Raw genomic sequence first — 269,205 nt, 5'->3', positions numbered from 1 at the left:
CAACGTTTAATTGGATTAAAATATTACGTAAATTGAATATCAAATTAAAAACCATCATATCAACGTTTAAAAAAATTAAAAATATTACTTAAATTCAAATACTTTAAAATTAGTAAACCTCATACAGTAGAGCTGAAATGACAGCAATTAGTTTATTGCCGGTAAAAAAGGAGGAATGTCTAATACTTTTTTTACCATTACAGCGGGTATTTCTTCTACCGTGATCACAATACCATATACGGCCGTCCTCAGAATCGGCCCTTCTAACGATCTTCATCTGTGATCCACATTTCTCGCAATTCATTGTAGAAGCAATTAGCGAGGTTTCATCCAAAAATTTGAAACAAATTTCCTCTGACCCTTGTAGCAATTTATAAATAAATCTTTGATTGGGAAAGCCAGGTTGGCCAAAATAAGATCTCAAAGGACAATATTTTTTTATTCCGATACCAATAACAACATTAATCTTTGAAAGGGTTATGAATCTAAGGAATTCGAAGAGAGGAATAATAAAATTTTAAAATGGCGCGGTAATGCACAGATATTCAGTAACCAATCACAGAGCTGATTATAGCTCGTTAATGCACAAATATTCTGTAACCAATCAGGGAGCTGATTACATCACGCCTAGAATTAAAATTATTTAAATAATCATACATAATAAAATCATTTTTTTAAAAAAATGCAAAATAAAAATTGTATTTTAATATTTAACAGCCATAAATAATGTTTAAAACATTAGATTAAGTTTATAGATATTAAAACCAATTACAGTTAAAGCAAGGTGACGTCATTGATTACATCATCCACAACATAAATTATACAAAATATCATAAACAATAAAATTTTTATTTCAAATAAAAATGCAAAATTAAATTGATTTTTAATATTTAGAAGCCATAAATAATATTTAAAACACGGAATTTATGCATAATAAAACGCATTTTTTTTAAAATAAAATGACAACAAAGGATCGGTTACCATAAATAACTTGTCCAGCAATGGGTTTACCATAAGTACTATCGCTCGCCCCCAAAAAAATCGCCAAAATCCGTGTAATCGTCTACCAAAGTAGCACCCTTTTTCCATATGCTGGACACTTTCGATACTCATGTGTTTGTTCATTTAGAACAAACTTTTGTCTTTCATTTCTTGGTATTTACTTTCTAGGTATTCTTATTATGTTTACTTAGTTTCTTTTTCACTTAGTTTACATCAGTTTCCTCATCTTTTATGATTTTCATTTGATGGGCACTTATTTCAGCAGACCTGCATATATTAAGAGCTTTTTCTAATGTTAATTATGTTTCATGTAACAATCTTGCTCTCACTCCATCTTTAATACCACAAGCGATTTTATCCTTTATTAAACTATCCGTTAATTGGGAAAACTCGCATGTTCGAGCTTTATTTAAGGTCAGTTATATATTCATTTATGGTTTCTGACGCAGTTTGATTTCTAGTAAATAATAAATGTCTTTCATATGCAATGTTTTTCTCAGGAATACAATATTCCGTAAATTTTGACTTAATTTAATTTAATTTAATATCTTTACCTTCTTCGATAGGAAATGTATTATATATTTCAAGATCACGAATTTTTATTACATGAAGAAAAGTATTAACTCTTACCTTCTCTTCTTTATTTATGTAATCCACTAGCTACTTCATATATTTCGAATGATTGCAACCATCTTTGCCAATTTGAAGCAAGATTTGCATCAAATTTCATCGGCTCTGGTGGTTTTAAACTTTCCATTTTGAAAGCAAAATACTCCTGACATCATATAGAATAATGAGAGTGCACTTTTTGTTTCTAGAAACTATTTATTTATAATCATAGAATGCATTATGTTACAGAGAACTGCAATACCAGCATAGTTCTATTTTCATATCTGTATATAAAGCGTTGCCAATTACAAGTTACTGAATATTAAATGTTAAATGTTGCCATTTAAAAATTATTAAATATTACAAGCACCACCATTATTTATCGTATTTTACCATTCAGCGTAGATCAGTTAGAAGATGAACAACATGTGTGCTGTAAAATATTAAGAAGATGTTCAAGATGTAATTTATTTTTTCATGATAGTAATCTAAAAATAATCATTTCTGAAGTTTAATGCCATTGCATTATAAAGAGACTGAAGTATAAATTAAGCGAATTCAAGCTATTTTGATAATGAAATGTATTTAAAAAAATACGCTTAATGTTTATTCCAGGAGAAAGTTTATCCAAGGTAGTCGGGATGATGGTAATGACCCAGTAGCTTTCCCTAACTTCAAGAATCATATTTCACTAACATTCGTAGGGCGTGACGGAATTAATGGATGACGTATTCCCTGAAAATAAGCATACGGTGAGGCAATGCTATTTTATAGTGATTCATCATATTTGTATAAAATAAGATTACTAAATCCTATTATTTTCTAAAAGGAAATTGAAATTTGAGCCATGCTGTCAACATTTTCAAGGTTTAGGAAAATATTTAAGGAAATGCAATCCGAGAAGTGAAAAAATAGTGAAGATAAGTGAGTTAACGCTGGAGAATATTTTCACCTTTCTACTTCCTTCACCTGTGAATAAATTATATATTTCAAATGTATACTTCATCTCTGGTAATGTAAAGGTTAAATGGATCGACTAGATTCTTCATTTCATTGCCTTTAGATTAGGTCATTTATTTGCATATAATTTAAATTCTTTATTTACTACATTAGTCATCATTCTACATATAATTTATGTGTTTAACATGCATGGATAAAATAAATTTAGGGCGAGGAAACTCTCTGGAGTATTCTGAATTTTTCTTTTGAAGAAGCAATCAATGCATTGTTGATGAGAAGTTTAGTTTAATTCGCTTGAAATAATCTATTAATTATTGTTTGAAGTGCATGAATTATCGTCCGAAACCTATTAATTATTATTTGAGTATCTACTAATTATCTTTTAATATAACTTATTAATTTGTAGTTTATATTTATAGTCACTGCTACCAAGCAGTTAATACTGTTCAAAAAGAAAGATGTTAATCCTGCATGAGAATTTCCGCTCTTTTCTTCATGTTCAAAGCAAATAGGAGACAATTTCCCTTTAAAAGTAGGAAGACGTTCAAGATTCTTCAAGATTAGCTCTGCGTGCTTTGCCGTAATTTCGTATCTCAATGTTTATTTCTTAATGTTTTAATAAAGTTCTTACCGTTTTTGTCTTAGTTATTGTTTTTTCCATCCTCTCATCTTTTCTATAAAGGAAGGATTTAATCATAAAACAGACATACACACGTTTGTCTTTTATAACAAAATATTTATTTACATATTTACAAAGCTGGAAGGTTACATCTTTAGTTGTATGTCGTCAGTCCTTAGTCATCGTCTCAACACAAAAATCGAGCAAACATTAGTTTTTACATCATCTATCAGTAAATATCAGATTTTGTCCCCGCTGACATATAAGTTCGAATCCCCCCAGGCGGGTTGTCTGCATGAACGTTTCCATTGCTTTACTCACGCGGGACGTAAATATGATCAAGTTTTCTATGGAAATTCCTTCACGAAATCATCCTTTAGCAGAGAATATTCATATGTTTTGCCATATTAAGATAAATACATAAACTAAGTGATTTGCTTTTAGCACGATTTTATTTATAATGTTATTTTCTAAATATTTTTTATACTTTGCTCTCTTCTGATACTTTTCAGGAAGTTTTATTTCTTCTTCCCCCCCTTGTAAGGACTGAATTTTTACGAATTTGAAGATATGAATTGAATCTATATCTATTATGGTTCACCATTTGGATGATACTGAGTACAAAAAATAAAAATTTGAGACTTCTGAGCCGTACTGTTCCTACCCTTTTTCAGCTGTGCTGAAGTGTACAAAATACATTCATGTCCATAAATTAAGGATAATGCAAAATCAGGCAAAGGAAGAGTTAGAAGTAAAACAAATTTGACTTATTTGAAAAGCTTATTTATTAAACAAAAGGTAAAGAACAAAAAAAGATGCTATATGTTTGATATTATTAAAAAAATTAGCGATTTTTTCTCCCTGGAGCAAATTACAAAAAATAAAAAAAAAAAAAACCTAATTTACCCCCCCCAAAAATATTACATGGTTGGTATGATTGTTAATACATTGTATGTCTCCCAGACGATGCAATACAGTCCGTACAACGCCTAGGCATGCTGAGTATTAAATTATCGATCTGATCTTGGGGGATATTACACCACTCATAAAGCAATGCTCTCCGAAGTTCCGGTAGACATGTAGGAGGAGGTTGACGGTCTGCAACTCGTCGGCCAAGCATGTCCCACACGTACTCTACTGGATTCAAGTCCGGTGAGAACTGTGGCCAGTCCATACGGGTGATATCCTCCGATTGAAGGCATTCGCTTACGATGTTTGCACGGTGAGGACGGACGTTGTCATCCATAAACACAAATTGTGCGCCCATGGTGCCCCGAAACAAACGTACATGTTGTTCAAGAATGACGTCCGATAGATTTGGCTTGTCATGGTTCCAGTTTGAACATGCAGGTCAATTCTGGAACTCGGAATAATTCCAACCCAAACGAGCACTCCTGCACCACCGTAACGGTGTCGTTCAATGATGTTTTCTTGGTAGTATCGGGTACCTGCAGCTCTCCATATGAAAGTCTGGCGAGAATCAGACTGCAAGTTAAACCTAGACTCGTCGGAAAACATCACACAAGCCCACTGTTGCGGTGTCCACAATGCATCCTCTCTACTCCAGGCTAATCGCAAGCGACAGTGAGTTGCAATAAGTGGAACGCATCTGACAGGTCTACGAGCATATAGACCAATCTGCCCTAAGCGTCTGTACACGGTCTGCCTTGAAATTGTCGTACCAGTGGCTGACGAGACAGGTCTAAGGCTGTGCTCCGCCTGTTTCTTTTGGCAGTAACTGCCAAATACCGGTCCTCATTCGGCGTTGTAACTCTGGGGCGACCTGTGCTGTAACGTCTACTCACATTACCATCATCTTGGAATCGTTATCAAAGCCTGGAGATGACACTCTGGACAATTCCAAGTTCGTCTGATACTTCTAGTTGGGTACGCCCACATTCCAGACGGCCGATAATTCTACCACGTAAAAAATCATCCAAATGCGTCCTTTGTGTAACTATTCGGTTATTGCACTGAAATGCTTATAAAGCGCCTGCGAACAATTTTACTCCTTTGCCTGTATTCCTTATATATCACTCTCTTACACTCTCGTCATTGTGACGTACCATCGGTGTCATCTGGTTACTTTCTGAAATTTGCATATGATTCTTGAAGATGTGTGTAGTGATTTTACAGGTGATATATTTATTTTAGAGTTCGATTTCTGCGTGACTCCGAATTATCCTTAATTTATGGACATGAGTGTAAATCGGATAATGATGTTTCGTTTCGTGTTGCTGTAATCAGGCCAGTTTCACATTATGTGCAAACTACTCTTTTACAACTGTTAAAGTGTTCTGTGATCTAAGCTAGACCTTCTAGTTTTCTTGTCAAAATGATTGGCTATTATGCATTTCTTCTGCTTTTAAAGAAAAGATTTATTATTTTTGGGAATTTTTTCGCCTCCTACGATTTTTATGTTTTTAGATCAACGAGGGAAATTTCAGTGTATATGATATTCTTTTTCTGCATAGTTACATATAGAATCTGTATACTACTGTGTTCAGAATTCTTAGTACTTTTTAATGTTTCGAAGCAAAATTTAGAGCAATGGAGAAATATAAAATTATTTTAAAGTGAAAAAATTTAGTAAAGTTAATCAAATGTTGCATCTGCAATTCAGAATTGCTGAGACCACAGCGTCGCAGTCTAAATCCATTCATTTCTGTATGTGTACGTCGGTTTAGGATCTTGGACAATCTTGACTAGAAGCCGATGATGCTTTCGTATTGATTGATAAGTTACAGTATTTTGCGGGATGGTAAGTAAGTGGATTGGCTAAAGACTCTCATTTTGATACATAACACATGATGCTGTTTGCGTTTTTTTTCAGTCGGAGTTCTCTAGCCTTTATTGCTTCTTTTGCGCGATTTTATAGCGGAGATATCCCAATACATAAAGAGTAATTAGCTGTCGTTCTATAGACCTTGCAGATATTCAGGAGAAAAGGTAGTTTGGCAAAAGAGTTTCCTTTCCTTCCTTTCTGTCATATTCTACGCCCAGACTACCGCCCCACAATTAACTATACTCGAGTCAGGTACAGATACAGTAAAAGCTGAACCAGCACCTCTGTAGTACCACAGGTGATTGAGGTATTATGCTGAATCTAGCTAACTGTTTGGCTTCCGCCCCAGTTTTGAGGAAGAACACCCGCAAGGGAACGGTACGAGAATTTTCCACCACTTTTTCTCTAACTTGAGAAAATTTTCAGCTCGCCATGCATTTTGAGTGTTCTCTTGCTACACAGATACTATATGCTTACAAACATCCATGTCTTCTCCATGATTTGAACGCGAGATTTCTCCGGGATTTTCCATTCACTATAAACTAATTTGGATTTTGTTCAGAACTACGAGAAGAGGAAGTTATAATAAAGTTCAAATCGTAATGACTGATTAATTAACATGAAATCCTAAGAAGTTGTTAAATTTATTTATGAACTCATTTTCATTTATGCATTCGTATTTATTTCCATATTTAAAAATATTGTTTTAGTGATGCCATCTAATAAGTAAATAAAGCGGTAGCTCGCATACAACATGATTACCGACTATTCTGTTGAAGATTTTAAAGCAACAAGAATCAGCTTGTAAGGTATTTCTTCCGCCTTCCTAGCGTGCCCTCGTGGTGTAGTGGTTCTGCACGCTAGGCCGGTATTCCAGAGGTCCGCAGTTCGAGTCCCGACGAAGGCGTTGCTAATTTTTCATCTTTGCTGCTTCCAAAAATATATACCTAATGTCTCACAGTGGCGCCCGAACTAAAAAGGGTGTTGGATGATGATTCTCCTCACCCGGGATTTGACGATTGGGTCCCCTAAAAACCCCAGTCGCCCTTTAATAGGGAGAGTATATAAGGTATTTCTCCCGCCTTCCTAGCGTGCCTTCATGGTGTAGTGGTTCTGCACGCTAGGCCGGTATTCCAGAGGTCCATGGTTCGATTCCCGGCGAAGGTGATTGCTCATTTTTCATCTTGCCTGCTTCCAAAAAATACTTATTGTCTCTACAAGCGTACATTGCATAATTTAGACTAGTTCCGTAGGTTAAATAGAATATTCTTCAGCTGCATGAGTGAAAATGGCGAAGAAGATAACAATACGATAATAATAAAAAGGAAAGTCGAGAAATTTCCATCTAAGGAAAGGAACAAAGCTGTTAGCGCCATCTATAGCGAAAAAAAAAAAAAAAAAAAAAGAAAAGAACTATGAAATCATTTCTTTAAAACCTGAAAGTAAAGACAGAAAGCCAGGAAGAGAGACAGAGCATTTGTTCTCAGTTAAGTATAACACAGTTATTAGCATTTTCAAACTATTCAAATATTTTTTGACGCCTCCAGCAGATGAAGGCTTTATTTTTTACCTTCGAAATTAGGCTTACGAATTTATGCAATTTACGCTGATTCTTATTGCTTTGTGAACATTTGTTCTTTGGCATCTTACTTTAGATATATAAGAATATTTATATCAAAATTTTTGTATAAAAAATTTCCAAGACTTTTAGAATTTGCACGATTAAAGAATTACCCATCCATTATTGAGTTATTGAATTTTATGTATTCCAGTTAGTCGAATCCAATGAATTTAATTTTTTTCCTCGGTTAAAAAAAACGGTAATCTTCCATTTAATTTAGCAAAAGGAAATAAATTTAATTACGTTATTGGCCTTGATGCGCGCTTTTATTTCTACCTTGTTCTGTTCATTAGGCTTTTACTGCAAATAACAGAAACTTTTCCTTAACTAATTAAATGACCATTTGAGGGCGTAAGAGACCTTCAGAAAATGGATTATATTTACTCTAAGCACATTTTTGAAGTGTCTTCATTTAAAAGATAAATGGATCAAGAAAAAATTAGCATTATTTTGAGATACTTATTTACTTTCTTAAGTGCACGCACACGTAAGCACGTAATTTCCCAGTTTTCCTGATTTCAAATTTATGATTTGGAACAGAACATTTTTTAAATATTAATAATTATTTATGTTTTTTACTTATGTTTGTGATTTTACTAACGTATGAATATGTAACAACCAGTTTCATTATTGTTAAATTGTTATTATTTTCTGTTTCATTTTTATTTCACGAAGTAAAGCAAATATTGTAATCGCTAAAAATTTTTGATATCATATTTCAACATAAATGTCCATTTTGACTACTCAAATGCATTTGAATGATTTTTTTTTGCGAGACATATGTACGTATGGACAGAATAAAGTGATTCTTTTTTCCGAAACGGGTTTTAAAATGGGTTTATGATGTATTGAGAAGAAATTTTTTCTGACATTTGTGATTACGTTAGTATATTGCATAACTCAAAAACGAGTAGCAGTATAATGTTGAAATTTTGTATATGGGACCAAACATATATATATATATACATACATTCATTCCCACTCTATTATCAGGTTTGGTGAACTCAGTTTTTAAAAATTTTTTTATGTTGGTAAATTGTCATTTTTTGCTTTAAAAGTGAATGAATTATGTTCTTCTTATGTTCCAGTCCAAGTTTTTATGCCCTAAGTTAATCTGCATGCGATAGTTATAGTGTACGCAACAATTTAAAAGGCGCTAAGACTAACAAGGCCGCCTTTGTTTACATTTGAAACTCTTAGTAGAACAGTGAATTAAGTCACTTTCTGCACCAACTTCAGTGTCTTTTTGCCCAGTGTGACCAAAAGTTAACTTTCAGTTTTGTACATCGAAAATTTTGTCTTTCTACCCGCTGGTCGAATTGCTTGTTTTTGGGTAGAAACTCTAATTTTAAGTGTAATTTTTTAAAAAGTTTTTAACTGTATTTGGTGTTTTAGGTTTTTCTGTATTTTAGAATTTTTAATGAAAATGTTTTTGAGTTTTTATGTATTTTTCCCTTGCCGCGAAGTGAGAACTGAATTGATTGACTGAGAAGTATATCTCTAATGAAATTCGAGGATATGGAGTTTAAATGAGGTGCAGCAAAAGTGTGTACAATTTAATAGGCAGTACAAGGAGGTCATGTCGTATCCACATCATATTTAGAAAAGAATAATATTTCTTAAATTATTACAACTACTATACTCCTTGAAAAATCTGATTGTTGCCAGTAATTTAATAGTTAGAGCTGATGATACTAATAACATTCATTATATAATTATTTTTCCTACATACGTATATCAATCATTAAATATATATAGAAATAAAAAGCATGGTGATCATGCATTTAAGCTACATGCTGAACATGCGTTTAAGATAAGAATTTTGGAATGTAATAAAATAAGTGATTATTCTATACCGAATGCGTAATGTATAATAATAGGAAATCCTTACGATAAAACTGTAAGTATTCATGAAATTATGAGCTGGATATCTTATAAGTTATCTATGTTGCATAATTAAATAAAGAGGTAAATTATTAAGTACGTTTATTATTTTTAAAACTCTCAGTTTGTTGACTGATTGTATTATAACTTAAAGCAAAGACTTAAATCACATCAAAAAGCAGCAATATGGGGATTAATTTATCTACATAGCTGCACAGTAGGTAAATTAAATTTCTTCTCCTGTCTCTTCCGATGGTATCATTTGACAGGTTGAATTAATGATAAATGCTCTGGTAACGTTATAGAGTCTAACTTGATGCAATGGTCCTCAAAACTGGAAACATACCTCTAAAGATATTCCTAAAGTAAAAGCTACGCTTCTAAAATAAAATCAGACTAAGAGGAAAGACGCTAGAGCCCAGACGCTTTAAATAATATTTAATTCATATGCCTGAGAACTTATCGATTTGAATTTACAATTAGTATCATTAAAAAGACATATAATTTACATCAATTGACTACAGAAGGATTCAAAACCTGTAATTAAAATAATGGTAACGACGCGCTGCTTTTGAAATGTGAAAGGGAAGAATTTTTTAGGAACATAAATTAAGAGTTGTATGATACACAGTACTGTAAAAAAAAGTATTAGAGCAAAGTCCGCTCTGAAGCTATTATTTTTACTGTAATTGCTTTGATCCGTAACATCAAAACATCGATTTTATTTTTTTAAGCATTCTCAGGGCCAAAATGCGTAATAATCTTTTATTTTTATCTTCTCAGTTATCTAAATCGCAGGTAAACATAAAAGATGGCATTGAAGTTTAATTTATTAAAAACACTATTTTAAATTCTGCAGATTTAATGTTTAATTTTTTTTTGCGTGTTTTTAGAAGGAGTGAACAAGTTAACCCCCAACCCGTGGAACGCCTGTTAAGCGAAAGAATTTTGAAGGTTTAAAATTTCTTCTTTTTTTTATTATGCCTGAAAGGCTAGTACGCACGATTTTCACTTTTGCAGTGTATCACTTCAAAAATCAGATTTCAATCATACACATATATTTATTCAATAGCTAACAGAATCGATACTGTTGCAAATTTCTGTAAATATTTCAACTTATACATACGCTTATAACTCAAATATACTAAAAAATATCATGTTGTCCGGTGTTAGCTTTAGAAACAATAATATGTATCTCTTACAATGCTTATACCTTATCCTCAATTTTGCTGCGAATCATTTTTGTGGTGTATCATTTTTCAGGTAACGCTTGTAATGCGTATAGCGTTTTTAACGTATTCCCATTTTTGCATGGAATCACTTTTCTAGTGTATTACGTTTTAAATGAGGCATGGAAACTCATAACTTATTTTTATAACCCTAAATGATACGTTGTCGAAGTTTTGCTCTTCGGATAATAACGCATATCGGCTATAGCGTAGAAGATAATATAGATTAGTTAAAATTGATAATAATTGAGATACTCTGAAAATGCGTAATGAAGAACAAACTTGGCAGAATGATTACTATTTTTTTTATTTTAGTTGATCAAACATTTCAGTAAGCCAATATAAATAAATTGGTCGCCATAGCACCCCTATTATTGGAGAATTAAATCAGCATTGTAACATTAAAAAAATATTTTGATGAGAGCAGGTCTTTGTAGCAGAAACTGGAAGCAAGTCTGTTGTGTTCAAGGCAAAATCTGAATTCATAGTGAATTAATTTCGATTTTAATATAATTTCATTGGCTAAATAATAATTCTCTAAAATTGCTGTGTGTTTGAATAGGAGTTCGAAAAATCCTCTACACAACCAGAAATATGTAAAAGTTACATGACATGGCTGTTAATTTTGAAATGACGCAGTTTAGAGAGATTTATTATAAGCAGTTACTATTTTTAGAACAGAAAGAGGAAACACCGAAATTCAGGTGAAGAGTTAAAGGATTATTAATAATTCTAGTTAGAATTTTGAATTTCATAATGAAAATGCAAAAGTGAAAAAAACATATTTTTTTCCCTTTTGAATTTTTATTTTTATTTTTAGAGTGTGTACTACTATGAATTCTTATTTTAATTTTGATATGTTTGGATTTTGTTTTAAGCCTCTTATACACGATTGATAATATTAATATTATGGAGGAATAACCTTGCTTTGACCTCAATTTATTTTAATTTTAGAATCTTTAAGTGTATTTTATTTCAATCCTGCAGCTATAGCGCTAGATAAATTTCTTTCTCTGTATGTCTATGATTAAATAAGGAAGAATTTGCATGGAGGTATGTATGTATGTATGTTTTTGATCTTGCGACACATAGAGCCATCGAATTTTGAACGCTTTTAGTCCTCCACCCGAATACGTGTATCTCGAACCACGAATTTTAAATTTCGAATTAAAAAAATATTTCCCATTTTATCGAATCTAATAAATTTTTGACTAAAAAACTCAGAAATTTAAAATAAATGTGTTGTCACTCGGCAGAGCGTAAAGTATTTATGTTTCATGAATAAATGTGATTGAAATGGAATTATCAAGATGCCTGTGATAAAAGCATTATCCCTTTCGAGTAATTTGTCTTTTCAAATCATATCAGATTAAAGGATGTCGATTATGGTAAGTCCTTAGTCCAAAAAAATAAGAATTTCAGACAGTTGTCATTTTGATAGTGGACATATGAAATAAAAGAAAGCAAGGAAAGTAATAATTGCTTGCCTTAATCATATTTATATTAAAGATCGCTCTGGAGCGTTTTACATTATGAGCATCATATATATGTGTCATCATCATCATTGCTTATAGATTCATTATTAATTTAGGAAGATTTTTTAAGGAATTTTTAAGGTTTATCTTGTAGTATTTGTTATGTTCCTCTCCGCTGCAAACTTCAGTAAAAGGCGAAAGGAAATGCATCCTATTTAGTCAGAAAATTTGGTGTTTTAAAAGAAATGTTCCGTTGTTTATAGAAGTAAAATATTTTTACTTCCATACTCCAGTGTGTTGCCATTTGGCAAAACGTAAGATATTTAGCTTTTCTTTCAGGTTGAATCTTTCTGTTAGTGATTAACGATTAACTAACTAAGCGATTTAAAAGAAATAAACGCAGTTTTTCGTATCTATTATTATTAATTGTAAGCTGGTTTCATTAAAAGCATTATACATTTTTCTTCTCTATAGTAACTATTTTAAGAAGCTGGTCGGGTGAGAGGCTATATAATTACTAGTAGCCTAAGTTCTATGGCATAAAATGGTAGTTCTTAATGTATTCAGTGACGGATCGAATAACAGTCACTGTATTTAAGAACTACTGTGCAATATTTTTTGTTTCTGGAGAATTTTATTAAATTCCTTAATAATGTAAGAAATACTTATTTTAATACGTGCTTCAGTGGCAATAGAACCCAGATGTAATCTCGGGAAAAGAATTCTAGGTTAATATTTCATTTCGCTATTAAATCTCAAATTACTGTTATTGAACTATTAATTACCTAAATATTTTCCCAGTATTTTAAAATTAAAGTGCAGGATAGTTTTATTTGAAAGAAACTCATGCGATTACCATGTGCATTTATTTCCTTTACGATATACATTTGAAACTATAATTCTCGACTGCCAATTCTCGATTCGAATTATTATCCAATATTTGAGCAAGGCTTATTTTACGGTAGTCAATGCTTTTGCTACTGCCTTTTGTGATCTTTCAATAACGATGGTATCTTTCTTGATCGCTCTCGAGACACGAAAATTTCCAAAACTTGAAATTTAGATACCTGAAATTTTAGATGCCATAGCAAACATACGCTCCAGAAATAGACCCGAAAGAGTACTCATCCAGAAAATAAGACAATTTTCCTGAGCTGTGATTATTTCATGAATCACGGGGTGGAATAATTTTCAAAGTTTATTCGGGCTACCAGCTTTTTTCTGCGGTCAATTACTCCCGAAAAACATCGACTCGCTTGATTGTATTTCCAGAGTCCTTTGCAAATGATGTTGCAGGCCAAGGGGAATGCCTTCAAAATGCGTGTGTTTCCATTCCTTTTCTATTAAGTAGATCCTTATCTTCAGGTAAAAGAAACCAAAGCTGATATTAGTCGGGGGTAAAATTGAATTTTGAAGAATCTATCGCGTGCCCAGTAATCGATGTGCATGATCCTAAAAGGATTGCTTAGGGTGAAACGTGGTGTGAAACTTCGGTAAGGTTGTAGGAGATTTTGCCAGGAAATAGAATCATTTGGAATGAATTCTAGTGTTAAATCACGAAAGGCTTGTCTCCGTAAACAGACAGGAAGCAACCCTGAAGGTAATGGAATTTGAAGGGGTAGCCAAATCATAATAAAACTTTTGAGAAGAATGCAAAATTTCATAAGGCTACTTTATCCGGTTTAAATTGCTTTGATCTGTCATGGACAAATGGTGGCTTAAGAGTTATATTTGTCGTTTGAACTAAAACTGTATTTGAAATGATCCCACACGTTATTCTTGTTTTATTCAATTAATTTAATCATTAAGGTTCCTGAAAAGCAATTTTCACTTTTACATTTGCAGTATGACTGTTTTAAGCTTAGCCATAATTCGCTCATTTCCAAGCTTTCAACACAACAAAAATAACCTTCAAATGAGAATAATTTCAGTTGTTTATTCATTGTTTGCAATAGTTCGACGAGATAAATTCGATACTCAGTTGCTCGAAATTTAGAGTTTTCAAGAGAATCCTAATGGGCCTAGAAATCTCAACCGTGCTGCAACTCCTTATGTACTCTGTATGAACTTCAATATGTTTCCACATCAACAGAGCACTTAAAATGTGTATCTGATATTGGGAAAATGGTTTGACAAAATTACTGTCCAATTTTGACAAAATCGGCTGTTTAACAACATTCACAGTTATAAGGCAAACTTTTCGACCGCGAAAATTATTAAATCGAATTCTATGATTTTATTGCCCACCAGCGGCTCAACCGTAAATTTACTGAACACTGGTAGTTAGACCCGAGTTCAAATAACGGCCAACGAGGCTAGCTGCATGGAAGTTTCCGTGGTTTCCTTCATGTGCAACGAGCCAATTCATTTAAAAATCCTCCACAAAGGCATCGCTCTCCATAGGCAGATAGCGTCGAGTTGCTTATCCTTAATCAATTAACCTAACCTTACCTAACTTAACTAAAGAACTTATTAATTTTTGTGACCTTTCCATATATTCGACTGTTTATAAAATAGAAATGAAAGTTGCTTTTTTTAAAAAATAACGGGTATCATTACAAATTTTAAATAAAAGTGCAGTCATTGCCATCATAATAATTATAATCTGTTGATAGCATCTGTATTTCTAATACTGAATTCTAAAAATAATTGAAAAAGTTATAAATCTAGCCCTTTTGTGATTCGGTGCCTGTCTGTCAATTCGATGGCAGTTGTCAGTTGACTATTAATGAGTGAATAAAACAGCTAAACACTGGAAATTTGTCCAGTATTCGGAAACCAATGAGCAGACTGCGTCGGGTTTCGCCCATTCATAACGTAAAAATGAACCAGTTTCTCTCAGAAAAGTCTTTCACGAAGGCATCCTAAGGCATCCCCTTCTCTTAGGCAGTTAGCACTCGTGAGCTTTGTTATAATCGAATCAATCAATTAGTACGAACTACACCAATGAAAAAAAAAAGTCATTTATAAGAAAGGTCAGTCTAATTTTAACTCTTAATATGTCTGAAAAAATATATTTTAATCTGCTCGTCTAAGAAGTACATTGCACTAACAATTAGCTGCTAAAATGTTATAGGTAAGAAAACAATAATGTGTAAAAAGGAAAATGATATTTGGTGATGCGGCGATATTTTGCGATTTCCCAGAGTTTCATAATTCTGCCCTCTAATTCCCATATGATAGATTCTGAGATGAAAATATAGATCAATATTCCACCAGATACATACAGTATCTTAATTGCACGCCTTTCTTCTGTACGAGTTTCATTAGTTTCTGTACTTTGCGAATTGCGCACTAGAAATGCGCGCTATGATCGCAATTCCTGTTCATTTTCCTTGAAACTTTGATCATTTGCATGTTCGATCAAAATGTTTTTGCATACCAAATTTTGGCAGGATCGCAAAAGTCCTTCTTGGTGCTTCGATGTTTTTGCAAAAGAGTGTATATATACAAATAATTTTTGTACTGCCGATTCCAATACAAATGGAGGTGTACCGTTAGATGTTACAGTAGTCCCATAAACAAAATTTCAACATTCTACGGCTAATCTTTTTTTTTTTTTTTTTTTTTTTTTTTGTTATTGGACACAAATGTACGAAAAGACGTCGCAAAAAATTCATTTTAGACTGATGAGTCCTTTGTTACGTCTTTGTGTAAAGAAATCACGCAAAAAAGTAGTAAAAAATGATTCAGGAACGGTCAAAATGGATATTTCCGCTGAAATCTGATAACAGAAATTTTTCGCGATTACAATATTTCCTTTGCTTTATAAAAGGAAGTAAAGAAAAATGTGTAAAAATTAAAAGGAAATCTAATTTTTATGCGCTACTACAGTCCCTGTACTAATAATTAAAAAAAATCTGATGTGTACAACACATGCCTTCTTTGTACGGAATATTAAATTATACGCATTTTTTCTTGCATTTCATTTAAACTTATTGGATTGAATTAAATCTACTTCGCCGACAGCGCATAAACCACAATAGAATAAATGCATTCTTTAAAATTCACTCTAGTGTTTGTTTACCATAGCGACGCTTTGGCGCTAGATTCACTTAACAGTATTACATTTTGTTCGTGTTATAACTCATAATGCACAAAATTTATATCATTTAAAGAATAGAATTATCTAATCGTTGCCACATGTTCTATTCAAATACTATAATAAAGCTAGAATGATGTATAAAAGAAACAAAACAAAAAAGAAACAGTTTTTCACAGACGATTGAGTATTTCTCATTCAATTAATTCAGTTCTCACTTCGCGAGAAGGCAAAAATACATAAAAACTCAAAATATCTATATTAAAAATTACGAAGTAAATCTTAAACACTTATTTCCTCGAAAAAATTCCAGAAAGGATTAAGCATGATTTAGTTGGCAATAATAAATGAAGGCGTTATCTTTGTTGTTGCGAAGCTAAGTTTCTCTAGATTAGCAACAAATTCACTAGTCTGCTGTTTCAAATGAAAACAATCAATGGCGGCCATAAAAAAAAAAGGCTTAGCGGCACTTAAACAACTTTAAAATTGTTGATAATTCTAAAAATATTGCACACAGATTTACTAAAGGCATAAAAACCTTAACCGGAAGATAAAAACAACATAATTCAATCATTTTTAAAGCAAAAAATGTACGATTTACAAACATATAAGAGTAAAGAAACTGAGATCACTGAGCCGGGTAACAGAGTGGATATATATATAAATATATTTATATACGTTTGGTGCGGCCGATTGCTACCAAAATACGAGGTGCACATCTACATGTTATAGCAGTCCTATATACAAAATTTCAACGTTCTGAGACCACTCGTTTTTGAGTTATGCGACATACGTACGTACGTACATACGTTCGTACAGACGCCACGAAAAATTCTCTTCAGAATTAATTTTAAAGCAGTTTTATAATTTTTTTGGAGGAAACGAGTCTTTTATTCTGTCCTTACGTACAGATATCACGCAAAAACATCGTTAAATTGCATTCGATAGCGGTCAAAATGGATATTTTCGTTGAAATATGCTGCCTGAAACTTTTCGCGATTACAATACTTCCTTTTTACTTCGTACAAGGAAGTAAAAATATTAGGTACATTATAAAAAAAATCTAATGTGTACACCACATGGCTTCCTTGTACGGAATATTAAATTATACGCATTTTTAATGCCTTTCATTTAAGCGTATTTCCTCGAATTTCATTAGAGATATATTTCTCATTCAATTAATCCAGTTCTCACTTCGCAACAAGGCAAAAATACATAAAAATACATCAAAATATCTATATTAAAAATTGAAAAATGTAGGAAAACATGAAACACCAAATACTCTTAAAACAATTAATTTTTTTTACAATTAAAATTACAGTTTCTACGCAAAAACAAGCAATTCGGCCAGCGGGCAACAAGGCAGATTTTTCGGTGCACAAAACTGAAAGTTTACTTTTGATCTCACTCGGCAAAATGATACTGAAGGCATAGAAACTGACTTACTAATTTGTTGTGGACGCTATGCTGAGTCACTATATGTGATAATTTAATAACTTAAATGATAATTCCAGAATGGATTAAGCATAATTTAATTCGCAGTAATAAAAGATGATACTTTGTTCTTGCGAAGCTTAGTTTCACAATAAATCCACTATCCTGCTAAGTTTCAAATGTAAACAAATATGGATGCTATAGTAAAATATTAGACGCACTTGAACAACTTTTAAATTTTTGGTAACTGTACAACTATAGCATGCAGTTAAAACTATAACATAAAGGTTAAAATATATATCTACGATGAACTATTGCAAACAAGCTACGTAAAGGACTTCTGTGAACACGATGTATATCAGGGATTCCCAAACCTTTTTCTTGCATCAACCTCTTTTAAAAGAATGGCTTTCTTCATCGAAACTCTTTGCTGTTTCACTATAAGATACAGAATACAACATAATCACAATAAAAATAATTACACATAATTAACTTAGCGATTCGACTGAGAATACGAATAAAAGTTTTGAAAAAATGTTTATTAGATTTACATTTTATTATTTTTTGTATTATTAGTATTTTTAACGTTTCAAATATGAACAAGTTTTTAGAAACAAGTATAGATTCCATAATTGCACAAAAGTTCGATTTTTATTAATGTGATGGCTACGTTTGATGTATTCATGTAATGTTTTTGATATTTGACGTAAGAATGCTTATCTTAATTCTTAAATCACCTCATCCAAAAATACTTGACCTGTACTTACTTCTGTAGTAAACTGCTGACTTGATAGACCTGTCTCTACTAGGTAAGTAGAGGGGAAAATCAATAATGTTTTTCGATAACAACTTTAATTTTGAGATATTTCTCTCGGATGACTTTAGCATACGCATGGATTTTGAAGAAGACTTGTGCTTGAACATCTTCATTTCCATGCAATCAACTTCTCTTGCATAATAATATCAAGATTAAATACACTGCTGAAAAAGTTAGGGGATATTGTGAGTTTATTATAAAAAAGCATATTATCGAAAATCATTTTAACAAATATTAAACAGAAGAAATTAAAAAGGAATATTATAATGGTTAGAAAGTTGGGAATATGCAAATTTTGTCTGTGACGTGGAAAACTACTCATTTTATGTAAGAAACGGAAAGTGATGTGCATCAGTTTTTTTGCTGTAGGAGGACATTAAAAACAGATGAAGCTGTCTGAATGTTTTGTAATGGTGAATGCTATGTCTAGGCAAGATGAATTAGCTGAATCGGTATCCCGAAGGGTCATCGGACGTTTAAAGGCGGGTCAAACGCAATCCGATGTAGCGAAAACATTAGCAGCTTCTCAAAGTGTTATATCCAGATTATAAAATCAGTTTTTGAAAACTGGAAATGTTTGCTGAAGATCCGAACCAGGTGGCACGGCTTCACAAAACATAAAATGTAAGATAAACAGCCGGAAGAAACCGCATTATGAACGCCATTTTCTTGCAACAGCACCTTCAGAAGGCTACTGGTACTGAGTTTCGACTAAAGCAGTTCTTAACCGAGTCTACCATGTGAACAACGGGACTACCGTGCTGCCAGCAGAAGGTCGGTACAGGAGTATCTCAGATGAAGACGACATGAGTGGAACAACGTGCTCTTCACGGACGAGTCTCGCTTTAGTGTAGAACCTGACAATAGGCGGATTCACATCAGAAGTGAACCTGCTACACGTAATGCTTCTGCATTTGTGTAGGAAAATGTACGATTTGGCAGAGGCAGAGCTATGATCCGAGCCGGTATTTCTATCAGTGGCTGCATCGACATGCACATTATCATGAATGGAGCACTTCAGCAGCGGTGTAGGGATGAGATCAATCAGACCTATTGTGGTCATTCTCATAGATAACGCCAGGTGACATCGCGCGCAGCTAGTAGACAATTTTCTTATCGGCGAAGGAATCCTTCGAATGGATTGGCCGGCATGTTCCCTAGACACGAACCTTCCAGAACGTATTTGGAATTGCTAGTCGCTTATCACCATCAGAAACAATTCAGCAGTTTGAAGTGGGAGAGAATAGCCCAGTCTTTTATTGATAACCTTATTGATTCCCTGCCTCGTAGGTTTTCGACATTGCTTTCGGTGAGGGGAAATCATACCCCATGTTTTTGTTTGTTTGTATAACAGGCACATACTGTGCATTTTTTGTTTACCGACGAATATCGTCAATAAAATTTAATATTCCTTTCTTTTCTTTTCTCATATCTTACAACATCTTTACATCATACGTCAGTCAACAAAACATTTCCTTATTCGCAGTTTATATCCAAAATCATAATATTCTCTAACTGTTTTGAGTAGTGTAGTAGTGTATATTGCAGTTCGACAGTTCAATGAGCCACGCTGGCCCATTCAAGGTCTTGAAAGCGAACATTAATTTTTTTTTTTTTTTTTTTTTTTTAAATTTTGCAAGCAGTTTGTATATTACAATATATCTTTTGAGGAAGTTTACATTTTTCTTATTTTTTTTATTGTGTGTGTGTGTATTTAATTGTGGCAAAGTACACGAGGGCTATCTGCCTAAGGGGAGGGATGCCTCGTGGAGGACTTTCTAAGGGAAACTGGCTCGTATACACGTTACACATGGGGAAAACCACGAAAACAAACATGCAGCCAGCCCGTTCGCGGGATTCGAACCTCGGACCGAACTACCAGTGTTCAGCGACTTTACCGCTCGGCCGCTGGTGGGCTTTTTTTATTATTTTTTTATTGTGTTCCTGCGTTTTGCAATTTTTTTTATATTGCACTTTTTGTATAAAAAATTTATACCTTTAAAAATACTATTAATTTAAAAAATATATTAAGTACTTTTTGTGTACTTTCCCGTCATATTTATTTTATTTGATTTCTTCCTTCTTACATAATATAGCTTTATATCAATTAACATTTTTACAAATATTAATAATTTTTTTGTAATTAATGGAATTTTCAATATGCATGTCATCTACCTGTACGTGTTCGGCTATCGATCTCTCGATCATCATTGGCCCCTTTAAAGCTTCATCGACGCCCCAGGGGGGTCAGTACAATGATCCAACACATTGGTCTTACTTATAGAGTTGTTCTAATCTGAAAGTCGAGTCAAGTTACTATTTGATTAGCTATATAGAATTGTCATTTATTTATTTAAATATTAATGAATTATTATTATTATAACTATTACGTCATTCTATAGAAGGAGGTGATTATTTGTTTTCTAGTCACGCACCGACTTAAGTAACTTTCTAGATAGCGTGAATGGAGATACATATATAAACTAATTAAACGTTTAATAAGCATATTAAACGTTATGAAAATGTGTTAAATGTTTTTTCTTCTTACCGTATACATGTAGTTTTGGAGCCTGGATGTCTTTAATCGTTTGTTTCAAAAGTTATTACATTGCTTTTATACTGGAAAAGAAATTTAAGTTAACTTGATAACCACGGACGGTTTTTAGAAAAAAAAAATAATTCCTGTGAGTAAAAACTAATAAGAACATACTGTATATTCCGGCGTATAAGCGTACTTTTAATACAAAATATGAGATCGATGCGCGTTGTACGCCGGATATAAAAATGATAGATTTAAAAATAAGGAAAAGATAAGCATACTCAAATTTGATTTCTACATGTATCTAAATGCTGTTACTGGAGATCCTGCCGATTTTCTAGGACCTAATTCGCTAAGGCCAGATTTTCCAGGACTTTGTTCTAGAATAGTCCATTTCGTTACTCTCTTTTTGCAAAGCACATTCATTCTTTGGTATATTAATTATTGTAATATCATTTTCCTTCTGTTCACGTTTGGAGCATTCACCAATACCAAACATCCTTGCTGCAACACTCTAGAAACATTAGGTTATTTAGAAGCAGGAGATTTGAAAAAATGAACAATCCCCTCGCTGGGACTCGAACCACGGACCTCTCGAATACGCGCCGAGCTTGCTGACCACTACACCACGAAGGCATGCTAAGAAGGCGCGGGAGAAATAATTTATATACTCTCCCTTTTAAAGGGGGAGTGGGGACTAGTGGACCCAATCGCCAAATCCTGGTGGTGGAGAATCATCATTCACCACCTTTCTGTCCCTGTTCGGGAGCCACTGTAGAGGCATTAGGTTACTTAGAAGCAGGAGACTTGAAAAATGAGCAGTGCTCTAGCCGGGACTCGAAACGCGGACCTCTCGAATACGCGGCGAGCGTACTGACCACTACACCATGAAGGCATACTAAGAAGGCGGGAGAAATACCTTATAGCACGATTTCCATTTTCTTTCGCAAATTGTATGACTTTGCATTTGAAGCAAACATTGGTTTGTTTCATTTGGCAGGAATCATATTTACTACTAAAAGACTAGATCAACTGTATTTCAGCTACAGTAAATGCGGTTTACTGAAGTCTTCGGTGTTCACTTCAAAGGCTTCAAATGACTACAGAAAGATAAAACATCTGACTTCTAATTCAGCGAAATCATTCGGGTCCGAAGTACATTCATATCCCAAATTATTTCTCCCTTTCCTCGAAACCCTAGAATAACATTCTTGTGCACAGCTGCATTGAATACAGCTCCCCCTCTTTGCAGAATTATTTACTCCCTCAAACATTTCCGCTACGCACGTATTGTTCCCCTTATCCCTTGTCAGTTCAGTGTACCATTGTTCGAAAGTCTGCGAAAAATCTTCGAACAAACGACTTAAAAAGATAAGAACAACGCACGTGTATCTTTCAGGTTACTTTCAAGCGCGTTATACGGCGAATATACATAAAAATTAAAAAAATATAGTTTTAAATTACAGGTGCGCGTTATATGCCGGAATATACGGTAAATGTTTTTGGGAGGGAGTCTCTTTTCTACCCTCCCCCCGAAAAATTTGTGCTCTTGTTAATTTAAAAATTATATAAATAATGACAATCGGAAAAGAAACCTTAACAGACTTAAGCTAAATAATATTATAAAATTTAATAATTAAGTCTAGCTTATTACAGCTGAGAATGTTTTTTTATTAATAGTACGGGCGAAACGATTTTGTTGCGAAACTTGCATATTTTAGTTTCACCAAGCAGAAAATGATGCTAACGTCTTCCCATCTACTTCAAAAGAGTAAATCTTACATCCGCCCATGACCGGTAAAGTCCCATTGGAGTCAACAAACTTTCCGCACCTACGGATAGAAATTTAGCTGCAACAATAATAACAAATACTCTGCATCCGTACCGGAGAAAGAAAGTGACAGCTTTTTGATGATTCCCGCAGATAACTTGATTGCGTCACTCAGCAACTTGACGCTCCAGTTACGGCACTTTGACCGACACCACAGACCAGGCCTTCATCTCAGCTTTTCTTCCTTTCTTTTTCCTATGAGTATTTTTTCCGAAGGAAGGAAGTGGCAACACCTCTCTGCTTCGTCAACGCTGCCAGACTCGGAGATTAAAGATTCCGTGTTTGCTGTAAAATATGAATTTTGGATGAGGTGGAGTATAAGAGTTGACCAAGTGCAACAGTGCATCTTTCCTGGGGCATTGACATCGATTGCCTTTTGGAAGATTTGATGCTGAAATTTTAGATAAAAACAAATATGATAAAATAAATGATTTTGACTTTTTCTTTAAATTTTTTAATACATCTCAAAAAGAGCTATTAGTTTTGAAATGGGATTTTGCGTTGGTTTACTATAAGCGACATACTCTTTTCAAATTGTTGCCGCCAATATTATCGCCTAATATTATTTTTAAAGAAATTAGATAACGAAGAACATGTATATATGCATGTATGTTCCCCGTGTGTGAAAAAAATCTACAGTACTTAGAGCCATCCTATGTTGAATATCGTAGTCTTCCACCCGAACATGTGAACACGGGAGCCCGAATTTCCAATTTCGAATTTGTTAGCATTAACCCAGAAGAGCTATTAGTTTTGAAACGCCATTTTGCGTCGAATCACTAAAAGCGTTGAAACATTTTTCAAATTATTGCCACAAATATTATCGCCCTGTATACTAAAGAAATTAAACAATGAAGAATCTGCCTAGATGTACGCATGTTTCTTGCATTGTGAAAAACCAACGGTATCTAGAACCATCAAATTTTGAATAACGTAATCCTCCTCCTAAATATGGGCATCTGGAAACCCCAATTAATTTCGAATTTGTTTTATTATCTATTTCATATTATGTAAAATTTTAATGAAATTTTGATTAAACTCTCAACAATATCTAAGCGAGCAGTGGCAATACTGTAGAGAATATCGTGCGAGACTGTCTATCGGAAATTCTAAAGATATGCTGTTTTTAAATGTTTTTAGCCCAAATACTTTCGAAACGGATGTCGAAACATGTATGAGTATGTAAATGAAAAAAAACCCTTTGGCCATAATATATAATCTTAAAGCTTTCAGATTTTTTTAGCAGCACGTTTTAGTGCGTTTGCGATTTCTGCCACAAAGTGACTTAACATTTTTAGGTACGATTTACCAATTCTACCAGGTTAGATTTTCGCAAAGTTTCTTCCTATTTTTACAACATTTTAGCATTTTTAAAAAAAATTATTTCATATTTTATGAATGAAATAAATCTTTATTAACAAACTTAACGATTCGAATTGAACAGTGACAACACTAAAAGGATTAAAACATTTTTATCCTCAGCAAGCGAGACTGTCTATCGGAAATTCTGAAGATATGCTGTTTTTAAATATTTTGTGATTTGCTGTTGAATTGAATTTTATGTAGCGTAAATGCAAAGAACGTGATGTTTAATAAATAAAGTTAATGCACAAAAGTTAACAATAAAAAGACAAAAATTTTTCTTAGCTATCTTACTAAGAAAACTGAATATTGATAAGATGAACTGAGAAAAGATTGAAAAATTATAAAAATGTATGCCAATACTTAACACTGGATCGGGATTTCTAAAGACATGCTGCCATGCAGCTTTTAAAAGTTTTGTGATGTTTTTGTTGAACTGCATGTGGTGTAGGTGGTGGGGGGAAAAATGCTTAATAATGCAGCTAAAAGAACAAAACAGAAAATAAATAAAAAATAAAAATAAAAAAAGTAAAATAAATAAAAAAGATAATATAAATATAAATAAAACCTGAAAGCTTTCAGATTTTATATTACGCCCAAAGGGACGATTTTTTACCGTTTTTTGTTTCCTTTATTTATTAAATATCATATTCCTCGCACTTCAACCACATAAAATTCATTTCAACAGCAATATCACAAAACATATAAAAACAACGTATCTTTAGAATTTCCGATAGACAGTCTCGCGCGCTGCAGATAAAAATCTTTTTTTCTTTTTTTTTTTTTCCTGTACATTGTTGCCAATGCTCGCTTTGAAATCGTTGAGTTTGTTAATCAAAAATTCGTTAAAGTTTTACAAAATCTTAAGTAAATAATAAAACAAATTTGAAATTCAAAATTTGGGCTTCCCGGTGCCTTATGTTCATGTGGAGGATTACGTTATTCAAAATTTGATGGCTCTAGGTACCGTCGTTTTTTCACAATGCGAGAAACATACCTACATTCATGTACATTCTCCTTTATTTAATTTCTTCTAAAATAATGCAGGGGTGATAATATTTGCTGGCCACAATTTGAAAAGAATTTAGCCTTTTACAGTGATTCAACGCAAAGTCCCGTATCGAGATTAATATCCCTTCTGAGCTAACGCTGCTTTGAGCTAAATAAAAGAGGGTTAGCAGAAGTGAGTGAGTGCATTAGGATTAGGTGGATTAGGTAGATTGCGAACTCAGCGAGAACGTAAAAGACGTAAATCGCGGATGAAAACATCGGCGAAAGAAACAAGGAAACTTCGACAAATAAAACATCGTTGGAGAAAAAACAAGGAGAAAAATTCGCCATAATAAAACATCGTAATATAAAACATTATCGTTTTGAAAGTAAAGCAGTACAAAAACTCTTTTTTTTTTTTTTTTCGCTGTTTAAAAACATCATCGTTGTAAATAGCGAGGTAAAAAATAAAGCACCTACGCGTCATCGCTTAAGAATGACATCGCAGACGTGCGTTTTTAGGCTTTAAAAATTGGCATAATATTTACTGCAATAAGCAATGAGGAATATTTTTACTTTCATATTTCATATTTTTGAATTAACTAACAAATTTTTAATACATAATGAAAAACTACAAAACAAAAACAAAGGATTTTTAACAAATAATGAATAATAAATTTTTAATAATAATGGGAAAGTAAGAACGAAATTTAAGCACATAAAACTGAAAATGAGGAAAAAGATAATGTTAGGTGTAGTAGTTAATAGAACTTCAAATATACGTAATTAACTAATAAAAATCATTATAAATTAATCTTATTATAAAATTTTATTGGTAATATTTCATTAGAAGTATAGTGTAAAAAAGATTTGAAAAAGGAAGATGAGTAACTGCATGTAATGATCTCTATTAAAATTATTTAATTAATTATCAAATTATAAAATTCTGTTAACTGCTATAAGTAGCATTAATTTTCTATTCATTTTCAATTTTTGAATGGTTAAGTTTGCTTCTTAAATTTTTCAGCAAACATTTATTATTTTATTCAGAAATATGAAAGTAAAAACCTTCCTCATTCCTTCTTGCGCTTCATTATGCAAGTATGTATTTACAACTTTTAAAGCCTGATAAACACATGTCTGCGATATTATGGTCATGCGATGACTTGCGAGGTGCTTTATTTTTTACCACAATACATTCGACGACGATGTTTTGAAATTTGCGAAATTTTTGAACAACTTTATTTTCGACGATGATGTTTCGTCTTATGATGTTTTATAAACTGCCATGATTTCTCCTTACTTTCTTTTCTCCCATAATGTTTAGTATGATGACGTTTACGCCTTGCGTTGTTTTCTCCGCCACGTTTTCATCTGCTTTGCCAGGATGTTTTTGTATATAAATGCGTAAAAACTTTAACAGATCCTTTTCCACGACCGTCGAAACCTCAAACCTTTCAGATTTTTAGTCTAAAGGGGCAATTTGACCTGAAGGACTATTAATTTCGTTTTGGCATTTTGTGTTGAAAACTTTAAAAGGCTGTATTACTTTTCAAATCGTTGCCACCGTCTGTTATCGCCTTGTCTCATATTTAAAGAATGTGTTTCTCGCATTGTGATAAAACATCAAAATTTGAATAACGTAATCTTCCATAGAATATGGGCATTTGGAAGCCTTAATTTGAATTTGAAATTTGTTTTTATTATGGATTTCATATTTTGTAACGCTTCAACGAATTCTTGATTAAAAGAAACTAAACGATTTCAAAGCGAGCTATAGCAACACTGCACACACACACACACACACACACACACACAAAAAAAAAAAATCTCCACCATGCGAGACTCTGTGTCTGAAATTCTAAAATTCTAAAGATATGCTCATTTTAAAATTAGTTTGCGATATTGCTATTGAACTGAATTTTATAGTTTGAGTACGTATAACATGATATTTAATAATTAAAGGTAACACACAAAACGTTAAAAAAAACCCCTTTGAACGTAATTTAAAATCTGAAACCTTTCAGATTTTTAGTTGAAAGGGGCTTTGTTCGTGAAGGACTATTGCTTTGATTTTGCGATTTTGCGCTGAAAACTTTAAAAGGCTGTATCACTTTTCAAGTCGTTGCCACCAAATACTATCGCCCTGTATAATATTTGAAGAAATTAAATAATGAAGAATCTGCAAGAATGTATATATGTTTCTCACATTGTGATAAAACAACGGTATCTAGAGCCATCCAATTTTGAATGACGTAATTCTCCTGCAAATATGGGCATCTGATAGCCCAAATTGGAAATTTGTGTTTTATTATTGATTTCATATGTTGTAAAACTTTAATGAATATTTGATTAACACACTTAACGATTTAAAAGCGAGCTATGGCAACATACCCTGAAGAAAAAAAAAAAAAAAAAAACTTTTTATATCCAGTGCGGAATTGTGTATCGGAAACTCTAAAGATATGCTCATTTAAAAATTATTTTGCGACATTGCTGTTGAACTAAACTTTATGGTTTAAGTGCAAATAACATGATATTTAATAAATAAAGGTAACACACAGAACGTTAGAAAATCGTCCCTTTGGACATAATTTAAAATCTTAAACCTTTCAGATTTTTTTTCTTTTTCTTACTTTTTTATAATAACTATTTCAGGTGGCTGGCTGTGGAAGCGGCTAGTTTGATAAAAGACAGAAGGCGGGCGACTTGATATTTAAATTGGTGAGGTTAACCAACGTAGTAATTGAAATATCATCTAAGGCAAGCGCATGCGCCATGACTTCAGGGAAAAGTGAATTCACGCTGTTTACCTGAGGAAAGTCACTCCGCATCTGTCACAGAATGACATCACGTCATTAAATCAAATCCGTTAGAGAAATTGACTATCTTTCTTTTAAACCGGAAGCAGAATGTAAGTACAGGAAAAAGTCGATTCGTATCCCTCATTTAATGAAGGTTGAAAGGAAGGTAAACTTTCCTATTACCATAATCACGCAGCGAAACAGTCTCAGTTGCAGTCTTCTTCAATCCTAAATGCATGATTCGGTCAATACGACTTCCTCTATTTGCCAGTATATTAGCTAAATAAAATCAGTGGGAAGTTAGTTGGATTATTATGTCTTTTAAACTTAATTAACAATTACGGAATGTCAAGTTTAATTATCGGAATGAATGTTTGAAAGAGCACATTCTGCAGTCATTTCTGCAGTGAAGATGCTGTAATAACCACAAGGGAGTCGAGTTGCTCTGATTGTTTTGTTTTTAAAGCGATATAAATAAAGGCATAACTGTATTAATTTGTATAAATGGCGTTTAGAAAAGCATTATTTTATTTTCCCGACAAGTATCATAATTTTATTTATTTATTTGGCGGTAATTCGAACATTAAATGCTATTCTAATACCATTCGTTTGGAAGCCGCAAAAACAACCGTATTTACTCGCGTATTCCTTCCCCCCCTCTTTTTCGCTAATTTTATCATAACAAAATCCAGAGGGAAAAATTACGGGAACAATTTAATTTCTGAAGGACGAGGTTACAGTAAGAACATAACAAAAGGAAAAATGTTCATGGATATACCACAGTATCAAATTATTGCTCATTTAAAAAAAACCTGCATTCCAGTAAGAATATATAGCAATATTAACATTACCAATATATAACAAATTAATTTCATTTCTGCTTCCTGTATCTTAAATTTTATCAGCCCTTATTGTCGTTCACTGCTATTCCCTAGGCCTCAAATCATTTAATGCCCCTGGAACGGCTGCTTGATTTGTCCGCTGCAATTGGTAAGTTGTTGCCATCGTCTTCTTCGTCGCTCAATCTGTCTTCCCACGTGCAATGATTTTCAGAACTCTCATGTGCATTATATATCTTGGTTCTTCAATATTACTGAGTCATCACAAAGCCCATACCTCCAAACTTCATGAGCAGATCAATTAGCAAGGCGCAAATAATTATTACATTAGCGAATGCATTTCAAAATTCAGCGAAGATCGTTTTCTGGATGCCTTAGAGAAGAGGAAATTTACGTGAATATCTAAAACATTTTCACAGCCTCGTTATAAGCTAAAGGGAGGGAGAAATACGCCCGTACATAAGTACTAATTTCAGTCAGAAAATTCAAAGAAACTATTGGTCATGTTGATTTGAAAAGTCTTTGATTTGAGAGGACGAGAAGGAGGTGGTTGACTTAATTTATTTGATTATGGCAAAGTACATTAGGGCTATCTGCCTATGGAGAGTGATGCCTTCATGGAGGATCTTTCTAAGAGAAACTGGCAGTGGCGTAGCTAGGAAGGTAGCGAGGCGGCCCGCACCGGGTGCCCACCGTTTGAGACTAACACTCGATTGTGAAAAAAATATAGCCTTAATTTACCTTTACGTTTTTAAAAAAACTTTAAAATATTTTTAAAAAGGAGTATGTAATTGATAAACCAATCAATAGACTGATACACAAGTACCCAACTACATAAATTCAGTAAATGAATTGTTTTCGAATCCATTATCTCCACTCCATCCTATCTACTGACGAGAATTTTTTTTTTTTTTTTTTTTTTCTGAAATAAGGTTTGGTAAAATAGGTGTTCTCTAGAATTGCTTACTTCAAATACTTACTAAACTATTACTTTCTTATTTAACTTATCTAACTATTTAACTATTTTTGTGAAATTACCAAATAGCAGCGTATAAGGTAATGTACATTCACATATAATCAAATCGGTACAAAAACATGCCAATATAGTTTTTATTTCCACGGAATAGGGTGCCACCCTGTTACGATATGAATGTACGTCACTGTACTTACACGTCCAGTCTGTCTGAAACCATGGCTCGGTAGATCGAGAAATGTGAATTGAATGAATCGTTATAATTTTAATAGTTTTTAAACGGGTTGAAAAGATTTCATTATTAAATTAAATCTAAAAACATATAAAATACTGTAACAAGATAAGAGGGTAACTAACCCTTTATTATTTCAACTAAGGTTTAAAAAACTCCGTCTTGGAGTGTACAATAAAGCCGACACTTGGGCTTTGAACTTAAGATACTAATAATTAACCTAAACTAATCTAAACTAAAGAAGTAAAGCCGAAGCTATCAAAAATTCTAACAGAGTTGGCATGTAGGTAAATTTATTATTTAGTTGCTTGACCATTTTTTAGAGTACGTTTACCAAATACTCCAAAAGATAAATATGCCTCGTGGAGTTCATACATCTAAAAGAAAAAGAGGGTTTCAGCAGAGAAAAGCCAAACAGGCTAAGATGGATGTAGTTCAGAGCCCGTATGGATCCATCTTTAAATATGCTACAAAAACCCGATGACAGCCAAAGCTCATCAAAAGAAATTGATTTTCAAGTTGATGCAAGGGAATGACTCTAATGAGGTTAGTTCAATTTCAGGAAGCGATAGCGACAAATTAGTGATGATAACATATGAAAAAGACGAATCAGATAAAAAAAACTGACAATGAGATTGATGATAATGATAATGCTTCTATTATCGAAGACAGTATTTGCATGAATGATTTACTTCAGAACTCGAAAGATGTCTCATATTGGAGTATACGTGTTCTTTACAATTTTTAATGTATTGAGATCATAAAAAAAGAAAGTGAACATTTCCAAAACAGAGAGGGGTCTTTTGCTACTGTATCTAGAGATGGGTCAAAAACAAAAGGTAGTGTTCATCACCTTGTAAGAAATATGTTAATTTTATTAACAGTTAAATTTTGAGTTAAAGTTTCTTTCCTGCCGATTCTTAACTTATTACTTCCGGCTTACTACTTCTAGTTTTAGAATCACGTCTGAATACATAATGAGGAAAAGCGGTATTTAACCGTGAAGTTCTTCGGTCTTAAAGAGAGAGATACCAGGTATTCTGTCTGAACACGTCCGCCTTTTTAGGCTACTCTCTCGTAAGCTATTATTACGCTCGGCCGTACTTTAGGCCCTTTATAGCTTCGCACTCTCTTAACGTTAAGGGGCCAACTCTGTTAGAATTTTTGATAGCTTCGGCTTTACTTCTTTAGTTTAGATTAGTTTAGGTTAATTATTAGTATCTTAAGTTCAAAGCCCAAGTGTCGGCTTTATTGTACACTCCAAGACGGAGTTTTTTAAACCTTAGTTGAAATAATAAAGGGTTAGTTACCCTCTTATCTTGTTACAGTATTTCCTGTCACACGAACTCAAGCGATTATTCGCTTATCAGTTCTTAAGATTCTTCACTTACAACAGTAACTTAGAAATACAGAGTGAGGAACTCTACAACCTTGCAAAAGAATTGGTTTTATAGAGTGATGTCTAATGGTAAAAAAATTCTATGATCATGGATGGCTTATTCTCCTGTAACTAATAATTTGTACTGCTTCTGCTGTCGTTCTTTTGTTATCACAAATAGTACTTTACAAAAGCATCATTTGTGATTGAATTTCAGAAGTGGTGGAAAATAAACCCCAAAGTACTTAATCATGAAACTTCAAGTGAACATCTGGAAAATTTTGTGAAATGGAAAACTTGGAAATGAGGTTAAAATTGCATTAAAACAATAGATGACTTAGCCTTGCAATTTATCTTGATTATTGGATAGGACTTTGCTTCCGACTAAACAAAACCTAGCATTTCTGCTGGACATGATGAAGGAGAACGCTCTTCAAATAAAGGAAATTTCTTCGAAGTAGTTAATCTACAGTCAAAGTATGATGTAGCATTAAAAGAACACATCTTGAATTTGGAGCATGGTAAACAGCCAAAAGTATCATATTTATCACCAGATATACAAAATGAATTCATAAATGTTTTGGCGAGCCATGTAAAGTAAGCTTTTAAACGAAATTAAATCGGCTAAATATTTTGGAATTATATTTGATAGCACACCTACATATTGATCAAGTGTCTGAAGTGACTCGTTATGTGAAAATTAATAAGAGAAAAGTGGAAGTCAAAGAAGTATTCTTTGGATATTTTCCTTTACGCAGAGAAAAAAAAAGAGCCGCTGATTTAAGTGATGAAATTCTTAAGAAACTTGAAAATGACGGTTAGATGTTATATATCGTTCCCAAGATTATGATAATGCAGCTATTATAAGCGGCATATATGGAGGAGTGCAAGCTATTATCAAAGCAAAGAACAACAAAGCAATTTTCGTTGGGTGTATAGATCAATTAATTTATGTGGTCAACACACAATTGCACAAGATGGATCACGTGTAATATTTTTCGGAACGGTAGACACAATTTTCACATTTTTTTCTGCTTCTACTAACCGCTAGAAAGTGCTTCTTAAATACAGCAAAACATCTGCTAAAAGATGATTGCTGCTATATCAGCAACGCGTTGGAGTGCTCATTATGCTGCTGTTAAAAGTACTGGCAGAAACGTTTGATGGATTGTGGCTGGGATTGAGGAATTATATGATCAGTAAGAAAACTTAGACACGAGAAGTGCTGCACGGAACTTTATGCTTGCTGTATGTGATTTCACATTTCTTCGCTATCTTTACTTTTGTAAAGATGTATCAAGAAAAGTTAATTGTACTCAAATTGCAATGCAAAGTAAAGGCTTGAAGGTTGATCAACTAGCTATAAAAATAGAAGAACTTTGTCTTTATATTGAAGAAAAACAGAGTCAAATTGCGAAGAAGCAATAGATCTTGCTCTGAAGAAACTCGGAATGATGTAACATTCCAATAAAAAGACGAATTCGTCGTAAAAGACGTATGGCCGGTGAGTTGGCCACCGATGCAGGAGTCACACTGAGAACTGAACTTCAAAAGGATATGTTGGAATTCCTTGACTGATTCAGTACTGAAATCTAAAGTACATTGAAGTCCATTCAAGATATAGCTTTATTATTCGAGATTGTGCAGACAAATACTATGCTTTTGGCAAACACTTAAGAGCTGAAATTAGCTGTGTCAAAATTTACTGATTTTTATGATGAGGTTTCAGACACAGAACTTCTCTTAGAGATACCAAGATTGAGAAGACATTTAAAAGCGGCCAAAGTTACAGCTTCTAATTGGAAGTCTCTTGACTTTCTGCAATTCATCATGGAATGGGATTTTAGAGAATCTCTTGCGAATCTTATGTGGCACTAAAGTTACTTATGACAATTTGCGTATCAGTTGCTTCGTGTGAAAGGAGTTTCAGCAAACTAAAATTAATTTAAAACTACTTGCAATAATGATCCAAACAAGACTCAACAATCTTGGCATATTAACAATACAACACGAATCAACAGAACATATAAATTTTGATGATGTGATTTCCGAGTTTACGGCTGTTAAAGCTAGAAAGAGAAATTTTAAGTGATTGATTTGTGCATAATTTTTTAATTACTAAGTCGGTTTATTCACTCTCTTCTTTTACAGTACCTAACTTTCATTTCACTTTTACATCAATGTTAAAGAACAAAATAGTACTATTATTAACATAATATTGAAACTTGATTATTAATGAGAAAAAATTCGCTAAATCCATAAAAATATAAGTTTACGTTTATAGAATTTTTATTATTTTAAACAGCTTTCTATCTTGGGATGACATCACGACGTCTGCACCGGGTTACACACATGCTAGCTACGCAACTGGAAACTGGCTTATATACACATGGGGGAAACCACGAAAACAACCAAGCAGTCAGCCCGTTCGCCGGGATTCGAATCCTGTACCAAACTAGCAGTGTTCAGCGACTCGGCCACTGCTGGGCGGAGGGGGATGCTTACTTAAAAAAAAACTGCTGTAAGTTTTAGTTTTTAATCTAATATATGTGTACTTTTGTATAATATAAAATGAACATAAATTAACACTGCAGTTTACACTGTTACTCTGAGGTCTTTTGCACTTATTTTTTACCTCATTAGCTATTTGTTGTAGTCCGTAAAAAATATGGGTACGTTAGTCAGTAAGGCAAAGCACGCGAGGGCTATTCTGCTTAAGAGTAGAAATGCCTTCATGGAAGACTTTCTGAGAGCAACTAACACGTATTACTCACAAATTAGGAAGAAGAAGTTACATGTGGTACATAACACAAAGAAGGCCACGAAAATTAACCATATAGCCAGCCCTTTCGCCTGAGTGCTCAAACCTAGGACGAATTACCTACTGGTAGTTCCTCTTCGAGGATGCCTTTTATATAATACGCAGTTTCTTCCTAATTACTAATGTGGCAGATGTTCTCATGATGTGCATATAGGAGGTGAAAAACGTAACGTCTAATCGTTTTAATTTAAAACATAAATACAATTTTGTAGGTTAGAAATACTATGCGTTTGGCAAACACTGAAGAGCTGAAATTAGCTGTGTCAATTAGCAATAAACACAGCAATTAGCTGTGTCTGTTATTAGAAATATACAATGGAGAAAAAGTTTTTTGTAGGAGGACGTTCTGAGGCAAATTTGCTTTTACTCTCGTTACACATGCGCCGTATCTTTCATTTCAGTTTTAAATAAGAATTAAAAATAATTCCTACATACCTAAGGACTTTTGTCCAGATCAATTTGTAATGTAAATTATAAGAGGAGTTCCAGACATATACGAAAAACGAAGAAGTATATTTGTCGAAAAACTTCTTTCCAAGCCGGACAATAACAGTGAAATATAAAGTTGGACAAGAAAATATAAAATTTCGAATAAAATCTGAACATCTGAATGTGCAAAACATGAACAAAAAATAAATTTTCTCTGCATGCAATAGGCGCGGCTCAATATGATCGCATTTGTTTACGTTTATTTTGATGAAATTAAGCGATGCGATAATTTATCCTTCATAACTATGCTGAAATTTAACTAATTTAACATGAGTTTAACTGGAAATATAAATATCCATATTTTCACAGCGTTTTAATTTGGCAAATGCGTGTGTGTGTGTGTAATTATGGCAAAGCCTCGAGGGCTATCTGCCTAAGAGGAGGGATGGCTTCGTGAAGGACTTTCTAAGGGAAACTGGCTCGTATACACGTTACACAAGGGGAAAACCACGAAAACGCCCATGCAGCCAGCCCGTTCGCGGGATTCGAACCTCGGACCGAGCTACCAGTGTTCAGCGACTTTACCGCTCGGCCGCTGGTAGGCCCAAAATTTGGCAAATGCAAATGTTTGTTTATAAACTGTCCATAATATTTTTAATGCAAAAGTTAATTTATGTTATTTCGTAATGTTTCTGGAAATTATGTGACCAGTGCTGTATCTCTGCCTTAATTTAGAGGGCATCTTTCATTGAAAGAGAAAGTGATAATGTCAAATGAATTTTTTTTTGGCTTCTGTCTGATCGCCCTTGGAATCAGCTATTCAAAATCTATTTCAAATTAGAGTCGGTTTTTTACCTAAATTTAAAATGTTGACTGAAATTGAAATGAGCTTCGTCAATTGATTTTCAATCGATTGGTTTCGTTTAGTTGATTATGACAAAATACACTAGGTCTATCTGGCCTAAGAGGAGGTATGCCTTCGTGGAGGACCTTTTTAAAAAAACTGGCTCGTATATGCGTTACGCATGGAGATAACCAACAAAACGCTCATGCAGCCAGCCCGTTCGCTTGGAATGGAACCCAGCTCTGAACTACCAGTAATCATTGATTTTATCGCTTGGCCGCTTATGAGCTAGATTTGAATCGAAATGACAATGTAAACCCTTACTTAATGATATTTCTATATCGCTTGACTATTTTAAAATTTTATTTTGACCTTATCTGGGGACTTTATTTCAGTTTAAAATACTCATTCTTTAATATTTTGATCAGATTAAAAGAATTGTTGATCACAATAAACGATATAGTTTTCATGTTACCCTATTACAAACGGCAAGGACTTTTTGCCGGCAAGGACTTTTTTATTTGATAATTTGATAACAATATCCGAATTATTATATTAACCGCGATCGCATTAAGTGCCGTCAACTGTATATTCAGAGAGAGAGATTAGTCAGAGCTTGGCCAATTTAACAAAGTATGCTTGAAAAATAATGAAGTACTTAGTGCAAAGGGGTTTTGTTCCCGAGGGACTATTGTTTTCGTTTTGCGATTTTGTGTCGAATCACTCTGAATGTCCGTTTCACATTTCAAACTGTTGCCACCAAATATTATCTCTCTGTATTATATTTGAGGCAATTAAATAGTAAAGAATCTGCATAAATGTATGAATTTTTCTTGCTCTGAGATAAAACAACGGTACCTAGAGCCATCCAATTTTGAATGACGTAATCCTACTGCGAATATGGGCATGTGAAAGCCCAAATTTGAAATTTGGACTATGTTTTATTACCGATTTCATATTTTGTAAAACTTTTAACGAATTTTTTATTAACAAATTCAAGGATTTCAAAGCGAGCAATGGCAACGTTGTACATAAAAAATATTTTTATCTTCAGCGCGTGAGACTGTGTACCGAAAACTCTAAAGATATGCTCAATTTAAAATTATTTTGCGATATTGCTCTTGAACTGAATTTTAAGTTTTAAGTGCGAAGAACATGATATTTAATAAATAAGCACACAAAGTGTTAAAAAACGCCCCTTTGGACGTAATTGAAATCAGAAACCTTTCAGATTTTCTTAATCTTCATTTTTTTTTTAAATCTTATTTTTGCATTATAGCACATTGTTTACGCTAAAATCTTCCGTTTTTGATGTCTGTATTTTACACTTAGGTTTATAAATCAGAATGGTTTCATTTTCTTAATCTGGCTTTTAAACTGATTGTAAATGGCTTTGATACTTAACAATATGTAACCATATCTTCCAAAGAATTTTTATAACTGCAAATGTAATTGAATACACAATTTATTATGTAAAGCCAATTCCCAATCTGTTTTCCTATTAAGCCCTTAACACACAATTTTTGTTTTTCAGTTTTAATTTTACTTAGTATTTTCTAGAGGGCAAGAAGAAAGAAGATTTAAAAAAAAATCAAAGAAAAAAAAACTTAAAGGTTTTAGATTTAAAATTACATTTAAAGGGGCGTTTTTTAACGTTTTGTGTGTTACCTTTATTTATTTATTAAGTATCATGTTCTTTTCACGGGTGTACTCCAACTGCGCGTATGAAAATCTCCCCCTCGTCCTGGTATAGTCGAACTGCGCGAATCAAATTTCTTCCCCCCGTTGCCTACAGGGTTACAATTTTACTTTTAGAAGCCAATTGTAGCCAAGAAAAAATAAATAAATAGAATTACATACCTTAATCACAAGAAGTAAAACATATTTAACAAGCAGGCTAATTACTTAAATAACAGTAATAAATGCGAGAGCTAACAAAGAAAATAAAAGGTATTAGTAAACATACATATTAGCATTACAAACATCTTTCATTAATTACAATATTACAGCAAGGAATATTATAACATCATAAATTAAATAATTATAAAGCACACCAATTATATTTTTCTAAATGACATCAATAATAGTCCAGATGTCTGAACTAGATTGGAAAAGTTAGTATGGCTCACTGGCGTGCAAAAGATTATTCCGTATCAAAGTGTTCTAGAAATATTTTTGTTAATTAAAATAATCATGTAAATGTTTGCAGAAATTAATAGTTAAATTCAAAAAAAGCTCAGCATGAAAACTATTATAACAACATTAGTATGCGTTTGGAACTCTGACGTATAAATTGTAAATAAATTTTAATTATTATGATAGCATACATATGAAACTTGAATACAGTGCAACAATATGTGAAAAAGGAATGGATTAAAAGGGAACTGAAAATCCCAAGATATGAATATAAGGGAGTTCGATTTTTTTGTTAATTATGAAAATTCTGCAGACGCTCATAATTATCAATTTATTAATTAAATGTATGCCAAAGTGCATCAGGTAGAGTAACTAGAAAACAGAATAAATATTTAAACGTTTCTAGTATTAAAATATGGAATTTGTAAGAAATAAACTTAAAATAACTATAAAAACCATAAATAGTTAAATAACTTCAATGACTAAAAATGGAAAGCTTAATACCGCAATATATTGCAATAATATTAGTGTGAATTTAGAACCACCTAAGAAATCCAATTTTTATATTTAATAAAGAGAATTGTTTAAATTAAATTAGAACTGTTTACCTAAAATGGTAAATTTTATAGTTAAAATTCTGCTATCTAAGATGATTTGTTAATATTTATATAGATAAGAAACTTATTTAAGGTGCGCTACAAATCCGATATTTGATAGGTTAATTATGTATCAGTTTTGTGTATGTCATTAATCTATCAATTTTATTATTCAAAACTGGTATATATATGTATATTATATATATATATATACTATGTATATCAATCAGCGACTAAAATCTACAACTTGGAAAGATTTTAATTCTTACACAGAATGAAAAAGATCTGGCTGATCATTCTTTTAAGCATTATAAAACTTTAAAATGAGTGTAAAAGAAATTCATTTTTACTTTAGCACACACCAGACTTTAAATTAATATTTGTTTTTAGAATATTGATAAACGAAAATAGAGGCTTGTAGTCTCAATAAAATGTCCCATTAATGGCGATTAATGACTTTTCGTAGCGCTCAATCTTCTTGGTAAAGAAAGAGGGGACAGGAAAGGTCGCGCAGTTCGTGGATTAGATAAAAGGGGGGATGAGATTTTCGATCGAATTTCACGCAGTTCGTACCCTACCCTTTTCATTTAAACCATAAAAATTCAGTTCAGTAGCAATGTTGCAAAATAATTTTAAACTGAGCATATCTTTAGAATTTCCGATACACAGTTCTGCGCCCGCTGAAGATAAATTTTTTTCCCCCCTCCGCCGTAGAGTGGCCCACCAGCGGCCGAGCGGTAACGTCGCTGAACACCGGTAGTTCGGTCCGAGGTTTGAATCCCGCGAACGGGCTGGCTGCATGGGTGTTTTCGTGGTTTTCCCCATTTGTAACGTGTATACGAGCCAGTTTCCCTTAAAAAGTCCTCCACGAAGGCATCCCTCCCCTTAGGCAGATAGCCCTAGTGTCCTTTGCCATAATTAAATACACCACACCACCACCTTTAAAAAGTGATATTTCTGATTTATTCACAATATTGTAATTTATTAAAGAATCGTTTAAAATATATTTAACCCGAAATTAAAAGCAGATAATTATCTGAAAAAATAGTCACAGGTTGCATTTTTTTTTTTTTAAATGAAAGTTTTAAATAGATTCTTTTCACTACCAACAACCGTATAACAACAAGAAAATAAATATTAATAAAATAAAACAGATTTATGTGAATTCAGTGATTTCAGTTTATGCACGTTTCATATTTATGAATCTCAAAGAAATTGCCTTGAATTAAGCTGAATTACAGAAATATGGCTATACCTATATTTTTGGATACATCTTTCTACATGTTCAGTTGTGTAAATATTTTATTTACTTTTATCGCTATACTGCCCACACATTTATGCAAAAAAAATTTTAACTACAGAAAAGTTAGTTTATCTTGATCAAATGCACAAATTATATTCTTAACAGTTCAAAAAATTTAAAAATGAATAATAATTAATTAATAAATAAAAGCATTAGTTTATTTAACACCTTTACAATTCATAAAAATAGTAACAATTGGTGTCTTACTTTTCATGAAAATTATCAAACGAATTACCTAAAACTTTCAAATTATACAGTTTAAATCCTAGCATACATCATTGTATGTTAAGGAACAAAGATGCCAGCTATAAACAGAAACATTAAAACGTATTTAACATATTTGGATTATTATTAAGTCCTTTTTTCCACATCTGGAAAGAAAACAACATGACATTGTGATATTTTTTACCATAATTAGCAAATTACATAAAAAAAAAAAAAAAAAGAAAAAAAAAAGAAAAAAAAAAAAAAAAGAAAATCAATACTTACACGTGAAAAGTAATCCCAGGAATCTCTTTCGAAAATCTGTTTGTGCATCCATATACAACACAAGCTGACATGCTTCAAAAAGGAAAAAAAAAAAAAAATATTGCAATTACAGACTTCCTTGCACAAGTCACAGCGATAACAGGAACATGGCCGCCAAGCTTCACCGTTTGAGTTGAACCTTCCCTCCTTCTATTCTAACCTCATTGAATAAAACCAAACCAAACCCGTCGTAGAGTGTTGCCATTGCTCGCTTTTAAATCGTTGAGTTTGTTACTCAAAAATTCGTTTTAAAGTTTTACAAAATGTGAAATCGATAATAAAACAAATTCCAAATTTGGTCTTCCACATGACCATATTCGTAGGAGGATTACGTCATTCAAAATTCGATGGCTCTATGTACCGTTGTCTTATCACAATGCGAGAAATAGACATACGTTTATGTAGAGTTTTTTATTGTGTAATTTCTTCAAATAAAATACAAGACTCTAACATTTGGTGGCAACAGTTTGAAAAGTGAAACGGATATTTATAGTGATTCAACGCAAAATCGCTAAATGAAAACAATAGTGAATCAGAAACTAAACTTACTGAATCAGAAACTTTGGACTAAAAAAATTTTAAGAAAATTTTATAATGTAAATGTTGTCAATTGCATGAAATTTAAAATTTCTGGAATTTAAAAATTGATTCCACGAATGAAACTAAAATTCTCTGAAAGTGAAGTACAAGAATTCAAGAGTAAAATAATCAAAAGTACGTAGTTTCAATCTCAAGAGTTTACTCGATTTCAGTTAAAACCAGTTTATAACTTGTAATGAAGTTAAAAAAAATTGATGCGTACATCTCTACTTAAAAAGAAATCATCACATATAATTGACGTATTATATCCGTAGATAAAAGCATACGAGCATCGTCTATGTTTGGTAACTGGCAGGAAGTTAAAACAACGAAACGATTCTTGGAACAGCAATAATTTACCGATAAGTGATGAGTAGACTTCAGAAAACTAATTTAACTTGGCCCTTTCAACAGACGATTTTTCTTCGATATTATTTCTTTGATGCAATGTTTTCTTTGTTTTAGAACATTCCACCTATGTAAGTTTTGCGTATACTAAAAAGGTTGCTATCCTTTTTATCCATTTTTATTAGTTTTTTGAAAAACATTTACGAATAGTTCATCATTAATCGTTAGATTTTTTTGACTTATTCTTCTTTGCAAATCATGTATTTAATTTTATTTTAAAATCAACGTTGTCTTTTTCGTAACATTTTGGTGACCTTCAGCAAAGTCACGTCCAAGAGTTCAGCATATCGTGAGCTTTTAATGGGTTACATGGAGAAAAAGGCTTTTACACATGTTTGTCATTCCATCAGTTATTTAATCAACCTGAGGTCACAAATCATTTACGTTCAGAAGGACACGCAACATCAAAAGATTTGATTTGCATGTTTTGTTCTGCTCGTAAACCTCTTTTTTTATAAAAGCATTCAAATTCGAATTCTGAAAACAAGTTCTAGAGCTTGGAATGACGTAAAACAGCGGTTGATGGGACGTTAAAAATGTCAATGTGTTTTTCTGAGAGGGTTGCATTAAAATCTGAAATTTAGGAAAATAAATAAATAATTTTTTTTCTATAAAATAAGCTTTAATTTAAAACTTATATAAAATAATTAATGAATCAAAAGGAGAAAGTGTTTTATATCACACAGTTTAATGGGAATAAGAGCTTTACGAATAATAAACTTTACGAATAATAAGCTTTACGGTGTTGGTGTATTTAATTATGGCAAAGCACATAAGAGGGAAAGCACTAAGAGGAAGGATGCCTTCTTGGAGGACTTACACATGGAAAACCACGAAAATGCCCATGCATGCCAGCCCCTTCACGGGATTCGAACCTCGGACCGAACTACCCGTGTTCAGCGACTTTACCGCTCGGCCGCTGGTGGGCCTAAGCTTTACGAAATTCATCTAAGATTTTATTCAGCCAGTAATAAAAGCGCGAAGCGCCCTTGATAAATTTATACAGGTGTAATGGCTTTTGACGATGCAAATCGATGCATTTCATTATTAGACACTCACGTTATCAATTAAATTATTCAGCTTAAAAATCGTCGTTTTTTTCAACAATGAATAATCAATCAAACTTACGCTAAATACAAGGTTGTTTTTACGATTTTGATTGCCACATTAGCGTGTTTCTCTTCTAGTCTAATGAATAATCACTCTTTCAGTTCCAGCAATACTTTTATTTAAACCTTGAGATAAAATATATTATTTTTAACTTTGTATAAAATTCATGTATATTACCTGAGATTAAATACGCATAACAATTCTGACGATTCCCCTCGCATGCGGATAGTTTAAAAACAAATTCTACAAAATCATCTAATCAGTATTTTTAAAATTATTCTTATTTTAAAAGAGGATGAGGAATTTTTTTTACAGTTTATGAAATTTTAAATCTTTATAACAGATATATTTTTGGATATTAGAATTTTAAATTGCTATAAAAGAATATAATATTACATTTTAGTATAAAATTAAGGAAATTAGCTTCTAAATTGACATGCTGAGGAAAAATTTATATACACCTATAAAAGAAAGAAAAACTAAAAATGACACACAGATTTCAGTGCAAATAATTTTAAACGCTAGTGGATTGTTAAACTATGTTGTTTATTATATTAGTAAAAGGAAATTAATAACAAATGCAAAATCTATCTATAAATAAAACGGGGGAAAGAACCACCGTTTATAAAATGGCAGAAACATTCTGTGGTAGTTCATTATTTATTTATTTCTTTTTGCAAGAAATTCTTTCCACCAAGGGTAATAAATAAAAGCAATATTAGAGAAATCTATACGACAGCAAGAAAAACAGAAGGATGCATAATGCCACTGTAACTTCGAAATACCAAAGCACCACGTGACACCAAAGGAAAAACCGTAATATCGCCTTCTACTTAAAGTACTCAGTACATACATATTTTTTTTAGTGTAAAAAATCATCCATTTAATAACTTTTCATCATTTTTGTTTTAAAAGAGGGTGAAGAGTTTGTTTTATAATCTATGAAAATTTAAATCTTTACGGCAGATACATTTTTAGATGTTAAAATTACAATGCAATGGATGTGAAATAGTCGAAATAAGTAGAACGTTTTTCAAAAATTCAAATTTGCCAAAAAAGCAGAAAATTATATTAAAACTATGTTAATTTCATTTAAACGTTTTTTCCTCTTCTATCTGATGATGTAAACACTAAAATTCTGAGATTTTCAGTTTGTCCATGAAACGAAAATAGGTGTGAAAAACCATTTCAAAATTAAATTTAAAAAAGTCTAAATCGGATTTTCAAAACGTTTCTTCATACTATGGTAATATCGTCTGCAAACGGTATATGTGGCAATATTTGAGATCGATAGCTTGTCAGGTAACAGGTTAAAAAGACGATGACAAAATTTTGACCATAGCGACAAGCACCATTAGTGCGCTAAATAAAAGTTTATAATAGTAATAGTAATAATAATAATAATAATAATAATAATAATGTAAGTGCTATTTTTTAAGGAAGATTATGTTCATTTCTGCAAAGTGTTTGTTTCAATTTTTTTGTTACCGATGGCAGAAAATTTCAGAAATACTGTATGTGCTTTTTTGAATTTTAAAAATATATTTTATTTAAAAAATTTTTTACTGCTAAGTAATTTTGCCACGAACGATAAAACTAAATAATGGCTTTCTCATTCGTTGCAAATCCATTTTAATGGAAACTCATTTTTAGCCCAAAGCGGCAATTTTCACAGAAGGGCTATTAATTTCGTTTTGGCATTTTGCCTCGTCCACTATAAAAAGTCGTTTCACATTTCAAATTGTTGCCACCAAATATTACAGCCCTGCGTTATATTTAAAGAAATTAAATATTCAAGAATCTGCATGAATGTATGAATGTATGTATGTTTCTGGCATTGTGAAAAACCAACCATACCTAGAGACATCAAATTTTGAATAACGTAGTCCTTCACTCGAATATGGGTGAATATACTCGAAGCCCAAATTTGGAACATACCCGAAGCCCAAATTTGGAACTGGTATTTGTTTTATTAGCTATTTCCTATTTTTTAAAACTTTAAATTTTTTATTAACAAACTCAATGACTTCAAAGTGAGCAATTGCAACACTGTACAGAGGGGAAAAAAAAAACATTTTTACCTCCAGCGCTCGAGGCTGTGCATCAGAAATTCTAAACTTATGCTTTTTTAAAATATTTTGTGATATTGCTGTTGAATTTAATTTTATGTTTTAAGTGCGAAGAACATGATATTTAATAAATAAAGTAACACACAAAACGCTAAAATAGTCTCTTTGGGCGTAATATAAATTCTGAAAGTTTTCAGTTTTTTTTTTAGATATATAACTATGCTTAGCGTTTTTTTTTTTTTTAATAAATCCTCTGATTCTAAGATATAAAGCTTAAAATAATTCATTTGCCGAATGAGGCAATTTTTTTATGAGACACAAATTAAACTTGCTGAAAACGAAAGCAGTAAAAAATAAGAAGTAAGCAGTATAAGAATTATTGTTTATTTTTTAATTTACATGTGTGCATATTTGAGATCAGATATGTAAGAGTATAGTATATTTGCTTTCGGTTTGGAATAATTTGATAATTCTTAAATCCGTGTATGTAATGCCATAAAATTTACTTTATGTTTTCCAGTTGATTTTTGGATATGGCTCAGAACTTGAAAATTGAGACATGTTAAAAAATGAATTTAAAGCTATTTAACAGAAAACCTTTTCAATATTTTTAATGACTTTTTGTAACAATGCAGAAACAAGTGGAAAACAATAGAAAAATGGGTGTAAGAATTTTTAAATTTTTTATCGGCTTTAAAATAATTTAATTTAATACTTTTATTTTTTTAAATTAGCTACATTATTAAAAAAGATAAAAATAAAAGAAAAGCTTAGATTACGAAGGCAATGATAGCTTTTAAATAGCTCAATTGTCAGTCCATAATAGACTGATTGAATCTCAAAGATAAAATTGAAGATCTTATATTTTTCCTAATGACACTAGTCTGAGAATCGACTATGTACGCGAGTGTATAAAAGACCAAGTAAAGGTCATATATTTCTCCCTGTAGTAACACTTCCTAAGGTCTGATTTTAAATTCTTTTTGTTTTTCTTACATACCAGGTTTTTCACAAAGGCCGCTCACCGATGCTATGTTTAGTTGGACTCGTCTCGTAGGAAATGGTTAGTTCAAAGAGTGCATCGAAATAAGTCACATTCTGTCGGTAATTATACCCCTTTAGGTGTCGCTCGATGTGAATTGCTGTTTTTGTTCCATGGCTGGACACTTGCCACTTAATGCATTCATAGTGAATGCCTATGCGCGTCGGTGATTTAGCCACCTCATCACCGAGAACATTGCTGAAAGAGGCTTTGCTGGGAGAAACTGATTTTATACCCGAAAGAACAGAGAAATTCTGTACAGGTTTGATGGAAAAAAAAAAGAGGTGGACCGATCCAAGAAACTCACCCTTTTTTACTTCCTTGTACGAAGTAAAAAGGATGTATTGTAATCGCGAAAAGCTTCAGGCAGCATATTTCAACGAAAATATCCACTTTGACCGCTTTCGAATGCAATTTAACGATGTTTTTGCGTGATATCTGGGCGTAAGGACAGATTAAAAGACACCTTTCCTCTAAAAAAATTACAAAACTGCTTTAAAATGAATTCTGAAGAGAATTTTTCGTGGCGTCTGCACGAACGTATGTACGTACGTACGTGCGTACGTAGGTACGTATCTCGCATAACTCAAAAACGAGTAGCTTCAGAACGTTGAAATTTTGTATATAGGACTGCTATAACATGTAGATGTGCACCTCTTATTTTGGTTGCAATCGGCCGCACCAAACGTATATAAATATATTTATATATATATCAACTCTGTTACCCGGATCAGTGATCTCAGTATCTTTACTCTTATGTGTTTGTAAATTGTATATTTTTTGCTTTAAAAATGATTGAATTATGTTGTTTTTATCTTCCGGTTAAGGTTTTTATGCCTTTCGTAATTCTGGAAGCAATATTTGTACAATTATCAACAATTTAAAAGCTGTTTAAGTGCGGTTAAGTTTTAAATAACATGGCGGACATATTTGTTTACATTTGAAACAGCAGAATTGCAGATTTGTTGCCATTCTAGAGACACTAAGCTTCGCAACACAAAAATAACGCCTTCATTTATTATTGCGAATTAAATCATGCTTAATCCTTTCTGGAATTTTTTCGAGGAAATAAGTTTTTAAGATTTACTTCGTAATTTTTAATGCAGATATTTTGAGTTTTTATGTATTTTTGCCTTGTCGCGAAGTGAGAGCTGAATTAATTGAATGAGAAATACTAAATTGTCTGTGAAAAACTGTTTCTTTTCTGTTTTGCTTGCTTATTTCTTTCATACATCGTTTTAGCTTTATTATAGTTGTACGTATCCAAATGATCAGAAGGTTGTTGATGCTTGTTCCTTGATCTATTGCACCAAGATATTTTACTGTACATTTATTTACAATTTATTTACAAGTCGTATGCCACCTGGCATGTTTACAAGCGTTATGCCTCCTGGCATGTACATGACAGACATATTCTGCCACCTGGCATGTGAATTGATACATCATATTAGTTTTCTGCCACCTGACAGATACGATGCAATTACCTCAATTAGCGGTAATACGCCCGACATTTTGGCGTGTCCGATTCCCTTACGTTCTGTAACGCAACTAACTTTTTGTGCGGTGCGCCCTCTGGGCACAAATCACCCTAATCACCGAGGAGGCCAAAACATCCTCCCCCCCCCGATGAATTACATTCATCTTAATACAATCTTCAATATATGCAAACAAGTAAATGAAAAATATAGAAAATGAAAACATACAAGAACCTTCAAAAAGTATAAAATTACATATTACACTTACCAATCTTCTAGCAAAACATCTTATATCTTACTATATTGAAACGTTAACTATGAGGGTTAAACTAGAACAAACAAATAAAATTATTAGTACAATAAGAAATGAAAATAATAATAAAACATATTCAATATAAACCAAACACTTAAGTTAATGTTCTTCAACTGGTAAAAGACACAGTTTGGTAATAGGACGATTAATGTCCCCGTGCACAGTTTTTAGTCTAACCACTCGGACATTATTGTCTCTTCCAGGAAACACTTCTATTACTCGCCCGAGTTTCCAACGTAATGAAGGCATATTATCTTCTTTAATGAGAATTAAGTCATTTAGGCGAATATTTCTGCTAGGCAGTCTCCATTTGCTACGCTGCTGTAGTTGGCACAGGTACTCTTTAGACCACCGCTTCCAAAACCCTTGGAACATCTGCTGTGTTAGTTGCCATCTTTGCAATGGAGACACTCGTACTTCGGTTAAATCTTGTTCCGGAACAGCTGTTAAAGAAGTCCCTATAATAAAGTGTCCAGGAGTCAAAGCTGTCAAATCATTGGGATCACTAGAGACCGGTGTTATTGGCCTCGAATTTAAGCATGCTTCAATTTGTGCAATTAGAGTTAGAAACTCTTCATAAGTCAAAATTTGAGTTCCAACACATTTCTTTAGATGCAGCTTCATAGATCTAACAGCTGCCTCCCATATACCGCCATGATGTGGAGCAGCTGGCGGGTTGAATATCCACCTTATGTTTTCATTTGCTAACCACCTTTGAAATTCTGAAGCCTTCCGTAACTCATAGGCGGTAAGCATACCAGATTGCTTTTCACGAGCGGATTTACAGTTGTTCACGAAGCGCAGAACATAAGCCATTATTCCCAGTACTTTGGTTAAATTTCCGTACAGTTCAAGATTTAGTAACGGTTCTGTAGATTCCACAAGTGTTTTCAAAGTAACACATTTACGCTCTTCACTAACGTTTTGCAAGTCAGCTTCGGTATTCATTTCGTTTATGTGATGTCGAATATCTACTTCTGAAAGCCAGGGTGGCCCAGAAAACCAATCACTATCATTAATTAGAGCTTCAGCATCCATCCCCCTCGTAAGTTTATCAGCAGGGTTTGTCTTCCCACTGCAAAAGTACCAGTTGTTTAAAATTGTTTTCTCCTTGATTTCTACCACACGATTTCTAACAAATTGTTTCCACTCGTTGGCAGATCCCTTGATCCAGTGAATGCAAATTTGGGAATCAGTCCAGTAAAATATATTTCCCTTATCCAACTGCGGAAATATCGATTGCAAATACGAACCTAATCTTGCAGAAATTAATGTTCCCAAAAGTTAAAGCCTAGGGAGCGTTACCCTTTTTAATGGAGCCAAACGGGATTTCGACATTATGAAACTTGTTTTACATTTATTTTTCTTCTTAAATCTAAAATATGCTACGGCACCATAACACTTGGGACTGGCATCAGAAAATATGTGAACTTCTATAAACTTCCAACACATATCACTGAAGTACTGTCTGGGAATTTCGAAAAACTTTATTTTTTCAACTTCTTTTAACCATTCCTGAAATATGAATTCTGTATCAAGGGGAACACTTTCGTCCCATTGAATACCCTTTTCCCACATAGTTTGCATTAAGAGTTTAATTCGAACAGTAAATGGATTCATAATTCCTAAGGGATCAAAGACCATACCACATGCTGCTAAAATGATGCGTTTAGTTACTTTGAGATTTTGTAACTTCTCAAACTGAGATACATCTATTTTCAAATTATCATTGACATTGTCCCAGATAAGACCTAAAACTTTCAACGGTACCAAAGAGTCTTCAGATGTTTCACGAGAGTCAATTCCATTAAGTTTCCATAGTTCATTCAGCTCAGGTGAGTTTGAAACCCATCTACGTAAATTCATACTGGCCTCGCTAAGAATGAAAATCATGTCCTTGCTTAAATGTAAGGCCTTTGCTACATTAACTGTCCCAGAAATTAAATCATCTACGTAAAGCTCTTTTAACATACTGCATGCCTCTTCGTAGGCATCTTCATACTTTTTTAGATGCAGTCTTACTGTAGCTGTTAATAAATAAGGTGAGCACTTGACCCCGAAAGGAACTCGATTGTGTTGAAGAACTTGTAAGTTGGAATTACTGTGATCGAGATTTGACCCTTCTTCATTTATCCACAAAAACTTTAAAAAATCCCTATCTTCTTTAGCTAAGCCTACCTCTAAAAATGCACGCTGAATGTCGGCACAAAACGCAATTGAATGTACCCTGAATTTAATGATAATCTTTAGCAAATCAGGATTTAAATTAGGTCCGCTTTCCAAACAATCATTAAGTGATAAATTTCCCTTACTTTTAGAAGAAGCGTCAAAACCTATTCGAACCTTTGTAGAATCCTTCTGCTCGCGCACTACCGCGTGATGAGGCATGTAATACCCCGTTTTCAAACTACTATTTAAATACTTATCTACCCGTTCCACTATACCATCTCTCAAGTGTTCATTAATTATCTCATTATATTTTAAATATAGCTCGCTATTTTTCTGAAACTTATTATTTAAAAATTGTAAACGCTGTTTCGCGATTTCATAATTGTTATTTAAACCTTCAACACCCTCTTTCCACAATAATCGAGTTTCATACCTTTTATTCTTGTAAGTTGTATTTCGTTCAAATGACTCTAAAATTTCTTTATCTGATAGAGATATTTCTTTATCCGCACTTATCCCGATAGTTTCTAATTCCCATAATTTTTTAACTCTTTCATAATCTAAGTCCTCATTTACAACGGTTATATGATTAACTCTTGCGTCCTTACACTTTGATCCTTCGTCCTTGCCTTGAATCACAAAACCGAAAGTGCTTTCTGTTGAGACTAATTTTTTACAAATCTTCACGTTTCGTTCTCCTAAAATTTCCCAAATATAATCCGAACCTATTAATACTTGAATTTCGTCACTCGTACCAGCATCTGCTAATTCTATTCCCTTCTCAAACGCCATCTTTCGTATCCATCGAGAAGGAACTTTTACTTGCCCTAGTGTTATAGAATCAATGACTATTGCGTTAATTTTTATCTTTTTATTGGGATGGTTTACATTTTGCAGTACGATTTCTACGATGTCATACAAGCGCTCTTTTGCATCTTTGCATCCAAATATGAAAATGATAAGCGCTTCTTTATTAATAATTTTCAACCCCAGTGAATCAACCACTTCTCGTAAGATGAATGACTTTGTTGACCCTGAATCTAGCATACAACGTAATATCTTTTCGTTCCCCCCTTTACACCTAACTGCTGCCGAAAACGTCTGGAAAAGAACGGAAGTCGGTAGTTTAATTTTGTTATTATTTTCATTACATAAGAGCGAAAGAGAAGCTTCAGGAATTGGCGTTTGTTTTGTCTGATTGGAAGCATCCGTCTCTAAATCTTTCGATGCGGCGTCACATATTAACGAATTATGTAAACCTTGGACATTGCACAGTCTGCATTTTTCATCTTTATGAGCACAGAAACGCCTTGGATGCCCTTTCGAAAAGCAAATAAAACATAAACCTCGATCCATTAATGCCTTTCGGTGAGTCTTTAAATCAAGTGCGCAATCATGATTCATATGACAAGCAGATAAACAAAATATGCAGACATTTTGATTCTCTTTCTTAGGCGGGGTAGAGAACTTTCGATTTGGATTAAAATGTGATTTTTGAAAGTGTTTAGAGGGAGTTTCGCTTTGACTAGTTAATACCGAAGCACCTTGCTTATTCGTACTGTAATCATTTCTTTTAGAATGCATGTAAGATTTATTTTGATAACCTTGATGGGAACTTTTGTTTCGTATTGGTGTTTCATTTACATCAAAATTCTTAGAACGCGCTAACATCATTGATGTTTCCCTACATTCCACTTCAGTTTTCAAGAACGTTAGTAGTTCATTAACATCGAAATTTTGTTTATCACTTCTTTTCCTAGTGAATTCTAGAGTTAAATTCTCGGGTATTAACTTTAACAAAATAGGAGATAATAAATGTCCATAAGAACCACTAGTAACATTTAAAGAATTTAAATTCCTTATTTGTATTTCTATATCGTCATAAAGCTTCCTCAAAGAAGCCGTATTTCCGGAATATTTTACAGGTTCTAAACTCAACAATTTATTCATATGCGCATTAATTAGCAGGTCATCTCTGCCGAAACGGTTTTTTAGTATATCAACAGCCACCGTATAGTTTTCACTAGTAAATGTTAATCCACTAATAGCATTTAAAGCTAAACCTCCCAAAAGCGATTTTAAATAACAAAACTTGTCAACCGAACTGAGACTTTCGTTTTGGTGAATGGAATTACTAAACTGATTCCAGAATTCAAGCCAAGAACAAGGATCACCGTAATATTTTGTAATCGTTAATTTTGGCAATTTTAAAGTATTAACTTCACAAGTTTTCAACTTCGTGGATATAGTTTCCTCACTAGAATTTCTAGATTCAACTTTACACGCGTTTTTTCTTAATTTTTCCTGAATTTTACATTTAAAACTTAAAATTCTTTCCTGATATTCCTGCGCGGAAATTACTTCTGTTTCTAACTCCTGTTCCGTAATTATAAGTTCTAACTCCTGTTCCGTAATTATAAGTTTTTCAATCTCAGAATCGTATTGTTTCAACAACTGCGATTTTTCAAGTAACATTTCGAGTAATTCTTTTAATTTCTCATCCGCGGTTTCACCCTCTTCTAACAATGCAGAATCTATTTTACTCATCAAATTGGTAGTTAAGTTACGCGTCACCGTACGCAACTTCTTTGCCTTATTCATAGCCTCCATTTTACCATTAGATTCTATCAACTATAATAATCACCAAGATTTTTATTCAACAATTCTATTCAAAACTGGAAAAATGAAAAAGGGCCTACCTCGAATTTCTTCGCGTTAAATCCTGGCTTTTCAGTCATGAACTCACTAATTTTCTTCGTCCCTTCTTCATCTCCACAAATCACGTCCGGGTCACCAGAAAAAATGTACGTATCCAAATGATCAGAAGGTTGTTGATGCTTGTTCCTTGATCTATTGCACCAAGATATTTTACTGTACATTTATTTACAATTTATTTACAAGTCGTATGCCACCTGGCATGTTTACAAGCGTTATGCCTCCTGGCATGTACATGATAGACATATTCTGCCACCTGGCATGTGAATTGATACATCATATTAGTTTTCTGCCACCTGACAGATACGATGCAATTACCTCAATTAGCGGTAATACGCCTCGCTTCCCTTACGTTCTGTAACGCAACTAACTTTTTGTGCGGTGCGCCCTCTGGGCACAAATCACCGCAATCACCGAGGAGGCCAAAACAATAGTATTTGAATAGAACATGTGGCAACGATAATTCTTCAAATGATATAAATTTTGTGCATTCACAGTGTCGTTATAGTAAACAAATATAGTGAATTTTAAAGAGTGCATTTATTCTATTGTGGTTTATGCGCTGTCGATGAAGTAGATTTAATTCAATCCAATCAATTTAAATGAAATTCAAGAAAAAAGTGCGTATAATTTAATATTGCCTACAAGGAAGTCATGTGGTGTACACATTAGATTTTTTCCTTTCAGTAATCGTCTCGACAAGCTTTCAGTTCGCTAGTACTTTAAACGTGCTCACAGAGATACTGTGCATAGGGATACTGCACAGAACGCAAAGCGCAATATGTCAGCTAGCGTCGATAACTTCTATACCAATTTGGGCGGCACTTTGATGTAAATAATAGAAACTGCTTATAGTTATAAGTAGTATACAGCATCTGTTTGCATTCCTTTCATATTCTTTCCACCAGAAAACGAAATATTCACTCAGCGCCGAGAACATACGTAAAACAGGGAAATTGAACGCCAATAGATGATGCTAACACACACACGCTACATGTATTGGAACATAGAAAATATTTCAATAAGATGGCAGTGCTCTGGTAACTTTGTGCCGAGTAAGAGCACTGAAGTATTCAGAAATTTTTGTTCAGCGAAGAAGTGAATCATCACTTGCTCATATTCAGATGAGAATTCAGTATTATAGCAGGTGCATGAAGATCGGTGTTACTAAAATGGATGATTCGCCTCACTAGGCTATAGCAATCGCGGATGGCCACACTACAACAGCGAAGAAACTGGTGCATTATAACAACTAAACTAGTCTAACTATTAATTAACTACTTATACCTAGTTACTAATTTTTGGAAGTTACACCTCTACGTACTGGCGAGTTATTGTCTTTCCTTAATGCTAGCTTTTCATACAAAATAAAATTAAAAATAAATAAATAAATAAAAATTGAAAGGTCTCAGATTTTAAATTATGTCTAAAGAAGAGTTTTTTCAATGTTTTGTGTGTTACCTTTATTTATTAAATATCATGTTCTTCGCACTTAAACCATAAATTTCAATTAAATAGCAATGTCGCAAAATAGTTTTAAAATGAGCCTATCTTTAGAATTTCCGATACACAGTTTCGCGCGCTTGAGATAAAAAAGGTTTCCTCCTCCGTAGAGTGTTGCCATTACTCGCTTTTAAATCGTTGAGTTTGTTACTCAAAAATTCATTAAAGGTTTGTAAAATATGAAATCGATAATAAAACAAATTCCAATTTTCAAATTTGGGCTTTCACAGCCCATATTCGCAGTAGGATTACGTTATTCAAAATTCAATGGCTCGATATACCGTTGTTTTATCACAATGCGAGAAATAAACATACATTTATGCAGATTTTTCATTATTTAATTTCTTCAAATATAATGCAGGACTCTAACATTAGGTGGCAACAGTTTGAAAAGTGAAACGGACATTTATAGTGATTCATTGCAAAATCACGAAACGAAAACAATAGTCCTTCATGGACAAAGCCCCTTTGGAATAATAACAGTCACCTAACAGTTTAATTCCTCCCAGTTTGTGGGGGTTTACCCATAAAATAATACAAACCAAGGTTTCCAACTTCTTGTTTCAATTTGCTGGAATTCAATATATTAGCTAGTTACAGTTCTAGTAACTCTTAGCGAAGCTAAAACACTAACTGAATCGGACAGAAAAACACATCTAGCTTTCAACAAATACAAGCGTGTCAACCAGCTGCGTGACTCTCTTATTAAACAGCAGTGTCAACGTTTGCTGTAGGTCATAACCGTTACGATTTCTTCTCATTTTAACTTATGCCACTCGCCATAAAAATTGCATCCACCTTTGGAATGAGGGAGTACGTTACGAAATAAAATATAAGGGAAGGAATTAGCATAAAGCTAACTGATAGTAAAACTTCGTAGCATTACATAGGAAAACTTAAGCAATTAAGAAGGAGGACATTAAATGAATATTATTATTACATTGGCTGATTGCATCATTCACGATGAGCTGAAGTTAAAACAAATACGTTCAAAATGCATAGGCAAGTATCTTATCACCTCAGATGAAGGAATAACATGTCAATGCTTGATTTAAGATTGCTTGTTAAAATTGTTAAGAAACTGCTGAAGAAGCATTTCTATAGCATTTGTCACTGGAGCTGAGAGTTAGATACAGTTCTAAGTGGAAGGAAATTCTGGCAATGCATCCAAGTTCAGCGGTGGTGCAGAAATTGATTCGCCCTTGTCGAATTTACAAATCCATTACTGCGAAGTAAATCTACATGCATATCAAGAATTGACAGAAAAACTAAAGGGATTACGTTGAACAATAATATAGAAATTATTTCGGTATTTGTTATAAATACACCATGAACAAAAAATTTCGGTTTCCCAGTGAACGCAGTAATACAAATATAAGTAAGGCCAAATAAGATGATGGAAAAAATCTTAAAGGCATAGGTATAAATAAGTTAACTCAAGTCATACTAACTAAAATAAGAAAGTCAATACATTTAGCTCTTGCTGATTTAGGATGTTCTAGGATTTCTTCTTCTTAATTTTGACATATTTCTCAAAACTAAGCTTGTAGAAACATTAGGTATTTTTGGAAGCAGGCAAGATAAAAAATGAACAACCGCCTTCGCAGAGAATCGAACCGCGGACCTTTGGAATACCGGCCCAGTGTGTGCAAACCACTACACCACGAAGGCTCGCTAAGAAGACGGGAGAAACACCTTATATACTGCCTCTTTTAAAGGGCGACTGGGGTTTTTAGGGTACCCAATCGCCAAATCCTGGGTGTGGAGAATCCTCATCCAACACCCTTTTAGTTCGGCGCGACTGTAGAGACATTAGGATTTTTTTGGAAGCAAGAGAGATGAAAAATGTGCAATCGCCTTCGCCGGGAATCGAACCGAGGACCTCTGGAATACCGGCCCAGTGTGCAAACCACTACACCATGAAGGCTAGCTAAGAAGGCGGGAGAAACACCTTGTAAGCTGCTCTGATAAAGATCAGCTAACTTATTTACAACCTGGTGGAAAATAGCGAATGCGATATTCTCATACTGCGACTGTCTAGCTTCTTCATCATAATGTATTAAGATTTGCTCTTCCCGATTAGAAACCTCTGAGCGTGGGACGTCACTGATTCATAGTGTGTTTCAAAGCAACTACTCCATGGGGAAGTAGTGCAACTGTATTTTCGTTTCTCTCACTTCTGTAACCAACGTAACGTCAGTAAATGTGAACATTATAAACACCTTCTTTGCCTACTAACCTTAAATAGACACACTGATGCGAACTGTCTTTTGCTTTGATCATTCGTTAAGAAAATTCTCGTTATTGTGCAGTACTCTCCGGTAACATGTAGATTTTCTTGGGAAGTCTTATCTTGTCGCTGAAACTTGGGAAGATTTGTCAAGTTTATTTATTGGCCTATCGAGGCAAATTCTTCGAAACGAGAAAGCTTACTTCTGACTTCTTGATGTTTTGCTAGTTTAAACTTCAATAATTAATTGTGCAAGTTCTTAAAAATGCTTTAGTAACTTTAAATAATGATGCTACTAAAGAATAAATGAAGAGAAAGTAGTTTGTAAAGTTGCAAACTACTTTCTCTACTAACACTAACTTACTACTAAGACTAGTATTTACTAAGACTAACTAAGACTTCTAAACTATGTCCGAAAAGGTTTGAATCCTGAATTTCCTCCACTTACAAGCCTTGCTCTTTAATGATCACTTCAAGAGATTAGTAAAGAATAATTCGAAAAGCATCTATATAGAACTACGAAATGAACTCAAAGGTGTTCCTTCACCGTATGATAATATAGGATAGCGAAAATAAAATGTTTGGGATAAAGTGTGTTGCAAGTGTCATATGCCCGAGCATTTTAACGTGCTTTCTGCACAGCTTCTGTAGAATGTAAAAAATATATTTTTATTGGTACGGGCAACTTTGATAAGCACGAAGATACTGCTGATGAACTCAGGAATGTTGCTTCTAAGAGGGATCAAAACAACAAAACAGTTGTTTTCATCAGATTAGACAGTTACTAACATCATGAATGACTTGATAACATCAAAAACATTCGAAAACTTTTGAAAATAACCTTCAAAACGTATAATATAAACTTAACGTTAGCAAAAACACTTCCCAGAACACTGTTGTGACGGATTTGATAAAAGGAAAATGTTCCGTTTTTGCACCATGCGCAGTGACGCAAAGTAGAACGAAAGATCGAACAATCAAAATTTATTGAAATGGCAGATATAATCATGAACGTTTTGAACAAATCGTAAGTCATATGGATTTCATTGACAGTCCTGAGATAAAATGATATTATCTATACGGGTAGAAGAAAATTTGTCTCAGTTACAGCGCCTTGGTTTCAGAAGCCAATGTTGGTGATCTCTGATTGGCAGGTAGTAATTCAGAAAGAGTTCATAGTCAAAGAAGAGACAGTAAGCTGAAATTTTCACAAGGAAGTAGCAGATCGTATTATGAAAAGAAATCTGAGTGTTAACATAAAAAGGCTTCTTCGAGCAATTGTTTTTACTTGCAAAGAAATGCTTCATTGCATCTGTCACAAGTACTTTGTTGAAACGAAATTTTTAACTGCTGTTAATAATTTTATTTATTTTCCAGCTTTGACATTTGCGGAACTATTTTGTGTTTTCTAAAGTGAAATCTCACAAGTTTATGGCCATTTAAAATCATTTTACAAAAATGGAGTGAATGACTGAGTATCCCAAGTTATTGACTACGATTTCTTATGAACGAGTCAAGAAAATATACAGCATTAGAAGAAATGTATGTATGCGGTTGAATAAAGGTAATGTTTATTTCTTCAAATAGCGGTATTAAACTTAAACCCAATGCATTCCGTTGCGTAATTTGCGATTGCTTTGAGCTCGAGTTCGAATCTTGAAGAAGTATGATTATTTGTAAGTATGTAGTGTCTTTGTGGCATAGGAACATATAAAATATTGTCGAGCCAAAAATCCTATAAGAGACTTTGTGAGAGGGAAAGAGAGCTGGAAGACTCTTGGATCTATCTTCCAGGGAATTCTTTATCGAAACTGGAATGAGTTAAACAAATTTGTACAGTCACTGATAAAATGGTGAAAGCCTAAGCCCTTGCACAACCCTTTCCCACTTTAAAATTCGTAGACTTGATCAGATGATGCTGTCAGATAAGCAAGCTAAGTCACAACATTAACAATTCTGCCGTTCGTTGAAATGATTTGAGCTAACAGTTTTACCAGGTTGTATATTTATGGACTTGGAGCTCTGTAATTCCAAAATTATAGTTATTTAACATCGCCCTTTTTCGAGTTCCGATATTATTGTAACTAATCTGTGGAATCTCTACATACGCGTGCCTACACCCTTAAGCAGGCCAACCCCCTTAACGGCTTGTTACTGTAAAGGCAGAAACCTTCCTAACGATGTTTCAACAGAAAATACCAGAACCTTTAAGAAGATGAGTTTTTTACCCGAATTTATTTCAAAAAGCACTCTTCCTAACGTTTACAGCTATGCAAGTAGGTTATTCATTTACCCTTATTTATCAAAATAGTAAATTGTGCCTTTATTAATCAAAATAGTAAATTGTACCCTTATTTATATAAAGTTGCCACAACATAGTATGCTGGCACTTTATGAAGTTTGCTTTTCTGCAAATTAAATACTGATCTTTATATAGGCTGTATTTTAGGTTAAAAATATGAGCTTTTAATTCTATATCTTGAAGATGATTTGAAAATATCTCTGTTCATTGCTGGATTAACTTGCTTAATATTAAGGGGACTTGGTACCCAAAAGATCGATGAAATTACGGGTTTTCTAATTTTTTTGCTAATAATATATTTGAATACTTTTACTATGTTAAGAAGAAGTTTTGAAACGATCTGACGATAATTAATCGCATAAAAATGCTTTAAAAATTCTGACAGCGTTCTAAATGCCATACCCACCTCAAAGTTTATTTTCTTTTGCATCTTAATTGTCTCGGTTATTTACGTAATTAGATGTGACTGCAATTATTATAAAACTCTGCTTAATCCGATTAATTTTAAATACTGCTGGATTAACTTGCTAGTGAAGTTAAAAACGTGAAGTTAAAACGTGAAGTTAAAAGTTTTTTAACGTGAAGTTAAAAAAAAATTTCCTTTACTTTTGAACTTGCATTTTTTTAACTTATCTCACTAAATGCTTTTATACATATTATCAGTCAGTTTAGTGTTTCTTCAGAAATAGAAATCGGAAATTATTTGTGATAGACATGTACAGAAAGAGTAGTGGTATAATGAAAGTAATCAAGTTTCTGACGGTAACATTATTGAAAATTGTGCTAGAACAAATATTAGACAAAAATTAAAATACCCCTAAATTAATTAAAAACTCAGTTTATATACGAGACCAAATGGCTGAAAGAAGAGAAGAAATCACATATGCTTATGGTCCAGGGCAGTTTTAAATAAAAAGTTGTCATCTGTTCAAATTGTGACTTTATGAAAAAATGAATTAAACGACAAATTAATATTATTAGTATTACTTCTAAATGTTTTAGAAAAAAAAAAAAAAAAAAAAAAAAACGCTGTAATTAATTTATATATTAAAATTGTTTTTCAACATATTTTACGACACAAAAACAGGTAAAGAAAAAGTGTACTTATATTTTAGTGTTTTTCCTCCTATATTTTTGAGCCCACCAGCGGTCTAGCGGTAAAGACGCTAAACACTGGTAGTTCGGTCCGAGGCTCGAATCCTGCGAACGGGCTGGCTGCATGGGCGCCCTCGTGGCCTTTACCCATGTGCAACGTGTATACGAGCCAGTTTCCCCCAGAAAGTTCTCCACGAAGGCATTCCTCCCTTTAGGCAGAGAGCCTTCCTGTGCTTTGCTATAATTCAATTCAATCCAATCCTATATTTTTGGTCAGATAAGGTTAAGCTTGTAATTTTATGTTTATATTCAGCAATTGAATAGTAGTGGGTTTTATTATATATAGTATATGTACATTGAAATTAGGCAAGGGAAATATTTTAAAATTAGGGATGATTTAATGATGATTTTAAGAGTTTACATTCTTAAATTGCGTTTTCTCAGTTTGCATTTTTTCGGTAAATCCTTTTACTGAAAGTCCTAAAATTTACACAGATATTGACTAAATTATTTAATATTTTTATTGCTTGATTATTATTATTATTTCTAATAGAATAGAATAATAATCATGGATAATCATCTAAAAAGATGAGTTTTGAAAAATATTGAAAAGAAATGTTATTGGAAATGAAAATGTAATATAAATCATATTTTACACAAAATATGCTTTTTATTTTTTTCCATATAATAATTCATTAATTGCAAAAATCGATCGTTAAAGTTATGAAGATTTTCCAATAAATACAGTATATAAACTGGGATAAAAACTCTGAAAATTGTAGAAGAATGATATTTTAATGGTTATATTTTTCTTTGTTAAATGAAAGTTCTTTAAAATAATCATTCATAGGTCATCAAGTTCCCTTAAAAAACTGAAACTGAGGCGAATAAAAACAACAGAAAAAGGAAGCATCAAAATAATTATTTTTCATAAATTAATAATTTTATAAATAAATTTTTAGTAAGCTGAAAAATTTTGCACGAATTTTCAAAGAATTTTAGAAATGCGCTTTTTTTTACTCTATAGGGATGTAGAATTTGGGCTCTGATGATGGCAAAATTCTAGAAAATGATATTTGGAACTAGAAACTAGTATTTATTGATAACGTATTTTGAGTCGAATGTTTCCGATTTCGCATGTTGAAAGATGCGGGGTTCGATACTCGCTGACGACATAATTGACATTTCTTGCTTTCGAAAATACTTAATATTTCGTATAAATGGTATTTTTTTACGTTAATAGAATGTAAGTAAAGGGTTTTAAAGGAAATTTTTGAAAACTTTTTCATGAAAAGTGTGTTTAGTAACACAAAAACGTAACGTTTGTGTTACATAATAACGTAACACAAAAACGTAAAATACGTAACTAACAAAAAAAAAAAAAAAAAAAAAGCGTAAGAATAAAACATTTTTATTTTTTAAGGAAACAAGCCACTTCCGAAAGAAGTGCTTTCCGAAATCACTTTGCCAAATGAGCTCAGGATGAACGGATTTTATTGTAGCTGGAGATAGGCTTACTACATATATATGTATTCTTTCATTCTTAGTGTTTTTTATTCAGTCGAAGGTATGCGTAGCACTCTAGAGTGCAGGTTATGTACTACCCTGTCATGTATATCGGTTAGAGACCATCTTGTGGATTTTTATAAAACCACTCTTTCCGCATTCGTATATAAAGAAACTTTTAAATTCTCTGTTCCTTAAAAATGTAAACTATCTGTATCCCATTAGTTGCCTGAGTTTTGTTTTTACATCCTATCAGCAGGTACACGGATTCCTAAGGCAAATGGGTGTTTTGAAACATTTTCTCTTTTTTTCGCATCGAAACCGAAACAGCTTCGTAAGAAGAAAGCTGTGTTCTTCAGTACATTTAACCGTTAGGTGGAGTTGGGCGGAATATGAAAGGAATGGATGAGGAAAACGGAACTTTTCGTTCCAATGGAACCGCTGCTTTTTTTATTTGTTTGTAACACTGTGGGTGGTAGAACATTCCTGCTGTTCGGTAAAGAGGCTACAGGATTCCCATTTGCCAGTTAAATTTACAGTTTACACTTTGTAGCAGTGCAATCAAATATGCAAACATGTGCTGATGATTAAAAAGGAAATTAACCCATTTTGTTGGTGTCTAAAAGAAATAAACTGTTGCAATATTTATTTTTGATGCATATTTTCTTATATACAATTTATAGCTCATTAGGCTTTATCTATTTGCTTAGTATATTTAATATAACGAAACAGCCACCGGATGCAGCATGCTAGTCTGCAGAAACCGCCAATTAATGATAAAGGAGATAAAGAACTGCCTTCATTTCTTTTAAACTGTTTAGGTTGTTAATTAATAACAGGCAGATTACATTTGAAAGAAAACTGAGAATGTTATGCTTTGCAGAATGGTAATACACTGGTAGGGGAAGATAAAAATATTTTGTTTCCAGCAGTGGCAACATATTTCTAATTAATCACCAAGTTTAGTGATTAAATTTAAAAGACAAATGTGTTACACTTTGCTGAGCAGCAAAACATTTTCTTTGAATCGCTGGCCTACCAGCGGCCATGTGGTAAAATCACGTAACACTGGTAGTTTCGAACTGGGTTCGATTCCAGGCGATCGGGCTCACTGCAGAGGCGTTTTCGTGGATTTCCCCCATGTGTAACTGGTATACGAGTCAGTTTCCCTTATAAAGTTCTCCATGAAGGCTTGGTTTATTTGGTTGCGGTAAAGCACACGAGGGCTAGCTGTCTAAGGAGAGGGATGCCTTCGTGGAGGACTTTCTAAGAAAACTGGCTCATATGCACGTTACACATGGAAAAACCACGAAAACGCCCATGCAGTCAGCCCATACGCCGGGATTCGAATCCCAGACCGAGCTACCAGTTTTCAGCGATTTTACCGTTAGGCCGTTGGTAAGCTCTCCTTCACGACAGCATCCCTCTCCTAAAGCAGATAGGCCTAGTGTGTTTTGCCATAATCAACTAAAATCGAAGTGTAAGTGTCAACTAAACCAAAATGTAAAGTGTCTATACTTCATTATAATTAAGAACTTTGACAAAGTTACACTGTCACCATTAGTGAAAAAGATGTTTATCCGATGAAATAGTCACTACTCATGCACAGTATGTATATTCAATGAGAGATGCACTAAGACTAATTTTCCCCAATAAAGCAAACAGAGCACAAACGGCTTCCATTTTCTGAGAACCTCCAAATGATTTTTTTAAAAATTAAATATTGCTGTATCTGTGTTCTTAATATTATGAGAAATCGGTGGCATCTAGAGCCACTGCATTTTGAATACATACAGTCCTCCATCCGAAAATGTACACCTCGGAGCCCGAATTTGAATTTGTTTTTTTAATTATTTTATGTTATAAGAAATCTTGTTTAACACTTAATATTCAAATGTACTGACAGCTAAATATTAAATTTTGAGCATAACATTTATTGAAATATTTCAATTATATTGAAGTAACCACTAAACGTATTTTTACTTATATTACAAATAAACGTGTTACAAAAACTTCTCGAGATAGGCAAAACTGGAAATTAAATACTAGCAATCTATTTTCTTTCTTTCATTTATTACATTTTTCTACAATCAAACAGAAAATATCTGATGTGGACGCCACATGACTTCCTTGTACGGCCACATTATACATATAATTTTTTGCTGCACTTCATTTAAACATATTTCCTAGAATATCATCAGAGATATATTTCGCATTCAATCAATTCAGTTCTCACTTCCGGCAAGGCAAAAATACGTAAAACCTCAAAACATTTTTACTAAAAATTACAAAGTACAGACAAATTTTAAAATACCAAATATAGTTAAAAAAAGGTAAAAGGGAAAAAAATGTGGAATTAAAATTAGAGTTTATGGGCAAAAACAAGCAATTCGGTCAACTGGCATAAAGACAAAATTTTCGGTGCAGAAACATTTAATCTTAACTTTTGATATCAGTGGGCAAAAAGACTTAATTCACTATTCTACTAAGCGTTTCAAGTGTAAACAAATGGACGCCACATTAGACCTAGCGACACTTTTAAATTGCTGATAATTCTAAAACTATTGAATTCAGATTAATTAAAGGCATAGAAACTTAAGCAAAGCAAAAGAATAACATAATTCAATGACTTTTAAAGAAAAAAATGCACAATTTACCAATATATAAGATTAAAAAAGCTGAAATCATCGAGTCAGTAAAAGGGTTTGTACATACGGTTGGTGTAGGCCGATTGCAACGAAAAAGGGAGATGCACGACTAGATGTTACAGCAGTTCCATAGACAAACTTTCAACTTTCCCCGGCTACTCGGTTTTGAGTTAATGCGAGATACATACATACGAGCGTATGTACAGAAGAGACGAAAAAAATCTCTTTTGAATCCATTTTAAATCCATTTTACAATTCGTTTTGCAAAAAAAAAAAAAAAAAAAAAAGTGCTTTATTCTGTCCTTACGTACAGATATCAAGCGAAAAATTCGTTCAAATGGATTCGAGGGTGGTTACAATAGATACTTTTATTGAAATATGGCACCCGAAATTTTTCGCGATTACAATGCTTTCTTTACTTTGGTAGAAGAAAGTAAAAATACTTTTACATATATAAATAATTATAAACTCTTTTGTTTCTAAAAATTTCAGATACAACTGAAATACAACTATGGCGTTTCAATCGTGATAACGTTTGTAACCTTGGAGAACAGGTATTAAGAGGTATCGTCATCAGAAGTAAGACATACTCATTAGCAATCTTGTTCTTTTCTTAGACTTGTAGAGACATTAGGATTTTGTTGGAGGCAGGAGAGTTGAAAAATTAGCAACCGCCTTCGCCGGGAATCGAACCACGGACCTCTGGAATACTGCCCCAGCGTGCTACCGTTACACTACGATGGCACGCAGGGAAGTGGAGAAATACCTTATATACTCCCCTTTTTAAAGGGCGACTAGGGTTTTAGGGGACCTAGTCGCCAAATCCTGGGTGCGGAGAATCATCATCCACAACTCTTTTAGTTCGGGCGCCACTTGTAGAGACATTAGGATTTTTTGGAAGCCAGAGAGATGAAAAATTAACAACCGCCTTCGCCGGGAATCGAACCACGGACATCTGGAATACTGGCCCAGCGTGCTACCGTTACACCACGAAGGCACGCAGGGAAGTGGGAGAAATACCTTATATACTCCCCTTTTTAAAGGGCGACTAGGGTTTTAGGGGACCTAGTCGCCAAATCCTGCGTGCGGAGAATCATCATCCACAAACGTTTTAGTTCGGGCGCCACTTGTAGAGTCATTAGGTTAACTGGAAGCAGAAAAGATGAAAAATATGCAACCGCCTTCGCCGGGAATCAAACCACGGACCTCTGGAATACCGGCCCAACGTGCTACCGTTACACCACGAAGGTACGCTATGGAAGTGGGAGAAATACCTTATAGACTTATTAAATTTCAATTATGAAAGAAAAAACTGTTTTTTTTTTAAATGCACTTCCATACAAAGCAGTATTCTTATTGCAAAAGTTCGTAACTGAGGGTATTTATCTTTCGCTAAATACGAATAAAAGTTAATCAAATTTATATCTTCAAATGTTTGAATTTGATTTATATCACGGTGTAAATTAATTTAGCTCTATTCGTAGATTTTCTGAGACGTTACAAACGTTCGTTTTTGCTAATAAAGACAACGTAAAATTGGACTCCATTAAAATCATTAAAATCTTACATTTTTTCTTCGAATTTTTATTACATAATACATATCAATTTACAAATAATCTTTCTTTTCTCCGACATGTTCAATTTCTCTTTACAGCAATCATGAGAGATTATTTGTTGAACTTTGAAGTTTCTAAAAATATGAGAATGATATACGATTTTGATTACAATCAAATAATTACTGCATACGAGCGCTTTCAGGCGTACCTGAAAAGATTTACTTTACAAAAAATAATAGCCTTTGTAGTTTTTGTAGTGTTGGCAATGCACGACATTTCATCGAAGACTGTGTATTATTGCGACATATTAAGGAAAAACATGGTAAAATAAAGGAATTCTACTGCCGCAATAAAGAGTTTAGATTTGCAAAGGATTTCCTGAACTTTATAAATGGCAATAGAACAGGGAATTTTGGTTTGATGTTTTTTAACTGTATTTCTGTTTTAATCTCTTAACTGTATCTCTGTTGGGTGTGCTGCGTTAGCCATTATTAGGCTCAATACTGGCCGCAATGGGCGGAGAATACCCGTGGCAACAAGCAGACGAAAACTAAAATAGAGGAGGTAATCAGGCTTTTCTCAGCAAGATACTAAGAAATTCTTCTCCTCTCTTGAGAATTGTATCTTCGCAGCATAATTTTAATAGCAATTCAAAATACTACAACTGAATATCAACACTAGGAAAATAGCTCACCCCGTAGAATAATAACAGGACAGTAAGAGCAAAACTATTGTAATGTAAGCATATTACTATCCAGTTTGTATGTACTTGATAAAAATAATATTGTAAAGCAGTTTAAATGATATTGAAAATCCAGTCAATGTGTAAATGAATTACAAGTTTAATTTGATTATCTCAGTAAAAGTATTGTAAATATGAATTCATATAATGTTTAAATGTACACATAGCTAATTCAGAAGTCAAACAACAAAAATCAGCGTTATATTTACAAAATTTTCACAGGACTAGTTTCGATGGTTTTACCGAACCACCATCTTCAGCTGCAAAACCGCAAATGATTCGGCGTGTTATTGTGTCTTAAGTACACATAGCTGTCATGATTTTATGTATCTATTATATGTAACTTGTACAAGACAATGATTGTAATCAACATATCTATGCTTATACACAGGCCTTGTATGCCCATGTAATATTTATATGTATATTTTTACATGGAGGAAATTTTCCCTTCCGCCAGGATGACTATTAACACTGTAAGACTTTTACAACAAAGTCAGGTCAGTGGTTATCTCAGGCGGCGCTCAGCCATTATTAGGCCGATTATTAACAATAGACGTAATGCTTTATAATTTGTAACTCATTCAGCGCAGTTTCCGCTTTTTAATACAAACATTTCATCCCTCATTTATTAATAAAAATGGTGAAACATTTTTTTTTGTCAAGTGGCCGAACATTTCCTGAAAGCATTTGTTGGGAATGGCCAAACCCCATCCGACAGTTTGCATCAATGGAGAAAGCTGCCCAGGTTGCACCACAGTAAACAGATGGATACTGCACCTGTGAGAAGGGGGGGGGAGAATACACACGCACAACCAAGCCTTAGGTATGTGGAACGTACACCCTTAGTGTTGGGCTAGCAGTGAACTTCCACGAAGACAAATAAATATGACAATACTGACAATAAATAAATTCAATGAATGACCTTGTATTTTCAGATATATTTAATAACATATTTATTTATAAATGCTAAGCTTTATAACTTTGGTTTCGGGTAGAACTATTTCATTTCAACTGAAAATGCGATAAAATTTATCCTATGTAATCTATTCATTTTTGACATCAGAAACGTCTATATTTCATTTTTTACCCTTTTTGTGAAGGTTAGATTACATTACCTTGCCACCCAGCCGTTATAGTGGTTAGTGACTGAAACGCCGTCGTATGGACCTCCGACCTAAAATTCTACACCAAAATCAGAGTTATGTCCATGCGACGGAAAAGAATCTACCATCCACCGCCGGCGGCATTCACTGAATCAATGATAGTAGTATTACAATGTTAAATTGACAATGTCATCTATACAATAACTGTTACATAATAATCCGTATGAAAAATAAATATACAATCAATTAATCATTACATTGTCATGGATAGGATCTATGCTGTGGAGAGTGGAACTTATATATTAACCAGTTTTTAAACCTATGCCTTCTTCAATACGTCATAATTTCATGTTCTTATCAGTTACACACCTAATGATGTGTGTCCGTATTATTTTTGCAGTTATCCACAGAGTAGGCCACTCACATCAGTTCAGGCAGTTGATAGTTCCATAGCCCAAAATGTATGATGTTGTGTAAACTACTCTCTGTTCATATAAACTGAATTCTAAGTTAACTTTTGATAAATTCGAAGTACACTTTTGTGAAGTTCATTGTTCAGGTAAATACTACTTGTCCACTTCGATAAATCGTAACTTCGTGTCCTTAACAGTTTGCACACCTCATTATGTGTGTCCATAGCAATTTGCACACTGTGTCGTAGTTATCCACAAAGCAATCACAAAATTGCAGTTGGAAAGTTCATTGTAATATGTACACTATTTTACTATTATCCGCAGAAGCAAATGTTTTGTAAATAATAACTTGGCTCCCAGATGATAAAGAAAAGAAGGAAAGAAAACTAATTCTTAAGTTTTTTCAATACAATTCTAAACTGTGCAAAACTACAGATTTGTTAAACAATTCCAGTCGATACAAATTGACTAGTATTCCAACAATATAAAGCACATATTCTAAAATAAAACGTCTAATGAAAAACAGAAACTAATTCCCAATTAAAATAGACATAAAATACATAATTATTCAGTACATATTATTTATCAGTCATGATACCATAAAAATACACATGTTTCAAATGCTGCAACGAAATTTTTAATTACAGTTAGAATATTTAACAATCAATCATACTACAAATGTACATGTTTAAAAAAACTGCAACTAATTTTTCATTACAGTTAAGATAATAAATTTCTACTATATAATTATAAATAGCACAATTAAACAATTTCAATCTATACAAATTGACAGGTATTCCTACAATATAAGAGCACATATTCAAATATAGCTAATCATTCTTGTAAAATGGCTATAATAGTGCTCAATTTCTTCAAATAACAGAAAAACATCTACAGGAAAACAGGAACCAATTCCCAAGTGCAACAAACATGAAATACCAAAGATTATTCAGTACATATTATATACCAATCAATTATACCATATAAATGTAGATGTTTCAAATGCTGCAACTAATTTTTCATTACAGTTAGTATAGTTATCAATCCATCATACTATATAAATGTACGTACATGTTTCAAATACTGCAACCAATTTTTCATTACAGTTAGTATATTCCAATTTGCCAGCTAATAAAATAAATCCGCTCTAAGTTGAATTGGCTGTAATAGTAATAGTTCCCTTAGAGAGTTATCCATGAAGGTATCGTTTTCTTTAGGCAGATAGCCTTCAAGTGCTCTACCATAATTAAATAAACCAAACTAAAGCAACCAATCAGAGACCTTTGTAAGATACATTCCAGTACACAGCTAACTCACAATAAAAGCAGAAAATGCAATTACCAGTGCAAAAATGCTCTTAGCAGTTAGTAAAACTGGCATTTATACTTATTAATGAACTTATAACTGAACTCCACCTTCTTTTGTATGAGGAAAATATGCCGAGAGAATTGAGTACTTTAGGTAAAAATTCTCATTTTGAAATAGCTCTTTAATATATTATCTCTTCAGGAAAATGAATATTAATTTATTCTATCATTCGATTAAGAAGGCTTTAAAGAATCTAGAAGACAAAATAAGAAAACAATTTTAGGCGCCTCGAAGATTATTTTTCAAAACTCTTCTTTTCTTTTTTTGAGAATCGTTCTTTGTTATTACTATCTTTGTAGTCACCCTTTATTTTATTATTTTTTTTACCCAAAAGAACTATCCATTAGTCTCGATTTGCGTTGATTCACTTAAATATGTTGTTTCACTTTTCATTCGAGTCTGTTGCCATTCGGTCAAATGCAAGATATTTATCTTTCAAATTTAATCTGTCTGTTATTGATTAACAAATTAAAATATTCAAAAACAATAGACATAATTCATGAGTTTTGTTTCACTTTTTAATCTGATTGATTTACATAAAAATGAATTTAATTCATAATATATATAATTAAAAACATTCAAAAATTTTTTATAGAATTACATTGCATAAGTTTTCACTTTTCAAACATACGAAAAATGTATAATGTTCCCATGTTAATGGGAATCTAAATGCATATCCATCTAGTATTCCATAAAATGTTTCGTTATTCCACTTGGGTTATGTCTACTGATAAATCACATTAAGCTTTAAAAGAGCTCTTTTGAGCGACATTAAAAATCTGAACCCTTTCAATTTATTATTCTTTTATTTAGTTTCATTTTTAAAATTCATTTGTTTAATATAATTTGTTAGCCCAAAAGGGCTATAATTCTCGAAAAGGATTTGGTGGCGTATCACTTTAAACGTCTAAATCACTTTCATATGTTGTCATGTTGTCACGAAGCATTATCACCCTGTATTATATTTAAAGAAATTAATTATATTAATAATTAAATTTAATGAAAATTCTGCATGGATATATCCGCGTTTCACTCACTGTGAAAAATCGTCATCAAATTTTGAATAACATAGTGCTCTACCCGAACATGTGCATCTTGAAGCCCGGATTTTGAATTTCGAATTTTATGTTTCATATTTTGTAAAACTTTAAACGAATTTTTAATAAACGCGAGCAGCGGCGACACTGTACAGATTAAAGCATTGTTATCTCCAGCTCACGAGACTGTATATCGGAAATTCTAAAGATATGCTGTTTTTAAATATTTTGTGATTTTTCAGTTCAACTGAATTTTATGTGGCGTAAGTGCGAAGAAAGCATGATATTTATTTCGTAAATTTAACACACAAACAGAAAATGTGCACTAACACTCAACATTCCATCGGGAGCTTTCAGAATTTTTGTAGTTTTGCTGTTGAACTGCATATGGCGTAAGCGCGCAGAAAATGATGCTTAATATTACAGCTAAAAAGACAAAAAGAAATGGGTTAGCAGAAGTGAGTGCAACAGAAGATTGGTAAACTACAAGCTCAGCGAGGGTGTATAAGGACCTTAATGAACCCTTTTGGGCAGCCATTAAAAATCTGAGCCATTTCAGTTTTTTTAATTTCTGAAATTATTATTAATTTATTAATAATCTTATTAATTTTTTTAATTTCATTTTAAGTCGTCATTAATGAAAATATATCTTAAACGGTTGCTGCAGAGAAATTAGTTCTCTAGCCAGGGTTTGACTTCCTGCATTCTTATTGTGGTCACTCATGTGCACCTTGTTTCTTGTTTAAATTTTGACAGAAAACCTTTTGCCGCTGTGCTGTGCCATAATCGAATAAACCAACCTTTTACTGTTGCAACTGCTAAAACTTTTCATCTTTCATTATCTATTTCTACACCTCTTGCGGATCAAGACAGGTAGAAAAGAGAAAAATAAATGAGTATTTTTAACCATAGTCAAATGTTACAACATTTCTTTTTCCTCCTGAAGGAAAGGGAATAAATTTATAGCGTATACATTTTACCTCTGAAAATTTGCGGACTATCACGATTTTCGAGTAGTAGCGTTATTTACCCAAAGTTGGCGAGAAATTGCCAATTTCGGCACTCCTTTCTCGCCATCAACCAGCTGACCGGTGTGGAAGTCTTGGAGCTCTCTTTCCAGTACTCTCACTTTTAAACGTTCGCTGGTTCCGTGTGGTTCCGCGCCGAAAGCGCTGAAGTCGTTCTAGTCACGTTGTTTTTCTTAGAGGGAACTGAATGAACACGTTGAGAATGACCTGATGGCCAGGGAAAATGCGTAACTACAAAGCTGAACACAGAATTTCTGGATGCATTATAAAACATTTTCAAAAATTATTCAGCATCTGAACGGATAACTAATTGCATTTTTACGTGGATAATCATTTATTAGAAGAATTATTATTCATGGTGAAATATGCTAAATTATTGCTAAATTCTAGGCACTTTAAAAAAAAGTATTTTTGGCCTGTGTGTGTGTAACTGAGCTTCCACATTTGCCACTTAAAACAATTACGATGAATCTTAATCGAAAATCGGATGTTGTTATTTGAGATACACTCAACTCCACATTTCAGTGCTTATTTTTAACCTATTAAAATGCTCATCGATAATCTCTGATTTGTGCTTCCGAGGAAACTGAAAAACAGGCAGCTCTTGAGCACAAGAATCGTTTGGTGAAGTCAGTAATGCTTAGGTGAAAAGTAAATAATAGCAAAAATAATAAAAAATGAGTTCCTTGTCTGGAATAAAATGCTGGGGTGAACCTTTGCCACCACAGGAGTTCTTGAGGAAGTATGGGCTACCGCAAATTGTTAGGGTCTTGGAAGGCAACCGAGTCCAAGGCCCAGCCCGTGTGGACCTAGATAGGCCTTTGCTACTCTACAAGGCCTACATATGTCAGCAAGTCCATGCTCGTAGTATTGACAGAGATAAAAATGGAGGAATTACATATGTTGGTCCGCCTTTGATTTTGCCTGATACATATCCTGGTAAGTTGAATTTTTTTAAATGTGTTCAGCATTCCCCCTCCCCCATTTTATCCAACAAATGGATGAATTTCATTATTATGCATTGCTCTGAATTCTTCTGAGTATCACTTAAAACTACTGCATTACTGTTTTAATAGCCATTAGATGTTTCAGGTCGTTAATATGCAGCATAATTTTGTGTTGCTATGGGAGTTACATTATCAGAATTTATATATTTTTTATTACGGGTAAATATTACCAGTTTTATAGCCGGTAAAGTTTTCTGAACTGATATATTTATGTCCTATAGCGTATTTTTTTTTTTTTTTTTTTTTTTGTTGTTGTCTTAAAACAATGCTTATTTTAAACGGTAAAGCTATAATTTTGAGATAGAAATATTATTCGATCATTGAAATACGGATTCTAGAATATCTTCTTGCCTGTGAATTCGGTGTTAACGTTTATTAACGAATGTTCTTTAGTTCATATTCTTAACAGTGTAATTTTATGCTTTCATGCGGATTAACTTCTAGCAAAACAGTATATATTTTAATCGGCGGAAATATAATTTTAAGCTAAAAATATTCAGTTACTGAAATATGGTTTTTAGAATACCTTCCTTGGTACAGATTCAGGGTTAAATTTCGTGCGATTTTTATCCAACAAATATTCTGGTACTTATAATTTTCGAACACAGTTAACTGCGATTTCGTATTTCGGAAGGAGATTGTATGCTTCTCTCTAAGGACCAGAAAAATATCGTTATTATTTTGTACATTAAAAATAATTTGAAAATACTTATACAAATTTTTTAACTTAATATCTTCATTAATTTCCATAATTTATTTTAAAAGTATAAACATCAAAGTTATAATTTTTTAGCTTTAATTTTTTAGCTTTCTTTGCATACATGTTAGTTTTAATTTTTTAGCTTTCTTTGCATACATTTGTACAGAATTTGAACCGACTTAAGAGCGCAATTTAAAGTTTTTTAAACGCTTTTATAATGATTCCATTTTTTCCATTTATTGATATATGTGCAAAATAAATTTACTTAATTTTATGCATGCAAAATAAAATTGCTCAATTTATTCGATATATGTGCAAAATAAAATAATGAATCTCTTACATTTCTAAACTCATTTTAATGCTTTAGAAGTTTTATTTATAAATATGTAAATTGATTTGTAAAATATGTAAATGGTGTTGGTATTCTTAAAAATTTGAGATTTTTTGTCCCAAAGCTCATCGAATTACTTTCTCATGTATTTAAAAGCTGCCTTTATTAACTCTTAAGAAAAAATTAATTTTTGCTATTTGAAAAACATAGTCTCTTTATTTCTTCCAAGTGATTCTCAATATTTCTTCATTAGGTTTAAAACTAATGCAAATAATATGTAGTAGCTCATATTTCTAAGAATATAATATCTATATGATATTTAGATTATTACTAAAGCCTAACTGAATATACAAAAATGGGGGGAAATTGATTTTAAAATGAATAGGGTAAAAACTTCGTAACACATTTGTATTTTAAACGACAGAAAAAGCAATAAAAATCAGTTCAAAGATAAGTATATGGAACTATAAAAACAGGCTAGAATATATGGAACTATAAAAGCAGGCTAGAAAACTATAAAAACAGGCTAGAATTTGTCGGATTTTGCACGAAGCACATTCATAGAGTAAACATAACTGCAAATACCCCGATTATGAGGATTAGGATTGAATATTATAAACGTAAATTTCCGTTTCTAAACTCCAGAATTTGCGTAGTACAGTCAAAAAGATATGTGCATTAAGCTTGTGAGTTTTCGATATGTTTGCCAAAACTTGAAATAAATAATGAGCTGTGCGAGGCGTCAAAGGATTACCCCATTGCAAAGCTAAAAGTAACCCCGTGTGTCCTCCTCCTCCTTCCCATTGAAACTGTGATGTTTCAGCACTAGGCTGAAATGTCCGGATGTGTTAGTCTATTTACACTACCTGAAAATGTTTTCACTGTTTTTCCAGGATTAGTACGACTTTAATATAATCTTCAATTTAGCTTGAAGCACCGATATATCGGAAGCTTGGCTGTATGTACATTTGGTAGCATATTTTATTTACTGCAATCTAAAATGAATTGGCAGAATTTTATTAATATAATTTAGTATTCAGAGTGATTTCATTGAAAAATAAACTAATGCTTGTTCACAGGCGACGACTGTTAACTGCAATTCTCACAAATAAAATGCGTCCTCGAAAATGATTCAGAACTTGAATTTCAGACTGAAATTTTAATTGTACTTCGAACTGAAATTATAACCAAAATTTTCATTTTAAGCAGACAAGGAAAGGATGAAAAATTAAACTATATAAATGAATTATTTGTTCAAAATTTCATCTTATGCATTGGGTATTTAAAGCTTGAAGCTTCTTTTGATCTTTCGATAATGCAAAACATTTAACGAATGCCCACATTATTCCATAGCGATTCTGAATACACGCTGCTGCTATCAAAAAACAGCTAAACGGATGAGTGGATTATATACTATAACTGTCAACTTTAAAATATAAAAAAACCGGGATGTTCTCGAGCGATATCCAGTAGAAATTCTTCTACGAAGAGACCGCTTTTACAAAAAATTGCTCTTGTATGTTTAGCTATAATAATCTCAGCCTCCTTGTCATTAAAACAGCTGTGGAACATCTTATGATGATTCGGTAAACAACTAACCAGGTACTAAAAGTAAGCCTGCCAAAGTGGCAAATGGTTGAAACTATTGATAAGTACTAGTTTATCAGTGGGCAGTTTCGTTATCAGCCATCGTATTAGCTACCGAGGCTTTTCTTGTCTCCCCTTCCCCAGTTCAAGCCAGTTTTCTCTAGACAGTCCTTCGCGAATGCATCATTCATTTGACATGTTATCGATCACTAAACTAAACAGTGTTGTATACATTTTATGGTTTTCAGCTCATGCTCTTTGAAAATTAAAAAGAAATACAAATTCAACTTTTTAAATGAAATTATCCTTCCTCCCAGAATATTATTCGCTTCGATTGAATACGTCTCAAAAAAGTAATTTATTTCAATTAATAATTTCAAGTAGTTAAATGTTATCCTTAGAAATATATTTTGAACGGCCCATTTTTCTTGCAGCGGAACAGTAACAGTTTATTTTCGTTTGAAAGATGTTTACATAATTTAATAAAGTGACATTTTAATATTAGTTCCGATAGCCAAAATCTCATTTTCAAATGAAATGGTTTAGACAACGCTAACACAAAATTTCTCTTAACGTAGGTAACCTTCCGAAACTGTGCACAATATTCACTTTTTTCAAGGAGAAAACACTGGGTAACACTTTGTCTTCTACGATGATGTATGTTGTTTCTGCCAACTGGATTGTACCATATATGAATATTTTTTATTTTTTTAATTAATCAAAATCCTTTATCAACTATTTTTCTATTTCCAGAGCTGCATATATTACCTTTGTACCATAAAAACTCCATCGAAGTTTGCCTTAGTTAATCCAGTTAATTCTAGATTAATGAAATCCGTGTTGATATTTGACGTAGCTTTGTTAATAGAATAATTGAATAAAATATATACACGTTAGCTATTGAATTTTAAAGTAACCCATGAGATTTCTCATGGCTTTAAATTTTTAATCTATGTAACCAATTACACCTCTGCCAAGGATCATTGAACTATTAAAAATTCAACATGAAAATCATCTTACATAGCCGTAGAAATGCTCTTTCGAGACGGAGCTGATAATTGATTAAAATGGAACTGATCAAATTTTTAATCATCCGTTAAATCGTGAGCTGAAATCAGTTATTGGATTCACGCTCAGGTATGCATATCAGTCTTATTGGATGATACTAGCTCACGTCTTCGCTGATGATTACGTATTATTGTTGTATTATTGTGCATTTGAATCACGCAGTGATGTAATTTTATGATTAAATGTATATGTACTAAATAATTATGTGTACTGATTTATTACATTATGTATACACGAGTTCACGAGATATTCTTTCATTGGCTAGCAATCTAGAAGTTCTTGCCATCGTCAGTATTTCAGCATTTACAATTTTCAAAACTCGTGACTTTCATAATAAAAATTAAGAATTTCAGGTTACATTCGTTGTACCCCTTTTATCCTTAAATTTTCCCTACATACTTTTGTATGTCTTTGTCAGAATTTCGCAGCTCCTTGACGTCAACTTCCTTGTAATAAAGCCGACCGATTTGATCGGCACATCATTAGAATATGAATTAGCTTAATCCTATTCTAACGAATTCTTACTAGGAAGTGATTTGAGCTACCGCGAAATCATACAAACCATGTAAAATAGCGTAGTAAATTTTTGTGGTGAAATAGTATATTCGATTTTTGTGGTGGATTTCCACGAAAGTTATCTGGATATGCAATACGTTTCTAGTTATCCGAAACTCTAGTTATTTGGATCTTTTGCTGTTCATTCTGGCCTTATGGGATTTTTCTGTTTATTAAGCTATTGCGTTTTTTAATTCTTTCTTTGATTTAAATGTAAGTTTTCTTTTCAGTATGCAAATAAAATAGTAAACGTCAATGAATTTAAACGAAATTTGAATCCTTTAACAAGTTGTCTTCCTTTATTGAAGTACATTCATCAAGAAATAATTTTGGAAGGATTTTTTTCATATGTATTCGTTGTACCCTCTGAATAAAAATTTAAAAATACTAACCCTAACGTTATAGTATATAAAATAAAGAGTTGCAAGAATGGTACATATCTCGAAAACTTATAAAATTCTGCCACTAGTTTGACGTTGGTATCTGTACAATTTTATAAATTTTAAATGCCGTCTCAGAAGATAAAAAATAAAGGTAACGAGCCACAAATAAAAGGAACAGTTAGGTTTCGTCAAAATAGCAACATCAGAAAGATTTTCTACAGATTTGGTATAAAAAGTTCTATTAGAAAAATGTTTGAGATGATTCATCCTAGGCCAATTATGTTTTTGGCCGTTTCCATCGTATCTATGACTTTGTATTTTTTAGATTATGCATTTCTTACACTCGCATGTTTATTTTACTTGAAATGAGCCGACAAAGCTAGTTGATTAAACTAGCTATTCACAGCATGATAAAAAAATATCTCATATTTGAGATGGATTTTAACGTATGCGTCCCCTGCTTGGTATACTGCGATCAAAATGAAATCAAGACCCTGCAAAGAAGTCAAAATAAATAGTTGCAAATACGCACCATCTTGTGCGTAATCAACGTCTTCACGAAGATTTAATGATAATTTGAAAGGTTTTCTAAATAAACTTCTATAGAAAATAAATTAAGTGTGGATATTAAATACCTTTAACCCTTTCAACTACAAAATTCTCAAGGAAGATGAACAATTCAGGCTTTTTGCGGCCCACTCATTGAAAAGTAATTTTTCAACTCTGACTTCTGTCTGCACTTTTATTGTACATATTATGTATATATATCTCTGTTTTTCTTTGCATTTATGTATGAAATTGATTTGTACATACTTTTTCTTATATTTCCTTGTACTTAATTTCATTGTTGAAATGTTTTGCATATTTTCACCCGGCGATGGCATGGTTTTTCTTCTTAACATTCTGACATATCTTCTATTACATACTTCAATATTTCTCTTTTCCTTTTCTGACTTAACAGTTTTCAAAGCTTGTGGGTTTATGGCACCCTACTTTATTTTCTCATTTTTTGATTTGCTATTAAGAAAGCATTTATTGAAAAATCTATGTGAGGAGCTAAAATCGCGTCATATTATTGAGCCCGATACGTCACGCTTTGAGCTATAATCGCGGCGATATTTGAGTAGGTTAGAGATGGAGTATCTTATATTTTTGTGCTTTTAGAAGTCTTAATAAAATTATTTTTATCAAAAATGTATTTACTTTAAAGAACTTGGTTTTATTTTATTTCATAATCCGTTATTAAGTAAAGTTCAACAAAGTCCTGAAAGAAGTTTATTTCAGAATTAAATAAGGATTGCAGGAAGAAAATTTATTTTATCAATTAAAAAATGGGCAAATGAAGATGAGCTATCGCTGCTTTTTATACTAATCAACTATACCTTTATACTAATTCAACTAGCTAACCAAATAAAACTTAGTTCGCGTTACTAACTGTAATTTTTTCCCCTCTATAATGGAGGTTAACATAGGTGGAGTGCTAAATCTAGTTAACAGTGCCATTCTTTTCATATGGGTGTTTTCGTATTCTTTATTTCTTTCGTTGTCACTTCATTTTAATTAAAATATGGAAGGAAGTTGGTATGATAAAAACGTGTTTTACCATAACCTTTTTTCATATTGATATTAGCTAATGCTTAGTCATCCAGTGATTTGGTAATATCAAAAGGGATAAGGTACTTTTAGAAATATAGATAAGGCAAGCTTTTTTTTTTTTTTTTTTTTCTTAAATGCAGATGCCGCAATTATTATAAGTTAGAATTAGCATTTTGTAGTAATCGGTTAAAACAGAGGTCAAGTTTATATTATTAAAAAATTTTCATATATGTAAAATAGTTAATTTAAATTGCAAATTGTACTTTAAAGGCAGAATTTATCTTGAATAGCAAATATGCTTTCAGTTTAGAGGGCGTTTTAGACTTCGACTTAACAATCACCGTTTCATTTTAGTGTGGAACAAACATTAATACCAGAGGGAAATGAAACATTTGATGGAAATTTAAAATATATTTATTTAGAAATTTATTTACAGTCTATTAGTTATCTGTAACCTTTTACAATCTATTAGTAATTTGTTAATGCAAGCTACTGGATATGGTTAGCATACGTAACTGAATATTGTCACATATGTGGAATAATATTATTATTACGTGCTCCACCTTTAAGCTCTTCAAGGAAGAGGAGAGATGTCCCGTGGAAGACTTTTTAAGAAAAACTTTAGTTCGTATCCACGTTACACACTGGGAAATCTATGAAAACGCCCACATAGCCACCCTGTTCGCCCGGACTTGAACCCCGGACCGAAATACCAGTGTTAAGCGGCTGTTACTGCTCGGTCGATGTTTAACAGATTATTTAAGTGGCAATAACTTTATAAGAACAAATGGGACTTTTTTCAATAAGAGCGAAAACAGAAATAGTTTTGGCGGCAGAGCCACCAAGAAAGCTTTGTAAATTAATTTTTCTAATTTTGATAAGTTCGAATCTTTACCAATCGCATTTTTGAATTGACCTATAAACCAATTCGGAGGATCACCATAAAATTATATATAGTCAGTTTAGGTAATTCTATAGATGAAACTTCTGTACTTCGATTTAAAATATAATTAGAACTGGACACGTTTATTCTTTGATTAGGATTATTATCTCTAGTACTTTCCGATATTTTTCTATTTTAACAATTAGATTTCTCTTGTATTCTAGTAGCCCACCAGCGGCCGAGCGGTAAAGTCGCTGAACACTGGTAGTTCGGTTCGAGGTTCGAATCCCGCGAACGGGCTGGCTGCATGGGCGTTTTCGTGGTTTTCCCCATGTGTAACGTGTATACGAGCCAGTTTCCCTCAGAAAGTCCTCCACGAAGGCATCCCTCCCCTTAGGCTGATAGCCCTAGTGTGCTTTGCCATAATTAAATACACACACCACTTGTATTCTAATAGATCATTGTAATATTCTTCTCTTGAATTATTTTCTGCATCAGAATTCATAAAATCTTTCTTACAGCATAGCAGTATCAGTTAATTTGGTTTTCAGTTTTAGTGTTCAGCTAGTTTTAATAATCCTTTTAAATTATCCAGGGTTTTATTTTCTTCAAAATTCTCATGTATTTTATTGATAAACTTTGTAATAGAGCCCTTTTCACTAGATATTACTTTTTTAGTTTATCTAGTTGCCTTAGTTAATTATCTTGAGCTCATTTTTTTCGAATATATAAAAGTTATAATTTTCTTACATAATTATATTAATACCTAGTTATATGTTAAGATTCACATTCCTATTTTCTATCGTCCGTTTATTTCAAAGTTAAATTTTACTGCTAATTTCTCTTCGTAAAATCTTATTTAATCATCATAGATGAAATGAGTAACTTTATCTTTTCCGCTGACAAAGCTTACGTCATTTATCTAGAGCAAATGTGAAAACAAGAAAATCGTGATCTGCCATCCTACGTAAGCTCAAAGAATTTTTTTTAATAAAGTGGAAAGGGTGAGAGGTAGGATGGACACGTAATGTTTCGGGCCACCTTAAGAGGCCCCAGTTACGATGGGCCGAGTTAACTGCGGTAAGGTGAATGGCCTTTCGAGATGGTATCCCCCTTCACATTGTCTCGAATTCAGAGGTGTTTTCTGAAAATATGACTAGGGGCTTCGAAATGGTCAAGGTCATAACAAAGGTTCATTGTCCAAGGTTGTGTAACATGATCAGTTTTAGAAAAAATTGGGGAGTTCCGGTACTTCGGGGTTGTAAATCATATTCTAGTATTTTCTTTTCTTTGATTAAAAAAAAAAAAAAGTCACTTTTGACCTCATGAATTTAATCCTTTCATCCCTGGAATTTTGTCTCTCCCTCTCACTTAAAAAAAAAAAAAAAAAAAAAAAAAGAGAGAGAGAGAGAGAAATGTTTCCTCCTAGGTGTGTGTGTGTGTGTGTTAGAATTCTTTTGCAACATATTAACAAGTTCCACTTGAGTTACAGAAACTAGGATTTCGTAGCAATTACTTCCGTCAGGTCTCAGGGTAAAAAGTCTTAAAAATATATAGATTATAATATTACTAACATTTAAGCGTACATGGAATTTTTTAAAACAATTTTTATTTTTTGTCAAACTGAGCGGTATTTGCATTTTTCATACTGGATTCTGCAACGTTCTCCTGTAGTTTTCAGGTTACAACACCACTCATGCCCATATTTATATACTGGCCAGTGTCAATGTTGTCGTATCTTACGTAATGTTACTGGAACCATGTGGGGCTTTTGATGTTTCGCTGAAATGGTTGAATTCCTAGTATTGGAGGTGCCTGATTGCGGTCTACCTCATCTTGGTGGCATGTTGGCAGCGAACCCAGAAAACACTAAGCTTTCTACGACTGCCATAGGGAATTTTAAATAAATCAATTCGACTATCTGAACTACTGCGTGCCATATCAAACCACTGAAAAACTATCTCTACTACCATTAAAGTAGACCTTTACATATGGAAGCGGCAAACGCCACTAGCAGGTCCAAAATATAAAAAGAAATAATTCGGATAGTATATCACAAATTTGAGTTTGCTTCAAAATGCACCTTAAATTATATTTGAAATCAACGAATAATCCCATGGACTTGCTCTGAAAGAATGTTCCAAAATGTTGTTGCATTCTTTTGTAATCCGGTTTTTGGCACTTATGAGACGATTATGGAAGTATTTTCTTTCCATAATATGTACTGAAAACTAATATAAAATGTTAGAATTTTATATGTAATAAATATAATAGAATATATTACAATATAGAAATATTAATATTTTAGCATTAATATAAAATATTAATATATAATATAAATATTAGTATTTTAAGTACTAATATAAAATAATAGTATAATATTTTGACTAGTGTGCTAAAGGAACTTAAATCATAGAAGAAGGGTGATTTTTACCAAAGTTATTCCTGGCTATGGATAGAGTCGATTTCGCATATCTATGGTGCAATATCTGTATTTCTATAGCTGTTCTGTAGCATTCCTTTTGATCTACCCACCATAAAATCCTTTCAAACAGTATCTAAACTACCTCTAAAGCAATAGACAAACACAATCGACCGCTGTTAATTTCATTTGGTTTTGATTTCCGGAGGAAAGAGTCATAAAGGTTTCTGTATATGTCTGACCTTCTCCCTTTAGTAAATGTGAGCTCTTTTCTTTCGAAGATTCTTCAAAATATTCTCCCTTTAAGGTGACTTTCATATTTGATATAAATAAGTTGGTTGCTTCTAAGCAATGATATTTTAAACAAGTTATATTAAAACTCGCTAACAAATGACATATCTTTATGTTCGTTTCAGTTTTAAATTTAAATGCACATACAAGCTTGAAATATGCGCTTTCTTCTTCAGTAGGAATATGCAGCTACACAGATGAACCAATCAGTGTTTCAGTAGTTAAGATAACAAAATACTGGCTTCGAGCGGGTTATCTGCGTGAATATATTCAATTGCAACGTAAATATGATTAAGTTTCTCTGAGAAAGTCATCCATAAAGGCATTCTTCTGTTATTAAACAGATTGTCGTTGTGTATGATGTATCGAATCAAATGAACATAAAAGGAGTAGAATAATATTTAGGTATTTTCCGATTATTCTTACCTTTGATTTCAACACCAAGTAGAACTGACGTTTTTGGGAGTATTTTAGAGTATATATGCGATAATAAATAACCTACGCATGAATATACCGCACATGCGCTTGAATACACTCGCTTTATTTTTAATATTTATACCATGCTCTGTTAAAATATAAATATTAGCCCTTTTTTCATAGAATTTTCGTTTCGTTTAAAATCACTCTTTTTATTATTATCCAACCAGCAGCCGAGCGGTAACGTCGCTGAGCACTAGTAGTTCGGGTCCGAGGTTCAATTCCACGAACGGGCTGGCTACATAGGCGTTTTTGTGGTTTTCCTCATATATAACATGTATACGAGTAATTTTCCCTTAGTCTTCCACGAAGGCATCTCTTTCTTAGGCAGACAGCCCTCAAAGCTTTGCCATAATCACATAAACCAAACCTTTCTATTATTTAGGAACGGAATAATACCTATGAACCACAAAGGGACCCGAATATGCGTTTTCCGCTAATTTAATAGTTGCCGGTGAGTTGGCGACATGAGTTGAAATGCGAATAAGTACTTTTTAATCTTTCAAAGGCTTAAAAGTTTTTTCGCTTAGAAAATAACTCCAGTTTTACTGTTTCTATAGTTCTATTTGATGCAATTTATATACAATTGTTAAGATTATAACTTAGATCAAGAAATGATCTCACATTTCAATATTTTTCTTCTGTATTCAATTTGAAGAAATTTTGCAATTTTCTGTTACGAAAAGAGGCTTCGACTGACATGCGTTTCTGGTTCAAGTGCGGATTTTTAAAAACTTTGCTATTCGAAAATTAATTCGAGAAAGTTGAATTTCAAACTGGAATTCTAGAAGAACCTGATGCCGCTTAGCATCTCCAGAGCACTTAAGCTCGAAAATTAGAATTTTGCTATGTAGATTAAAATATTATTTTTGGTCAAAATATTTAATTGTTCAGAACTTAAAGCAGATAACCAAAAATAACGCTTAGTGCCTTGCAGTTATCAATATGTAAAAACTGTTATTAGTATATAATATTCAACCTTGTTACTCTGGAGTCTTCCGCGCCGTGATGGTATATAATTCCGTTTAGTTCATGTCCGTGGTCGGAAGCGATCATAGCGGTGCACTCACTCACTGTAAACAACAATCGCAAATGTTGTTGACAACTTTGAGTCGCAGCGTTCCGAGACTGTAAAAACAGTGTGGAGATCTGTCTTACGGCAAATGGAGCAAAAATCAGATCTATTAAGGTAAGATAACTTCCGCCATTTGGTAGCATTTTAACATCTATCATTTTGACAGGTTTAAACGATTGAGGGATTTGTTTTCAAAATTCTGGCGTTCTTTTCCTATGACCCTGTATTTGGAAAAACGCAAAGCTTATTAAAGACGTTCGTCATTCTTTTGTTATCTTTTCAAAGTTAATTTATTACGATTAAAAATCATTTAAACGAATAACTTAAGCGATTAATCTATTTCACTCATTAACTAACTATACCATAACTCAATTTCATATGAGTCATTTAACTTAGACATACGTTACCTTATCTCCTTCCTCCAACAAATTTTCACACACAATTTATGCTCCAGCTATTTCACTATTGGAAACGAACTTGTTTTGCGTAAAATAAGCGGAATTGATATCGGAGTACAATCGATTTGCTATCAAATTACATATAATCGATTTACACTGGAGTCATTATGTGCTACATAAGTCACTGTTTTCGAAGCACGCATTCATGGCCGTGTTGAAACTTGGGCATTTACTGAATAAGAATGGCATTCACAAAATGGGACGCAACCCAGATATTCAGAAGATCTCAGATTACCAGAACAAGGCTTGTAAAACTGATTACATGATCTTTAATTAAGATTTCTCGTTTCGCTTCGCTGGTCTGTGGTGTTTGGTAATGCAAGCTTTGCTCGTTGGCGTAATTTCACTTTTCGTTAGATCTGTAGAACATGCCATTCAAGTACTTATTGCTTAATAAATTCAATCCATGCGAGAATATTTTCAGAATGGTCAGATTTAAATATTCTGCAAACAAACAAACATAAAGCAATTTCGTATGGAATGAATTTGAGAAACTTTGTATGCTGCTCAACGTCTTGCAAGTTAACACTCGTGAACAGCATAAGAAAGATATAATAATGTCTCCGTCATTCATCATACCGTTATGTTATTACCTGTTTAATCAAATTTTGCCCTTTACTGCAAATTGCTAAAAATTTCTCAAAATTTTATTGGTTGATAATTTCAGCAATACAAAATTATTGATACAGTAGTACCACCGTTTTCGAGTATAATTCGTTCAAAGACATGTCGATGGATAACAGCAAACGTTGTGTAGAACAAAATATTCATATAATTATATGAACCTTATCCATTGACTGGACCATCCACTAAACTAATTTTATAAATCAAATTTATGGCAAAATAATGAATTTGTGAAAGATATGTCATTTTATTTGTTTATTAACTTTCAAAATTCGCCTTTATAAAAAAATTACATGGACAGAAGTAATTTTAACAGAGAACTGTTTATTAAAGTTAAATTGCTTGTAAACAGAACACAAGAAAAAATATTTATTATTTTTAAAATTTTCATACATTTAAATACAAACTTTTAAATTTATTTTAATGACAAGAAATATCCAAGCATTTACTTTAAATTCCCATCATCCTGATGCTTTTAGTCTACTGCAATGACAAAAACTCTAGACAGCAGTAGTCTCGTATAAAGTTTAAGTACAGTTATTAAACTGGCATATCCGAGGATTATATTTAATAAGAAATAATTATTTCGTCCAGAATATAATACAGTCTCCCATTAAAATAGTTTGGTGTATATGATCACATGAATAAGGTTTCAGAATTTTGAAAATTGCAATGATTCTGGCCATATATTAAAAATCGTGATTTGCAGTCTGATTCTTTTTCCTTCCAGTGAGAACAATAACTTAATTTCTTGGTTAATTTATTAAACTTAAAATACATTTCTCTCATTAGAACTGTAACAAATCTTGTTTTTACATGTAGTTAATAAGAATGGTGTGTAAAACTTCTATGGGAATATAAGGTCTAGATAATATTGCATTGGAGGAATTGCATGTGAATGTAGAGAAAAAGTGTAAAGTTTCATTAATAAATGGCATGTATGTAATGAACTAAGAGAATACAAAAAAATAATAGAATTTGAATTTTGATGCACATATAAAGCATAACATATATCTGTAAATGTAACATTTCAGGCTCAACTCTTCAAACAGATAATGTCTTTTCCAGAAAATTGCAGTGTTCTCTTCCGTTAAAGAAATGTAAATCATTATATGAATTCACTATTTGGAAACTAAGTTTCACATTAGACGCAAGTATTACAAACACAAATATTTCATGTACTGTTGTCCTTCAGATTCTGAACATATAGACCGGATTCAGAACGTTCTAGTTAGACGTAACTCAAAACGTTCTAGTTAAACGTGATTCGGAACATTCTTTGCGTGTTATACAGAAGTGTTAACAGTAGAAGTATTTGACGTGGTATTGCTCGTCATAAACCTTTAGTCTATAGACGACATTCAGAACGTCTGCCCAAACGTTAAGAGAATGTTCTGCTAGCAAGTTATAGAAACTTTCAAAGAACGTTCTAGGAACGTTATATAAAATTATCACTAGTACCACATTTTGACGTTCTATTGTCCATTAATGAACTACATCTTACAGACGTAACTCAGAACGTTTTGCCTGAACGTTAAAGAAACGTTCTGCTAGAACGTTGAAGGAACATTCTGTTAGAAGGTAACGGAGATTCCATATAACGTTCAAGGGACGTTTTATAAAATTGTTAGTAACACCATTTTTTGACGTTCTACTACCCATTATTGAACTGTAACATGCTGACGTGATTCACCACGTTCTGCCTTTAATGTTAAAGGAACGTTCTGTTAAAACGTTAGAAGAACATTCATAGAACGTTATAAAAAAGTGAAAGTAGTACCACTTTTGAAGTACTACTGTCCGTTATTGAGCTGCAATACATAGACGTGGTTCAGAACGTTCAGGTAAAACGTGCCAAAATCGTTGTACTAGATCGTTAATGACACGTTGCATGAAAGTGTTACAAACACAAGTATTTGACGTGTTATTACCCGTCTTAGAACTGTAACATGTAGACGGCATTTTGAACGTTCTGCTTGAACGTTCCCGACACGTTTGTGAAGCACTTGCTCTGAACGTTCTCTGAACGTTCTTGTGCTAGTTGGGAACATATATAAGTCGGTGAAGTTTATTTGATAATTATGGCACTAAAAGACGTTTCAAAATTAATAAATTAAAATAAAGCACATTGTGTACCACGTAATTTCATACACAGTATATATATTATAAATTCATATATTTATAAAAATTCCAAACATTCTACTAATTAATACGTCTACTAGAGCTTCTATTAAGGTTTGAAGCTGTAATAACATCATTATTCTTATGCATAAATGCCAATGTAACATAAAAAATTTAAGTACGAAGCTTGCCATAAAATAGCATTTATGGAAAGTGGAAGCTTGTTAAGAGAAATTTAACGGGAAAGTCTCTTTTGACCACTGGTAGCTGTGGTCCCCTGCTGATATTTCTATATCCATTATTTGAGGGGGGGCAAGATCAGTTAATAAACGCAGTTATGAGAAGCAATCTGTAACCTGAGAAGGTATACGAAGTTCATTTTCATCTGTCGCTCCCTCCTGCTTCATTACATGTGTTAAAAAAGTATATGCACTTGCATTATAATCATGACTACCGTAGGAATTTAGTTCTTAGCTTGTTTCAGTGGCTGCGTTTCACATTTGGCCATAAACTATTTATCCCTTTCGAAATTTCAAAGCACCTTTCTTCCTCCGTTGTAAGCCGCGGACATGGGGTACTGCACTGCAGAGGATATTCTTCGTTGTTTGGTAGCCGGTTAAAATTAATTTGAGCCAATGAGATCATGTAAAAGTAAGTTTTTCCATTCTGGTCACAAAGGTATTAAATTTCGAATGAATTTAAAAAATAATGTAATATTTTTTTCCATAACCAATTCCTTTATCATCAAGAAAATACTTGATAGAGCAAGCTTACTTTAGCTTAGTTTTGAAGGTAATCTAATTGACTTCTTAGCTGGTGAATTCAAATGAATTACTGAGTAGTTTATAATGAAATTTCTGAAGTTCTTTTATAAAGTACTAACACTACTGGTAATCTCTTTCGGCATTTTTTCTGAAAGGAAGCTGATTTTCTGTAATGCATGTTTTCATTGTTTTCTGACATTTAATGTAAACGCGTTCTCATGTTTCCAGTTCCTTTAAAAAACCCTGGCTGGAGGTATTCCTTCCACGGCAGATCAGTCTTGCATGGTTTGATTCAATAAATTACCTTTAGAACGCATTTAATTTAGTTCTGTTCGACTTAAAAGTGAAGATTATGGTGAAGAATTAGTAAAAATGAGCTTTTGCTTAAAAGCGAAACCAAGGCCTTAGATCGAATATTTTAATTCAGCATACATTCTTTAGATTTATTATTACTGATATAGAAAGTTGGAATTATTTTTCTCGCCATTTAGATCCAATGACCAAGGTTAAGACTGTTCAATATTGGTAGTTTGTACTGGATTCGAATCTAATAAAAACAAGCTGTCTGCATGGGATCTTTGTAACTATCTCCATTTGAAATGTGACTATGCACTGCTTTCTTTTTGAAAGTTTCTTCACAAAGCCATAAATTTTTTTAGGTAAATAACCTTTGCGCACTCTATTTAATCGATTATGACAGTTTCTTAATTTAGACTTTTTAGCAACCAGAGTTCCTTTTTTTTAACGTCTTGCTCCTACATTCCTTTTTTTCAAATAGAATTTGTGAAGAATTCTATGTAAAAGATCTCGATAAAATAAATATTACCTTTGCATCTCAGCCGAATATAATTTTTTATGATATAAATATTTATGGGAAGACATAAGAATGATAAATTTTACTTTATCACTAGTTTTAAAACTTTTGAAAAAATGAGTTTTTAAGTCATATCCAGAAAATATTTTGTCCTGTTTTTCTTAGTCTTTAAAATATTTTTGTCTTTCTCTCGTAATTTAGGAATGGCTTTAATCATCTCAAACTTAGCTCCTTATAGCTAACGTATTATATGTTGGCCTGGAATGTTTACCTACGTATAACATGAATCGGTTTCTTTTAAAAGTCGAGATTGCAGGTGATTCTCGCTTTTAGTTTGGTTTATTTGATTATTACAGCAAAGCTCACTAGGGCTATCTGCTTAAGGGGAGGGTTGCCTTCGTGGAGGACTTTCTAAGGGAAACTGACTCTTATACACTTAGGGGAAAGCCACGAAAACGCTCATGCTGCCAGTCTGCTCGCCTAGCATTGAACTCAGGTCGAAACAACCAGTGTTCAGCGACTTGACCGCTCGGCCGGTGATGGGCAGTTGGTGGTTCTCGAACGCTTTATCTTAATATATTTTTGTTTGACGTATGAGGCTAAGAAATATAAGAATTTTTTGTCTGAAAGATAAGTTTTTAGACTAATTCGCAAAATGGCTTATGAAAAGACGAAAAAGCGAAGGTACCCGTAATGGATATTTGATTCAGGTATGAAACAATGAATGGTTTCTTATCGCCGGTTAAAAGAAAGTAAGTGATACATGACATACTTATTCTCTCATATCCTATTAAACAACCGTTGCAGGATGCTGGATTTATTTCGCTTGATTAATAAATGGCATTTTTATCCTGTATTAGCTTCCGTCAGAGTATCTCCTTTTGTCCACCTCTTCATTCATGCTCTTCCGAAGGCGAAAGTTTTCTTTAATTAGCAGGGAACTGTTTCGCGTCACCAACTAATAACCAAAAAGCGTGCGATATATTAAGAAACATCGTCAAAAGTTCCGGGACTTTCTATTTATACTATAATGTATCATGCTGAAAGTGAGGGATTTGCATCACTGTTGCATCACACAAACAATGCCCGAGAGCTCTGAGGATTCAACAAACATTCACTTACTGAACCGTGGACGTCTCAATCATCTTCTGACCCACATTCACCTTGCCACAAAACAAATGATGCCTTAAAAAAAAGATGGATGTTATCCCTCTTACGTTCCCACTCTCTACCCTGTTAGATTATTCCCTGAATAATGAATTGTTATAATAGGGTGGGGTTCACCAGAAAGGAATCGAGATGTACAGTAAGCTCGTGAATTTGTAAGTGAAACCCATGCTTTCATTTTCCCCCTTCTATTTTCTTTAGACAAAGAATGGATTTTTTTTTAAAGCAGCCTAATTCTTCTGTACCTTTTACACAAACTTCATTTTCTTTTTTGAGATGGTTTTGCGATGGGAGGATTTATATTTCAACGTCTGTCACTTTATCTTAATTGCAGAACGGGTGGCTTTTTGATCCACCCTTTTTCTGAGAGATTTCTTTGCTTAAAAGAGCGATATTTGACTTTTTATAACTTTCAAATGACATTGATCAATTGCAAAATGTTTTTGTCTGCTCTGATAAAATCTTAGCTTTTGAAGGTCTTGAATGTTAGGATAACTTAATTATAATAATACATATTTGATACAGGGAGAGTGTATTTTACTACATAGTACATAGTTCTTACTCTCTAAAAGGCACGTATATATTTTGGGTCGGCAAATGTCATTTTCAAGCAACCGGATCAAAGTGCATTCTCATATCAATTAAAATAGAAAATATAGCTTTGCACTGCTTAATTTTAGACAACTAATAACGTTTAATTAATAAGTAATTTTATTGAATAATTTTATGTGATTGATATTTTAGCTTTAAAATACTTAATGCCAAAGAATTCTATTTCACTGCAAGACAATTTAATAATAATAATTTAGACGAAAAGAATACTGTGGTTTCAGTAATCTTTTAGTCTAAATTATTCTTAAAAGCATTTCAAGATAATACATAAAATATTATTTGCATAACCACAAAAATGGATTATGAAAGCTTGATTCCATTATTATCATTATAGAGGACAGATTGGCCAATTAGAATAAAGTTTTCAAATCTTTAAAAAATCAAAGGCTGTAACCTTTCTGATCTTGGAGAGTACCTTAAACCAGTGCTCCGCAATCTTTTCTCACCTGCGACGCACAAAAAATCTTTCTGGAATTTCGTGGCACACCAAAGAGTTCCGAGTTATCAAGGAAGTGCCGAAAAAATTCAAATGCTGACACACTTACAATCACACACACAACCACACAACAGTGAAATATATAAAAACATTTAAAATAGACATTATTAAGGAAAAAAATTGTCATTGTGTATTAAATACATGATAAAAAATTGCAAAATGTCAAATACATGTATTTGACATATATCCTATATCCTACTCATCCTATATCCTGACACCTATATCCTACTCATGACACATCGGTTGCGGAGCACTGCCTTAAACTACTTTTGAGATCGTATGGAGCAGTTGCATAAAAATGATACATCTAAAGCTATATAGGGTTATTGATACATTAGTTTTATCCGCAACTTGTAGGTACAGTTATTCAAAAGTCACTGGTAATACTTAGTAAACATTGGTAATGTTTTGACTAAAGAATTGTTTTCTGTTGATTTGTCTATTCTGGCTTATCAGTGGCCGAAAGGTATTAGCTGCGAAACGTTAGTGAAGTGAAATCTTTACTTAGATTACCCTCCATAGTTTCAAACAACATGAATTTTCTGTGGTGGATAGCCACCTTATAGAGTATTATTATCCATGATGGGGGCCCACCAGCGGCCGAGTGGTAAAGTCGCTGAACACTGGTAGTTCGGTCCGAGGTTCGAATCCCGCGAACGGGCTGGCTGCATGGGCGTTTTCGTGGTTTTCCCCATGTGTAACGTGTATACGAGCCAGTTTCCCTTAGAAAGTCCTCCACGAAAGGCATCCCTCCCCTTAGGCAGATAGCCCTCGTGTGCTTTGCCATAATTAAATACACCAACACCTTATCCATGATGTTCAGTACCGATGTTTACATTCTAGAAATACTGACCGCTCTTGGAATAGTCATCTATGGAAGGCTGACGTCATGAAAGGTAGCTGGGGTTTTAAACCCAACTGTAGTATCAGACTAGCTGCATTGCTTCCTTGTTTGCCTCAAGTGTAACAGGAACAAACCTGCTCTCCTTAGAAGCCTTTTACAAATTCTTCTCGCAGGCAAAGCACCCGTTGGTTGTTTCGTGATAATTAACTGCATTTAATCGCATTTATTTTTTTTCAATTGCATTTTACATTTTAATTAGGTTTTTACACGTAAAACCAAACAACAGATTTACTTATAAAAGTGTTTTCGTTTCTTTTATACTATTAGAAATTTCGAGGGATCGCTTTAGAAATAGATTTAAAACAGATGTTGTCTTTAGAGGTTTTGTAAAAAAAATACCGTATTCCTAAAGAAATTTGATTGAAATTCCTCCATCGCAGGCAAATCCCTTTAATGCTTAGTTTAAAATGGAGTTTAAGACAAAAAATATCACGATTTATCGACGAAAATCCGTTAGAACTTGAAACAACGAAAGGAACGCAAGCAAAAATGGCGACACTGTTAAAAATAAAGAACCGTTATGGATACCTGAAGAATTGCTATGTGTATGTTAGTTGGCGCGTTTTGAAAATTTGGCGATTTCTATAAAGCTAATGAAAAACTGTCATCTGCATTTTCAGAATGCATTCTGAAAATTTAGCAACTTCTTGTAAGGTGCTTCCACTGATACATCAGTATAAATTAAACAATTATCAGTGCTTCACTGTTTTATATTTGGGTGATCTCAAAGATAGATTTTGCAGGGAGACACATCTTCCCATAGGTGCCCAAAAGAAGAAAAAATACGCATAGATCTTCTATGACTTGATGGTGGGGATTATTGTCCAAAGAAGGGAGCTAGCATTAGTTTGATAGTAATACGATTTTCAAGTAATATTGCACCCGAAATTATTTCGAGATAATGACATCCAACTAACATTAAACTATACGATAAACAATTTTATTTTAAGTTGAGATAAATACCCTCAAATTACACGTAAACGTAATATTTTAATCGATGTTAAAAATGTTCGTTTAATACACTTAACTAGAAATTAGCAAATTTCCCCCGTCTTAACTGGAATTAAGCAATTTTTAGCCTTCAGTTATGCGTTAAGTTAAAAATAGAACAGTTTTCAGTCCCGTGGGAATTAATTCTGAGTAAGAATCGGGACGTAATTTTGTTGTTATTCAGACGTTTGGAATCGGTCGCGTGGTTAAAACTGAGAGTGGATGAAATAAACAAACAAAATTTGTTAACATTGTAAGTTTCAAACGTGAACAAGCATGAAATAGCTTAATGAAATTTTTATGACCGAACATATCGGACAGCAAATGAAATTTGGCTGCTCAAGAAGAATGACGAATCTGAACCTGAATTTTGCTCCATTTTCCCAATGCGTTCTATATTTCAAGGGTAATTTGCTGCTGCCCTTCGAACGAAATTCTGCGCAATGCTTATTTCCACACAAACTGTGAGGCACAGGCAATATATTTTTCATTGTCATTGGTGTGTATTAAATCACAGGACTGAGAATAGAAATAATCATATTTATTTCAATTGGAACTTTAACTACCTGTGGGAATATCATACATATTCACATCGTTAGCTTTCTCTAGAGAAGAGATGGATTAGGTATTGTGACTGGTTCAGAAGTTAATGCGATATCAGAAAGTTAGGTTTGATTAAAATAACTTATTGCTATATATAGCTCAGTCTTCCAGTTGGAGACAATACATATGGCTACACAGATTAAATTTCCTAAGGGTTCCAGTTCCTAAGTGTAACAGAATTATTATGCCCAAAGGAAAAAATAAAGCGAAGGCAAATTGAATTTTCAGGAATTTTTTGAAATTTGACCTTTTTTTTATAATTATGTAGATAGTTAAGATTTTTAAGAATAGTTTTTAAATCTCCTAAAACAGTTCCGTTCTCCTTCAATTGAAATTTTATGCTAACAAACTATTATACTTCACAATGTGTTATTTTTCACTTTCTTATCTAAAACGAAATATTTCCAGGAATAAAGGCTTATCTTCCAAGTTTGTCCACTGGGCACAGATAGGTCATCTTTTATTTGGAACTATTCAGATGAGTTTCCCTTAAAAATCACTCTAAGATGGCATCCCTCCTCTTAAGGAGATAGTATGCTGTCTCTTCTATGCTCTTCCGAACCTGAAACTGTTTAATGCTGAACTTTGTAATTCTCCCCAGGCTTGATTCTTGGCGAATGAGCAAGGTATTAATGGTACTATTTTAAGATAATTCTGTACATTACAGAAATACGAGACAATTTCCCTTATAAATTCCTCCACGAAGTTATCTCTTCTAATATTGGATTATTAGATTATAGCAAAGTACGTGAGAGCTATCTGTCTCACTTTTCTAAGGTGTAAAGGGCTTTCACGTATTTTGTGGCTATAAACGAATCAACCAAACATTCAAGAGAACATTTTCGCATATTCAAGCTGATGAATTAAATTTTTACTGAAATTCTCCAGATGCATATTGTAATTGACTCTCTAGCCGATATATGCCACTGAAACTGGTAAATTCTTGGAACGCTGGTAGTTTCTCTCTGACTACAATTCTGGCGGTTAATTGTGATTACAGTTTGCTAGTTTTTCCATAGAAAGGTCCTTCTATGAAGTCATATCTCTTGAGGCTAGTAGACCACTAGTGACCAAGTGGGTAAAAACTTCTAAGCAGGTCAACTCTGGCAAATATCTGGGGAATGGGATGGCAGTATGGGGTTTCGTTTTTCCCTACCCCCCGTGTATAACGCAATATATTTTACATTGAAGTTCCTTAAAATATTCTTCCTAAAAGCATTCCTTCCTTTTTCAAATAACGATCGCTGTATCAGTCAATTATTCAAATAATCTGTTTTCGGGTACCTTGCTAAAATGAGCCTACAAACCAACCGTGATTACCAAAGGGAATGCTGTCGATTCTGTCATTTCAGTATAATTTGAAAAAAGGTAATCTTCAGAGACATGTTTTGATCAGAATGAGCAAATTAAACTTAGAGAACAAACTATTGAATCACTAAATTCCGTAAACCTAAAAAGTCAAAATAATGGAGTCGCCTTTCTTAAGAATTAAGAGTGTAAATAAAAGGTATTTTCAGCACTTTTCTTTTTTTTTCTTTAGAATTATGCAAAAAAATCCATTCAGTAGTTTCCTTTCCTTGCATATTTGCACGGTACTCGCATGGCCATCACACTCCAATTACCTACATTTTGTCTCGCCAATGTCATCGCCTTAGGAGGCTCGACAGAATGTTCACCCCCTACTGACCGAACAGAATAGAATATATCTTATTCTTACTTCCAAACGGCTATTTTCTCTATTAAGATGAGGGAGCACCGAAAATGAAAGTTTTTCACGCTCTCTCCTGGCATGCATGACCATATTTCAGCCAGTCTGCATCACGCCTTAACTATTAAAAAGCGAAGCCATGCATCCAGAGAGTTAACCATAATGGTTATTATGCTCTTTTCCACGCTCTATGCGTCGGTGGAAGTTAACCCTTTCCCCAGTCTTGGTTTTTATCTTTTGCAACTGGAGCGAAGTTTGGATTTATGCACGGATTACTCGTTTAATGGTATGTCCGGTTTCATGGCTAATACTATGTAAATCTTTTGAGAAAGTACACTGGAATCGCTCATGTCCACTTTCGTGTAAAATTTAAGGCATCAGAATGTAAACCTTCACCATGACAATACTTGCGAAAAGTGCCAACGACGATATATCGTATCGTTGCGTATCCGACGGCGCATTATTATTCGCACTGCAAAAGAGCTCTATCTTAAAATAAACTTATGAAACGTTAATAAATGGTCTAATTTAATTGCAAAAGAATTTTTTTTTTCGATTTTTCAGCGTAAAATGTTTTATATACATAAAATATTGTATATATATAAAATCTTCAATATAAAATGTTTCGTCAACATAAAATGTTTTATATTGACGCCATTCGTATGATTTTCAACAAATATAGAAATATGTCTGGCATCTTATTCTTTATTTCGTAAAATGCTGCTTTTTGAATTTTGTAAATATCATTCTTAATTTGGATTTTATGATCTTTCTGCCAAACCTTAGCAAATTCGTCAAATTGGACCGATATTCTTCGTATAGGTACGATACGTTTGCTCGGCATTAAAAGGGTTAAGATAGCGTAAGATTCTAGGCATGCCATCTTAGCAAAGGCGCTCAGTACCCCTTTTCTTTGTTTGATGACCGAAAAATCATGAGAAATTAATGGATGATTTTGAGGCCACCTAAAACTTGAAACTAACCTGGGCTGGGTTTTATTTGTATAGGAGGTAATCGAGCGTTGTCTATATATTTGAATAAAAGTCTCCAAAGTCATGAGATAAAAAAAATGGAAATTTGTAAAATTTTTAATAAAAAATTTATTGCCAAACTCGGTAAGTTTCTGTTCTGTGTAAGGTAAACTGCGAATTACGCAAAGTCGTAATGCTGAAGTTATCGTAGCTTTTGATAGTAACTGATGATTGATAATATGAAAGACTTGCGACATATATTGAAATTTATTGGCCATGGGCTTATGAAGAAGACATGTTGATACAATTTACATTTTTCTTCTTGAAGGGAAAAGAAATGCTTGAAAGTAGTCCTCGAAATGTACGGCTTTTGATAGAACCAAGGTGAAGATAAGGTTGAATTTTGCGTAAAATATCAGTTATTTCACGACATTATTGACATTACTGTAATAGTTATTAAGGTATTAAACAGCGTTTATACTTTGAAAATAATTAAGTGCAACGTACAGTAGAACCTTGATTATCGAAGGTACTGTAATCTCGGATTGGCAAAATCTCTGTTAACAGAGATTAAATTTGAATCGTGCCAAGTTTTGCTTTGACAAAGTTTTCTGAAATTGTTTATTTGAAACTCTGAAAATAAGTACGCAAATACTGCGATTAATGTTTTAAACTTTTTTTGTTGGCAGATAAAGTTTGGTTTCTTCAATTAAACAAATAATACATAAAAGACTTTATTCCGTAAGAAAGTTATGTATGAATAACCTCTGCATGCATTTTTGAGACATTATTGTTTTTTGAAAACGTCCGTTTCCTTTTTGGGGGCTATTTCTATAACTATCAGCCATCACACGATCAAGCCAGTTTTGTTAGTGCAAAAAAGTGATGAAAATTGACTGTAATTTTCTGGAATACACTAGATTTTATAAGTCTCCCCTTTAAAAGCAATCGCAATTTATTGTTGCCGCTACATTACTGCAAAACAAATGTGATTATTTTAATGATTTAACTTTTTTATAATATTTCTTGCCTTCTCTTATCCCAAGAAGCGGTCAAGTGGCATGTGAGGGTAGAGACGATGGAAAAGAAAGTATTACATTATTATGAATATTAGTAATGTCATTTATAGAGTTAGAGGAAAGTACTTTCTTCCCTGAATATAGGTATATAAAAATGTCCGCAAACCTAGTATTAATAGAGGTTCTATCGTGTTTTGGCTTATTACTTAACTGCATTTCTGACTTCAGGAAATGTTTTTGGTATTTTTTGCAGTTCGCTTTCTGCATGTGAAGTGAGGTCCTCCTTTCAATAATAATTGATACTTTGCGTCCACCATTGCCAAACTGGGTATTAACCTGACTGTTGATAGTTCAACCCGCGTTCGAATCTCGGTGAGTAGGTTGGCTGCATTGACATTGTCATTGTTTTTTGTATCTGTAACGTAATTAAGTGCCAGTTTTCCTTAGAAAATCCGGCCCACCAGCGGCCAAGCGGTAAATCGCTGAAGACTAGTAGTTTGGTCTGGGGTTCGAATCCCAACAAACGGGCTGGCTGCATGGGCGTTTTCAGGGCTTTTCCATGTTTAACGTGTTTACGAGCCAGTTTCCCTTTGAATGCCCTCCACGAAGACATATCTCCCCTTTAGCCAGATAGCCCTCGAGTGCTTTGCCATAATTAAACAAACCAAACCGTAGGAAAACCTGTGCGATGATATTCGTTGCTTCAAGCAGATAAATCCTATGATTATGTACAAGTTACAGATTAAAGATTCCTTACAACTTTCCGATGATAATCATTGAAGGAATTGTGCCATTATGCCTTTTTAATTTTGTGTCGTGATGGAATGTTTTTTGGCTTTTTCTTCTAGAACAATAAGTTTCCAGTATGGAATCTTTCAACTTTATGGAAAAAGTTACTCTTCACCAGTCATAAATGATTTATAGTACTAGCCTTTTACCTGTTTCCACAGAAGCTGAAACCACAATCTCTCCAAATTACCATCAGTTGTGAAAATTCGGCGTCTTTTTATTTCTTATGTGCGAAGAGCCGAAAATTGACCGCGCCTGATTAACTAGCTAAACCACCAGTATAATGAATGGATCATAAATCGAAGGGAACTAAGCTTTTGTTTTCTGAATCTCAAGAACAAGCCTTTTTAGTATTCCATGGTGGTACACATGTTTTCTTTACGCGGGAATGCGGCGGTGGTTCGCCTTGGCAGAGTTACGCCCTTCTGTGTTCGAACGAACTAATCGGGTAGACTTCCTGTTCTAATTTGTGTGCCGATAGATACCAGTGCCCACGCTAAAGAAGGCCCATTTTTTTATAATGCTGTCGGAATGCTGGGAATGAAATTATGCACAGGACCGATGTTATATTGAGAATTGTTTTGAATATACATTTCTTTCGTCATTCAGTTTAACTGGTGAATGAATGACGAATGAGAGTCCGTGATGCATAGTTAAGTCTCTTTTCTCAGTGCAATGTTTACATTTCATTGTAAAAAAAATAAATGCCATAAAACCGAAAAAGGAGATAAACTTTAGCGTTTCTTGCTGGGTTTTGCCCCACCAGGGACGAGTAGTTAGGATCTCTGAATGCAAGTAATTCATCTCGGGTTCAGAGCAAGGCGAATGCATTGGCTGCATGTTGAATTTCGTAGTTATCATCATGTGTAACAAACAGTTTCCCTTCGAAAGCCCTTTCACCGCATTTCCTCGCTTAAAGCAAATAGTCCTCGTGTGTTTTGTCATATTCAAATAATCTAACCTATCTTCCTGGGTTCTATTCTCGGCGATTGAACAGGCTGCTTGCATGGAGATTTCATTATCTTTTTAAGTGTAACGTAAATACGCGCTACTTTACCTTACATAACCTACCGCAAAATTATTCCTCCCCTCTATCGCAGATAATTTTCGTAAGCTGTGCAATAATAGTTATTCTTAAAAAAGAGATTTAAAAATTTTAATTCTTTATAAACGTACGACGCTACAACTTTTAAAAAATATTACGCTAACAAGAACAGAAATCGACTCCCTCTATCCTCCTAAAAATATTCTATACTAAAGTCTGGGAAAAAATAAATTTTAGATTTCTGTGTTCTCAAAATTAGCTTTCCATGATCACATTTTGTTTATATATAAATTATCCAAACTTTAATGGATCATTTATTAGTACCAGAAGCCTAAAATAGTTTTTATAAAAAGAAAAAATAAATAGTGATTTTAGTAAGTTCAACTAGCGCCATTCCACGTGTTTCAGCTACTTATTAACAATAACAGAAATTAAAAACGATTTGATTGCTTTTAAATTGCTTTGGTTATTCGTTTGCAACAGATTAAATCAGGAAGGAAAATTAAATATCTTACACTTTGGCGAATGGCAACATACTGGTGTGTGGAAAATAAAAAATACTTCTTTCCGTCAGTGGCAACACATTCCTTTTAAATCGCTGAATTTATAAATAAAAAAATTCATCAAATTAGTACACAAAACGAATCAAATAGAAAACATTCATATTCCTCTTCGCGGTACACTTGTTCGGATGAAGGTCTGTGTGTGCTTAGAATTTTGTGGTTCTTCTTGGTGCTGCCGTTTTTCCCCATGTACATATGTGCATTCATACATATGTACCATTATACATATGTGCAATACATACAGATTTCTCATCATTTAATAATGGAGCTAGAGGTAAATGGCAAGCATACATGGCATACGTCAATAAACAGTGTTTTATAAAATACCACTATAGCGAAAAGTTATGTTCTAACGTTACAAATGTAGGAACAGAAAATATCAAATAAAGGACAAAATCTTATTTCGTTTTTAGATCCGAGGCAATATCTAATATCTTTATCTTCATTTAGAGATGAAAAAACAGACTAATGTAAATATTTATCCTGAAATGGTGCTTGAGTAACTTATATAAAATATTAACACACTATCATTTAATACTTAGTTTATTAGGCATAGTAACAAATATATTTTGCACCTAAACTGCAAAGAATTAAATATCTTATTCATTTTCATCTTTCATGTCACTAAATTGTTTGATCGAATATTATTGGAAATATTAATCTTTTACATTATTTTCAGTCGAATGTATGGCGATAAGTTTATTTCCTCGTTTACGTTGTAATCATAGCATGAAAGAGAAATAAAAAGACCCTTCTCTAACAGATCAAAACTGAGTCATTTGAGCTTACGTATGACAAATGGTGCCGTGACACGCTTTGTCAAGCTCAAGGGAATTACTTAACCTCGGACCACAACTCCAGATTTTGTAACAATGAGATAGAGACGTGCAGGAACTCGTCTTAGTAAGGATTAAAGCTGGGTGTTAAGCTACGCAAAATTATCTACAGAAGCGAGGCATTTACATAATTACACATGAATGACAAATGCGAGTCCGCGATATAGTTTTTATAGCTAATAAACTTTTAATTTGTTTGAACCAAAATCCTAGATTTGTCTTTAAGGCATATGATAATTTTTTACTTGAATTTCAGTGTACGGTTAACTTTCCGCTCTTTAAGCATGACCTTTTAATTATAATTAGAGAATAGAATGTTGCTGATGTTTCAAATGGTTGGACACTTGCAACTTAATGTGCTATTCAGGAATAGCCAATAGCAATCGGTCATTTAGCAGTTTCATCGCTGAAAATATTGCTTAGGATGCACCACAGGGGGTGATTAAATTGCATTGATGAGAACGGAAAAGTTACATATACTAATTTTGATTGAGAACTACCTGGAAAACGGATTCGAAGAAAGTCTCCTACCTCTGTTCTATTTGCGAATATTATTTCATTCTACTTCCTCATCATAAAGTTGTAATAAAACTTCGCTCTGGACTAAGCAAATTCTGCGCAAAAGATAACCTCTCAGTTATTTTGTAGAAAACTTCTGCCCATTTCGATTTTGCCCTTTTGATCCTATGGCAAAATTTTGCTCCAGCAGTTTTTAATGTTCCTTATTAACATACATAATTTTATAAAAACCCAAGTCTGGAGGCTACCTCTGGAGTCCAGTTTTTCAAACCTAAATGCATTTTCAACTGAATGGAATACAAATTAGTATCCAAAGGTTTAAAAAAAAGATTTAGTGTCTAGTTTTCAAAAACATTTTTGAGGTTAACAGGAGCGAAACGTTCAGAGTTACGAACTTTAAATTTTTGGCAATACGTGGTTTCTGTGGGTCTCGTTATGTGTAGCTTGAATATGAGCCACTTCTCCTTGGGGGTAGATAATTTCCATAAAAATTAAAACTCAAGAAACCAGAAGTTTTACTTCATATTTTGTTTTAATATTATATTTAACTCTTTTCTGACTCATCGCAAATTATTTGCTTGGGAAAAGACCCAAACTGAGATTTCAAGACTCCAAACTGCAATCCTTTCTGGAAATACTCGGGAGTATTTTACCGTGACAAATTAACCGACAGAAAATGTATAACAGTCAAATTTCCCATTACAAGGCACGCCAGAATGTTGTTAGTTTTCTAGTTAGTGTGTGGGGCTAATACCTGCTTACTTAGGATAAGTATTAGGTGGCACCCTCACTTCTACATAACATAACATAATAATGTATTGCTATTAATATTGCAATTAACTGTAAGAATATTGTATATTTGTAAACTGAAAGCATTTTAATTAATAGTTTTTTAATGAACGATTTTTTTCAATTATATTAAAGTTTTTCTTAGATTATATCCTGCGAAGACTGGCTGCATTAAGGTTTCGTGTTTTTTTTTTTTTTTTTGACTTAAATACAAAGAATGGTTTCCTTTAGAAATCACAGCCAAAGTCATCGGTTGTTGTATGCAGATACCCTCACGTTTTTTACTTTAATCAGTTATTCAGTCAATCGAAATTATCCTTGAAAATTTACATATTAGTATGAATTAAAAATCTCAACTATTAAATTTTGTGTTTTTTAATATTGGCTGTACTGAAAACTCCTTTCACTATTTCTTTCTCCTTTCACTGCCCTTTTCTTTTGAAGTTCAGATCTTCAACCGATTTTCATCTTAGGATAAATGCGAAGTCGGTTGTCTGTTATTCCTCTATTCTAAGCGCGCTAATTTGCTGGCCAACAACACACCTGCCTCGCCCGCATTCTTTGGCCTGCCGCTCCTTCGATTTTTCTTTAATTACTTCTCCGTTATTGAAATGCACACATTTGCAACATTGAAAAGTCGAGTCAGTGAACGAGAAAATACGACTCTTTCGAAGAAATGGTGTCAATGTAAACTGGGCACGGAACACTCAAGGACATGAGCGCTCATTAATGAACATTTTCTTTTATTGACCATTCTTATTTAAACCTCGTCTTTTATGTCATCGAACTGCAGACCTGATTAGACTGGGCAGTTAGCAAGTTGGAAAAGGAAATGGACGATTCATTTTCAATACCATTGTTAGTTATATTAATTTTTCCCGACGTTTTTTCTTGTCCTTTCCTGCCACGCCGTTATTTAACCAAGGATTAACTTCCTTTTGCGTGTGTTAATTTTTTGAGGCGTGTATTTTTAGTAAATGCTCTTCACGGTGGAACGTAAACAATGTATTGGAAGGGTTTGATGTGACAGCTGTAAACCACTGTTTAATACCAATGGGGTCATTTTATTAAGATTCATTGGCCTTAATGAGTGGATTGCTGGACTGAAATAATTATTCCTGTTTTTCGTTTCTGATTAGTACTTTTGTAAAAATAATGGATTGAAAAGAAAAATAGATTTGGCAAATTTTGTGCTTAATTAAATTATATATAGCAACTCTTTCTTATCTAGATAATTTTAATATAGTTGTTTATTTGTGTTTGTCCTCTGATTGTTGCCACCAGAACTGTACAGCATTTTGTTACTGTCGATGTGTATTTGTTGATAGAAAAGCGGAAATTAGATCCTCGCGTTGTGGATAGTCATCTAATCACGCCACATCTCGTGGTGTCAGCGTTTCCTCTGAATTCTTTTCTCGCGTACTTGTGGTGTTTGTAAACTTTTTAAAACACCTGAAGCATCACATTTTATATTAGTCGTTTTTTCGTTGCATGTAAAGTAACTTCGCTGTTCAAAAAAAATTTCATGGAAAAGTCATGCCTTGTGCAGGAAGCTAGCAACGATTGCGTTGGCCGTTAGAAATCATTAACGTAGCGCTTTTGTTTACCAAATGTAATATTTTAAAGAATTGTAAAATAATTATAGTATACAAGATTGTACCTTAGATTGGCAAAATGAAATGAATCTTTCTTTTTTAGAGGCAAAATTTTGTTTCTAAAGAATAAGAACGTCGCTCTCGAAATCTTCAGTTTTGCGTAAAATCTATGCCAATCTAAATTTGATTTGTTCGTCTGATATTACATTTTACACTCGTGCATTTCTTTGACATATAAATTATATTGTACATTGGTATGAAGAACTGATATGAAGTGACTTCCAATATAGCTTTCATGATGTATTTAGCGCAAACCGAATAAATGCATCTTTCGCCCATATAGAGTTATGTCGGATTTTGAGGAAAGGAGCTGAAACAAAATTACTGCGGTTTCTCTGATCTCCTAAATATAGGCCATCTAACGTTTGGAATTTCGGCTATATATATATATATAATATATATATATATATATAAAAACTGATGAATATTTTTCAAAATTATGAGTTTATTAGAAAGATTGGATATTTTCATTTAAGAATGAAACACAACATCATCCAAATGATTGCCACGGCTGACTTAACAGTACCCCGTCCGATCAACCCAATTTTTCAGTATATTTTTGATTGTTTGGGCTCCAGTCGCATGAATGGCAACTTCTATTTCGTGTTTCAAGGCATCAATCGTCTCTGGGTGGTTAGCGTAATACTTATCCTTAAGGGTCCCCCCCCCACAAAAAAAGAAAATATCCAAAGGGGCAAAGTGGTTTTGTGTCCGGGGGCATCATTGAGCCATTTTTTTCTTCGAAAATGAGCAAGGAACCGCCGTTACCTCAATACCGAACGCTACTGTGCTATGTTAAACGAATTTTTGTTTCCAAAAAATTGAAGAGAATGACATGGGTGACATTTGGTTTCAACAGGACGGAGTCACTTGCCACACGGCCAACGTAACCATCGATCTTTTGCGCACTGTGTTTTGGAAAATCAGCCGAAATGCTGATGTCAATTGGCCTCATGGGAGCTGTGATTTCACCCCGTTGGATACTTTCGTGGGGAACCCTTAAGGATAAGTGTTGACGATTGATGCCTTGAAACACAAAATCGGAGTAGCCATTCATGCGACTGGAGCCCAGACAATCTAAAATGTACTGAAAAATTGGGTTGATCGGATGGGGTACTGTCAGGATAGCCTTGGTAGTCATTTGAATGATGTTGTGTTTCATTCTTAAATGAAAATGTCCAATCTTTCAAATAAACTCAGATTTTTGAAAAAGTATTCATTAGTTTTTTTATATAACGGATTCGTTTAGTATTTGCACAATACAGGCTGCTCTAAACATCGTGATGTTCAATCTATGATAGATAGCGGAAAGGTGATGTACGCATGGTACTACCAAGCGTTAGTAGCATTAAAACAGTGTCATTTTTAAGTGACTATTACTTCGAAGGTGATAATGTAATAAATTTTCAGTTTCAAAAAGAATCGCCTAATGAATACTTTTCGACAATTTTCTGGGTATTAGAATGTATACGAAAGATTCGTTGTTTTGCAATATTTTCTTTTCTAATTTCGTAGTCATGTTGTCTTCCTTTTCTTTTCTATTTTTGAATATTTATACAAATCTCGTAACGATTCTTTTTATTAATTATTAAAGATAATATAAGATTCTGCTTCGCAAGAATACGGAAACTGGAAACTATTGATGCTTGAGTGAGAACACGAAGTGTTATTTGATTTGCCATTTTCTTCGTTGTTAGAAGAATGATGATTATCACGAAATCTTCTCAGAGAAACGGTAGAAAACGTTTTATCTTACCATAAATTCTATTTATTTTCGAAAACCACACTTTCGATTTGAATTTTGCTCATTTATTTCATTGCTGACTGCTCACAGATACTCAGTAAACCAGGAAGAAAGCACTAAAGAAAGTTGTGGAATTTAGTATTTTCAAAAAGCATTTATCTTTTTCTCACTCCAGCCACGAAACACTTATCTCAAAGACCTGTCTCAGTTGATGTAATCTAACCTTTTAATCTATCCCACAGAATTTACTTCAGGTTTCTGATGCAAGAATTCTGCTCAAGATGATAGTTGAATAAAATTCATTTAAAATGATTTAGATGGAAAGCTTTATTTTATTAATATAAAATGAATTTAAAGTACTTTGCTTATTCTGCGGATTTTAATAAGCTTTCCGTTTGCTGGTTTATACGTAACTATTTTTCTTAAAGGCGTTTCGAAGCGGTGGATATGAATTAAATTTGTAACGTCTTATTGCATGCTTGATCCATGATATAAACCTTCATAAAAAAGATCTTTTGCATTTATGATGGTATTTTTTATATATTTACTTTAATTAATAGCTACGTATAATCTATTCGACCATTCCACCCTATATACAGTAATTAAAATAATTTTTTTATTATGAAATAAATGTAGTTAAAATCTCTGAGCTTCATCTAATGGATGTGTTAGTTTCAATGAAAATTAATAATAGCATTTTTTGGATATTCAAATGTGTTATCATTCAAGACCGAAAGGCCCACCAGCGGCGAAGCGGTAAGTCGCTGAACACTGGTATTTCAGTGCGAGGGTTTGAACCACTTCGAACGAGCTGGCTTCATGGACGTTTTCATGGTTTCCCCAAGTATAAACGTATACAAGAGTCAGTTTCTCTTAAAGTACTCCGTGAATGCATCCCTGCCCTTAAGCAGATAGCCCTCGTGTGCTTTTCCATAACTCTTAAATTTTCATATTGCATTCCTTAAGGTCATTTAATAAGTAAAATTTCATAGAATGCGAATTTTAGCACTCCACAAGTCGAAATGTATTTTTGAAGAAATTCAGGGCTTTCATTTTCATCAACCGCAAAGTCCACAATCCCGTTACGACTCATTACGGCAGAAATCACTGTACTCAGAAAGAAATGCTAATCAGGAAAGTTGCCGCTGAAGTTTAAAAGTGCAAATCCACACGCAATGCACATACCTGGGCTGCCACGTAAGTATTACCTTTTGGCGACATAGTGTGCCTCAACAGTACTTTTTCGCGACTTTTTAGTGGTGTTGCAGGTAATTAGAAAATACCAATATTGTTTTTGCTAACTTCCAGCATAAAATAAAACACCTATACGCAAACTCAATGACTGGGTAAGTTATCTTAAAAATATTGTGCTTTAATCCCATTTATAAACTTGACATCTTAATGGTGCTTGTTTGTCCACTAATGATAGTTGCTTGCATGTGTTTTTTCCTGTTATCTGTGATGCTCTGAATAATTTCATTCGAGTAACCAAATGAGCTTATTCTTCAGATTAAACTACAAGAAAATATCGTTTAATTGTTAATATTTTTTTCTGTTAATTGTAATATGAGTTATCCCTTTTTCCTGTAATTGGTTTTTCATTTAACTGCCTTTTTATTAGCCATGATTTATTTTGAATCCAGTGTTACGCCGGTATATCGGGAGTAGACACTGTTTCCCTTAAAAATTCCTTCACGGAGGCATCCCTTCTCCCAGATGGCCGTTTTGAATGTCTTGTGGAAAGGATTAAATTAGTATATGCGAAACTAAAAAGTAAGGGCTTATATTTTCGTCCATTTTCAACGAATTAAGAAATCTTGGAAATAAAGGTGCAAACTACTCAGGAGCTCTTAAAATAATTTCAGGTGTAAAAGAGCTTTACTTAACAGTAGAAGTGCCTTTAGCCAGATAATTATAATTTATATATTGACATATTTCTCATGGGTTATTCCAACAATGCCATAGGCTATTTTCGTAGTAAAATGTACTCATTGGTAGCAATTCGAACGACAGAAAGTAAGCGAGTTATGTGCGAAAAAATGCCTCTGGTAAGATCGTTAATTTTATAAACATTTTTACTTTCGGTGTCAACGCTTTATCTATAGCTGCATTATACACATCATCCTGACTCGCTGCTCGTTTGCGTGTCTTTTATCAACGACTTTTTCAACCCTGAGTAAACATGCAAAAACAGTTTCGAAAGTAAGGGAAAAAAATTTGACTTTCATGCTTTGAAACGATCGTAAAATACAGCTTTGTGTACCGTAGAAACATCTAATCCAATTATGAAAAATCTTTGTAATCCGATTATATTTTCATGAAGAATATCTTTAGCTGTTATTTTATGCGATTACTAGGTTACGGGTTGGCGTTTCAAAATCATCTAGATTTAGAACTGTATCCCCATATTTACGGCTACGAGGTTACTGTGGCTTTAGGAACATCTTCGAAATATAACGAGGTAACATTTCTCCCCCCTGATGTGATTAAAAACTTTGGTACAATAAAACTGATGGACTTAACTGTGCCTCAAGACTCATTTCATGCTGTTACTAAGAGCTGCGAACTCTTTTGTAAACACCGAACTTTTAAATTCAAACCAACCAGATTATTCTTACGAGGCATCAGTGAGTTTGTATTGCTGTCAATTTATTTTTTTATTTTCATCTTCATTCCTTGGGTTTTTAATGCTGGTTGAAGCTGAGCTGCAGGCAATTTATTCCTTGCTTCTATATTTTCTTTCTAATGAAGGTGGTATATTGTGGCCGGTTGTTGCTCTAAAAGACGATATTTACTTTTCTGTAACAGTTGTTCTCTTTAATAAGTTAAGGAACGAACGTAAGATGTTTTTCCCACTTTTTTTTAAATTAAGGTGAAATATTTAAGGTATCTTACAGAAATTTTTATGGATTATTTTTCATTTGATTCATGTTTCGATAAAGAAAATTCTGTAGCTACGGATACATACCGAATTTAGTTTTGAATATCTATTGACAGAAAACTGTATTCGAATTTTTTTAATGACCGTGTAACCTAGTATGTTAGAGATGAGATATCAGCTTAAAGACAGTATTTAAATGTCTCTTGAAATATGCCATAAAAGATGACATCGAAAATGAAAGACATGTCCTTCTACTATTACAAAAACTGTTTGTAACAGATAATTGTATGTTGCCCATTGGCTACAATGCAGGAATTCGAAATCAAAATATCAATATTTGTTCATTCATTCTAAATTTTTGCTTCTAATTTGCTCTAAATTTTTGTTTTTGCAGAGTGTTATGTTTCAATTGTTCAGTCTTTCATCATCTTAGGCGCTACCGATAGTCTAGGCGTTAAGAATGATAAATACTGATATTTCGACTTAAGTTCAAACCCAAGCGAACAGGATGGCTGCATGGTTTGTGGTTTTACTCGTATACCGACTATATAGAAGGCTGCATAGAATCTGGCCTCTATGATAGCATAGAAGCCAGATTTTCTAAGAAAATCCTTTAAACAGGTATTCCTTTCCTTAGACAGATAGCTGTCGTATGATTTACCATATTCAAATAATCTAATCTAGCATATCCATCATCCTAGTTCAATTATGCACACCAGCGGTCGAATGGTTAAGATCGCTGAGGACTGATAGTTAAACGTGTGTTAAAATTTTGGCGAACAGGCTACCTGTATGTATGATTTGTGGTTTTATCGATGTATAACTTAAATGCGAAATTTTTCACCGTAGAAAATCCTTTTAAAGCATCTTATCGATTAAGCAGTTGGTTGCACCAGCGGCCAAGCGGTGAAGTCTCTGAACACTGGTAGCTCCGTCAGGGTTTGAATCTCGACAAGCGGACTAGCTTCATGGGCGTTTTCTTGGATTTCCCTTGTGTAACATGTATACGACCTAGTTTCCCTTGAAAGGACCTCCACAAAGGCATTCATCCTCCTTAGGCAGCTACTCCTCGAGTACTTTTTCATAATCAAATAATTCAAATCAAACCATTGAGAAGTTAGCTCTCAAATCAAACCGGATGTGCTTTTCCATTGCCAAATAGCCAAACTAGACCAAATTTAGTTCACTTATGTAGACTAAATTTCTCGGAAATTCATATTGCCATGATATTTTACGGGAGTACCGCAACATTTTTGCAAATCTTTTCAAGCTTTTTGTTTCGTTTATATACCTTTATTTATCAATTTTCTGTCATTTGAAAACTTTCATATTTTAAATGGCCAAAAAGATTTTAGCATGACATGAAATACACTCACTGGCCAATGAATTAGAAACCCAAGATCAATATTTTCTTGGACCACCTTCTGCACGGATAACTGATCTGATTCGTTTGTGCATTGAGTTTACATGCTTCTGGAGTGCATTTACATCCAGAGAATACCATGCATTGGCTATGCAGCTTTTTTAGATGTTGTAAATTAGATGGAAGAGGAGAGTGCTGTCGGATGCGTCTTTCCCCCATGTTGCACACATTTTCTATCGGATTAAGATCCGGGCTATGCTGTGGCCGGGGAAGGTGTTGGAAGTCAGGCTGATGCTCAGCAAACCAATTTTGAACACTTCTGGCAGGATGTATAGTTGCATTATCGTTCATGAAGTATCCGTCGCCATCAGGGTAAAAATGCAACATTGCAGGGGGCACCTGGTCTGTCAGTATATCTAAGTATCTCATGGCTGTTTGTTTACCCCCCGAGGAACTCCAGGGCACAATTTCCATGCAAGCAGAACATGCCCCATATCATGGTACTGCCACCAGACACTTGCACAGTGCGAGTAAGGCAAGATGGATTCATGACTTCATGGCGTTATCGCCAAATTCGAAGTCTTCCATCAGTACAAAATAAGGTGCAGCGCGATTCATCCGATCACATTACCGTTTCAAATCCTCAGATGTCCAGTGTCTCCTTTCCCGACATCACTGCAAACGAATTCTTGCATCTCGGGCAGAAATGAGTGGTTTTCTCACAGGCGCTCAACTATGCATTCCTATCCTCTGCAATTCTCTGCTCATGGTTCGAGCTGAAATCTGTTGGGAAGAGCCTTGGTTGACGATCTGTGTCAGTTGAAGCAGACTATAGTCCCTGTTCTGCCGTACAATTCGTCGGAGACGCCGTCGATTACTCTCTTCGAAAAGTGTGCTCGAACTGAACCCGTCTTCTAGAGAAGGACTATGGGTTCTGATTCTCACTTTTGAAAACTTTTGATATGGCTGCTTTTTAGAACCCAGTGAGATTTGTTGTCTTCGAAATCGAAGCTTTTGCTAAACGGGCACCAACAATAAGCCCTTTTTCAAATGGTGAAAGATCTGTCGCTTTTTCTGTTTTACTTCATTCATCGTGAAAGACACTCTTACACCTTATTTATACTAGCATTCTAATCACGTGTAATCCACGTCATAAAAAAATTTGCATACCCTAGCAAGCATTCAAATGAATCTCTCAAAGGTTTCTAATTCATTGCCAGTGTGTGTATTTTAAATGTTTATACTTTGCTTAGACGAATGAACGACTTAACCTATGCCTAGACGAGTACTTTAATGCCTTAACAACGAAGTTCATAGAGTAATTAATTATACAGGAAAACAACGTTTTCTCAAACGAGTCTGTAGGTAGGATTTTCTGTCATACATTCAAACCGACTTCAGCTGTTTCGAAATGAAAGATGTGATTGATTATCTTAAAAAAAAGAGGGGAGGAATTATGCTAATATGTTCGAAAAAACAGATATATAGAAACATTCATGAAGTATGATTACTTATTATCGTCGGATTGTTACAGATATTATTAATAATGAAAGTTTATGTACCTTTAACAGTAAACATTGCATTTTTACGTATGGATTCCGTGTAGCCGGGAAAATATTTCGGGTTCCTCCACAAAAATTTTGAAAAACATTACCCCAATGCATTTTTTAGTTTAAGTATGAGCATTAAAAATAGCGATAAATAAATTCCGCCAGTTCTTGCTGCCAGCTCTTTGGCAGAAATAAGAAACTGGATATTCAAATAGACAACATAACCAAACAAACTTAAGAGCATCTGTTTACATTGATATTCTCTGTAATCATATTTAAAGTAGAATGATTTTTGTTATTTCGTGTTGTCTGCTGGCTACGCTATCCCCAAATTCGGGCAGAGATTAATTTATTCAAGCTGGAACTCTTTTGATGTGGTATTACCACAGAAGTCAGGGTTTTATCAAGGTCATTGCATTATTGCACGTTTTAATTTCATTTGCATGTGTTTTGAATACTTGGAATGAACACTTCATCTGCGTTTGATATATGTTTAAAAATTTTCAGAGTTTTAGAAATTTCTATCCGAAAATAAGGATTCAGGAAGAACTTGGCGTGAGTATTTTATCCTTGTAGATGTAATTAGAATACTAATTTATCAAATTACACTTATTAGAGAGAATTGCAATATCATCATTCGCTAGATTTACTTGTGATAAAGCATGTTAAATCATGAATAATCGGGATAACTAAAAGTATTTTAATATGTATTAAAAATGCTCATAAATATCAATTAAATTCGGTACGACAAAAAGTTATATGCATAAACAGTGCATAAGAATTAGTAATTACAATTAAAGGTTATATATCTAATTTTTAAATTGTCATGTTGATATTATTTTTCAGCTTCAATACTTACTCAGATTCTTATCACATAATTTTATGAGAAGATTTGGGTAGTATTTGTGAGAGAAAATTAGTGACGCATATCGCATGCAAGTCTCGTTTTAAGCATGTAAGCGCTATGGCTTATATCGCTTCACGGCTATTGACGTATTTCTTTACAAATTGTTACAATGAAATATTGTATCACGTATTTAGAAAAAATCCATGCTCAGCATTTTTACGTATACATAGCTTAAATGCCTTTGTTGTTTTCAACGCCTTTATATAAAGAAACATTACAGACATTTCTATGTTGAACACTTTCCAGTCGATGAATTGTTATAAAACAGAATCAATATTCCTTAGTTAGGGACATAAAAATACATTACATAATGATTTGATTTTATTAAGTTTCATTATTTTACCTATAACATGAGACAAACCATTTATTGAAGTAAAAGTTAAGTGTAATAGTGTAATATTATGCATTTTCCCTTCATACTTCCACCAGCGGCCGAGCGTCTAAAGCGACTGAACGTTGCTAGTTCGATCCGGGTCAAATCATGGGTCTAAAAAAGGGTTAGCTGCATAGATGTTTTCTTGGTTTCCTCCAAGGGTCTCATGAATACAAATAAATTTTCTTCATAAAAGGCTTTGCCAGTTGCCGAGTAGTTGGGAGTTCTGTCCAGACGACCGGGTTGACTGCATGGTTGATTTTCATTGTTCTTTCAGAGTGTAATCTGAATACTAGTCAAGTTTCTTTTAGCAGATCTTTTACGAAAGCATTGCTCCCCTTCGGCAGATAGTTCTTAAGCGCCGTCGAATAACTTGATAACCTAACCTTCATAAAACCTCCCATAAAGGTATATTTTTCTTGAGCAGATAAGCCTTCATATAATTTGTCGTAATCTAAAAAATCTGCATCCATTCATTTTTCTTTATATTTAATCTTAAACAATATTCCACAAAAATAAGGCCCGAATGGATCCAGAGAATAAGACAGATGAGCACAGTTGCTTGCAGTTAGATCGGGGTTCAAATCCTGACGAACGGACTGGCTGCACTGATACTTTCGTGGTTAGTGATGTGTAACGTGAATGCTCTAATTTGGTATTTTAAAATAGGCACTCTAAGGTCATAGCGATCCCTCCTTCTTTACAATCGTAGCGTATATTGTCATCAACGCACATTGGAGGATTTTAGCAAATTTGACTTTTTGTCATGGTTACGAGTCACGGTTTGAGCGCAGAAAATGGCCTTGAAGTGTCTGTTCTAAAGTAACAGACTGCAGTCAAATTACTTGAGAAAATCTCAAGAAAGTAATCCTTCAAGTGAATAGCCCTTGTTTACTTCTTCGAATAAACAAATAAACGTATTCGAATAAATGGACAAACAAATCGCTCGAAAGTTTGAACGTGTACTTTTTATGAAACTAAATGCATTAAAGTATGAAAGAAGGCTTAAGAAATGCTGCATAATATAAAACTGGCATTTTTTTAATTAGTAATTTTACTTTATTTATAACAACTTCGCCTTTTCGTGTTAGCTGTTGATATCCTCAGTCCACATTATCTAGATTGACACATTATTTAGTCTGATCGAATTAAAATTTTTAGTAGTCGTGTCAGTTGTTCTTTTCTTGTGTGTGATATAATTTAAATTCATACGATACATAATTTTGTTCGCAACATGGTATCAACTTGACTTCCATATGGTTTACCATTACATGTTACGAATTTGCTCATGTGTAAATTTATATATTATATCTCATGTTGACATTCTTCCACTTGAATTACGTATTAGATGTATGTATTAGATGTAGAACTTCAGTCATTGATCTATGATACTTATTGTTTCATAAATTTATACTGTATTCTCCACCATTTTTATGCTAATGCGAATGGTGCATCTAGACGAAAAAATTGAAAGTCCAACCTTAGTTAAGAAAAAACAAACATATACCATCTCTCCGATGAAACACCTGTTGAATCCTGTTTATATTTTAATCCTTGTCTTTTGAGAGCCTTGTGGTCAACTTCAATTTCGTATTTGACTTTAAAATGACGCGGCCTTGAGAAAGAAACCAGACTTACCTGTTCGAACGAGTATCTTGTTGCTATTTTGTTCTAGTTGTCTATTATTTGCTGCGCTTTATGAGCTTCTTGAGAGTGAAAGTCGTTTGGACCATTGAGATGGAATCTTAATTCTGGATTTATCGAACCTTTCCCTTCGGGGGAGGGCATCTGCGTGGGTGACTACGACACGCAAGAGTGATATTACCAATTCTGATGGAAATTGCCGTCTGGAAACGGTGAAATTATACCTTTGACATGAACCTAAATGTTCTCCTCTTCCATTGGAAGTTATTTAAAACAATGATTGATAATAATGCGACGAATTTTCCTGTGTTGCCTTTGTTGCCAGGCACCAAAAAAATTCCTTATGGTCTTTTAAGAAATAAAATATCGCATAATGCATCAAAATGTACTTAGTATGGATTCTATGGGATAATCAAAACTCGTGTAGTACTTTAATTCTAGGATACTTGCTGACTGAGCTTGCTTACGTAGTTTAAATTAATTAAATAATGCTATTTTCTGAATTGAATAATGCTATTTCAGTAGGGGATAATATAATAAATGAATAAATCAGTAATTAAAACTTTTGCTCTTGGTTGTTCCAGGCCCACCAGCGGCCGAGCGGTAAAGTCGCTGAACACTGGTAGTTCGGTCCGAGGTTCGAATCCCGCGAACGGGCTGGCTGCATGGGTGTTTTCGTGGTTTTTCCCATGTGTAACGTGTATACGAGCCAGTTTCCCTTAGAAAGTCCTCCACGAAGGCATCCCTCCCATTAGGCAGATAGCCCTAGTGTGCTTTGCCATAATTAAATACACCACACCACACCTCTTGGTTGTTCCCCTCTTATGGGATATCAGATATCTCCTCTCAAAGAACATTTAGATTATTAGTGATTACTTAGGATAAATATATGTCACTACAGCTTTTTGAAAAACGCATATTTTAACACCAGGAGGGGCTGTTAGTCTCGAAACTCTCTTTTTGTCCGTATCATCTTTTTTGTGCGAATCACTTTTTAGATTGTTGCCACAAAATGTTATCGCGATCTAGTATTTAAAAAAATAAATAACGAAGAATCTCTATATATGTCCCTCGCATTGTGGAAAACAGATGGCATCTAAAGCCACCGATATTTAATACACATACTCTTCCACCCAACATAGGCACTTTAAAGTTCGAATTTGTTTTTAGTATATTTCATATTTTGTACAAATTTAGCGAATTTTTGTTTAGCAAACTCATCAATTTGAAAGCGAGAAGGAGCAAAACTATTCGAAATAAAACTTTTTATCTCCAGCGCGCCAGACTGTTGCCATTCGGCAAAATGTCCGATGTTTATCTTTCAGTTTTAATCTACAAATTAGGCTATTTAAAAGCAACGTATTACCGCTGCTTCAAATAGAATATTATCTCCACTCACCAGCGCGTTGCCATTCAGAAAAGCATAAGATATTTAAATTTCAAGTTTAATCTTTCTTTAAATAAATAGCAAACCAAGTGATTGAAAAGCAATAAACACAGTTCTCTTGAAGATATTTTTTCCTACTTCTTAATCTGATTTAAATAAAAATGCATTGAAAGCAATTATCAGTTCTTAAGATATGCTGTTTTTAAATATTTTATGATTTTGCCATTGAGTTTTATGCGGTTTAAATGCAAAGAAAAGAATGCTTAAAATAATAAAACTAAAAAGATAAAAACATGCGTTAGAAGAAGCGAGTTCAAGAGCATGCTCAACGAGAACATAAAAGAATCTTAATTTTTACATCTGCTGCGATATTAAAACCTAAATCCTTTCAGATTTTTCCTTTTTGAAATTTCCTGTTGAAGAGGTCATAAAAAGTCAAACTAAAATATGTTTTATGTATCCATATATGTATCTTATCTTATTACATATTATCTTGAATTACATAGGAAGAAAGCATATGAAATCTATTCTGGTGCGATCTAAACTCCATTCCCCTCCCTCTCCCCCCAAAAAGAAAATGACAAGAAATGTTTATGTATGTAAAGCTTTTATATTTATAACTCTTTAATGCATTGTGAAAATTGAAAAGATAAGCAAAATCTAACACTATGTCCTAAAAGAAATGTCTTCAAAGTCGAAAAGAATTCGTCAGAGAACGGTACAGATTGAGAAGTGTATTTTCACATTTTTAGATAAATTTTATTCTGTAATTTTTTAGTAATTCGTAATATACATTTTCAGGAACAGATGTCATCGAGCTGTTGTCAGATCAGCAGCGAGAAGACTTTTGTATTTTAAAGTTCGTTCGCATTTACTGCTTTTTTCATCAGTGCCCGAACGATCTGAACACTGGCAATTCGAATCTAATAAGTTGGATTAATGGGTGGTTGTATGCTTTTGCTTACACGTAACGTAAAAGCTAGTTTGTTTTAAGAAGTCCTTCATGAAGGCGATGTTTCCGTCAGTCATAATCCAAAAAGATAGTCCGTAGGCCGACTTTAGGGTAGCCTGCTTTACAGTAATCCACGTAATCAAATTTCCAATCCGGTCTCGGTGGTTTAGCCATAATATCGTTGAACACTGGAACTCAATTCCAGGCGAATGACTGGCTGAGCATTTTCGTAATTTTCCGCAGGTGTAGCGTGGATTTGAGTTTGTCTTAGAAAACCGCTACGAAGTCATCCTTTCCCTCAAGCAGATAAGCCTAGCGTGTTTGTTATAATCATATAAACCAAATCAACCATCTAATCCAGTCTCTTATTCAAATAGCTCTTAAGTTCTTTGCCGTAATCCAATACGATCCCTAAGCTAGAGAGCCGTCATGTGCTTTGCCATGATCCATATAATCCAATCCCTTAAGCAGATAGCCTTAGTGTGCATTGTCGTCTTGAAATAACTTGATACTGTATTTGCATGCGTTATTTATGGCAAATATAAGAATATTCAATAAGATACTGTGAAGTAATTTTCTTTGCAAACTTCAGTCATTTGTGGCATTTAGAATATTTCTCTAGTATACTGTAAAACAAAAATTTACTCAGTATTCAGCAAACGCTCTTTAGGATTAATTATAATAAAGCTGCCCAACAACTATTTGCCTAAAAGAATTTATTTGACGGAGGGGCCCATCAGCGGCTGAGTGGCAAAGTCGCTGATTACTAGTAGTTCGACTTGGGTTTGATTTCAGGCGAATGGGCTGACTGCAAGGGTGTTTTAAGAAAGACATGAGAATTTTTTTTTCTTCCTTTAAAAAAAAAAAAAAAATTCAAGTTGTTCGTTTTCAACCGATGATCAGCTATCAGCTTATTTTTAATGGGGAACAAGTTCCTCTGTGTTAACCCCAAAGCGATCTACGGTGATTGGCTATTGTGACAAAGCAGAAAAATTGTTCCAAACAGTTGTTCTGCCGAAACAAACCGACGTGTGATAGCAGCCTTAGAAAGCCCTCCACGAAAGTATTTCTTTCCTTTGAGAGATAGCCTTTGCGTGCTTTTCCATAATTAAATAAACCAAAGCAAAATTATTTCATGGAGGATATTTAAAAGTTTAAATAATCAATGATGGCAAAGCACATAAGGCTTGGAGGATTTTCTTTCTATGGTCTGATAAGTTATAGTATTTAAACAGCCATGTAAAATGCGTTTAACTGCAAAAAATTTCATATTTGTATTTTCATATTTGTAAGAGAAAATAGTGCAATATCCTAAAACAGATTGAATTTATACATGATTTTTGAAAAATGAGCTAAACAAGGCTATTCAGGATTATTTTCAACTAATGCTAAGAAAAAATTCATTAAACTAATAGGTCAACGCTGCCATTACAAATAAGTCCATTAATAACTTCTAATATTGCTTGAATTCTTGTTCCGAATCGAAAAATGTTGTTTTATGGCATCTATATTTGAAATACATGTGTCAGCTGATTTGGGTTTAATGCTCATTTACCTCCAGTAGACAGTTCCTTTTAGTCTCATACAATTAAGAGTTAATAATTGCATTTTATTTTCAAACAGTGTAACAACACATTATGTGTTACTTAGAGGACTTTTGACCTCATTCACACTAATCGTTACACTAATCGTGGACTTTGGGGTGCTTACATTTTACAACAGCTTTGTTTTTTTATTGCAAGGTATTTGATGTAAGAGCACTTTTCTTTACCACTGTCTGAAGATGAGGTATAGCAATCTCATCTTCAGACATCTCATCCTTCAAATGATACCGAGAGAAACTTTCACTTGCGGCTAATTTTGTCATCAATAAAGCTCTGAATTTCTCTTACTTAAAGGTAATTTATTACCTAACAATGTATAAAAGGGCAGTTTAACCACAAATTAGTGAAGCCGTCGGTTACTGTCTTTAAAGCCTATCAGATATAAGGTCCGGTGAGTGGCATACGGTGTAAAAGAATAAAAGTATTATTTGGAAAACGAAACGGCAAGAAGGGAAAAGTAGAGAATTTGGGAGGAAGCCACGCCTTTCGCATCATACCTGCAGGGCAGGCACATACTCTCTGCGCTTCTTTGAATTTGTAGACTAGGTCAGGGTTATGTCTGTAGCCACTGACAATTAGGAATAAATATATTTTGGTATTTCATGCAGCATGAAAATTAAAGGGTACATTTTAATGATTTCCGTTTAAAGTTTGAAACATTTGGTTTTATTTTCTGGTTCCAATTTCAGCAGAGCTAAGTAATTTTTAAATAATATAAAAACAGAAAAGAAAAACTATAGAAAGAAAACTTAATAAGATCAATTGAAGCGAAGTCAGAGTGTGGTGGATAAAGGTACACAAGAACTGAAAGTATTGAAGCAAAAGGCGTTAAAGCAAATAATTAATTAAAGCTGACAGGAGGGAGGTAAACTAAAATATTCAAATTCAGCAAATCGCAGTTTTGGTTTTAAATCCATTCTCATTTGTTTTGCAAATCATTCTTTTAAACCATCTTTAGTTACGGAGACTTGAATCACGAAATCGCATTGCATTCTGGAAGACTACAATAATTTATTCAAATTGTTTTCCCCTACTTATGCTTTCTTTGTCTTAAGAACCAGAAGAATATCCAATCCTCAATAGCTCACAAGTGACCCTTCACCATTGTGACACAACGCGGCCAAGCCCGGTTTTTGCCTCAGTTATTTTCTTCCCAGACTAAATGTAGGAAATAAATCCGCATTTTTTTTCGGTTTTATGATTTCTGTCACAGAAATTACCTCTTGTTACTCCTGTTGACCTCTTGGAGACTCAGGAAGTTTGTTGGTGACAAAATTTCGAGGAAGAATTTTCGAATTAAAGGGAAAAGCTTTTGGGCAGTAGGTGGAACAATGGATGATTTATTTCTTCATGTATTCACTCGTTTTATGCGTAGTTGGTCCTATCTGAATATTTCGTAGTTGTAGATGACGCAAGGGAATAAGTTAAGCAAACATGGTACATTGAAGATGTGTAAATGACCATTTCAAACCAAGTTTGTTGCATTTATAGGTTTCGCCATTGGAAATGGTAGGCGTTCACAAGATTTTTTTCTTGATTATAGCGATAGTGGTTTTAGACAAACGGCTATGCGGATAATAAATATAAGACGAGTATGTCAACCTTAAAACGGGCCGAAATTAACTCTAAATTGGTGTTATTAGTGTTCGTGAGTTTCTTGAAAATCTGACAGATATCTTTTCTAAGAGTGAAAGTTTTTTACTACATAATAAGAATTGTGTCAAATTTTAAAATATTTTGCTAAAACCAACACCACTCTAAAGATGAATTTTTAAGTAATTCGTTGTTATAAATTTTTGCATAAATGAAAGAAAAGTCGAAAAATGTATTTTTTAGGGGGAGGGCTTTGAAAGGATTAAATTTATTTTTGCGATATTCTAGACATGTAAATCAATGTTTCTATATCAGAAAAATTTTCCGGATATATCAAATTAAACAACATTAGACATAAGTTTCATAAAATTACATTGATTTCATCGGAAATTCTATAAAAAATCTTGGGCTGACATCGGTTTCATATAGAGAAGCATTGCGGATATTTTGTATAAAACAAACATCAGTCTAAAGTTGTACTTCTTATTTATATGAATTTTATGCTACTTTTCTTCCACATATTATTCTGAACAGTAATTATATTACACTCTGCAGTTTAAAAATTAAAATAAGAAAAAGTAAACATCATTTTTCTGCCAATCTAATATGCCATTTTTGAATTTAACACTTCGATGCGTGTCCTATTTGATACTCATTTTTGAAATTTTTTACAGATTGTGTCTTATTTTTGTACATTTTTAACTATTTCATTTAAATTGCATACAGTTAATATTCCCGTCAATTCTTAGAGTTTCGCTATGCAGAAACAGTCTTCTTCCCACTCAGTGGTCGTACAAACTGACAGTTAAACATTCGTTGGGAAAGACCGATTGCATATTAGATGTCTCATCACCTAGTGTGTATATCACAGGGGATAATTTAAAAAAAATGTGCTTTTCCGGAATTCGAACTCGGGTCTCTCGGGTCCAACGATATGGCAACTAGCAGTTCTAACCACTGTACAGACAAGCGACCGATGATAAATAATTCCAGATACGTCATTTTGATCATCATAATGTTTTTGTAAACAATCGAACGTTGTACACGGAAAGTACTCCTGAATTATGAGGATTACTTTATGTTAACACTAGATATCAAACAAGTATGATCCATTGTGTTTGGTGCTCCCCGGAATATGCTTTTTCGTTCAAGAGATCCTAAAACAATGTTATAACCTAGGGGTTCGTATCTCTCTTTGTTCAGAAGGATTGTATTCTATTAATATAAATGCTGAAATCAAAATGCATCTTACATAAATTATTGAAAAATCAACTTTAATGATTGGCACCTTTGATTTTAGTTTTGAAAGTGCAATACTGTTCATTTCGAGGGTCAAAGGCAGGGGTTTCTCTCTTCTTCAAAAACAAGAACTGATTTACAGTTGAAATTGGGTAATCTTGCGAGTCAAAAGTTCCGTAATACTTTTGTAACTAAAGCCTTTGAAATTCATGTTGTGTTCTCACTTTAAAATCAAAAAACAAAAATGTTATTATTTTTGTGCAGTTTCGTACGAGTGTGTTTTTTGCTCTCGTATTAAAATTTTTTGTCTCTAAATTTTAGTTTATTTTCTAAAACAAAACACCAAAAGTAATCGCACACCATTACGTAGGTTTCTGCATAACAGCCACATAACAAGATTAACTATTGAAAATATAAAAAAAGCAATACCAAACATCACGAACTCGGAAGTGGCATGAGATATGTGCAGGTCTTAAAATGCTATAACTCATTCTAAAAAAAATTATGTCTCACTATTGTTCTTTTGTACTATAATAAACATACTTTACGCAGAACTAAGAATAAGTGAGTTTAGCGAAAACGTGATTCTCACGTACGAAGCAGTTATGCCCTGCTGACGTTAATAAACTCTTACATGTCCGATTTTATACATCTTTAACAGAATCTCACGATTGCATTGTACTTACAAAGAACTCGGAAGTCATGATTCTGTTTGCTAAAGCAAAAGCAGTCGATAATTTGAAGAATCGAAGTATATTAAACTGGTAAACTCTTTGAACAATAAAGCATTGTGATGTTCTCCTGTTAATTTCTTTGTCTGGGTTGTTGCCTATTAGTTATGATTGATGATTTAATTGTAAGACTTGAATTCGCTTTCAACTATATTTATTATTCAAGCATAATTACAAAGAATGGTAACTTTTTTATTTCTAAAATATGAAATGAGTTACTGTATTAAAATGCACTTAAAACATTTTAGTGTATTCATTATTGTTAATGTTGTCTTCATGTGTGTACACGATTCTACCCTTGAAATTTCTAATCTAACATCAGCTAATGCTGTTTTCGTGAGATTCTTTAGAGAAAATATGGTATTTGGAATGTTGTTAATTTTTCTATTTAAAATATAGAATAAATTTAGATCCTGTTCACGAAATAAGAAATTAAATAATTTTTTATTATTGAAGCTTTCGTAGGAAAATATGGGAATGAATTAAATTTTTGTCAGGTTGTCATTTTTAGTATAAAGAAATCAACATTTGCCGGAGGATTTGACTATTAACTGAATACAGAAGCCAAAAAAGGACTTAACAGTGACACAAAATTGATTACCAGAGGCAAAAACTAAACTGAACTTAAACCGTTCAAACATAAAACAGAAAAATTACTTAGAATAAGTTTTTTCACCGGTGCCATTTAATATTTTACTAAAATATCGACCTTGACCATTTGTCAAAATATCGTTTGCTCTTGATCATTATTAGTCCAAAGTGGCGGTAGCCTAGATAAGCTATTAGTTCCGAAATGGCATTTTGCGTTGTATCATTATAAAATGCCGTTTCACTTTTCAAATTGTTGCTACCAAATATTATCGCCTTGTATTAAAGAAATTAAATAATGAAGAATCTGCATGAATGTATGTATGTTTCTCGCATTGCAAAAATACGACGGTACCTAGAGCCATCAAATTTTGAATAACTTAATCCTCCATCCGAACATGGGCACCTGGACGCCCGAATTTCGAATTTGTTTTATTATCTTTTTCATATTTTGTAAAACTTACGAATTTTTGATTAACAAACTCAACAATTTCAAAGCGAGCAATGGCAACACTGTACTGAAAATAATACTTTTATCTCCAGTTCGCGAGACTGTGTATCGGAAATTCTGTTTCGGTCTATGCTGTTTTTAAATATTTTGTGATATTGCTGTTGAACTGAATTTTATGTAGTTTAAGTGCGAAGAACATAATATTTAATAAATAGAGGTAACACACAAAACTTTAAAGACGCCACGTTTAGATGTAATATAAAATCTGAACGCTTTCAGTTATTATTATTATTATTATTATTAAATTTATATATTTTAAAATTCATATAAAATGCTTCATATTTTTATAAAATAATACATTATTTTCAACAATTGCTGTGCTATTTTTAAAATGTTAATATTTTTACATTTATAGGAACATTTTGAATTTGTTCATATTTACAGGAACATTTTACATACACATTCTACGTTTCAATTATATATTTAGTGGAAAAAACAATCGGTAACTGTTCCTAAAGCATTTGGAACTCATAAGCTAAATTTACAATAAATAAAATATATTGTTTATCACAAAACAAAATCTAATGCAAGATTCTAATTGTAGATAAATCTCTAATCTGCTGCGCAACTATTTCGAGACTAACTTTGAGGAAGTTTTAGATCAGATGTTCCGCCAAAAATGGAAGAAAGAATCGTGTCAGATCTTGTTTTTGTGTGCCATCTTTTGTTTCAGACGGATGTATCATTTTCAAAAGAATAGATAAACGACACAGATAACGATACTCGGCCCAAATGGTGGAATCGTGACCCTACCGCAATCGAATCGCTTTTTTTCCAAAAATATAAACTGGGGCTATAATAAATATTAAACTTGGGTGTAGTTTAAAATAAAATTGAACAAAATTGCTTAGCAAATTCTTCCTAATTCCAAGCTTGAAAATTAATTTGAATCAATGACATTTGCTGCAATTTCATTTGCCTTTAGAAGATGTATTTGGAAAACTTATTTTGTTAATTAAATATAATACTCATAAGATGCTTTTTTATATAAGCAATTTATGATATAGCACTGCTTACAAAAAGTTATGTAAGGAAATGTTTTCTTTCCAACTGCATACCTTCGTGGAGTAACTCCTCAGCAATCGGAAGATCCGGTGTTGATGAATCCTGGTGAGAACATACCTGATTTCCTCACATTTCTTATTCCAAAAAAATTCTGAATCTCTGTACAATGTCACCCGACAAAAATATAGTGGGCGATAATTCGTCACCACTCAGGTTGAGCACTTGGTACTCTTTTTTCCTAGTTGCCCTTTAATTAGAAGGAGAATATAAGGAATGCCTCGTTCTTGACCGCCTGCCTTCGTGGTCTAATTGGAAGCAGCTTCCCAGCCGATATAGTGTTTAGTGACGCTGGTTGCTGTACCGATGGGCCCGAGTTCGAATCCCAGAGATGGCATTGGTATTTGTAAACATCTGTGCGTCAAGGGGGTACTTAAAATACACGACCGCCGAAAATATTTTCGAGAGGTTGATGGTAGGGCAAGAGGGATGAGAGACTCAAGCATACATAATCAAGCATAATACTCAAGCATACATACTCAAGCAGAGACATACAAGCGCTTCCCAGAGTGTTCTCCCGGAATTTGGGGTGTAACTGCACAGTTAGTGCGGCGGGATTGCACCTGTACAAGCAATGGTGAATTCGTGTCCCATCCACTTGTAACTGGAAGCATATCCAGTTACAAGTACATATTATTCATCATTAATGTACATTAGTACATTAATGATGAAATATTATTTTTTTTAGAACCCAAGAAATAGTGAACATTCCTTTTTTAAGCCGAGATGTGTCTATAGGATCTCAGTCGCTAAAAATCTGACATTCCAAGAAGCCCTCAAATCTGTTTTAGGTATAAAAGAAATAGTAAATATAAACCGTTAAGCTTCCATCATTGGATGCTTGCGAGTTTCCTATGTCTGTATGTCCAAACACTAATAAATACTCATCAGTACATTATTTTAATTTATATTGTAGTGTCACCTCAGATTTACATAAGGTGGAATGTATTTAACACGTGTGAGATGCATTATGATCTTTGAAGGCTATGCAATTAAATTAACTACTCATCCATTCATTCACATTTTAACACCACGTAAAGGTCGAAGGATTAAAATACTGGTATTGAACACTAGTAGTTTGTCTCTTGTTCCGGACGAGAGGGCTTGCTGTATGATGCTTTCATAATGTAGAATTTTAATTTGCGGACAATTTACTTTAATTCAAGTATACCGTAAATTTGAAACAATTCCCCTTTCTACCTCTACGAATACACCCCGACATCTGCTAGTGTTTAGTTATTATGTTCACATGTTCTTTTCAAAGAAAATAAAGGAGTTTGAATAAACGCTTCTTCTAATATTTCATGTAAAGAGGCCTTTTTAAGCCTCTTTTCACCTACAGCTAGGTTTTCAATTCTAAAGTACCATTTTAGGAAGAAAGTTGGGTTACATAATACCATAGCAATTACATTAATTACAGCATACGAGTAAATCCAGGTGGATCTCTTTTTACAGCACCATATTGCTTGTGAAGACATAATACACTTCTTAAACCTTGAACCATAGACATACATCTTAGACTTCTTTTTTTCTTTAAAACGAGTTTTCTCTGTTTCTAAGAAGGGAAATTTGCGGTTTCTCAAGACCTTTAAAGTTCTTGTTAATGATTCAGAGTATGAAGTACAGGTGTGATAATAAAATATAACGCTTTTGCAGCTTTTGTAAAAAAACCGCCGGATTGTTTGCCATTCGGTAACCACTGAATACTGTTAGGTTGCGTTTTCTATGAAGCAGGTCTCATTTCCTGGATTGTGAAGGCCAGTATTGCCGGAAATGAGTCATTTATTTAATGTAGCATGGAAGGGGTAAGAAATTTGCGGAGATTAGTTTTAAGCTAGCTCGGGAGGCATTTTTACTCCATTAATAATTAAGTTTTAAGCTCGCGGTGGTCTCGCCTTTCTTCCAGTTTCGATGTCTATAATACGATTCGATTCTTCTATACAATATTTTCTTCCTCTACCATGGTTAACTATTTGATTTCAAATTCATATTTACAGAAATTTATTCGTAAAAGCAATCTAGAAATGTAGCATAATGTTCATAGTAAAATTAAAGAAAATTTGTGCAAAATACTTCTTTGGTTTGCACAACTGCAAAACTGTCTTGAGTACCTGACAATATCTTGTACGATACTTTTTTTTTATTTCTAATTGCAGACTACAAAGACAGCTGTATCTGTCTACAGTTGCCTTTGCTATCTGCCATTAGAAATAATAATGATAAAAGTAAACTTTTGATAGAAATTACCCCCTCCCTCTCAAGTTAACTAAATCTTGGTGGAATGCCAGTTTTAATTATTTTCGGCAAAAACATTTTAATTGTTTAGAACTAGAGAGGAAATTTATATGGAGAAACACATCATCGTAATTTGTTTCTGTTTTTAAAAGATATTGGCTTTTATAATAGACTTTAACCTGTTTTTTAAAAGATATCAGCTTTTATCATAGATTGTAATCTCTCTCTTTTTACCTAAGCTGGAAGTTTTTACAAATGACTAATTGCATTATTACCATTTGTTTGGCGCAGATAACCTTGACAGGTTTTGTGCCAAATTACAATAATCCAATCCAATCCAATCTCAAGTTAACTAAACCTAAAATTAAGTTTTAAGTGCAATTGTTCAATTAAATTGAAACTGGAGAGAGCTCTGGATACGGTTTTAACTGCAAAAAAATCCTTGCGAGATTATGTTATTTCTTGAGCTCCTTCGGTGTTTGCAAGGACTGAGCACCATCGATGTCTAAGACAAAGAAATATCTTTTGATTTCTGATTATGAAATGTGAAATCAAGATTTTTAGCTCTTTAATAAAAATTCCTTGAAGCAGAACTCGTACAATAAATTAGATGCCACGGGAAGCAACAGCGGAATAGAAATTATCTCATTTCTCGTGTTTTGATAGCTTTCTCATCGTCGTATAAAAAAAGAATCGGGGTTTTCAGTTATGTGAAATACATACTTGCATAGAACTGCGTAAAGAGTATTTTTAGAGAGAGAGAGTAGAGAGAGAGTGTACAGAACTGCATCAATCTAATTTCGATCAAATAATACCATATCATATCTAGTTTCGATACTCTATGTCTAGGTTTGCTGAAAATTCTTTCCAGCATAAATCTATAAACACAAAGCTATGTAGAAATTCTTTTTGATTACATTTAATTGCGAAGCTTTGTAGAAAACAGTGGATTATTTGTCTCATCTGGATATTTTATCGATAAAACACAAACCATATCAGTACCATTTTGTTGTCTACTGAAACTTGCCAAAACAAATTCTTTGTAAGTAGGTAGGGTTTTATTCATTAGAGGGAAGGGAATTTCAGTTAAAAAATTCTATTGATTCTGTTATCTAACGTATTTAATGAGAATGTAAGAACTACGTAGCAGCTGAAAGATGATCTCCATCATAATGAAGCACGGTGTTTATCATACTTTTCAATGTTTTGGAATGTATTTAAAAGATAGAGTATTCCAAATTTTTTACAATGTTCTTTAGCTTTAAAACTTAAAACACTTCCAAAAATAATTGAAGTTTAAAGATATTTTTAGACTCAAGACTATTCTGTAAGTTCATACACATAAATGTTTTCTTGGCAAATACTTAAAGCTGGGCTCAAATTATACTAATGCTATACTAAAATACTATAAATAATACTAAAATCAATCAAAATTAACCCAAGGCCATGTTACCAGAATCAAATGCCACAAGGTTTCATAGCCTTTACTTACCCTAATTCTAACCAGAATAGCAATACATGTAAAAGGTTTTACTCTGTACTCTTTAAGCCTCAGAACAGGGCTTATATTTTAAAGCGGTAGTGGCTTATTTGATTATGGCTAAGCAAGCGAGAGTTAAGGGAAGAGATGCCTTTGTGGAGGACTTTCTAAGGATAACTGATTCATGAAGAAAACCACGAAAACATGAAAGAAAACCACGAAAACGCTCATTCAGCCTGTCCGTTCGCCTGCATTTGACCCCAGGTCGAACTACCAGTTTTCAGAGACTTTGCCGCTCGCCGAATGGTGGGCATTACTCATACCATATGGAAAGTCATACATATTTAATAACAAATAACACAGGAATCGGTGTAGTGGAAGGAACGATAAAAGTCTATTTGATTTTTTTTCTGTACACCTCGAAGCGATGTAGCAGTGTTTGAAACTTGAAAAACTCTTGAGAATGACTATGAAGAACAACAAAAATAAATTATCATTTCGGAAAAAGAAAAAAAACCAAATAAACAATGTGATAAACAATGTTTATAGTAAAGGATGATAATTTCTTTGAATTTAAAAAAAAATTAAAGGGATTTGTTCAGAACGTTACAAATACCATCTCATTTGTAATGTACGTCCATAAAAACAAATTAAAAAATTTGTGGCGCATGATTATCTTTCAGTAAAATCCATTGTTCATTTTTTTACACTATAAAAAATTTCTTAAAGATAGCTTTAAATATAGTTTTTAAATATGCATAAAAGTCAAAAAGTATAATTAACAACTAATATGCTGAAAATAATAGCTTTAGGCAAATTTTTCATTTTTGTAACTCCCACTTAAAATCGCAATTTTTTAACTCTTAAATATATGTTTTCGCCAGAGAAATAATTAGGTTTTTCCTCGTAAGAATGTGCTGCGAACTTCGCTGTAATTTCTCTGCATTATTCAGCCCCTTTCTGCCAGATAATGTAACCAACAATTTAACTGCTTTGTAATAAATGGAAATCAAGGCTTTGGATTTATTACAGTTCTAAAACGTAATGACTAGGATGGCTTAATAATTATATACCAGTGGTTCTCAACCCTTTATGCCCCATGCACCCCTTTAATTATTGCCAGACAATCATTCCCCCTTCTTTCCAAAACTCGAAAAATACATATATATTTATTTAAATTTAGATTTTTTAACGTGTTTTATACAGTAAGAAGAAAAATATAGAAACTATTGATTAATATCAAAACTTGAATAAAAGTAGTTTTTTATATTCATAAGATTAAAAAAATACTTGAGTCTCGCCTTGAAAGTATGAAATTCTCCTGTGGTTGAGAACCTCTGTAACAGACCATCTGTGATTTATAAATGTGAGCAATATTTTTAAATTTATACATTCTTCTTTCCTAAGCCTTTTTTTCTACCAGGGCAAGGGGGCAATTCAGAAAATTATTATTTTTGTGAGTTCAACTTATCGTGCTCAGAGGAATTGGGAAGAAATCTCTGGTTTCAGATTTTACAGGCAGAATGATAAGCTTCGAAGGCTTCTTTTTTGAATAGTTGAAAAGTCAGGAAAAGAGAACTTGTCATCCAGAATGGTTATTTACTAGCAAAGGATTTTCCCAGCAATTTAAACAAAATATGCCCGCTAATACTTGAGTGCTTGAAACTGTTAGGCAATAAAAGTTCGACCATATTCAAATCACAGCACTTAGGCTGATTGCATAGGCGTTTTCGTATGTTCTTCAACTTGTAAACGTGAATAGAGCCAATTTCCTCTTAAAGGAAAGATAACACCTTGCATGTCTTTCCGTAATAAAAATAGTAGAATCTAACTGAAATATAAGAGTGTCAAATACGAAAAGAGGCAGTTTTTAAAAGTAATAGTAATATGTTTAGAGTTGAAAAAGTATAAAAAAGGTAGATCAAGTTAATTTGGGAGGGGGGAGCTCTGACGTATTAGCGCAGTCGCTTTAGTAGAAATCGCCAAATTTTCAGAATGTGTCAAATTTTGAGAACCAAAATCAATTATACTTCAGAAAGTAACGTCGCCTTTTTTCGTAGCCGTTCTTTTTGTTATGTTCCCAAGTACCAATAGCTTTAAAAACGAATCGTAATATGTTTTCATTGACTCAGTTTTATAGTAGCGCTGGTAGAATTTGCCAGCAATCATAGAAGGTGAGGTAAATTTTCTGAAGGAATGCGGAATTTTGCTGCAAACTCGCTGAGAGGATTAATTTTATTTTTAAATTTGTTTTTAAAACGACCGCTTAATTTCCACTAGAATAAAAATAAAAAGAAGCTTGTTAGGTTTGTGTATTGTTTTCGCAATGAATAGCTAAAATAGATTGAAAATTGCACATATATTCAATAAGCATTTCCCTCCCTTCAGTGGAAAATCGCCAAATTGCTCCAGGATAGTGCGTTAATTAAATGTGTACTTTTTTTTTCCTTTGTAAGTACTAAATATAGTGAATAAAACTTCATAGCATTTATTAACGCCTGCCTTACTATTTATTTTTAAGCAAATGTATCCTTTCCAATTATTTAATTTTATCTATGCATTGACTTTCTAAATTCGCCTTAGAATTTTACTTGGATAAATTAGTGAGAATTGTTTCCAAATATATTAACGGTTTTGATATTTTGACAAAAGTTGCTCACTTAAATTGAGTTCCATACACAGAACTCACGAGGGTCAAATTCGGGAAAAAATGGGTTAAAATAATTATGTGAATTTCTAAGTGGGATCTCTCACTTTGAAATCTATTAAAATGTAAGCAATATAAAGTTTCCAGAATTATCCAGAGATTTTTCTGCGTAACTAGCTGATTCTACGTAATCTACGTATTCTACTTAATCTACGATTCTACGTAGTGGTTAAAAAGTCAATTTGCGATCGAAGGATAAAACCATAATAATATTTTCCTCTAATATGATTTCTGATGGAGGGCTCTTGAAGTCTGGTATATTTTGCTGGAAATATGAGCTGAAGTGAATCGTATTTATTTTAATTTGCAGTTAAAAGTATCTGCAAATAAGACTTTAATTTCAGTACGAAAGTTTACCATTAAATTTAGTATTTTGCAGAAGCTTGCTTGTTACGGATGTTTGTCTAATAAAAGAGAAGTAATCAGATGTCCTTTGAGAGCCGTGGATCGCTGAAATTTGGAAGAAGCAAATTTGAAAAATCTGTTAAAACAACTTCTGCGCTGAATTTATTCCCTTTATCCAAAAGAACTTATTTTCTACAAGAACTGGTAATTTTCTGTTCCTTCCGTGAAAGATATCTGCTGCAACCTCTTTTGAAAAGAACTTACTACAATAAATTTATAAGTGACTATAATTACGTTACCGAAGTTTTAAAGTCATGATTCCTATTTATATCTTTTCACCGTCTTTTATGTACCTTGCATAAAAAGGCTCAGTGCTTACCGTATAGAATTTGTATACACATTCAGCTCAGTAAGAAATAAGTTAACTTTTTCATTATACAACTCTGCTGCAAGTTGGATTCTAATCGTGTAATTTTTTCTCCTTTGAAGCCTTTCTGTTGATGCGCGTTCTTTATCAGTCTTTTGAATCGGCTCACGTTTAGCGTGCTTAGAAACATCTGTTTAAAGAAGCTCAAAGCCTGCTACTAATGGAATTTAAACGGAACTTCTATGCCATTAACAGGCGATAACTCGTAGCCTCTGAAGATATTTGTCGCTAAATATCGATTGTTTTAATGGTTTAATACCATACATTGCTTGGTTTATGATTATGGATAAAATAAAAATTACCCGATAAACTATAGGGAAAGTTGATTTTCATGATCAGTTCAATTTTGATCGTAGTTTATGTGGAAATGTTGCTAGTTTATAACAAAATTCTTTTTTAATATCATACACTAGTAAAATAACTAATTTAATCTTATGTATATGAATTTGAACTGTTTTGTAATATGTGAATTATATAAACAGTATTATATAAATCGTCTTGCATTATTACTTATTATACAAGGCTCAAAAATAAATACATATAAAAGCTCTATTTTTCTTAAATGTTAATCACAGATCTTTTCTTCTATCTATAAAGTTTCTCAAAATAGAGCATATTTTTATGAGACCAATTACAGAAGTGCGGAAGGAAGGATTTCATGCTCATACATTCTCTTTACATGAACACCGTAAAAAAAATGTTTTTAAATTATTATGGTAATAATTTTGACATACTATATGTGTGAATATTAAGGGGAACAAAGCGACTTTTTCACAGAATTTATAGGTCCGTTTCACAGAATTTATAGGTTTTTAAGTCCGTTGACAGCTGGTGTCAGCAGGTTCCTCAAATCAATTTTACCTGGCTTACTATCTTTTGGATGTCTGCTTTCGGCTACTTATAACTGCTTTTAGGAATATTTTACCATTTTTAAGCTTGTTCCTGTGAGAAGAGGAAGTTACTTTTGCATGGTTTTTAAATTTGCTTTACATTCGTTCATTTTAGTGTGCTAAAACTGGCTATAACTCCTAAAAAAATCGGCGATTATTACACTTAGCATTCGCACATGCATGACTGTAAGAAACGTATCTTCGGAGGATAGCGATTGGAAAGTCAAGTGTTCTTCGAATTCTGAGGAGACTCGGTGAAACTGTATCATTTCCTCCAGAAAAGAAAGGCAAATGTCCGAGGAAAAGGAAAACTACTTCAAGATCTGATCAATTCCTTCTTCGAAATAACACTGTTAATCTAACAACTAGCAAAGACCTTAAAAGAGATCTATTGCCTATTAGTGTAGGTATTCATCCTTCAAATTTGCGACGTAGACTTCTCACTGCCGATCGGATGGCGAGAAATCCTACTAAAAATTCCGACACGTAGCCAAAGTATATACATTTTTAACCATAAATGACTGGAAAAAGTTTATTTTCAGCGGTGAGACTCATTTATTTGTTCGTGCTAACACATTTAATGTTAGACGAAGCAAAAGTGAATCAATAAAACCTCACCATATACAAAATACCTTCAGAAATAAATGTTTTTTCATTGCAGATGGCACTGAAGATCTAGTTGCTATTGATGGAATAATGAATTCTTTGAAGTATATAAAAGTTTTAACCACTTGCGCTACGACTAAACGGTTGTAGTGTCGTGCGCTACAATATAACAAGCGGTAAAGTGTCTCATTTACACCGCTCCGCGTCCGCGAGTGCAATCCAGAGCTGTAACTCGAGAAATAAACAATCTCGTTGTCAGGCGACATGTGCACCACGTTATTTCATTTTTGCGATAAATGCCTATCGACGTGGTGTTCACGTCACTCGCGGTTGGAGCATCTCGACGTGCGTGGCACGTCTTTTTACCGCAAGTGGTTAAAAAGTAGGATTGCGCCATGCTTGAAAACCTTTGCAGAGACACTTCAGCATGATATGGCTCCATGCCACAATTCAAAATCTGTTATAAGGACCATGTTAGAAAATAAAATTATTGTACTATATTGGCTTATAAATACAAGACGTGTATGTAATCGAAAACTTGTAGCACATTCTCAAGGGAGGAACATCTTAGGAAAATGATTTGTCTGATAAAAGAGCGCCTGATGCTATGAAAGTGTGGTTCTTATGGCAAGGAAATAAATATATATATATACACAAGACTAACGGAATGAGAACCTAAGCGCATTTTAGAGGTCATTTGTGCTAAAGAATATCTAATTTATAGTATACTAATATTTGAAAAACTAGTTATACTCATTATAAGAAATGAAACACGAAGTGTAATTCCCGTACGACAAAAACTGTCAGAGATACATCGAAACCGGAGACCATATTTTAGTGTCCAAATTTAAGTGGAAGAGCGAAATGTTTATATGAGCACATAACCAAAAATAAGGTTTAGAAAAAAGGTCTCAGATGACAAGAGATTATAAAGTAAGTAATTCTTTGTAGATGATTGTTAAAAATGTTGACCAATATAAATATTCTCAAAAACAAACTTATTCCCAGAATCGTATAGAATTCGTACTCTTCTAGAAAACATTGGCAGGCTCCAGTGTTAGCACGTAGTCAACTCGTAATACTTTTGCATCATTTAAGAGCGTCAAATATTTCTACTTTGATTAATTTTTTAATAATTACAAGATTATGATTCTAAACTAATAACATTTTAATAACGTTTTGATTTTAAACTAATGAAACTTTGAACTTTGTATGACTAAATGAGAAATAGGGACCCGAAGAACGTATAAAAATTTAGATTTGATAATTTTTTTAGAAAACTGATTTCTTTAACTATAAAGCTAAAACAAATATTTGCATAATTTAAAACATTTTTGTACATAGCAATAGTCTTCATCGGCCAATAGTTACGAAAATAAAGGCTGTATAAGGACTTTTGGGGACATGATGTATATTGTTTTTAAGATGACGTATTCTGTAGTTCTGATGCTCAATGAACCACGGCACTGCGAACTTCCTATTATAAATAAAAACTTGTTGCTCCTTCTTCCAAACGAAAAAGTGTTATTGTAATGTATGTTATAACCTTTTTATTCGCTGTTCTATGATCACGAAACTCTCATGAAGCGGCACATTTCGAATCTACTGTTGTTAGTTTTTGGAGGTGCCACTACTTTGGCATTATTAATAGCAATGCAGGTTTAAAAAAATCTGTTTACCATGAAACAAATTATTTTTATTTTACAATTCTGCTAATTTTTTATATTCAACTGTACTATAGTCTTTCGGGATGCCAACTAAAAAAAGTGAAAAAGGTGAAGCACCAATATGGAAAAGTATATATTAAAATTAAAGCCAGCTCAGTTCTCCTGATTTGAAGCTGTACAAGTAATTAAGCCTTAAATGAGGACGCACTCGTGGTAAAGATTAGATTATCTAATCTTTTTCTTAAAGCGTACCCTTAATGCATAAAAAATAATTAGATTTCTTTTAAGTGAAAACAGGTTAGATATTCGACAATGAAAGCATTTTTCTTGGTTTCAAGCCTTTTCCCTTTATCACAAAGATAGGAATCCCACTAGAGCCAGCAAGGAGATTAGATTCTAACCTCATTTTTTAGTGGCAGAGTGGTTAAAACCGCCGCATGCTGGGAGTTCGAACACAGGCAAATAGTCTCTGCATGATTGGTTTTCGTCATGTGTAACGTGAATAGGATCCAATTTCCCTTAGAAAGCCTTTCAAGAAGGCATCCTTCCTCATAGGCTGATAACTCTGATCTGTTTTGCCCTATTCAAATAACCTAACCTAACACAACAATACGCATATGGTGTGTAATTTCTTGTATATGATACAGGCGAATGTTTATTTGTATATAGTTTTCTTGGGGAATAGATTTCTGTTCTGCAGTACCATAAAAGCAATGTCCTAAAACTCCCAGATTTAAGTTAAAACATGTGATATAAAAATAAACTTGGATTAGTAAGTTTATAAAGAACAATTTGATTATTTTCAGGAAGATTACTTTTGGAAAATATCGGAATTTATAAACGATTTGATAACTTAGCTTATGCTCTTTCTTTAGGGATTTAAATTTTCTTGCTTATCAAACAGCATTTTTTTCAAAAACGCCATGTATCATGTTGTCTTTCTGTCCTACTCATAAAACAGCATTTTTTGCGAAAACGCCTTACATAATGCTGTCTTTCTATTATAACCGAGGAGCTAATATATATCTCTCACATTGTAGTTTCTTCTTGGGAGTTTTCCGTCATTTGCATATTTTCCTTTCTCAAGTTCATTGCAGTACAAGGACATAACCGTTGAATTCAAGTGCTTTTTTTCATTCAGGTGTTATTTTCATGGCCTCTGCTCATGCAGGAACAATCATAAAAAATATTATTTCATCGTAACTTCTGTGACTCCCAACCATGAGGCCGCGAAAAGGCCCAATAAAAATGTGGCAGCTCTGGTAAGAGTCGCATGTTTCTATTAGCATGTTGTCCTTGAGTTTTTCATGCATACTTTTCTTTGCTTTGACGTAAACGAAAACATTTTCCAGTTAGAGTCTCGTCCTGAAGGAAAAAAAAAGAAGAGACAAGGCTAAAGAAAGTACATGCACTTTCACTTGGTTACTCATTAATTTCCATCCAAATGGGAAAAAAATGCAGTTTTCATTTTAGGATTATTTTATTCATTGTTCCATTATTACTTTTTCCAGTTACATATTTCATTTAAGTAACGTTTATTTTCTTGTAAGATATATCCAAGTTAGAAAACATCGCTTTTGATGTAACAGAAGAATCTGTGTTTTTAGAGAATTCTTAGATTTAACCCTGCTTTCAATAAACTTATTTTCTATGTGACGAGTTTTTTAGCTTAAATGATGATGAAAGCTCCGTTAACTAGAAAAACTTAACTATTTTTTTATTCATTGCAATCTTATTTTAAGGGTTAAACGTTCAAAATACATAAGAATGTTAAAAGTCATTTATAATGGAAAAAGCATTGTCTTTGAGAAATATTCACATCTGGTAGTGTCCAAACAGAATGTTATTCCAAATGCTTATGAGGAAAAGGAATGAAATATATTCTTTCAAATAATAAAGTTTTGATATTTTTAATATTAATAACAGTATTTTAAAGTGCATAAAAATAAGTTTTAAAAATTTTATTTTTTTTGCTTAGAAAATTTGCTTAAAAAATGTTTTCTTAAACAATACAGCTTTTGTTTCGAATTTTTTTCTGTTTTCAGTGTTATTAACTTGAGGAAAATCAATATATCTTAGCAAGAGCTGGTATGCACATTAAGATTTTTATTTAAACATTCAAGAAAAGCCGTTAGAATGGATTAGTTGTTGTTCTGCCTTTCTTTAATAAGCATGGTCCAAACTGATTAGAGTAAACTAGTTTTATAAATTTATCTGTTTTTATTTCCAAACTTGAATTCCTGCTGCTGTTTTATAAAATGAAAAGAATAGAAACTAATTTTTTTAAAAGAATTAGTTTGTTAAAGAAACTGCCTGGAAAAGCCTATTAAAAACGTTTATTTATAGAAATCGAGCCGAGCGGCCGAAAAAAAGTTAGTGTGTATATATATATATATATATATATATATATCTAAGCCAGACTGAGATTTATAAGTAAAAATTTTGCTTAGACGGTAAATATCGTTTTATTATTTATGGTAGGTTATTATTTATAAACTCAAGCTGATAAATTTAAGATTTTCTATTTCCTGAGTATTTTGTTTTTAGTATTTTGAGTCTTTTTACAGTACTTTGATGTTGTAAGGGGCTGTGATTATAATAAAAATTTGTTGCTTAACTGGAAGAGAGAACGCGAATGGGAATTTATAATTAAACTAAAAACGTAGCCTGATATTAGCGAAGATTTGAGTAAAATTCTCTCAGCTTTGAGGGTGATTTTCAAGAGTAAAAAATTTGTGGTATCGATTTCGAAGATAATCAGACATAAGTCTCTCTTCTTCAGGCGCAGAAACGCCTGTTTGAAAATAACTAAATCCAGTCCATGTTTCTAAATTACTTTAACAATAAAAGCTGTAAAAACAAATTTAATCAAAGTGCTAAAGAATCATTTTCAGTATTTGAAATCAGTTTATTTTACGAATCTCTGAATCAGGTCTTCTAAAAATATTTTCTCTCACTAAACTTTTTCACCGCGGAATGTTTGGATCTTTTTTACTCTAATTCGACACTTAAGTAAAATTATCAATTTTGAACGTTATTGCCGTACGTTTTACCGATTTATCAAGAACATACGAAATATTTTTCCAAACCCTCGTATGAATTCGTACCAGGATCTATAGCATATGGCATCAGAAACATCTTTTCGTTCTTTCTTAAGTAATACTGCAAACGTTCTAAGCGATATTCGAATACAAACGCTGAATTGCACACAACAAAATCTTAGCTCTGAAGCTAGGATGCTGAACAAAGACAACGAAAAGTTAAACTAAAAGCTAAGTCGACTAAACGTTTAGCAGTGAAGTTCAGGTATCTTATTTATAAATGGTGTATTTTATAAAATGCTGAGTTTTGATTACTATTTGAAAAATAAACATTCATACTAAATTCTCTAATATATCAACCATAATTCGAGTTAAAATCAAGCCACTGGACTATTTTCGAATACTCGCTAAACTAATAGATTTAATTTAATTATCCAATCTTAGCTTTATATCATGATGTTTAGTATTATATTTACCATCTAGATTATTAATAATACAGTAAGAAATTCATTAAATAGTATTATGCAAATCACAAGGAGATCCCGGCACGCACAAACAACTATCACGTTTCCTACGTAGTTATGAACAATGTATAAAGTTTTAAAAACATAAAATTAGGCAAAAAACAAAACAAAACAAAGGTTTCAGATTTTAAATTACGTCCAAAGAGACGTTTTTTTTAACGTTTCATGTGTTACCTTTATTTATTTATTATCATGCTCTTTGTACTTAAACCATAAAATTCAGTTCAACAGCAATGTCGCAAAATAATTTTAAAATGAGCATAGAATTTCCCATACACAGTTCCGCGCGCTGGAGATAAAAAAGGTTCCCCCCCCCCTCTCATAGAGTGTTGCCATTGCTCGCTTTTAAATCGTTGAGTTTGTTAATCAAAAATTCGTTAAAGTTTTACAAAATATGAAACCGATAATAAAACCAATTCCAAATTTGGTCTTTCATATGCACAGGTTCGCAGTAGGATTACGTCATTCAAAATTCAATGGCTCTATGTACCGTTGTTTTATCACAATGCAAGAAATATACATACATTTATACAGATTCTTCATTATTTAATTTCTTCAAATATAATACAGGGTGATAGTATTTGGTGGCAACAGTTTGAAAAGTGAAGCGGACATTCAGAGTGATTCAACGCAAAATCACAAAACGAAAACTATAGTCCTTCAGGGACAAAGCCCCTTTAGACTAAAAAAAAATGAAAGCTATATCTATATTGCCATAGGATGAGTTAAAAATAAATACAAAAGAACTAAATTCTATAGTAAGAAACTCACTGAATCTTTTTCTTTATTGTAGGACTCAGAAAGAGGAGGCGGTTTCAGAAATTCCATACTGGAACAACAACTTGACAGATTTTTACTAAAAATATTTAAGTAATCGCATTTAAGGAGGAAACTACATACATATCTAACTTCTTTTCTTAATTCCAACCTTTCAACTTGCTTTGGCGTATCATTATGTATTCGTAGTTTTATGTCCTATTATTTATTTTTGCTTTTTTCAAACTCTTGTTGGATTCTTGACTTCGAAATCTTCTGACAGAACTTCTTTCATAAGGACTGGTGAAGTTTTATGAGAAAGGGGATTGGCATTCGCCACCACTTATTTATGCTTAAAGTTTGGAAAAAAGAGCTGTAAGCGAAGGAATGGAATTTTAACCCAACCCTTCCTCCACCCCAAAAAAATGCCCTATTTTGTAGTTTTAATATGTTCTTGGAGAATACATCTATCCATTTAAAATTTTGATTTCTGCAATCATAATGTAATTTATCGTTGTATTACTTTATTTATACTACATAAATTAGTATAAATTTATTTTTCCTTTTTCATCGCTCTACTAGTGGCTGAGCAGTTAGACTGCAGAATACTGGTAGTTTGGGCTGGATTCGAACCTAAGCAAATGGGCTGGCTGCTCGATCTGTTTTCGTGATTTTCTCCTATATATTAACCAATAATGCATATTAACCAATATCTATCAGAAAGTCTTTCTCTGAGATATCTCTTCCCTTAAACATGTAACCCTGGTATGATTATTCATATTCAGACAACTTAAACTCTCTTTCTTCAGTTACTGAATAGCCGTGATACTGAATAGTGAACTGATGTAAAGCAATTTAATATTTCAGGTAAAAATAACTTTAGATTAGTATTAAAAATTTTGCGACAAAAATATTTCGAAGATGAGTATCCTAAAGAATCTCACTGATAATAGCCCGAATGAAAAGAATGCTGAATATCAGTAGTTCGACCCAGATTTACGTTTCTCCTAAAGGTTAGTTGCGTGGGTATTTTGGTGAATTTTCATGTGTGTAAATAAAAAAATAACTCTTAACACTGCATTGGGAATTCTGCGCATTATGCATCTATGCTGTTTTTAAAAGTTTGGAATTTTGTCGTAGAACTGTAATGAATATGATTAAAGAAAACGATGCTTAATAATAAGCTAAAAAGATTTAAAAAAAGGGTTTATCATGAATGAAAGAAAGAGAAGTCGATGGCAAGCTCTGCGAGAGCATAAAAATATCTTAACAAACCCTTTTGGGCAATGGTTAAAATCTGAAATCTTTCAGTTATTCTTTTATTCATTTAATAATTGAAGTAGATTAGTGCGTGCAAAGCGGGAGATCGAGTTAGCCATTTTTTTTTCATTTGCACCGAAAAAAGGTTATGAAAACTTTAGAAGAGCATTTATTCCATTGATTGTTGCTAAATTTTCTACAATTAATGATTCTAAGCAGAGAAAAAATACTCAAATGCCTACTTAAGGTACATAAATCCTTCAAATTTATGGTAGATATAAATTTTATTCATCGATTTTATGGGCGCTTTCCGATTTAATGAGCTTTAAAAGGAAGGCATATTTTTTGTTATATAAAATCTTAGGTTAATTCATCTAGAACAGTAGACAGTGTTTTATCATTATGTGTGATTAAATAAAAATGTAAACGAAGATCTAAGTAGCTTTCAAACGCTACTTAAATGCTCATATTTTTCTTTAAAACTCTTAATGAGTTTCAGAATAACGATTTTACTGCAGTACTTTATCAACGTAGACTTCTGAATGCCACTGTCGTGCGCCGTAAACGTTAACAATACATATTTATTCTGTGTTGTTTACAGGCATTCAAACATATAAAAGCATACATGCTCAGATTTCAAAATAGCAATTTCTCTGTTGAGTCATTCTTATATTAAAGAAATATTTCTTTCATAATTAATCAGAATCGTTAGTGGATTTTAATCCTTTGAATCCCAAACCAGTTGTAATCAAACTAAAAGTATCTTTGGAAAAGGATTGACAGCATATGTTTTTGTGAACTTTTCTTTAATGTGTAATTTAAAATATAGGCCAACTATGCTTTGAAGTAGTGCCTACCTGGCCAAGTGGCTAAAACTACTGAACATCTGTAAGGGATGGGTCCAAGTGTTTACCATTTTTTCTCTTACCAAACCACTTGAGAGCACTCGATTCACCGTGTATTTTATGTTGCCTTATATTTCATAAACACTATACACTTGCAAACATCCAAGTATTTTCCAGGATTCGAACCGGGTCCAACGATACGATACGTCAGCCAGCAACTCGAATCACTTAGGGCTTCCCTACATGTAACATGCTTATGAACCAGTATCTATTTCCTTGAGCAGTACTTGTACGCTTTGTCTCAATCAGTTAATCAATCCTTCTGAAGTTTTCGTCAAAATTTGCTTGGTTTTGCTCAAATATTACCTATCTTTCTTTGTTTCATTAGAAATAAAGGTAGGAAATCTCTGCAGTGCTTATTATTATTTTATAAGAAACAGAATCTCTGATAATGCTTTGATTTGAACTATTTATGAAGCACAGAACTCTGTATTAAGATACGCAATAATTATCTGCACATAACATCGGTTTAAAAGCAAGGATACTTAGTTTCAGTTAATTAAAATAAAGCAGAAGTATTTAGGCCAAATTGGAGTAATTATTTATGTTTAATCAAGTTTAATTATCAGTTTAAATTATGTTGGAATAATATGTGGTCCAATTTGTTTGCATGAGATCAAGGTTATGAGCAACAATTCATTAATTTATGTGCATTTTCATAAAGAGTACATTGCTTGGATATAGGACACCTATTTTAGCAACTGCAAGTACGCAACTAATCTTCAACAGAAGCACTTCTGAAATATTTTTGTGTTATTCAATCAACATAAATAATAATTTCGTGAGTATAGGTCATACTTAATGTTGGAAATTTATAGAATAATGCTAAAAATATAAGTTACAGCTATGTCTGTCAGATTGTTCCGAAAAGTTTATATGAAATTTCGATCACGGTTAGAAAAGATGAAATAACTTACTGTTAGAGAGGGGGGCAGAAAGCAATGCTGCATTTCTCACAGCGTAAGAATGCTTGTAGTTAATGTATGCAACAAAAGTGATAAGGTTGACATGATAAATAAAATTGAACTAAAATATGGACAGACAAACTAAGTTATAGTGGGCACATTTGCCAATTTTTCTGAAAGGAAGAAATGAGAACTGATTCAAATGATGACTTTCAAAACTTTGAGGCGTCTAAAGTGTAAATCTTCAAATAAAATAAATGTCAAACGGTGGTTGAATAAATAAGACCATTAAACCTTAATCCCGGATTCGGAGCCCAGCTTCATCTGGATTCGGACAAACACGAGAATCTGAAACCGTAGAATTTTACCGTCGAAAATCTATTTTAGCCATATTATTTTCCAGTGTTTAATATGAATATAAATAAATTTTCCCTAGAAAAATTCCGTGAAAGCATGATACTTATTTTGTCTATGAATATTCTCTTTATCATTGAAACAAATTTTAGTTTTAAATGTCTTAGAGACTCAAAATCATCTTTCATTATATCTTATTGTTTTAGTTAACAGGGAATGTGTAAAATTTTTAACTTCATCTTCTCATGTTCCACAAAGTATGCCACGAAACGTACACAAGTAAGTTATAGCACTAACAAAAATATAAAAAAGTAAAATAACGCTGCAAAGTAAAAAAAAGAAGTGACCGAAAAAAGAATAATAATTAAAATAAAAAAAAAAATTCCGAATGAAATTGCTTCTTTAATCAATAAAAGTTCACGAAAAATTAATGACCAAGATATAGACACCTCCTTTAAAGTGTGGTGTAAAGTATCTTACCTTGCCTGAACTTGGGGGGGGGGGATAATGAAGATAAATTCCATTAACATCTTCATCACCGCTCCCGCAGCTGCACAGAGGTTTTAAGGAAATCCATATTGTTTTAAATAAATATTTAACTTGCCATGCCCTGACAAAATTTGAATTAATTTAAAATCTGTCGGAAATGTACATCTTTTATTCTGTGAAATATTGTAAGAGAAAATCTGAAAAACCTGGGGGAAAAAAAACTTTTTGATAATTATGTTTTTGGTGAGGCAAGATATTATAGGTCTCAATTACAGAAGGCGTCTTTCCTACAAAGGCACTTCTAGTGAGAAACTGTTAACACTTAAGTTTTAAATCAGTGTGAAGTTCCACGGGGAGTATCGCTAAAGCATCAGCTCTTTTAATTTCAAAATTTCAGTAAGGTCCAGGAATATAAGACCTGCCAATATTAATTGCACATTCTTAAAAGTGAAATATTATGTTTGCTTTCTAGTAATTTATGTGGGTAAGTTAATACGAGGTATATAATGAATTACTTTTCTTTTCGGTACTTCAGTCTACTTTCAGCTAGCTAACCAAAATTGAAAAACGGTTTATACCGATAATAATTGTTATGAGGAACATCAGTTTACACATGTTGCTCACTATAACCGAATTCAGTGGACTATGCAATAAATGGGAGTTTCAGAAAATGAATTATCGGTAAGCTTTTTTTTTAGTGTAATGTCACATTAAAAACATGAATATGTTTGTGTGAATATCCACGTGTGAACATTGTATATTGAAACCAGTCATTAAATATCCATTAAGCCTTCGTCATGCGAAAGAAACTCTGCTGACTAAGTGTAACAGGAAATGTCCACAATATTTTTGTAGACATTTCAATATACTTGGCAATTCGACTGATTACTGAAAACAAACCTACCAACCTTCGGATTTTTTTTAATACGAGTAAATGTCACTAAGCGGAAGTCTTTTGTATATAAACAGTACAACATATATATGGAGAAAAAATAACCTCCACATACGTTAAAAAAATCGTTTGCCGTATCGATTTATCGTGCTACTTACGTAATCGACTAAAATTGCAAAAGTGAATTTCAACCTCAAGCGACCCTCGAAACACGACAGTTATTACCCCATTTGAGACTTCAGATTACGGACGTCAAACCCTGGGAATTTCTTTGATACGTTAGGCAATGTTTACGGAAAACACTTTCATAGCACAACCGGAAATCTTTCACGAGTTGTCCTTAAATAGCGTAAACATCTCTGAATGTTTTTACCTCCGTGATGGTAATGGCCTGGAAAATATAGCTGGAAGCTTTATTGAAGAAAATATCACAGCTTTCTGGTAGGAATATTTTATTATGTAAATAGCGTATTTACGTGTAATTGCTGCATTTTGAAAAATAGTTGCAGTTGATTGGCCAGTATTTTTGCATCCGATGATATCTTCTTATTTTTTCCTTATTGTTTGAAAGCTTAAATGGATGAGGGATCGTGAATCATCAAGTTTCTTTCTATTAAATATCAATTAATGAATCTAATATAAATAATGATTAACAACTGAATACTTTACAGTGGTATAATAATAGCTTACGTGATATTTATGATATGAGGCATCGTATAAAAAACTAAGTCCAAAATCTTAAGGAATTTCGAAAAATTTATTTTTCATGAATCTCCTTGGTTACAACATGCTATTCCTTTAATACGATTAAACTGATGACAAGATAATCTGACAAGCATGACAAGTATGATGAATCATGGACCTTGGATTAAAACAAAGATTCTTGTAGTTAACACAGTGAATAGAAGTCCTACTGGTGAAGGTGGTATCGGATCTCATTTTTATATGAATCCCATGTTCCTCCCCGTAACTTACCCGATAGGGACTTGTTGGCATCCTTGTCTTGATGAAGAAACTCGCCACTTTTTCAAAAAGTATTTACGTGACGACCTACGAAGTTGTAAAAAGTATTTTTGTGGCAACAGACGTATTCGTTTAGCACACTAGTATTTTTTAAGTAAACGTGGATTTGCAATTTTGAAATTCAACGGTCATTTTTCTCATTAGTATTACTTCTTGTACTGAGTGCATTTGTTGTCTTTAACGGGCTGGCTGCATGGACGATTACCTTTCCCCAATGTGTGACGTGGACACGAGCCAGTTTCCCTTAAAAGTCACCACGAAGGCGTTCCTTCCCCTAAGTAGATAGCCCTCGTCCATTTTGCTATAATCAAATAAACAACGAAACTTTTCAGATATTTTTCCTGATGGACTAATTTTACAGTTGCGCATCGTTGAGCCTTGATTAGCCTTACTTTTTTTTATTTAATTTACCTAATACGCCTATTAATTTAAACCTTCTAAGCTCACGACCTATCCCATAGTTATTTTATATACGATATAAGGTAATTAGTAGGTTATAGTTATGACAAATCATATGAGAGCAATATGTTTATTTTAGAAAAAAATATCTTTGTCGAGGATGAACTTTCCAACGAAAATCTGTAAATAATTCGCTGATAATTCGATTCTTTTGAGAATATCTAGCATAATAAGCAAAAGTGCAGATGTACTCGTATTATTACCTGAGTTGAATAACTTTTAGAATACCTTTTCAAAATGAAATATTAATTATCTCATGAAAAATTAATTTTTAAACAACCTTTGTGCAGTTTGTCTTTACTACCAACAACAATAGGAATATGAAAAATATGGATTGTTTTTACATTTTTTGTCTTACATGTCGTAGTTAAATGATTTATGAAAATAACTTTTAGGGGATTATGGAGGAACATTCCTTTTAACTCGTAATCTTGTTTCAATATTTATAAAAGTCTCTGAAGAATTTACTGTATTCGTGAGTACTTTAAATTTTTTCTTAATCAATTTATACACAAACGCTATACATTTCATTAACGTACATGTACAACATAAATCAAATCCGAATATTTACATAGCCATTACAATCGTTTGCTGTGGCTCTTCATAAGGATTCGAGATGTACAGATTGCTGAAAGAATGAAATGAACCCCATGTTAACAGTGTTTGTTCGATGAGTCACAAGGCACCTGCGCAGGCTCACTTAACATCTAGGACAGACGAAAGAAAGGTAAACAAGTACGCCTAAGCAACAGACCTTTTGAATGTCCCACTCCAAATGTTCCAAGTTTTCAAGTTCTTTGAAAAATTAATGTCATAGCATTAGCGTGCTTTTAAAATGTGTCAAGTCCACGCAAAAACTTAGTAGCTAGCTACTGAAAGAAATTCGCATTAAGGTCACACCAAGGTGTAAAGGTAAGCATCGATTGCAGGAGATTATTTTAGAAATAGCAGCAGAAAAGAAAAAAAAAAGAGGGGATTCAATAAATACTGAAGTTGTTTTCCTCCTTTGTACATTTAATTCTCAAAATTTTAATCAGTGATTAAAAACTGCAGAAATTCTAATAATTATGCAGCTAGGAATTTGATTAGAAATTTATGAAAGATTTAAAAAAAAATAAATCAATCGAGAGGAGATAAAGTATCTATAAAACATAACATAGAACATCTAGAAGAAGTTAAATTTTGAGTTTCATATTTTTCACTGTGCCCACAGTTTAAAGTTTATAGCGTTATATTTTAATGTAACATAAATGAAACATAAATTTAGTTTAATTTTAAATTAAAACTATTGATTCGTAATTTAGTTGTATCTTGAACAGTACATTTTGACTTATGGTTTTTCATACACTGATTGCATTTGATACAACTTTATGCTTTTGAGAATTGTGTTTTTTTGCTTTCGTGACCTCATACAGTGCCGGTATAAATCGTTTAGAGGTCCACCGCAAGTTGGAGTATGTGGGTCTGCCAATAACGTCCTCTTTAAAATTATATTTTCTATAGCAGGTTCGTATAGATTATTACATAATTTATTATTGGCATTTGGAAAACAAAAGCTAATTATTTTTATAATATGATTTGTATATTTAACAATTTTCCCTAGCTTGCCCCTATGCTTACCCTTTATTTACGCCACTAGTAAGTAAGTAACCCTAACTCTCACAAAGAAAGGTAGTTGAGCATTAACAGATTTCATACCAAAGGAAAGGACAGCAGTTGCCACTAGAAGTCTAGCCAACAGGGAACTGCCACAAACCAAGTTCTCATGGCCTGGGGATTGACAATTTTGCATTCGAGAATTTAAAGTAGAGAAGTATTTCAGTAAGAAATTATTCCTATTTTCATTAATTTTTATTTATCCTTATTATACAGTGGTCTTCGAGTGTTACCATGTTCCCCTTTCATTTCTTCCACAATGTAATTTTTGAAAGGTATCTTGCACGTTTGCAGTAAATGCAGAAAAATGTTCCAATACGAAAATTCTTGAGGAGGCCTGTCTTTAATTTCGGGCTCTCCGCTGGGCCCTAACCTCATATTTTCTGAAATTCTGTTTTTAAATGACGGGCACTAGCCATTTTAGGCTTTGGCCGCTACTCCGGCCAGAAGAAGCGGTGGTAATTTTATTAGGGAGGCAACTAATAGGCGGCCTCTGTTTCATCATATGAAGGGACAGACAATTTAAATCCATGTCTTTTCTGGGATTCGAAGCCGGCCCCTTCGGTACGGCTGTCAGAGTCACTAACCACTTTCTCGCCTGGGCGGCAATTTTCTGAAACTATAAACGAAAAAGCAGTACATCACTTTTAATAATCTAAACCAAATACTATGTTTATAAATTGTTCACTTTCGGTGAAAAGTAGAAAATATTATATAACTTTATAATTCTTTTTTTTGGCATCATTTTGATATAAAATACCATATTATTTCTTTACATACTTTCTGCTGAAAACGGGCATTTTAACCTTTAATAATGTATTCTTCTCTTTGAACTTTTACCCTTTATGCATAAAAAAGATTAATCGCTTAGCATAAATGCGAAAGTAATCTTTAAAAACGTCGAGTCGTCTGTTTGAATTTTTGCACTTGAAAATGGCCGGCTTCGCATCCTTGAAACTATTTTGTTACTTGCCGTGGTAAACAGTATCTATTTGATGGTTTGTTTTTCTTGAATAATTAACGAAGGAAAAAGCCGATGATCGTAGATTCTGTAAATTTATGATGATTGATTACCAGTAATAATTTGTAACCTATTCTCATTCTTCACTTCCTCTCCCTTGTGGAGATAATGTGCTTCTAAGTGTTTAGAAGTTGCAATAATATTCAATTGCTACAATTTCTAAAGATTTATTTAAGCCAAAAAAATGAATTCAATTTTAATCTTTTTCAATTAAAAAAATGACTTTTCCAATTTTCATTTTTTTATAAGAGCACAGTTCTTGAATTTGTAAATAGTAATTAACATCTATTTTTATTTTCATAAATACAGGATTATTCATAAATTTAGCAAAAAAATTTTTAATTCATATCAAATGAACTACAATCGAAACCAACTAGGGGTTGGTTTTCGTAGCGAACGTTACCATAGGTAGCATGAATGGAAGCTAGTTTCTGTTCGATACTCCCCCACGAAGCCATTCCTCATTTATGCAAGTATCTCTAATGTGATTTGACAAATTCAAATAACCTGATTATTTATTGATCAAGCCCTTACTGGCCAGCGAATTTAATATAACTGAATGCATCCTTTCACAATATTAGGAAAAAAATATTTCGATAGTTTTTTCAATATTCTGAAGAAGTGGAATTTTTCCCAATTGTGAAGAATTTCAAATTTTACAGAGTATGTAAAATCTCTACCTTGCACAATTCTGAACACGATCTTCAAGATTTCTAAATTTTTTTCCTATTTCCATATATAAAAAAATGAAACTAAGGAATATGAAATTTATATACAATTTACTGCCAACTGAGGGTGTTATTATATTGCTTATCATTTCTGCAGTGAAGATCCAGAACTGATTTCTACTGCTTTAACGATATCAGAGTAAAAAAGTGTTTTCCATAATATAATTTGGATAAAAGCAAAACCAAAAATTCCTGCTTATAGCTTTCCTCAACTTCCTTATTAATTTATTGCTGGCAATTCATGGAGTACAAAGCCTGAAATTACAGGGAATTTCTCAATTTATACGATTTTCGAGTTCTAAGTTTAGATTTTGCAGAATTATTGCGAAATAATTTTTTGCGGTTGAGTGCTTTTGCCGCTTTCTTTCATTTAAATGCTTCCTTGAGAATCAGATTTAAAAACAGATTTTCAGGTTTAATTGTTTATTTTCATACTACATAGTTTGTGTTGTTTGTCAAATTAAGAAAGAGTACGTTGTTTTAACGATTTAATTGCATTTCATTCCACGTAGATTGTATTTTTTGATAAATTATCTGACATGAAGTATTCGATCTTAATATTGAAAGATAACAATTTAAAATAAACATAAGATTCATTTTCAGAAATAATCGAGTAATCGATTACTCAAATGAAATTAGGCAAGGTGAATAGCTATGATTACATGTATTCACAACCTTACAAACAGATCAAATATAGTTCATCTGGTTTGTTTGCTTATTTGCCGACAAGAAAGCTCATGCGCTACCGGCCTAAGAAAGGGTATGTTTCTTGAAGAATTTAAAGATAGTCTTAAATACTTCCATTTGGGCACCCTTTCGGCCGGCAAATGAACCTCGATTAAACTACCAATGCTCAACCGTCTTATCTTCTAAGTCATTGGTGAAACCCCAATTCGTATTTTCGGATAAATGAAGTTTAAACTGGAGGAAGAACGAAAATTAATCAGAAGAAATTCGAATGCATGAGAAGATAAAATTTCAGAACAACAGTGCAGATAATGAAGTGCGGTCGGCTGAAAGAAATGATTTGAGAGTGATTTTTTATTTAGAATGATGTGATTCAACAAATGCTTTATATTTTTCATTTTCAAATGTGAGTCAACTTCGCATATGTTTATATTTAAACTAATATGAAAAAAAAAATTGGATTAAAAAAACCTTAAAAGTAGCAGACGATATTTATCATAAAATAAGCTCTCAGATTTTACATTACATGGGCTTTTTTAACGTTTTGTGTGTTACCTTTATTTATTAAATATCAAGTTCTTCTCACTTAAACCATAAAATTCAATTGAACAGCAATATCTCAAATAATTTTAAAATGAGCATATCTTTAGAATTTCCGATACAGTCTCGCGCGCTGGATATAAAAATGTTTTTTTTTTCTCGTACTGTGTCGCCATTCTTCGCTTTGAAATCGATGAGTTTCTTAATCAAACATTCTTTAATGTCTGACAAAATATGAAATAGGTAATAAAACAAATTCTAAATTCGTGCTTCCTGATGCCCATATTCGGTGAGGATTACGTTATTCAAAATTTGGTGGCTCTAGGCACTGTTGTTTTATCACAATACAAGAAGCATATATACATTTATGCAGATAATTCTTTTTTTAATACAGGGCTACAACATTTGGTGGCAACAGTTTGAAAAGTGAATCAACGCAAAATGCTAGAACAAAATTCATAACCCTTTTCGGCTAACGCTCTTTGGATTAATTATTAAACTAAAGGGTACTTTTCCGTAAACATCTGTAACGATAACCATTCTCTCTCTACGACGACCTCTTTTACAGAAGACCAAATCATTTGGAACTACGATGTATCGTACTAAAAAGAAACTAACTAATCAGTGCAGATAGTCCACATTTTATGCTTACAAAGAGAGTGAGACTGTATAATATATAAACTTTAAAATGGACGTTATAGAAAGCAATGCAGCATCTCCATTAGGTTTCTCTCTTTCTCTCTCTATGTATATATATATATATATATATGTATGTATGTACATAATTAGAAATTAAAAAAAAAACAAGAAATATATATATATTCCTTTTTATAGGTCTATTCTTTCTTATAGCTATAGTTTTTTCTGTAGTTTATTGTCGAGTTTCTATAGGTCTACGGTTTATAATAGTTTTTATAGATTTTTCTTATCGAGTTTCTGCTGGTCTGATGTTTGCACACGTTTAAAAACATGGGATTACTCTAATATGCATCTATAAAAGCATAATTACTACAAGGAAAAATTCTTAGTCGTCTGCTTAAAAAGAGAAAAGGGAATATTAAAAATGATAATTATGTAATTAAAGCACAATCAGATACTCTGGTCGGTGCAACTCATTGCAAAAGTGATTGACAGCTTGCGTGCTTGTTATGCATGTATTCCTTGATTAACATTTACTCTTTAATTATTGGTTGTCGTCATAGACCCATGTTAGACGAACTTTAATTTATCTACGTTACTTCTTTACTTTAATTATACAATTATGACAATTTCTGGGCAACGAGAGAAATATTCGATTGGATTTTTATTCTTATTTTCTTTTCTATACATTTGTCTTGTAGCTGAGACGACAGAAGCATTTTATTTTTTGCAAAGATAGGACATTTCGAATTCCGATACGATTGAAGTTTCTTTGCACTTTTTATGTCATTTGAATTCGAATTAAGAAAAACTGAACTCAAAACTTTGGAAAGATTAATTCCATTGACGTTCAATAGAAGGACCCATTATAAAATGAGATTGGTGGACTTTAATATATATAGATGGATAGATTTATAAGAAAAGGAGAGGTAAAAACTAGCTAGAGCCGTAAAAACATTTGAATTTCCTAATTCCTGATATTACACGCAAAACAAAGTCAAAATAACAAAACCTAAATTAAAACAATAAAATGTATGCGAAAAAAACCTACTTATACAAAAAAATTTAGAAAACCTATACAACAAAATCAAAATTAGTACGCGAAAAAATCCTTTTAATTTACAAAATACTGAGAAATTATACATATAAAAAAATATAGTCAATCTTCTTTGACCAAGGCTTCAAACAGAACTTATCAAGGGAAAAGTGCTGGTAGACCTCAACCAAGTTGATGACCCACAAAAACAAATAAGCACGTTTCGTCGAACAAATATATTGAAACTGAAAACGGCTTTCCTAGTTATTAATTTTTTAATCATTATACTGGTCGGTATATCATCTCGCGATGACTCTGTGGGCGACGCTTAATTTTCTGGTAAGAGCTTACCATGCTTATTATTTAATGTTATTTAAATTATTTATATGTTTTATGTATTATACTTAATGTTAAATTATTTATATGCTTTATATATTACATTTTATGTTATACCTTTTAAATTATTTATGTGCTAACGCTTGAAATAACTTTATCCTCTCTACACTTGCTTTGATTTGAAAGTATTTGGAAAATATATAAATATTTGAGTAACAATTTAGACTTTCTTGGTGAAGTTAAGTTGCGGAAATGAATCTCAAAATTAAAAAGTTTTAACTACTATTAACTTATTTATTAAATTTCATTTGCAGATTCTTAACAAATTTAGGTGTATATCGATGTTTTAAAACTGTATTCTGAATTTTTTTATATTAAACGCAAGTGTGAAATTTTTTTAATTAGTCGTAATATTAATTTTTTAAAATTTTTCCTTATAATTTATAATTTTTTCTTCTAATATGTCTCGATTTCTTTAAGGATTGGGATTCGAGAAAATTTAGGATTTATCTGTCCTCTCTAGGAACAACTACTTCCCGGTAAATATCTTAGATACCATATAAAAATTACTTGAATATTTCAAAATATTTTTTGAAATCTCCAGGTTTTAAAGAGCTTTGGGAATTTACTAATATTTAGATGACTCGAATGACCGCTATGTTTAGCTTGTGATTTATTATTCCTTTTCTAAGCTTTAGAGAGGGAATTCATTAACATATAGAGTGAAATTCTTTGCCATTTTTATATTCAAAAACTGGGCTGAGGAAAGTATCTGTTTTCGAGGACACATACATTCATACATCAGAGGTTTACTTTTCCAGAGTGCATACCATTGACCATTATGCAACCGAAAAGTTTTTAAGAGTACATTTGTAAATATCTAGCATTCCTATATGTGCTGACATGTTTAAATCCAAGAAGTAAACAATTTTTTTCGCAGAAAGTTTTTACACTTAGTTTTAGTTCAGCTGAAATTGTAACTTACACATGTACGAGGTATTCGGCTAAGAGTGCTCAAGGGAAAGGAAGTATCCACCTCAAAACACTCTCATGCATGACGAAATAAAAATAAAAACGGAATTATTATTCTAGGTAAACTTCACATGTGAGAGGAAGGTTTATTTAAGTTGAAACTCTTGTGTGTTTAACCTACTTTGTATAGTGTACTTTGCAAAGTATAAATTGACCTTGCTTGCGGGCAAGCGCGAGAGAGATTTCCTATTAAATGACGTCAGGGGCATAAGCTTTCATCATTGTATATTCAAATTTCCTCAAAGAACCTTCAGTAAAGCCGCTGGAAACCGAGCAAAACATTATTTTTATACTTTGTTATTTTCTACATACATTTCATACTTCGTTGCTTTGTAAAGACGCTCTTCGAAGTTTCTCTGTACTTTTATCATCAGCACTGCTGAATTTGTCTATGTAGTACTATGATCCGACAGAAATTGGATTGTTGTATAATCTTTTAACAAGTTTCATTACAGATTAGTTTCTGTATCCTGGAATTCTGAATCAATACGGACATCTCCCGGAATTCTACAGTCAATTTTTTTCGAAGTTCTTATGCAACTAAATGGACGGAATTATGAGATCTATAACCCGTTATTTCAACATAATTCGTCATGTTTTGTAAACTTAATGATGCGTTTTTGCTCATTTTCTATATACAGAATGACATTTCGCATTTGTTAAGTATAATATAAATATATTATTATATATATATAATATAGGATTTATTTTGTTATAGGACAATACGCACTAAATAATTTTCTCTAGAAATATAATGTACACTGCTCAAAAAAAAAAAAAAAAAAAAAAAAAAAGGGACAGTCCTGTATCTCCCGATCTACTGAGCCGATTGACAAAATTCAAATTGCGTTCTTCATGTCTCGAAAGCGCGACTTAGGATATATATTAGATTTATATATATCACTATTCTAACATAGGTATTTTGACACAAAATCGGACTTTTTCTGAAATAACATACCAATTTTCTTACATATTTCGATTCTACGACTCAAATTACGCCTAAATATGAAATTTTGTAAAATTTGGAGCGAAATTTACGGAGAAATTCACAAATTTATGTTGGCACTTTTATGTCAGTTTGCGCCAAGAAGTTTGCGTCAGTTCGCCACTTGGCGAACTTCTTAATATATGGCAACCTAGTTTCCTTTCCCATGAGAGGAAAAAAAGTCACCATCGTTCCTTTTTTCCAAATAATATTCTTTATATTATATTTTTAATTATAACTTATTATTTTAAGTAATTTTTTTCTTTTTCGAATTTCATTTTAATTGTTTAAGTTGCACGTTTTTTTTTTTTTTTTTTCTCTTTTTTTTTCGAATAACTGTTTTAAAAATTTCTATTTACCTATTCGAACTGCGTAAATAAAGGTGCAGCGTTTATTTTTTTTAAATAGTTTTCTTTATATATATTTTTCGTCATAGTTATTATTTTAGGTAATTTTTAAATTTTTATACTTTTATTTTAATTGTTTGTGTTGCATTGTCTCTTCAGATAATTGTTTCAAAATTTTCTATTTATTTCTTCGAACTGAGCATTTTAAATATATTTATTAATATCAATTTTCCAGAATTTGATTTTAAATATTTGAACTGCGTTTCTTTCGGAAGAATACTTTATAACCCAGACTACGATGAGTTTGAAAACTGCATACTATATTAAAAGAGAAAATACAGTAAAGCGCAGTTTTACACGCCTTTCAATGTTCCGTTCAGAACAGATATATATATAAATAAGAGATGTATAACCGACATTTTAACTTAGGATGACTTGCATACACTGCTTTAAACAGTTTTATCATTGTGCCCTTTGCTTTACACAATTTTATCCTACATTTGGTTTCTTAAAATGTTATTCATATTTTAGTCAAATATTTTATTTTTGAAATCGCAAGAATCAAATATCATAACATTGAAAAGTTTTTAATTAAAAAAAAACAAATACTAAATTTTACGAAAAAATTTATTTTTCTTCTCTTTTTCTTTAAGCATTCTGAAAGCATATTAAAAAGTATCCAACTTTTCGAAACATTTTGGTATTTCTGACAATCATTTTAAATAAAGTTATCGCCTTCCATTTCATAAAGGCCCACAAACGGCCGAGCGGTAAAGACGCTGATCACTGGTAGTTCGGTCCGAGGTTCGAATCCCGCGAACAGGCTGGTTGCATGGGTGTTTTCGTGGTTTTCCCGATGTGTAACGTGTATACGAGCCAGTTTCCCTTAGAAAGTCTTCCACGAAGTCATCCCTCCCTTTAGGCAGATAGCCCTCATGTGCTTTGCCATAATTAAATAATCCAATCCAATCCTTAATTAAATATAATTGATTTGTAACTTCTACTAGAACTGACGTTAAGAATTGAAGTGCAAATAAATAATATCGTGTGCAATCTTGATTAATATAAAATTTAAAATATTTGCATTCAGACAGAAAGTTTTTTGAAATATTTGCAATTACTTTATAAGAAGGATTTATTAATAACCGTAATAATTACTTATTATATTACTGATGATTAGGAATCAGTTCTTGACAATTACATTCTAAATTAGAATTTTAAGAATTATTAGAATTTTAAATTAGAATAATGAAAATACGCTACGCACCAAAATACATTTTTGGATAAAAAATGAGTTGATTTTTTATGTTTTAAAACTTCTTGAATTCATTTAATAAATATCGTATCCTCGTTGTTAATTGAATTCAGAATGTTGGGTGTCGTTTATATAATTATTATTACTTGTCCACGGAATCTGCTGACTTATCCAGCTATTAAGTAGCTGCAGATCATTTCTACATAACCATTGAACTTCCATTAATTCAGTTTCTAGAGGGTTGTATATTTATATCATAATTTGACTTTTATAAAAATGATTATTCTAAATCTAATGTTTTTATAAATATATACTGTGCTTTAAAAATATGGATGATAGTACCAGCCGCTCTTTCAGCCACTTCAAAAGCATCAGTTTGTTTAGAAATAAATTGTGCAGTTAATGTCATAAAATTCAAATAAACATCAAACGAAAATTCTCAGTTTTAGACAATTCGATTTAATCGAAGTAAAGTAGCAGACGATAAAACGCCGAAGGTAAAAATTTACTCATACAAAATTTACTCTTATTTAAAAAAAAAAAAAAAAAAAAAAAAAAAGATAGAGAGAAATTTAAAAAAATATTAAAAAATTTATTTATAAAAATAGCTTTTCATATAGTATTAATAAATATTTATTACGCATCATTGAGGGAAAAAATGTCATATAATTAATTCTCCGTAAAATTTTACTTGAAATTTAAGGTTAAAAGTAGCTGTGGCAATACAATGTAACAAAAATCCATAGACCACATTTGGCGTTATTATCGCTCAAAAAAAAGATGCCAAATTTCAAAACGCGAAAATATGTAAATTTGTGTATATCTTAGAAAATTTTGAATAAAAAAAGTCTAATTTTTTGCAGATATGCTTAAAAATATACCTACTTTAAGATGATGGTAAAAATTTTATAGGTTATAATTCAAAATATTTTTCGAAAAATTTATAAAAATTATTTAAAAATAGAAATTTAAAAAATAAAACACAAAAAATGGGTAAATTTTATTTGGAATGAACCTAAATTTCGAAATGTGAGAGAAAAAATCAAAAAAGTTTAATAAAAAAAGAGATATAAATAAATATTTGCCAAATTCAATTAACATTGAGAAGCTAAAATTTTGAGAGCTAATATTTCAAAAACTACTCGTACGATCTTTACAAAACTTGGTATTCTGGCATAATTTGAGTCGTAGAATCGAAATATGTAAAACAATTGGTATGTTATTTCAGAAAAAGTCCGATTTTGTGTCAAAATACCTATGTTAGAGTAGTGCTATATATAAATCTAATATATATCCTAAGTCGCGCTTTCGAGACATGAAGAACGCAATTTGAATTTCGTGAATCGCCCCAGTAGAACGGGAGATATAGCACTGTCCTTTTTTTTTTTTTTTTTTTTGAGCAGTGTACGTCGACCTAGCCGCCCAACCGGGATTGAGGTTAGCGACGCTGACTGTCGTACCGAAGTGCCTGCGTTCGAATGCCGGAGAAGGCATGGATATAAGTAAATGCATGTCTGTGCCACATGGTGGCACTCTAAATATCAGACTTGTTCCCTCCTGGGGTGCTCTCCATCAAAATGTGGGGGCGGAATTGAGCAAAGTCGTACTGTCACCTGTATGGTGCTCAAGAATTTCGTGGTTTTGTTCTGATGTTGCTATCAAACAAGTGAGATAAGTTACAACAACACAACAAAGTTGACTTAAGACTTTGTTGTGTTGAACACTCATGTATTTATCATTAGCTCATATCGATAGAGATAAAAAGCTCTCCTTGATTAGTATAATGATCAGCGATGTTGGCTGCCGTATCGTCGTTATGCTCGGATTCGAATCTTGGAGAAAGCTTGAAATTGGCCTAAGTATATTATCTGTGCGACAATGGAGTAATTATAATATTGGCGATTAGTGTTTTAAACCGCTAAATATTGGGGGTTCGACCGGTTTCCATCTCACGCGAACGGACTGGTTGCATTATTGGTTTTTTGTGGTTTTCTTCATGTGTAATGTGAATATGAGCTAGTTTTCATTAGAAAGCCTTCTAAAAAGCATCTCTTTCACTGGGTAGATAGCCTTCGTGTGTTTGTCATATTCACATAACCTAACTCGTTCACTTACTGTCTTATTCAGTTTTTTTTCCTTGCTTATTACGTGCTTTGCACATAGGCACTACACGGAAAAGGGATGGATGTCCCGTGGAGGACTTTTTAAGGGAAACTGGCTCGTATCCACGTTACACATGGGGAAAACCACGAAAACGACCATGCAGCCAGCTCGTTTGCCGGAACTCGAACCCCGAACCGAACTACCAGTGTTCAGCGACTTTTACTGCTCGGCCGCTGGTGGGCCGTCTTATTCAGTTATGAAGTGTTTTTATGCATATGAAAAACATATGCATAAAAACAATCAATGCAATATTGTTTATATCTCTCTCAGGTTTTTCAGTTAATAACAAAATGAATTGGAATAACAAACTTAAAAATATTTTTGATAATACTGACATTAGAAACTGAATACTGTTAGAAGAAATAAGATCACATTTAGTTTGAAAGTTATGCATGGATCGTTCCGCTGAAAGTTTTTTTTGTCGTATGTTTTTCTTATAACGGAAAAGATCCGTATTTTTTACTTTATGTATCATTTACCTTTGACTAAAATGTATCTGAAAACCTAAAAAAAAAGGTTTATGCATTTCGACGGTGAACCCACCAGTGACTGAGTAGATAACACCGCTGAACAGTTTGACCTTAGTTCGAATCCCGGCGAACGGATTGGCGGCTGTAGAGCATTTTTGGGTTTTTCCATCTATAAGTATGAACAGGAGACACTTTTTTTCTGAAAAAGACCCTCTACGAAGGAATTCTGTCTTTTTGGAAGATAGACCTCGCGTGCTTTGAAATAATTAAACAAGGGAGCGAACGACAGCGTTGTGGTTTATGATGGCCATAAAATATACGAGTGATAACATATGGTATTTACAAAATCTGCAGACATAACTCATTTTCTTTTTTGAATGTTGATCCTACACCCATACTTGATTGCAAAATTTCTTAAAGTAAGGGAACTTTATGGAAACTTTCAATACTCGGTTATGGGATAGCTTCATAAATATGAAATCTAATTTTTACATTATTTTCCTGCATGTTTTCGCTCAGAAAGACTTTCAGATCGCAGAAAGTATTTTATTTTCTACTAGAAAAAACTTATTATAAAATTCTTTACGGAAGAAATTTTGATCTGCCTCACCTAATATTTTATTATTTGTCGCAATTTCTTGTAATAAATACGCGTTGTAGTTGCCTTAGGATTGCTCCATAAAAAGCAATTAACTCCATGAAATCTAAAACTTCTAAAACTACATGCTAATGCTGAACAAAACCCTAAAACTTTTATTCTGAAATCTAATCTTACATATTCTGGTATTATTTTAAATGAATTGGACAAATCATGTCTGTTACAGCCATATTGTTCTAAAGCAACTGCAAAATTTATCGATGAAATTTATTGTAACTTATATAAATTTATTAAAATTTTAGGCAATTTATAAACAGGGACTTCAGACTTGACCAAGCTTTAAAACACTTTTTAACATTTATATATTAATTGTGTGCTTATGAAGCTATTAAGAGGATAGTCTTCTACTTCTTAAATCGGTCATGATGAGTCTAGCATTTTGAAGTTCTAACATCAAACGAAATATATTAAACCTCAAAAACTCCACGAGGTAATTCAAAATTGAAAATTGAAAATCTATATTTAATTTTCGTCACAAAAGTGGCTGAGTGGTCAAGATAGCTGAATACTAGTAGTTTGAACCTACGAAAACCGGCTGGTTGCATATTTGATTTTTGTGGTTTTCTCCATACATAATGTGAATTTCCAGATTCCATCCTAAAGGAATCTGGATGATAAAGAAATCTTAGATTCTTAGACAGAAGATGATCTAAGATGAAATTCATCTAAAATTCCATCTTGGATCCAGATTCCTTTAGAAAGTCGTCCATCTCTTATATAGATAGCCGTCATGTGTTTTTTCACATTCAAGTAATATAAGCTAAACTAATTACTTAACAACGCAAGCAACTCCTTTTGTTTGATGCACTTAGTAGTCGGTAGTTATAACCTCTCTAGTCTGCTAATTTTAAGGTTTAATAACATTTTGCGAAATTTTGCACTTATTAAAATGTATCATATTTTCTTTCTTGTCGAGAAGAAGTTTGAGAATTTTTATCATACCCTACGGTTTTAACTTTCTTGTACCTAGATCTCTGTGCCCATTATGAGCATAACATACAAGGAGGATAGATGCAAAGGACTTCGCAAAAAGAAAAATATGTTGTTTACATTATCATTAGAAAGGTCAACATAGGGAGATCAACTGGGGGTCTTTTACCTTACTGAAATACCCTTCCTTAAAAGTGCATTGGCTTGCAAAAGTAAAAGTATAAAAAGCAATTCTAGGATCTGTTACTCCTTTTTGGGCTTTGGCAGTCTCAGCAAATTGCTCCTCACTGATGGCATGTTTGTCCTGCCTTGGAGCAGTGGAAGCGCACAAGAACCAACTGGTCAGGGGATATTACTTTCCAAATATTTCATTTGCGTTTTTTTTTTTTAATCTCAGGAATTACTTCCTCCTTTTTGTAATAAAAGAATCAAGTGCTGTCATTATGCTGGAAAACTCTGCTTCTCTTTCCATTCTTAACCTGAATTACGAATTGAAAAACGAGATGGAAAGTACTTATCTGGAGGCATTTAGATTTCTCGTTTCTTGTTTAATTTGACTGCTAGTGCTGGTTGAAGTGGAAAGTCGTCAAACCTTTGACTTCAGGTTTCCAGTTATTACTGCTTGTTTATTAGCATGATCTTATAAACAAGCAAATGAAAGTTTTGGGAGTTTTTTTAAGCAGGTTGAACTTGAGTTTACATGGAAAAATATGAAATTATTGGAGGTAATGGTTTCTATTTAGGGTTTCATAATAGTTCTGAGAAGCGGGTCTCGGTCTCATAACTGATATTCTTCGAATTTAAAGTTCAAATATGATAAGGAATTTTTCTGCCAGTTGCCAGAATCCTATAGTTAGTATTTGCATAGGTTTCTTGTAAATGGAATGAAGAAAGATTTTTTTAAATGATAGATGCTTAATATCTCGCAGAAAATGCGTAGTTTAGTGTTACGAATTCCTGCCTCACAAAAATGATAGAATTATTTCGCATAAAAATATGTAAACACAATTTACCATACGATTCCAAAATAATTATTTGGTTTTATGCTGAATAATGAATATTTAATTTCAAATTTGAATTTCTTCTTGAATTAGGGAACTCTTCTTATACTTGACTTTGTGGTCTGCCACGTGTTTGATGTTGCCAGTTTTTGAAGAGTGAACTTATTGAAAGATATCAGCTTTATACAAATGGTAGACTTTTTATTTCTCCGAAAATAAGGATTTGTGTGTATCATGGAATTTATTCGAGACATTTTTAACACTTGCGATTACTGAGTGGCACTCAGTAACTGCATATATGAAGAATCTGAAAGAATTTTAAAAAGTACATCTTGCTTGTGTTGCAATTAGAAATTGAAAATGTCTTATGTTTCAGGAAAATACAGAAGCGTCCAAAATTAAAGCATCAAGCTTTCTTCAGAATTTCAGTACATCCGTAAAAGATCTAAAAAATTCGAGGAATATATTCAAATTTTATATTAAGATGAATCTAATTTCTTTATTTGTAAAACTGGAGTATGATACCAGTTTACGAAGGAAACAGGAAAATGTTTTAACATCTTTGATTTTCGTGTATAGAGTCGTTAGATAAATCAGAATTCCTTAAACATTTTTTTCATTCCTTTAGATGCTTGGTAGAGGTGCAATGTCACTGATAGACATAAGATTGATCGGCTCCGAGTAAAGATGACTTGGTAATGCAAGTCTGTAGAAATGATAAAAAAAGTTGTGGACCTGATCCAGTAAGCTGATAAAATTGCTTTAAGGTAATGATAGAGTTTGTTTGCTCGAAATAAACCAAGGCTCAACTATTATTACCAAATACTATTTGTTGTTTAGGTTGTTAGGCTAGTTACCCTTTTGTAAGCGAAAGAGAAACTAGCTTAACCTAACAACAAATTATTAACCACGCTATTAAATTAGGGTTTTTTTTTGTTTTATTTATTAAAACTCTCAAAGTTTTAATTTCCAATTAATTCCGGAAAAGTTTACCACCTTAATTTTGTACACCAGTACATATACTCGCACACCAGTACATATACCCGAAACCTCTGCCATCAACGTATTTAACTTTGGTCACATATGTCCCTACCATACGGATGGGAATGCTCTAGAGAAACTTGTTGTAAGTTTCTCCCTTAGGAGTCTTTATGCAATAAAATCCGCTGTTACAGAAGAGAGATTAATTGCCACAAACACTTCTCAACTATCCTCTAACTGAAATGGAACTTGCTGTCAGAATTATAAACTTGTCCAAAGTAGTTCCTTTGAATAAGTATACAATTACATTAAGAGAGAATAATGTTCTTTATTAATTTCGTTTGACATTAAAAACATCTGCACTGGAATCTTTTCAGAAGTTCAGGCATTAGGTCACTTTAAGCTCCATCATCTATGTTATGTAGCAAATCTTTCATACGAAATTGTAAGTAGCCTCTTCTGTGTTGCTATTTGACGTTCTAAGGGAATGCTATGCATCCGGCCTTGGATTTTTTAAAATCAAAACTTGATTATACCAGATTTTAAATTACCTTAACTCTTAAATGTAGAAGTCTATGTGTTTTGAAGATTAATCTAATGTAATACTGAATGATGACATCACGCTTTTAAAAAGCCTGAAGCAAATTAGAGGTAAAGGTTTTGTCCATTGTTGATACAACGTTCAGAAACATTGGTTATAACGTAATAGGTTTTCATCAGAGCATTTCAGCATTAAATTGAAGTTTTGATGAAGAGACCTTTCAGGTGTAGTTGCGTTCAGACATTTCATGGGAAAAAGATTTTGAAAGTAATTACTCTTCTAAATGTTCAACTAGAAAACATTTCCTCTTAATCACGTCCCTGACTGGACAAAGAACTAGAATGCGTCACAAGATGACTGCACCATCAACAAGAACTCATCTGTACGCGGATTAAATGTGGAAAAGAGAAAGTCACCGAAAAATAAAAAGTGAAATGGAAAGTCAGCCGGCTGGAGGTCAAGGCCCCACAGAAGGTGAGGTCAGACGACCTCCGGGCTATTTATTTTATTCCATTCTGTTTCGAACATCCTTGTTCTAGGATCCAAGTAATGAAACCAGATGGGCTCCTGCTGTTTCCTTCTTTCTCTTGTTTTGAACGTGGAAATTAGGCGTACGCAAATGCTGTGACGAAACGTGCTGTAGGGAGCTGCGTACCATTATTTTTTTTCTCTTTTTTTAACGATCGGTGCGTTTCTGCTTTGTGTCGCAGTTAACAATGATGTTTTGTTAGATTTTTTTAAGACGTTATGGTAGGTTTGATGCATGAACGGAGGTAACAGATAAATATTGACAATGATAAAAGTAACTCATCCGTAAACATGATCTGTTCTTACAATGTTCGAAGCCTTTTTTTTTTCTTTAACATTCAGAAAGGAAGAAGTATATTTAAAAAAAATTCAAAATTTTGAAATGCATCCTTATTTTATCGCCAGATTCATTAATTCTTAGTTGTGCGCGAGTCGTAGTAATTGCTTGAAACAGATCCTTTCGTATTTTATGCGTTATAAAAGCAAAATGCTTTATTATAAAGCATTGTGTATATATAAAAAGTAAATTTTAAAAGAATTTTTTGAAAGAAAGAATATTAACAAAGATAAGTTTTTTATTCTGTAAGTAATGCATAATTTTATCAATTTTCTCTTACCTTCATGTTTCCTAGAATTTAACTATATTAGATGAAGGACTAATATATCAATTATACCAAAATTTACTCTACGTTATTTAAATGACGTAAAATGTTTATTATAAATGTTCTTTATGATACTTATTTTTTATGAATATTCGGCCATATCGCATACCTAAAAAACTTACTTTGATCAGTTCACTTCGTTAGAAATGAATCAATACTAAATAGGACCCACCACTGGCCTAATGGTTTAGACAGCGAACGGGGTGGCCACATGGTTGGTTTCCCCATGCGTAACGTGAATTCGAGTCAGTTTCCCTCAGAATATCCTCCACGAAGGCATTTCTCCCTCTCAAGGCAGATAGTCCTCATGTGCTTTGTCATATTCATATAACCTAAGCTAACCATTACTGAGTAGAAACCATATTAATTCTGTCGGGTTACGTGCGCAGATGGCTATAACAGCCAGGTTGGTTGATGAAAGCTATTGCTTTCAGATTTCAACTGAAAACTTAGTCTTTACAGTATGTCTTTTCTGTATCCAAAATCTATTAGATTTAGTGAAATGCAAGTGCTTTTTTTAATACGAGTAGTTAATGCATCTAGCGCGTAATCCGTAGCCTATTATATATTTAGAATCAATTAGAAATATTGATTCTAAATATATAACAGTAGTCTATTTTCTCGAACACGTATATGATTGACTTTCATGACACTTACTGAGATTGTCAAAAGGAGCCTAACGGTATGATAGGTTTTGGATTAATTTATGTCGAGAAGTGGTTCAATGGCTCTTGTCTTATTTAAATCGGAAAGCGTAAGCCTTTTCTTTAGGAGAATAAACGTTGCTTTTTAATACTTTTGGATGCATTAATGCAGAAAGCAATTTAATTATTAACTTAGATTATGTTGCGTTTCGTGAGTAAGCTTCAAACGTTTCTAATCATCAGAGCAAGATCTTCATTTCTAAAAACAGACAGAACAAACTTGGTGATGTTATGACTGTTCACCTCTCCACACATGACGTGCGCTATTGGATTAAATTACTTTAAACTTTTAATGTTCGTTTCATTGTTTTTCGTGTGTAATTTAACTACCGTTCATAAAATGTAGCAACTGTTTACAACTGTGTATTTGGTATTGAAATAAAATACGATAGCTCAAGACAGTTCATTTGTTACCCATTAAAGGGCAATCCAATTATCTAAATTTTTCGAGTGACCATTTCAGTTAGTTCCGATAACAGTAATTCCATTGTATAAGAGCCTTAACTACCCTAGGAAGTTCAGGCTTTTTAAAGAGAATCACCTACTCGTGTATTTAAGTTTTAAATCTGCTTAAATTTTGAATGACCTTCAAAAGTGTGCATGGAAGGAGTTGTCCGGTTTTAAGCAATCATCTCCGTCCTTCGCCCCGAAAGTGAAATCGTGAGGAATCGCATCGTGATAAGCACTTGCTGCTCACGTAACAGTACGTCTTCACTTCTCCCCACCTTCTTTGTTTCGCTCTTCTGGCTTGGCAAGGAGACAATGGAGCGAAAGATTTGGAGATCCGCGATAACGACTCATAGAACACCACATGAAACATGGCAGCGCTCTCAAACTAAGTATCGTTTCTTTATTTATTTGTTTTACTTTATTTTCTGCAAGGTTGAATGTACCTCTTTGATTGATGAAAAAACATAAGCGTTTTGATTAGCAACTTCCCTTTTCCAACTATGTTTAGAGAGCCGATCATTTTTTTGTATAAACAGCTTGATTTAAAAGCTGGTTTTTTTTTTTACTGGTTTTTAAGATCCGGTCATTTGTAGATGTAAACAGGAAGATTCGAGACAAATGGTTTATGTAAATATTTATTCTCTTCTTTCTCATTCTTGTACAATAGTGTTTCCCAGTCTTCTTATATTTTCGAAATCCTTTGTATAATACGACTTCGGGTGCTGATAACAAAAGATTTATTATATGGCATTACATGTAATTAACGTATTCAGCAAAGATTTCCTGTGAAACCAAGGTTCTGGACAATTTCCCCTGAAAACATTTGCAGTAGAGTGATGAACTGGAAGGTGTTTTGCAATAACAAAACTATTTGTTGAAGCATTATGGAGGTATAATCAGAAATGGTCGACTGTTTTCGAATGTACACCTGAAGAAATTTTGTGATTTTTGTTCTGAACTATCCACTTGCGCAGTGTAACGAACGCTTTATTTGCCAAGATATAAAATAGAACTTTCCCACGTTAGGCATGAAATTCTCTTTCCAATGGTTGATTGTAAATTTGCGTATTGGTGACAACTTGTGCTGACTATAGAAAATGCCAGACAGAGATCCTTTCTAACCTTTTATCAAATGGGTAAGACATTCCTACATCATGGGTGTTGGATGAGAGAGGAATTGGGATTCAAAGCTAAGGAACGGTCATTAAGCCTTCTCGCTTCGTTATGGAAGAAAGTTGTATTTAAAATTCCTTTACATAACTTAACTGAAAATGTTTTTCTGTACATAAAGAAGGCTGTATTAACTTAGGAATGCCATCCAGGTTATTTAATCGACAACATTACAGCGGTCAGCCGCTTAAAACAATTATTAAGAAAAAGAAAGTATAACGATTTTAAGGAATGCAGCTAGTGTAATCTCGTGCTCAGCTAATAATTAGTAATGATAGAGATCGCTGACTTAGTATATATAATGAACACAGATTCTTGATGCTCTTTTTTTTTTCATTAAACAATGAAGATTCTGCATGTACGTTTTTTTCTCGTATTGCGAAAAAACTGCGACACCTAGAGCCATCAGATTTTGAATGTACATAATCGTCCATCCGAACATGTGCATCTCAAAACCCGGATTTTCAGTTGCGAATTCTTCATTTATTTTATATTTTGTGAGAATGTATTGAAATTTCAATCAAAAAAACTCAGCTAGTTAAAAGCAATGTTTTGCCACCCGGCTAAATGTAAGATATACACTTCAAATTTAATCAGAAACTGGGTGATTTGCTGCCACTCGGCAAATATTTCTGTTTCAAATGTAAGCAACAAACTCAGTGACTTAAAAGAAGTACATCCTTTGTCAGAAACGTTCCAGGACATTTTTTTTATTTCTTAGTTTGCAATACTAAAAAGGAACAAATATTGTTTTTATATTACCTGGTATGTATTCTTACTTGATATGACTTTGGCCATGTTTCCGCGCAAACATACTAGGTGGCAGGCCTGTCCTTAACAATACACTTTTCGGATTGTCGCATTCGTTAAGGTGACACAATGGATGCTGATTGTGCGCAAACATTGAACAAAAATTCTACGATAAGCTCGGGAAAACCCCTAGTGTAATGTAGAACATGATTAAGCAAGCATATGCAGGCGAGGCACTTTCAAGGAGTCGTGTTTTCGAGTGGCATAAATGTTTCGTGAAGGCAGAGTTTCAGTGCAAGACGATCCCAGAGCTGATGCCGATGCGTGGAACGTGTGAGGCAGTTACTGCAAGAAGACTTTCGTGCAACTGTGCGTATGATATCAGAATTGAATTTCAGTCGTGATGTGTGCCATAAGATATTACGCGAAGTTTTAGGGAAACGGAAACTTATGCAAGAATCATATCTCGCTCACTAACAGATGAACAGAAAGAGGAAAGACGAAGAATTCCTGCCAAACTATTGGATAGAGCCAGACGTGATCCCACATTTGTGTCAAAGATTATTGTGATTTTTTCTTGTTTCCATGAGTGGAAAGGTGACTAAAAGCAAAGCTTCATAAGATTAGTGCAGACACCCAACGTGCTGTGACAAGCAAGTTTGCAAGCATCGCAGTTGAAGACTTCCCTGCTTGCTTCCATGACCTCCAGAAACGTTGGCAGTTGTGTATAGATAGCCAAGGGGACTACTTTGATAGCAGCTAGAATCATTACTTGGTAAATGCAATTTTCTATTTTTTAATACCTTTGTCCTGGAACTTTTCGGACAAAGGATGTATATTATCACAGCCCAAAATAAAATATTTTTATCTCCATCGCGTTAGTGTGTTGCCATTCGATAAAGCGTAAGATATTGAATTTTTTTTTCAGATTTAATCTCTTTTATCGAGTAATAAATTAAGTGATTTAAAAGCCGTTCATCGCAATTATTATGAATTACCGAGTAGCTGGATCTCTGAAATTACACAAGCTGGATTCATTTCAAATCATGATATATATTTGCAGTAATTATTTTAGTCGGCTGCCCACTTACTATAGGTAACCTAAAAATAAGGAAGGTCAAAAACTTTGTTAGCTTAACGGTCAAAGTATTCAGCTCTTGATTTACAAGGCCTTGCGACAGTTCAAAGGATTTCTTATAGTTTTGAGATCGTATACATTGAGAGATGAAAATAATTGCTCTACTTTTACAGGAAACTAACAAAAATTCCTTACTTGTTTGTTATTGAAAATGGATCACTGTAAGTAACGTTAGTAAGTAATCTTCTATACTACTAAAATCTGTGCGCGTTTTTATCTGTTTGTGGCCTTCGGAGCGGCGAGGAGTTGAGTTTCGCGAGAAGTATCCCCCTCCCGGATTCCAAACATTCGTGGGAAAGCTATTTCGACCATTCTCATCTTCGTACGACTTAATCAGCCTAGATAGTAATTCAAAACACTGAAAACGCTAATTTTTGCCCTCACTTTTCCGAGAGGCAACAGTTTCGCACACTGGAGATAAAACTCTGCTCAGTGTTTCGAGAAGTGTTGCCAATGCTCGCTTTCAGATCGTAGTTTGTAAATTAAAAATTTTAAGTTTTACAAAATATGAAATAAAATTGGCATTGCCAAATATTAAATGTATCATTATATAAGGTCATGTTCTGACGTTGAAGAAAGCACACGATTTCCTGTGACGTCATTCTAGGTCGAAAATGTTTCGTTAATGTCTGCGTTTTAAATAAATTGCTGCTGTTGGCAACTTTGTTGTTTCAGATTAAGATAACTGACGTTACGTATTAACATGAAGTATCTAAAGTTTTCGTTTCCTGGTTTGGCAACAAAAATATAATTTACAAATAGGTTGTTGCTTGGAAAGAATGGACCGATTTCATTCATATTGAAATAATTTATACATTTTCTTTTCAGGTTTACATAGAATTTATACTAAATATTGCTCTGGCGGTATGGGTTAAAATCAGTTTTATCTGGTATTTCAACGAATAGTTCAGTTAAAAACTTATGTCGTCAAGTCTATGATGAAGGTACATCTAAAAGAAGCTATTTTGTCGGGCAGAATCAATGTTATTCTTCAGTAGTGTCAAATACCTTAAGTGATGGGAAAATAATGATAAGGCTTAGGTTTTTTAGCCTAATAAATTTCAAAATAATGAAACTTCATCACATCTTTGATATAGAGCGGCTAAATCTAGACACCTTTGGTGCATTTTATTGTTTTCACTTTCATGAATCATCTTCAGAGGTCAAGGCTGAGGTTATCAAAATCAAAGGTAGGGAAGGACGGGTTGAAGACATACTGCACGCTACTGCGAACACGGCGGTCAGTGCCATCGTTTCCGTTTGGTGTCTGCACTGTTTGTTTCCTCGCCAGTTAGGCGAACTTTCTGCTATTTTTTCTGACAACAGAATGAAATAATTGGCGAAGACAAAGAAAATGAATTTTCATATTACAAAAGCTTTGCAATTATATGTTCAAATGGATATTCACGCTTGGATTACAAGTTGATTAAAACAGATAACTAACAGCTACAGTGCTGTTTAATTTCTAAATTTAAAAAAAAAAAAAAAAAAAAAAAAAAAAAACTTCTGTGGAAAGGGAAGTTTAATAATTGGATGTGTATAAATCTTGTGTTTTGTTTAGTAGTGTAATAACTATACGTTAAAGATGAGTGATTTTTGATGTTTTGATACGCTGTCCATTCAGTTAAGTAAATTTGTTGTTTTTGCGTTCGCCGAAAGTGAAAGTTCCGAGCTGTGACTTGATTATGAGACTAGTTGAACTGTGATACTTTAAAAATATTCCGTATTCAAAGTGCTATGACATTTATGTTTTATGAAACTTTATAAAGGCATTATCTATTTTGTAATCTAGAATGCTTTGATGGGTGTTAAGTGATACCTAAAGTAAATTATGATTCGCAATCTCTCAAAAATTTCAGTAATGGAATTTCGTATATTTCTGTGACGTTAAATAAATAACTTAAGAAATAATGCTTTCTAACTACGTTCAAATGCTTTCAATAAGCAAGCTGGAAAAGAAACCTGCCAGTGTAGAATTTAAAATTACGATATTAAATACTTTAAGATTCTAAATATTAAATTACTTTAATTATGAAATTATTAAATATTAAACATTGTTAGATATTAAGTTAATAATTTAGTGATTTAATTAAAATGTTAATCTACTTAAATTTAATTTTAATTTAAAATTTTGAAATTTTAATATTTAATGTACTTTAATTATTTAAAATTAAAATTCGTACCTGGTTGCTTTCGAAATCGATAAATTTATTTGATATTTGAGAAAAGATTGCTGTTTTTCCTGATATTAAATCTTATATAATATTTGAATTATAGATTCAGTAATTACAATAAACTACCGTACCTTTTTAAACTAGCCCTCACCCCAAAAAAATTTTAATTTGTGTAAATTCTGAATAAAGCTTTATTCATTTCGTTGGTAATTAGATATAAATCCTTCTTGAGCTGCAAAAAAAATTTGCAAAGGTAGTAAAAGATGTAACGCTTTTAAATTGAAATAAATGTGCAGAGGGGAGGCAAGTGAAAACAAACGTAGCGCCACCTTCTGCGGAAAATAATAGTGCTGACGCTACTTTAAAATGTCTAACTATATGAGCATTCTTAAAACTTTCTGTATCAAAATGTTTACTTTTAAATCTTTTAGCTTTGTCTTGTGATATCTGTTTTATGGTGAGACAATCTAATTCCATTTTCTTGGTGCATAAGGAATTGCAGAACATTTATTTTTCATAGTTTTTGATTATGCAACATTTTTATTCGTTTCCTTGAAATCAAGAGTAATTGATTCATCAATAATAGTTGCAAACATATAAGCTAACTTAATTTAAAATCATGCGCATTATTATGACTGTATTTGTATATCTGTAGGGAAACAGAAGAGAATTTAAGACAGCAAAGAAGTTTTGCGGATCTAGTGTTTTGCTTAAACCAGACATGTCTAGCGCCCAGATAAGCTATTAGCCGAAGTGGAGGATTATCCATGGATAAATTTAGAAGATAGATAAGCTAGTGGTTGGAGTTAATCCTTATGCTCACTTTTTTGAATTTCCATTTGAACTAGATAGGGAGGTAAAATTACTTGCATTTAATGCAGTTTCTCTCCTCTACTTATAAACATTTAATTTCCAAAGGTTTAATTTCCTGAGGAAATACTGCTTTTATCTTTTGAACCAAATGATGAATTTTTTTAAAATTTATTATGGTATTTTTCTTTTCATTTGAAGCAGTGAGAAATACCCTCTCAAAGGATGTCATGGTATTAAACCCAACATTCACCTGACTAATGACATGTCATCCAAACCGACAATCAAAGCTCTGGAGGAAATTAGAAATTCTAGCTTTTTGCTAGGCAGACAATGAAAATTCTTTGGTGTAGACCTACCGTATGAACCTGCTGGTAATGACGTAGCCAGACAATGCAAAGTAATTTCACTTTTTAATGCCTTGCGGCGGAAGGCGTGAAAGTGTGGCCTGACTAAAATCTTCAACTATTTCGGCGTATAAAAAGAAAATTGGTAAGGGATTATGAGTTTTAGCCCTATGCGAGTCCGAGTACCGTAAAGCGAAATTGTTTCACTCTTTGTTCTCTAATCACATGGCAGCAGTCAAAATGGATTTGAACAAACGATCTTATAAATGATTTTCCCACCTTTTTTTTTTGACCAAGATGCGCTAAAAAAGGGAAATTTAAACTAGCTTCTTCTGGATAACAAATGATGGGCTTTTAATAGTTCATTCCGGAATGAAAATTGATTACGCGGAAGACAAGCGTATTATTGGAGTTGGTGTAAATTTGATTTTACTAATTTTTAAAATTAAAATCGATATTTTTAAATTCAGAAAATCATCGTTAATTCAAAAACTTTAATCAAGAAATCAGGAAAATAAAATTATTTTTTACAGAATAATATACTATTCTAAAATAATAGTGTAAAATAATATACTATATAGTAAGTCCTTGGAAAAATATATTAGGTGCAAAACAGATTAAGAAAGTATGTAAGTAATAACAGATTGGTAAGATGAGAGAAATTATTAGACCCATTCATTAAATATGTAAAATATGAAGCATCAAAGAAAGTTAATTGGCAATAACCTATAAATTTCTGATCTAATTATAAATAAAAATCCTTTCACATCTGCACTGACGCAGCATTTCTTCCTTTGCAGAGATCTGCATGTTGCGAGCTTTTATCTAATCATCATTTAGAACTCCAACAAAGAAATTCCGAGTATAAATATTTCATCTGCCTTGTGTGCATCCTCTTTCGTTACTGCTAATGCACTGATTTGAATTTGACGGCTTTATAACTCACTTCTTTTAGGTTTTTTGAAGAAGGAAAACTTGTCGACGACTCACACAGAAAAGGTTTACTTCACGCATAGGAATATAATCCATGTTGACTAAATAAATTGGTACGATGAGAGAATTTTGTAGAACCATTCATTAGCAGACGTAGTTGGAGCGGCAGGATGTTGAGAGGAGATCGATTGACTCTCTGCCGTGGTAGATAACTGGAATTCTTTAGAAGAATCAGAAAATCACTTGACTGTCGGAACATCTTTTTATTACTTGCCGATTTTTATCAGCATATTTTATTGCATAACTTATCTCATTACGTGACACAGCACAATGGGGCCAATCTGAACCGCACAGTTTTAAATCACACAGTTATTTTTTTTAAAACAATGGAGCTTAGCGAACGTGATTTAACAGGACAGTGCAAGCAGTGAAAGACGATGCGCACAAGACAGCCCAAGTATTTACACTCTTAAAATTCTTTGAGATCTAAGTGATGATTGAATAAAAGCTCACAGCATGCAGATCTTTGCAGGGCAAAAATGCTGCGTCATTGCAGATGTGAAGGATGTTGTCTTTACATTTTAGATCCGAAATTTAAAGGTCTATTGCCAGTTAAACTTATTTTATGTTTTATATTTTACATGTATACTTTAAATAAACCTAAGTATCTAAATAAACCTAGTATTGTAATTAAAAGGAAAAACAAAAGGATTGTTATTTGAAAGGATGTTTATTAATACTTAATAAGTACGTGATACAATTATTTTTTAAAAAGCTGTTCATTTCTGCTTGGTTTATAAGCACCTGCGCAACTCTTTAAAAGTTTTGCCCTAAGGAGCGCAGAGCTTTTCAATACCTCTCCTAAAGTGTTCGTTGTTATCTTTGTTTGCGTCAATCTCTGTTGCAAAATCAGACAGTTCTTATGCCTTTATAAACAACTCATTTAAATTCTTGAAGTTTTTAAAGGGGCTTTATCTTTTGCTTCGTTATGACGGCTTTTATTGTCGGTTGGTGTTATAAGAAAATCCAATTCTTCATTCGACACTTCTCGATAAATCCTTTGATTTTTCTTTCTTCCATATCTAAAAATAATTTGTACGATTTCTTCGTCTTCATTTTCAGTCACTGAAAATCCTTTAATATTGTTGGAAACTTCTGAATAGAGCCGATGATAGTAAGCATTCAGTGTTGATGAAAAAACGTTGAACCGCGTATAAATGAAATTCTAGTATTGGACAAATTAAATGGAAACAATTCGATGGATAATGGAACCAACTGGATGAATAAATGGATAACGCTACACGCGTTCGGTGAAGGGTTTACTGAACTATACTGTAGTATATTTGAAGTAATGTGCTTATTATAGTAATTACACATAGTATCAAAGTGTATGTTTACTTTTAACAATATCCTTTAGCAGTATTCTGTTCATAATGTATATCTGCTATCTTTTAGTAATATCCATTTAATAATATTGTATTACTAATTATTATACTAGTAATTTTGTTATAGTAGCCGTAATATTTATTATTTCATTCATTTATTGTTTTAATAATTTGTTTTATATTACTCATTATCTTATAATAGTTATTAATTTTATTTTTAGTAAGTAATAATGTTTAGCACATTAAACTAATTATTTTAATTAGTTGGATGCTAAACTAATTATTCAAACTAATTATATTAACAACCTTTTAGTATTATACATTTCATAGAGTACGTTTACATTTATAGAGTAATGTTACGACTTTCCGCAAGTTGTTTCTGGCCATTTTGTGTTTTCTTACAAAATATTGACCCACATAATAAAGTGAAGATTTTTTAAAGGAGTTTCATTCACTGTGTTCTATAAGGTAGAGAAAATAGTATGCTTATTAGTATGCAAATAGTATGCTTATTATATTTTAATGTGAAGTAGTGGCCTTTTTTACCCCCTCGAATTTAATTAAATGTAAGACTAATTTTGCTTGCGACTTGGATTTGAATATTAGCCATGGATAATTAAGTTTTGATGAATTTATTAATGAAAATTAATAACCATTTAATAAATATCAAATTTATAAATATTATGTAAATCATAAGTTCCGAATTTTTTAAATGTCTGATGCTGTTAAGTCCCTAAGCATAGCTGTGAATACGAGCCCTCAAAGTCCTCCATGAAATGCATTTCAGCCCTTAGGCAGATAGCCCTCGTGCTTTGCCATTAAAAAAAACAATAACCGGCAGTAAACGTGCGTCTGAATAGTATGCAGTAGTTCAATAATAGCCAAAGACTAATAGATTAAATAATTATAATAAATGCTATAGTCGGTAAATTGATTAAGATTTTAATAATCTGAAAGGGTATAGATTTTAACGGTCGCTTAAGACTCTTTTGAACTTTAATAGGTTTGATCAGTAGAGATTATCATGGTCCAGGTGGGATAAAGAAACATTTTATGAGATATTAATATGCATTTAGACTAACATGAAAACGTTTCTTATCTCCTGTATATTTCAAAAATGAAAATATATATAACGTCATTTTATAACAATATTTAATATGTTTATTGAGGTATAGCATTAATTAAATGCATTTTTATTTAAATCAAATTCAAAAGCCAAAAAAATATTCTTGAGTAATGCATCTTTTACTTTTTAAATACAAGAGTCGAATGAAAAGTGAAACAACGCATTCACAGTGGATGACATTTAAAGCGAATCGACGCAAAATCGCGTTTGGACATTCGTTAGAGGCATCCACTATGCGTCAATAAAAAATTATTAAACTTTCATATACAAAATTTTCATTAAAATTCGCATTAAATAGTGGTTCTTTATTGGACATTAATGATAGGTTCATTTCACATTTTGATTATGAAAAGATACAGGGTAAGATAGTTTCAATTTTTATAATATTTACTTTACCCGTGAATTAAATTTTTGGAGTAAAGGCTTACGAACTTATGACCCTCGTGATTCTACTTTCCATGAACTGAAGTTTGTATCTTTCATGTCCGTCACGACTGCCTAGTGTGGAGGTGTGTTTGTTGTTTGTTAAGCATTAATTTAACATTTTTATCGGACGTTTATTACATGTAATAAATATCTTATAATTCATCGCAACGAGTCATCGTCCGTTAATAACCCGTGTTCAAAGAAGCTTTTAATAAAAAAATGGTAAATATTAAAATTTAAAACTATCCTTTCTTGGTTTTCCCCTTTCGTGACGTAAGCACCCCTGTCGGGTAAATAGAGACAACGAGAAAACTCTCGTGATATACTCCTCCCATTTCCAAGAATGTCAAGAGGTGAGGCGGTTAAATCAAAATAAGATTTTTAAATTTCTAGTTGGCTGTTTTCAGTTTCCTGTGTATGGATTTGATTTTCATTCCTGTGCATGGTTTTGGAATTTTGTGCATGGTTTTGTCTTCCTGCGCATGTTTGAATATAGGAAGATTTTTATTTTTCCTTCCTATAAGTCTGATATTCTAACAGCAGTCTTAATAGTAACAGAAAATACGCTTTTCAGTTACGCTAAAGTCGTAATCGTAAGTTTTATTTATATTTCATGTCATCTCTTGGAGTGCTGCTGCTACAAGTGCCGGCTATGTAGTCTGCCTCCATTGGCTCTAAACCTAAAGCAATTAATGTATTTAAACTGGTTACTTGCGCGGCCAGCCGTTTAAAATAGTTATTATAAAAAAATAAGAAAATATGTAACTATTTTAACGACTCAAGCTAGTGTAATCTCATGTGCTCAGCTAGTAATTAATAATCCAAGGAATAACATCTGAAACATTCAATATCTGAATGATTAAATCGCAGAAATTTCCTTTGAAATCACCGAGACTGCTAATCAAAATTTCATTAAATGTACATTTCGCTGTGTACCAGATAAAATCATAGACGTATCAAAGTGCACTTAAAAACACAAATAAAAAAAGGCTTTTAATTTCCAGATTCGAGCTTTGAGAAGTGTACCTGTTCGGATGGAGGACTATGTGTACTCAAGAGTTCGTGGCCCTAGGGTCCGTCATTTTCTATGATGCGAAGAACATACCTACATACATACATACGTACAGACAGACTGACGGACTTGTATTCATCATTATTTAATAATAGAGATAAACTGTTTCTCAAATTGTTAGCACTATAAGAAAAGGTGTGAATATATTTTTGTCGGGCCGTAGCTATTCCCATATTACAGCGTATTTATGTAACTGTTTAATGATGTGCTAATATATTAAAATAAAAATCGCATGACTAGAATATTTGAGAATGTGAGAATGTCTTTAAAAAAATTTTTGTTGTGAATTTTATGGACGAGCTCTTTTAGAGAGAAAAGCTTTGGAACTTCTGAATTCTTATTTACATTTCAGTGCCCTGTAGATAATAAAAACTTAAATGCACATATATCATATATTTTTCATAAAATCACCAACTATTAATATGTGTGCTTACATATAATTTTGCCTGCCACTGAATAAAATCTTCATTGTGCCACTGAAACAATAACAAAAAGGGGGAGGCTGAAATATGCATTGAAATTGCTTCATGAGCAGTACTTTATTTGGAACACATTTTATTGTTGAAATATGATACGTTAAATTAGTATATATAATTAGTCTATCTCGCTATGAATTGGACCCATAAATAGCACTTAGACTTACATATTTTTGAAAATTATGGGATGTGCCTAACGTTTTCCTTACCACGTTTATAGCATTTATACAGAAACGTACACCCAGAAAATGTTGACAGTCTGGAAAGAAGTACAATTTACGAAAAGTGAAAAGACTGAATCACAAATACCATTAAAAAAAAAGAACATCTCTATATAAAGACGTTATTCAGTTTCAAATAAGAGAATGAAGTCGCGTCTGCATGAAGTACATAACAATACTCGGAAAATGTGAGAAATAGGGAACAGTGCAACTGTTATGAGGTAATTTGTAAACAATTTTGTATTCAAATTCAAACACTAAAAGCAATTTAACTATAAATAATTTACGACATAAATGTAATTAGTTTTTATCTTCACGTATATGTAGTCTTTGTATAACAACGTCAATAACAGTGGTTAATAATTCGGGGCCACAGTTTTCAAATTTCTAAATAGATGTTGTCCTTGAACTGCTGAATTGTCGATGTTTATGTTTTACTAAGTTTATGCTCCATAAAAGTAATCGGCAGGCGATAACATATCAAAAGGTTGACGCTAGCAGAACTTTTGGAGATAAGTTATCGATGATCAGTCAGTTGCAACTTATGTACCCGTGTGGGTTCCACTGTAAACCTCCTCTCTCTTAACTGATGCATCCTAGAAGTCCCAAGTGTTGATTAACTGCAAGTCGATGTCAAAGGCTTTTATTCAACAGGTGTCTCGCATATGCTTATATTTCATCTGTGAATGGACTGAATGTGGTCCTTTTCTCTGTATGGCTAATCTTTTGCTGAGTTACATTGCCCAAACCACAACACGTTTAGGGGGCGGATGGTTTCATTGTATTTAAAATAAAAGACCACGGTATGGGTAATTTTCCTACTATAATGTTAATTCTCAAAAAGATTAGTTAAGAAAAATGGGGAATGTTATATGATTAATAGCGTAGATAACTCTTGAGCACTCTGTACTTCTACCTGGAGACCTCAGAGTTACTGTACTCTTCTCGTTCAGACATTTTTGAACAGGTGACGTCGGTTATTCATAGTCTACTATAAAGCAACTACTCCTATTTTTTGTACTCTCTTTGTGTACTTATTTCTCCTCTTGTCTAAGTGCAATGACGTCGTTTAACTCGAGCAATTAGAAAAGCAGAATCTTGTTTGTTTACTATTGGAAGACCTCGTGTAATTTAATCCTGAACGGATAGCCGATTGTTAGAAAACATTCCAAATTTGTTCCTAATCGAAACTTGTGTAAATAGGTCTCACACTGTAGAATCTTCGAAAACCGTAAAAACTGCAAAGATATGAATTGTACTTTCCTCGCTGGACATCTTCCTGTACTTATCTGTGCATGAATATTTATCGCAACTACGCTTTTCTTTTTCTTTCAGAGATAGCATCATAGAGATATCAAATACAGTTTCCTTTTTTAATATGTTATGTCTTTGGAGAATTGTATTGCTTCAATGTAATTATCCCGCAACATCAGGAGATATTGGCATGAATTTTGACTTGTAATCCTAAAAATGTATGCGAAAATGCATCAATTATACTGAAGCAACGGCATTCCTTTACTCTAAAGACACGGCGCATTAGCCCCAAAACATGTAACTTACATAAATATATGCTTGTTCATGTGACTTACATAAATATATGCTTGTTCATGTGACTATGCTTCAGACTTTCAGTGTCAACAATTATCCCTTTTTATTCAATAATTCATATTTATCCTAAAAATACCCTTTATCAATAGTTTCCTGTCATTTACCATACCGACATGAACTTCTTGTAGCAGATATTCTTGTTTTTTCTAATTTTCCCTATAATTCTTATTTTTTTAATAAACAAAATATAAAAGTATGAATATATAAAGCTAGATCCCAAGGAAGACATGGTTACAAGTTTAACGTACCGTTAGGACATGAGGATAGAAGAATACCTTTCTATACAGCCCTCCAAATGTTCTGCATTAAATTGGAACGAAACTGAGCAAAAGTTGTAACGTTATCCCAGTAAACGGTAAAAGTTGTAAGGTGCCCATGGCTGTACCAATAACATGTGCTTCTTTGCTCTTGGCCGTGATTAGCAATTTGTAGACATGATCTGAGAAGACATTTCGAAGTCTAAGATGATAGGTGATAACAACAATGTAAGAATGCAAATGTAACAGTAAAACATTATTTCAAATAAAGAAAAACTGCATATTTTGTCTCCGTTAAAAAACGAGCTTCATTCAAAACGCTAGCAAAACAGAAGCAACTAGGGAGAGCGTTAAAGGTTGCTACCCGATCATTTATTAACCCTTTTATTTGCACGTAAAATATGAAGCTGCTACTGGTCATTTAAGACGTCCCTTGCGGCAGTTTTTATTTCACTTCTGGCTCAACGACACAAGTATTTACGGATCCCTGACCCAGTCCCGTGGGAATTCTCTCGTTTATCCCGCGGTAGTTTGTTATATTCCACCTCTCCATCCCTCTGCACTGTTAAGAATCCCGCGAAGAGTCCGTACGCAGTCGGAATTAGAATCAAACCAACCCTTCCTTTAAGAGTGATGATTCCGCGCAACGGTGAGATGTCCGTGGATATCTATGCCTGAGGCACATGCAATCAGTACCTGTTGGACTCAAATAGGTGATTGTATGAGCCGACTGGAAAGAAGCTCTTATCTTATGGGAAAATCTCAATTCGATCGTTTAATAAAAGCTTGATTTTAGACCGCATATAGTTGAGAGTTGCTTGCACGATGTTGTGAAATTTGATTCGAAACTTATGCCTCATTCTTCTTGTATTGAAATTAATGTAATCGTAAAAAATTTAAATTCAGATTACATTCAATCTCTCGGAATAAGTCTTCAGGCTCGTACCAATTTCGTTAAATGGCAGATTTTAATATATTATTATTGTTACCAATTTCTTTGGGGGGGATTGGCCTTGAAAAAAAAGATCCTCTTTAAAAGTACAATGAATTAAAATGATCCTCTTTTAAAGTACAATGAAATAATCCTCTTAAGTTTAATGATCCTCTTTTTATCTTAAATTTAATGATCCTCTTTATTCCTTAAAATTTAATGATCCTCTTTTAAAGTATAATGAATTAAAATGAATCCTGTTCTTTATTACCTTTCATCAAAAGAACTGAGTTATGAACATCCCTTTCTTTTACTTCCAAAGAGACAATTTTGCCGTATTATCCGTGACATGATGGTATAAAATATTTTTTGGTTGGAAAATAATGAGAGATGAAATATTTCTGATTGGAAATAAATATCTGCCAACTAGAAATAATTTTTCTTGGAAAGTTCTGGTTATTTCAGAACTTAGCATTTTTTGCGATCACCGGCATGCTGTTGAAATTCCAGCTGTAGGTGTCTGTTAAGGAACGAGAAATCATTCACTTTTAAAGCATCTCATTGAAGCATTCTCATCTTTTAAAATCTCGTTCTCGTTTAAAGGATTTTTTAATTGTATGCTGTAATATGTCTTTGAGTAAAGTTTTTCCCTCGGCTGTCTGTTAAACCACTGCAAATCCTGGCTGAGTCAAATCTTTGCTTTTTAACACCATGTAAAAGGGTACACTGAGAAAATGCAGTGCAAAGTGTTCGTTTATTCACAACCGTAAATACAACTTCGACCTTTATATTTCTCATTTCGGACGGCTTTTGACAGTGCTAGGCTAAACAGCGGCCTAGAAGTGTACAATACTACTATGATCGATCACTTAAAAGCACTATATATGGTGAACAAACTTGAACAATGATTTGATTGATCTGTCTAGTGCGATCAGCATCCAGAATCCTGTGTTTCATTTGCTGCTGGCACAGATGCTTGGCAATATTACCTCATTTCAGAGAGTTAAAAAATGATTCCTTTACATAAACATGAAATGAATTTGAATAAAGAATAAGTCAATCGGGTCGCAATCAAAGCAAGTATCTAACCTCATTAAATGGTTAGATACTTGTTGGATCTATTAGGTATAATCTTTTCCCAGCTTCATCCAGCAGCATGAGCACCGAACTCTACAGCTAATAACTACATCATCTCTTTGTTAAACATTTAAGATCTACGATATTCTGGTGTCCCACTGCTGCATCAGCACTCACGATGGCATATGCTTGGCGCGACCTGGCAGAAATTTATTAAAGCTAGGCTGGGAAGTTTTGTCTTATAAGAAGTATAATCCTTATCTTTAGTAAAATGCTATACTCCAGTGCATATACTAGAGCAAAGTGCTCCCATATGGCTGTAGTTTTCATGTCAACAAAATCCAGCCGAATAAGTGTTTCGCAAAAACTGTTGTTTCAACTAACTTCTGCAAGTACAGAATACGAAATCTTCGTATTCTAAGAAAAGTCTATTAAGTCATTGACGTAGAGACTCTTTTGTTTCAAAATAGTAATCTTTTGATTTTAAACCAAACAAACATGATACGTTTCTAACTTCCTCTATTCAATACTTTTGTTAACTAATGTAGTGTGTGATATTTATAAATTTATAAGAATTTAATTACATAATTGGGAAACTGTTCTATTTTAAAACGAGGAACTTGCATAGAATCTTGATAAGGACTGCATTATGTTGGGTTTATGTCTGTAATTATATAAGCAAGATTTCATGGAGACTAAAGTTATCGAACTGAGCTTAAATATAGAGAATAGGATTATAAAGTAATGCTGCATTTAAATCATGACTAGGAAGAGAAAGGATACATTTTGAAACAATTCAAGGTCGAAATTCGCAATTTCAAGAAGACAATAGTCAATAAAGCATGAATTCTCGCAGGATTCATTTCTTACACGAAATCTGTTTAAGAAATTAGGGATAATTTCTTTCTACTTAAATTTTTTAATGGATTCATAACTAAATTATCATAAACTGTGTCGTCTTTCCTTCGTTTGGAAGTTGAATGACTGAAACCATGAAATTGGCAATACGCTACAGGAAGTTTTTTAATATTGGAATACTTTTCTTCCTTAGTATGAAGGGATTCACTTACCTGTATCTCATATGTATTTGTATACTTTCCTATTTATGAATGACTTAGTTTATTCATTTATAATTCAAACATCAGCTACTTAAATTACTTCTTTTTAGTTTGGATAGGTCATATTAAAGCATATACCAATATCCAAGAACTACTTTATGCTCATATGTCTAAAAATGGTATATTTATATCTAGAATTTTATACGCTGAGCTTGCCGTCAGGTGCGTATCAGTTTGTTTGCTGTCGAATCCATTTTTTATGAAAGAATGGTTGTCAGAGCTCCGAGGAGGTTGCACTTTTACTTACACCCTGTTTAGCTGGAGCGACCCAGAGGGGGTTTAGGGGTCTCCAACCTTCTCTCCTATCACCAAGCCATACGAGAGGACTTCTGGCTTGCCATATATTTAGAGTATCCCCTGCTGCAAAAACACTGATACATTTACAAACATCCAGTCCTTCTCCGAGATTTGAACCCGGGCCTTTCGGTACGGCAGTCATATGTTAACCACAATCCCGTGCGTACCAGTGTTAATTTAATAATTCTTCAATAAATGAATGATGAAACTATATATACTGGCGGGCGTCTGGGCGGCTGGTGCGTATCAGTGTTAATTTAATAATTCTTCAATAAGGACATGCTGAATTATGAAACTATACATATTACGTTTTTATAGTCTTAACCCTCTGGCTGCTCATCCCGCGATTTCCACGGGCAACTCAAATGTAGTAAAATCTGCTCATCCCGCGATTTCCGCGGGCATGTGTTTTTCTTCCTTTATTGAGGAGCGCATCCCCTTTTTTTTCCCGTTTAACCATTGAAATAAATTATATACAGTATTTGACGTATAGTTTACGTTTTGGCCAACATATATCGTTAGTTGTCCACTAAATTGCGGGATTTGAAGGTACGTGGTATTACAGCTCAAACTTCAGTTTTTGCCGCATTTTTCTTACAGAAATGGCTTCTAGAAAACGATCAGCGATTATCTTGATTATTTAACAAAATTGTTGAATATTAATTCGATTTATTGATTAGATTTATAATTAAATTGATTATTAATTAGATTTATTGAATCTAACGCGAAGACTGTGAAGTTGGACTTTGCCTTGAACCCTGTTTTGAACTCTATCGTACTAAACTGCATTTCTAAGGTATTTTTTCCTCAGTGCTTCATATTTTCTTAAAATTTATACATTTTACTTTTTTATATTATGTAATAAATAGAAATTAACTGTAATTCGATTGAAATTTATTTAAAAAAAATTTTTTTTGCTGATAGCATCTGGAATTGATTTTTCTGGCAACTTAGTTTCTCATGATAAAAATCTACATAAAAGTGTTTTCTAGAAAGAAAAAGTGCATTTTTCAACTTTCCAATATATATAGATTTAAAATATGAAAAAAATATACACATTTTTTGAAGCGATTTCGGTCCACAAATTGAGCAGTCAGAGGGTTAATATGAAGAGGGGACTGTTGTACATGTAAATAAGTTTCCGGTCCCTATTATTTAACATATCGTTTCAAGTATTTTGATAGGTCATTGAGCTGGATACAATGGATATTTAATCGAATCGTAATGCTTATAAAGAACTTTCTCCCTTAATGATGGTTAACGCTTTCCTCATCTTGTTATCTAAATCGACAAGGTTTTCCGTGTACCGCTATTCCATGTCATTATGTATCGTTGCCTAAATGCTTCATATCTCAAGGCAGAATTTTGTTTGCAGCTCGACGAAAGCATGAGGAAATATGATAGTAACATGTAATCAAGTTAATTACCATTTACAAGATATATCACTGCATGAAGCGGCACTGAATAGAGAAGCTTTCTTACGCGTGAGTAGGTAACCAGAAACAAAGACAGACTTTTTAACTGTTAACATTCAGATAACGATGTCAAGATTCCTTTCGAGAATTCAAAACTTCTGAAATCTTCGGTACATAAATTTCTAGTAACGTTTTAATTCTGTGTTATACAGCATAATGTTATACCGCTGTAACGTTTTAAAATTATTTATAGTTTATTCTTCAGGGCATAATCACCTGCAATCGTTTAGCCTTGTGGACAACTTAGTGATATGACTTGTTTAGGACGTATATTTCTGCTGAGACTATAATTGAATTTATACTTCGGTTCTTCCTTGTAGACCAAATCTTCGTAATAGTTTCTTATGGTTTGAAGAATTATTTTTCTAATCTGTACTACTCGTTGTTTTAAATCTCTTGCTGAAGTTTATTTCAAATTCTTTTACGGCTTAGTGGTTTTATTTGATTCTCTTTTTTTTTTTTTAAATATGTCGCCTACGCTTGGAATTGGCCTTGATTTAAATTACAATTTATTTTTTACAGACCTGTGGCGAAGTATATATCAGTAATGTGGATATTATAGTTATAATACAAGTTATATGAATGCATGCTTTCCTAATTCTCTTCATGGTACCATTAATGTAAGCCATATTCTCACAAAATGCCTTTGCATAAGACGCTTATTTTGTTGCAATAAATTAACACGCTCGCTGCCGAGCGACATTTTCAAAAACTATTCCACCACGCCAACAAATTTTAATTAATTGTGAAATAAAAGTACAAAATATTTATTTATGGGAAAGATATTTAATTTAGATAATTTTTAATTGCTTTATTAACTGTAGGATTTACATCGTAGTCGGTTTTTGCGATAAAATGTTTTGTGACAGCGCTCGCGGTTGCTTTTAACAAAGATTGATTATTTTTACAGCAATTATTATAACAAAGATTATTGTGAATTTCTTGATTATTTTTACAGTCCCTGTGTTATTTACTTTATCATCACTTATAGTATACATACGAGTATAATATTATTTATTATAAATCTGTTGAATTGCGCCAAATTATTGTGTTTTTTTCTAATCCCAAAGCCATATGCCTTCAAAGAACGTGAAAATACTACTATTTTGATCGTATGTAAAACAAAAACGTTCTACGAATTAATTCGTAGCTGGCGCCTAAACACAAACTTCAACCTATAGATAACTCGTGGTTGGCAGCAAACGTGTTAAGTAATCTTCGTTGTAACGTATACCTTTTAAATAGTTAAAAGTTATATTTATTCAATGCGAAATTTATAGGAATATCAGACTTGAAATTTTCTATCTTTTAATTGGCATTCATCTCAAATGAAAAAGCTCATATACGCGAAATAACATTTGAATTTTTTTAGAAATATAAAGGAAGGTTTTGAAATTACTTTTGATGAGAAATAAAATTCGGAAAAATTTTCTTTCTTTTGTCACACTTAGACAAAATGTTGACATTTCAGAAGCGTCGTGACTGGTTAATGAGGGTATATTAAACAAACCGCAGACGACACATAAAATAAAAATAACAGATTAAGCGAAGCAGAAATCGAAAAGTCAGAACTTGCCTGTAAAACTAAACGAAATATAAAAGCCTACAGTTTGCTCAAACAGAAACTATGCACCGACAAAAAACTAGAAAACGAAAATAGCCCAAAAATCTTTGGCTATTGTTGATAGATAAAATAACAGATGCAATAAATGCTTAGACTTTCTCTCCTGATCTTTGTTTGGTACTGATTTAAATGAAAAACATCGCGATTTCAAGAGACCTGTTTGAAGTAAATAACAGTTCTTTCTAAATGGCATTTTGCCTTTTCGTTTGGAAATGAAGCAGAACAAAGATCGATTTTTTTTATCCATTAGCTTTTAAGCGAAAAATGTTTTCTTTTAATAAACGTTTGTTCAATTTCAAAACTTTTCTAATTTTTAGTTCTCAGTAGCATTATACTTCAATTTAGTGAAAAGTATTTCTCCGTTCTTTTCATTTGAAAATGAAACAAGAGATGAATTTCATTTGTTTCTAACGAGAAAATGTTTTGTTTTTATAAGCTTTTGATTTATTTCAAAAATGTTGTGATTTTTCGTTCTCGCTAGGATATTATACTTTTATTTAGTGAAAGTATTTCTCCGTTTTTTTCTTCCTTGTACGAAGTAAAAAGGAAGTACTGTAATCTCGAAAAGTTTCAGGCAGCATATTTCAACGAAAATATCCATTTTGACCGCTATCGAATGCAGTTTAACGATGTTTTTGCGTGATATCTGTACGTAAGGACAGAATAAAATAATCTTTTCCTTCAAAAAAATTATAAAACTGCTTTAAAATTAATTCTGAAGAGAATTTTTCGTGGCGTCTGTACGCATTTTTGAATATCTCGCATAACTCAAAAACGAGTAGCCTCAGAACGTTGAAATTTTGTATATAGGACTGCTATAACATGTAGATGTGCACCTCGTATTTTGGTTGCAATCGGCCGCACCAAACGTATATAAATATATTTATATATATATCCACTCTGTTACCCGGCTCAGTGATCTCAGTTTCTTTACTCTTATATGTTTGTAAATTGTACATTTTTTGCTTTAAAAATGATTGAATTATGTTGTTTTTATATTCCGGTTAAGAACTTTATGCCTTTAGTAAATCTGTGTGCAATATTTTTAGAATTATCAGCAATTTTAAAGTAGTTTAATTGCCGCTAAGCCTTTTTTTAATGGCGGCCATTGATGTTTACATTTGAAACAAGAGACTAGCGGATTTGTTGCCAATCTAGAGAAACTTAGCTTCGCAACAACAAAGATAACGCATTCATTTATTATTGCCAATTAAATCATGCTTAATCCTTTCTGGAATTTTTTCAAGGAAATAAGTGTTTGAAATTTACTTCGTAATTATTAATATAGATATTTTGAGTTTTTATGTATTTTTTCCTTCTCGCCAAGTGGGAACTGAATTAATTAAATGAGAAATACTCAATCGTCTGTGAAAAACTGTTTGTTTTGTTTGCTTAATTTCTTTTATACATCATTCTAGCTTTATTATAATATTTGAATAGAACATGTGGCAACGATTAGATAATTCTATTCTTTAAATGATATAAATTTTGTGCATTATGAGTTATAATATGAACGAAATATATAAGTTAACTGTTATATAATTATTGGATTATATAACAGTTAACTTAGTTTCCGTTATATAATTATTATATAAGTTAACTGTTATATAATTATTAATACTGTTAAGTGATTCCAGAGTGTCGCTATGGTAAACAAATACTTAAGTGAATTTTAAAGAATGCATTTATTCTATTGTGGTTTATGCGCTGTCGGCGAAGTAGATTTAATTCAATCCAATAAGTTTAAATGAAATGCAAGAAAAAATGCGTATAATTTAATATTCCAATACAAGTAAGTTATGTGGTATACACATCAGATTTTTTTATTTGAAAATGAAATGAGACAATGGTTGAATTTCATTTATTTCTAAAGAGAAAATAATGTTTTGCTTTGCTAGACGTTCGATTTATTATTACAAAATTTGTATACTTTTTAGTGTTGAGTAATTTTCTGTAATAAATTATATATTAGCGATTACTTTGAGTACTACTATTGAAAGATGTTTTTGTTTGGGGAATATTGTTATTGAAAATTTTGCGCTGATGTTGATATCTAATCGGCATGTTAAAAAGTACTATAACAAGATAAATCGAGACTTATCTCAAAACATTTCTTAATTGTCTTCAAGAAATCTGAGGTGATTTTTCTCTCTCATGTTAAACGTGTGAAAATCGTTCATTCTTCGACATAAATAAGCTGTTCCACCAGTTTTTTTTTTCTTTGAAAGCTTTTTTCTTTTTAGACCATTTTTTTACTCCATACCATTTTAACCCAAATGAAAAATATAGTTTATTTAACCCTTGTGAAGCCTAAAATAGACTGCGGAAAGCAATCAATTTCAAACTCAGGAACTTTCAGTGTCGTTATTTCTGTGATTTTTATCTTCTCATGACAAACTACTTGGGAACTTTAATTTAAAAGAACTTTCATTCTATGTATGCTCTCTTCGTCTTTCCTAAAATAAGAAGAATAAAACTCTTACTTTCACGAAGAGCTTACAAATCATTATTTTCACGTGAGGCAAACAAGTATTATGACAGTTACAAAAAAAAAAAAAAAAAAAAATTGGTTCGTTGAAGACAAAAGAACAAGAAGGGAAAATCCGTGAGATAACGACTGACCCAGGTTTGAAGTTTTGAAATTCCAAGCGTAATTTATTGGGTTTGTAAAACGTTTTCTTTCGTCGATGACCACCTAACTTCAGTCGTTCACTTTTTACGAACCCATCTGCACAATGGGATTCACGCGTTTTATTTTATGGCTTTGTTTTTATCAGCTGAACAGGGTAGAGAGGTTTCATGAAATAGTGTAAATTACATCACTGTTGCATGTAAAGTCACTTGAAGTAGATCTTATTAGCATTCTTGTGCGTCATTAGGAGTATTCAAGTAATTGTCCGAGGGTCGTAGTTACGCATCATGTAAAAAAAAAGTAGTGCTATAGCTCATACAGTAATTTAATCATTTTATTATTTAATTTAATAATTCTAGAGATTTTAGTAAGAATTTTTTAACAGAAGAAATGTGTTTGAATAGTGAAATAAATGTTCTGTTAGCTGAATTTGTCTTGCAACTGACTGATCTCACTTGTCTGACAGTAACAGCATAACAAATCCGTGAGATTTATCACGGCAGAAGACTCTCTTGACATGGATCTTGGATAGTCTATGCGTAACAAATGAACTTGCTCAGTACAGTTCTAGTTTTGAATAAGAATGCTCCTGGCGACTGGTCTAGACTTTCTGGTCCCTATTACCAAACCATTCGAGAGGACTTAATGCTCGCCGTGTCTTCTGGAATGTGCCTCATATTCGTCAAATACACTACACAATCAAGCATTTAAGTCTTCATTGGAATTTGAACTTCATCCCAACGACGCAGTAGCCAGTAACGCAAAACACTATACCGATCTACGACGCAGTAGCCAGTAACGCAAAACACTATACCGATCTACGACGCAGTAGCCAGTAACGCAAAACACTATACCGATCTACGACGCAGTAGCCAGTAACGCAAAACACTATACCGATCTACGACGCAGTAGCCAGTAACGCAAAACACTATACCGATCTACGACGCAGTAGCCAGTAACGCAAAACACTATACCGATCTACGACGCAGTAGCCAGTAACGCAAAACACTATACCGATCTACGACGCAGTAGCCAGTAACGCAAAACACTATACCGATCTACGACGCAGTAGCCAGTAACGCAAAACACTATACCGATCTACGACGCAGTAGCCAGTAACGCAAAACACTATACCGATCTACGACGCAGTAGCCAGTAACGCAAAACACTATACCGATCTACGACGCAGTAGCCAGTAACGCAAAACACTATACCGATCTACGACGCAGTAGCCAGTAACGCAAAACACTATACCGATCTACGACGCAGTAGCCAGTAACGCAAAACACTATACCGATCTACGACGCAGTAGCCAGTAACGCAAAACACTATACCGATCTACGACGCAGTAGCCAGTAACGCAAAACACTATACCGATCAGGGCGGCCAAATGTGCTGCATGCAGCTGAATGGATTTTCAATGTTTCATTGTTTATTCTTTTATTCTTTTGCTATCTGTTTGTTTGGCACTACGTCTTCTCCTTCTGCGGTTCTCTACATGTAATTATATAACTGCTTATAACGCAAGCATTAACCGAAATAAAAGTAAGTGTTTGCTAACAGAGACTTTTTTTTACTTCGAATATATAATGATAGAGTGCCGAAGATCACTGAGCATTGGTAACTGGATTCGAGTTTTAATCACAGAGAACACGGCCAGCTTCATGGGTGTTTTTATGGTTTTCTGTAGGCAGAATATCAATTGTGAGACAGTTTTCCTTAGTAAATCTGTTCTAAGGGCTTCCTCTAAGCAGGTATCCCTTATGTACGTTTCTATATTTAAAGGCAGCTAGTCCTTGCGTGCTTTAATCAAATAAACTATCAACTACCGTAACCCGAAACCTACCGTAGCCTTATATCAAACTATCGTAACCCGAAAATTCTGGCTCTTCCCCAAAGCAATTCCGTGTGAACTATTATAATTAAAATACACTGAAATGGTTCGTCGGCTCATTCTGGATACAAAAAAAAAAAAAAAAAAAACAAGGATTTTTGAATTTCAAACTTTTTGGTCTTTGTGAAACATTAGTTCTAATTTCTTACTTTGTCTTTAAAGATAATTTTCAACAGCTTAAAGCTTGAAAATACTAGGCATATTTATATTTTGTTTTTTAAAAAATTGTTTTGTAATTATATATGTCACCTATATATCACATTATTAATATATGTCATATTATCTAACCTATCATAACCTATATTCAAACAAACAAATCAGTCTATAGTCTCTTCGTTCATGTTCATACGGAATGAATTTTGTTCCTCCCCCAAAACAAAACACGTCTTGTGTGCTTTTTTCTTTTTATATTTTGAATACACTAACTTAAAATGCTATAGAATTATAATTTAATGCAGTTTTTTTAAAACAGAAAATAAAACTCAAAAATGAAACATGGAATTAGAAAATCAACAGCCTTTTGTTTAACATAGATTTAGTCAAGAACTCTCTTTCGAGAGCAAATAGGTACAGGTCACTCTTCATTAGGAGCAAAGAAATCTGAAAGACTCAAACTGTCTTGCAGATTTCTTCTTTTCTAAGCCTTGAAGGGCCTTAGGCATACTGTTAAAACAGCTTCCCAAAATTTATTTTTGGGAAAACCCTAAAAAAAGATCTTTCTTATTAAGCCTGTAGAGACATTAGGTTTATTTCGAAGCAAAAGACATGAAATTGCTCACCGAGACTCTAACTTCGGACCTCTCGAATACGTGTCGAGAGTGCTGACCATTACACCAAGAAGGCATGCTATGAAGGTGGGGAAAATACCTTATAAGCCAGTTGTCTTGGTTTCCTGTTTATGTTTCTTGTTTTTTTTTTTTTTTTTTTTAATTTATGTTCAGTTTAAAACTATTTAAGAGGTTTACTGGCTAATTTAGTTTATTACCTTAGTTATGTTTCTGGCAAAAATGGTATACATAACGAATAACTGAATTTTAGAAAATGCAAAAGGATAACCATGCAGTATTTCTTTCCACTTGTTTCTTACGTCATTTTTATTATGATACTAGCTCTTTTAAATTTTTTACGTTTTGATTTCTTACAATATAGTCTTCAGAATGAGGTATTTATCATGTTTAAAACCGATATTTGTTCTTAATGCTTAGAGACTTTTGTTTTCAGTAAATGTTTACTTACAGTTGCAGAGTTTTAGAAGCCAACTGTACTAGTTTCAACAAGTGCACCATATCAAAGTAATTAGGTTGTCTCAAAGTAATTATGACTTAATAGTTAACAACAATAATTTGACAGCGTTTGAAAATATACCGTGAACAATCTTATCTACCCAGTATCAAATGAAAAACATGCCAATAGCTTATATTAAGTAAGTGCTTTCTGGAAAAAAGAAAGCTATTAGAAACCGCTTTTCTTAGAGGGTCTTTTTACACTGATGTTCATCACACAAGTTGTTACAACTGTCTTTCATTAACTGTTGTAATGTGCAAAATGTTTATAAAATTGTCTAATAAATACATCATTACATGAATTATATATTACAAATTACATCAGTTAGACATAAAAATAATTATTAAAAATATCTCGTATTGCTTTTAAATTACTTCTGAAATACGTGATGTTTGAATTTAAATTATGCCGACCTTTTTGGATAATCGAATGTTGGAATTTCTCAAAACTAAGAATTTACCATGCCGTGTAAATGATTGGCCTCGTGTAATTTATCATAAAAGTAAAATAACTAAATAGATTATTAATAACGATTTAGTATGATATCGTAAAAATAACAGAATATTAACTAGTTTTGCAACTTATTTTTACCAGTTTTAGCTATTCATAAAGTTAAGGAAATTGCCTTATTAAAAGAAAAGCTTTAAACTTAAAACTTTAATCTGGATCACGAAAGAAAATCGCAGTCTTTTTCGTACTCAGTCAGTTCTAAATCCACAAATGCAATGTAACTTTACGTAAAAATACTTTCTTATGAAACTAGTTTTTTTAGGGTCTATCAGTGGAAAATGTGTAAATGCTGCTTGATGCCCAGATCTTGTTACGAAGAAGTATTTGGAACATAAAAAGTAGCATCAGGTTTAAGCATGTGCAACTATTTTGAAAGCAGTTCCAAGAAATGCAGAACTTTTGCGAAATTTAAAATATAGCATTAATTTAAAAGTAACGACAAAAAGATGACTCTTGGCCAGATTTAACCTTGTTGTGTTTTTTTTTTTCATAGAAACAGAGCATATAAGACCCGTTGAAAAAATGCAAATTGCCTTAACCGGGATCTGCTTTTGAGCAACAAAAGTGGTCCAAGAGTGTTGCTTGACTTCTGCTCCAAACTGTAACTTTTCGTGTGCTGTTACTGTAGTTGTTCCCAACTTCCACTAACACATTATTACGCCTTTCCTTCCAAACTTTTTCAAATGTGTGTCTAATCGATGTTAAGTACATCCACTTGTGATCTGTAACTATCTTGACAAGGGTTAAGGACACCTTAATGCCTAATCATCGGTAAAACTCGCAGAAATAGCCTGTTTGAATCTTTCCTCTAACGGTAATCCTGTTGGTTCAGGAGTCGTTAATGTACCTAAGACGAAAGTAAAATCTACTGATGGAATGTGATAACGATAGGTTAGACATCACCCTCCGAAGAGGCAAATTCTAGGGTTGGTGTAACACCCTCTTCTTTACGTGTAAAAATGAAAGGATTCATTCTCCCCCTTACACACACACACACACTTTCGAAGATTTGGATCTGAGATGTATAATTACAGTTCTCTGAGCTGATTGTAGAAAAAAGAAAAAAAACTAGCAGAAGAAAGAGGGGGGAAGATATCCTGAAAATACAGCTTGCCATTTCTTCCCCCTTAATTTTTTGATCATCAGTCCTGTTCAAAGTAATCATAATTTTTTTTGGATAAAACTGGACACTTGGAATTTACTTGTTAGTATTTGTATGATTTTCTCCTTCCCCGGTGTTCTTGTGTATACGACAAGCCTCTATGCATTTTTCGCGTGAATAGCGCACATCAAGGCAATTGTAAAATCCTTGAAACTTTTTTAAGGGTTCTCTCACGAAATGTTGTGTGTATGTCCTTGAAATCGGGCAACAAAAGAGTGGAAAGAATAAAGAAGAGTAATACGAATACTGTAACGCATCTCTGTAATGCTTGTTATTCGTTGAGATTCGAGGAAAGAATTATTTTCACTTTGATGTTGACTCCTTCAACGAATTCAGTTTTGTTTATTGCGTGATGTTATGAGTTCGCTTGCTAATGAGACAAATGAAACGGCTGTTTGGTCTAAGTTGTAAGGTCTGCTTGCTTTTTATCTTGAAACTAATGGCACTGGTTTAAATGACGTAGCGATGTTTATAAAACGTAGGGGGTGGTCACTTGTTTTATATCCCGAACATAAAAACTGCTTGAGCTACTTTTGATATTATTTGCTTCGTGTAGCATAAAAAATGTACAGTGATAAATAAACAGCAGTGGAAATGGCGTATGCAATTATGCATGCAATAAGAACAGAGTGCTCTGGAGTACTGTGCATGTATTAATGCTCCTTGGTTTATAATAGGATTAAAAAACGCTAAGCTGAAAATAACGTATATCTGATATATTCACCGCACTAAGCATTAGTCTAGCCCAGTAATCCTCAAATTTTGTTGACTCACAGAACCCTTAGATCTATACGGTATACGGACCCCAGTTTTACCATTAGAAAAGTATATCTATCATACAGACAAACGTAACCTAACCTAATCTCACACCCCTATTTAAGAAATGGAAAGTTCTGACATTCTTCTCATATTTACAGATTTGAACCGGGATTTTATGCTTTTCCCTGAAAATAAAAAATAGCTTTAATTGTAATTTATAATCATCTGCATCTGTTCTATCCTGGCGATGACTGCTTAAAATAATACGACCCCAAGAAAGTACTCATAACATACTAATTCGCAAAGCGTGTTCCAAGACATGAATTATAATGTTCTGCAAGCAAGAGAAGCATTGTGTAAATATTTCATTGCTAAATCTTTTAGGCGAGCATTAGCCATTTTTTAGGCTTTCATCCCTACCATGACCAGTAGGCTGTGGTCATTTTATTATGGAGAAACTTAAAGGCGGCCACAGCTACCTCCTATGAAGGGACAGACAATTTGCATGCATGCCTTCTCCGGGATTTGAACATGGGCACTTTGGTATCGCAGTCGGCTTCCCTAACCACTGTACCGTCTGTGAGGCTATTGCTCCTTCATCGAGCCAGAAGTTTTGTAAATATAATTCTTTTACATATTTTTCCTTGCTCCATAGAAACCAGTAAAATTTTTATGGGTACCTATAGAATTGTATGGTATTTTACGGATCTGCACGGGGCATTTTTAGCAGGGTACGCTGTAAAATACCCCTCTGAGTGTTATGACCGGGTTTATCTGGTCATCAGAAGTTTTGCTACTTGGTATATATATATTAGCTTATAATTTAAGATATTTTGCTTTCTTACTTTCTTTAATAATGTAAATATCATCTTAATTAATGTAAGTTTATGAAAATTCAAACTAAAATAAATAATTATGTAAACTAAATAATGAAATGCTGTTTAAATACTGGTCTTCATGACGGACTTAAAATCCTGTGCCACTCAGAGGGATACAGTAAAAATAGGAAGTCACATTTGTGAAACTTGGGAATATACGAAAATTACTTCTTTTAACCAAGGTAGCAGTAAAGCTCGCGTAACTTTATATTTTTAATGCTTTTTGATAGCATAAACATTGAAAGCATTTTAATGCTTTTTGATAACGGATATATATCTGATAGCATAAACTTACATTGAATGTATTTAAATTTGTATTTTGTTTTGAAATCTGATTATTATAAGTTAGACAAGTAAATGCAAAAATGTTAACTCTTGGCCTACATGGAATGATTTCTAGTATTATGACTGTCGCAAACCAAAGCATTGAAATCCTCTGCTGCGTCGCAAAATCCTGAAGTGTTTTCTTCTAAAACTCTAGTAGCTGATATGAATGTATAATTATTCATCGTGCGTGAATAAATTTTTTGTAACTTATCTATTCTAGCACTGAGAAATCTCTATTACTGAGAAATAAAAAAGAAAACAGAAAACGCATTGACCTAGATTTAAGTGAAATTCCTCCTTCCCTAAGCCTTGAATTGTAAAAACAAACCAAAAGAAAATATTTCATTCCGAACACTTCTCTAGCTTGCATTAAGAAATTTTCAGAAAAAATTAATTTTATTATATTGTTATTTTTTCATAATCATGAAATTTAGCTCAATTAATTTTTTCTTTTACCTTCAAAAACGTTTGATCCGGTTTAGAACGGTTTATGAGAAACTATTCTCTTAAACTGTTAAACAGTGGAGTAGTATTTATTTTACGTTGAGCTGCCCTTTTAAACAAAGTTTTGAACTTTTATTACGATTGGCTGAAAAATTTAATATGTTAATTGTCACGTTTTCCTCCCACTGCTCTTTGTCCCATCGGAGTGGTTAAGACCGCTGAAATCTGGGAATCCGACCCGGGATTTCCCAAGGGTTGGCTGCATGATTGACTTTCGTAGTTTACCCTCATGTGTAATATGAGCACAAGCCAGTTTTCTTTTGGAAAGTCCTTTACGAAGGCATCCTTGCTGTTAGGCAGGTAGCTGTCCTGCACTCTGCCATGTCCCAATAATCTCTCCAAGACATCTTGTTCTTCCCTCAGCTAATAACTATAAAAGTACGTATCAACCTCTAGCATCATACGCTGAAGCAATGTTTCTTACAGTCATGGGTATGTGATAATCCGGTATATAATGCTATGTGGGTTCCGATAATCTTTATTCTCTTTCTAGACATTATATCTAGTTTTTCCACACTAAAGGATTGCAAAGCGTACTCAAAAGTATCAAAAGTAACTTCTCTTCTCACAAGAAAAAAGCTTAGAAATGGTGCAATAATCCTAATTGAAAATCGTTTCTGTCCTGTTGTGTACGCATATTTTTTATTTATAAATTAAATTTTGTTAAATAAAGGTTGAAAGTTTATTACGAATTTTTTGATTTGATAGCAATATTTTCCTTATTAATTAAGGTTACATAAACTAAAAATTTGTTTTTCTCAAAATTCCCGCCAATGGACATAAATAGTTTTCCCTACTTCTGTCTCTTCAGTTTATTGTCTAACTAAAACATTTCTAAATAGTCGAAAGCAGGCATACAAACGACATTAAGATAGAATTTATCAGTTCTCAGATACTAGTAGTTTTGTGAATGGTAGCTCCATTATACCATAACAATCGGCTAGATGTTTCAGCCTTTGGAGCCTTAGAACAAACCATTCCTACAACACAGGTTTGAGTTTTTGCACCATCAAACAGATAGTGGTCTTATCAGGCATATAAATGCAAGCCATCTAATGCCTATCTTCTGCAAAGAAATCTCCATCTCCTAAGAATGTAAAAGTGCTAAGACTTTCGGAACTTCCTGTTAGAAAGACTAAACCTCTCTGCTTCCAGGAACATTGAGATTTAAAAGAACTGATTTAGAGGCATTTACGGCTTTGTTGGATAGGTATATATTTCATATTCGTGTAATTCGTACGTAATTTATCAACCAGTAAGAAAGGTTTTCAATTTGTCATCATATAATCTAATCTATTGAACTGTTTAAATGTGTAGACTTAACGTTGCAATGAAAATCATTGGTGATTCGTTAATCTCCAAGCGGTGAATTACGGATGGACTTGATGGTACTTCACCCAGTGAAGCATGAATGATTCTTGATGATTCAGTAAATTTTTGATTGATGGAAATACGAATATTTCCTTTCTTGTATAAGATATATCTCCAAATTAATCTTCGTTCCCTCCTTCTCGGAGAGAATTTGCAATACCGTGAAAAATCATGAACAATAGGTTGAGTCAGAGTTTTGACGGATAGCATTATTGCACCAATTTTGATAAGAACTACATTTTATTTTGAAGAACTTCAGTTTAAGTTATCTTCTAACTTTGAATCAACATTATATAAACTTTGATTGATCTGATAGCTTGATTTAAGATGAAGATAAATATTTACTGAAAAATATATATTACTAAATTGAGATTTATCCCTCTTAAACTTATGCTGCAAAAGCATACTTAAACATTTTTCCTTTTGAAGACTTATGACACAAACATTTAGCAAATTTAAGACACTTAATGAACATTCATTTTGAAATATTTTTTAGCGAAATTAATGATAATTGTCACGTTCTTGAGGTTAAATTCAACCTTATACTATTTCATCTTGACCGCTGTAACTTGTACTGGATTACATAATATTAACTAGTGGCGATAATGCAGTTTTTCGAATATTGTTTCAGTTTTGTTACTAACCGTGATTCTGAAATTTTGCAAAGGAATAAGTGGAAGTTTGATGTTATTTTACTGGAAATTTCCAGGTGTTTAACTATATGAGCAGCTAGAAACTACAAATTGTTAAAGGCTGTACTGTTGTGTATTGTGTTGCATGTTGATGATACCTTCAAGTTTTGTGTTAAATAAATTTTCTGGACTAGTTTCGAAGGTTAAACAGAATCTTCTTCGGTTCTGCAGATAAGAAAATGAACCACACCAGTATATTTATTTCCTTTTTTAGCTGGAATTTCACATTAGCACAGGCTTCTTCATCAGTTTCACTCCTGCAGCTGAAGGTTATATTTAGCCTTCGAAACTAGTACTACAGATATATGCAACGTATGCTGCTGCTTATTGTGTTCGTATCTTCAATATTTGTTTTTGCGAATTATTTTATTTAATATTAATCTTTTAGTTTTTTATATTTAATTGCTTGTAGCTGTTTAATTCTGGAACCCAGCAGCGGCCAAGTAGTAAAGTCGCTGAATACTAGTAGTTCGATTCGTGGTTCAAATCCCGCGAACGTGATGGCTGCTGCATGAGCGTTGAGCCAATTTCCCTCAGAAAGCCCTCCACGAAAGTATCCCTTCCCTTAGGCAGATAACCCTCAAGTGCTTTGCCGTAATCAAATAAACCAAACCCAAACAAATCTTTAATTCTGGCGCAGGTGGTTTCACTCTTTGGTAATTACTAGCTAGGAGCTATAGTTGGTCAAGGCTATTGCAGAAGAAAAGGAATTTAAGGGCTATAACCATTATAAATTACCTTCAATCTGAATCGAAAAATAAGTCTAGGATTTACTGCTTGAAGGAGGCTACTTCAGTGTGTGGGATTGCTTTCATTTATAACGGTAACACATATTTTTATTTCAATATCCGTTGACTTGTGCCATGATTTTAACGACTTGTAGAATAAATTTTAACCTTCATGGAAACTAATATTGCGCAGTGAAATAGACACCAACTCGGTCTTTCAGTTTCTTTCTTCTCTAAAAAAATGCTTGCAACAATTAAAAGAAAAGTAAATTGAGGAGAAAACTCGCTGAAGCATTTAATATCTCATTGCCACATAACAGGACAAGGTCAAAATCTGATTAATATCCTTCCGCGTAATAGTTGAACTTGGTCATTCTTCTGTGAATAATATCGTGGGTCATATGCAACTCTCGAAGGTCGAATCTTTTATTGATATAAAATATCGAATTAAGAAGGGGGAAATGTTTATTATTAAACTTCGGTTAATAAGTACTTAACGCCTTTCTTCTCAGATATAAACTCGACGCCTTCTATAGTAGTTTGGTCACGACTTTGAGATTTTGCTCAGCGTGATCTGGGATGTTGACTAAGTACTGAGCAGAAGCGGTTTTATAATGATTTCTGTGGAATGTGTGAAAACCATAGTTTGAAACGAATTTTTGTACTTTTAATTATTTTAATACCTAACGAAAAAATATCGTATTATGAAACGTATGTGCTGTTCCTCATTTAAATTTCGAAGTTACTATTTATTAATGAAGATTATTTTATGAGGAAAATTTAATCCTTTCGTACGTGAAATATAAGCAGTGCTTTCGAGTTAAAAATTTTGATAAGGCTTCTCTAAGAAAATACGAAGCGTAGGCGAATTGTTTGATCAAATACTCTGTTGAAGGTACAAAAGAATGAAAATCTCCTTTTATTTTCATAAATATAATCATTAATTTCTGCATTTCTTTTCCTTATTTTAAGGTTTGTACTAACTTTGTTATTATATAGTATGATCAAATATCGTGATGATGTGGGACAAAGCGGATATGACAGATGAATAATGGTAGTTTGCCCCGAGTTTTAGTCTTGTCGAATAGGATGGCTACATGGAAATTTTTGAGATTTTTTCCCATTAATAGAGTCAATATGAGTCACTTTCCTTAGAAAGCTCCCGCGAAGGCACCTCTTTCCTTAGATAGGTAGCCTTAGTTTGATTTGCCATAATTTAATAATACATGAAGATGTGGGATTGAATCGCGATTTTATAAATTCAGATAAGAAGTCAAAAGTGAAAATTTCAAAATCTGAAATATTTAAATATAGTGTAGGAATGTACGTTTTGTTGACTCTTATTCACAGCCTTAGCGTGTATAATGGGAAAGATAATTTAAAATCAGTCCTAAGCATAATCTACCTTTTGTCAAGACTTGGAACATGCAGCATCTGAATTTCTAACACTTTTGTATTTGAAGACTGCAAAACATATTAGAACTGAAACAATTTCGCTTTTATTATGCATCCATTCATAAAAATCAAAGAGCAAACATCAAAAAAGATTTTTTTATATAATTGTACAAGGAATTCAATTTAAATTAAATTTAGTAATAGAATAGTTTGTAAATCATTTAAAGTTCTTTTAGTTTTTAAATATGAGGTTTAAAAAAGAACTTGCCATAGTAAGGTTTAAAATACTTAAAATTATCTAAATTTCTAAACCAGACCTCTTTAAATACCGCAAACAAGATTCGAGCTTGCTTTAAGTAGATTTACAACTTCTCATTTGTGCAAACTGTCATGGCAATCATCCAGCATACTCACGAAACTGCCCTAAGTGGAAAGAAGAGAAAGAAATACAGCATATGAAGACTACAAGAAAAATCTCCTATCCTGAAGCTAAGAAACTTTTTAGCACGGGTCAGTCAAAAGCAAATGTCTCCTATGCACAAGCCACTAAATCATATCGGTCAATAAGTACACAAACATCGCATAGCACACAGAAGAAGATACCTGAACCAAAAACAAATGACAAAGAAAAAGTCTTTCTTCTACCTCCTCCCAAACAGACAATAGAAAGTCGAGAAATAAAAACACAAGAAACAGAGAGTTCAAAAAAGAAAATCAAAGCTCAGAAAAGAGAAGCTCAAGCCGAAGCTCTATTGAAGGGACCTTTTCAGACTTTATCGAATCTGAGATGGAAACAGATGGAGGCGGAGATCTCTCGAAAAATGTTCTACCTCACAAAACAAAGAAACAGCATCGAAGCAATAAACATTCCTAATGGCTACTCTCATTTCGTGGAACTGCCGGGGCTTCTATCAGGGTATTGGTGGCATTAAGCAACTTATTAATAAATATCGACCTATTTGTATAGCGATACAAGAGACATTCCTCAAACCTGGTAATTTTGCAAAGCTACGTAGGTACTCGATGACAAGAAAGGATAAGACATTCAGTGAACGCGCAAGTGGTGGTATCTGTCTACTCACCTCAATTAATTGCCCTTCGAGTGCTCTCCCTTTGGATACTCCTCTCCAAGCAGTTGCAGTACAGTTGAGCATTCGAACACTGACTACTGTCTGCAGTATTTACATCCCGCCTAATGAGAACATTAACTTAAGAGATTTAGAGGATCTAATTGCCCAATTACCAGCTCCGTTTATTCTAGTCGGTGATTTCAATGGACACAATCCCTTGTGGGGTAGTAAAGACACCAACCCACGAGGAAAGCAAATTGAACAGCTACTCCACGACCACTGTCTCTGTATCCTTAACAACACAGAAAGCACTTATTTTCATCAGCCAACAAGGACCTTCCCTTCCATTGACCTTGCTATTGTTTCTCCACAGCTTTTGCCTTTTTGTTTTTTTAATGTCGAGAATTATCTATATAATAGCGATCATTTTCCTATTATCATAAGCATTACAGGAAATAGGAGTGTGTTTATACCTAGAACACCACGCTTTTTGTTGGACAAAGCCGACTGGGACTCTTTCTTACATTATGCTCTTTTTACTGAAGAAATAATAAAGAATGCGCACATTGATCAGGCTGTGAAGATCATTACAGATAAAATTATTCAAGCAGCTGATATATGTATACCAAAAACGTCGGTAAAACAGCCAAAATACCCAAAGCTCTGGTGGAATCCTGAATGCCAGGACGCCATCAGAAAACAAAGAAAAGCTTGGAGCATATTTCGGCGATATCCTTCAGAATCAAATCTCGTAATATTCAAAAGGGCTAAAGCAAAAGCTCGGCAGGTGCGAAGGAAAAGTCAGAAGAATTCTTGGATCTCGTATGTGTCTTCGATTAGCTCTTCAACTTCGGGTAAGAAGGTGTGGGAGAGAGTCCGGAAAGCGTCCGGTATCTACAAAGAGCACACACTTTCCATTTTAAAGACAAGTGGTGAAACAGTTACTTGTAGGGAAGAAATTGCCAACGCTATTGGACAGAGTTTCTCAGCCGTCTCACACAGTAGTAACTACCCTCTAGAATTTCTTTCCGCAAAAAAATGCATTGAAAAACAACTAATTAATCTCAACTCTCCCAATACTGAACCATATAATCAGGATTTTACTGTGCTTGAACTGAAAAGAGCTCTGCTGCAGACAAAAAATTCATGTCCTGGTCCAGATGATATTGCCTATCCTATGCTGAAACATCTTCCTTCCAAGTCATTGGCAACCATCCTCTTTCTCTTTAATAGAGTATGGAAGGAACAAGTCTTTCCAAATGACTGGAAAATAGCTTTTGTCATCCCCATTGTTAAACCAGGAAAAGACCCTACTAATCCGTCGAATTACCGTCCCATCGCCCTTACTAGCTGCCTCTGCAAACTCTTTGAAAAGATGGTCAACACTCGTCTGGTTTATTATTTAGAGACAAATAACTGTATCCCCCCTTATCAGAACGGTTTTAGAAAAGGAAGAGCAACTATCAATAATATCCTACTCTTAGAAACAGGTATCCGTAGAGCGTTCGTTAGAAGAAATCATTATGTTTCCATTTTCTTTGATATAGAGAAAGCCTGTGATACCACCTGGAGATACGGCATCCTTCGTGACCTATATAACAATGGTTTACGAGGAAACATGCCGATATTCATCAAAAATTTCCTACAGGATCGGAAGTTTCATGTGAAGATAGGCGATACACTTTCTGACATGTTCCATCAAGAAGAGGGCGTTCCGCAAGGAAGTGTATTAAGTGTTACATTATTTAGTATAAAAATTAATTCTGTTTTAAAACAACTGCCTCTAGCAGTCCAGGGTATGCTCTATGTCGATGACCTGCAAGTCAGTTGCCAGGGAGAAGACCTGAAAGACATCGAATGTAAATTGCAGACATCTCTCAATAGAATTGTTAAATGGTCACAGGAAAATGGTTTTAGATTCTCTACTCAAAAGACTGTGTGTGTACATTTCTGTCGAAAGAAAATTCTTCACCCTGACCCCGAACTTTATCTGCAAGATGTGCTGATTCCTGTAGAAAAGGAAATAAAATTCCTAGGAATGATATTTGACCATAAGCTTACGTTCCTCCCCCATATTACATATCTAAAAAAGAAATGTTTAAAAACTATGAATATTCTGAAAGTACTGTCAAATACTTCTTGGGGTGCTGATCGAAGCTCAATGCTTCTTATATATAGAGCTCTCATTCGTTCGAAACTAGATTATGGATCAATCATTTATGGGTCGGCAAGGCCTTCAGTATTAGCCAAACTTGATCCGATACATCACCATGCACTTCGGATATGCACTGGTGCCTTTAGAACTTCTCCAGTGGAAAGCTTATATGTGGAAAGTAACGAGACCTCCCTGCGGTTAAGACGTAAAAATCTTTGTCTTAAGCATTATTTCAAAGTCTTATCACAAACCGAAAATTCTACACGGTCAATATTGCTTAATAACAATACTCCCGTTTATATCAGGCACGACCGTCATATGTCCCATCTTTTGGCTTGCGGATGAGTGCTCTGGTGGAGGAGTATAATTTATCTAATATAGATATACAGATGGAAGATTTTTTTGGAATTCCTCCCTGGGAGGATAGGAGAATCCATTCTCTGGATACTTTTCGACACTGGAATAAATCACAAACTAATGAAATCATCTACAAGCAGATTTTTTTTCAACATAGAAACAAATATAGGAAATATATCCCTCTATATACAGACGGATCAAAATCCCAGGACCATGTTGACGCTGCTTTCGTCACAGAAAAAACAATAGTAGGGGTTCGATTACATACAGTTTGCTCTGTGCTTACTTCTGAGCTTACTGCAATCCATCTGGCTTTGACTTACCTTTCAAAACTAAAGTACACAAAATTTATTATCTACACAGATTCCATGAGTGCCTTAATGTCATTGAAAAATCACGCTCAATGTACTCATCCAGTTGCAATCAGAATCCTAAAGTTGAATCATTCTTTAAAAATTCGGGGATACCAGATTCTATATTCGTGGATCCCTGGACACGTTGCCATTAAGGGGAATGAATTGGCAGATATTGCAGCTAAAACTGCAACCACAATGTACAATCTTCAGATTCCACTAGCAGACATCAAAGGGTTTGTCAAAAGCAAAATCCTCAGCAAATGGCAGAAGCAATGGGATGACAGAGTATGTAACAAGCTGAGAAATGTAAAACCCACCATTGGATACTGGCCATGTATGGTTAATAGAAAGGAAGATGTCCTCTTGACTCAACTGAGAATTGGCCATTGTCGCCTGACCCATGAGTATCTTCTGAAGGGAGAAGAGAATCCCAGCTGCCCAAACTGCAACGCAGATCTGACAGTTCATCATATCTTGGTGGAATGCCAGAGTTTTAATTATTTTCGCCAAAAACATTTTAATAGTTCAGAACTGGACTTAAAAAAATTAATTGGAAAAGCACATCATCGTAATTTGTTTCTGTTTTTAAAAGATATTGGCTTTTATAATAGATTTTAACCTGTTTTTTTTTAAAGATATGAGCTCTTATCATAGACTGTAATCTGTCTCTTACCTAAGCTGGAAGTTTTTACAAATGACTAATTGCATTGTTATTATTTGTCTGGCGCAGATAACCTTGACAGGTTTTGTGCCAAATTACAATAATCCAATCCAATCCAACTTCTCATTCTCTTCAATCAGTCCATTAAAGTTTTTGAGCCGATACAAAGCAGTATTAAACCACATAGATACAATATTGTCTCAAATTAGAATAGCTTTACATGTAAAACAAACTGATGTTTTTAAGTTATACTTGATGAGATTGATGTATAGTTGTAAAGGTGTTTGCAATATATGTAAAAGTTAATATTTTTATATTAGAGATATGAGAGTTGAATTTGTATATATCAACTTTACATGATGATGATATTGTTAAGAAAATGTTCTTATATCATGTACAGAGAAGTCGTCTAATACCATGTATACCATGTTTTAAGTAAAACTGTATTTTACATGTCGTTTATGAGCGTTACTACCCCGTTTATCTGTTGCCTAACATTTATGCATTAAATAATAAATTAAAATTCAATATCAGTTCAATCAAATTACATCCTTTCTTAAATGTTAGGCTTTACATAAACATATAAATGGCTATCTCACGGAGAAAACATTTTATCGTACTTAAACTAGTACTTTATTAGAACCCAGTATTGGAATATTTGCTGACAACAAGCAAAGATAGATATAAAGATCAACACTTTTCCAGTTGAGGAACCTTCATGCTTGCTTCATACAATACGACATCCATTAGATCACGATGCAAATAATTTCCGCCAAGTCGCATGCCGCTTTTCTGAATAAAAATCAATGCGATTTGCGAGTCTATAATTTTAAAGTTTTGGTATTGCCTGTTTACCGAATAACAGCTTTCACGCAATCTCAGATCGTGATCTTCAGTAATCATTGCTAGCTGAACCGACGACAACATACAAAAGAAAACAATTTTTCGTTTCAAGACCTCTGTTGCATGACGTCAGATGTCAACAAATTAAGAGAAAAGTTTCAATTAAAGAATCCTTTGGCGAAGAACCACTTTTCTTGATGGAGCATAAAATCAATGAACCGAAAATTTCAGATAAAAATTGTAAACAAATACATGCTTCCTTCTTAAAAAAAATAACCATTTTTGAGGACCGTTTAACGTGGCGTTGGAAAGTTCATCGCGAGGATTCATAATTCGATGTTTATACGTCAATCACATCGAAGAAAGCTGCAGAATAATAAACTAAATTATTTCCATGTTCATTGAATGAGTTTTTTTTTGCCCTTTTCCAGCATTTTATTAAAATATTAAGTAATATTTTAAATAGAATAACAAAGCAGGGGGGAAAGATTTTTAAAATTTTAATACTTCTATTGCATTATTCAGTTAAGTAAAAAACTTTGATACTTATATATTTATAGTAAACGAAACGTGAAAAATATTTTTTTAACATCTAGATGTTTGGGATTGACAATACTCTGTTAAAATTCGATATCAGACAGTTTACTTCGGACCTGAAATACTTATTTTGCATCTCTGTTTTACGTGTAAAAAGCTTTTACGCTCATAATCAACTTTAACAGGTAGAATTTTTTAGTTCTGAGGGAAAAAAAATGCACCTAAAGTTCATCTGACGTGAGAAGTCGAATGTTACTTTCGAGCGTCTCCAGCAGTAGTTAGACTAATATAGGTAGTACCAATATTAGTCTGCCTAATATTGGTAGTTCGTCCTGCCATCGAACCCAATCGAACAGACTTGGCAACATGGTTGGTTTTCCTATTTTTCCTCATGTATAACGTAAATACGAGACAGTTTTCTTCACGAGGTCTAAGGTATTTTCTCCCTCCTTACTACATGCCTTCGTGGTGCAACTGGAAACACGTCCGACTGGCAATCAGAAGGTTCTAAGTTTGAATCCCGGCGAAGGCGTCACGAATCATTTAAGATTTTCGCACTGAAAAACAAAAAACTTGCTGGATCTTCGGTAACACTCGAATCATCCCCCTCCTAAAAGTAATGGAAGATAATTCGTCACCACCATAATTTGATAATTAGGTTCCTGCCTCCCCAATCTTCCTTTAAGACAGGAAGAATGTAATATATTTCCTTTCCGCTTACCGTGTTCTTTCGTAGTGTAACTGGAAGCACATCCGGCTGGCAGTTGTAAGGGCCCGAGTTGTAATTCCGCCGAGGGCATTACACATTTTTCATGTTTCCTGCTTTGACAAATCTAATGAAGTCCTCCACGAAAGCATCCCTTCGCTTAGGTAGATAACCCTCATGTGCTTTGTCATATTCAAATAACCAACCTCCCAACCAAGCTACTTAAGAACTACTAAGTGATTTTATACTAGTACAATAAAAAGTTTTGCAACTGTGCAGTTTTTCTGATTATTTAAAGATGTCATTAATATGGGCATGTTACCGGACTGCAGATGACTCGGCTCAAGGTATTTTCCTTATTGTGTATGCCACCTATTTTATTTTCAAAATAATTAAAGCATCGCAAATTCCATGATTCTAAAATTTCCTTCGGTTGTTGCTAAAATAGATCGCAATTGATTATTTAAATTAGAATTGAAAGAGTGAGTCATGCTAATTTAAAATATCAAAATTCCATCTATTTCTTGGAAATTAAAATTTCCTCGAATTACTTTCGAAAATCATTGGGTGCCTTCCAACCGGGTTAGTTGTTGCAATGCTCACGGCCGTACTGAAAGGCCCGGGTTTGAATCTCGAAGAAGGCATGGAAGGCAAGAAGGGTGGGAGAGCCTTAGACCTGCCCCTCCCCCGGGGGTGGGGTTCTCTACATCAAAAATGAATAAAGTCGTACCTTCACTTGTATGGTGCTCAAGACTTGCGAAGGACAGGCGCGGTCTTGCACCCTTGGCCACAATGAATTTCGTGGGCTTGTTTTGACGTTACTGTCAAACAGGTGAGGTAAGTCACAACAACCGCAACATTCTTTGGGTTATAGCTTCCTGTAAAAGCAAAAGTGCTAACTTTTCTAGTATCGGTGTGGAGAAAATATATTTAATACCTCAGAGATTACAGTCGCACATGCAATTTAGGTAATTTTAGGTAAGCACTATCTAGAACTATACGGTTAGAAGGAAAATAAATATGTTAATTTTAACAAATTAGCCTTTGACTATTAACGGATTAACACCTCAAACATAAGACTGAATTCAGAACTTGAAAGTTACGAAGTTTTCTCGAATTCTTCTCCGTCTTCGGCCTGTTCGTCCTTTCAGTTTATTAACTTCCTAAAAATTGTCTTTTCTTCTTGCATTTAGCGTAGTACATGTAAATTATTTAGTGAAATCAAGAGGTATGAAAATTCTTAAAGATGGCCTAAACCAGAATATTCCTTTATAGAACATATTTTGTACGCTAATTTCTTTAATGGTAAACTCCGACGTAATACAAACCCACTGTAATGAACCCTGTCCAATTTCCTATACACTTAATTCCATTTCAGCCAACGGCTATAGTGAAACTTCCAAAAGTTAAAACAAAATCGGATCTAACGAATTTGTGGATATCTTGAACATAATGTTTTGTATTTTTCAAACTTTTTTCCAAAATTTCTGTAATGTTGAATTTAAAAATTACCAGCAATTAAAATTCATCCTGTTCAGGTTATTAGATTAATGAAAAGCATCTTTTCATTACTGTTATTTTTCTTCACCCCCACTTTTCTTTGTGTCTTAAAAAAAAAAGGGTTTAGCACTTTATTCTTGCAAAACTAGTATACGTAATAAACATGGGAAATAATCGTGTATCACGCATTGAGCTGAAGATTCATTGAGACAAAGTGCTTGAAACGATTCTTTGATTCCATAAGAGTTCTTTCATTAAGCTGTCAGCGCTCTGTTCAAGGTTGATGCTCATTCATAATTGTATGTGCTATTTTAGATGGAAATGTGTAATTACAGGGGCGAGCCTAAACTATGAAATTTATGTTAAGTTATGTTTCGTATAAAATCAACGGATGGGGAAACTGAAAAACAACAAAAAAGAAATTAGTAATTGCACTTAATAATAATTGCAATTAGCCTTTGATATTTTTTAATTAATATTACTGTTTAATATCTTTTTGAAAACGCTACAATGCTAATCACTGTTCCTGTGTTATCCCTCAATCAATTTTTGCTCTGGTTTGTAAAATAATCCATTTTTTTCTCCTCAGATCGGATAAGCGAATCACCGGATGTAGCGAAACAAATTGTCAGTCCTTTGAAGGTCGTTATAACAAGGCTGGGCTGTATGCAAATAGATTCAAAATTCAGCATTTTTCTCCGTTAAATAAAATAGTTACTATATTTGTGACGCCTATCCATGTGCAAAACACTGAAGAAAAATTATGATTGGCTTTCCAATGACAGCGCTCTTGATAAATTTTTGTATCATTACAATGACAGAAATCCTGATAAACTTTTCTATTTGTGGGGATTCATAAAATATGATGATCACGTCGAAGCAAAACAAGTTGGTGGACCGATGGAGAGAATCTTCTCATAATGTCTTTTATAACCTTCCATTAGTCGTTATCACCTACAAACCGACCTTGATAGCAGTCATAGACACCACATTGAGTTGTGTGTAGGTGCTCTTGAACATGGCATGAAAAGCAGATTAATTGATGAAACGCGCCATCATAAAATAGCATGGGCTATGTGGGCCTGTAGGCCAAGAATGGCCCACGCGTCATTCTGCAGAACCTGATCCAACGTAACGAAACAAGTGTGGGCTCGGAGGTATGTCCTCTCCACCCAACCTAATGGCCACGTGCATCATAAGGCAAATAGTATAGAATTTTGATGCTACTTTGTTGGATTTGGGCATGGATATTGAGATTCGTTAATTATTGACGATTTTTGATATAGACAGGATTGATGAGTTTACTTCTTCTTTACAGGTCAATGATCTACGTGGGAGGTGAAAGTGATTGCTTCGTAGGGTTTCAAAATGAGTGTTCTGTCATTCGCGCCGCAAAAGTTTCTGGAAATGTCGCATAAAATGTTTGGGGAGGAGTAAATATAATTTTTTGTTGTGGACTTTATGTAAAAGCGAAAGAATCGATTATTTTTAAATTATTAGATATACAATATTTGTGACAGCTTGAAATTCTGATGACTTAACTGACATATAATACTCGTTTTAGGACAAAAGTAAAATTTTGCGCCGACATTTAATCTGAATCTGTTAATTTGCACCTTCTTTTTTTAAAAAAAAAATTTATAACTATTTTCAGTTTTCGTTTTACTTTGCTATTCGTATAATATGTTTGCATTCGTTTTCACATTGGACATGTAGACATATGTAACCACATGAGAGCCTTTACTCTATTAGTGGATATTTTATTATAAAATCTCCGATATTTTGTTTACGCAAATTTTAAGCAAACGTTTTAAAGAGTGGTTGAAAGATTCCATTGCTGCCTTTAATGTCACGTACCTGCTGGTGCTATTTCGATAATTTTACGAAATGGCAAAAAGTTTCAGCCGATGCTCAACAATATACTTCTAAATATTGACTTTTAGCTGCTTGCTTTACATTACATCAATTAAACATTGTTTTAAGTTAAATACGTTTTCCCAATGTTTCTTTACTTTCTTAGTGTGTGTTATCGGGAGGCTTACGCATCCCTCCCCTTAGGCAGATAGCCCTCGAGGCTTTGCCGTAATTAAATAACCTAACCTAACGGGGGGCTTGCGTTTTAGTTGGTATCGCTTCCTTTATTTAAGTTCATTTCAAGAACGTTCACTAAAACAGATGACGTATTTTACTTTACAAAAACAATAAATAATATCTATATACCTTTATAAAAACCATTATACACATACTAACGTGTGTATGACACCGGTCAAGTATGATAAGCCCGCATTCTATACTTGTTCCAATCGTTTGCGAGGTTGAGACCTTGCGAACCTAAGATGTGCATCTGAGTGTTTTCCGTCGAAATCCGAGTACGAATTAACACTCGAACGCCAAGTTTTCGGTTTTATCCGCTTTGTCCACTCTCTGTGAGTTTTTACTAAACTGATTGCGCAACTTTTGGTCTAGTTCATTCGCTCTCCCAACACTGTTGCAAGTTCAAGTTGGAATTCTAATTTTTCTCTTTTCTGCCTCTCAGAGTAGAATGCGACTATGTTCTATGGTAATTATTGCTCATCTGGATGAGTACTATAAATACGTATTATACTCTTAATGAGTACTGTACTCTTAATTTGTAAAAACTATTTAGAATCACCCTACACACAAATATAGGTTCTTCATTATATAAGTGGTAGAAATTTTTATTCAAATATTATTGGTATCCATACTTTTTGTCTATGACTGTAGCATTGATTGCACCGAATTCACAAATGTAAACACATATGAATTGGTATATCACAGGCGCTTTAACAGTATAATGCTATTGTTTTAAGTATGATCCCATTGACTTAAAAGTATTTGCGATCGATTATTCCAGGAATTTGAAATTTTTCTTCGCAATATCCTTGTTTTCGATTTTAAAATAACATTCATCACTAACTTTTATAAGCTCTGAGCTGCTTCTAAATTTTAGGATACAATGGTTCTTCTGATAGGTGTCAATATCCATGATTTGCTATAAACTGAATGTAAGCTGGTATTTGACCTTCTTTTCTTCCAATGCTTTTTCCTAAAAGTAATTTTTTGAAAGAAGTATTGTGTCTTACGTCCCCAAACTGCCTTGGAAATTTGACAAGAAAAGTTGAATGACCATGACGAATTGTTATATTGAGCTCATTTGACATTTCTTTGAAATTCACAAAATATGATGGAATGTTTATTTTTTTCACCATTGATTCTGTAGATTAACGTTTGTTAGGCTAAGAATATACCCAGCTCCCTTGTAAAAAGTGTATTAGTTCTTGAGTGCACTTAATGTCCAATCACTTTTCAAATTATTTCCACCAAATGTTATCGTGATGTATTATTTAGAAACAATAAATAGCGAAGAATCTGTGTGTTTGCATGTTTCTCGCATTGTGGAAAAAACTACATTTAAAACCAACAACACTACCCTTCCATCCGAAAATTGACACCTCAAAACATGATTTTTATATTTGTTTATTTATTTCATATTCTGTACGAATTTTATGAACGCAGCGAGTTGAAAGCGAGAAATGGCAACACTCTTCGAAATAAGACATTTTTAAATCCTGCTCGCGGGTGTCGTTCTAAAAAATGTAAGATATATATTTATCTTTCACTTTAAAAACCCGAATTCGGTTATTTGCAAGTAAGGCATTGCCTCTGCCTCAAATAGTTTGCTTGTTATTTTCCCGCACCAGCATGCTGCCATTCAGTAAAGCGTAATATATTGAATTTTGAAATTTAATCTTTCTGTTACTGAGTAGGAAACCAAGTGATTGAAAAGAAATAAACGCAGCTCTTGAAAATATTTTTTCTACTTTTGAATCCGATTGATTTAAGTAAAGATGCATTTGAATCGCCAGATGTTTAATTAGAAATATTAAATACTTTTACGAAATGATTGTAGCTGGACTCTTTAAAATGATTACATACATTTTTAATGAAAGCTCGTTTAGGCGGTTGGTAGTTCGAGCAGCTAGTTTTCAAAGAAATATTATAACGAATATTTAAAAAAAAAAGAAAAGAAAAAAAAGAGTGTCAACCCGTTTTTTTTTTTCCTGTGTTAAAAAGTTTCCTTTAGAAAGTCTTTCACGAAAGCATCCTTTGTACCTTCAAGAAACTTGAGATTTCTCGCATTTTCTGAACTACATCTTTCCTGTTGTTACAGATTAAGTAGGTTAGATGTTTAAGGAAACTCAGCGCGATAGCTTTCTGACTGTAGGTCCTGTGAAGATCCTTATGTTAATATTTCGATTTTGGTGAAAGATTACTCTATCCCAAAAGACATATATAAATGCATAATTCGACCTTAGGTTGAACCTAATGTTATAAATAAAACCTCAGGTTCGAAGGTTATAAATAAAATCTTAAGTCTGAAGATTATAAGTAAAGCCCTATGTTATAAATGAAACTTAGGCATAAATTCAGTCTCAGTTGGCGTTGGATTATTGGGAAACTCTGTCGACTTTAAGAGAAGCGAACAAAGTAGATCGTTCTTTGCAGGGCGCAAATGTGTTCTGCCTGCTCCTTTATGTTGTCCAACATCCTGGAAATCGATAATTTTCTAGCCTATCAAAGGCTGAACGTCAAAATCGCTGAACAATGGTAGTTCGACCTGGGATTGAACCGCGGAAAAAATGCTGGCTGTGTGTTTGTTTTTTGTGGTTTCTCCTTGTTTAACGAGAATGCAAAATCAGGCATCTGTAGGTATGAATGAATGATCGTAATTCCAATTTTATGTTAAGAAATAAACCTTGCTGCCATTGGTTTTATGCAGAAATAATTAATAATTGCAAATAAAGTTAACTTCTAAGCAGCGTGAGTTTCAAATTCGTCATACAATGATCTATAAGTAAAGGATATTTTATTAATAACATTTTTGATATTTACAGAAAAATTTGTTAAGTGAATTTAGTTGCATATATTTACTCCAATAAATTTTTTAACTTGCATAATCATGAAATTTTCACCGTTCTGAGTTGTGAGTATTATCAGTGTATCTCTGCAAATTGACTTTTACGTACCTTCTGTCATCGATGACGTATCAAGTCGATGACGTTCCAGAAAAGGATACATTTTAACTAATTGCAGTAGATCAAATAATATTAATGCTAAGGTCCCCCCTCTTTTTCCTTCAGTCGTGAAAGTAGTAGTTAAGACTCAATTCTTCGATGATTAATCACGTTAAACAGAAGCCTTGATTTTCGTTTTTAAGAAAAAAGGTCAGTTACCATTCTGCCCACTCAGAAGTCGTGACATTACTTTCTGAAGCCTCATGACTCAATGTCTTTCCCTAATTTGTCTTTCGTTGTTTTCTGTTGTCTATATTTTGGATTAATTTGAAGTCTGAGCAATGAATACTGGTTTTTGTCGCTCGTGTGTTCGCTAGATATATTCTTGAAATGTTAAAAAATACTAAAGCTTATTTTCTACTTTCATGTCTAGGTGGATATTTTTAATGTATAATAGAATTATGATTATTTTGAGCCGCTTTTTACTGCCTTGTACGAAGTAAAAGAAATATTGCAATCGCGAAAAATTTCGTTGTCGGATTTAAACGGAAATATGCATTTCGACCGCTGCCAAAACCATTTTGACTATTATTATTTTATTTTATTTATTTATTATTATTTTTTTTTTTTGGTGTTACATCTGTACGCACGAACAGAATAAAGAATTCTTTATTCCAAAACGGATATTTTTCATGACATCTGTACGTATGTATGCATCTCGCATAATTGAAAAACGATTAACAGTAGAACATTGAAATTTTTTATTTGGGACGCTATAACATCTAGTTGCGCAACTCCCTTTGTTATTGCAATCGGCTGTATAAAAGTATATACATATATATGGTGTCTTTTTCCTACAAGTGTGTGTGTGTACATATATATATAAATACACACACTTGTACGAAAATGATAATTATGATTCATAATGGTAATCATGATTAATTATATGAATAATTAATTATATATATATATATTGCTTCAAAGGAATAAAGTAAAGTTAAATTTAATTTTAAATACTTCTCTTGCGCCATTGCTGCAAGGAATGAAATTTGAATTTAAAAAACATTCTCTATTCGTGAAAAGCAAATTTAAAGGTAATAAATTTAAATGAAATTTAATGCAAACAAATAAATGATTAATTATTGTTGCGAACTAATCTACAATATCATTTAAATTCTAAGAGCATATGTAAATCAAGTGCAAGTATCAAAATCCATGAATGACTATAAAATTCCAAAAATTATTTAATACTAAAAATTTATTTATAAAAATGCATAAGTGAATGATTTGTTGAGCAGGCAGGAGACAGACTTATCAAGGGGAAGTTGCCTCCAAACCTAACTCTTCAATCATTCAATTCGTGTTTCGTCATCCATGTAGGCAAGGTTAAAAGTCAAAACCAAAGGTGAATCACTAAAAAGAAATTCAAACAAGTGGAATTTTGAGAAAATGTTAGACGACTAAAATTAATTCATTGATAATTTTGTTCAATAAATGTGTGGCGTGTTATTTATTTTCGTTTAACGGAAATGTTTTATTTTTTAACTGCATAATCTTTGTTGAAATAAAATCAAATAAAAAACGAAATTCTCTCATCGTCGTATAATCTGAGCAATATTTCTGACATTTTCCGAATATCTGGATGGATTATGCGGATATTTGGATTCTGTAATCTGAATGACAAATTACTTTGTTGATTCAGTACAAGATATCTGAGAAATTATTACATATTTCATGAATAAGACCTAAAGATATTTACAATATGTCTATTTCTTTAAATTTAATTATGTTGCCAAATCAATATCTTTGATTGAAAAATGTGTGAGTTTATTGCATATTATCCATATATTGCATTATTATACTTTTAAAATTTTTCTCTTGCATTGGGTAGGTAAAGACATCGGCCATTAAAAAAAATCACTTTTTCTGGCGGAATGAATTGTCAGCCTGATTTATGTAAATATTTGTTAATGAAAATAATACGCATTTTTTATACTTGATTTCTCGTCATAAGTACCAAAGCGTTTCTAAAAAATATTTATCATTAGATTTCGTTATGACAATTTCGTTATTTTGTTTTACCATTAGCAGCGAGAGGCATAAAACTGAGCTTTGGAAGATGAACAGAAATTTTTGTTACAAAATTTATCTTTTCAAGTAAATAATGTCATTAAAACTTTAATAGCTACTTTAGGTTACAGAAAGGTAATGTATCATGCAAAATTTTCTAGGGTAATCCAAATGTCGTGCAAACTTAATAAATTGGGGAAATTCGATAATGAATGTTAATGGAAAATACTTTCACTGAATGAAACCCCTATATTGTTGCAAGTAATATGTCAGTAGAAATTTTAGCTGTGGCTTTAAAATCTTTTAATTGTTCAAAATGGAGATCGGCTCTTCTCGAGCAGAACGTTTGGTTTGATTTATGTAATTAAGGCAAAGCCTCTAAGGCTATCTGCCTTGAGGAAAGGGAAGCCTTCGTGGAAGACTTCTCAAGGGAAATTGACTCCTATTGCACGTTTCACATGGAGAAAACCACGAAAACGTCTATGCAGCCAGCCCGTTCGTGGGTTTGAACTTCGGACCGAACTAGAAGTGTTCAGCGACTTTACCGCTCGGCCGCTGGTGGGCTCTCGAGCAGAACAAAATTTTATGATTGAACGCTACTTCGCAACGCATTCTTATAAAACCTTTGTTGAAACTTTTAAAAAGAGCTTCCCAAGTATTTTGGAACTTAATAAGGAGGGAACATTTCAGAAATGCGAAGGGTCGACGAGCACCATGAAGCGGGTACAATAATAATAAAAATAAACATATATCACATTAGAGTTAATATATATGGATTGTAAAAGTTGTAATGTTCCAACAACTTGTTTAACTATTTCGAAACATTTATGTAAAATGTTGGTATAGAACACTGTTGTTCACAAGCGTTGCAAGGCAAGCAAGAAAAGTGCAAATTCTTGTTGTGCAACTGAAATTACTGACATGCATAACAATGAGATGAAACTATTTTCCCAGCGCGAAACATTGCAAAATCAACGTTGTCTATACCTTTTCCTTATCCTTTACGTTGAAGACAGGCATGCATATTCTGCTTACAACTCGAAATACAGTTAATGAAATAAGAAGTTCATCTACGAACATGGGTTACAAATGTAAAGCTCAGTACATAGTACGACGATAAAGGGGACAGAAAATAGTGCACTATATGTGGAATCTAATGTTTTTAGCATTCGAAAATTAAGTAGTCAGTTTTTATCAATCTTTAATAGTACAGTTCGTAAAGCTGTTGAAATAGCGAAGATAAAATAAGAGTTTTTACTTATTTTGCTGTATTTTGAAAAGAAGATGGACAAAAGTTAGAATATAGTTGAAATAGCAAATTTAGATCTTCGTGGGCATCCTGTTTGCCGACCCTTGGTACTTTGTCTTTGCGGCATAGATTTACTTAAATTAATGGTGCACCAAAAGACTTCTAGAGAAGCTTGGTGGTAGGGGGTCATCCCCCCTTGAGGTACTTTCCTTGAAAACTGAGACATGATGTTTAGAGTTAACGCAGTCGGTCAATACCTGTAAAACCATTGGTGAAGTGATTGGAGTCCCTTCTGCTTATTTCTATCCTGTCGAATAGCATAAACGATATGTAGCTTTTATTTACCGACTTTAAAATATTTAATTTTTTTTCTTTCATCACCGTTAGATAAGTCTCATTTTCTCTTGATATCTTACTTCAAAGACCAGTATTCTGAATGATTGCTTCTGAGAGTTAAGATGATCCATTATCTTTTTCTCTGTCTAGTCGATGTTCTTATTGTTTACTACCTTGCCGCAAGAACCAGTAGCTTTAAGATGCCGGACTGATTTCGGAGATGATATCGTCACGATTTCTTCTAGCTATCATTAATTTTGTGTGAATGTTTTCACTGTCCTTAACGTTAGCGGTTAAATGTTATCTTGTCTACTCAGACATGAATGAATGATCATATATTTTTTCCTTTGCAAAAATTTAGTTATACATCATTCCTTTGCTATTTATGTGTCTATGATGAGTTCCCTCTACACTGAGTGATATCAGGGATTCTATCATTACTTTTGTTTAAATATTATTAAAAAATTTAAATTTATTTTAAATTTATTAAAACTTAAATTGGGGAGGAAGAGCTGAAGAGCTATTTTTCCATTAATAGCTTATAAGAAGCATCACCTTTGCAAAGATTTATTAATAGTACATCCATCTTCTTCCTCAACCAAAAAAATGTGGTTTTAAAACTTAAAATGGATAAAAAAACTTTTTATACTCTGCTGAAAATGCTAAAGCTATTTTTATCAGTTTTAAAATATGAAATGAAATTATACAAAAAGAATTCATTGTTGTTTTTTTTACATTTTTATTCTACAACTATGTTGTGAAAAGTGTGTTTCACTCAAGAACCTCCTGTATTTTATATACACCAAACGTCCAGACCCGCCTTTTAGTTTCGCGACTTCTAGTCGTAGACATAATGTTGTCAAATACAAAAAGATTTTATTTGATGCAAATGTTAATATTCTGGCATCATAAAATTTCTTTAAAAAGTAAGAATCTAACTTTTCATACTTTCCTCTATTCCGCATACTTACAGTTGGGAAAATTTTAAATTCATTACAAAAAATCTAATGTGAACTTAATTGTCCTTCTATTAAATTATGAAAATGTTTTGCTGCATTTCATTTAAACTTTTACTTCCTCGAATTATTGCAACTTCCTTAACCGATTCCTCAAGGCAAGTTGAAAATATGATTAAAAATTTTAAAATTAAACATCCCGGCCAATTTTTGTCGATTGAAGTCAAACTTCCAATTTTATTTTTCATAACGAGTAAAAAACTTTCCCAAATATAAGTATAGAACTTGGAGACCATATTAAAATTTAGATTTCTTTATTTTTACAAAATTATTTTTTTAATATGACATTGCCAACCGACTGCAATAAAAAGGAGAGGTGCACAACTAAATTTTTACTAATTTATACTATTCCTGTATGTAAATTTCAGCATACAACGGCAAATCGTTTTTGAGCTATGTGAGATACATAGAGACGTTACAAAAAGATCCCTTTTCAATCCGTTTTGGAATAAAGAATTCTTTATTCTACGTACAGACGTCACGCAAGAAACATTCAAAATGAATTCGGAAACTGTCGAAATGGGTATTTCTGTTCAAATATGATAACCGAAATTTTTCGCGATTCCAGTACTTCCTTTACTGCGTACAAAGAAATAATAAATTGAAAGATTTGCGATTCCATTAAGACAAAAGTTGACCGAGATACTTTATTTTAAATTTAGAGATCATTTTCCATTTTCATTTATATATTATCCATGCCTTTAAATTTGGAGATCATTGTACATAAATTGGTAAAACACGGCAGTATGTAAAAGGTGTCTGATGTTAGTATATGAAATGGGACCATTTTTGTGCAGGTTCTCACGTAAAGTCTCGATCAATATCAATTTCACAAAAAGATCTTATTTACAGAATATTGTACAATTTCTAATGCTGTAAAACATAGGCAGGTTTCAGTATTGGCACAGAGCCAACTTGCAACAGCATCTGCGCAAAATAAAAAAGAAAAATATCTCTAGGTTAATTTTTGTTTATGATCAGCGCTGGATTTAATGTATATGCTACATAAGCTATAACCCAAAACATTGTACGATATCCTATATAAAAAATTATCCCGTATCCCTTATAAAATGTCCCATATCTCAAATAGCTTAGTGTAGTCAACCTTTTTATACCTACCGTCCACCTTGTAGGTAGTAAAAATCCGGTTTCGCTGTAACTTACTTTAGCTTAAATGCAAAGTAATTTTTTGAGTGGAGGCTTAGTAAAAATATATATGGTTAAATTTATCCATTTATTTATATTTGCTTCTATTTATAAGCGACAGAAAATTTGTCCCGCGTAGCTAGCCGGGACATCGGTTCCAGTTAAACTGTTTCCGTTAGAAACCCTTCAGTGGAGGAAAAGGAGAAAGTTGTTTCTCGAAAAAATTCCTCCTAACCTCACGTTTTGCAAAAATGTGATAATTATTTCCGCTATAGTCGCAGAACAACACCTAAGAGAAGTAGCAAAGCCTTATAAATATATTTAAAAAGGAGAGAACTGCACGCGGAAGAACGGATTTCCATCATCAGATGAACGAAAGCCCCCACCACTCACCAAGCTTAAATCTGGTTGACTATCCTAGGACCAGGTTGGCTTAGGGCCTCGTCAAATCTACATGCAGCCCTAATTATGATTCTCTTTTTTTTTTAAAGGGAACAGATAGTCCTATTAGGAATTGACAGTCCCTTTATAGGAGCTTCACTACTACTATGACCACCGTTACCTCCTTTGAAGGGACAATTAATTACAACTGTGTTTTCTTCAGGATTCGAACCCGGATCCTTTGGTACCGCAATAGGCTCCCCTAACCAACATACAGTCTGTGCAGCGGATAATGATTCTAAAGTAGAAAACTACCTGATAATATCGATAATGAATTTTTAGCGTTTGAAAATTCTTGGTGTACGTGAGCTGCAGCAAAGTTACGAAAGAATGTCACATACTGATAAATTATAAAATAGGTTACTAAAAGCGTTTAATTTGAAAAAATGAAAAAATACTTTTGTAACTGGAAGTATACGTCCATGACTGACGATTGGTAAAATGAAGGCAGGAGAAGGAGTTTTGTGGACATTGTGTTTATAACATATTTATCAAAACGTGTTCATCTGCGTTATAAACCAATTATAATAAAGCTTTCTTTTAAAGGAACGGGCTGGCTGCATGGTTCGTTTTTGTGTACATCATGTGTAATATGAATACGATCCAGTTTCTTTTAGACTGTTCACGTAGGTGTCCAACCTCTTACAATAACAGCCCTTGTATACTTTGTCACATACAAGGAGACTATTTTAAGTAAAATTTCCAAACTCAAGTGAATAAATGAATTGTATTCTTGTCGCAGCTGTTGATAGGTGTGTAATTTTATTATAAATGAAAGCAATTTCTCACGATGGATTGGTTTTGTTTACAAATTTAAAACTCGTTACGTATTTCAAGACTGAAGTAGTAGGTAGAGATATGCTTTTCCTAAAAGCTCTTAAAATTGTTCCAAATGATGGCCTATGGAATTGAATGAGTAGCTGAATCGTTATGTCAAATCACTAAAAATAACAGGTTTTGAAGTTCAAAATATTTTCGCTTTTGTGCTTGTGTTTATCCAAGCGGTACAAATGAATTTCTTTTTTCGTTTTTGGTGAACACTTCTTGTGTGTTTTGAGGTCACGAAGTTCATTTGTTCCCATAATTCTAAAAAACACAATATTATTGTCTTTTTTTCCTCCTCTCTAAAAATTTTGCCCTTGAGTATATTCTAGACAAATAAACAGCAAATCTCGATTTAGTAACCCATAGCATTTTAGAATGTTCGGATTAAAGCTTATTTAAAACCTACAAATATATTCCATTACTGGAAAGTAGGTTTTGCAGCTTATAATTTTCGAATAATCGAGTTGATGTGAATTGAACTAATTTCTTTTGTATAAAATAAAACTCGCTGAACTTTGATATAAAATAAAACATTTCCTTATTCAGCGGTTTGAATATACATTAAAAGGCAAAAACGCCAGAAGATTCTTTATGAAATTCTTAATATATGGCGTTTAAAGTATCATTTATTAATTACATTATCACTGCAAATATTTCAGTTATCAGCTGGATATTCACAATTGTGTTTTGATTAATATCAATTATATATAATTCTAAAATATATTTACATTATTAAGAAACACATTGTTTCTAAATCGCTCAGTTTAAGCAATTAAATTGATTAAATTCAAAGAAAAAGATATTTTTTGAATAATGGCAACACTCAAAAGATGGTTTATTTGATTATGCAAAGCGTTCGAAGGCTATGCGCCTAAAAGACGAGATAACTCTGTGGAGGACTTTCTAAGGGAAACTGGCTCTTATGCAAGTTACACATCAGGAAAACCATAAAAGCAAACTGTGTAGCCAGCACGTTCACGGACTCGAACCTCGGACCGCTCGGTCACTGGTGAGCAGGCTACACTCAGAGAACTAACTAGTTATGCACGAGGCCTTGTAAAAGATTAAAAAGACTTTCAGTAAAGCAAATAGACATTTATTAAATTTTAAAAATAAAATAAAAATTTTATATTTTTCCAAACGGCAACACTAAGAACACTAGTTATGCACGAGGCCTTGTAAAAGATTAAAAAGACTTTCAGTTAAGCAAATAGATATTTATTATATTTCAAAAATAAAATAAAAATTTTATATTTTGCCAATCGGCAACACTAAGAATTCACGAGACACATTGAAGACGAATAAAGTACCTTATGTTACTCGTGTTGTCAAATAAATGATCAAAGCGAATGAATGATATATAATGTGCGTAGTAACGTAACATTACATAATGGCCCAACACGTTAAAAACGATTCCGAAAAGGACATTTTCTAACTTCGAAACTACGAAAATTCTGTACAGTAAGCCTCATATAATCACTGTAAAATGAACTATTGATGCTCATCTTGTCTGGCTTACCGATTATTTTGCATCTTACAGAAGCTTAGGATTAATATCCCGGAAAATATCGCTTAATGTGGAGTCGCTGTCAATATAATGAGTTATTAAAGTCTAATTTAAGTGATTCATATTTCAAAATTCTTTCACTTAACCATTTATGTATTACATAAAACAAGCTTCTTTAAAGTTCTTCTACTCTTAACATTTGCAGGTGCCCGCTACAGTGAATTTAAAATCTCTCTAAACCTAGTTTTTCGCCCAATGTCTAAAACATTTTATCCATTATCACAAAATTCAGGCCATAAAAATTTATACTTATTTTAGCAACAAATACCGGGACGCTGGATTTGAAAAGAAAATTTACTGCTTTCTCCATGAAATGATAGCGAAAAAGAAGTTTCAAGAATAAACATTCATTGTTAAGCCTAAAATGGAATTCGATATTTTTGAGGTCATGCAGTTTTCATACTTCACCGATTACATTTTGAAAGAAAAGATAAGTGAGTCTAACTGAAGTGACCAAAACCGTTGCCATTATAAAAACTACTGGATGGAACGCAGATCGTCTGCTTTTCAATAAAGAGCTCTGGAAAAACCTGCTTGCTACAATTAGCTATTCTTCTGTCAATCAAACTGATAGCAAAGGGTGAAAAAGTTGATAAACCGAAGCTTGTGAATCTAGAAAAGGAATGACGCTTTGCAGCGTCTGATGTTCCTCCTCTATGCCTACTTCAGTGCATTATCAATTTTTTATTACATCTTAATTTTTCTTGGATTATATTTTCTTGCATGTTCCATTTGTGAATATCAGGCAAATGGCTGTGAAATGGAGTACTATCTCTAATGATAAATACCATAATGCCCCTAGTATTTTCGGCCACCACGTATTTTAATATCCTTATTTTCTTGATATTTTATCCGAAAAAATATAATCCAAATGGAAACAAGAAACGAAGTGTATCACATATGCCGAATAACGGACAATGACTATGGCTTTGGTCCATTGCGATTACGTTGTCCAAGGTAAAGTTAACCTTTAAGAGATTTTAGGAGGAATCTATGGTTAGAAATAAGAATAATTTGGTTCCTAGGGGTAAAATGCTATGGTCTGTTTGAGAGGGCAAAGCGAATGGGACCTATGAAATTAATTTCGCTAATAATAATTGAGAAGAGTGTTCTAAGAAGGAATTATGACGGAATCTTACGTAGGAATGCAATAAGTAGCAATGGGTTAGACTAAGAAAATTAAAAAATCATGTATATTTTTATTTAAGAAAAGCGAATGGCTAAATTAATTAAACCAATGATCTCAAACTGGCAGTTCGCTGGATGGATGCTGCCCTCGTAGCAATTTTAGGCGGCCCGCGAATACATGCTGGATGCATTTGATACTCAGTACATTAATAAAATTAATATTCTAATGTATTAGTATAAAAACGCAATAAATACCCAATACAATTAATAATGAAAAACATGAGTAACAAAATTTGCGAAATAAGAATATACTACTGCGGCATTTTCGGCGCAAAAATTAAACAAATTACATTACTTTTGAAAATACAATATTGTTAATACAATGCAGCTAATAATGTAAAAAAGGCAAAAGAGCTATAGTGTACTTGCTATATTGGCACTGCTACAATAATATAATTGCTAAGCTGCATATGGATACTGGCAGCTATTTATAATGTAAATGTTACTAAGACTGTTCAAATTACTGCAGTAATTTGAACAGCCTTAGTATAAGCACTTTCGTTTTAAATCAGATTGTATTTAGGTCTATAATAGCAAAATTTCCTTCTTTTATTTTATGTGCCTTGTATACCATGGTAGAGAAGAAGAGAAGAATATATTTGATCAACAATGTGTTGATTGCAAATTTAATTTTCTTAAAGTGCTCGGATTTTACCGAAGTCCTAACCGTTTGCATACAAATCCATTAACAGTCGTCGCAAAAATCGTCATGCATAGTTGGCAGACCTTAAATTCTTCTTTACATTTAAACATCATTTTAGCTTTCAAAAAGCTTGGAATAAAACAGGTATATTAGTCAAATTAGCAGTCTCTTACAAAACTCCATTCATTCAAACATCAGATATTCGGAATTCCAATGATCCGGATTGCTTGTTCTTTTTAAGGCTAAATAAAATTAACTTTCCCGTTAATTTATTAGTGTACTTTTAACTCCCCCCTCGATTTAAAGGTGTTATTATTAAATAATGAACAACCTGTGTGTACGTTCTTGTCACTGCGGAAAATTGGAGGTCTCTTAGAGTCACCAAATTTTGAACATAGGAAGTCCTTCGCCCGAAAATGTGCATCTCAAAGCCAGAACTTCGAATATCTTTTTGATTTATTTTCATGCTTTTAGTGATTTGCTTCCTCCGCACGCCCTGAGCAATGAAAATGAAGCCATGAAACGTCACGATATGACGTTACGATTTATCATGGCCGCTGCCACAGGCGAGCTCCTGGTTGGTTTTGTTTATATTCTAATCGGTGTTACCTAAATGTCAGTTTCATCCCTGAATGTTTAAGTCTCTCGTTCTAATTTCAATACTTAACATAAATTATTTTCTGCTTAATACGTAGAAAGATCACATGGATTTCAAATAACTGTTTCATATTCAATAAAATCTAGATACATGAAAATGAGCAAATGGTAACCATACGACATAGGGATGTTTCAACGGTATTTTACTCAAATTATGTCTAAAGACACTTTTCTGAGTCTCTGGAAGTTGATATTTGCTCTCAAAGTCAGTATAATATTATTTAACAATATGTTTCGTGCCATGATAAGTCGTGACGTCACTTTGTTGATATTTCTTGGCTTCATTTTTGTGATATCATGCTTATTACATCTATTCTAAACTCCTTGGTGATTTCTTGATTAACGAATTTGGCGACTGAAGAGTATGTTGCCACTCTGTAGTGTAAACTATTTTTTAGTCCAAAGGGATTTGAATCCTGAAGGACTATTAGTTTCGTTTTGGCATTTTGCGTCGGACGGATAAATGTCGGTTCACTTTTCAAACTGTTGCCATAAAATGTTAGTCCTGCATTATATTTGAAGAAATTAAATAATGAAAATCTGCGTAAATGTATGTATATTTCTCACATTGTCATAAAATAACGGTACATAGAGTCATCGAATTTTGAATAACGTAATCCTCCAACGAATATGAGCATGTGGAAGACCAAATTTGAAATTTGAAATTTGTTTTATGATCGATTTCCTATTTTTTAAAACTTCGACGAATTTTTGATTAACAAACTCAAGGATTTCAAAGCGAGCAATGGCAACGTTGTGCAGAAAAAAACATTTTTATCTCCAGCGCGTGAGTCTCTGTATCGGAAATTCTAAAGATATGCTCGTTTTAAAACTATTTTGCGATATTGCTGTTGCACTGGATCTTATGGTTTAAGTGCGAGGAACATGATATTTAATAAAGAAAGGTAACACACAAAATGTTAAAAAATGCCCCTTTGGACGTAATTTAAAATCTGAAACATTTCAGATTTTTTTTTTATATTTAATCAGAAAACTCGAGAAAGATGCGTTGCCTCTTGGCAAAACAGCGATTTAAAAGAAATATGTTGCCACTGTCCGACATAAAATATTTTTATTTAGTACATGCCAGTCTTTTTGTCATTTTGCGAAGTATAAGATATTTTTTTCCTTTCGAAATTAATTTGTCTGTAATGAATTAATTAATAAACTGTTTAAAATAAAAAACGCAGTTCTTCTACATTAGTATCGATAATTAGCTGTACTTATTAAAAGTGTAAGATTTTTTTTTTCGTTTTATAATGCAAAGTACTTTCAAGTATCCAGTCTAATGCCAGGGAAGGAGGTCACAGATAATTCCAAACTGTCAAATTTCACGCCTATTGTATGTGTTTATTTCTTTAAAAAATCTTATTTTCAAGATCATTTAAATATTTTTCCTATTTCGCTGCGTATTTTTTGAAGTGTTATTTTATTATTGTAATATTTGAAGCGTGTTGGTGGACGAATTCCATCAGAGTTTCAACAGAAGTCATTGCTGCTTCGGAACTACTGTAAATGTCAGTATCTTCTTCGCTTGTTATTTTTAGTATCAGTTTCTGCCTCTTCTATTCTTGTGACATTTGAAGCGATCTCATTTTAAACACTTGGCAGCCCGGCTCAATCGAATCAACATCAAACTGTTCCTCGAGCATGCACGACTGACATTTCGTAGAATTTTACCACCGCCACACACACATAGTCCTCAAACTAATAATAATACAGGGATACTATAAAAAATGTTTCAGTTTTCGAAACACTATGTATTCAAAAGTATTACAGGTATAAACATGGATGATATTTGAAAATAACCGCAAACTCACCAAGTTTATATACCAAAACTGTGACTGCTGCAAGTTACTTGGATCTGTTGCATTTGTGGTTGTTTCCGCAATTGGCTGCTGACTTTTCTTTCAACAGGACGGGACAACCCTTCATTGCAAACTTCAAATTCGTCGATACCTGAACTGTGGACTTCCTCATCACTGGATTGAGTGTATTGGTAAAGATGACCTCGCTTTGTCTTCTGGTTGCTTTACTCACCTGATTTAATGCTTTGTGACTACTTCCTTTGGGGGCATATTAAGGCCCTTGCTTACGTACCCTTACTACCAAAAACATCAGATGAGTTCAGGAAACAGTTCAGTACTACAGTGATGCCATTGACAGGATAATGCTACAAAATGTGTGAAACGTCTTCAACTACCTCCTGAACATGTGTTGTGCCGTGTGACCCAGGGGCACTTGCAGAGTGAGCAGAAAATTAGGTTTGACTTGGAAAACAAAGTTTGTTTATTTTTATATATATTTTCTCATATTTGTTCATGTAATACACGTTTGAATATACAGCGTTTTGGAAATGAATGAATCTTTTTACAGTATCTTTGTATTTAGGCATTATCCACTTGTGCGGCTAGTGACATAAACAGGTAATAAAGTTACAAGTTATAAATATATTAAAACCAGTTTTTCACATTTTTTGAACATCCGGAATTCCATTTAGTAGTCATACATTTCGACTGTGATCGTATATTTCGATATGTGTCAGATATTTCAACTGCGATCATGAGCTTCATATTTAAAGAAAGTTTCTTCAATCCAACTTTACGTAGTTGGGAGAAATGAAAAGTTAATGTTAAAACTGCCCTGTGTGGCTGCATTGAATATTAAAGGATTCCAAAAAACAAGTTGAATGTGTATATATCAGTCACTACCGCTGAGATTTTGGCACTAATATCCCATTGGCCTCAAGAAGGAATGGACTACGCAGTTTAAATGTATGAAGACCAAAGTGATTTGCAACTAGGTCACGAAATCTTAATGTTATCTCGAATCAGTTGGAAGTCGTAAGTTCTTTTTTTCCTTCCCACCCCCAACTACAGGTTACTTATTTTAATTCAGGGCTTGCTTCATTGGAAACTGGTTAGTTCTTCCATTTTGTATATTTCAAGCTATCCAGCGAAATTATTTTGTATCTCCTAATAGGGGTTGAGGTTAATGGCATGTGCAATCAAGATAAATTACTAGTGACCACCATTAAATTTTCAGTCACACGCGAAATAATATTCAGCAATCATCAGAAGTATAAATTTTTGTCCAAGGCCTTCAATCACACATAGTTTATGCTGATAAAATGAAACTAAATGTGTGATTTTGCAATTTTAAAGAGCAGTTACAGTCGAATCGGGTTTGGAATGAATTCAGTTTGATGTTTATTTGAATTGTGTGTTTTCGTACCTAAACTGCTCAGCCTAAAATAAGTCATCTCTACATTTAATGAAGGAAAGAGTTTGTGCGTCTTTCGTTCATGCTGCGCATAAGCTAATAGCACATGGCTACAAAATTTGGTACATAGGTACATCTAGAAAACAGCCAGTGCACTTCAAAGCAATTTTTTTTTTTCAAAATTCGAATCGATTTTTTTTTTTTTTTTTAAATTTTGTCTTTTCGATTTTGTCGCATCATTTTGAAAAGCTTCGTTCTTTTAGAAATGTGATTTTGGCAACAGCTTTTCATTCAATTATATGCTGGACTGATGAATGTTGAAAATCAGCACTGTTGCCACTTGGAAATATAAGGGCGATAATTCTGTGCAGTTTTTAAGCTTAATGTTTCTCTTGGTTACTGGGCGTTTGTTAAGAGAAGGCAACAAGAAGTTGATTTATTGGTTTATTAGGATAATTAATATTTCTATTAAGGATATTGCTTATTTGATTGTAATTTTGTTATATGTAATACATTTTTTTAATTTGTGGGTTTTTTATGAAGTTGTTCAGCAGTGTAAAATTCTGCGCCAATTTCTAAATTTAATGTTTGATGTTCCCGTCAGGCATTTTCCCTGTACATTTAAAAGCCAGACGAAGGCTGGCAGTGTAGCTGCTAGTTGCTAAATATTCTGCAATAAATCTGAAATGCATATGAACTGTTATGCCTGTAAAATTACATCCACTGTAAAAGAAAATTACATTACATATTTTAGTATGGCATTTCTTAATAAATTATGCAGCTCATGTTATTTTACTAGCTACCTAAGACAGTTATTATAAAAAATTAATATATAATGAATGTCATCAATTAAAATGGATTTATGTATCATGAATATGGATAATCATCACGAAGTGTGTTTATGTATCATATATCATAAATTAAATAGATTTTTATTTAAATCATTTGAATTAAAAAGGAAAAAAAATATTGCATCGCTAAGTTTTTTAATCAATATTAGACAAATTAAGTTAAACAGTTAAAATATTTTATATTTTTCCAAATGATAACACTTATGCGGATGAAACATATATGTATTGTACTTCGAGCAGTGGCAACACATTTTATTTAAAGTGCTGAGTTTATTAATGAAAAATTCATTAAAAGTATTTATGAAAAAAATTTATAAAATATATTTATAAAAAATTATTCGAATTTCAGAATTTGTACTATGAGATGCAATGTTTGTGCTATGTATGTTAAAATTTGGTGGCTCTAGGTAACGCCGTTTTTCCACACTGTGAGGAACAACAATATATACAAATTCTTTATTATTTAATAATGCAGATGACATATATTACTATCGATTTCTATGCTTTTTTAGTTTATTTTTAAGTAAAATAAAATAATTGGGCAGAACTTATCTTAATAAAATATTAATTTGATTTGTCATTTGGTTAGATTGGTGCTGGGCTTAAAAAAAATCTGAAAATTTTCTATAACAATATGAAATAGGCGCTAAATTACTTACGAGATCCAAAAAAAATTAAATTTTAATATCATAAATTCATGTATATCTTACATATTAAGAATTTAAGTATTTTGCAAAAATAACTGCTGGCTCAATCAAGAACGAACACTATGAATAAATTGCCTTCCTTAAATTTTTGCGTCAATAAATCATAGCTTCTGTAGAGTTCTGTGAATTATAAAATTAAAATGACTTAAGAACGATAAAAGAAAATAAAGATTGTTAGTCACAAAGAGGAAATTAAATTATGTTTCACTGGATGGCAAATTCAGAAGAATATTCTAAGCATTACGTTATAAAAAAAATTATTTGTAGTTTTGTTTAAGATAGAGTAATTGTATATTTTGACTTTCAAAAGTCTAAATAAAATTTATTAATGTTATTTTTATTAAGAAGATTCTAGATTTTACTTTATTTCAATAAAGTGCGAAAAGATGAATTTCATCTCAATATGGAATGAAAAGGAAGACGAAAAAAATTTACTCTTACCTTTCCCCACCATATTCCATGAAAAACATCTGGAGAACTTCGTATACTTCAATGTGAAATTCTACAAAACATCAGACGATTCGGGTTAAAATTAAAAAAAGAGATTAAAAAAAGAGATTCGAGTTAAAAATCTAGATGAAGTACTTTAATTAGTGATGGTAGTATCATGTTCAAATTTAATCTTGTAGTCTAATGAATGACACTTTTATCGAAGGGCTATTTCGAACCCCAATTATTTTCGCGTTACAATAAATAAAATAAATAAAATAAACAATAAATAAAATTTGAAACAATTTAGATTTTAGCAGTCGCCGAAAAGAGTTTTAAAATTTTTCCCCAGCCTGCTGTCTGCTGGCGAACTATCTCCTGGTAACACCATATTTTTTTGGGAAGGATGAAGGTTCGTTTTAGTTTTTTCATTAAATATAGTTTTCTTCGCTCTTAACGCCACATACTGTTAAACAACACAGTCACACAATTTATTTTTGAAGCTGCATAGCAGCATATGTTTAGAATTTAGATGCGATGTTGGCATGCAGTTTTTTGGGGGGCAGTCTTTTCTCAAGTTATCATATTAATATTTTGTTTTCTTGATAAGGTGTTCAAGAAAAAAATTTCTTATTATAACACATTTTATGTGTTAACTTTACTTATTAATAAATATAAAGTTTTTAGCACATTAAAAAGTATAAAAAAATAATACTCAGAACTGTGTTTATTGCTTTTAAATCGCTTAGTTTATTACTCAGTAACCTTCCAGATTAAATTTGAAAGTATCTTAGGCTTTATTGAATGGCAACGTGATGGCGCATGCAAGGTAAAAGTATTTTGTTTCTGCATCATCAGCACATTGCTTTAGTAGAGCCTAGTTTATTAATTAAAACTGAAAAATAAATATCTTGCCTTTTTCTAAATAGCAAAAGTCCGCGCGCTGGAGATAAAAATGTTTTATTTCAAACAGTATTGTCACTACTCGCTTTCAAATCTTGAGTTCGTTCATGAGAAATTAAAGTTTTGCAAAATATGAAATAAATAACAAAACAAATCGAAATTAAAAATTCGGGCTTCCTGGTGAACATTTTTGGGCGGAGGACTAAGTTATTCAAAATTTAGTGGCTCTAGGTACGTTATTTCTTCACAATGCGAGGAACATACATACATACATGCAGATTCTTCATTATTTAATTTCTTTAAAAATTATATACGGCGATAATATTTGGTAGAAACAATTTGAAAAGGGATACTGCGTTTATTGTGAACCAACACGAAATATTTCAAGATTAATAGTCCCTTTTGAGCTAAAGAAAAGGAAAATGTTCTACCTACTTGCTGATTGTTGTTTGATGTAAAGGAAGAAAATGATTAAAAAGAGGCACGCGCCATGTTTTATGTCAAATGATTAAGGCGAATCGAATTTTGCTGTCTGGGTTGTTCTTGCGCATGCATTCGATTTAAATAATTTTAATTGAGTATAACGTATTTTCTTTCTTATGTATAGTATAATTAAGTCTGGCACAGTTATCAAAAATCCGTTAAAATGTAAACTGTTTCAAGCTTTGCTTTGTAATGAATTTGATCCTTTCATTAGGGATTCATTCAACTTTCACAGAGATGTTCCTTTCGTTAATGGTAAATTTTCTTTGCCTAACAGCATTTGAGTGTTCTGCCGGTCACGCCTTAGGTTATTCTTTACCAAAATATCTCGTATATATATATATATATATATATATTCCTTATCAGATTTTGTTAATTTTTCTTAAAAATTTGAAACTAAATTCCATTTTGTTGCCGCTAAGATTCCCACGTTTAATTTTATCGGCTAAGCAACTTTAATTCATAGGCAGGGTCAACGATTGCGCCAACTGTGGGAACATTTGGCGAGAACGGTACGTTTTGTTTTTTCGTTGGAAAACCTGTATACCTCGAGGTGAGGGAACGCCGAGCTGGATGAGATGAAATAAATTGAAGGGGAAGGAGATACTTAAGAATAAAGGCGGAAAGAAAACAAAAATATAAGGGGGGGGACGAGTTCCTTTATTCATCTTCCTGAGTGTTAATAATGACAGAGAAATATCTCCAAATTTGGTCAGTAGTTCCAATCTGGATTACTAATTTTTTATGTACATCTATGTATGTATCACGCTTGCAATTTAAATTACATCGGAAAATAAGAACAATTTGCCGAATTTCGTTGTAACTAATTTTCATTATTGATAACTCTTTGAAGTAAAGATAAATGGTTGCAATTAAAAGATATAATCTGAAAGCATAATTTTTTAGTTAAGTATTCCGTGTAGTCTCGTGATATTTTTTAAAATTTTTGTTTCGTTAATGGTAAATTTTCTTTGCTGCATAAATTTACGTTACGAAAGTTTTGATTTTCTGAATAAAATATATCTCATGCAAAATACATATGGACATAGTACAACATACATTTTCAGAAACAAAAGTGCGTTTACTAAATATTGTACTTCTTTTAAATGCGGCTTATGCTCTACATCTAAAATCATATGCTATGTGTACTTTAAAAAATCAAGATGTCACAATTCATACAGTATTACTTGAAATGTACTTCTCATGAATGAATTTTAATGAAATTTAATGCTTGGCCATCCACCTAAAATATTTATTATAAACAAGATAAAATGTATGCTACTTTGAATGGCTCCAACTGGAATAATGCCATAAAAATATTTATTTTACTAATAAAGTAAATTATTGCTTTTTTGATTATGAAGAAGAATTATTTTAATGAGTCTAGCTAGTGTAATTTCACTGTGCAGTAGTCGGAGTTGAGACTGGCCCTGTGGATCTCTTCGTGATGGTCGCCCGTCGGTCTCTTCCCTGACGAATAAATATTCGAGGGAAGTTTTCTCTCTGCAGGGCGCCCTCTCAGATTGGTCCTGAAGTTGCAGTTCTGAAACTTTGAAAGGGAGGCTAAGTCCTTCCAGTGCAGGGGCTGTATATTGGTGTTTACTTAATTTCACTGTTCCAGCTAGAAATAAGTAATAACAGAGGTGAACTTAGTTTAAAATCGCTTAATTTTATAATCTGTAACAGAGAGATTAAATTTAAAAGAAAAATTAAATAACTTATCCTTTTGCCGAACAGCAGCAAACTGGCGTATGAAAGATATAGTTTAGTTTGGTCAGCATCAACAGACTCCTCGTAAATAGCGAAGTTTGTTGAATAAATTTCAAAGATAAATATCTTGCGTTTTTCCAAGTGGCAACATATTTCTTTTAAAACGTAGTTTATTAATAAAAATTTTCTTACGTTTGTTCAAAATATAAAGTTAACGAAAAACAATTTCAAAACTGGAAATTCTAGCTTCGAGGTGCCGCCATTTTTTCATAATGCAGTGAACGAACATGCGTGCATACGTAAGATTCCTCAGTATTTAGTAAGACATTTATATATTAGTAAAATAATATTCGATACATATTAAATAAATTTTACATTTGGTGATACATACGAGGAATGTTTCAGGGATGACGATTTCAATAGTAGTTTCGACTGATGGTAAAGAAAGTAGTTGAGAATCATCCACCAAAGAGAATGCGCAACATCTCCCTTAAAGAAGTAAAACTTTTGCAGCGGCCGAAGTTGTACAAGACAGTTGAATACTGGTAGTTTGACTCAGGCTCAAACTCTAACCCGCTGAAATGCATCGGAGGTTTCGCGTTTTTTCCGATATATATAACGTGAATAGGAACCAGTTTCGTTTAGAAAAACCTTCAACGAAAGCAACTTTTCCGTTACTAAAATAGCCCTCATGTGCTTTGTCATTAACCTGTTAAATCCGAATCATTAGTAAGATACGAGCCATTGAGGGCAATTAATCGGCACTTACGTACGAAGTTTCATCTCAATAATTTGATTATTTATTCTCAGTGGTTGCAGATGAATGTCTGCATTCATCTTCAACCACTGAATACCCGTTAAAAATGTAGAGATATGTTTATCTAGCAGTACATAATTAACATTCAAAATAATGAATGATCTAACTTTTGTTTTTATTATTATGGATCCTCTAAAAAGATTTAAAAGTTCGTAGTTCTAAAACATAATGGGCATCAGTTTGAAATGCTGCATGTGTTTCTAAGAAAGATTTGTCATAGTGAAGAAATATAAAATGAATCAAAAACGAAGTCCAACATTAAGAATCAGCGTAAATTTATGAAGTACTAGTTTCGATAATTTTTGAACTACCTTCTTCAACATGCTAAGTGCAAATGAACCAAATAAAGGGTGAATAAAGATAAGAAATGAATCTTTATAGCTTAATTTCATAAATGCGGTTTTGAAAATTATTTAATGTTAAGAAAAAATCACGTATATCATTTCCAAGTTCATCAAGTTTTATTAGTCCAAAAAGGCTATGATTCTCGGAACGCGATTTTACTTTTTTTCACTTTTCATTCTAGTTGTCAATCGGAAAATCGTAAGATATTCTTTAATATTTAATCTGTTATTAATTTATAAATTTAGATTGAGTTTAGAAATTAGAAAAATAGATGAAAATGTTATGATTTTTTTACTTTTTAATCTGATTGATTTAAATAAAAATGCATTCATATCGTGATATATCAAACATTAAACTCTTTCATAGAATTACTTTGGATATTTTTCACTTTTTAAATATGCAAGAGATACATAACGTTCTCGTGTTAGTCTAAATGCAACATCTAATATCGTATAAAATGTTTCGCTATTCCACCTGGGCCAACTCTATTGATAACCTCTGCTGATAAACTTTAAAAGATTTCTTTTGGGCGATCGTTAAAAATCTAAACCCTTTCAGCTTTATTTTTAATTTCCATTTTTATTTGAAGTTCTGTATTAATCAAAATCTCATGCGAATAATTTTTCCCAGAACTTAGAAAGATAATTGTTTTTTCTGTAGTTTTAAAAGAATACTCTGCAAAGAATTCAAAAGCCAAATAAATTTATCTTCGTGTTCTGTATTTCCTATCCTTTTATTGCGGTAATAGTTACGATATTGCTTTAAATATGTGCAAAAAATAAACGCACAATTAAATAACTCTTATAATATTTTATCTTGCAAAGTTTTCATATATATTTAAATTGGATTAGACGGTCATCTTGCACACAACTTTCATAAACGTGAAATTTCCCACAAGCAAAATAATGCGATTATTGTCAGTAATTTACCGTTGCCACTCAGGGAGGTTAAATTAAAGTATTCCTTGTCGCTCGTAAATCAAAACCATAGTTTTCCTTTTCCTCCCCTTTTAAGTTTCGATTTAGTATGCAGTAGCTCCGGTTAACATTATTAGAGGGTTAATGTCACGTAGAAAGGGAAGGGGGGAGGTAATGTGTTATTCGTAGAATGAACAATCACCAGCAGAGTCCTGGTAGACAATTTATGATTTTTCTTTTGCTGCACTTTTTATTTTTTTTAAACTGGTTAGATTTTGCTATGTCGTGGCCGTTGACTTCGGCGTAGGTAGGCAAAGCTCCTACATGTGATCTTGCATGCATTTAATTTGAGTATTTTCCTATTGGAGAATTTGGTATCAGTTATGGAAAATCTCATTTTGAGAAATTCTAAGCAATGGAATTAAACACCTTTATCAGGAAATAGGCTAAAATTAGATAACCAGAAGTCTTGTGTTTCATAGCCTGTTGTTTAAACTAGATATTATGTATTTTAAACATATGTCATCCGATTAATGTTCCTTTAGTAGTTCTGTGAATATTAAGTGTAAATGGATGAATGATTAGATTTTGCTTTATCTACACGAAGGATAAACTTGATGACTCAGGTGAGATTGTTATTCACAGAGGATATTTGTCTTAAGTTTCCGTGAAAACCCTATTTCTGGACTCTATAAGAACACCCTTTAGCAGTTTTTATGAGCCTTTTTGTATAACAGACCAACTGCCTGCGAAGCCAGCCGCTTAAAATAGTTGTTATAAAAAATCTGATGTGTACACCGCATGTCTTCCTTGTACGGAAGATTAAATTATACTCATATTTCCTGCATTTTATTTAAACTTATTGAATTCTACTTCGTGGATAGCACATAAATTACAGGAGAATAAATGCACTTTTTAAAATTCACTATATTTATTTACCATAGCGACACTCTAGCGCTAGGTTCACTTAACAACGTTACATTTCGTTCATTTTACAACTCAGAATGCACAAAAATTATATCTTTTGAAGAATTATCTAATTGTTGCCCCATGTTCTATTAAATACTAAAATAAATCTAAAATGATGTATAAAAGAAATTAAACAAATAAGAAACAGTTTTTCAGAGACGATTCAGCGCCGTTTACCTAATGCGCATGCGCTACTCGTAAACATTATCCTCTGTCGGAGTCAGACTGGCGACAATATTTGCTGCTAATACGAAACACTTATTTCTTCGAATTTCGTTAAAGATATATTTCTCATTCAATTAATTCAGTTCTCACTTCGCGGCAAGGCAAAAATACATAAAAATTCAAAATATCTCCATTAAAAATTGAAAAATTTAGAAAAACATAAAACATCAAATGCAGTTATAAAACGATTAAAAAAACAATTTTCACATTTAAAATTAGTTTCAGCAATTCGGCCGGCAGGCAAAAAGACAGATTTTTCGGTGCACAAAACTAAGTGTCCTTTCGTTCCCACTCGGCAAAAAACCACTGAAGGCGTAGAAGCTGACTTAATTTATTGTGGACGCTATGTTGAGTCAATATATGGGATAATTTTTATTAAATTATCCCATGTTTGGAGGTGTGCATTTATTGGGAGCTACACATATACATGTTATAACAGTCCCACATGCAGAATTTCAACATTCTGAGGTTATTCCTTTTTGAGTTATAGGTGATACATACAATCATAAGTACGTGCGTACAGACGCCACGAAAACATTTCTTTTGAATCCATTTTAAATCAGTTTTATAATTTTTTTCGGGAAAAAGAGTGCTTTATTCTGTCCATACGTACAGAGGTCGAGCAAAAGACATCGTTAAATTGCATTCGATAACAGTCAAAATGGATATTTTCGTCGGAATTTTTCGTGATTACAGTGCTTCCTTTGCTTCGTAGAAGGAAGAAAAAAGAGAATTAATAATTATTTGTTTTTTAAATCGCTTAGTTTGTTAATTATAGACATGTTGAAGAAAATTTAAATGTTACTTAATTTTGTTGATTAAATTCGAAAGACAAATGTACTACATTTTGTCGAGCGATAATGCAAAGCTTTTAATTAAAAACAAAAAATTTTGATTAAAAACTCAGCGATAAAAATCGCGGAGGTTTTAATCAAAAGTTTCTTAAATTAGCACAAAATATGGTTTTTAAAATAATTAAAAACATTCAGAATTCAAACTTCGAGGCCCACATGTAAAAATGCGTATACGTCCAAATAATATGTTCAAAATATAGTGGTTGTAGGCGATATCGTTTTTCCATAATACTATTAAATTGGAAAGAATATATCACTGAAATTTTTTATTAAATTTGAAACACAAATATTTTTCACTTTGCAGATTGGCAACGTACAGCTTTTATATCATTGAATTTTTGATCAAAAATTTATTAAATTTATACAAATGCGAAATAAATAAGTTAAAATAAAAATTCGAGTTACGCATGTTTGGGCGAGGGACTACTTGTGTTCAAAATTTGGTGGCCCTATGTTTCACCGTATTTGCACAGTACGAGGAACATAAATACATACATACAGATTAGTCATCATTTGATAATAGAAATATTTATTATTTTTGGTAATTTTTTATCCTAAAATTTGTGAACTTTAAGATCAACGACAGACGAGCCTCTAAACTATTAACTTCTATAGAAATAGAAATACAGAAAGATCCAAGTGGATATAAAATGAAAAATATCATGACAATTAACGCCAGCAATAATTTTCTCGCGTGATTTTTCTGTCTGGCATGTTGTTCATTTCATTAGCTGCGTGGATGGAAAACACAATAGAATGAAAAATATTCACTTAACATGCGCAAAAGTATCACATTACAAGGTGGTGTTCCTGGAAGGGCGGGAACGAACTCGTATCTGACACTTAAAAAGAATTTGCTTTTTTACGCTCGAATTTTCCGCCTACGACAAGAGACCTCTGCCTTTTTTACAAATGTGTTAAGCTAATTGGTTCCATCAATCACAAATGGAACACAAAAGATCCACCCGGATTTTCAGAGCATTGTTTCAGAATACTGATACTTTTTTTTTTTTTGGCGCGAAATACTTTTTTTAAAACAACGGATTCCCAGATGGTATAATGTGAATTCCAGGGACCCAACGCCCCGTTTTATTTAATGACTTAACTTTTTAACTTATTTAATGACTTAACTTTACCTGGAAACTATCATCTGAATTTAAGTATCTTATTGATAGCACTTAAAGTTCGGATATGGTTGTCCAATCTAGTTAAAAAATGTAGCCATTTGATGAAATAGCCATGCATTGATTTAGTGGATACAAAGATGGTTTCAGTGCAGTAAAAAATTGATCATATATTGAATGACATTTTCAAAGTATCAATTCTTATACCCATAAAATTCCATTGCTTTAGATCTTACCAATTACTGAGTTATAGTAAATTATGCATTACTTTTTGAATGACTTTTATAGTTTCTTCCAGCTACATAGAACCTAGAGCCGCTGAGTGGTAAAATCGCTGAACACTGCTAGTTCCGACCTGGGTTTCGAATCCAGGCGGGCATGCTGGCTGCATGGGGATTTTCGGGATTTTCCCGATGTGTAACGTGTATACAAGCCAGCCACGAAGACATCTTTCCCCATAGAACATACAGCGCTAACGTATTTGCCTGAATAAACTAAATCAAACTTTCCAGGCGCATAATATTTATAATAATGTTTAAGTCTGTAAAGATATAAACTGCAAGTCTGTTATAGTTTTACAGTTCTGTTGTAATTAATGCGACCTGCGTTTTCTCATGCATAAATTTGCTATTAGGAGTTATGGTAGAGGAATATGATACATTCTTACGCTAGTACACATTCCAATAAAATTTTTTGATGCTGTTCTCATCCCACTATTCGCTGAAATATAACAGTCCCATCAATATACCCTTATTTTCTCCAGTTACAATATTTAACGTATGTTATCTCAAAATGAAATTTATTAATTTTTGTAAACGACTCAATGTATTTGAAAAATCGCTCACAAAAGTTCATAATTTTACTTACGAGTCCCTAATACCCTATAATACCGGCTATGTATAATCTATTGACCAGACCGTTAAAGGTTAAAACTAATAACACGAAATGAAGAAAGTAATATAAAAAATGGCTGGATCCTACGCCGATGATATTTCTTTTCACTAGCTTCTCCGACCTGAAGGACTTGGCGCATGGAGCTTTTAAAGCTTTTTCTCGTGTATAACATGAACAGGAATAAATTTCTGTATTCTCGCAATATGTGACCTACTGAACATGAACCAGGATCAAAACCAAAAAAACAGTATTACTGTTGTAAACCATACAAAAAGCATAAATAAATAAATACAAAGAAATTGTACGTACTTTTATTGCTGTTACGTTACCAGACTTCCATACTAGACGTATACATGCTCTTATTATTACTACGTTACCAGAAGATTTAATACATTACCAGATTATCATATTAAATTATACAACATTACCAGAAGAAACGTAAATGCAACATTACCAGAATTCTGCATTGATGTGGTCTTAAAGAGGACTTATCACATCCTTCGATGGTCTTCACCGTGCTTAAACACATTAAAGGTATTATAGGGTAAGTTCTAGCAGTCCTATTTGGCATCTATCTATTGAAGCAGTTCTATTTCATATTTGTCAATAGTCATCATTTTATTTATCATAATTGTAATCAGATGAAATCCAGCACTGTTAGCCAGCCCTATTTTTCATTTACACAAGCACCACGTCTTACTGGTGTTTCTTAAATTGGCCAGAAATTTGTTCCCATTTATGAAAAACCGCAATCCAGTTAAGTATCGCGGATGTTGCTCGTCTCATATTCCGTTGAATAACTGTTTAACCCTTTCCGGCACGCTACCTTTTAAAGTCGGAGTTTTGATTTAAGAAAAAGGGTAGGCAGTCTAAGTTAGGCCTAGAGGAGTACACAAGTAAAATTTTGTGAAATAGTACTTATCGTTTTAATTCTGTGGGTGTGCCCAAAGTGGCATAGTGATTGAATAGAGCTTCGAAAAGAGTGCTGAAACGAGCATTGTTGTCAATGAACTGACCGATGAGATGCTGAGAAACAAAGAATACAGACTCTCAGTTGTCCTAGATTATCGGGGAGCCCGGTCTGGGCACACCTAGTGTTCGCCGTTTGATTTTAGGCAACATTGCAAGGTAAAAATTTGAAATTACTATAGAACGAGGAGATTAGCATACAGCCAAAAAAATAACATAGTAATTTCTTTTCAAATAATTCCTTTTATACCCTAAAAAGAATCTGGAAGATTTTTTTGAAAAATGAGGGTCGTAAAAAACTAAACATGGCTAAAATATATGGACTGGTTTGTTCCGAGTTGCCATCTACTATAAATAAAGAAGGTTCAGAGTAACCTATAGTAACTTATACATCCTTTTTCATTCAATTTTTCTGTGCGTACAGAAGGAAATTTTTAGGTGTGTCTAGACGGGACACACTGTGCCGCAAAGGGTTAAATAATTCTATAGATATTGTTGGCTCCACAGCAGAATCAGTAAAATTCGTACGGTATTTTACCGTCAGAGAAGTTTATCACGTGATTCATGCTCATAATCAAAGGCAAATACAAGGTAGGCCACCTGTTATAGATACAGCACTCTAGGTCATCTGTTGCGAGAATACTTAAATTTCTTTTAGAAAATGTTCTTTGAAGTCATCTGTCATTGTATAACCAACCAACGCACCTAAGAAGTTCTGGTCATTTTCAGAAGTCAAGACAAGAGGTAGACAAGTTTTTTCTTTTTTTTTCTTTTTGCTTTCCCTTCTAAATAATTACTACGTTATTCGAATTTTCAATTCTCAAATGGCAGCACCTTTTAGATCCAATCAGGGAATTCCTCACTAATCATTTATTGTTCTGTGAGTGTGTTTGCATTGTTTATCCTTTATTTAGCGTACATTACATACCTCATCTTTACATACTTCTTTTTTTCCTCATCATTCAATAATCTGCGATTAAAAATAAAGCAAGGAAGTAGAAGTTAAAATATTTACTGAATAAGGTGGTTATATTAAAGGTTATAATGAATACAGATAAGTTTTGTGCCAAAATAAATGTGTATAGAGAAAATGGATCTGGTGCAAATTTTACGGATTGCTGTTATTAAATTTAGTACTAATTTATTTGATTGAAAATAATAAACGAAATATTTTGAAGTAACATGTTAACTGCGTACATCATGTAATTGTGCAAAACATTTAGCACTTTTTCTGTCATTCGGTGTTATTTTGTGTATTATGTTCCTGTCTATCTGGTTTGTCATTCTGTTTTAGAAGGCCGAAACAAAGAAGACTTTTTTAAATCTTTTTTGCGTAATTTTGTTTCCGTTTACTTTTTGTTGCTCCTGTCTGCTTTGTTTTATTGTTTTTGACCATTCGCTTATGGGAATTTAAACGGTAGACCCTCATTATTTCTTGTAGCGTGAAGGTCAAACTGTTTTTCGGGATTCGTCATTTGAGTACAAGAATAAAATCTTAATTTCTTCGTCTTTACATTAAATACTAACGTTCGTGAGAAGCTGAAGAGGTGCCTTCCGTGACATAGGTTTAAATTGGATGTCATCCCAAACGTTAGGTAATAAAATGTTTTTAATGCATTAACTCTTCGTGAATCTGTTTATCTTTTCTGCTATTGTCTTTTTGTCTGAGCTAGTATTTATGAAGAAAATAAAGGCTAGCTTTAACTGCAGATTTCGTAATGACTTAAGCTGTGTGTTACTATAAAGAATAACTCATTATTGTTGCGAATGCGAAGTTAATGGTATTTTACATTCAATTCCCGTTTGACTTTTTTATGGAAATTGCAGAGTTTTAAGAGTTATAGTTAAAATTTTACGATTTTCTACATTTTAATGGGACATCATCATTTCAAAAATGGGATCTAGAATCCTTAATTTTTAGGTACACATATTTAATGGAATGAAACTAGTAACAGTTTCGAAAATACCAAAGGACTTTCCATTTATTTAATCTTTCATCATTTAGAAATAGATTTCATGGTTTCAGCGTGCCTTAGATTTAATAGTGCTAATTTATCTTTCTCATCGGCAAATAGCCCTAGTACTGTTTGCTATAATCAAATAATTTACTCCTGTAGATTAAATATTGAATAAATTACTTTGCTACTAAACAGTAGTGAATTTCGTGACATCACATTATTCGTAAAAATTATGTATAAAAAAATTAATGCATTAAAATGAAGTTTTAGCTAATGATAAAATAATAAGAAAGGTTTACTTATTATTTTGCAATGATGCTTAGATTAGAAAGCAATGTACATATGTTTAAAAAATGTCGTATAATTTAGCACATAGTTATGGGACTCGTGAATACTGGCTAAGACGATTCATAGAATTTAAGATGATTTAGTGACTTTGTTGTCTAGTATGCGGAATAGATGATTCTGTCGATGATGAGGTCTGTGAAATATAGGTGGGGGTATTGGTTAATGAATTCTGTTTTGCTATTTAAAATTGCGATGCGCTCTAGAATTCGGTGGAACTGAAATAAAATAGCAGTTACTTTATTTCTGATGGACGTATTCTTTAAGTAGCCAGAGCCAGATTCGAGTCTAAGGAAAATATCGCACCTGTACGTTGAAACTTTTGTTGAACATCCTACAACTTAGTTATCCCCCTTATAGTATTAATTTGTATTGAAAGAAAATTCTTTTAGGAACATTTTTGATAATGAACTAGTTCAGCCACACTGAATCACTAACTAACCTGCTAGGAATTTCTTCTTTTTGATTGATTTTAAGTTGAATTCTCAAACTGGTATGCATATTTTTCCCTTCCTCTTTCTCAACAGTAAAAATATTCTGACCTAATTTTGTGCTATCAGACAAAGCCTGATTACTGCCTAGACGTCCAAGAGCTTGCGACCTCGGATTTTCGGAGGTTTCTTTTTCGTAATTCTGTTTTTGACTTCTAAACCTAAGTATTGGAAGCCCTTGAAAGAACTATGTATAGATACTACACTGGCACAGTTGATCCCTACAGTAATTTTACGTCATTGAAATAATACTATGCCTAAGACCTAGACTTCTATAGTCAGGCGCTACAGTTGTATTACGTCACTGAAAGAAAACTTTGTCTAGAACCTAGACTGGCATAGTCTGGTCCAACAGCCGTTCTGCGCACGTTAGTCTACGTCTCTGAAAGAATAGTATGCCTAGAAACTAGAATGGTATAGTTAAACCTTCGATCATCCACAGCCCAGAGTGATTTTCTTGTACCTCGTAACCTGACTCCATCGAAATGGAGAGTTTTCCATAAATTCAGTGCCAAACTAGGGCTAAATTTTCTCGAAATTTGCAGTGGGATGTTAATAAAATAGTTAAGACCAATATTACTGTAAAGCTTGTATTCTTTTAAATATAATGTGCATTATCAAAATATTAACGCTCCGAGTGGCAAATTGCTTTTTAATGAATAATAAATACACACAGAAACCCAATACAAGCGAATACTTCTAATTTTAATATCACTCAAATTTCAGGGCTTTCCTCTCCATAATTCCTTCGTAATCGTTCTTTTTGCTTTTTTTACCAAGAAGTGCAGAACTGTCTGATATTTTTATATTCCTGTAACAAAAAGTAGAGCTGGTAAAACCCTGACCGTTTCTTTGGAGGTCGAGTACCGGCTCAGACGACAACAAGCGAGAGATAAAGTTCGTCCACCCCCAAGCAAGTTCAAGTCGATTTTTCTTTCCTTGCAGTTTGCCGTCCATCAACTATAAGAAGTTGCCTCATAGAGAGAAAAAAATATCGAAACAAGTATTAATCATGCTCGAAAATGATTTTCCTCGAACCGATCATAAGGGGAGATCAGAGTCCATTGTTGCCCAGGTCGAGATCATGTGACCATGATGCAGTACATAGTTGGGATATTAAGCTTAAAGAAGTAAGATTAAAACAAACGATTTGATAAGGCGGCATTTTCTTTGAGGTCTCTTCTTGAGTTGAATTAAATGTTTGAATACCAAGCTGACAATGATGAAGAGGGGTTATTATAGTTCTAAAGAGCTACTTAGTAATTGTATTTCTTTATATATTATAATTTTCCATGCCGTTTGTGATTGGCAAATTAGGAGATAGTATTCAGCTGTAAACTACCAGGAAAAGATTTGACGTGCAGGTGTGTGCTTCTGATGTTTTAGTGTTAGAACATTGAGACAATATTAAAACTTCGCAAATATATTCCTTTTTTACTCACTTATCATTTTGTTACTTAACAGTAAAAAAATGAGTGAAAGATGTAATCTGTAATATAATAAAATTTTTTGGTTCCCAATTATACGCATAGTTGGAAAAAAGGGCTAAATAATACGTGTCTTATTACTTCAATAATTAAAAAAAATAATTAGAATTATAATTTAGTATTTGTCATCATTATCTGCTTATAAAAGTTTCAGAGTTTGATTCAGTTTGGTGATAAAACTATAGATTTCGGCTCAAATCTTGTATAAATATAAAGAGAAATCGGTTGCTCAAGGTAGCAATACATTTGTTATTGAGCTTTCATTTAAAATTCGCAAACGGAAATGAACTTACCACTTTTTGAAAAAAAAGATAGAAAGTCGCGTTTTACAAAAATAAACATTTTGGACTAGTTTTGTGTTCAAGTACCAAGATAAACTTGAGCAAATTTTTATATTGAAATGAAGGGTTTGATTTATTTCATTATGACAAAGCCTTTGAAGGCCTTTTTGTCTAAGAAGAGAAATTTCCTCTGTTGAGGACTTTCTAAAAGAAACTAGCTCATATACATGTTGTACGAGGAAAAACCACGAAAACGCTCATGCAGCCACCCTTTTTCGCCAAGATTCGAGCAGCGGACCGTACTACTAGTGTTCAGCGACTTCCCCAATCGGCCGCTGTGTCGCCTGAAATTAAGAAGACTACAAATTGCAGAAATTCTACGTTTTCTTACTGACTAGTGTAACTATTAGCTGAAGTTGCAGTCTCTTGCGACTATCCAGCATTCGAAAGTACATAATGTTTTCGATAACCTTAAGCGGTCAGCCAGTGTTCCTTAACACGGTGTGCCGGCACTTTTGCCTTGATACTCTGCGTCCTCGAATAAGAGTGCTGGCATCTTTATGCCAAGTCACAAGATTGTGTTGATATAAAGGTGGCGGTACTTTACAGAAAGTTGCATTCATTGAATTTATTTTCATAAAGATGCTGGGATTAAATTACAAGATTAGGATTTAAACTAAATAAATCGCTTGTAAGATGAAAATTTAACCTAATCGAGTTTAGAACTTCTTTAATTTTTAACACAATCATCGATTTGAATGAGGACGGCTCTATAAATACACAGCACACATTACAAGATGTTATAGCTTAGTTACTTAGGTACTGTAGTTATAAAATATCAGATCTTCACGAAGGTATTCCTCCCGTTACGCAGATAACCCAAGTGTGCTTTGTCGTAATAAACTAAATAAATCTCACGACAGCAACCTAAACATGAACGCTCTAAAAATGAACAATTTGAGATGACATAATTAAATAACGATATTTTTCCAAGGTAGCACCTTCTATAATTGATCGAAATCATCTAAAACTGGGATAGTCATCAGATGTTTTATTCCAATATTCTTTTAGAATGTAACGAGATCTATTCCTATAATTAAATAATAATGTAAAAGTTTGAAGGTTTTTATAAAAAAAAACCTTTATTTAAATCTCATAGAACTAAGTAGAAAAATAATTTATTATATAGTTTAATGGGAACAAGAGATTAAATAACCCTTTTTACAAAATTAAGATCGGTTGACTACATTATTATCATTTACAAATAGAGTGTATATAAAATTTTAACTCGATAGTTTATCAAGAAGTTGGTTAAAAATCGATGGAAATATTGATGGAAGCATCGACGAATCGTTGACAAAATATTGCCCATTTCTAAAAGATCTCTTAAATTTTGAAAATGAACCATGTGATAATCAGCACTGACTTTATAATCATTTGAAGGGTGTACACATTTTTTTTTATGCTGCTTTGTATAAAATTAGATTTTAATAATTGTTGAGGTTTTAGCTTACATATTTTTTCTGTATGATAACTATTTAGGTCTGAAATTTTGACGCTTATCATTATGGTTTCGTAAAATGCTATATGTATCTTCTTGGAGTACTTTTATTGGAGTAAAAAAATAAATGGAAGTATACTGTTTGTTATTTGTAATTTAAATGTACTTGAGAATTTTTACATCTTTATTAATATTGTATCTGTAATAGTCTTTCGTTTGTTCGTGTGCTAATAGGTAATTTTCTCCTTTCTGCAGGATGGTTAGCAGTAATCACAGATGATGGCCACACGGCGGGCTACTTCAGCAGCGTGTCCGAGGTGGCCTTGGCTCAGGTACCGTATTTCCTTACAAGAGATCCTTCTCAAGGATACAGGGAAGCCACTGATCCAAAGGGAAACATGAAATATTCCAAAATAAAGGTGAGTCTACCTCTATTTTTGTTTTTGCATAAATTGCTGTAATCAAAAGATGGTACGAGCTGTCCTTTGGTTGGTTTGAGTATCTTAAGTACACTTTCAATAAAAGTTTGTGATACTTAAAATATAAAATACTTTCTTTAGAGATAATTCTCCGCAATTGTGGAATACAGAATAGTAATGCATTTGTTGTTCTACATTTATCGATAATTGGCACATCATTTGTTTTCAGTTCTTAGTCTATTTTGGGGGTGTAGCAAGCTAGGCAACCTCCGGCAATTGCCCAGACTTGCTTAATGTAATGTCATAGAAATGATTTTAGATGTTAAAATATGAAAAAAATGTCCAATGTTTTTGCCTTACATTAGCAGATTTCGATATTTGAAAGCCTCAATGGAAGAGAACAACCTTCTACAAAATAAAAATTTTCCATACCTAAGGTCACTAGTTAAATTCGCTGGAATTATGGAATTACAATTCAGTGGCTGCTGCTGTTATTTGCCATAGTTATCGAATCTTTCTGCTGTTTTCGGTATTTTAGGTGCATCCCCATAGAAAATAGTCCACTAGAAAAAGACAGCAGCATCTAAAAATTAAGGATTTTGCCCAATGCTAGGTTACGTTAAAGCTTTTGGCAGTTCCATATGGTAAAGCATAAGATAATTTCAAACGTGTTTGAAAGTTCTGAGGATAATGATTTTTACAATCACGCCATTCTTTTTCTATGACTTTGTATTCAAATTTCGTAGAAAACTTGCGACTTGAATTTTTAGTCCAAAAGGGCAATTTGCCCTGAAGAACTATGAATTTCCTTTTGGCATTTTGCGTCGAACCACAATTAGCGTTAGTTCACTTTTCAGATTGTTGCCACCAAATATTATCGCCATGTCTTATATTTAAATAATTTAAATCATGAAGAATCTGCACGAATGCATCTTTGTTTCTCGCATTGCGATAAAACAACAGTACCTATAGCTATTAAATTTTGAATAACTTAAATCTTCCATAGAATATGAACATGTGGAAGCCCTAATTTGACTTTGAAATTGGTTTTATTATCAATTTCATATTTTGTAAAACTTTAACGTATTTTTGATTAATAAACTCAACGATTTAAGAGCGAGCAATGGCAACACTCTACGGGGGGTTAACCTTTTTATCTCCGGCGCACGGAACTGTGTGTCGGAAATTCTAAAGCTATGCTCATTTTAAAATTATTTTGCGACATTGCTAATGAACTGAAATTTATCGTTTAAGTGCAAAGAACATGATATTTCGTAAATAAAGGTAACACACAAAATGATAAAAAAACGCCCATTTGGACGTAATTTAAAATCTGAAGCCTTTCAGATTCTTTTTTTCTTTTTTCTTTTTTTTTGGGGGGGGGGGTTATATTCTTAATCGAAAGAAGAAAAGCAAAATATATTTTTGTACAATTAGTTAATTTCCAAAGTCTTAGATCACTGCAACCCACCAGTGGCAGAGCGGTAAAGTTGCTGCATACTGGTAATTCGGTCCGGGGCTCGAATTCCGGCGGGTAGTTGCATGGACCTTTTTTTATTTTCCTCGTGTGTGCTTTGCCGTAATTAAATAAACCAAACCAGATCGCTGCAAAAGTACATAAACTTTCGATATCCTTAAGTCGACCAGAGTTCGCCAACACAAAGTACCAGCACTCCCAGCCGGTGAACACATATAATAATATTTGTTATCAATTGCGTTGTTTATTTCATATGAATTCTTGAGAAATGAAAAATAATTCTGTATGAATAAATATATAGCTTGTTGACGAATGAAACAAACTGTATTATTGAGATTCATTTCCTCGTTTTGAAACAATGTTTTCATAGCTCTTCAAGAGGCTGCAATTAATTTAAATGTCTCTTTCAAACTTTAGTACACTTTCCATGCGAGGATCTAACTGGAATCTGCAATCGGTTAACTTGCTGCAAAAGAAAATGTTTCATTTAAAGTGTTCATAGAAAAATCTTGTTGGACATCTTCCACTCCGTTACAAAATTCTAATGCTTCTTTGTTCGGAATCGCGATAAATTCTAGTTTCTTCAGTGTCGATTCCTTATGATCATGGCATGAACATTTCTCCTATATTTCTTCCATTTATTGCTTTAAAACCCTTTTTCTCCTGCGTTTCTTGCTACAGCTACTTGCAGTACTCACATCCGAAATCGTACCATAATTTGCGCCAATAGCCAATTGTTGCGAAAGCTTCCGTTATATAACAAAATTCCCAAAATCCTACAACCCCATCTCGCATATTAAATCTGCCTAAGAAACGTATCAGAATTCCGCTACGAGCTCTAAAATGATAGATGACCGGAGTTCGAACTGTAAATAAATACACCCGTGAAAAATAAAAATATGAAAATAAAGCAATAAAGTTTCGAGACTAACAATAAAGTACTCAAACTTTTAATAATAAGTAAAATTCTTGATTTAACTCAGTTTTTTACTGCAGAAGACAAAGGGTTAATGTTCTGTATTTAAAATCGTGCTAAAAATTGAAATAATCATCCGCTATGCCACAACTGCAAATAATCATTTCACGACCTAAACAATCTACAATGAAAGAAGGGAGATGGAAATTATCTGGTTGTAACGAAAGTTTTCTGCTAAAAATAATAAGCTCCTAATAAAGTTAGGAAAAAAATATAAAGCAGTACCTTTAGCGCGGATAGTAATCACCACCCAAATCTATGATTTTTCTTCCAACGTTTTGGTAGCTTTTCAGAGCCTTCGGGACCTAGAAACTTAGTGGCCGCGAGTCCGAAAAGAAATCAACCTCGTTTCGGATGTCCTATGCAGACTGGAAGATGGCACCAACAAGATGTAGCTGCAGGTGTGAAAAAAGGTAGAAGTCCGAAGGTGCGATGTCGGAGTTATATGGTTGGTGTGTCAAAAGATCCCATTCGAGTCCGTACAGAGTCCATCTAGTGAATGCAGACAGATGTGGTCTTGCATTATCTTGATGGAATATTACCTTTTTGCGCCGGAACTCAGTTCGACGTTTTTCCTTGATAGCAGCTTCAACACGGACTAGCATCTCGCTGTGCACCCTTACTGTCGAGGGTTTTACCTTTTTTTCAGATACTCTTTGTGGACAATACGACGGCAATCCCTGCAAAGCATGATCTTGTTAGTCAAAATGCACTTTGCGACGCTTCCGACGGGCTCACCAGGCGCAGATTAACTGTTTTCGGCCTGTGTTGAAGTAAATCCACTTTTCATCACAAATCCGGTCCAGAATTTTGTCCTTGCGTTGATATATTCGAGCAGATTAGTGCAGCCCCTACGTCTATCCTTATCTTCTTGAATCAATCAGCTCATGCGGCATCCAGCGATTGAACTTGTACGTCAAGTTTATGCGATGCATAGCGCGACTAATAGACATGGTACTAACTAACGTCTAATTTCTTAGTAAGCTCTCAAGTTGTTCCATACTGATCTGCTTCTACAAGTTCTCGCAAGCAATCCTCATCAACTTCAGTAGGCTGCTCTGTTTCTTGAATATGATAGTCTTTGGTTTTGAGCTTTCTGTACCAAATCTTCACAGTGTACATTAGTACCTAGAACTGTACACATGATTTGGTGACATTCTACAGCTGGCGTTCTGCAACAAAACTGGAATTAAATGATAGTTCTAATCTGGTAGCTTGATAGTTCCATTTCAGACACCTTGTACTTAATGATAACGATACTTTTTTTTTTACAAATTTCACAAAGCAAGTTTTTCTTTCAAATACGAAAACTCGTTCGACAGAATATAATTAAACACGCCAACGCAAACTGTTTGGGCAAAGAATATTTGAGGTGGCGGGAAACTTTCTATAAAACCCGAAGTATTCTAATCTCTGCAAAGAAAATTTTTTTAATATAACAAATTTTGAGATTTGTTTAAAAATATTATTTTGCATTTAAAACTTCAAATTCGATACTTTTTTTAACTATTCAACGAGCTAAAAACTATTCAAATAAAATGATAGCGTAAAGACATTTTTGACCAGTTTTTCATGATCGGATAACTCATGCATTTATGAATAATAAGAATATTCTGCGAAGTCGGAAGCATTGGTGATTACCATTGAACTTACATCCGGTAATGGATTTTGAAAAATGGAAATAAAATTATATGGTAACTTTCCTAACATTTCAGTCTCAATAACATATTGAAGCATATATCATTTGTCTACGATTCTTAGGCAATCAGACAACTGCCTGGCTAATGAACTTTGCTGAAAATTGTGATTTCGGTACTATTAGCATTGATCCGTATCTTCGTTTGAGCGCAATGGATTTCGTTGACTCATTCGTAGTTTCTGAATTTCTCAAACTGCTTTTATTTCAGAACTTAAGTATAGATTACATGGTTACTTATTGCGCGGTTAATTAACAATAAAAACTGAAGAATTCCTAGTTTGTTTTTTTGGACCTTGTTTTTCTTGAAATTTTTTTAATCGAAGGATTGCTCGTTCAGGTCTCGGAAATGGGCATTCTGGAAACATTTGATCCGTAGCAGAGTTCCGAATACTTTGCTTAATGATCAACTAACTACTAGTTTAGATAGACTTGTATCTAAACGACAAAGTCATTAAATGTCGTATAAGGAGTCGCATGATTTAACTACGATAAGCTTAAAATTTTAATAGTACTTAAGTCTATGGTTAAAAGATAATTTCTCGACATTAATTTAAACAAAAGTCATTTCTCGTGTTGGAATTAATAACAAGAAACATTTAATTTCATCGAACAAGACACAAACCACAAACACAAATCAGGTAATTAAACGCAAACCAATATACGTGTGCTACTGGGCTAGACTAACACAAATAAAATTAAATGAAGAATAAACCATTATTAACTTTTAAACTTTGAAATGATGGCGCTGCCAAGAATACAGTGAGAAATACTTATATCAAAATGTTCCTCATGTTTAAAATGTTGTCTAAGTTATTTAAATGTTATTCACATTTAAATGGTATTAGGTTAAGTATATACTTTGCATTTCTTGCTCTCTTTTTTTTTTAAACTTTAAAATGCTGATTAGAATAGATTATGTATTTTTAGCTTAAGTTCATTTATGTTTAACCCCTTTCACACTTAAGCCTACCAAGAGGTTGAGATTCTGGATGTTTATAATTTAGTAGAATGTCTTTGCCAAATGAAGGCACTTAAAATCCATCTATCTGGAAATCCTATCATGAAGGTTCTTCTAAAGAAAGAAGTGATTACAAGATTTTTCGGATTTAGTCCCACGAATGCTTATTATCTAAACTGGGAAGAAACTTAGTTTGGTAATTTTTCTCATTGTGAGTTTCGTCGTAGTTGAATAATCCCCTTCTTATCACGCAGTTTGCAGCAATCTCTGAAATTTTATCCTTATCAGTTATTCTTTTGCTTAATGTTAGTAGATCTTTCAAACGACTTTTACAGTGACGCATAACATGCCACCAGAAATCACAGCTGTCAGCCTTTAAATATTAAAAACCGATAAATTTTCGTGCGAAAAACATGGAGATTCCGGAAGGTTTTTCTCACTACCAACACCATTTCAAAAGAACTCCAAATTAATGTATATTCGTTTTATAACGCATATCTCAGGTCGTTTACGAGATGAGTCTGACTAAGGTGCATAGATGTTTATTAAGATTCTAAATTTTGTGCTATATGGCTTATTTCATTCTGTATTCTCTTACCCTTTATTCAGAGAAATAGTACTTATATATTACCGCAACCACCTTGACTTAATTTAGCGATTTTGTACAGATGAAAAAGCAAAATTTAGTTTTCGGGTTCAAATTGGCGGTTTTGGCTTTTTTTTTTTTTCTTTTTAGGATTGCCAAAATAACGGTATTTGTTTAGCGCAAGTAGGCAAATATTAGAAATACATCAAAGTAAAACACTTCAGAAATTTAAAATACAAATTTAAATTATTAAATAAAGATTATATGATGCATTAAAAATATTAAAAAATTGCTAAATGCTTCTGCAATTTTTTATTGCGCTGTTCTTTCCATGTATACAGCAATCTGTTTTTCGCTTAAAAAAACATTACAAAACTGCACGTACTCGGCATAGCGTACAACTTCGACATTGTGCACTGGCTATCTACCATCCATTGCTAGCAATCTCTATAAGTACATATTTTAAAACTGAGTTTACGGAAGGAAAGCACTAATTTTCTGTTGAAACTTGAAATACATCAAAAAGAACGCGTAAAAAACGGCGACGTTACTTAATTGAAAGATTATAATGAGTATGGTTGCCTGAAGAATGATTATATAGATGCCTGCTAGAACTTGTCACATTGTCACTTTCTGAAATTTTGACAAATTCAACTAAGGTGGTTGCGATAATACCTAACTAATCGAGGATATAATTTATCAAAGTTGTCCTGACCTTAGTAATATATTATATATTTGTGTAAAATGAAATTACATACAAAGATTGGTTAAATCTTCGTATAAAGTTCTACAAATGTCTACAGCTGATTAAGCCAATTGAGATTAAATAAAATTTAATAAGAAAAGTCGCTCTGAAAATCCTTAGAATTGGAGGATGAAATTTTTCACAATTTAAGTTTCATTAATTGAATAAATTCCCTTTATTGCTAGGAAACATTTTCCTTTGTAACAGGTAAAAATTAAAATCCAGTAAAACTGTAAGAACTGGCAGCTAGGAGAAATTCTTTAATAAGTAATAAAGTTTTTAATATAATATTCTTTTAGATCTCTTCTTGCTCGAACTCAAATTTCTTAAAAAGTCTGTGATAAATATTCAGTTGGCTCTTGTGAGTCAGACTTTTGTGAGAACGACGTGAAAGCCAGAAATAGGTGTTCTGTTATTGTAGTTTTTTCGAAAGAGAATTCTGTCACGGCTTGTAACTTCTGAGAGAACTATTAGCTACAGATAATTGTTTGGCAGCTATGACAGGATGGGAAAAAGTGACTGGTCTGGAATTCAAAATGCCCTATGATTTTGAAACATTCTTTTAAAGAAGCCTCGGGTGAAGAGAGGTCCTGGACTTCCGCATGTTCAGACGGTGGAGTCGTGTTCTGCTTCAATGTCAAGGTGAGCCACCAACACTGCGGGGGTCCCGTGAAGTAGGGAGCGCATATCGCAAGAAAACGAAAAGGATTAAAAAAAAAAAAAAAGAAAGAAAGAAAGAAAGAAAAAACGTTTTCACCCATCTAATTCCTTCCTTGCTTGTTGGAGAGGAAGGTATGTTGTAATACCAGAACTGATCTGTAAAACATCAGAAATAGCGTGCTAGTTTTGAGAACTTTTTTCCAACGAAATCAGTATTTAATGGCCTGTATTATAAAAAAAGATAAGGTTAAGTATTTTTTTTTCCTTCCTACTGTTTGATAAGTTACGTGTGCACGCTCTTTAAATTAACATTTAATTTTTCTGTCTTTTCAACATTATTTTTTTGCTGCTTTTAATAAAAGGGCACTTCTTTTTCTTGATTTTTTTTAATCTGCTCCACTTTGCATAGCGTTGTTTAGTCACAAGTGCCATTCACAATTTCTCTTGATTTCTTTTCTTTTCTTTTTTTTAAAATACGAACATCAAATTTTAAGAGTTTACATTTTCCTCAAAAACTCGATATTGTTTTGTAAAGTAGAGTATGACATAAATGAAGTCTTATTTTAAACGACTATCCTCCGATTTATGATACTTGAGATAGCTAGACAAGATATTTGTTTGGACTGTTAATCCGTGTCACATCAATTTATCTGTTAGGAAATAATTTACTATGTCCAGAAATAGTATCTTTTTAACAGTTAATTTCCTTTTAATTATATTTAACACTCGTGAAGAAAAAAAAAAATCACTCATCTGTTATGACTTTTGCTTCAACTTTAACAAAGAATGATTTTCACAACATTTTTCTGGCTTTCCAGTATTACATCGCTTTGAAATAAGTCCGACTTAATGTGTCCTGTTTGGATGGCAATATTTTTGTTTGGTATACCACATCTGTTGTTGTAATTCAATTAACAATACTATAGCTCAGATGAATCAGAATTTTTGGGTGATTTTATATTTTTTCGAGTAACGTTTTCGTGAATTTGTTAACAGAGAGCTTTAACAAAGTTAATGAAAAGAAGAAAGCAGCGAAGAATAATGGTTAGGATCACTACGGAAGTGAAGAAAGGCATTGTTGAAAAATATATATGAAGATATCATGCATATCGGGAATTTGGCTAATGCATACTGTATACCGAGAATGATGGCCTCTATGACGGCCTCTATGACTGTGAAAAACAAACTGCATTAAATCGGCTACTGTTGCGATGGAGATGAAACTGATTACTAAGCAAAGATAAAAAAAAAACTTAGAGCATATTGAGAAATTGTGTTAATCTGGACAACAGAAAAAAAAGTTATGCACGGTATTTATATACAGTTATATTTCTGACACTGCATTTATATTTTAATACTAAAGAGCGCTATAATGATAAAAAGAACGATTTTGTTTCATAAGAACGGATTAATTATTTTGCCTTTATTTCTTATTGGAAAGTTTAATATACGTCTAGTTCGGTGTATGTCTAAGGATCAAGAACAGATAAATGCAATATACCGAAGTACTGATGTACTTGTTTATGACTTTGCATAATTTTTCAGAATAAGATATCTTTTTCCCTTTTCTTCTTTTTTCTCCTAAGCACTGGGAAAAGCTGCTTCTGTCGTTAATTACATTTTCGGGAGAAATCTTGGCGCAATCAAAAATCTTTGCATATGGCAAACTATCTTTTATTAATATTCCATACTGCAATATTCCTTATATTAATAGCAACTGTTTAAAAACTGTATGCATTACATAACAATATTCTGATCTATTTAATGAGAGCAGATTTTGTTATTTTATACCATTATAAGTTGATCCAAAAGTCTAGTTAACCTTCATGTGCTTCGTAAGATATGCATTTGTTGCCTACATTTGACATTTAATGTAGGATATTAGCCGTTAATTTGCTGATAATGAGCCTCGTATCGTCCCCGACCCGTTTGGGGAAGTGTTATAGCCCATCAAAATCATATGTTGCATGAATGGTTTGTTCCATTGCTCCAAAGACAGAATCTTTTAATCAGTCACCAGCTTCAACAGGATAGAGCTCCTTGAATTTTTTATAAAAAGATAATTTCCCCCCCCCTTTTTTTTTCTTTTCTTTAAACAACGAAGAAACTGTTAACTACCTTTTTGTAAGAAAATTTTGTTTTGGCAAAATCGGGGTGGGCTACGCCATCAGTGTCAGAAAATTCCTAAGTGATACCCGACCGAGTGGCTGACCAGAAACAGCGATCTCTCATCGAGTAAAAATGCCTTATATGGAACATTAACTCCATTTATCATAATAAAGGTACCAGAAGATTGAAGAGTCGGAAAATTCTGTTAAAGGAGGCATTTGAAAGAATCGCAAAGATTATGCTTTAAAACTTCAGACAGAATATGTGTAGAGGCATTAGGTTTAATTTAGGAGTCATGAACAATGCCCGTGCCGGACTTTAAACCTCTCGAATATGATCCGAGCGTGCTGACCATTACACCACGAAGGCATGCTGCCGGAGAAATGCCGCATACATGAAGTCTCAGTATTTTGTCGGGGCTGTTAAGGCATTCATCCGATAAGCTGGATGTTTAACCAGCCGGTGTTTAGTCATATGAAATGGATATAAATGTGGAATATACATCTGCGCATAGAATATGAAGAGTTACAAGAGCTTTTACAGTACTGATAGCATAATTAATAAGATGGTTTAAGTTTAATACCATGTGTTGCTCAATGACAGAATCTCTCTCCAACTCTTTTATTCATACATTGCAATTGTATGCTGAAAATTAAAATTAACGATAATAAAGCTTTATTCCAATATATAGATTGCTAGCATTTAAATTTCTCTTTTTTTTTAATTTTATTTAAAAAGTAAAAGTGTTTCTTTGTTAAATGCCAAAAAGTGGTATTATATTTAAGAAAATAAATTATGTACTTGTGTGGTTGCTTGTCGGTTTGTATTTTAGCAACTTTGTTTATAAGAATGTTTTAGTTTAGTTTGCAAATTGTATGTTCACTACGCTATCTTTCTGCTCCCCCACTAAAAAGAATTGTTTTATGAAATCGCATATTTTCTATTGCGAAGACACAGTAACCCGTTTATTAAGCCACAATGGCAACCCGATATCTTTTAGTATACGTCTAGTTTGGTTTTATTAGGCTGAATTCCGAAGGACACATTAAGTTTTTAATTATTTTGCTTATTTAATTTCAGATCAAGGCGGGGGAAGTGTTCCAGTTCCTAGGTGCATATGAAGACACCACATATACTTCCAAGCACTCCAAGCCTTTACGCTATGCTAAAGTGGTGGACAGGCAAGGTGACCTTCTCTACTTACCTTTCCCTACACCAGGCAAGTTCTTCTCTGTTGCCGGACGTCGGACACGAAGTGTGAGCCACGTCTACCGGTTGTCCCAGCTACTGTCGGTGGCCAGTCTCCCCCTGACGGTTCGAGTCGTGAGTGGGGAGAGGCCCCGAAGCGCCCGTTGCCCCTTCACCGGACTCCTGAGGCTGGAGTGGTCGGAAGAAAGGCATGTTATTCTCGCCTGCGCTTTGAGAGGTGGCCTCGGAGGCGGAGAACCAACGCTATTGGAAGTGGACACTGGTAGCGAATTCAGTTTCCTGAGGCCGCTTGATGATCAAAAAGCAAGGCTGTCCAAAGCATTCCATAGGATGCTTCGGTAAGTCAAAGTTTTAATTTTTTCATATTCTTTGCTCTTTTTCGAGATACAGGTTTAGAAAACCAGTCAATAGTTCCAACCTTCCAGCTCCATAACAGAGCCGGAGATATACATGCTGCTACATTCCAACTTTTAACAGCCGCATTCCAACGGCGCAATGCATGTTGCCACCATGGAGGTAAGAATTACTTCCATGGTTGCCGCTCTGTGGGTCCTAAATTTTGCAACCCGGGCCTCCCCTCAATTCTAAACTTTTTCATGCTTCTATTTTATTTTGTCCTGTGCTTCTCCTAAATTCTGTAAATTTCGCCGGTTTTAAGTTTTGCTGCTGGATGCTTCTCTGAATTCTAAAATCTTTGGTGTCTGTTAATTTTTGCCGCTTGATGGGAGTTGCTCCGGCTTTGGCTCCAGCCTTGCTTCTGAACAGACTTTCTCCTAGAGATATACGTGTTACATGAATACGAGCCAACTGCCCTTAAAATGGCCTCTACGATGCCAATCCTCTCTTTAGGCAGGTAGCCCTCGAATGCTTTGTAATAATACCATCTCTAAACACTTAAGATATTAGTCAAGATATGAGCAAAAAGGATTCTTTCTTAGCACTGCATGAAACTTTGCTAATGAAAGAGAAGGAAAACTCCATAAGGACCTTGGTCAACCAGTTTTAGTTAATTCAGACCTTTGCAAAGATACCCAGTAGTCTGATGAAAACTAGTTTCAAATTTCAGCGATAGTCAAATTTTATGAAGCTGTCAGTACTCTTATGGTGGGCTACTCTGATTAAGAAATCAATCTTGCCAGAAAAGAATCAGTTTTTAACTTGAACCCCTTTCCCAAAAAAAAAAAAAAAAAAAAAAAAAAAAGGAAAGGGAAGAAAGAAAATCCTACGTGAAAAATTAACTTGTCTGATGTGAGACACTCGCGAAGTTTCTCTTTTATCAAACCATGGTTGGTACGCATAAAAGACACTTCCCAGGGCAACGGTCTGGGTTGTGAATTTTTTGTAAAGAAAGTCTTTGATTTGGCTTTTTTTAGTTTATTTATTAATTTATTATTATCTAACAGTTTACTTCCTCCGTCCGAAAGTCCAGTTCACATTTGAAAATGTTGTGAAAATTAATGCAGCATATGTGAAGAATTATTATGACGTGTCGTTATGTGTGAATTCATACGCTGGTCAAACAAGTGATACATAGTGGCCGATGTTTGATTTCGTATGTATCAAAAAATCAACAAATTTACGCGGGAAGTTGTAATCTAGGACCTTCGAATGCTGAAAAAGAGAAAGTAGGTTGGTTCCCGAGAGTGGAAAGGGAAATTTGACTAAACTAAACGAATATGGCAATGCTAAGCAAATCTTCACATAAATCTGCACACATGTCAAATGTCACGAACTTAAGCAAACACTTCAGCACCAAAGTGATATTTATATCAGTTGTCGGCGGATCACTTAACGATTTACATGCAAATTGTTTGATGGTCAAATCTGGATATGACCCTTTACCAAGAAGCGAAACTCGGAAAAAGTCTAAAGGCACTTGTAACAAAAAATGTGAAATCCGTGTAGCAAAAATACCTTAAAATTTCTTATATTAATAAGGTCAGGCTTTGTCGTAAACGAAGATTACCTCAGTGTGTTCAGAAGAAGCTATGTGAAAGGCTAGTTATCCACCTGAGTTGAGATTAATTTATACACTTAAGACTGAATTCAAGCTGTAATTAAAGTTGTATAGCATAATTTCAGATTTAAAAAAAAATCTTAATGTGTACCTTATTTTCGGACAGAGGGAATGTTTCCGAGTAAAAAAACCCTAAAGAACTGATAGATTTGACATGTTTGAAGATTTGATTAAGAAGGATGAAAGGAGAAATTTCGAACGTTTAGCTGAGATTCTTCTTTACAAAAAGTCTTCCAGCTTCAAGTAGAAAGATAAAATATTATGATACGGATATATACATGTTTCAAAAAAAATTTTATCTTGTTAGTTTCAAAATTTTATCAAAAATCTATTATAGTTGATATTTTAGACTCTCCATATCTGTAAACTTTAGTGTTGTGTATAGTAACTGGTTGTTAGTATTGTTATATATATTTTAGAGGAGTACGTACTTGAGAGTGTTTTTCGAAATAGTAATATAGAAAAGTGCATCTTAATGATAAAATGTCTGTTTAAGTCTAACGTTAACCATGCTTACAAGAATTTAGCGCAAGCCGAAAGAGTATTTTGCAGATTTCTGGTGTTACAGTGCAACTTTTTCTTGGATTATGGAACAATGCAGAAATTTTCAAATTGATTTCAAAAATTAAAACATAATAACATGATAAAAAATTTTAATAAAATAAACTTTTATTTAAAACTCATAAAATAATTAAAGAATAAAAATCTAATTTATCACATTGTTTAATAGGAGCAAGACATTAAATAACCATTACAAAATTCATATACAATTTTACACCGCGAATAAAAGAAGTGAAATGAATAACACTTGATTAATTTATAAAGATAAGGTTAGGTTATTTAATTACAGCAGAAGCTCAAGGGCTATCTGTCTAAGGGACGGGATGCCTTAGTAGAGGATTTTCTAAGGGCTCGTGTACACGTTACACATAAGGAAAATCACGGAAACACCCATGCAGCCAGCCCGTTCGCGGGATTCGAACCTCGGACCGAACTACCAGTGTTCAGCGATTTTACCGCTCGGCCGCTGGTGGGCCTTTATAAAGATAACGGCAACGGCTAATGCTTTCGAAAATGCAATTTGATCATTTTGGTTTTGCATTTTTTAGGCGTCCACACTTTTATTATTCATGACATGAAACTGTAGAGTAATTTTATAAAGAGAATTATTCAATCTCTTGTTTCCATGATATTAGATAAATTACTTTTCTAATTTTAATTTATTATTTTATGAGTTTTAAATAAAAAGATTATTTTATAAATAAAAGTTATTCTTTTTACATTTTCACTCAATTAAATTATTAAATTGAAAAAGCGTTTTTCAGCAATGAATAATCACTCTTTTACGTCCGACTATTGTTCACGTCAAATGATCGAAAACATCCAACATTTTTGTCAAAAAATTAGAAAGTAATGGTAAATTCTATTATGTGCTTCATTTAAAACTTTTTTCTGCTCTAACCGATGATGAAAACAATGAAACTGAGGTTTTTAGCTGTTAGTTACACGAAAATACTGATAAAAATTCATTGAAACTCGATTGACCATATTTTTGTGTACTGCGTTTTTCTATAATTCAAAACCAGTTTTGAAAGTATTACTTAAATTATTAAAAAGTTATTTTGTATCACATTGTTTATAGATCAACAATTTTGCGCCTCCCGGAAGCGTTCTTTAATAATGTTCGAAAATTTCAAGTCTTTATAACAAATACATTTTTAGATGGAACAGTTTTAACGCCGTAAACACACACCAATAAAATTAAGAAAAAAAGCCCCATAAACATACCACAATTAAATTTAAAAAAAATCATCTCTTAATGAATGCTGAGTCTCCTAATGAAACACGCATATAATTTCCGAAACGAGAAAATTTTCAAATGACTGTGTAGATTGCATTATGACACAGTAAGATCATATCCTTGGAGCTATGTTTCTCGGCAATGCCGAAAAAGAACAATTTTTGTTTCATTATGTGGCATATTTTGTTTTTCACGCAGAAAATCTCTCGGTTAAATATATTTTATTATTCTTGTTTCAATAAAAGTGAAGAGTTTGTTTTTTAATTTGAGATAAGCTCTACATTTTTTAACATTTTTAGACGTTGAACTTTTAAAATTATAAACGTTAAATAATAGAAAAAAATCGAGCAATTTTCAAATATTCTCCAAGACGTTAAAATTTTTATCAAATTTCATTTGAAAGATTATTGTTCACTCTATTCGATGGTGTGCAAGCAATAAAATTCTGAGATTTTTAGTTTTTTCTTTAAATGAAGAATGCACGAAACATTTTTAAAAAGCATCAAATTAAAAAATATAAATCGGATTTTTAAAACCCTCACTTCACCATATTACATTGTCATCAACAAACAAGGTATGCACAAAATTTGAACTCGATAGCTTATCAGGAAGTAAGATAAAAATCGATAACAAAATCCCGACCGTAGCGACAAACACCGTGAGTATTCTAAATAATATCTTATAAGTATAAAAAAATTAATATACTTTTGCTGACTAAAATCAGTTACTTTAAAGAAGTACCTCTCCTTTGGAAAACTACAAACCGTAATATCAGTTGGCGTGGTTTCGGAAAACTTCAAATATTCGTGCAGCAAGAATTCTTCCGAACAAAGCTTTTTTTTTTCACTTTGGTCATTCCTAAATTTAAAAAATGCTAACATTTTTCATTCGAGGTCTTTTTTGCTCGGACGAACCAGCTACTCGAGACGATTATCCCCATATTTGCTAAATTTTTTATGTAAAATGATTTCACAGAAATCTAATGGTTCCTTTATGTCTGAATATACTTGCGTCCTGTGGTTCATTCACCGGGTACAAACAGCATTCTTTGTGGTATTTTTTTGGATTCTGTGCACGTTATCCATCCTTAATTTTCTGTCTCTTCTGCGGAATCACTGTCGCTTACAAATTCACTATTACTCTGATTTTTCGCCTTCTTACACCTCTTACATCATACCTTCTTACCGTCTTACACCTCTGACCTCACTGCTTTCATCCTCTCTATAGTTAAGTAATCTTTGCAAGTAATTTCTTTCTTCATCAACGAAAAAGTGAACTCATCTTCACTTGAACTGATTCATCGTATTCTATAGTTATTGGATTCCGCAAGTTTGAAAATAATATTCCTATTGCCATGATTGCCGAGTTCGGATTAATGTCAAAGACTCATATATAATAACAAATCTAAAATCTTAGTTATATTTAAACCCTTAATCTACAATGACGGGCACAGCCCGCGTACGATAGTCGGGCCAAACCTAACTTTCACGGGCATAGCCCGCGTACGGTGATCGGACCAGAAGTGAATATTACGTGGAATATTTGATACGCAATTACAGTCTGATGCAATAACTGTGGTAGACGTAAGTATTACAAAATGTTTATTTATACAAAACTCCAAAATACAATATTAGTAATCTGTAACGGTATGCTATATTTCAAAGCATTTTGGTACATGTAGCGGAACTTTACACTTTTTACACTCTTGTTTTGTGTGGATTTTCTCGTACTTGATCTGATTCGTTTCGGTTACAATATTGTTCCAAAATATGTCATCAAATATTAGATTAAATATATCAAATTCTACTCTACTTCCTCCTAATTGACATAAGCCTTCCTCTCTTATGCCAGGAGTTATCGTATAGTCCCAGATTTTTGGACTATTTCTTATTTCTTTCCAAAGCCCAGGACTCTGGTAGTTGATCGTCATCGGATGTGTCATCAATAATTATTCACCTATACTTTCTTCGAAAATTACATAATTCTTCATGTTTACAATTGCCCGGATTAGCGTGTTACACAACTCGTGCAAATGTCCCGAACGCTGCGCGAGCTTGTATACAATTTCGGCCCAATATCTTCGAATCTGAATCGCAGGTTAAGGGGTTAAAGATTGGCGTTTTATACGCATCTATTGTTGAATACGCTCATGAAGGAATATTGTCCAAGCCAAACCTAAATAGTCATCGTTACCACTCGAATTATTGCGTCAGACGGAGTGGTGATCGAGAGTCACCCCATCAAATCCTGTTACCACGATTACAGAGTTCGAATTAAAGTCGAAGACTCGTATATAATAATAAATCTAAAAAAAAAAAAGTATTTAAAGATTGGTAGTTGTTTTATACGTATCTATTGTTGAATACACTCAAGAAGGAATATTGCCCAGACCAAACCTAAATAAACGTCGTTGCTGCTCGAATTGTTGCGCCAAACGGATTGATGATCGAGAGTAACCGCATCAAATCAAATGGTGACCGAGAATCACCTATCGTGTGCAAAGGGTTAATAAAATGGCAATGCAAGTTACCAACTTGGGGGTGGGGGGAACCTTTGTCGAGTTAATAATTAACTATTTTGTAATGAATAGTTGGAGATATTTAGAAACGTTACAAGTTTTATTGTTTACTTAGTAAAGAATATTTTAAGTTAGTGAAGACATGTTTTTAATCTAAATACTGCTGAGCTTATTATAATTTCGATAATTAAGGTTCCAAATTCCTTCTTAGACACTGTACTGAGCGGGGAGAAAATTGGAGGCAACAAATTAAAGTAGCGCATCACGTGGTGCCAACCATGAAGACGACTTCGTCTCAAAATGGTGCAGGGTCCAGTGGTGATACTTACGAAGATGAGGACTCGGCTGTCAGGTGAGAATTGTTTTCTGCATACGCTTTTCCTCGTACCACTTAAATACCATAAATGTTTTTTGTATTTCTTTAAATTTTACAGTATATATCTGTGTGTAGGCTTTTACTTTTAAAGTCCGTTTTTATCGCATAATTCTCATTCTCCCAGTTTTTTATCTTATCTCCCCATAGATCCCAAGACTCTTACGAAAGATACTCTCTTCCAGAAATGGAATTTTTTTTAACCCTAAACAAAAAAAAATATTAAACATCTCAGTTCAGAACTTTGGAAAAATTAGTTTTGTTGGCGTCCAATAAATGCGATTATTACATAAGAACGCGATATTTTCTATTTCTGTGACTTTCAATCACTAATATCATCTTTTCATTTGCCATACTGTTAATTTTCTGGAGAGGAATTAGTGTTCTACTTTTAGTGTTCTATGCGGATTCTTTAAATAATTCTACCAACTGTACATTTAATTCGATTTCGGAAATTCCTTCTGAGGGGATGGGAATTTTGTAACTTCAGAAGGGAATGCAGCCCACCTTATAATTAGCTGTTAAGTATTTAATTTTAGTTTATGAATATAAGAAACTAATTTTATTCATGTTTTGGTATTTATCCACATTGTAGTTTTGGCTTTTTGTAGTTTAATTTATGAAACACATTAAAAATTAATCTAAATAAATGTATATATATTTAGAATTTTGGAAAGGGAAATTAACTTTTGTTGAAAGGGGTGCATGGGACAAGAAAGATTGAGAACTACTCATTTAAAATTCTAGTAAATTTTAAATTTTCAGCTGTTTATTGAAATATATTTTTTGCCAATTATATTAGGAATATGAACTTCAAAATTCTAGACTTTTAATTTTGTACTTTCACAAAATTTCGTTTGTAACTTCTTAATAAATACATATTTTTTAAAAACCTTTGGCCTCGGATTTGTTTCCAATTCAATGCAAATTTGAAATTTTGCTTTTAGTTCAAAACGTTTTATATAAAGGTTTTTCTTTATTTATTATATGAATGATTGGGAAGATTGTAAAATCTCTTAGAACTTGGAATTCGAGAAAATTTAATATACTTTTTTTTTATTAGAAACGGAAATGAAGGTTTGGGTGTAAAAGAGAACTGCATGTGTCCTATTATATATCGCTTTTAATTAAAAAGTATTTTGAGATTAAAGTTTCCATTAGATCAAACCTTCGGTTGCAAATATACACAAACATGCACTGATTTACAAAACTGTGGTAAAAAGCAGATTTTCGATGCTTAAATTTAGCTGCAGACAGATAATTTGAACTTTTTATAGTAGCCAAGTGATTTGTCCTGGGTTCGTTGCTAAGCGAATAGGTTAGCTTGCATGGCTGATTTTTAATTGTTTTTCCCATAAGTAATGTGAATGCGAGCCAGTTTTCTTTAGAAATTCCTCCCCGTAGGCATGCCTCTCCTGAGCAGATATCCTTTGGGAGATTTGCCGTATTAAAATAGTCTTCCCTAACTTTGACATTACAAAATTTGTTGATCTGAAGAAAATTAAATGTAAGTTTTTATCTTCCCATCCCCCCAAAATGAAAAACTTGCATCGAACTCTAATTTGAGAACTGGATACATTATAGAGGTTGAAACCAAGAATTATTAGAAGCATCCAACTCTTATCGTTAGATTTTTTAACTTTATCATCATCATTGAAACCCGTTTCTGCTGATGCTGATTTTTTCAACAGAATTTGAAAAATCAAAATTGATATTTGTTTGGTTACAGACATTGCTATAAAAAGTTTTTGAATGATGTCTTTTAAACGGTTACTTAAGAATCGTGCACAATTTTCTTATCGTTAACACTACACGTTGAGACGTTAAGCATATAGCATTTAAAATTTTATCCATATCTAGTTTTCTAATTTGTAGAAAATCCGTTATGTTGCTACGAATTATCTTCAAAGGTTTTTTTTTTTTCAATGTAAGTCATTTTACAGGTCTTCGGTTTCCAATAAATTGACAACTGCGGAAACCGTGTCTATTATTTTAACAACTGAATACTTATAAGTCAGGGGTAAAAATTCCTTTGTATAATTAAATAATTTTAATCGAAAGAACAGACGTTAAAAACATACGTGATATGTATGTAAATAAGAAATCTGTAAGATCAAAATTCCAGCTGCTTAGGTAGCTTGAAGCGAGTCTCCGAAGGCAATTAACATCCTTTCCACTCAATAACAATAAACATTAATATTTATTACTTCAGTCTGTTGACCAGAGTGTAGATCACTGAAAACATTTTAACCAACAGAAAGAAAAATTAATCTATTCAGTATTGAAAGAAAAAGCGATTAAATTGCTTCTTATAATGCTTGTCATTAAGAATGTTATTATTGATTGTTTCTTGCATATTGTTCTTTTCTATTTTGTTTGCTACACCAAGTACATTCATATTCATTCTTTTTTATTTTTTAACTATGTGCATGTTTTGATTAACATGCACATAGTACATGTTTGATTAAGTATGTACTTGGTTTATAAAACATTCCTGACCTTAAAAAGTTAAAATAATGTTTGCATGTTCCTGACCTGAAACGTTAAAATAATGTTTGCATGTTTTTATCTTGTTTGTTGTGTTTTAGATCTTAAAAAAATGAATTTTTAACCACCAAAGTTTTTGCATATATGTTTTGGGGGACAATAGAGCATTCTGATGAAATTTTTTAAAGTTCTACTTAGATAATTTTTTTTTTATTTAGTGATTCATTTTTCTGATAAATCCATGCTTAACGGTCAAACAAATCATCATGAAATTTTTATTTTTATGCCATCGGTTAGAATGAAAAATAGTCTTCCAAATAAAGGTTTTTTGAAGTTTTTAATATAATTTTCCTAAAATATATTCCATTTTTTTATTACTCACGTAGTTGCTAACGCTGAAGCATTTTTATATCAAAAGATTTAATATTTCATTTTTAACGCGCTCATGACTTTTTAGTACGGTGTGAAACAGATTGGTAAGTCAAGCAAAAATTTAAATAAATGCCAAATTGAGCAAACTGTTAAGCAGCAGTGATTTTCTATCTTTAGTATTTTACTGTACTCTGTAGAATGAAAAGTATAAAATACAATGTACAAAAATCTTAATTATGGGGTTTTATTATATGCGCTAAAAGATTTTTTTTTAACTATCGAAATATTCTTGATCATATCTAACTAAAAACAAAATCCTCAGGCTGATACAATGGCAGATTTTAAATCAAAATTGTTAAAAATTCTAACGAATTGATTAAACTCATTCTTATTTAATTCCTATATTGTTATCTCAGATTATATATTAATGTGTTATATAATCCTTACATAGGCGCGCTTCAGTTTTAAATTGTACATGATGAAGAAAGTAATGGTAGCTAAAATACAGGATGACCCAAAAGTCCGTTAACATTTGAAAATTCAATAATTCACAGAATAATATAGTTAGAGAGGTAAAAATTGATACACATGCTTGCAATGATATGAGGTTTTATTTAAAGCAAAAAAACGGGGGGATGACATGTGGCGCTGGGTAGCAAAATGTCAGCGACGCCGCATGAGAATCGTGTATGAAATGTGCTATACTAAAAGAGGGAATCAGTCCCTTCATGACTTTGTCACTTTTCTATCCTTGCCTTTGGGTGTTTGTCACGGTGTGATATGGATTTATCATATTAATCGTGATCGGACCCCTTTTTCTTAGAGGAAATGCGTGGCTCTGCTATTCAAACTGTCAGTGTGACGCCTGCGAAGTGCGCTGATATGTTACAGAATTGCATCATCTCTAGTCTGGCTGATAAATATGTTGAAAGGTTATGTCTTTTGTGCAGGATGGCGCTCCTCCGCATATCGCTACACGTGTGAAAGATTGTCACACGTCTTTTGGTGACGGTCGCGTGCTGAGCCTCCACTTCCATCACGCTTAGCCCCTCAGATTTCAATCTGTATGAATATTGGTTATGGGGTTAGCAAATCGCAAGTCTACCGCGATCGTCTGACCTCATTAGGACAACATTTTTCGCATATGTTGTACAGTGCTATTCATAACATTATCCCTTGACTGCAGGTATTGTTGATAAATGACGGCCGATATGTTGAACATTTGTTATAAAGAATCTAGTTTTAGCTATAAATCAGTTCTGCTAATAATTGCTTTTGCTATCATATGAAGCGCCATCTGTTGGCCATTTTAAGAACGTTTCTGCTTTCAATAAAATTCCATGACATTTCAAGCATGTGTATCAGTTTCTACCTCTCTACCTACAATATTCAGTGAATTATTGAATTTTCAAATGTTAACGGACTTTTAAGTCGCCCTATATTTTCACTCTACATTGCACTTATTTGAAGACAAGTAATTTAAAAATATTTTTGGGCATTTTATTTCTCATTGTCTTTCACTCAACCCATTTACATTTACTGTTGATGAGAATATATTTTTATCAATTAATTGCTTTAGAAATTAATAATTTATGACAATTTCAGTCTAACATGAAGCTTTTATATCATCTAACACAACTTCTGAAGACTTGAGAAATATTGTTTCTGGACAAGCAAAATAAATGAAATATTAGTACTTATCTTAATTGATGGTTTTGTATTGTAGTAGTTTGATATATAAAATTCAATTTAATTTTTTAATGTAACCGCAGTTTCAAATGCGTTAATGCCTTTCCACAAATATGTTTAACAACAGATAAGGCATTTTCCCTATAAACAACCAGATAAATTGGAATTTTTTAAAGTGGGATCTCTTTCACCTCAAAAGAATAAAGAATTTAATACTTTTCATTTTAATAATGCTGCAAATTAATGATAAAACAGTTATCAAGAAAATTTCTTTGGAAAGATTGAGACTGTATTAGTGCTTTCGAACAACGAATGAAAATTAGCTTCAAATATAAAAATAAAATATTTAGAGATAATTTATTTTTTACTAATGTCTTTTTTTATTATGTAATTAAAAACATCCATTCAATAATAGAAACTTCTCTGCAAAATAAACCTTTTTTAGCATTATCGTGGATTAATTTCATACTCTTCAAAACAAAAAATTTATATTTAAACCTTATAATCCACCCAAAATTAATAATTTTTATTTCATTCTGTAGATGGCAGTTTTATTAATAAAATAGTTTCATTATGGGACCAAAAAGATTTATCTATTTCCCCAAATGTATATTACAAGGATTTTCAGAAAGAATATTTATACTTTATTTTCCTGTAAATTTAATTCTTGCAATAAACAAATATGTCATTCATCACTTGATAGGGAAAAGATTGTGCTCTTATGTTATTTGAAAGTAAGTGTTCCTCATCATTGAATGTCAAAGTGCACAATATAAGTCTTGTACTTTGTTGTTGAGTTTCCAATTCCTCAGAACTTTGTAACACACGTTTTCGTCCATGAATTCGTCAAAGCTGCCGCGCATGAGCCGGCATTACACGTTAACACGTTACCTGAAAATCGTCAGAAAATTATTCTAGCGACGTATTCCATAACTTTTGTACAGCTAGAAAATATGTGTCACAAAATTGGATACTCAGTGCTCTCAATACTTACTCGTGCGCCTCTACGTTAACAGCCGTTGCCATGCATTACATACATGAACAAAATATCTATCACAGTAAACTTTTATCTTTTCTATAGCACATGTTGAATTACAAAATATTGCGTTATATCAAATGAGATATCTTCAAATAAGTAAAATCTCCTCTTCGTTTTTGGAAACAGTCTATAGAATCGTCCTCTGTAAAATTTTCTCTGATTGATTACTGTTCTAATGAATACAATGGCTATAAAAACCTTCACTAAAATAAAATAATTATAAAAATCTTCAGCTTTCATCAAAGGCTATAAGAAGGGCTATATATAAAAGGGCCTTCTTTCTACATATAAAAGTGTTTTATAGATTTTGAAAAAGGCCCTTTTATATATAGCCCTTCTTTGAAATCTAAAAAACCTTCAATCTCCTTCAAACCTTCAATGTTTGTTGAAGCCAGGCCATGTTGTAAGTGGTTTTGTAAAATATTCTTTTAATTTTCTAGGTCTTCAACCGTGAAATCAATGTCTTCTACCAAATCTTCTGCTTCTTCTCGGTTGTTCAAAAGACTGAGGCTTCTGCATCAAAGCTGGAAAGGCAGTGCACATCGAAGTTCTAACAACAATGCTAGCAGTAGCGATGACAGTGGAATCCGGAAGGACACCATGTCACGACACCATTCCTCTACCTCGGACTTCCATTTGTACGAAAGAGTGAGGGATGCTAGAGGTGCTCAAAGAAGAGCCAGCTGGGGAAGGTCCTCGATCAGTACCGAGATCCTGGACGATGATGGGTACGTTACCTCGGATTTTGGTGGAGAAGATTCTTCAACTTACGATTCTGTGTGCTGACCGTAAATGACGAACTTATGCCTTAGTAGACGCTGCAGAGAACATATCCAAGGCTTTATATAATGTATTGCTCAAATGAGGATGAACATTTTGATACGATAGAGGTGAGGGTACGCAAAGAATAAACAAACAGAACTCTTTATAAGGAAACACCACAGCTAAGTGTTCTGCATTTACCTCTACAGTTAACTGTTCCACACCTAAGCAACTCATTGATATCAACGGATAGCTCTAAAATTGTGAAAAATATATTAGATTAATTATTGAGAAGGCTATGATTGCTCATGGCGTAATTTCTGCTTTATTTAATTTTCCATTGTTCAAATTTCTGTTCTCCTTATGCCCTAAGTATTTACCTGTGATTATTGACCAAAAATTAGAGCATCGTATACCAGTTTTACTGTGTATGAAATGAACTGTGATTCATAGAATTCATATCGTCATCCATAAACATTTTTCATATTTTTCAAACAATCACGAATTGATGACAGCTTCCATTTGCCCATCTGCCCAACACTTTCATATCTGTAATAATTTTCATCTCCATTTCCAGCCTTCGTTTTACGAAATAAATTTATGGCTAAAAGCCTTATACAATTTGAAATGGGCAACAAAATTTTCTTAAATAAATATCCGTAGAACTTAGCTTCTGTTGTAGGATAATAAAATACGAATCAATTTGTGAAGTGAATAATAAAAGTAAAATAATGTTTCCAGTGCATACAAAATTGGGTAATGCTTCAAAGATTTTGTTCATTTCAAAAGTAATGTGTAAAGGCAATACTTCTATGATAAGCTTTTGATTACAGCGAAATTTGCATATTTATATTCAGTGGTCGGAAATCGTGTTCATTATATTAAAATCTTTCATACATATTCATTTCATCAAAAAGCAGAATTCAAATCTTTATTTATTTTTTTTTTTTTGCCTTTAGCTGTATATGATAGTTAACCGTGTGTAAGTTAGTTTTTCTGTTTTCAACTTTTTGTATTTTAATTTTATAACTTCAGAAATCTAGGTTCTAAAACCTTTTACCAAGCCACCATTTTCTTTCTACAAACTGTGATTATCATCTAATATTGTTTCTTTTGAAATGCTTTGTGTAGTTAAGAGTTTTAAAAGGAAAAAAAAATTTTTCACTTAACAATTGATCATTTCATACTTCATCTTCATTTCTAATTTTTCAGCATGTGGTTATGAGTATACTTAAGTGCATATAAGAATTGCAAGCTGTGTTATATTTTCCTTTAAGAGACTGTTTATTTTTTGCAAAAAGTTGGAACTTTTCATAGAAGAAATTCTAGAAATTCATTAAAAAAACTTGAAGGTTCTCTAAGACTATATATGAAATTGAGAAGAACGAGGGAAAAAGATATGTCGGTTTTGGGGCCTTCATAAATTATTGTGATATTCATTGCTTGAACATGTAAAAATGTTGCAAATGTGGGGTTATTTTATAATATGTTTTACTAGGAAAAAATTGTAATTTTTTTCCAACCGAATTTTATCAGCAATTTTAATATTTTAATATATTTCAATATGCTGTTACCTTATATTCTTCATAGGTTGTTTCAACATGAACAAGAATTGTCACAGAACACTTGAAAATATCTGTAAAAAAACTGCAATAAAATGGTAGCAAAGTGCCTTTGTTTTGTGTTTTTATTTTCACGCTTGAATTTCTGTCTCGCTTGATGTATAAATAAGTAGACTGTGTTTAACACTCTGCTGGTTGCACCTTATGTGACAGGCCACGTGACACTTATTTTGTTTTCTTTAGGAATTTTTTAAGCACATATTTGGCCAAAATTGCACAAAGTAGTTTACTTCTTTCTCCTGTTATAACATAAGCGAAGGAACCAACTTTCAGATATTGCCCTTTTCCCTTTCATGCGTTTCCTAGAAATCAGAAGAGATAGGATGCACACGGTATTAATGCTATTTATTATCACAGCCAAGACTTTAGGCTTGGCCCATTTGTAAAGCAGCACATTTGTATGCATTCCGATGCCAAACCTTAGGCTATAGACAAAAATTCAATGTTATCCACTAAGCATGAGGATAATGATGTCGTAATTTAGTTAAAGAGAATGAGTGCTACGCAAGTTAAAATGAGCATAAAGTACTCTGTTT

At 33.0% G+C, this 269,205-nt stretch overlaps 1 protein-coding gene across 1 annotated transcript; it reads left to right on the top strand.

Annotated features, from left to right (window-relative positions):
* Positions 1-70,598: 70,598 nt before the first annotated feature.
* Positions 70,599-268,718, top strand: LOC118189130 (uncharacterized). Its single transcript, XM_035359673.2, has 5 exons — positions 70,599-71,432; positions 243,407-243,570; positions 253,861-254,327; positions 260,537-260,677; positions 266,726-268,718. Exons 1-5 carry the CDS (start codon positions 71,171-71,173, stop codon positions 267,069-267,071), a joined length of 1,380 nt encoding a protein of 459 aa, XP_035215564.1. The 5' UTR covers positions 70,599-71,170; the 3' UTR covers positions 267,072-268,718.
* The last annotated feature ends 487 nt before the right edge of the window (positions 268,719-269,205 follow it).

The sequence above is a fragment of the Stegodyphus dumicola genome, chromosome 9 (genome assembly GCF_044657685.1).
Source record: "Stegodyphus dumicola isolate Sdum_Otavi_A_Nest chromosome 9, ASM4465768v1".
In the NCBI taxonomy this organism is placed as follows: Eukaryota; Metazoa; Arthropoda; class Arachnida; order Araneae; family Eresidae; genus Stegodyphus; species Stegodyphus dumicola.
Note: the sequence above shows the minus strand (reverse complement) of the source record. Positions and strands in the feature narration are given on the sequence as shown.

Excerpts from the sequence above, each read along its gene's own strand:
- LOC118189130 (XM_035359673.2), top strand. The coding sequence starts at position 71,171 with ATGAGTTCCTTGTCTGGAATAAAATGCTGGGGTGAACCTTTGCCACCA. Across the intron at positions 71,433-243,406 it reads TTTGCCTGATACATATCCTG|GATGGTTAGCAGTAATCACA; the intron begins GTAAGTTGAATT and ends TCCTTTCTGCAG. Across the intron at positions 260,678-266,725 it reads GATGAGGACTCGGCTGTCAG|GTCTTCAACCGTGAAATCAA; the intron begins GTGAGAATTGTT and ends TTAATTTTCTAG.